At 46.5% G+C, this 270,246-nt stretch overlaps 1 protein-coding gene across 3 annotated transcripts; it reads left to right on the plus strand.

Annotated features, from left to right (window-relative positions):
* Positions 1 to 30,891: 30,891 nt before the first annotated feature.
* Positions 30,892 to 214,272, plus strand: XKR6 (XK related 6). 3 transcript variants are annotated; one of them, XM_087775528.1, is made up of 4 exons: positions 30,892 to 31,631; positions 84,670 to 84,732; positions 192,579 to 192,775; positions 213,308 to 214,272. In XM_087775528.1, the coding sequence occupies exons 1-4, from the start codon at positions 30,892 to 30,894 to the stop codon at positions 214,270 to 214,272; spliced, it is 1,965 nt and encodes a 654-aa protein (XP_087631654.1). The 3 variants fall into 3 exon arrangements, 2 of the variants coding, with proteins under 2 accessions (XP_087631654.1, XP_087631655.1); XM_087775529.1 differs by lacking the exon at positions 84,670 to 84,732; XR_015708375.1 differs by lacking the exons at positions 192,579 to 192,775; positions 213,308 to 214,272 and adding an exon at positions 81,749 to 81,863 and having other exon boundaries at positions 31,520 to 31,631; positions 84,670 to 86,362.
* Positions 214,273 to 270,246: the final 55,974 nt, after the last annotated feature.

Consider the following 270,246-nt stretch of genomic DNA (forward strand, 5'->3'; position numbering starts at 1 on the left):
GAAAACTGAATTGAGCCCCAGATGATTAGCTTAGACTGGTGACCTCACCTTCAGACAGCCAGAGGGTTTTTTTTGCAGGAAAGACATTTCAACTTTATAACAACTTGCATGTCCACTGCCACAGCACTTCGGATTCTAGTAGAGGGTCTACGTCTTGACATACAGCTGGGAATGCATACAGTGGCATTGGCCAGTGCAGTACCAGTCCTCTCAGGTCTCTGGTTTGGAAGGGAAGAAGAAGGGGTCTTAAACTTGTTGCTGTAACACTGTCCACTGCAACCATTCCTACAAGCCAACACCAACTCCCCTGATCAGGGACTGATAGTCCCAATTGTCTGTGCTAAAAGCTTTGGCAGCAAGATTGAAACAAGTCCAGCTCCCAAGGGAGAGACGCCTGCACAGGCCTCATGAGATGCCTTCAAAGAGCCAGTGACAAACGGGCACAGAGTGGACGTCTCATTGTCAAATGGCCACTGGGTTGGAGTGACATAATATCTCGCTAAGCAGCAAACAATGTGTCCTTGGACAACAGCAAAGTCACGCTCCTCCTTAACACTGTCCTCTCTGTCAAGAAATGTCTATAAATATCAGGGTCTCCAGCCTTTTTCTTACCAACTGACTCAAGATCTCTCTGCAAGGCTGCATTGCAGACCTGCTGTGATCCTGGTGGATATCCAGTCATGAGGATCATCTATGTTGTGTTTGCTGTTTTTCTAATGGTCTTGATGGCCACCCCAGGTAAGGTGGCAAATTATGTGGAGCAGAAATGAGAGATAATAATGGACCTTAAAGGAATTAAGGTTAAAAAAAGGCTTTTTGAGGACAGTAGGTGGGGGTGGTGAGTCTTGTACCGGGATTTTGCTTGTGTTTCGCTCATGAGACTTTTGGAGTGGAGTTCAGCTCCAGAATCGCACCATCCCAGATTTAGACATCTGGGGTCTCCATGTGAAGACACAGTCACAGGACACTAGTCAATAGAGTCAGAGCAATTCAGTTCATCTTGAGCTAAATACCCAGGGTGTGACTATACTGATAAATTCAGCAGTGCCAGGACTGAGGTCTCAGCTTGACATTTGAACTAAGTCTTCCACGTCATTTAATTGACAGCACTGTCACTGGCATGGACTCAAACCATTCCTGAGACGAGCGCTGATAGTGGCTAGGGTCCATTCCCAAGTATCAGTGTGGATGTGGACACTTTGCTTTAAGAAGAGAGTTTACTGTGTGGTGGTGGGATTTCTGTGCTGTTGACCATGATGAATTAGTCAATGCAGATGGAGCTCTCTTTATTTCTTTCTACAGGCAAAAGCCAGTCAAAAAAGAGCTGCAGTGGGTATTGTTCCAGGACATGTGCTAAAGGAGAGAAGGAGGAGCATACTGAAGACTGCAGGAGGATGTACTGCTGCCTGACACACAGGAAAAAGAAGTAGAGCAGAGAATTTTGGTGCTGAGAGGAGGAGGGAAACAGTGATGTTTGCATTAGTTTCTTCCTGTTTGATGGAAATGGAGTTTGCTCTTCTCATTAAAAAAGACCAGTTCTCACCCTGAAGTGTGCTGTGTGGTTCATTGTCTTCCAAAAAGTTGTGTGCAGAGGATCAGGAAAGATCTGGTAAGTCTTGCCAGATAAGTTCATGTTTATGGAGATGATATGGTCAAATGCAGATACTGCACTTTCTCATACCAGCCTCATCACAACAGGAGTCATAAGTGAGTTTCTTAGTAGGCTGTTCATGTGAAGTTGTGCCTTTGTGTGATTCAAATCCTGCAGGGATGCGCAGGAGCAGAGATGGTGGAGTGGTATCAGAGAAATCCACTGTATGCCCCATCACTGTCCTCCAAAGGTCCATCCCACACTTGGACTGAGATGATCTATCAGCAATGACCATCACCAAGGCTTTGCATGTTCACTATATCCATCACCAAACATGCCCACACTGATAGCTCTGAGTTGTGCCCTCTAAGCTCAGACTTGTTTGCTGCCCAGGTTGCGATACCAGCCAGCAAACCCCAGCAGGTCCCACAAAACCATGGAGCGTTATTCTCTGAAAGGTTAGCCAGCACTGGCTGAAAGCTATGATCACCAAGGTGTGTAGGACACTGTAAACACCATCTTTGCCTTGTAGGACCAGAGATCCCTACATAGGTTTTCATTACCTCTTGTTCTGATCCAGACAATCGGAACGAGCAGCCCAGACATAATCCTATGAAGGTGATGGTTTCAGTTTCCAAAGCCATTTTGGATTTCTTCAGAAGATGTCTTCGACATGTGAGTAACCTTTCAGACATCTGGGATGTTCTAGCTCCAACCCTCACCCCCCTGCACTCCCAATACATTGGGAACCAATTCTCTAAAGCATTTGTATCCAATGATGTTGGTGTTTCAACCCATTCTTCCCCCACTGTTGTCTGTAGGGAGCTCAGAGCCCACTTGCTCAAAACGAGTCATGTGAAGGCAGCAAATTCCTGCTAAAGCCTTCGGTTTGGACTGTGGTAGGCCCTTGGTCCTGGAGTCAGTATTTCATGAGCAAAGCTCTCATTGACTTAAATGGTGCAAAATCAGGACTGGAATGAGAGGGGGAATACAGTAATGACCACTGCTTTGTGAGCAGTTCTGTGCTTTGCTGCAGAGGCACTTTGTAAGCACAGGCTCCTTGGGACTGAGTAGCTGGAGAATTAAGCAGGAGGAGACACAATCTGTCACATCTCAGATGACAGATTGGACCTAGCTAGGGCTGGTGCAGCCTAAAATTTGTGCTGCGGCTTCTGAATCTGCACATTGCCACCGGCAATTAAGTACTGTCCCCAGATGGACTTAGTTTATTTCCTTCAGCAGTCTTGTGTCATTAGCCCCTGTTTTCTCCAAAACAGGGTAACTCTCTCAATGAGTTTGCACAATGGGGTAAATAGCCCATGGCATCCATGCTGAGTCACGAGCAGACTCTTCCCAAGGAGACAGAATGGGGAACTTGCCCTCCAACTTCTCATTCTTGGCCAAGGCAGCATCTCTTAGCATCACTGGGTCCACTTGAAGGAGAAAAATCTGGTGAATGTGAAAGCGATCCATCACCCACTGGTGAGAGCAGAGCTGCAGCCACTGATAGAAGCAAAGAATCCGACCTTGTGTAGTGCAGAGCTTAGAAAATATAAGGAATAGTCAGGGAAATACATCCTAAACCCCAGAAATTGTCCATTTGGAAAAATTTTGGAGAATCTCACCATGGATTAGAGATGTGTTACCAAGATAACAGCCCTGAGGCACTTGCCTTCCTGACACTCATTTATATCTCACCCTGCTGAAGAAATCCGACAGGAATGTGCAGGGAACGCAATGGCTCGAACCTTCCTCCTGCAAGGCACATACGTGGTTGTTTCTGTACAACCTGGGCATCCTCTTCAGCATCTTTCGGCTTCTCCCTCCCACGTCAAATCAGCAGGGCTTCCTCCTGTCTCGCACATTCCCCGTGAATTATCCAGCCTCACTGCTGTGGGACCGTGCTGGATGAATCAGGCAATCCTCCTCACAGCCTTTTGCATTCCCCTTTTTGTCCTGTGTTTTTATTTAAACCAGAATTTAAAATGCCCACAAATAAAACATTTTGCCTGATCTTGAAGGAATCCTTTCTTCTTTCTTTTTTTGGACACACTGAAAAGGCAAAAACTCAATTTCTGTTTACATCAAAGTCTTTTTTTTTTTTTTTTTTCAATTCTTGGGGCTTGCCAGTGAACCAGAAAATCCACTGTGTGCCCCACTCCAGTTTGGAGAACAGGGGCACGCACCAGTGCTGCAGTGGGAAGCAGAGCACACAAGTTGGGTGAGAAGAAAATATCCAGGGCTCTTCTTTGCTCACCGTTGTCTTGGAAGACAAAGCATAAAGCAACCCACATCAGCTTCATGCATTGCTCCCATTCATCACTGTGATTTTCTCTCCTTTTCTGGCAACGCCTCCAGGAGGGGCACTTAGAAATCCCTGCTGCGGGGTGCCAGGGGTTCTGAGACCTCATCTGGGTTCGAGGGGAGACTGGGAAGGTTTCCTGGAGAGGAATTCACTGTCGCTCAGGCTATTGCCTTCTGCAGATGTTTGAGGCCAATTTTTCCTTTCACTCTCATCAATGTCTTCAGCTGTGGACTCTGGTGTCACCTCCTACAAAGCACAGGCGAGTTATCCTAAGCACAGGGGAAAAAGGGCTCCCCCGTCTCTCTTTGAGGGGAAGGAAATGATGCTTTTACTCAGTTTTAATGTACAGCAAAGGGAAAGGATTTAAAAGCTCAAAATATCTGAGAAAAACACTTCAGCCAAACCCAAATCATTCCCCTTCCCCAGCTGTCCTCCGTCAATCCCAAATTCACCTTGTGGGACACTTCTTTAAAGAAATTATTTTCTTTCTATGGAAAAATACCTATGGAAAAATGTCAGTAATACTGCTATCACATTGCCATTTTGCTCTTGCCCTCATTTCTTCGCCATCTGCATTCCTGGGGCTGGAGCAAGATGCTTTAGGAGGGGCAGGAACATCTACTCAGAGCACTGGGAGTGGGAGCGATGCCCGCTGCTTGCGCATTGCCCAACTTGCTGGTTCCTGCTTCCAACGTACCTTGAGGAAACACAAAATGAACTGCAGATAATGACAATTTCATCTTTTAGTGAGGCTGGAGTTGACAGGGGTCAACAGAGCCTATTGCAGGTCTAACTTGGATGCAGGTATTAATGATGCACCTTCCTCCTTGTCTGAGATGTGCCAGGTCACTTTGCTGTTTGGAAATAGCTAAGGAATATGAGCCAGCAGTGTGCTCAGGCGGCCAAGAGGGTCGATGGAATCTTGGCTTGTATCAGGAATATTGTGGCCAGCAGGACCAGGGAGGTGATAATGCCCCTGTACTGGGCACTGGTGAGGCTGCATCTCAAATCCTGTGTTCAGTGTTGGGCTCCTCGCTACAAGGACATTGAGATGCTGGAATGTGGCCAGAGAAGGGCAACGAAGCTGGTGAAGGGGCTGGAGCACAAGGCTGGGGAGGAGCGGCTGAGGGAGCTGGGGGTGCTCAGCCTGGAGAAGAGGAGGCTGAGGGGAGCCCTCATCGCTCTACAACTACCTGAAAGGAGGCTGGAGCCAGGGGGGTGTCGGTCTCTTCTCCCCAGGAACAAGCAATGGGACGAGAGGAAATGGGCTCAGGTTGTGCCAAGGGAGATTTAGAATAGATATTAGGAAAAATTTCTTCACAGAGAGGGTGGTCAGGCCCTGGCACAGGCTGCCCAAGGCAGTGGTGCAATCACAGTCCCTGGAAGTGTTCAAAAAACATGTGGATGTGGTGCTTAGGGACAGGGTTTAGAGGTGGACCAGGCAGTTAGGTTAACAGGTTGGAATCAATGATCTCAGAGGTCCTTTCCAACCTTAACGATTCTATGATTCTATGATTCTATGATGCTCATAAAAGCAATTTCCAGCCCACCCAGTGCTGCTGCAAAGCACCCTGGCAGGATTCCCCACATGTCCTGACCACCACACAGGCCAAGTGCTGCAGCCAACCACAGTCAGTGCTTTTTTCCTAGTGTTTTCATTATTATCATTGCTGCAGTTATTGCTTTTATCACTGTGGGAGCTCTTTGAAATGATCCCCATCCCTGTGCCCTTGTTAAACTAGATGCTGGGCAGTCAGGGAGCAGAAGACGCAGATGTCACCAAGAGATGAAGACTTACAACCTTCATCACCAAAGCCAGCTCAGCAGAAAGCCAATGATTTCGCTTCCAAAAGTTATACTTACCTCCAAAAGTTTAAGCCCACAGCTGCCTGTCTGCAGGACAGAAATGCTCCCTGGTTGCTCAGCAGAGACATCTCCTGTCTGGCAGGGAGGCTGCAAGGGCCAGGTGAGGACAACAGCAGAGCTGCCCACAGATGAGGGATGGGGACGGCAGAGCAGTGAGGGGTTGCTCACACACCAGTCATAGTCTGGACATGGCCAGGTAGTGCCAGTTGGCCTCAGGGCCAGAAAACAGGCCCTGGCACTGTTTAATTGACTGGAAGAGATGTCTCCTGTGTGTCCAAGGCCACAGGAGCAGAGCCAGGAATACACTGCATGACTTATTTCTCTTGGACTGGTGAACTCAAAGAAACAGAGGTGGGGAAATAGAGCTGAGAATGTTGTTTTGTAGTTGGTTCGGTCTGTAGATTTCTGTAGGTTGCAAGTATAATGTGGAGAGAAGGGTGACCTGATAAAAAAGATGCTTGGAAAAGAAAGGATTTTATGTTTGTGTTCCCATCTTCCACTTCCAAAGACAAAGCCTGGAGAACAGAGATGCACGAGATGGGGACATGGAGAGGACCTTGTTTCCAATCCTGAGGAGCTCCTGCAATGAAAAGTGAGGCAGAGGAAAGCTCTGGGAAGGGAGGTGGGGATTTGTTGAGGGGACACATACAAAAGACCATTTTGTGGGTGGGTGACACATAGCACAATGTGCTCTGCCATGCCATGAAGGCACCATGGTAGAGTTCACCCACCATGTTATTGTGTTCTTCTGCAAGGAAGGAGAACTTGGGAATAGAGACCACAGACAGCTGAGACCACAAGCCAGTGTATTCCTGGCTCCTACAGCCTCTTCCTCCTTGGGTTCCCAATCCAACCACCCCCTCTTAAAGGAGCTGCTCCAAGTACCATGGATGGTGAGAAAATGCTGCAGGAGCAACCCAAGCTACTGGGTCTGCCAGCATAAAGGCAACTTGGCTCATGTACAACCAAGAGGAAACCCAAATCCCTCCTCCAAGAGGAGGCAAACACGATCACTTTTCCAGGCAGAAACCAGCACTAGCAAAATACCAAAAGCACGGCTAGAGACATGGCTTTTAGCAGCTCTCTGCAGCTTTTGAGCTCTGTCTCCCATGGGCAGTGCCAGCTGCAGTGTCAGTAGTCAAGGTGAGACACGTGTCTCCTGGTCTGAGTCCAGCCAGCTGGTGAGGAAGAAGATTTGGGGAAGGCTGCCATCTTTTGGATGACTGCAAAATAACGGCACCTGCTGAGGAAATGCTGCTCACGGACCCGAAAGATGTCAGCTCAAGCCTTTTTCTTGGAGGACGAGTTGCAGCTATGGACAACTGAAGTTATTCCTGCTCTGCTTTTGCCTCCCACAGATGGATCCAGATCTTTATTTAGGGCCAACTAGGATCCAATCTGGAAATGGTCTGGCAGATTTTCTGCCTGGCCCTTCGTGCCCTTCAGCAGTGGCTGCATCTGCAAGGACGGAGGTGCACATCTGGAGAGCAATATTCAAACTACCTTCCCCCTGGCTGGCTCAGGTCCTGCAAACAACACAGAGGATGCAGGTGGAAGAGGTGAAACTAGGCTTGGTACGTTAGTTTTGGGGCTCTCTGTGTCTATCCCTGCTGCTGTTAGGTGATTTCAGGGGTTCCTTTTACCTTTGCACAGAAACCTTTTTTGCAATTCCTATACCTGCTCTCTCAGCCTCTGAGGTCTAAGCTCCAACACCTGCCACCTCAGTCCTACGCTTCTCTGATAACCTGTCCCCTGGGTCCCCTCCACCACTCTGTCTCACAGGCCCAGCTGCTCCATGGCCTTAAATGCTTCACAGCACCTGCCTGCCTGGTGGCCCACTTTCCTGCAGATTAAACATTTGTCTAATGGCCATAAGCTGCTTAAATATGTCTTGGGCAAAGCCCCTTTGTGAGCACTCCGAGAACAAATGGTTCCCTGCTGGGACCACTGCTGTGCCCCCACACAAAAGCATTTCTTATGGATGCGTCAGCTGTTTTCTTTCCCTCTTGTGCATCCAGTCTGCTCATCTCCTTTCCATGGGCATGAAGGAGTGAAGAATTTGCCCCATCATGGACAAAGGGAGGTGGACTGCTTCACATGGCCAAAGAGACACTGCAAGCCTGCATGCCTTTTCCACCCTGCCCCATCTCTTCGGGATATTCCAATGCAAGCCTCTTCCCCCGATCCCATACTGTCTTCATCTAGCAAGCCAATACCACAATGCTTAGGATTTGTCAATGCATGAGTGTACAGCACTTTTTAATCAGCCTGACAAAACCCAAATCAAATCAGAGTCAAAGTATTCATTGCTTCTATGATTTTCCACCCCCACAAGCCTGGCAGCTCTACATCTCCATTGCTTGACCTTCCTTGCCATCTCTGACCAAGCTGAAACCTTTAGCCTCACCCCCAAAAAGCTTCAAATGCAAATAAAGTGAGAGTGCCCCAAAGCCAGATCAGCAGCTTGTTTGACTGTAGATAGCACAGGAGGATGATCAAGCTGACCAGTGCTGGGAATATCTGGCCCAGACAGTAAGAGATGGGATTTTTTTCTAAGGGAATTTTTGATCTTGATGACTTTAACCTGTTTCACAAATTTTGCCTCCAGAGGATGCCTAATATAGACCACTGCCCCTCTGCTGCATCCCTGCTTTGTTATCTATATTGAAAGCAAATACTGCCTCTGAAATCTAAACAATAATACATCTTACCATGCTCTGAATATACAGCAAAGAAATAACAGAAAAGACCCAATACAGAACTGAAAGCACTAGAAACAAGGCAAGGAATTCCAGCAACACTCCGTGCCCTAAAATCAAGGGGATTCATACAGGGCTTATGCTATTAGAGCGGGACAACGGGACGCGCACATCATGCGATGCTAAGCTAGGGCTCCTAAGCCGTGGCTCCTTGAGGATTAGAGAAGGAAAGCGTGTGGGGGAGGTGGCTGGAACAGAGGAATGGGGAATGTCTTAGCGTTGCCAGATTTTAGAGTATCATGGGGGTTTGTGGCTGCGATCCCTTTGGGAGGGCATGGTCTGGTAGGAGGGAAGGACTCATGGGCTGCATGGGAAGGTGAAAAAGAGGCAAGGTGATGCTATTGCCCAGAAATATGTTCTGCTTTTCAGCTAGGGTGTGGGGTGCCTCCCTGGTGTGGGGAGTCCCAAGGAAGGTGCTCTGTAGGCAGTAGCATTGGAGCCCAGTCCTTCAGCTCCCACCACTCATGGCGCTGAAGGCCAGGAGAGAGCAGATGGGCCCATAGGAAGGAATACAGGGGCATAAGGGAGCTGTGGAGGAGGGAAGGAAAGAAGGATGGCCAGTAATAGCAGGGAGGGATGCAGGCAGGATAAGGGTTCCAGGTGCAGAACATCACCAGAGACCAGAAAGGGGAAGGCTCTTAACCATAGTGATGTGACAGCTTCATAAGTATCTCAGGACTTGGCACAGGGAGGGGTTGAGTAGGTGCTGGACCCTGTGGCTTGAAGAGGGGAAAAAATGGAGGGAGGAATGGTGTCAGGGAACGAAGGCAATTCATCCAATGCCTGTATGACCAAGAGGATTTAGATGTGGTCCTGGGGGACTGGTCTGGCTTGGTGTTTCACTGGAAAGGAAGAGTTGGGTGCTCAGCACGTAATTGCCTGGAGAATCAAAAAAGATATGAAGAGCATCCAAAGCAGCTCAGAAAGGCAGATGTGCCCTGGATAAGAAAGGGCCCAGTCTCACCAGCTCCAAGGCTGAGTCTGGTGGAAGACGTGGCCCAGGACAGACATGTTCATTCCTCCCTAAGGACCTCTCTGTGGTGGGAGTCCCAGGCCCTCTTGTACAGACCTGTTCACAGCTTCATCGCAGGCACTACTGGTGTCTCCACCAGCTCTTGTGATGTCCACACACTGCACACCTTGGGGCATCTGCCAGCCCAACATGCAGCCAACCAGCCCTCCCAGAATCCCTGGAAAGTCTCTTCCAGCATTTGCCTTAAGCTTGACTTGGACCACCTGCCACTGGGTTCACCACTCAAGCCCTCACATCCTGCTATACCCTTGGAGAGGGTATTCAGGCTTCCAGTCCCTATCTTGGAGATTAATCTCCCTTTGGAGGCATTTGTTGACTACAGAGGGATCTCAGGATGATGAGGCCCATGAAAGGTGCTTTCATACTCACAGACCCTGCTGTGCAAGCCACCTTGTGGGACAACAGCCTGAGCTATGCCAATATCTCATAGCAAAGGGTGGTGAACAGGGATAAAGGACTAGACCTCAGGACTATCTGCTTTTCTTTCTGCTTCCATGGACAAGACCATCCTCTGCTTGCTCCCTTTGTCCTCTTATTTATTCTTGCTCACAGGCATAGCTGCCTGTTCAGAGGTGACCTGGCTGGGAAGAGGGACAGGACCAAGCAAGGCTGATGTAGTGCAGCAACCCAAAGGGCAGTATGGTGGTGTCAAGGCAGTGTGCTGTGGCTGTCCCATGCCCTGCGCTCTTGTGTAGCTCATTGCTAGGTGGATCTGGATCGCTTGGCACCCCAAGTGTTCTGGGCTTTTGCATTAAGTACAGAGGTAGGGACCAGGCATGTGGACGCTGTGGCTGTGCTAGTCCACAGAGACCCTTCCAAAAAGTCTGAGGTGAGCAATGACCCTGGTCGTAGCCATGTGTATAGGGCAAGAGCACCTCATCAGACTCTCTTCAGATATTTAGAAATCTCTTAAGAGATTTATAATTTAGAAATGCTCTCGTGCATGCATCAAAGCCAAGACAGAGTAGGCAGTTGGGCTGTGTCTATACCAGTCAAAAAAAAACAGGGCCAGGACTGTTCTCCAGTCCTGAGACCCTTTGGCATAGCCTGGCCATGTCCATACTATTAAACTCTCTCAGTCTTCAAAACAGGGTGGTCCCTCCAATGGTCTATTGGGAATGGTCCCTGGTCTATGCTAACTCCTGAGCTTCCCAGTGTTTTTTGGGTCAGCGCTTGTTCACCTGGGCTGAAACTGGCAATTTAGCAGTATGGGTGACTGCCTGCACCCCAAATTGTTCAATTCCCAGCTATAGATGTAGCCCCAGGAAGTTTAGCTTCAAGTATGGTACAGTGGGACAGTAGCTATGTGGCCATTATGACCAGGACAGGAGCAAACCAGAAAGACCGTGTAGCAAAGACCTTCACCAACAGTCTCAGCTCATAAAACATGAGGCAAAATTGTAACTCATGCAAAGAAAAGAAGCCTCCTTTTCACTGTGAAAGTGAAAATGCTGCAACCAAGTAATTACTCCAGCCCTGGCTATCCAGTCAGAAAGCATCAGGCATTTTTGAGCAGCACTGAGTGAGGGACTGACGGGGCTGGCTGGCATTTCATTCCAGCTTCCTTTCACTTGAGCAATCCGCTCTTGAGACTCTTGCTTTAGTCACTTTTACGGCTCCTTGCACTCAAGGGTGCAGTAGAATGTGCTTGAATTGATGCTAAATGTTTTTTGTGGCATTGTTTTTTCTTAAAACTAACATTTTTTCCTTCTCCCTGAATAGCTGTTCCTCCTGTTGTTTGTGATACCAGGTATACTTTCATTGTGAAATGTGATCTCTGGCCAAATTATTCTTTGAATCACTGAGTTTCTTCCTGTCTATACATTTCCCCTGAAAGTTTGTGTGCACTCATCATCTGAAAGGAGGTTGTAGCGAGGTGGGTGTCAATCTTTTCTCCCAAGTAACAAGTGATAGGACAAGAAGAAATGGCCTCAAGTTGCACCAGGGGAGGTTTAGGTTGGATATTAGGAAAAATTTCTTCACCGAAAGGGTTGTCAAGCACTGGCACAGGCTGCCCAGGGAGGTGGTTGAGTCCCCATCCCTGGAGGTATTTAAAAGACGTGTAGATGTGGTGCTTAGGGACAGGGTTTAGTGGTGGACTTGGCAGTGCTGGGTTAATGGTTGGACTTGATGATCTTAAAGGTCTTTTCCAACCTAAATGATTCTATGATTCTGTCTTCCATCTTCTTCTGGGTCTCCTGTGGTGTCAACCCTTGAAATGACCTTCCTTCTCACATTTGTATAATAGCCATGCTCTTTTCCCAGAAATACCTGAGAACTTTGCCCAGAGAAGCCAAAGGATATGTTGGGCATTTCATGGGTGATATTCACCTTTGCTCCAGGGTGTTGGAAAAGCCTGAAGAGCAGCATATGTATATTCTTGTTTGAGGAAAGAAAATGTCAAAAAAATAGAAATGTTTTGTAAAGAGAAGAGTTTGAGGATACTCAAATGAAAAAAGGGAACAACAGACCTAAAACTCTCTTTCCATTTTACCCTGCCATGTACAATATAAGTCCTGGATGTTACTCGTTGAAGGTAAAGTTCAATGGAGGTGCAGCAAATCAGAGATCCCATTGCTGTATATAGCCAATTTATGGACTTCACTGCCAAAGAAGGTCACTGAGTCAACTGCTGTGACTGGATAATTGCATGACCATGAACATTTGTAGCTCTGCATGCAAAGATCCTGTAATAAAGGTAATCAAATCTCATGCTTCAGTGCATAAGTGGATCTTCTGCAGCAGCCAGGAAAGAGGTTTTCCACCCGCACACCCAGAACTGTACAGTTAGTTTGGTGTGCTATGCAGGTAACCTCTGAAGCCTCAGGTTTTGGCCAGCGCTGGAGGCAGGAAGCAGGATTTGATGAGCCAGTGGTCTAACTGGCTATGGCAATTCCTACGCAAGAGCCAGGGAGATCATGAAATGGGAAGTGTGCGATTAATGTGCTACAGTGAGCCATTTTGCTGCCACATTTGGAAATATATGGGGTTAAGGAGATAGCCTCAAAAGCAAACCATAGTCTGAAACATCAAGAAAGGACCAGAGGGCACGTATGCAATGGAGTCTGAAATATCCTTAGAGACCACAGGTGGCACTTTGCCCAGTTCAAGAATGAGGACCGATGAAAATGACCTCAGTCCTCAGTGAACACTAAAACACTGAACCTCCCTCCCATGACAAGCCATTGGTATTCATGTTAATGAAAAGATCGGCCATGGCGCTGCCACTACTGCAAACCAGAAAAGAAACATAACGCCTTGGTGGGTATCATGCTGGGGGTCAAAGACTGGGCTTTACATGCATTTATGTGGTTAAATTGTGGAAATCAGGATCTGTGCAGGCCTACCCCAACTGAAATTTCCACCAAGAGAAAAAAAAGCAATGTGGCAATAAGTCAACTCTTTGACGTTGCAACGTGAGCAAGGCACTGCAGAGCTGGGATGTTTGGAGGTAAGAAGATGGTGGAGACAAGCAACATCTTGGAGAAAATGGCATCATCCAGTCTGAACACTGGTCAGACAAAAATGCCCGCTGTGGCTGGTACAGGGGATGCTGAATTAGTGCTCTTCAAACCTAAATGTCCGAGTGGCTGCACCTTTGATTGCAAGAACCCAAGCTCTGCATCAGGAGGCTGTGAAAGCCTGTAGCTTCTGCAGGACCAGAGCAGAAATGGATGTTTCCCAGCAAACAGAGAGCTGTGAAATTTTCTATTGAAAACCAGCGCTGGGAAACTATTCCCATCTGATACACAGTAATTTTGCACAGTGGTGAAGGTTTTCACACATAGCAATAAGGAGTGATTTTGGAAGGCAAATAGCTGAAAGAGCAGTTGCACCTGAAAATGAAGGTATCACCTCCGGTCATGATTGCAGCTCCTTGACATAGCAAGCCAACACAAGCCAGGCACAGGATTTCCCACTGGGGTACCAGCCGCCAGACTGTTACACTGCCTACACGCTGTCAAATGCACTCAGATTCGTAATTCGCTGAGCACTGGGTTAAAGTACACACGGCTTTAAAAAAAAAAAAAAAACAAGCCTTGCTGCAGTGCTGGCAGTCAGCTGTGATACTCATCGATCATTTCTGCTCATACAGCCCATACAGCCTACTCAGTCCAGCATCCTTCATTGGTGCAAGTTTTTTGTTGACACATCCAGGCTCTTCTGAAGAAAAAGAGATAGGTCCTGGAAAATGGCTGGGAAGCCACAGATGATACAATAGTATTTTCTGAATGTTGAACAACAAATTGAACTTGATCAAAGAGGCATTAGATGGATCCATCTTGTTCCAGTGAGAGTGAAGGGAAGATCTGGAGATCGTTAGGGCTCAAGACTCTCCCACTGGTGCTTCCTTAGTTTCAACTGATCTATCTGTACCCCTTGCTGTGAAGAAGCTGCAAGCACCTGCACCAAGGTCTCTGCTTATTTTAAGCCTTGCCACAGCAGAGCTCTGCACTGTTCACACTCTTTAAGAGGTCAGTCCTCAGCAGACACCAGTAATGGGCTGGGTAGGAGAGGACTCATCCCTGTTTCCCAGTAGTGATGCTCCCGAAGGAGTTTGTGGCAACATTCACCTGTTGAGATTCAAGCTGTGTTTCATGTGCTTTGGATGGGAAAGTCAGAGACAAATACAGCCCCATCCATCAGGAAAAATTCAAAGAGTGGATGCACTGAGGCCAACACACAGCCTGGCTGAAAGAACAACAGGGATGGAAACTACGTGTGTCCCAGGACTGAAAGCACTGAGATGTCTCCTAAAATTGAATGTATATATGGCTTTGACTCTCAGGTGAGGTCCAACTGCCAAGTCACCCTTTACCATAACCTCTACTAACCAATTCAAGATAAACTTGAAAGCTCAGGAGGAACGTGTGAGGTCCTTCCACCCACATTTTCTCCTGCAAAGATAGTGTTAGATTGCGTCTCCTGCAACAAATGGGATGTCTTCTTGTACTGCACTTCTCTGGACCTAGATGGCTGTCCTTTGCAGTGGAAAAGGCAAGGTCCTGATACAGCAAAGCTTTACACCCAAAATTAATCTGAAGCCCAGCTGTGCTCTTTGAAGCAAGTGGCACTGAAAGCTAGTGTTTAAATATTCTGCCACACAGACATGTCTCAGGCACATGCTTAAATAGGGATAAAGATTTAAATGTTTTGTTTAATCAAGACCTGATAAAAGAGCTGTCGACAAAGAGGTGGAAACAGTGGTGTGCATTTATGTACTGAAAGCACATGCGAGCAATGCGATGGTATTGCGTTCCCTGTGAGAAACGTGGGGCTAGGAACGGTGTGTGTGCACTAGTCCCTGGTGTGTCCCAACACTACCATGGCTCCTGAAAATAAGAGTTTGTTGTCTTGCGTCCTGCCGGCCCAGCCCAGCTGCCATCTTGCACCGACTCCTCCTGGCAGCTGTGAGTTGCAGCACACCATGCAGAGAGCAACTTGCTCGCACAACTGGAACCAGTGGCTTCTCTCTTGAATGTTAATTAATTAATAGCTAGCCCAACAGACGCGCTGCATCCTCACAGCACCCTGCAAAGCAGTAAGCAGTGGTTACTTGAAAGCACGATGAATGCCATTCCTCATGAAGAAGGTGTTTTCTCTAATGTGGACATTTCTTGGTGGGATTTTCTGACCTGTCTTATGCAGGATCAGCAGAACTACTCCTGGTGTTCAGGTCTATGAATTAAGTCTCTCTTTATGTCTCAGAGGAATGGGAATTCTTTCTTTTCCTCCAGGTGAAATACTAGAGGAGCTGAGGAGTGACTAGTCAAGGCCACACAGTCTCCGCTGGAGCTAGAAGGACAATTAAGAACTTTTTGGGTCAAGGTAGTTCTCATCCAACAGGCCCAGTTTTGCAGTCCTTACCTGGATGGTTGCCCCGTTGGATTCATTGCAAGTACAATGATCTGTAAGATTTAGATCAAGAGTTATTGTTTGCTGCTGTTTCAGCTTCTTCTTTTTTTTTCATTCTGCCCTAAAAATGCCAGAGCTTGTTATCCTCTCAGAGATTCAACCTGAGCATTTGTGCTGCAGAATCCCCCGTGCCCCTTTTTATCAGCCTAACTAGCAGATAACTGAGTTCCTCACACTTCTCGTTGAGGAGTCCTTGCTATCCTCCAACTTTGCTTGACCTCCCCAGGTTTCCCTCTGTATTGCACTGATCATCACCTGAGCAGAGCAGGAGGTAGGTTTCTCCAGTACTGGCTGGGTTTCCCACTGGAGATGCCACAAGGAGCGCTTTGTGACACTCGCCCAAAGACCAAGCACACCATTCATGGCTGTCAGGCTCTGGCAACCCAAGAAGCAAGACTCAAAGTGTCACCTAATCAAAGAATCGAGAGACAGCTCTATCTCTGAACATGGCTTTGCTGACTCTGCCTAGTCTGGGTTGCTCTTGCCCAACTTCATCCCTCTAAAAGTTAGATTTCTTGTGCAGTGCTCTGCAATCTCTCTGCAGTCAGCAGAAAGAGGATGGGCTTCTCCAGAGCACGGTTCACCCTGTCCCAAAGTGCACGCCTAAAACAGGGAGAGGAATTGCCTTCTAGGTGTGCTGGCATCGTCTCCAAGTCCTGCAGAGAAACTCTGAAGGGCCAGTTTGAACAAGATGTCCAACTTTTAAATGTCTAAAACAAGGTGAGACAAATTCCCATGCCTGGCTTAGTATTTAGGAACCTCATAGGGAAGAACAATTCTTCCATTGCTTTATTAAACAATCTTCAAGCTTATTTATCTCTTCCTTCCAATCTCTTTAAATGCCACTGAAGTTGCTGTCATCGTAAATCAGAGTCATCAGAACTGCCTTTCAAAGCAAAACTTCTAACCGAGAAGAAAAGACATCACTGTGAAGCAAACACCAGTGGATTATATATTGCAGAGACAGTAGCACGGGGGCTACTCCAACCTCATCTCACAGTGGGCCAAACTGATGGACTTGTGGCGTGCATCCTCCCGGGGAGCAGTCTGCCCCGAGAGCATTACAACAGCTGGACTGGTTCAAACCAAGGATGCACCTAGTATTTTCTCCCCATTTTTGGCCATTAACAGGTCCCTATAAGAAAAACAAGAACAGGGCAAGGACATATGATACAAACCTCTACTAATTTCCCACTTCTGGTCATTTTCAGCTCAGGGGATTCCTTGAACCTGTTGCTATTTGCCTGCAATGGGCTTTTCTTCCTAGTTCTCATTCCGGAAGAGATGGTGAACAGTTTGTCCCTATTCATAGTTCTCAAGTCCTCCAGGATTCTGCAGTCTCTGCTGCACAGAGCTCTTGGACAGTCCATGCAGAACATGTCAGGAGTCCCACCGGAGAGGTTTGTCACTCTCCAGCCTCAGTGGCTGGGTGTCCCAGAGGTTCTCACGCTCCAGCAGTTTTGCATGCAGTGACTTGTTTCCAAGCACTGGCATGACCGGTGATCAACTGGTAGTCCCCAGCTGATGAATGAAACTTTTCTGAAAGAAATGTCCATCAACCCCAAGGTGAATCTGCAGGCTGTGTTGACTTTGAGTCCCGAGTGAGTCCAAGCTGGACAGTGAGACTCAGGAACGGTGATTTATAAAAGAGCTTTAAGCAGCGAAAAATAGAAGAACAAAGGGAATAAAGGGTCTTTTATATCTTTCTGGTTTCTTGAGGAAACAAGGCTTGGGAGATCACATCCTCAGAGTGCTCATCTCTGGTTTTCCATGTCCTTATCATTCCTACCCCCTCCAAGAACTCCTTCATCCTTTGGCCAGTTTCTACTGGATCCCAAGCAGAGGAGAGACATCCTATTCATGTCTTCTCCCAGTCAAGGCTACAGATGACAGGCGCAGCTCCAAAGGCCAGGTCCCCGCTGGTTCCTCTGCAGGGCTATTACACAGTATGGCCAGCTCTGTGCATGAGTGTGCCTCCTGCTTTGTCCCTCTGCCAAGACGCTCATTTATTCCTAAACAAGTGTTTTCCAATGGAAGGGTAATCCTGGGGAAAAGTCTCCCATGTTGTAAGAGCCACTGGTTATGTGCTCTTCAATTAAAAAATAAAAAGAATTCCACACTACAATATAACACATAACGATATAAAACTAATTCACTTTTATAAAAAATTTCTGTCTTTTCCTCACATACAACTGTTTCACAATTCTTAAACCTACTCCTTGTTCAAAGATGTTTGTTTTCATTTTGTTTGGATTTTTTTTGCAATCAGTAATTTTGTTTGATTAAAAACAAACAGCATCACTGATATACATATATACATTTTAATTATCATCATATAGTATTACTCTGCTCGTGGGTTCGATGTAACTAACTTTATGACATTCCTAAAGTACGTGTTGGTTAACTACCATACAATGTGTTGGTTAACTACCATAGCTAGCCAGTTGGGGAAGAGGACATTGGAACAGTTGGAGAAAGGACACATTCATACCTGAAAATGCTATTTGAAAATTAGTTTCAATGGCTATTCTGGTGTTTCAGCAAAAACCTCACTCTATAAATTCCAGAGTTGAACACAATGAAATTGAATTTCACTTTCAGCATCAAAGAAACATTACTATAAATCCTACCGTGAGCTCAAAGGTAGCAATACCTCATGTCTCTGTGGCATGCATCTTTGGAGGGCTTTCTAGATGTTAACTCATGTGTGTATCATGAGCAACCCATGAAATAACTTTGTTGGCCCTTGCTAGGACTCCCTAGGCTTGGTCTTTTCTTCTTTACCGTGGAAATGGAGTAGATTTTTTTTATTTCCTAAGATCAACAGAAGATGCTTCTCTCAAGGGCATGAAACAAAGTCCACTTTATTTCCTGCAGCAGAATTTCACTCACCACCGGTACTTCAGAAAGAAGTCTATAAACACAGCAACTAACTCTGCTTGGCAAGGGTATATTTCCTTCTCCAGTGCTTCACTGCTATGTGAGAGTGGCCCGACAAATCCATTGACATGACATAAGGAAAGACTTAGGAGTGGTTTGGGAGCATAATAAATGAATCCCCCACTGAGTCGACTATACGTTCCTTGGATCTATCAAGCAATCAAAATAAGCCCTTTGGATTACTTGAGACAAATGCCTGTCTGCACAACAAATCACCGCAGATTGCTTATGACAGCCAAATGAGACGTCCTTTCAGAACATCATCCAGCAAATCTCACACAGCTCTGGACCACATTATAAAGCAGGAGTTAAGAAATTTAAAAACCGCATCACCTCTTTTGGGTCTTCTTTCATAGGATAAAGACAAGTGACTTCAAATGTGTGTGGGAATGCCTGCTCTTAGAGGGCAGTTTGGCCAAATGTTTGCTACAAGGCATTAGAGCTTTTCCATTGTCTTTGACATTTCAGGTTACTAAAGGATTATATCTACAGACTGTGGTAATCCCTGAATATTTAGAAAATACATGCACGACTCTCCAAACATCAGACATCTGCCCCATGGTGCTGCACATCTGCCATTCCTGTGGATTTTTGAACAATTTCCTTTGATGAGCAGGTTTATTTCAATGGAAATCTACAGATGAGAAAAGCTCCCATTCCCTCCATGGCTGTGTCGAGTCTGCAGTTTTATAGCTTAACATTTTTATCCAAGACAAAATACGCAGTCAGTCTCTTTGGACATCACACAAAGACGCATAAATGCACAAAGATAAATAGGTTGAACACACACATGCACACACATACACACGCTGAAATCTACTTTGCTAAAAAATCTGGCTTTGAAACAAATATATATTTTTTAAATTAACATATTTTAGAGACACTAAATGCATCTTGAGTGCAGAGAACACATTATTTTGTAGGCGTTTTCAGTAGCACAATACCAACCCCTATTTTTAACTATTGACTAATTACCAGTAGATCTTAATTACATGGTGTGTGGAGGCACTAATAAGTTTACAAATCTGCCAACAACACTAAACACATATGTCTTTTCAAGCATTAGCCTCCCTCTCTTTTTTAAAAAACCCTTTCTCTTTTTTCCCCCTCCAATTTGGCAGCCGAAGATACTGGAAAAGGCTGTAATTGTGGCTGATTAGAAGGCGAGCATCTAAACACCCATCCTTGCGGAGAGAAGAATGGCTCAAAGCATGAGGAGGAATCAAAAGAGAAGCCAGCAGAGCCTGGAGAACTTGTATTTTCAGCGGGGTTAGAGAAGGGTTGCCTTGGAGTAGTTTACTTCTGTCTTCTGTGCAAGCTTCATGGAGCCGTGTGCAGGTTTTATTTATTAGTTCTGTTTAAGAAATAGCGGCACGATATGTCCCATATTTTGTGACAGGGCTGAAAATTGGTATGAAGGGGAGCAATGCAGAAGGAGCTGCTGGTTCTGCCCACACTGCCTGTCCATGGCAGCCCCCAGGAGCCTCCCAGACCTGGCGCACACAACGGCTCTATTGCAAGCCCAACAGGGACAGGATCCTCCTCTGGCCCAGTGGGCCTGCTATGGTCATGTCCACAAAATCAGACACTCCAAAAATGCAAAAAATCTCTTGCAAAAAAACCCCAAACTCCAAGATAAGGTAACTACTTGCTATGCTAAGATGGATATAATCTCTGAGAACAAGCACGGTGTTATTTTATGCCGTTACTTTTGAGCTTCTTATGCAAAAAGCTTTTGGCCCTTCCAAAAGTGAGTAACTTTCCAGGAGTTCCCCGTCTGTTCTGGGTTATGGCATAATGCAGCCAAATCCATCCCAGGGTGATTTTCTGACAGTGTTTTCCCATCTTGTTTGAGGATTTTGGCAAAGTTCTTGCACTCTCAGCTCCCCGTAGATGTTTTACATGGCAGCTGGATGCTCATGTCTACCAAAATACCTTTCAGACCCAGGTTCCACAAAGATGCCCACTCGTGCGGACACTTCCAACAGCCCTGAGTGGGTCTGAGTGAAGCTGTGAGCCACGGGGAATGGTCCTCTTCTGCAGAGCGAGTCTGCCAGGGAGGGGAGGGGGGCTGCGGGTCCTGCAGCACTCCTGTTAAATCCACACTGGTATTGCCTTTTTTGGGGAGGTTTGCTCAGTCCCAGTGAGAGGATTCACAGGGATCTAGGAGGCAAAGAGGTCATTGCAGTTAGCTGATCCTCTGGAAGTCACAGACTTTCACGGTCTCCTTCAAAACTTGGTCTACCTCCATCTGAAGCCGGGTAGATATGCATGCACATGATTAAGAAATACACATTTGATAATTGGAGTTATATCCTTTATAACATACCTAATAATCACACCACATTTTATCATGCAGAACTACAAGTTCTTCATGAACTTTCATCCTCTTGAACACCCCCATGTTGGTGGCCACACTGTCACGTACAAACCTCTGCTCACTCATCCTGCTCCCTGAAGACACATACCCATTTACCATCCTGGGTAAAGACTGCAGGGTCTAGCACGGGTCAGGATTTAAGATCTTGAAAGTGGTTTTCTGTGGCAGGTCAGGGATTTCTTTTTAATCACATGTGAGATAAAATCCTCCATTTTGTGTTCCCAAGAGCGAATGCTGCCATGTTCTGCAGAAGGCACCCGTGGTCCTTCCATTTCAAACCACGAAGTTGATCACTGTGGTCCATGTCAGCATATGAAGATACTCTTCCAGGAAAAGAGCACTAGGAGGAGATGCATTTTTGGCATCAGGCAGAGAGGATGTCCCAGAGCCATTGAAAAAGCCTTCAAGCAAGTGTTTCCAAGGGGACAACGCAAGTACTGATGACTACTTACTGTGCAGAACTGCACATCTGGACGCATGCTGGCAAAGCTTTCCGTGTGCTCTTCCCAGCAGCCGAGTGTCCGACAAAAAGGACAATCACCCTGAGCCCACCCTCACCACCAGTCTCTGCACACCCAACAGCGCTTATTACAAGAGGTGATCACTTGTGGGAGGTTTAACGTTGCATTAGAAGCTGTACAGAGGCTCGTAATAATACCAGAGAGCTATCAAAAGCAGGAATTTATAGCAGAGTTGCTGTATGGGATGATTTTTAGTATAAATAATTTCAATAATTTAACAGGAACAAAAATGAATCTTCTGTTTTCAAGTGCAAGTATAACCAAAGAGTGAAGAATGTGCAGATTCTTGGGAAAAACGCTGGGGACATTTGCAGTCTGAGTCCGCACTGCTGTTGATCTCCTGAAGTATTTGCCGTGGAATCACTGGATAAACTTGGGTTTTACGACTACATAAATGAGAGCAGGTGTCACTTTTCCATATCCATATTTCTAAATGCAGAAGGATATTTCTGTCTGGGATGATTCAATGTTTATTTTTACATGGTGGAGGAGAGGAGATTATTGTCATTTGCATTGATGAAGGAGGTAGTTGTCACCTTCCCATTTTTCCATATTGAATCTTTGTTAGCAAATAACACGTCTTGAGTAAAATGAGAGTAGGGGATAATTTAAATGGGTGCCACACTTAGCCTCAGCAATGAAATTACAAAAGTGAATCAACATGAAAGCAGAATCATTTTTCTCAACAATTTAGGTAATTATGGACAAGGCAAGCATTAGTTTTCACTGCAAAGAAACTCAACCAGTTACTCTGGTATCTTAGGGCAAAACTTCAGTTCCTTAATTAACAGATTCAGAAATATTGTGTGCGCTGGCAGATGGAAGAAATGATAAGAGCACTTGCCAAAGCTGGATACGCTGGTGATGTGTGCATATCAGAAAGCACAGTGTGTGCCTGAACCAAGCCTTCAGAATAGCAATACTTAATTTTTAGACCTTGTCTGAAATAGCCACATGATCATTTTTGCCATACAGATGAGAGACCTTAAGTGTCCATTTCAAGCTGGGCAAATCTCATCTGTCCCCTGAGATATTAAATGACCTGTGCAAAGCCAAATTAATTAAAAGCATTTAAAAATAGAGAAAGGGAAATGGTGATGCTTTTAATATGGTGAGATAATAAAAGGAAGTAAGAAATAAAATGTTTCTGTTATCCTACAAAAGCAATCTTTGCTCAGTTATAGAATAAACAGTATTTATGCCCCATCTTCTTACATCACTTAATGCCAAGCGGCAAAGCCAGATGAGCGGTTCTCTTCAAAACAGATAAAAAGTCCATGTTGCTGCCTGAAACTAGAGCCTGCTCCTGCCAAGAGAAGATGAGTCAGGAGAGGACTGGGGCATGGGGAGGGAAGATCCCTGGAGAAGCAAGCTTGTTACTTCTGCTGCTCTTGAGAAGACAGCTCTTAGGGAGAACAAGTCTTGTCCGTGCCTAGAACCAACATCAGGAATAGGTACCTGTGGATGTGCACTGGGGGCCTAACCTTGCTCTTGCCAAAAGTAATGGCAGAATAAATCTGGGCTAGATGCAGTTTCTGAATGTCTACTGCCACCTGAGATGCCCCAAGTTGGCTGGGATATGCTGCTCCAAGACTGACAGGTATGATGCAGGAGGTACGGGAGACCCAAGCCCTTTTGGAGCATCAGCTGGAGGCCAGATGAGATTCCCTGGAGCCTTTCAAATGGCACTAGATGTCTGCATGTGGGCAACTGAACAGAGCTCCTGGTGAGGAGCTCCTTCTTGACTATGATGGGAACTCGGACACTTAACTCATGCATGGATGCAGACACTCAGATGTATCAGTTAGGAGCTGAATCCAGCTCCCACTGACTTAGGGGGGCTCTATCAGATCAAGGCATTTTGTTTAGGACCAAAGTGGTAGAAATGGTGGTTGTAGTGGAGCCAGGACAGGGGGCAAAAGATTTACTGAGTGCAAAAGGACACGTAAGTGAGAAATCCCACACGGTTCATGGTGAGAAGGGCTGCAAAGGTGTAACCAACATAAATAACAGGAATAAAATGGGAATGGAAATTCAGTTCTCAGGATGAAAAAGGAGAGAAAACCAAGGAGACCTGGCATGGACAGAGCTTTAGGAAAATGGCCCACAGAGGATCTCACAAGGTCAGTGGGGAATCAGGGGAAGACGATTTCTCTGCAGTACCTTGACTAGAGGAAGGACTGTGAAGAGACGACGTAGAGACACTAAAGTGTAATTGCCCGCATTAGTAACAGGCAATGCTTGGCGGGATGTTTCAGCTAAAGGGAGATGGAAGAAGCTACAGTCACCAGAGCAGCTACCACCAGCAGCCTTTTCCTTGTTGTTTTCCAAGGGGAAACCCAGGCAGGCTGGGATTAGTGCAACATTCTGTCTTTATTTGGTTTGATAGAAAAGGTCATGCATTTAATTAACAACTCTGTAGTGACAGCATTAATTACAGGAAAATGCTTTATTCAGTTACATGCATGGGTTTGGATGAGGTTTACAGCATTATCAGGTATTAAAATGAGCATCAGGGAGTGTGTCTGGAAAGGGGGGTGATGTTACAGGGAATATACTTTGCCTTAATTAAGGTGTGAAATCCAGCTCCGCTTCCTTCCATGGTCCATGGCTATACGTTGGCTTTCCCAGTGACCTAGAAGAACAGAAAAGCTGTATGCTATGTACAGTTCCTATTGGGAGAGTGGCCAAACTTTGCATACACCCAGTTCAGAGGAGAAGCACCACCTGATGACTTTATTTTTCATTGAGGTCGAAGAGCAGTGCGGCACGCTCACAACAGCAGCCAGCTCCTTTCTGAGATACGTCCCTGCCCTTCATAGCCAATTAAATCACTACAGCCCCATGGGGGGAAGTAGGAAATGCTGTGTAGGTGCTTTTCCTAAATCCCAGCTTGGAAGAGCACCAAGCAAGTCCAACAAACTGGAGGTCTTAGCTGTTAATGCTTTTCCAAGGGAAGAAACATACAGTTCCCTGCACTGCTCACCACCTTTTTTGGCTGATGAAGTCATGTCGCTTCTTCCTGATGGGTAAACCAGTACCTCGAAGAGCAGGACTGAGGGGATTAGCTTGTGCTTGGTTTAACGGGAAGGCTGCAAGTACTGCCAGGCTTTGCAAAGAAAAGGCAGGCAGGTCGGAAAGCTTCTTGCAGTCACCCTCTTCTGCACAGGGCAGTCCCCAGGTGGCCCTAGGGTCACGCATCCAATGTCACGGGTTCAGCTGATTGCGTCTAAAAGGTGTCCCACAACGGCAGGTTTCTGCAAGCAGAGACACGGGTGCCTTTTGATGTGCAGTAATAAATGAAAACAGTTGCAGCTCTCAGGAGATTAAAGGAAGCCTGAGGAGAGCTGAATAAACCATGCCACCGCAGGTAAGATCTAGATAATAGGAACTACAAAGTTTGCTAATGCACACTTCCCAAGACCATACTAATTCTTAAATGTTTCAGGAGGTGTAAAGTGATCTAAATATAATATTGCTCTTCAATAGAGAAAAGTTTGGGATTCACATAATTCCATATTTAGTGGAGAACTGTTATCCAGCTTTTATCACGTAACACCTGAGGACCTGGACGTGTTTTAGGGACTTTAATCAAGCTTCACAGCCTCTGTAGGTTATATCAGTAACTCCATTTTGCCAAAAATATAGCCAGAAAGAGGAATCTGCTTTTAAGGAATAGCCTCTTGGTTTAGACGCCTTCCTCTGTGATAGCCCCCTCCTACTAAAACCTCAGCGAGTGAAACCAGGGTGGCTCGCAGGAATATTTTCTTCGAAAAGGACGTGCCTCTGGTTGGAGCCTAAACATATTACTTAATTTTAATGTATTTCCTGGAAAGTGTAAGCCATTCAAAACTACTCAGTTGCATGTGAAATTGTAGAGTTGTAAGGAACTGGGATTAGAAGTCAAGGACCTGGTCCAGCTGTGAGAACACACCACCTTCAGTTGTTTCACGATATCTGTAGGGACAAACACGCGATGATTGACAGTCACTGATAACGCTTATCAGTCAATTGCATTGCTAAACTGAAAGCTCAAAACCGAAGACCTCAAATAAAAAAGAAGTGCTAGAACACTTCTCAGGGTCTCTTAGAGGCAGTTCTTACCATGCCTGTGAGCTCGCGTTTTAATACATAACATTTGGCACCTTCTGCACCTTTCCTACAGAGCCTAGTGTCACAAAGTGCTCTCACAGGGAGATAAATAACAGCAAAAGCAGCATCGTGTTAATCCTGCCCTGATATATACACATAGCATTCAAAAAGTCTAATAGAAAGTGCAGAAATTAATCAACAGAAGGACTGACCTAAGTGTGTCTTCGAAGTCAAGCTCACACAATAACTGTTAAGTTTACCAACATATCCAATTTTTAATACTGCGGAGACTTTAATGTCATGGTGAAGGAAGCCGAAGTTTTTTCTGCCTCATGCATGAATAACAAAGCCACCTGCTATATTCCAGCGGTGGATGCTTTATTGTTAGTGGTGATGCATGAGGCAGAAATAATGCAGTTTGATTTTTAGAGACAATACCAAGTTGAGCTTGCAAGGCTGTCAGCCCACACTCGTTTGACTTGGGAACTGAGCAAACAACATGGAAGTAATTGATGGAAACTAATGACACAAGAAGGTGTCATTTTTCTGACCTACTTTGCTTAAAGTAAATCCCCATTAATTGTAATTATCTGTAGCAGAGTACTCCACATACACCAAACACTCAGCTGGATCCATCCCCCAGTTATTTAAATGAGGTTGTTCCAGATTTACACAACTCTGATTCTGGCTTACATACCTCTCTATATATAGTGTTTGTTCCCCTGATCTGAATAAATGCCTGGAAGATGGAAGACCACACAGCTCAATTAATGTATTGATCAGGACGAAAAAAAGCCTTTAGCCAACCAGCACCAGAAGGTTATGGTCCCACGCCTTGGTTTGCTGGGTGCTGCTGGAGTACCAAACACACCTCCCCACCCTGCTGCTTCTGAAGAACAGAAAAAACATGAAAGGCAAGGCACAGACAGATCAGCTCTGAGTGCTGCAAGGGAAAACCCCTTGCTGAACAAGCTATATAAATGCTTGCAGATCTAAGGGTCACCCAGAGTCTACCCGGACCTCTGGACACAAGTGCCTCCAGCGTGATGGAAGCGTGGGTCGCCGCTTAGCACAGAGAAAAGCTTTCTCCTCTCAAACATATGAGTGAAGAGAGATATCAACAGGGGTGTGATTGACACTCACAACTTGAAAAAACCCAAACTTAAAAATATGTACTGTTGGCTAATAAAAGAAACAGGCTTTGACTAATGACTCTTCTAGCTTTCTGTAAGCACCAGTGCTACAGCAAAGCAGGACTGCAGCTCTCGTTGCTGGAAGGGGCAAAGCACCTTTCCCATGTCCTTGGCTGAAGCGACCACGCAGCGGTGGCTGTGGGTACCGGGGAAATGAGGGGTTCGTGGGGTGCTTTGAACGCGGCCGCGTCTCTGCTGTGTGATAAGCGAGGGAGCGGGAGCTGGAGAACATCATGGGATAATCAGGAATTAAGATGTAAGCGATGGAGATATCACTTCTGGCCACCCACGGAGTCATGTATCCGTGACTCATCGCCTGATGCAGGGAGGAACGTAGTGTACCACGCACCAAAATGGACAAGATCTTTCCAAGGAGAGATGGTCTGGGCTGGAAAACCTTTCAAGGGCTTTCATCCCAACTGCTTATTGTTTCACATCGGGATGTAATTTCCTTTATAAAATTATGAAGCTATGTGTTAAAACGAGTTACTTTTTTTTTTTTTTAGTCTCTTACTCCTACTGGAAAGATCTTCCGATTTCTAGACTAAATATATTCATGGCCAGTTCCTACTCATTTACTCTTCTGCTGCTGCCCTTCAGAGTCACAACGCCTTTCCCTTCGCTTGCATTTACTTTCCAGGATGTATTTATAGGCAGAAAGCATATTCCCTCTCCAGTCTCATTTTGCTAAACTAAACAAGCCAAATTCTTTCAGTCCACGGGAGAAAGACAAGCTGTCCTGACCTCTGATCAACGCCGGGCTCTTCCCTGCACATATTCCAGCTTGAATTCACCCTTCTTGGACAGAGGTGGCCACAGCTGCACCGAGAAATTCAGAGGCAGTCGCAACAGTGTATTGTATCATGTCATATATTGCTCAAGCCAACTGCTTTTCTCATTTAGTGTGCCAACGCTAAAATCCTTAACTGCTGTCTTCTCCCACCCGTATGTCTCATCGCACAAGTTTGGGTTGTTTTTGTATCAAAACAGATGACTCTTCTGCCCCCTTATTGGTTCGTGAAATGCAATGTGCACCTACACTTCTATTTAAATAATAAGACGAAATAGTTTTATTACTTCTGTGCTGTTTTGTTGTTGTTTTCTTTTTTTCCTTTCAAATCATATGTAGCAGATTTGCTACATAGAAAAGTTTGAAGAAATGAGGAATGCTTCCATTTATATCACATCATACTGCAAAACAAAAGTTTAAGCTTAATACGGGTGCCTTTCACCCAAGAATACGGGTCCCAGAGTCCTTATTTCTTCTGTTAATTCTTATGAATTAACATACATATTTACTGCTTAGGTTTTAAAGTGGCAAACAGGAGAGGGATTTTATGTTACTTATATATTATTATACATGCCTTACGCACGTGAACTCATTTTGGTCAAGTTGAGGGCTGGCGTTTGTCTCATTTATTTCCATATTCGTATTTCTTGCCACCGCTTAAGTCAGCCGAAACGAAGGGACTATCCGCAAGATTTGAATTCAGCATCACGGGAACCTGCGGGATCATGTCCTCTCCGATGCCATTATACCTCTAACATCAGTTTTCTCCTTTTGAAGAACTTTGTGCCAGAGTTCCACGCGCTACAAATGACTTTGATTTGGCCACATACGGGCGTGCATCAGAGCGCATTCATCTGGACAAGGCACAAAGCTTTGCTTTCTGTTTCCTTTCTTCCTTTTCTCTGCTATAGGAGGATCCAACTGGTTTCAAAACCAGCGGTGCCTGTCAGACTTTGCAAAACTTTTGAACTCCTTCGACATCGCTCGGAAAGGCCAAATACATGCTTCCCAGACAGCTTATTTAATATATTCAAGTCCTCCCACTCTTCTCAAGATTAAATTAATTTTCCCTTCCTGGAAAAAGCATTTTATCTGCACTCTTGCACCTTTCCACCTGCTTGATTTCCGCCCCCCCCCCCCCCCATTGAAATTTAGACTCTGCAAAGCAGCAACTTTAGCAGCCAGTTCTGGAGCCCTGAATCTATGAGCCCAGATATTTTGCCACGATTTAAAAAAAAAAAAAAAAAAAGGAAAAAGAGAAAGGGCAGAATTCAAACTCCCACAGAAAGAGGCAGAAGCAAGAGCTCACGAGAGAGTAAAAGAGCTGGAGAAGGAGGATCTGGAAAGAGGACGCTTATCGAATGGGAAAAAAAAACAACAGAAAAGAGGGGAGATTGTAACCTACAGAGGACAGCACAAGACAGCACAGAAAAGATGGATACGGTGAACGAACAAATGTGAACAGGTAGAAAGGGAACTGGTAGGGGAAGGAGCTTGAATTTGGCTTCCCCAGCCTGCCAGTGTGTCCTCTGGTAAAACATCTGCCTGAGGTGCAGCTCAGCCCCAGGCAGATCCCAAAACCGGAGCTGGGAGCTGCTTCCTCAGCTTGCCAGAGGTTTGTCTCCTCCAGCAAGGAGCTGGGCCCACGGAGAGGAGCCGGCTGGTTTGTCTGACCCCGTAAAAACAGGGCGGGCGAAGCAGTGTCCCCCAAAGTGGGTAAGGAAGGGACAAGTGCAGAGGGCAGAGGATGGGGGATCCTCGTGTTTAGAAGGAGAGGGACAGGAGGACACTGCGGCGGGGGATTTGGGAGGTCACTGAGGCCATGTGAGGTCAGGATGCTGAGGTGTGCTTGGAGACTGCTGCTGTGCGATGGGGGACCTCTGGGATGGGGGTGGGACAGGAGCCCCCAGCATGGCTGTAGGAAGGGAAAAGGCAAAGAGAAACCCAGAGGAGGGCCTGGACCTGGCCGGTACCAGGGACCTGCTGGAGGTGGGAAGGGGGGAGGCTGAGGGTGGGCTGAGGACAACCTGGGTGGCAGAGCGGTGGTCCTGGGATTTGAGGGTGAGCGGGTGATGGGGACAGGGAGGTTGCACTGCAGGAGGGGGATTTGAGGGCTAAGACACTGGGCTGGGGAGCTGATTTGGGGGTGGGATGGGGTCAGCACAAGGGGCTCCAGCTGAGGATGGTCTGGGGGATGCTGGTGCCGGTGCACGGTGGTTGGGGGAAGAAGCACAATGGAAGAAGATGTGGCTGCCTGCCCCATCCCTGGAAGTGTTGAAGGCCAGGCTGGACGGGGCTTTGAGCAACCTGTGGAAGGTGTCCCTGCCCATGGGGACTGATTCATTCTGTGATTCATTCTATGATCCTGTGATCCTGTGGGTGCTAATGCAGAGGGGACAGGGAGAAGAGCAGTGGGTGCCGGTGCAATGGGAACTGGTGCAATGGGGATGGGGCAGAGGGCTGCAGTGGGTGCTGGTGCAATGGGAACTGGTGCGATGGGAGCGGGGCAGTGGGCAGCATTTGCTGCCAGTGCAATGGGAATGGGGCAGCAGTGGGTGCTGGTGCAATGGGAACTGGTGCGATGGGAGCGGGGCAGTGGGCAGCATTTGCTGCCAGTGCAATGGGAATGGGGCAGCAGTGGGTGCTGTTGCAATGGGAACTGGTGCAATGGGAGCAGGGCAGCGGGCAGCAGTGGGTGCTGCCGCAATGGGAGCAGGGCAGAGGGCAACACTGGGTGCCAGTGCAATGGGAACTGGTGCGATGGGAGCAGGGCAGTGGGCAGCAGTGGGTGCCTGTGCAGTGGCAACGGGGCAGCAGTGGGTGCTGGTGCAACGGGAACTGGTGCGATGGGAGCGGGACAGAGGGCAGCAGTGGGTACCAGTGTGATGGGAGCAGGGCAGCGGGCAGCAGCGGGTGCTGCTCCACGGGGAGCCGGGCAGAGGGCAGCAGTGGATGTCAGTGCAATGGGAATGGGGCAGCAGTGGGTGCCGGTGCAAGGGGAGCGGGGCAGCGGCGCTGCCGGTGCAATGGGAGGGGGGCAGAGGGCAGCGGCGGGTGCCGGTGCAAGGGGAGCGGGGCAGCGGCGCTGCCGGTGCAATGGGAGGGGGGCAGAGGGCAGCGGCGGGTGCCGGTGCAATGGGAGGGGGGCAGCGGCGGTGCCGGTGCAAGGGGAGCGGGGCAGAGGGCAGCGGCGGTGCCGGTGCGCAGGGGCGCCGGCAGAGAGCGGCAGGCAGCGCGGGGGCCGGGCCCGCTGCCTTGCGGCCGCCCGCCCCTCCCCGCCCGCCGCCGGCCGGTCCCGGCCGCGGCGGCGCTGCCCCGCGCGGTCGCTAGGCGGCCCGGGCCCGTCCTGCGCGGGCGCGGAAGCGCCGCCCCCGGAAGCGGCGGGCGGGCAGGCGGGCGGGCGGCGGGTGGGGGGGTGCCGGGAGCGGGGACGGGGGGGGGCAGAGCGAGCGAGCGCGCCCGGCGAAGGGGCCGGAGACGCGGCGGCGGCGGCGGCGGCAGCAAGATGGCGGCCAAGTCGGATGGCGGCGGCGGCGGCGTGGGCTTCGCCCAGCTGCACAACCTGGACGAGGCGGCGGCGGCGGCGGCGGCGGCGGGCGTCTGCGGCCCCGGCGGCGGCGGCGGCGTCGGGGCAGCGGCGGCCGAGGGCGCGGAGGAGCCGGGCGGCAGCAGCTCCTTGCACATCTGCCACTGCTGCAACACGTCGTCGTGCTACTGGGGCTGCCGGAGCGCCTGCCTGCGGAGCCTCTTCGGGCGGGCGGCCGCCGCCGCCGCCGCCGAGCCGCTGGCCCCGCGCCCCGCCGCCGAGGGGCCGCCGCGGGCGCCGGAGGCCGGCGAGGCGGCCGAACGGCCGTGGCTGGACTGCCTGTGGATCGTGCTGGCGCTGCTGGTGCTGCTGGGGGACGTGGGCACGGACCTGTGGCTGGCGCTGCACCACTACGGCCGGCGGGACTACGTCTGGTGCGGCCTGACGCTGGCCTTCGTGCTGCTGCCCTCGGTGCTGGTGCAGATCCTCAGCTTTCGCTGGTTCGTGCAGGACTTCACGGGCGGCGGGCTGGGCGCCGTGCAGGGCCTCAGCAGCCGCGGGCCGCCCATGATGGGGGCCGTCGGCCGCCGGGGGGGACCCGCCGGCGGGGTAGGAGGAGCCGGCGGCACCGTCACCCCCGGGGCGCAGCGCCTCTGCAGGATCTCCGTCTGGGTCTGGCAGACCGTCATCCACCTGCTGCAGATGGGGCAGGTCTGGAGGTAAGGGGGCCGACGGGTTCCCCCCGACCGGGCGGGGAGCGAGGGTGGCCGTCAGCTCGGTGCCCGACATGGCGGTGGGTCGCTGTCCCCTGGCCGAGGTGGGGCGGGCGGGCGTCACTGCCTCGTGGTTTGAGGTGGGTCAGCGTCCTCTGGTCGAGGTGGGGTGGATGGATGGCGGTCGTTGTCAGCTCCTGGTCCGAGGTGGACGTGGGTCGGTGTCGCCTCATGGTTTGAGGCGGATGAGGGTCAGTGTCACCTCATGGTCTGGAGTGGACGTGGGTCAGTGTCACCTCATGGTCTGAGGTGGATCGGTGTCCCCTGGCTGAGGTGGGGCAGATGGGCATCGCTGTCACCTCATGGTTTGAAGTGGATGGGGGTCAGTGTCACCTCATGGTCTGAAGTGGATCGGTGTCTCCTGGCCAAGGTGGGGCAGATGGGGGTGGCCGTCACCTCATGGTCTGAGGTGGATCGGTGTCCCCTGGCTGAGGTGGGGCAGATGGCATCGCTGTCACCTAGTGGTTTGAGGTGGATGCGGGTTGCTGTCCCCTCGCTGAGGTGGGGCCAATGGGGGTCACCATCACCTCATGGTCTGAGGTGGACGTGGGTCAGTGTCACCTCATGGTTTGAGGTGGGTCATTGTCCTCCAGCTGAGGTGGGGCGGATGGGCATTGCTGTCACCTTGTGGTCTGAGGTGGACATGGGTCAGTGTCACCTCATGGTTTGAGGTGGAGGTGGGTCACTGTCTCCTGGCTGAGGTGGGGTGGATGGAGGTCACCGTCACCTCATGGTTTGAGGTGAGTCACCGTCCCCTGGCTGAGGTGGGGCCAATGGGGGTCAGTGTCACCTCATGGTCTGGGGTGGATGTGGGTCAGTGTCACCTCATGGTTTGAGGCAGAGATGGGTTGCTGTCCCCTGGATGTGGTGGGGCAAAGGGGGGCCACTGTCAGCTCGTGGTCTGAGATGGACATGGGTCAGCATCACCTCGTGGTCTGAGGTGGTCGTGGTCAGTGCAGTGTCCCCCACGTGGAGAAGGAGGCGGGATTCGGGGGTTACTCCCACTTTGGGTGAGGAGAGACCCAAAGGGAAGAGAAATTCCCACAAAATGAGCCTGGGGGGCTGAGGTGGGGGTCATGGGGGTTGTTGTCACCTCACGGTCCGAGGTGGACATGGGTCAGTGCACCCCAGGTAGAGGAGGTGTGACGGCCCCCCTTGTGCTGAGGGGACATCCAAGGGGAAGAGAAGTTCCCCAAAAATGTGTCTGTGGGGCTGAAGTGGGAGGAGCGGGGCTTGTTGGTCCAAGCAGGACGTGGGTCAGTCCCCCCATGTGGAGATTTGGGGTGACCCCTGCTTCACTGAAGAGAGCCTCGAAGGGAGGAGAGGTGCCCCCCAAATGAGTGTGTGGGGCTGGGGAGAGGGGAATGGTGGCTGCTGTCACCTCACGGCATGGAGGGGACACAGGTCGGTGCCCCCCACAAGCATGGGGGGTGGAAAGGGTCCTAGCACCCTGGGGCTGTAAGTGGTGCCTCAAGGGATGAGGTGGGCTCTTGCCACCCCACAGACATGGGGCAGGACGGTGGGGTGGAGCTGCTCTTCCTGAGAGGAGCTACTGGGGGGGACACCCCATGGGTGACAGCGTGGAGGCAGGCCCGGGGGCTGGGGGTGACCCTGGCACCGGCAGCGCTGCAGAGGGAGGTCCTGTGGCCCTGGGGAGGGCTTGCCCCACCGCTCCCCTTCCAGAGCCGGCAAGGGAAAGGCCCCACAGAAAGCGGGGGGCTGCTCCAGAGAGGGTCTGCGGGGGGGGGGGGGGGGGGGGCGGACGGTGGGCCCCCAGCTGCCGAGTGCTGGGATGTGCCCTTTCCAGAGGGTTGGTGTCCTCTTGGCGTGGATCGAACCCCCCGTAGATGACGAGGGGGCGAGGGTCGCATCCATCCCCGAGAGCCTCTCCCCACCCGGCGGAGGGGGAGCCCCCCGGCTCGCTGACCCCCCCTGCGCCGAAGGAGCAGGTTGTGGGAGTGGAAAAATGCAGCGTGATGCCTCGGCTGTGGCTTTGGCAAAAGAAGAAGCCTTCTCCTCGAGGGAGTGGGGACGGCGTTGGGGTTGCCAGTGTGAGACTGAAGGTCAGGGACGGGGACTGTTCCCCTCCAGCAGGAGAGGTCCTGGGGTAGAGGAGATGTTGGCCAGAGGAAGGGTCTGGATGTGACCTCAGGCTCAGTGGGAATAAAAAAAAATCCTCCAGAGTGAGCTGGAAACTGCGTTATCCTCCCCCAAAAGAGATGTGGGAGGAGGCAGGGAGGGATTCTCCGGGATGAAAGCCTGTAGATGCAAACACTTCCACAGAGATGTCAGTCTTACCGAAAGGGGTGTTGTAAGGACAACTGTAAAGACCTGGCGTGGCCCGGCGTCCTCTGAGATGGGACAGGGGTTAATAAGATGGAAGGGGTGTGAGGTATGGGTGATGGAGGGTGGAGGGAAGTCTCCGGGATGTGTCACGGGGTGATGGATGCACCCCTCCACCCCGCGGATGGGTTAGACTGTAGGGAAGAGGCTGCAGATGGGGTCAGTTGCGTTTTGTGGCTTTTAAAATGATCCTTAGGGAGAAGACGCTGAATTTTTTTAAGGGGGGAGAAGATGGCATGTCATGGTGAAGCAGTGGGAAGCCCTGGAGGGGCTCGCTGGAAGGGTTAATATCCCTGCATTGCTATTTCCCGGATGAATTAATGGGGCAAAAATAACCTCTCTGGTGGATTTTAGGAATTTTTTGCTGAGGTATGGATGAGAACAAAAGATGAAGGAGAAGGCAGAAAGTGATGATTGATGGGGAGGTCCTTTTTTTTCCCCCTACATCTGGGTAGGCGAAGGGGTTAACTCTGCTGCCTAATGAAATCGGTGAAGAAGTGGCTGGAGTTAAGATGGAGACAGCATGGTTGAGCCTGGGGGAGGGCTGCGTGGGTGGAGGCAGGGGAGGGCCTTGACACCTCTTCTGAGGACACCGCTCTCTTGACATAGAATGAATATACACATCAAAGATTTTTATTTTTTTTTTAATTTTTTTTTAAAGAAGCCGAGGGGGTGGAGGGGAGGGGATCTGTGTGGGAAGGGTGCGTGAAATGTATACCGAGGAAATAAGCCCATGAAATCGTGCAGCGCAACAGCAAATACATATTTCTTCTGCATCTTCAATGTCATTTGTGTAGCGTTCAAAGCACATTTGTTCTTAACTTCTGCTTGGGGGTTTACTTTATTATTTTTCTTTTTTTTTTCTGCGGTTGAGATGCGGGAGGGGGACGTCTGTGGGTGATGCGTGCGAGGATGATGAATTGGTACGCGACCCTTTCTCCTGCTTTCCCTGGTACTCCCGAGTGCTGATCCCATCAGCAAAAGCAGTTCTCGATGCAGATGCTCCTCTGGCAAGTTGGATTTTTCTGTTCTTGGAGCCAGGCAAAAGAAATAATGGTGTATTAGCCGGGGTTTGCAAAAACACCCCATGCCCTGGCACGCTTGAGTGAACAAGGTGGGGAGGGGGACACTGAAGCGATGCGGAGACAGAGGGGTGATTTTTTTTTTTTTTTGGTAATACGAAGAAGCAAAGCTGAAGTTGCCCAGACTTTTCCCTGCTGTGTTAATGCAGAGGAAAAACGTTTGCTTCAGAGGTTGTGCAGGGCTGAGACTGCCGAAAGGGACTGAAAAGGAGCTCTGCAGACCAGATCACGTTAGGTGAAATACGGGAGCTTTCTCTCCTGTTGATCGCTAATCCCGCTAGCACACGGCTCCTGGCTTTTAAGGCACGCTGAACAGCGTGGTCAGCGTGGAGCTGCCTCCCGGTATCTGACCAAAGCAAGGATAACTTCACGGGATCAGTGGGGCAGCCTCCACGAGGGTGTATTTATACATTCCCACTATAGCTATTGCAAACGCCATTAAAATTAATCTTGAATGCGGTGATGGGACTAATACTGAAAAGCGCTGTTTTAGCGGCGTTCGCCTGCAGCTAAATCGCATCGTGCTGGTAAGAAGTTTATACGTGGGGACGGAGAAGGAAGACCTGGGACGATGTAAGTTCAGCGCGTGATGCACCGAGCCTGGTTTCCTGCGTAATCACGGATACGCGCTGCGACTGCATGTAGCGTAATCGGGATTGTATGATATGTGGAGGCTGTTGTGGCTGTTGCTCAGCAGCTGGAAGCGGAGTCATAGAAAATAGAGGGGGCAGGTTGAAGTTGTACAGAAATCCTCGTCCTGAATACGTTAGGTAATCCGGGTTTTGAGGGATAACGCAATTCCTGTAGGGACTTCTGTTCCTAAATATTGGGAAGACTTGCCAATAAGATGATGAATAAATAACATTTTATGGCAGAAATATAAACATACGTCAGGCTCTTATTTTAGAAAGATTGTCTCTTCGTTTTGTCAGGATTGTGGGAGCAGCAGCTTGTTGGTTTTGAGCAATCTTGGTGGGGGCTCTGTCTTCTGTTCATGTCCTCTGTTGTCCTATTCAGGGAGTGAATCGTGACCGGGCGGGAGTGCTGGGGGGGGGCAGTGCCGGTGCTGGGGGGGGGCTTAATGATATTCCTGTTTTTTTTTGTGGTTGTTTTTTGCTCAGCTGAGAACCGAAGGCTGTGTTAATACTGCTTGCCTAGAGTGGCTGCTGGAAAGGAAGTATACATATACATTGTAAAAACATGTGTGTGTATACATATATATGTATATATAGATTTTTAATTGTTGCTTGAAGCGGTATGATCTCAAATGGCATTCCCCGCTGATAAAGCTCACGTCTTGGGGTTTCACCTTCATAAATCTACAATTTTCACCTTTCACCTCGAATCCCTTAGATTATCCTGAGGACTGGAACAATTCAGCCAGACTGTCCCAAAAGCAAAGGATGCCAGTTGGGGCACGTTACGCTCGCTATCGAGCTGCTGCACTGCAAGCTGCAGAAGGGCTGTTCATTGAGGAGGGATGTTGCAGTGCTGTGGTTTTGCTGGAAATAGGCTGACGGCGGGTCAGTCGTCAGAGCTTGCCAGGGCTGTTGCTTTCGCTGAAGCCATTCAGCTGGGTAAATTCAGGAGAAATAGTTTTGACTTGGAGTTTTCCTATCTTGGATAGTTGCACAAGTTGTGTTAATGACAATTAAGAGTATAACTTCTGCCTCTGATGTACCTTTCTTTAACCTCTGTTGTAAGTGGGTTAGTGGGTCATGGTTGCTGTCCTGGAGTACAAGGTTTAGAGTATAAAGTACGATCCTTTGCGTTGCGGCGTGCTATTAAAGAAAACATTATTGGATTCCATTGGATTAACAGTATGTGGAGTTTGAGCTAAAATGAATGCTGATCAGCTGGAAATCACTCTGTGTCTGTTAAACTGTCAGTAAGGGTAAGTTTCGTGACTTGAATGTAATATGTTTGTGGGTTTTGTTTTTAAAACAGATTGAATACATATTTAGAAGAAAAACATTCTGTGAAAAAAGCCACAAACAAACCAGAACAACCCTTGTCACTGTTTTGACATTAAAAACACCTTGTGTATGCGTGTGATTAAAAGAAAATTTCCTAAAATTTAGGCAAAGACTTGGCATCTTTTTTATTAGTGGAAAGACCAAATCTATGAGTTGTTCATCTTTCGGCATGCCCGGAGGTGGAAGGATGAATCAATGGGTTTAAATGGGATACGTGGTATTTAATGACTATGTGATGAGTGGGTTTAGGCTCTGCTAAAATACTTCGTTCTGGGATGAACTGTGAGTTAGATACATGCTACTTCGGATAGTTTAGAAATACAGGCAGCTACAACTCTTAAGATCTCTGCCCAAGTCACTTGAAGTGGGAGACATCTGCTTGTCAAATGACGGATGAATGAGAAGCTGCTGGCCTAATGCTGCCTCGTTGTCTTGGTTTGGGATGTGCAGCTCTGTAGAGCCTTTCTGTAAATTTACTGCCTTCCCTGGCACACTGGAATATTTTTTTCAGCTTTTTCTGGTTAGCTTGTCTGGCAGCTAAGTTTTTCCCTTTAGCCAAGTTTTAACAGCTTGCTTTTATAGTATGGAGTTTTGTCAGCTTTTGACAAGTTGGCAGAGGGAAGACATTCTGGGATAGATGATAAATATGTTCTCCCTACAAAATCAGGTCTGGGGTATAGCTTTTTTTTTTTCCAGCAAAGTGGTTCTCCCTTCCAAAAACCTTACCCGCTCTGCCCCCATTTCTAAGAGTTTTCTACGGGATCTCTGTAAGTGCTGAGCTGCGGGTGTAGAGGTCCAAAGACATTGAATCTGGAGAGCAAGGCAGGTAGGTTGTGTGTGTGTGAAAATAATCATCATCATCGTAGTAATGAAAAAAAGGTTTTATCACTTGAGTAGGGTCTCCATTGGTTGCGGGGTGGTGGCGAGGCTCCGTGTCTTGTTGAGTGCTACCCACTAGAGGGGGTCAAACCACAGATGTTGAAGCAGATCTGCTGCGCCAGCCTTGGGAGGGCAGAGTTTTCTCCAAACCTTTTCTTGGGAGAAATAGTGTGCTGCCCTGACCTGGTGGGAACTCGCCTTCCCATGCAATTCAGTGTTTCTCCAGGGACAGCGTGGCTTGGGTAGGTGGGTGAGCGGGATTTGGAGGAGAAACTGGAGTTTGGTTTCCTCTGGGATCTGGGGATGCTGCCCTGTGGTAAGGTGGTCCTGCGGCGACACCAGCTCATCACCTCTCCACCGTGGTATGTGGGGAGGAAGAAGGGGAAGCAGGAATGCTTTGTTGACCTGACTTTGTTCCTACTGGAACCAGCATAAAGTTTCCATGGCTTTCAAGGCAAGGACACTGGTGCTAGGTATTTTCAAGAGACTATCTCCAGGAGTCCAAAAACTGTAAGGGAAGACAGCTGCTTTGAAGTTGGGTTGCAGGCTGCTTTCCTAAATGCTGCTACCTGCATGGTCTTTGACCAGAACGTCCCTTTTCAGTTGCTCAGGCTTCACACTGAACTCTAGGGAAAAGGCAGTCATGCCTTTTTTTCCAGGTGCTCTATGGCTTTATCTCTGATGCCAGTGGCAACCTGAAAGCACTCTTCCTGGTGGAGGGGAGGCAGGGTGCCAAGGGAAGGAGGAAAGGCGGCTCACCTTTTTTTTTTTTTTCTGTTAAAATTATAAGCTCTCTATTTTCCACTTTTCTAGACACTTCCATTTTGCTTTTAGCTGCATTGAGCTAGCTTTATTCCTTGCAGTGGTTCTCCTCTCAGTACAAATGTAGGTTATTCAGGGAGCATTTCCTTTAATGAAAAGGATGGAGGTAGAACTGATGGTGATAAAGCATCTCTTTGGAGGAGAGCTGCTTTTGCTGTCTTGAGACTGCAAGGAACAGAAATTGGACGTCAAACGTGTTATTTTCCTTAGGGAATGAAGGTGAGCCTCTGGAGAAGTCTGGATCCCTCACCGAACTTCTCCCGGTTCTTTCATTTTGCTTTCTTTCCCTTGAATCCTGACTTGATTTTTAGCACCTCACTGTCATGAAAATCAGTGGTAGTATAAGCTGCCAGTGTTTTAATACCTGAAAGCTTTTAGGCAGGAGGAACTATGAATCAGAGTAATGCTTTGCTATAGCTAGAGATAAAATTAAATTGTAATTAAAGGTATAAGCAAAGAACATGTGCCAAATATTGTTACTTTATTGACCCACCTTCTTCTGGTGTGCTGGGATTCAGACTGATACGCTAGTCTGCTATGACTGCTTTAGGGCACTGAGATGCTTTTTCAAACTGGATCCCAAGAAAATGGAAAAAGAGCTGTCCTGGGGAGAAGGATCTGTAGAAAATCCTCAAACCTAGCGGCAGTCTGGCAGTGGGAGGAATAACCTGCGTTTCTAACTGTGTAGAGCAGAACAGCACAATCTGTGCTGGGCAGATCAACATGAACATGCCCCGTGTCCTTGGGGACTGGTGGTGCCCGCAGTGTCAAGGATGCACCGAAAATTTCCTGGGTTGTGGGACTGAGCACTGGGCTGTGTCCCAGGGTGGCTGGTAGCAGCCCACTGCAGCTCCCCATGGCTGGATTTTTATTTTTGTATTTTTTGCGGCTCCCCCTACTCGGCGAATTTGTATTGCTCACCACCTTGTATTCCAGTTTCAGCCTGTGTTTAGTTATATGTAACTACTGTAGCACAGGACCCACGTTTACATTCCTCAGGAGGAGTCTCAGGAGTTGCTCTTTGTCCGCCCTTGGGCAAATCTGACCCATGGACTGAGTACTGCATTTAAAGCATGCACACGCTTGGATGGCTAAGCTACGTGTCTGTGTCTGCTTTGGTTATTTCAGTATAAATGGGTGTGTTATTCCTTCCATCAGTGTCTCAGAGCCTTAGCTGAACCAGCAGCCCTGTTAGAGCAAAATCGGATCTTGGCCAAGAGACAAAAAATAGAGCGAAAGGCAATCTTAAATGTGTCCCCAAAACTATAACGGGACCTGAAGACTGTGCTTCTCCTCACGTCTTCTTTCTTCTGAAATCTGTGAGAGCTCCGGTTCACCTATGAAATATTCACAGTCTGTCCTTAAGTGACTTCAGCAACACAGAAGATCTTTTGCAGGATTGGCAGCTTCGCTGAAACCTCCTGTATTCAAGCCCAGAGCCTTTATCGCGAGGACCTCCTCTTCCTCTGGTCCGCTCTGCCTACGCGGTTGCACGTTATGATTTGCTTTACCGGCTGCAGAAGCTGTTGAGGATTTTGCATCCTAAATAAATATCTATGTATTGTATCCCCTTTTGGACAGGATGGGTTGAGGGAATAGGCATGTTCTCGCTTGTCCCAGAACCCCGTGGGAAATAGGACTAAGACAGGAGTGCTGCCTTAGTGCCCTGCCATAGATGGTCTGTGAACGGGGACTAAGAAAAACAAGCCTGTAGTGAACAGGCTTAAATTAACACTGCAGAGGTCTGCACTCATGCTGGAAAAACTCAGTAGGCTGTTGTGCTATATCACCCTTTCTACCTTTGCAGGTCATCTTGATGTGGGAAAAATGTGCCATAAAACCCCCACCAATTTGGCAGAACTGTTATTAAAAACTCTTCAGGAGCCACAATGCAAAAGGCTCTGGCACCTGGAGCTGCCTTTATCACCTTTCTAATTAAACCTGTGGAAAAAGCAAATCAAACGCAAGCGACAGAGAAGTGTGGCCGGCTGCCGGAGCCTCCTCCAGCTCGCGGGTCTCGCTCGATGGGGTTTTCTCTAGGGCAGCGGTGGGGCAGGGGTGCCAGGCCCTGCTTCTGCTTCCACGATGGGCACTGGAATTTACAGCCGTCTACAAAAATAAAGGAGTGGTGGGCTCCCTCATCCTTTCAGCGGGGTGGCTCAGGCTTGTCTGCTAAAGCAGGGAGATGACAGGTATCCCTGTGAGTTTGCGGAGAATTCCAGTGTCTGGGAAAATCACCATTTTCCCAGTTTCTGGTGTAAAAGAAGAACAGTTTAACTCTTCGTGCTTGGTTCCCCCACGCAGGCAGTCCTGGATGATAGGACTGTCAGTAATGCGTTGCCTGATGTACCAAACACAGAAGACAGCCGTAAAGCACCAGGAGTGGTTTTGAGTTTGGGATTGGAATTCATCCCAGTTATGTCTAAGCGAGGGAAAAAAGAGCAACGGAGGCCGATGTTGTTGAAGTAAAAATTGTAAAGAGTGGTATAAGCAGAAGGCATTTAAATAATGTAAACAGTCTGGCATGGGAGGAAGGATGGGAGGCATTCCAGAAACAAAGGGAAAATAGTTTTAAAACATGGCTAAAAATACACCAACTCTTGAATTCCAGAGATTATCTCAATTAGCGCTTTTTCAATGTATCTTTACAACAGAATTGTAGGAGTTCACAAAAGATAATAGAGGCTATGAGATACGGAGAAGTGATATTAATTTGTTTAATTAAAAGGATGAAGGGCTCCCTAAAATAAGATTCACTTATCTTCTGTCGCAGGGAGGAACGAGGTTATATTCAGAAAACCGTGGCTTGTAGCGCTGTAGTGTGGAGAAAGCGTGGCGAGAGCCAGGGCTGGGAGTAAGAGCCCCTTTCTTCAGCCACAGCGGTTGCTTGCTCAGTGACTTTCAATAGCAAATCCCTTCCCATGGGATTAATGTGCTATTGGAGCAAAATGGTATGATTTTACATTTCCAAGAGGATTTTGTTTGATGTTCGGGGAGCAGAAATTGGACATTTTCCTCCCATAAAAAAAATAATATTTCAGACATCAGAGCTTTCAGGTGCAGGCAAACATACTTTTAACTGGGCGTCTGTATGTGTGGTGCTGTGCATGTCTGTGCCTGATGTCCTCTTTGGCTTTGGAGGCGTGCTGGCATGTGTCAGAATTTATGTCCAGCCTCAGCTCTCCGGATACATCCCTTGGTGTGGGGGAGAAGCGTGCATTTATATCCAGCCATATTTTAAGAAGTTTGGGGGAGGCAGCAGGGGCCAGGGAGGAGAGAAGACCCTCACGCAGTTCTAAATTAAATTAGCCCCCCTGGATGTATATTAAAATGTTAAGTAGCACTAAGCTCTGTATCCCAGCTCAGCAATAGTTCGAGGCACTTTATTGCTTTAATGGAGGGATAAAATAGAACCTGCAATTATAGTAATTTTTTCTAATTGAATATTTTGCTTTATTCTTTCCCTTTCAAAGCATGACTGTAATACTAGCCTTCATAAAGCTTTGGAAATATTTATACTTTCCCTTTCTGGCAATGGGTGTAAATATGCTTTTTCTTGGGCAGGCCGTTTCAGTCCCTCGTGGCTCTGGAACGGCTCTGGAAAGCGGTGGGCAATAAGCGTTTCTCTGCTCGTATTAACCATCTTGCCATTATCACTGGGATATACTATTTTCCTATTTGGTAGAGAGGGGAATGTGGTGTTAGGGATTAAATGCTTCCCATCACTGTACGTGGGCTTGACGTGATTTTGTCAGGTGTCTTTTTAATTAATTTATTGTTCACGCAGGGCTAGTGCTCGGCAGCTGCATCCAGTCTTTTATCCCCAGGCCGTGTTCTGCACGGGCGGACGAGATCCTTGATTTCCGCCACCTAGGCTGAGTTTGGGGAGGAGGATAAGAAAAAGCACTTTCTGGATCTTGCTTGAGCAAGATGTAAGCGGCAGGGAAAAGCAAAAGCTGAAGGGCAAGGTCCTCGCCCAACACCGTTTGAGACTGGTGGGGCAGCGATGCTGACGATAGGGATGGGGAATTAAACTGGAACCGCTGATGGTATAATTGGGTGTCGATTGAGGTTTTCGAAGTAGCCATTTTCGGTGACACAAAATGCCAGCTTTTCAAACATAAGTTCCTACCTCCAGCTCAAGCCTCAAGCAGGCAAAAAAATGCAGGTAAATTAACATAATAATTGCGTTGTGCATTCTCTGTGCTGAATCTCTGGTTTAAAGAGGGAGATTTGCTGATACTTCCTCCATGTGTACTCCCGTGATGGGATGCTATCAGTTTTACGCTGTGCAATAGCTGTCTTCTCGTCTAAAGGGGACTTTTGATCCAATAAACTGCTTATCTGGTGTAGTTGTCCTTTCATCTAGCGTGGGTGGTGTGTGAGGGCTGATTGAAGGCGCAGTATTGTGGTTCGTTTATGAATATTAATTAGGAATGGAAATAATTTGGAACAGCGTGCACCGCCGACTCTCGAAGCACTGACTGCAGAAATGCATCTGTTCCTCCCTCGCGGGAGACTTACGGCTACGAGTCCTCTCCCAGGGAAGATGCGAACTCACGTTGGGGCGTGAAGTCACCATATACAGGCTGTCACGCTGACACAGTGACTTGATGATATAGCGAAGAGGTCGCTGTAAAGCTTTGTCTCCCAGTGTTTGTTACGACTGGGCTGGGGAAGAAATGGTTTCTTTGGGGAAAGCTGCAGCGGCGCCTTGCCAAGTCATGTGCATCAGACCCGGAGCGGGAGCTGGAGGTTGAGGCTTTTGCATCTGCACATGGCTGTGTCGAAAGGCAGTGCGACAGACTTTTGTACCCTTCTTTTTGTGAAGGACGTGCTTTTCTCCTGAATGCTTGATCTTACCTTAGTCCTTGTCCATCCTGTTCTGTTGTCACGCGTTGACGTAAACACATCGTACCACTGATGCCAGAAAAAGCTCCAGGCCAAAATCTGGTACAGCCTGCTTTTGGATGATACAAGAGCCTCTCTGTGAGTTCATCCCATTGCTTTCCTCTGCTCCCTGGAATAACAGACCACAAAATCCTACCATGTGCACTCATGAAGCGTGGAGCCCTCTTCGTCTCGCCTGCTGGGAACCAGTCCTCAGTGGCCGCGTCTCCGCTTGCGAGCTAAGTAGTGGCAGGATTTGTCCTCTGGTCCTGAGACGGGCTGGCATAGTGTGGCTGTTTCTATCCTGTTAAGCTTTCTTGGCTTTCAGGAGCGGGTTGCTGCCTCCAGGCTGCCAGCTGGGAGTGGTTTCTGGGCTGTGCCGACTCCTGAGCGGTGCTGAGGAGCTGCTGGGGTGAGGGCTGGTAGGTGCCGGACAAAATTATGCCAGGGACGGTCCTGTAGCAGTTGGGCTGCAGAGGCTGCAGCATCCTAATGTTACAAGAAGGAGCCCAGAAGGATGCAACACTTTTGGAAGGAAAATATTCCCCTTACTTAGGGTTAATTTCGATTTTCTGATGAGAATATGTGAGGGTTTTTCCCAGCTGATGAAGGTGTATCCAACCTATCAGAGTCTCTAGCAAAATGGAGAAACACGGGCACGGGTTGCCCAGAGAGGTGGTAGATTCCTCATCCCTGGAAACATTCAAGGTCAGGTTGGATGGGGCTCTGAGCAACCTGATCTGGTTGAAGATGTCCGTCCTCATTTCAGGGGGGTTGGACTAGGTGACCTTTAAAGGTCCCTTCCATCCCAAACTGTTCTATGATTCAGTGATTCTATGAAAATCCTTTTCTAGCTTTCGGATGTGACCATATGGTTTACCTGTTTGGGTCTAATTTTATTTTATGGCCCATGCGTGTGCTCCAGTAGTGGAGCCCAGATCCCTTCACTGGATTAGATTGTAAATATCACCTTTGGGAGATTTATATTCAGTGGGTCACTTCAGCATTAATGCTTAAGGGTGAAACCCAGGTGAGCAATGGAGAAAGGAGAAATGCCTAGGCATGTCCATCTAGCTGAGACCCAAACGCTGGTGTCCTTGTGAACCCAACCAGGTCAGATGCTGACAGGGGAGGACATGGTTCATGGCTCTTGCAGCTTTCTTCAGCATGCTTTGCTCTGCAGGGAGGACCTGGTGGGGTGTGCTGGTTTTGGCTGGGATAGAGTTAATTTTCTTCATAGTAGCTGGTATGGGGCTATGTTTTGGATTTGTGCTGGAAACAGCCTTGATACTACAGAGAGGTTTTCGTTATTGCTGAGCAGTGCTTACACGGAGTCAAGGCCTTTTCTGCTCCTCACGCCGCCCCACCAGCGAGTGGGCTGGGGGTGCACAAGAAGCTGGGAGGGGACACGGCTGGGACAGCTGACCCCAACTGACCAAAGGGATATCCCACACCATATGGCGTTATGCTCAGCATATAGAGCTGGGGGAAGGAGGAGGAAGGGGGGGGACGTTTGGAGTGATGGCGTTTGTCTTCCCAAGTAACCGTTACGTGGGATGGAGCCCTGCTTTCCTGGGGATGGCTAAGCACCCGCCTGCCGATGGGAAGGAGGGAATGAATTCCTTGTTTTGCTTTGCTTGTGTGCGCAGCTTTTGCTTTACCTATTAAACTGTCTTTATCTCAACCCACGAGTTTTCTCACTTTTACTCTTTCAGTTCTCTCCCCCATCCCACCAGGGAAAAGTGAGTGGTGGCTGCGTGGGGCTGAGTTGCCGGCTGGGGTTAAGCTGGGACCATCCTGGGAGCGCGGGACAGGCAGCAAGCCAGAAACGTGCACTGCTGGGGTCACCCTTCTTCACCCAGACCCAGCTGAACTTAATTTGTGCGTTAGTTTTGTTTTTTTTTTTTTAAAAGCAAGCTGAGTCATTAGCTGATTTACTTTAAAACACCTCAGAGCCCTTAAAAACAGTGGTTTAAAAATGGGTTGATTATTCTGCTCGCTTCAAAGCGGGGTATTAAGAAAAGTCTTATCCTGCAGGCACGTTCCTCTGGCAGCCCGCAGGCATGCCGGGGGTGCCGCCATGTGTCGCGCACCCCCAGCGTCACAAATCACTCGCGTCTGCGTGCCGCTCGCTTTAAGCGGGGCGTGGTGGCTGTCAGAGGGCGATCATCTTGATCTGCCCGTTCGGTTTGGCGTTTCCTTCGTCCCCGGCGTGGCTGGGTTAGGTCTTTGAACCGGCACGCTCCTTGCTTTTCAATTGTGCGCTTTAAATCTGGGATAATAAAACATCAAAGTAAACGATATTGTTGTGAATACAGAAAAATCAGGACACTCAGTAGGACTTCAGGGAGTAATAAATTTGTTCTATATTTAATCTCATATTTATCGCAGTGTCAGTGTGAGACCACTTCATTTTACTACTTTAACTGTATCTAAGAATAACTGAATACTTGAAATATTAAGAAAGTGGCTAATACCTGGTGGTAGCTGATGGGATCCAGCTTTAATAGTTATTGATTGGTTTCAAAAAGCTCCCAGTAATATTACATCTTAGCTACTGTATGTTGGGAGTTAAAAACCTATCAGTTATTTAAAATTAGAAGTAATTGTGATTTTCAACTTAATCATCCTTCAGCAGATGAATAGAGCCAGGACTTCAGGTGTCACTTACAATTTTGCAAAAAAATTGTGGTTGATCAGCTACAGTTTTATTGTGTGAAAACCTTGGCATCCCTAATGTCAAATGTTCTCGAGCATTTCCTCAGCTGCTCTAAAATTGGTGTGGCTTCCCTGATCAGGATGCAAACACCCGCTTGAAATCTGCTTGTCAGACAGTGAGCACAAGGGACAAATGAACCCGGTAGGGATGGTCTCATTGCTCGGTCCTTTCTGATAATGTCCCCTATCTCAGGATGTGCAGGAGAGTCTGCAGAGGTGGGCTGAAAAAACCCACGTATTCTCGTAAGAAAATACCAATTAACCCTAAGTGAGGGGAATATTTTCCTTCTAAAAATTCAGGAGAGCAAAAAGTAAGATTAAACACTGCTTTCTAGTACTAAAACTCTGCCTGGGTAACGTAGCATTTACCTGAATAATCCCGCCGTCGGTATGCTTCAAAACACCACCTTAATTGATGCTTTATTACCATTTGTGCAGAACATGGTTTTAGTCTTTGTTTTACCACTCTGGAGTTTAATAATTCCATTTATAAAAATGTTTTGTTTTGTTTTGTTTTGTTTTTTTCCTGGTATGGCTTGTTGCACAATTAGAGCTTCGTTAAAGGCTCTCATTATTTTTCCTTGTTGTGATCAAGCTCTGCCTGGAATGAGCCACTGAATTTTCTGTTTGAAGGCGCAGATCTCACCGTAATTCCCTGCTGCTCCTTTAACCAGGAACTGGCTCCTTGCGGTTCCTGGGAAGTGACCAGTTCTTTAGCAGCGAGGCCAAATTATTTCTAACCCTTATATTTTTCTTGTTGGTATTTCACTGTGTTCCAGAGCAAAAAAACCTACTACACTTATCGGGAGCTACGTAACTGCAGCAGGGAGTTTGAATTCAGGGTTTAAGTTTAATTTCTGATGGCTTTGCTGACTTCTTTGCCTGGGACTGGATTATTTTCCCCTTTCTTTCAGTGGATTAGGGGATTTGTAAACCAGGACTGCTAACAAAGGTGTCTAAAAAAACTGGGAAGGTCACATCTCTTTCATTTGCTTTGAATGAGTCACTTCTACGGTCCTGAAAGCGCGTTTTGGGGGAAATGGAGAGGAAAGGCGAAATCATACTTGTATTTTGGAGGGGAGCTGCTGAAGTATTTCATGTAGGAATTGATGAACGAGGATGTACTCATTGAAAATTCATTAATTAGTGCCATTTCCCACGTTGAAAATTGGGCTCACTTGAACAGAAAGCTGTTTAAGCCTCCTGACTGCTCAAGGAGCGGGACTGTAATCGGGGCAGTGTTTCTGGTTGGGATCCGGTGCTGGGATCTTGTGCGCTGCTGTGAAGTTACAGCTCATAAAGGACCACAGCCCTCTAACAGCATGCTTACTCTTCCCTAATAAAGAATTAAAATGCACGTGTTTAGACTGGATATTTTGCCTAGCATTGACCCTTATGGTCAACGGAAGGGTTCTTGCCTTGGTAACGCTTTCCACTGGGTATAGTATTAATTGGCTGTGTGAATTAACTGAAGACTAAACTTCATTAGGCTGCCATTATCATTGCATTTGTATTCTTCCTGTCCTAAATCCTCAGTGAAAACATCTGTTAGTCACTTAAAATAGAAGTCTGCATTCTTAGGAGCAATTCCACCATCATAAAACTGTGGATTTTTACCGATTAGGCTTAAAGAGCAGTCACCTTTAAATAAATTTATTTTTCTTCCAGTCCCTTTTCCAAGAGGAAACCTTTCAGTAAGACACTTAATCTGTGTTAACTGTAACTGCAGGTCTGCGTTCGTGTTTGCACAGCAGGTGCGGTTCTCCGACATCCGTCAAGAGCTCCGAGATGAGCCATGTCCTCTTCCCTTGACATTGCCAGTCTTCTGTTTTCTGCTCTTCACCCATTTTCCTTCTGTGGGAGCGTATTCAACTTATGGCTTGGAAGGTATTGTTGTTTTCTTCAGCAGTATCAGTGCAGGCCAAACTGTTTTATTTGGACTGTCACCTGTTCCCAAACCTGGGGTTTCTGTGTAATCAGTGCATTGGATTGCTCTGGTCGTTATTTTTTTTTTAAACCGAGTGTCTCCAGGTTTGGGCTTGTTCTGTTTATGGAACTGAGTGGCAGAAACCAGCGAACAGCAACATTTTTTTTTTTTTTTTTAAGTTTCAATATTTCCTTTGTTCCATGCGGACCTTGTTGGGTCACCTAAGAAATTTGCTGGGAGAGCTCCTAGCTGTCCCAGGCTGACTCTGCCTGCTCTTCCAGCATCATCTGCTGGGGTTACATCCACCCATTGACCCTCATGAAGTTTCAAGTTTTTGGAGCTCAGGTACCTTCGCCTTATTTGCCTCAAATGCAGAGGCAGTGCCTGGCGGTTGCCCATACCCCTGTAGCCCATCTGAGCCCAGCCAGCTCCTCCAGCCAGGCGTAATGGGTGAGAACTAGAGGGAATCGAAGGAAGAAAAATATGCCGTTGTCATTTCTTAGCCAAAGAGTCTTCAAATTCTCAGAGAGAGGCTTAAACACCATCAGACTGTGATGTAGCCTTGCTAGCCCAACTTTTCCACCCTAGCTAGTCCCAGCTTGGGTCTTCAGCAGGCAGCCTTCCTGCTCGGGACCCTTAACATTAACCCAAAATTGGGGGAGTGTAACTCTACAGGTGCTAAGTTTAGAAAAGTGTGAGAGGCTGAGAAGCTCATAGTGATTTAAGGTAAAGAGGCATTCATTGCAGCAGAAGTCATTTAGGGTCATCTTCCTACCAATAATGAAGAACTAGCTGAGAAGACAGCAACAAAAGAGAAGGTTCATAATAGAAATGCAACTTAAAAGCCTGACAAATTAAGGCTGGTTTTACTGAAAGTGCTGTTAAGCACTGTATTAGATTTCAGAAAAGCATGTTCATAGGAGCAGGGAATGACCATGAAAATTTACCATCCCAAACATAAAATTTGCTCATGCATCCTTTGCTCGATGATTCTGATGATAACGCTGAAATTACTTTATTTGCCCATTAAAGGACATATATTACTCTTCCTAATCATATGAGTGGAATTATAAAAAGAAATTTCTGCTTTAAATTAGGCTGTTTACCCAGCTCTGTGGAGTAGCTATTGTTTTCCTCTATACACCGTTTCCCATTCTGCGTGTCTCCGCAGCTACACAGACCACAGTAATGGGGCTGGTGTGCAGATGTGAAGAGTTAGATACATCTAAAACCTCTGGATTCAGTCAGCAAACACAGCTTTTGTCAGTTTATAATCTCATGCTTTTTGGTTTTGGTTTTTTTTTTTTTTTTACCCTGCAGGAGTTCTGTTATCTCATAAGATTGTAGCCTCGGGTCAAACCAGCAGGATTAGCTAAATGAGGCTGTTTGCTACCCTGTCCCTCCCGCAATGGGTTTTCTTGCTCTGCGTTGGCTTTGATGGGGGCCGTTCCTGGGGTGTCCAGCAGTCGTTCGATCATGCCTTTGGTGAATTAAAGAAATAACTCTGTCCCCTGAACGGGTCAGGGTTCTGCATGACAGGTATAACCAGCTATTGTGCAGAGCTCCCTGTGATCTGTAATGACTGCCCGAATTAAAGGAAGAAACCACAAAGAAGCATCAATGTCTGGTGTTTTTAATGGAGTTCTGATTTCAGCATAAAATACCTTCTTCTTTTTTTTTTTTTTTTTGAACCCTACCAGTTATTGAAAAGAGTTCACAATGCTTGAAAGAGCTTTTCTGGAGGCATAGGAAAGTGCAGCTGAAGCATTTGTATCTTCAGGGATCTCAGGCCAAAACATCGTGCAGCTCATTATCGTGTTTCTGATGGCAAACAGAAAAGAGCACAGGTGGCCCAGGAAAAGGCGCTGGACCCAGGCAGGTGCATTGTGATTTTTCTCAGGGTTATCGTGCCGTCATCTGGCATTTGTGGCTTAGAAAGTTCCTGAGCAGGAGGTAGCGTGTGTTTAATAGCCCGTGATGAATACTTTCGTCCTTTGAGGGTTTTTGAAGTTTGGCAAAATTTACTTCAGTGCCGTTCAGAAAATTTTGCTTCACTTGGCATCTCCTTACAGTTTTGATTAGGGAGATTCCCACGGAAGGGTGTGAATTCAAAGCGTTTGAAACTGTTTTCCTGCAAAAATCGAGAATGGGACAATTATGGCTGTTTTTTTTTTTTTAATGCAAATTCATGTGTGCCATAGGGATCTCATTCAATCACTTGAGCTTTAGACATATTAGGTTATCCTGGAAGAGCTGAAACCAGCGGGGTGAGTTTCTGCCCCTTGCAGAGGCAGAGAATACCCGTGCAAGAATTATCTTTCCATAGATTAATTGTGGAGGAGGCTCTTCTTTTTGAGTGGAGCAAGATACTGAACGTTGCAAAGTCAGTTTTCCGGCTTCTCTGTGGTGTAGAATCATAGAACCATTAAAGTTGGAAAGGACCTCTGAGATCACTGAGCCCAACCTGTTAACCTAACTGCCTGGTCCACCTCTAAACCCTGTCCCTAAGCACCACATCCACACGTTTTTTGAACACTTCCAGGGACTGTGATCGCACCACTTCCCCGGGCAGCCTGTGCCAGGGCCTGACCACTATCGCCGTGATGAAATTTTTCATAATATCCAACCTAACCCTGCCCTGGCACAACTTGAGGCCGTTCCCTCTCGTCCCATCGCTTGTTCCTGGGGAGAAGAGACCGACCCCCCCCGGCTCCAGCCTCCTTTCAGGCAGTTGCAGAGAGCGATGAGGGCTCCCCTCAGCCTCCTCTTCTCCAGGCTGAGCACCCCCAGCTCCCCCAGCCGCTCCTCCCCAGCCTTGTGCTCCAGCCCCTGCCCCAGCCTCGCTGCCCTGCTCTGGCCACGCTCCAGCCCCTCCATGGCCGCCTTGGGGTGAGGGGCCCAGCGCTGAGCACAGCATTCGAGGGGCGGCCTCCCCAGTGCCCAGCACAGGGGGACGATCCCTGCCCTGCTCCTGCTGGCCACACCATTCCTGACACAAGCCAGGATGCCATGGGACCTCTTGGCCACCTGGGCACACTGCTGGCTCATGTTCAGCGGCTGTCGACCAGCACCCCCAGGCCCTTTCCCGCCGGGCAGCTCCCAGCCGCTCCTCCCCACGCCTGCAGCGGTGCCTGGGGTTGTTGTGCCCCCAGTGCAGGACCCGGCCCTGAGCCTTGCTGACCCTCACCCAGTGCCTGGGCCCATCGACCCAGCCTGGCCAGGGCCCTCTGCAGAGCCTCCCTGCCCTCCAGCAGATCAAGGCTCCCGCCCAGCTTGGTGTCCCCTGCAAACTGACTGAGGGTGCCCTCGGTCCCCTCCTCCGGATCATCGATAAAGATATTGAACAGGACCGGCCCCAGCACTGAGCCCTGGGGAACACCACTTGTGACCGGTCACCAAAGATGTGGAGGACCAAGATGTGGTGTAGATGTGGAAGACCAAGTTTTTTTCTGGTGACCTGTCAACAGAGTAATATCAGCTGAGAATTTGTCTTACACTGAAAAGACTTGAAGATCCTTGTGGTTTCCAGGGCTTGTATGTGCAGTATCTTCTGACTAGAGTTAGTACCGGGACTACAGCCAGATGAGAAGCTGGGTTGAATAGCACAGTGAAGAAGATTTGGAAAACTTGTGTTTGTTCTTGATACTTTTATTAGGTAATTATGTTTTGTGTGTATTGGACTTTAAGAATACATATAGAGAAAGTACTCTTTCGCTGTTGGAGTTTTTAGCGTGAATGTGTTATTTACTTTGCAATCAAAGTGTGTTTTAGTGTGACGGATTTCATAGAGTTTGCGTTAAAAAATGCCCGTGCTCTCTGCAACTGCTGCAAAGAGAGCTGAGCACCTTTCAGGAGGTGGGAAACCCAGCTCTGAACACAGGGCATGGGAGTTGTAATACCCCCTCAGGACCAGATACCATCTCTCACCTGGGACGCCTGTGCTAATGAACAGGGTACCTGGGGTGATGTTACACAGAGATGCCGTGGCGTGCAACCAGGAATAGCTGCAGCAGTAAAGATGCGTTCTCATCCGAGTCATTAAGCTGTGGTTTCTCTCGTTTTTCTCTTTTTTTGCCTTTTGGAGTACTCGCCGCCAGGTCTAGCAAGAATTGGGTCCCCACGGATTTCACTGGTTATGATCCCAGCTACAAGATGTACAGCTTGGTTTGAAGAAAAATCCTGAAGGAGGGCAAGCAATGAGAAGGGAGCGTGGGCGTTGCAAGAAGATACGTTGGCTAAATACTTTCTGGGAGGCTACCAAGTGGTGTAGTAACTAATCTCAAAGGTGATAGCTGTTTTAAAAAGAAAAGCTCATTTCTGATTTCAGCTTCTGGATAACATGGTTTGGCTCATGCCTTGGAGCTGTCAGTGCAGGAGCGGGTCAGGAAGAAGGTGAAGGGCTGGTGGATGAATTGAGGGATATCGTTGCTTCAACAAGTGGCAGTGTGAAATCTGAATTCATAAGAGCAGGAAACAAAGCGAAAAAGCAATTGGATTCAGTATCTCGAGGGCTTTCCGTGATCCTGCGTTATAGGTAGGAAAATTCCAAGTAGCTCCAACCTGTTTGTATTGTGCAGTTAAGAGTACTTTCCCTTTAAAATATCTTATTTTCTCAAAACAGAAACGAATCTGTAGGACTCTTTGCTGAGATTTACTCAGTGCATAAACTTTCGATGTCTCTTCCCACCCCTTCTTCTTTGTTTTTATCATATTTCACATTTCTGAACGACCTCCTCTTGCATTTCCCGCGGGGCACTGACAGCGTTACTGATGCTTTCGAGGTTTGCTTGCTGTGAGCACAAGCGAGCAGGCACCTGTGCTTCATATCTCGGCTGAAACATGAAACCCTGAGCTGCATGATGCCTTCCCAGCCCTCCGGAGAGAACAGTCATCCCCTGGTACCCCAGCCCATCGCTGCTAATTCACCTACTCTGTCTGAGCACTAAGCAGATTGGGATCCCACAGAGACCCTTCATCTCCAGGCCACAGACCTCATGTTCTCCGGGATGTGAGCAGAGTGTAATATTGATTATGATGCTTACTGTAGTTATTTATTACATTCATTAGCAGGGATGAGATGAGAGACTATCTTACTGTATTAAGTTGTCCCAGAGACACCTAGATAGTAAATAATAAATAAACAATCAACGATGGAGTAGAACTGGTGGAAGGCTGGGGCGGTCAATGTAAGGATCTACCAGCCAGCCTTTTTAAATTAATAATGTGCAGATTCAGTGTGGTTATTACTTTCTGTGGCTGGTAATGCTGTATTAAGGGACCTAAGTGACTGGAGACGTATCTCGACTGAGCTAATTGAGGTCCATCTTGAGATGGCTGACTGCCTTTCTATTGCACAGCACCGCGACTTTGGATACATGTCTCCACAGGATTCCACCCAGAGATAAAAACCTCAAAACTTCTGTTTTGCTGTCAACATACACTTCTTCTTAACGAAGCAAAGATATAGCTAAAATGATTAATGTCCCTGAAGTGGTGATTTGTTGGAAAAGGAAGGTAAAAACTAAAGCAGAGCAAGGATATTTCCTTGTGCTGCTCATTTAATTTCCTCCTAGTTTACCACCAAATAGACCTTTCGTTATCACAGGAGAGAGATGAATGTCTGTGCGCAGGCGTGGGATCATAGCATTTTCTAACTTTACAGGTTATCATGGACATTTACTCAACATTCAGCTTTTGCTGGAGGCTTTTGAACCCAGAACCAGCCCAGAGCCCAGTACTTCAGCTGTGGTGCCCTATTTCATAAGAAAAATAGAACTTGCCATTTGGCCAGAGGGGCCTCAGAAGGAGGTCAGAGGCAGAAGTGGCAGGAGGACCAGTTGAAGGCAGCTGAGTTGAAAGCATGGAAGAGTGGCCAAACTTTTTTGGCTGCTTTTAGTTGTATTAACTATAAAAAAAAAAAAAAAAGCCCAAACAAACCTACATTTACGCGTTACCTTAAGCAGCCATGACTCATAAGTGAAGCCATTCAGCTCTGTGTTCACAGTGTAAACCACTGGAGATATATTGAAAGCAATAAACCCAGTAGTTGCACTTGTATTTTTGTTTTAAATCCTGATTGTGTAAGGCTGTTAATTTACACAGGGCTTTACAAACACAGCTAAGACTTGCTTTCCCTACCCAGGTAACTCATTCTTAGAGGCTCGGGCTTTCTGAATTAGTACTTTGTCCAGGTGTTAGGGCATCCCCTCGCTTCCTTGTGTACCCTCTGCCTGGCATCTGTGAGTGGTCCTTGAGCCAGAGCCTGTTTTTTGTGTACGGACATTGCTTCACCCAGGGCGGCTCTGATTCCCAGTTGGGCACTGGGCTCCGTTTTGATGCTGGCAATAATTTTGGGGTGGTGAGTACTGCACCCAGGAGGTGAGCTGCCAGCTCGTGTAACGGTGGTTGTAGGAGCAAGCCCAATGTTACTACCAACCTCCGTATCTGTATATAGATAATACTCCTGTTGTGACAAACACTAGTTAGGACATCATGCATCTGATAATGACAGTTCTTGGCATTTCTTCTTGTTGTAGATTTGTCCTACTCCTTGACTCGGGAAGGATCCTCTTTACGTCGGAGGCACAGGGAGTTTGGCACATCGTAGCGCAGGTTGCACCTCCAGCGCGCTGTAGTGCTGTGACGCAGAGCGCGCTTGTTCTCATGAGGTTTTTCTCTTGCTCGTGGCGTCAAGCACTTCAGGCAGGCTGAAAAGCATGAGTGTTTCCTGCAGGAGCGTATTGTATTCTCCTGGTGCCAAATGGGTCAAAATCCCTGATGTGGTTGTGGCAAACTGCAGAGCTGGCAGAAGAACGAATAAATCAGAGACCGTATGAACGTTATGGGGAGATGATCGTTAACCAGCATTCATGTGTAAAAAGTGGCGTCTAGACATTCAAACACTGCTAATAGCCTTTGATTAACCATTTTTGTTTTGTTCTTGCTCAGTGTGTTAATCACTGTGATTAAAATGCTTAGCCACCATGGAGCTAGACGTTGTATAAATTAGTAAGTAAGCAAATCCAAACAGATGGGGCAGGGAAAATTAGTGCCTCTGGCAGGGCCAGCATTAGACAAGGCAGGGCCAAGGAAGATTTAAGGGGAGACCCTAAATAATCTAAGAAAAGCAAATTTGCCTGTCCAGTGATCCTGCCAGACCTCCCCACCCTCCTGCTCCTATAAAGCTTTGCCCCCTCAAGTCTTTTTTTTCTACTCCTAGAGCCTATTGCTGTCCTCACCTGGTCCACCAGGTCCCGGGATGAGCTGGGTCTCTGCCCAGGATGCTACAGACAGGCCTGGAAACCGCTCTTCCCTTTGCACGAGACGAGTTATTAACATGCCAGCTTCTTTGTGGTGTGGATGCTCTCCTCAACGCTGCAAAGCCTTGCAGATGGAGGACCTGGGGAGAAGGGTCAGCCACTCAGGCTGTTCTGGCTCAAGACCGGTCCAGCTTTCTAGTTATTTGTTGTGTGGTTTTTTGTTTTGTTTTTTTTTATATGAATAGCAAAGGAGTACTATTGACGTTCAACCCCTCCACCACCAAGTGTGCATGGATACCATCCTTCACCGGGAGGGCTGACTAATTTAAGCTGTTGGGCTTTGGGCTAAGTCCTCGTCTGATGCAGTTTTTCAAGGAAGAAGCAGAGCTGGAAAGGGTGGGAGAGGCACCTTGCACTACTTGTAAGATCAGGAGCCTTGATAGGTGTCGAGATGCATCAAAATCAGAACCCAGTCATGTAATCTCTGAAGAGAAATCACAGTTAAAATAGGTAAGTGCGGTGGTTTCTCTGTGGTAGGCTTAGACAAAGACAGAATTACCTGAAGCAGGGAGCGTCCGTGGAAGTGATAGTGAGACCATGCTAACAGCCGTTTCTGTTCTTCCTTCTCCTTAATCTGTTTTTCTGTGTAACTCATTTTCTGGTAGAGCTGTGAAAAAAATTAAACGGGTAGTTTTGGTGACAGCAGGTTTTTGCCTATTATGTGCTAGGATCTGTAGCTAGGATTTCCAATTTCCCTTCTAATCAAAAGGCTTCCTAAACCTTTCAGAAGTGCTCTCCTGGGATGACTGCACTCGCAGAAACACAAGTGCTTTGTTTCTGCTGGTGTCCATCTCTTCAAAGGTAGCTGAAACACGGTGCAACCACCAACCCAGTCCTGCTCTTGTCGGTGCTGCTGGGTGTGAGCATCACGGGGCTGGGTGAATCCAGTGCACAGCTCTTCCTTTTCCAGTTGCTTCAGTCCAGCCCCATGTACGTGATGGTCCCAGGTGTGAAAAGTTGGGAATTCTTGCAGTTTCCCCACTTAATGGGGGAATGAAATCACTGAAATGCTGAATTTAATCTGAACTGGTGCAGAATCAGTGCATTATGCCTGTGTGGTCCTTTTCAGGTTAAGTTGAATTTTGTTCTTGGTTTTTTGCTGTGCTAGAGGGATTTTTACTGATAATGTAGCACCATCGCTGTTGGCATTGGGCTGATGGGCAGCAGAAGCTTTTGGGCTGTGAGACAAGTGAGGCTGGATGGGGACGTGTGTTTGGGGGAGGAGGTTTCTGCTCAGAGCTCAGCAGTGAGGTGTCAGCACCTCTGTGGGGTTCAGGATGAGCCAGGGCAGCTCAGACCCTTAAGAGACAGAAGGTGAAATCCTGGCCCCGTTGGAGTCAGTGGGAGTGCTGGTGTTAACTGGAATTTGTCCCATAGGGTTGGGTCACAAGAAGTCACAGGAGGCCACCTCTGTTGGTCTCTGCTTGGCTTAACTTGGAGGGTTTCTCCATCCACCTAAGTGCTCAAAGTAGCTTCTGGTTTGGTGAAAGCACGCTGCAGGGATGTGCGGCTGGTGGGTGCGTGGGCCCGGCAGTCAGCAGCGGGTGGATTCAAAAATCCTCATAACAGACAGCAACAAGAGCTCCAGCTGAACAGATTTCCAGGCAGAAATCACGTGTTTGATGAACCCTGAGGGTACGTTCCTGGATCCTGGTACTCTTCTCTGACCCCAGGCAATACTATATCTCATTTAAAAGTCAGTCCTTCTCTGCTTGCTTGTTTGTTTGTTTGTTTTATTTCCCCTTGCTATAGTGTTTTCACTCCTGTCCTTATATGAACCTTCCATCTTTTTCTTAATCTTTCTGATTTCTTTCTTAGCTTGACTAAACACAGCAATTTTCAAGGCTCATAAAAAACTTTGTTGCCTGCATCTCCTTCCTTACGCTGGCCTTCCTTCCGTGCTTTCATCGCCTGTTTTTTTTCCTAGGGCCATATGCCTATACGCAGGAATGCACAGATAGAGCAAAATAAAAATATTTCTTTTATACCTGAAGTACATAAGAAGACCTAAGACTCAGCAGCGTATATATACCTTAAAAAGGTCGGCTTATTCAACACTCCTCTAAGGCGATGGAGACATGTGAGTATACAGCTGAGTGTGTTAAGCTGCGCAGTGACCACAATTCCAAGTACATCGCAAGTATTTTATTTGCAGTGTGTTAAGGTTTTCAGAAACTGCTGTATTGTTATTGCCAGGAAAATGCTGACATATATTTTATGTAACACATCAGATGTGATACAGACTCACTTTGCAGAACTGAGTAGCATTGCTACGGCCAATTGTTCAACACAGCATTTTGCTACGTTTTCTGACATGCTTAATAAAGATATCTTCATGATTCTAGATTCAGTCTGAATGCCATTAACTGCTGGCTTTCTGAGAAAGCAGAAACGCAGCTTGTAATGCCAGACTCTGCAGGTTTTGCTCAGCAGCCATTAGGTACGACTTCAGAGCATCTAAACCCTGAAAATAAAAAGCACCTGCACTGGTTGGTGTAACCTGGGCCGTTGCTTTCTGTCGATCGGTGTTCTGCAAATTGACTTCGCCCATTAATTAGGGTAAGGCAGAGCTGGGGGGTATTTTTTCAGGGATGGGGATAGAGATGGTTGAATATTCTGGCACACAGGAGACCTGGCAGAGAATATAAGGAAAGCGTCTGGTGTCAGCCTTTGTTAGGGTCCCCGTGATAGCCATGTGTTGCCTTGGCAGAGTCTGGAGCCCACAGACTTGTGTATCTTGCAGCCAGAATGTGGAATCGTTATGTCAGTAGAACGGGAGCTGGGTCTCCTCATAATTGGTTTAGCTTGGATTTAGTATTTTTTCACTTACAATCTTCTGCAGTGGATAGCTGCAGTACTGTTTTGGAATTACACCTGGTTTTGCATGTGGTTTTGATGTGCTGGGAGAAAATAGTCTGCTCGTTGCTTTTCAAAGGGTGGTGTTGATTGACGTAGGGTTCCTCGGGCATCTCTGTGCACTTAAGAGAGTACTCTTAAGAGAGTGCTGCATCACTGAACATCCCTGTGGAGAGGGGATCAGGCTCATATCACATCCCTTCCCCAAGAGGGTATACCTGTTCCTCAGGCACAACCAGTTTTCTCCAACTTCTGTGTTTTTGTGCTTAGTGTGTAAAGCGGACGAATTTTGACCAGAAAGAAACAAAAATGTGCGTGTTTAACTTTTGCCACTTTTAAGAAAGCTGGCAGTGCAGGAGAAGGATGGAGGCCAGGAGGAGTGTGAAGGAGGGGATGGGATATTCAATGCTCCTTTCACAGATCCCAAGGATGCCCCAGTTTGGTGCAGAAACTGAAGCAGGGAATGGAAGAGAGTTGACTTGCTGTTTTGTATAGATCCGAACAGCTTCTGAGTTGCTTAAAATAAGTACCTTGAAGGTATCATGTTCCTGAGGAGGTAAATGGTAAAGTATGCACAAGTTGGAGTTCTGGGGAAGGATGCATTGCAGAGCTGAGACAAAGATGTGGGGCAGTGGGGGAGCTGGACTGTGAAAGTCCAGACAGTGTCTATACTGGGGAACGGGGCAGACGGGGCAGGAGAAGAGGGTGTTGTGGTCAAGTGAAATAAAAAGATGTATCAAGTTAGCTGCAGTGTGAAATGAACCCAGCACGCTGGTGAGAGCTGGTGGGAGCTTTGTCACTGCTGCAATGGTGTCACGCTGCTGTCATGAAAGCTTTAGTACAGCCAGATTTTCTTCCAGTACAAGGAGAGAAGTATGGCTAGTCCTTGCCAATTTTATTTATTTTTCCTCAAATGTCTGCAGATGAGGGTGACTAATATTTAGAAGAAATAGTGGTTGCATTTATGCTACTTCTTAAAAAACTTAGGAGAAAACCTGATTAGCATTTTCCATAGTGATCTTTAGCTTCTTTTCTTACTACATTCTTTAGCTTCTTTTCTTATTACATTTTTTTCAAGGAAAATGCATCTGAATCATGAAAAAGCACAGCATAAAGCACCTGATCATTAGTCTTTTTTGAAATCAGTTGATGCTTATTGTGATGATCAACATGTGCGCAGGAGACACAGAAGCAGTCCCTGTAGTTACTTCTGAAATTGACCAATTTCAACCAGATTTTTCAGTGTAAATTTCGAAGATACCAAATTGTTGCGGAGTCCATGGAAGTGGAGGGGAGAGAAAAACCTGTTACGGCCCCCATGGAGTAAAAGCTGCCACGTGTTGCGTCGGAGAGTCCACGAGTGAGTTCACCAGGAGATACCAACCCATGATGCGCTGAGCTTCATCACCTCCTCTGCTCGTAGATCTGGCCGCCTCAGAGGAGCATTGCTCTTTTACAAGTAAGCCTTTGGCAGAAGTGATGCCGTAATCTGAGTCCAGGGCTCTGGTTTTCCTCCTGCGGCTACTGCCGATCCCAGCTCAGACGTGCGGCATCCGAGGCATCGCAGAGCACGGCGCTACGGCAGGGTGTGTGATAGATCTCGATGTGTTTTGTAGATATATGCGAGCTCTGTGTGTTGGCCTGGTGACTGAGATTTTGTTCGATTGTGTTGGTTTAACTCAGTGGGAGGTTATTTGAGATGGAAATGAAAGGCTCAATGAACAGTGCATGCTTGAAAAGGTGTTAAGAGGAAATACCAGACATATAAGCTTTAGGGTCTTTGTATTAAAATTTTTTGCTGACTTTTCAGCCAGCCTGGTTTTGAGCAGCGCAGGAGTAAGCCTGCAAGCACAGAGGAATGCATAACTCCTGTAGGAGTAAGAGAGTCCCTGTTCAAGAGAAAAGGAGTTCGTGCAGAGAGGACCTGGGAGTCAAAAGAGCTAAGGATATAAGGAGAGTAGATATAAGGAAGAAATTTTTTACAATGAGGGTGGTGAAACACTGGAACGGGTTGCCCAGAGAGGTGATAGATGCCCCATCTCTGGAAACATTCAAGGTCAGGTTGGATGGGGCTCTGAGCAACCTGATCTGGTTGAAAATGTCCCTGCTCATGGCAGGGGGGTTGGACTAGATGACCTTTAAAGGTCCCTTTCAACCCAAACCATTCTGTGATTCTGTGAAAAGTTATATCTGCCTCAGTTGCTAGCAGAGGATGATAAGGGTTTATGCCAAAACTGTTTGTTAGTGGGACGGGATTTTATAACAAGCAGCCTTGTCCTCACCACTGGGAGAAATATTTCTATAAAAGTAGTTTTATCACCGAGAAGGATTTCTGGATGCCAGAATTCAGTCTGACTGGCAGGATGGGTCGCGGCTCAGGCTGTCGTGTCCCTGACCTGTGCTTGAGAGGGGAGAAGGGCAGGATTTCCCTGCAGGGTGGTAGGGACGGCCAGGTGTGAGTGAGAGTGTTCAGAGGGGCACATAGTGCTCAGTGTCACTATGCTGGGGAAAAGCTCTTCTGCAGACAGAAATAATCAGGAAGCCTGATGCTCTTAGGTCAAAAAGCAAGAGGTTTTGTCCTTTTAGAAACTCTTTTTGTGACTTTCACTCTATATTCTTAATTACTGGGAAATTGGAACTATTTTGAATTTATTTTCCTAGAAAGGAGTATTTATATGGAAAAAAATCTGATTGCACAAATGGATCAGTCTAAAGTACTACAGAAAAGGAGGGCAAGATTGGCTGTTCTAAAATCAAAACTTTCCTAACCGTTCCAAGTGATCATGTCAATTATATCAGAAGCCTAGTAGCAGTGAGGTAATGAGAGGGAGATTTGATTGCTGAAACAAATGTAATTTCCACAGCATTAAGATCTGGCCAAAGCTTCATTCTGTGTCAATGGATTGCATTCTTATTAGACAGCTGTGGTTCTCCCTCTTTTGCTACAGACACACACAGACTTATTACTATTTAGGCCAAGTAGTCAGGGGTACAATAATATCTCACCTACTACTCACTGATGTGTAATTTCTGTCCAAGTTACAACAAAATGTCTGCTTCTGAAACCCGTAATAGTTATGACTACCGATTTTTGCGTACTTGGGATCAATATACTGGAAATAGGGTAAGCCTGGAGAGCTCCGCTTTGCTTTAAAAGATTTGAGAACTTGATCTACACTTAGGAGGAAAGCACCACGTCCAAGTAGACTGCTTTCCCTTTGGACTGAACTTTAGTGCAAGAGGAGTTTCTTTCCCAATATTCTTAATTTTTCCTTCTTTCTGAAAAACCTAATAGCAAATTTAAGGCTTCTAGGTCCAGGATTGAAAGGCTGTTTGTCTTTGCATTCAGGTTACATCGGTGGTGACTCTTGCCGTTGGTCTAGCACGAGTGCAGTTCTGCGAGCAGCATCAGGGGAAGGTAGCAGCAGTATGGCAGAGGCTGGAAGTGGAAGGCTCTGTTGAAGAAGATGTCAAGACTAAGTGTTGCCTTCTTTCTCCAGATTTTATGCAGTTGGATTATCAGTCACTTCTCAAAAACAGTCCTGTCTTAATTATCCCTTTGATTTATTCATCTTTCCCAGAGTTTTTTCACATGATTAATGAAAGATGGTGGCGTGTGCCTGTCTTCTGTTCTAAGCAAGATGCTGTAATGCTCTTAAACCTAGCATCTCTCTGTGTCCCTCATAGTTGCCTGCACATCATTCTCCACTTCTTGAGCATTCCCTGTTTAACATTTCTGCCTGGGTACATGTGAATTCGTACAGTTAATATTATAGCTGAAGTATGCTGTGAGATCAGATGATTTATAAAAAGGAGGATAAAAATCTTATTTCATGAAAATAAATCTTGTGAAACCACGTCTAACCTTTAAAGTGAGCAAGAGAACTTCTGGAGAGGGGTGTTTTGTGGAATTACACTGTTAAGAGACAGAGGGTAGTCTCTCTTGGCTCCAGGGTGTTAAAACTCAGCCTTGATCTTGATAACATCTAAGCGATGACTTGGTGGTTCAAGAGCTGGCAAATAATTTCAAGCCCACGGTGTGTGCTGTGACTGCATTGCGCTGGGTTTCATATAGGTTTGGTTTGCCAGGGACTGAACTGGTTCCCTTGGATGGAGCCTGAGGGTGGGCATCAATCCAGCATCTAGGGACGACCCCTGAAGTGGTAACACATGACTTATAAACCAAGAAAAGCAGCTAGACCATCTCCAAAGGAGAAAACAGACTCTGGTATAGCTCTTTCCGTGCTGTTAACACTGCAGACGGTCTCCAGAGTGGTTTTGGCAGAGTGAGGTTTGGCACCGGTGCAGCATCACCTGGTAGCACCCTTCCTCGATTAAATGTTGGCACGGCCCATCTGCGCTAGCTGCTGGCTTAGATCCTGCCCCCAAAGTTCCTAATCTAGGACAAGTGGCAGTGAATGAGGCTGTAGTACAGCGGCGCTGCTTTGTCAGCAGCAGCAGATTCGGGTGAAGTTCAGCCACAGAAGCTTTTCCAAGACAGGCCAGGTGGAAAATGCAAGACCTTGTGTCACTTGAGAACGGATGTTCTTGCTCTGCTCACCAAGGAGCATCGCTTGAGAAAGGATGTTCTTCTTCTGCTCACCGAGGAGTATGTCAAGCAGTTGCGCGGAGAAGTCTTTATGTGATTTGATGGATCTAAATGCGTTGAAAAGACTCTGTGCCTTTGCTTTTAGCACGGGAGGAAGTCAGTAACAAATTCCTCCAGCTCCTCTTGCAGGCTGCAGGCAGTTTCTAGTAATTCTCCTCCACAGAGGAAAGTGGAAGGCATGGCTTGATGCACTGGTCCCTTTCCCATCTCCTGAAGAGTTTTGGTCCCTTATGAAGGCAGGACATCAGCCAAGGTGGGCCACTGGTCTGATATACTTCAATTTAAGTGTGTTGCTGGCAATGAATGTGCGATGTCACTTGTGGAAGAGAGGAATGAAAGGGGATTGACGTGGGACCCAAACTAGGATTAGGATTAGAGCCATTCGGGACTTCGAGTTCTCCAAGAGGAAGAAATGCAGGTTCTCTCAATCATTTTCTTCCCTCTTTGGTTCTGTTAAAGTCTTGAAGGTGGATATTGATGATTTATGAGGAACTTAATGTTGGAATAAAAATAAAAAAATCTTTGATACCGAATAACTTCAGAATTTGGGGATAGCTTTTATTCTTAACATTTGTTTATCTGACATGGGTTAATGCACCAAGAACACGCATCAATTACATTGAAAAGCCTTCCCGTATCACCTCGTCCCCCATGTCATTTAGGTGAAGTGTTGAGGGCAGCAGTAATAGGAGCAGGTTATAAGCCCAAGCATTGAAAAACATTGATTGGGATGGGGTCAGGGAAGAGTGTTGTAGGAACGTAAGTAAATGGTTTTATGAAGAAAAGGAATGACTAGTAGAGCTTTCTAGTCTCTTGTCTTGGTACGTTTTTTGGTATTCCGCTGAAGTTCCCAGCTCAATTCGACTCACTGGCAGGTTGTCCAGTTTCTGCTTTTACTCTTGTGATTAGTCTTGGGGTATTCAGAGCTGCATTTCTGCCCAGGAGAGAAAACCAGAGCAAGGCAGCTCTGTGCTAGTGAGACTATGAATGCTCTCGTTGAAAGCTTCATTTAACGTTTATAAAACATCAGGGATCACAGGAATGTTGTAACTTCAGGTTAGTGATTTTTATTTTTTTTTTAAATACAGTTAATGCACTTTGAGGCTGCTGAAACAGTGAAGCAAACATTTGTAGGTTTGTAGGAAATCTGTGTCATGCTTCTCAAGTTTATAGCTGTGGGTAGGAGGAGAAGTGTCATTTTATCTCCAGGAACTAAAACATCCTGATTGTATCACATAGAATCAACCTCCAAAATTCATTCCTGCACAAAGAAACCCAGTCAAATAAAATTGCCCAGTTTTGAAGAAGGATTTTGAAGCTTTGTGACCACTGGCATTTGTGTCAAGCCAGGGTTATTTACAGGCTGCTGTGAAGGGGCTTAACTAATGACTAGCAGTGTTAGCCAGTTTTTCATTTCTTGAAGAGAAAAACTATCAAATCCTTGAGTTTTGATGGGGTTGAAGAGGTTTCCCACTTTTGGCATGACGTTACAACCTCTGCTAGAGGCACAACAGGGCAGCGTGGTTCATTTTGCTTTCAATATGCAAAAAAGCAGTATGCAGGAGGTAAAAGCAGAGTCTGGCTACCAGGGTGGAGGTTGGAGACATTGTCCAGGCACATAAGGTTTGTTTTAGGAAAGCCAGAGCTCGCCTGGAGTTGACACTTGCAAGGGGATGACAAGGGCAGCAAGATGATCATCTGCTCTTGCATTGTGGCCTGTTGCTGAATGGGGCGCATGATTTAGCACCAGTGGACACAGATAAGGCTGAGGTCCTCGGTGCCGCCTTTGCTTCTGTCTTCACCAGCAAGGTCTTCCAGGCCTCTGTCACTAGCAAAGGGGTTTGAGATGCAGAGTAACATCAGCAGCAGGTAAGGGTTGATTCAGGGATTACTTGCAAGTCTGTGAGATCTGATGGGCTCCATCTGCAGATGCTGAGAGAGGTGGCTGACGCTAAAGCAAGGCCACTTTCTATTGTCTCTGAAAATTCATGGAGATTGGGAGAGGCCCTCAATGGTGGGAGAAAAGCAAATATTGCACCTGTCTTCTTAAGACCGCAAGGACGACCCAAGGAGCTACAGGCCAGTCTTCCCCACTTTGGTCCCTGGGGAGATCATGGAGTGAGTCCTCTTGGAACAAATTTCTGGGCATGTGCAGGAAAAGAAAGAAGTTGGGAACAGTCAGCATGGATTTACCAAGGGTAAATCATGTCTGAGCAACCTGATTGTCTTGTAGGTTAAAATGATTGGATTTGTGGGTGAGAGGAGAACAGTGGATGCTGTTTACCTCGACTGTAGCTTTCAACACTGCCTCCCACAGTATCCCCATATCCAAGCTGGGGTGTTCCAGTGAGGACGAGTCGACAACTAAATGGTAAAAAATTGATTGGATGGTCTGGCTCGGAGGGTCATGCTCTACCTGGAGGACAGTGTACAAGTGGAGCACCATAGGGTTTATCTTTGGATCTGTCCTGTTACCATCTCTGTCAACCTGATGGAGTATACTCATCAAGTTTGGAGATGGCACAAATTATGTACAGCGGAGGGCAGGGCTGCTGTTCAGAAGGTCCTGGACAGGCTGGGGGGAATGGACCAACAGGAATCTCATGAAATTTGGAAGGGACAAATGCAAAGTCCTGCAGCTGGGATGGAGAACCCTTTGCAACAGTACAGGCTGGGGATGAGCTTGGCTGGGGAGCATCTTGCTGTGAAGGACGAGGGGGTCATGCCCTTGGATGCTGGCAGCGGGGGAAGCCACCAGCATCCCCCGTTCTTTAAACAGGATCACAGCCCCATAGACAGAGGGAAGTGACTTGACCCCCTTTGCTCATCATATGCAAAATCCTGCATCCAGTTTTGTGCCCCCCAATACAAAAAAATCTTCAAAAAAACTGGAGTGAGTTCATCAGCAGGCCACCAGCATGGTTTTCTTTTGAGACAAAATGCATTTACCTGTAATGCATCTATATTTTCTGTAAGATCTAAGATGCTATCTGTTTCATGTTGTCATGAGCGGTGCGTGTGCAGGTTGCAAAGCCAGACTAAGAACAAGACTTAAGCAAGTAGGCAACGTACCATTCCCAGAATTATCTGAGGGTTTTTTTGCTGTTGAGTTAAGACTGAGAACAAGAAGCATGTGTTCTCCCTGAGCATAGCTGGATCTGTTGGCAAAACTGTTACAAAAAATCTAACAAAACTAAGAAGTGGGTTGAACTTCCCAGGTTTTACATTTGTAGGAGAGGCAGTCAGGATTTTTTCCCCACCAGCAGCAGATTGCATCGAATCCGAACTAGGTGGCTACCATCTGCTTTCACACCGGCTTTGAAAACACGGGCCAACCCTCCACGGCGTGGGTGAGAAAGATGGTGGGGAGCGTTTACAAGTCTGTGTTTACAGGATTTGGGATTAATGTGCTGTTTTCTTATTTTGAGTCAGAATAAAATTGAATTAGGCTTTGACTGAAATGCTTAGTGCCACTTGCTTTCAGCACCGCAGTGTAGTTTAAAAGATGAGCTTCTAAAATCTTTCTCTACCAAAATATTTTGACCGCACCCAATCCAGTTTGATAGTATCATCCTGGAACATGTATTTTGACATTTTTCTGCTCTCAGTCCACTATAACAGACTCGGATGATACATTCTGGAGTCTCAGTGGTGAAGTAGAATCCCTCAAAATTTTTGGAGAAAAAGGAGAATAAGGTTTTACAGACCGTAGGATTGGGTCTAGTGTATGGATAAATGATTTCTGGAGTAGGATGTCCTGACCCAGACAGAAGGGAAACATCCCAGAGTCAGTAAATCACAGGGTGACCTGAACTTGCCACGCTGCTGTCGAGGCATGTGGTGTTTGAGCCGCACAGGTACGTCTTCTATTTTTAGTCTTATGTGTTAAAAAAAAAATAACAAAATGGAAAAGCTGATGTTAGCACTGCAGTTAAGGTCAGCCAGGTGCGGGAGCGAGCACCAGTGGGAAAACAGCAGGGCAAGGTCCTTGTGCTGGGCTTCTCCTCCTGCCCCAGTCTCCTGCGTCCCCGTCAGTCCATCGTTGTAAGGTCACCTCTTGTTCGGGGCTTTTGAGGATGACACATTGCTACAAGGGACGAATTGTTGGGTGGTGACCCCAGTCAGTGCAAACGACTGGAGGTATCACTCAATCTGCAGAGTCCCGTGTGAAGCCAAAGGAATAACGTGCCTGAAACCAAGCGGTGCGACCACAATGAGCAAGGATACGCCGGTAAGGAGCGGGGTTCCTCGCACGCTATGTGAGGCCTGGTTATTTCACTTGACTTGGCCGATGTAGCTGATTTCACACGGAGGGGCTTGGCTTAAGCTTTTCGCAGCTGTCTGGGTGAATCGGAGAGCGTTACGGCGGCAGGTGGGCCAGGAGAGAGATTTTTATATCAGTGAAGGTACCGATACAGTAAAAGCAGTTTTCGGATGGTTCATTTATTGGGCATTTCCGTGCCTGTTTTTTCAGTGCCTCGCATGACGCTGCAGTTCCCAGGTGCTTTTCAAAGGAGAAGTGAACAACTCCGCTGCACGCGGAAAGCAGCATTTGCACAAGGCACAAGACAACAAAACATCTGGCCTCCGTGTTTCCTTTAGTTCTTAACTTGAAATCTTCAGCTGGATCGTCGCTTACAGTACAGCTCATTTACGCCGCTGTTAGAGGAGGTGTGGGTATAATTTATTCCCGCATTTGCACCGCTGCAGCGGTTTAAAGTGGTAAGTGAGAATCAGACCCTCAGTTTTCTGGTGGTTTCTTTTTGTTCTAATGAAGGATGCACAGCTGGATGCAGTAGCCTCTAACCAAACCCTGGAGCATCTCTTCATTACTCTAATTCACAGTAGTGCCTGGGAGACCTGTTGCGAATAAGTGAACGGAGGATAAGGAAAGCAAGGCTCGTTACATCTCAGAGCTGCTTTGTTCTTTTATTTTGATAATTATAGTTGTGTTTTTAATTCTTTAGGCTATTTTATTACGTGTTATGTCATCCTGGCTTTGTGCGCTGTTGCCAATGGGACAGCTCAGGCGGAGAGGAGGGATTCCTGCTCAGACTGCTTGCTAGGAAGCGCGCTCGGATTTACTCGTGTGACCTTTCCACACAGGAGTGGGTTGATAAATCTTTGCTGACAAGCGAAGAGGCATTACCATTTGTAATTTGCAAATGCGAAACAGCGGCAATTAGGGAAGAGTGACTTTGTAGCACCGGCTCTAGGAATTTAAGGGAAGATGGATTTGGGGTGAGGTGTTGATGAAGAACGTTTTGTTTTTGCCAGGTTCCTGAAAAGCTCTTTTTAATAAATTGCTCGTCTTAGGAGGCCTGTAAGAAATACCACAGATTGCCTTTTATCAGCCTATAATGTGCTTTCATCACTCCGGAGAAGTATGTGATAGTGATACTGAGTTGGTCCCTGGAGAAAGCCAAGGAGACATTGCTAACGGCTCCAGAGTTATGGCTGCAGCGAGTCTGCGTTAAAATGGAGCTTATGTTTCCTCGTTAGCACAAATATCTCTCTATCCTTATCACCAAAGTGCTGCCGCTCGTTTCTCACATGCGGAGTTACTGTACTGTACTGTAATGGTACAAGTAATTTAGCTCAGTAATACTGGAGTCAAAACCAACTCCTTTTTGAAACATTATGATTTATTGCTTCTTGAGGCTCTTAACATTGAAATGGCTTTCCAGTCTTGAAACTCTAAGACATCTAAATATTACTCTGCATTTACTAAGAGGCAAAATCTACTTGGTGTTGACGGCATTGGGATAACAAAGATGGGATCTTGAATGGCCGTTTTGCAAACATTTTCTGACAGTAGCATTGAAAAGTAACCAGGTGTTAAAATGTCGTAACCCTGCCGTATTTCTTAAGCACATTTCTCAGTTTTCTCGGGAATTTGGATTTTCAGACTCTCAACTGTGTACTTGTCAAATGCTGAGCAACATGTGCCAGTGCTTGGGAAAAAGGAGAAAGAGTAGACAATGATTTTTTTGGTTTAATCTTCCATTTGAAAAAAAAAAAATAATGGTAACACTAGAGTTCTTAAATTGTTCACCTGAGCCTAGCTAGGTACAGTGGTTTATCAGATTATAAATGTGCTTTCATTACCTGGAGGTATATAATATGTTGGTCTGTGAAATATACACTTGGGCAATGAGAAAGGGAAGGTCACAGAACTATCGCTGGATCCTTGCCAGTGAGAGTATTACAGTTAAATAAATCCTCGGTGCCCCGTCGATGGCACACGTACAGATACCCTCTCCGCTTCAGAGCAGAACGGCTGCAGCCTGTGCTTTTGCATACCCGCGCTTTGCAGCCCGGTTGCAGATAGGCATCGTTACCTTGCGCTGGTCGAACATTTTCTATCTGAGCGTGCCGTCTTCAAAGACTTTCAACGATTGCATCCAGTTCCTGTGACACCTGCCGGTGTTTTTACAGGTGAGGATCTGCCAGGATCTCCAGAGAGTTAGAACTAAGCTGGGAGCAAGGGTGTGCATTTCATAGCTCCTGGAGCCTCTCCGGGTCGAGCTTGCAGCTGGATAAGGCGACTGCTGCTGGTTAAGAGGCAGTGTTGTGCCCTGTAATTAGCAGACACGTCCTCTTCTTACTTCTCCCCAGATGACAGCGGGTCAAAGCAAGTTTTTGACAGCTCCCACTGTCCTCCCACGAAGCAGCTGGAGACTCTCTGTCTTGCTCTGTTTGCTGTACAGCAAGAGGGTGTGCTGCAACCGTCCCTCTGCCAGCAAACCCTGTGCTTTGCCATCCTGCGACATGCCGACTCTCGGGTTTACCCATGTCCACACACATATTTTTTTTATATTTTAGTTTCTGTGGCTAAGTGAAGCTGAACTGGAGTTTGCCTCTGAGGCGAGTTGGTTCCCCTTCTCCTTCCAGCGTACTACTTAACCGGCTTTAAAATCTGCTGACAGTTGTTTTAAGAGCTGATTTTCGGGTCGGGCCTTTTGTAACTCTGCAGCAGGAAGAAGATATTGTTAGAAACCAAAGGAACGGAAGGCTTGCTGTTGCTTGAGGCAGGAGGAAAGGGTGCTTCACTGCTGGAGAATAATACTTTAAAGTGCTTCTCCTGCCCCTCCTGCTAAGGCACTCAAGAGTTTGCTTCGGCAGCGCTCCAGCTGTCAGGCTGAGACGTATTATCAGCAGCACCGCAGCAAAACGGGGAGGTTTGAAACAAGGGCTGGGGTCCAGAAGCGACTTGCTTAAATGGTCACTGAGAAAGCAAAGATGCTGAGGGAGAAAATGAATTGCAGAGCTTTTGCCAGGGACTTGGGGAAAATTGAAGGAGGACTGTAGAGGAGAGTATTCGCGTGTGCAACATGCTGCAGTGATTTTTCTTTTTTCTCAAGGTGTTAAAGCAGGTGGTGTGTGAGCACTGATTACTTAGGTGAGTGCATTTCAAACACTCCCCTAATTTAGCACATACTAAAATAGCACTAAGTCTGTTAAACGTATGATGTGGCTTAGAGTCTTTATGTTTGAGCACATTGGAAAAGCAGTAGGTTCTCTTTTCCGCCTGTATGCTGAAGAGCGCGAACAACGGAGGGCAGTTATGTGCTCAGAGTTGCTCCAAGCAGCGAACAAAAATACATTACAGTCCAGAAGAAGCAGCAATTAAGGGTGTGCATTTATGGAAAAAGAGGGCAAGTGCTCTTGCTTTGTGGTCTGAAGCCCTGTCCACGTGAGGTCGTGTCAGGCAAAAGCTGCTGGCGGATATAAGCACCTCAGGTACAGCTTTTTAGAAGAGGACGCAGTGAAAATTAAGCAAGAAGAATGCTTAACCTGTCTCTCCACCTGGCAAGCAGCAGAGGAACGAAGCAGGACCAGGGCCCTCGCTGTCTGAGGACTGAGGCAGGCTTTGCTTTTGATGTTGGCAAGCACAGAAATGTGAGACACCAGCTATCTGGCTTGCAGCTTCGGCGCTTGCGGGTCAAACCCAGCGTGCTTGAGCACGGAGCTCGCTCCTTATCCTACACCGTGCAGGCTCTGTGTGTGTGTTGTGATGGGGTCTTTCACTGCACCCCCTACAAAACTTGGCTGAATATTCTAAGACCCTGGACCATTTCCATCCCTTGGCATCATAACATTTCAGCAAGCACTGATTTTCTTGTTTTTTCCCGTGCAATTGGAGAGTTGAAATCTGCGGTGAATATATTAACATACATTGAATTAGAGAACAGACATTTAGCATTTTTCCTGAAGGATCCTAAAATGCTTGACACTTTCATGTATCACTACACAAATGCAGCCGCTTTCGCTTCATGCTTAGATTTAATTCAAGATGGAGGGAGAGAATTTGCCCAGGGAGATCAGGTAAACCAGTGTATGCCCCTAAATTGATTGCTACGGACAGGTCTTAGCTCAGGGTATGCCCTACCACCCTGTAGGGAGAGCTGTCAGTAAAAGATCCAGATCAGTGGGTGTACAAAGGAGCATGTTCAGCCATTACTACTACATCCTTCTGCAGAAAAGGGATGGATGCTCTGTTATATTGTGAGGTTTCTTTGCAGGAAGACCGATCATGAGTACGAGCAGAGAATTTTGTTGCATAAACCCAGGAGGTGGCTACAATGGCATCTCAATCTTCCCCAAAAGAAGGTATCTCAAAATTGCGGCTGACCTCATACTGCTGGCGGCGGAGGATGGCCTCAGGCTGAGAGGTGGTGACATCTCACGTGGTTTGCTATGTCCGTGGTCCAGCTACATCATCAGGATTCGGAGGTGCAAGACCAGGTCCGTGGCTCTTTTTGAACCAGCTGGATGCCCCACCCTGCCATTGCAGTGAATTTGCATCCTCCTTTTCTCCTGAAATGAAAAACCCTCCAAATATTCAGGGTGAAGACTGATAAAATATTCATCTATTCTTAGACTCCTTAAGGCAGCGTAATTGGATGTAGGCGCTTCTTCCTCCACTCTAACAGTGCTGTCTCGCTCCTGAGCCAAGATTCATTTCCACGGGCAAGAGGATGCTCTGCGCTCTCTCCTCGCAGATAACGGATGTGTGAAGAGTCCCTGTAGCTCGCCTCGCTTGGAAAGAGGCAACCTGTCGCCGTTTCAACCTTGCTTCAACTCTTCCCAGGGATGGCTTTGCTCATGATGCTTCTTTCGCTCCAGCCCTGAGCAGGGATTGGTAATCAAGGCCATAATTAGCCTCTCCCTGGGTGCTTTTAAATGCCCAGTGAGACAGATTTTGCCCTAGAGAGACCTAACTTGTAATTTGCACTCAGTGGAAGGCCTTCAAATGCAAAAGCTACTTACAGTGTCTATATTAGAAGTTAAATAGCGTGCATACCAGGCTGGAAAGGGTGAAACACCATTTTTAGAGGCCGGGAGCAGCTGAAATTGCTCTCTGCGACTACAGCCAGGAGGGTGGCAGCATCTGGAAAGCCCGCAGTGTGCGGCACACACAACCGCATTGGGCATTGGCACCCGGCCCCCAACAAACGTAACATTTAAAAATAAGCTTATCATCGAAAAAGCATTAACTTGTTGCCAGCGCCAGCTCCTCTTACATGTTTGGTGGCAGAACGAACTCCTGGCTGCAATTAAAGGTGGGTGAGCCTTAAAGATAACCTGGGACAGAAGGGCAAAAGGACACGTTTGTGGTACCCCAGTAGGCTTGAGATAACCATTAACTTTGCCGATGAATGATACCCGTTCTCCTGCAGCCCACGCGCTACAGATGGCCTAGGTACAGAAGTGTCAAGGAAGAAGGAGGGCGTGAAGGAGCTGGAGGAGGATGCCGGCACCTTTGCCTCTGGAGGAGCCATCAGGCAAACAATTCACTAATTTTTAGTGTGTGTCAAACTTCACTTATTTTGCAGGCTGCTGTATTTAATGAAAGCTGCCATTGAGCGATTCCAGTTTTATTCACAGCTCCCAAATTTTGTAAATATTGTCACTACAAAATGCAGAGTTACGGGAAAGGTTTCTTATTAAAGTCATCATGTGGGAGTTCATTAACATTTAAGGAATTGGGTTCATCTCATTTCATTTGGGCTAATCTTGTGTTAGAGTGGGCCAGATCCTGATGGAGTGGTGCTGATTCATCAGCTGAGGCTGTGGCACTTGAGAGCAGAGATACTGCTTGAATGTCATGTACCTGGGACACGGTGACTTTCAGGAGGGGTCTAGCATTCATGGCCCTTGCTGAGCATTTTTTGGGACAGTTTGGATGCTTTCATGTCACAGGTTCATTTAAGGCATTGAATAGCTTTGTAGTTATTAACGTCCAGTTGCAACACTTCAAGGAAGTGTTGCTTTGAGGCTGAAATTTGTGTATTGGAGACAGATGGGTGAAATGCTGAAGATAATCAGAGGTCAACTGGTTAAGCCTTATTTTTTGAATAGCCTCGTTGGGGTTAGAGAGTGCTTTCTTAAAGCGTGTTTACTGTATTATCTGTGGAGATAAGTGTAAGAGAGCCTTTGAAGGAATTAGTGAAATTCAGTTGAGACTACTTTACATTCAGGCGATAAAGAGCTGCTGAAGAACCCGACGCTGCCTGAACGCATAAGGGATCCTCTTCTGCTCTCCCCGTGATGTTGACCCTAACAACGTGTTTAAAACCTGCTTTTCCACCTGCCAGACTGATCTGCGACTTCACCACGGCCTGACAAAGTCGAGTTCTCATGAAATTTGCTCCTGTTTTCGGAATGGGGGAGTTAAGTAATCCACCAGCACCGTGCCTGCGGAGAAGGATGGGACTTCAGTTTGGTCCTGCGTGGGCGCAAAAAAACTATCAAACGTATCTTGATTTTAAGCATGTTGACAGCTGGGGCTACTCGAGCACGTGGTAGTGTTTTGCTGGCACCTTCAGTCCTCTGTGAGGCAAGGGAAATGAATTCTACTGTCTTAATTTAAAGGGAAACTGCTTTTTTTTTTCAAGAAAAGGCTTAAGCAGTAACACAGGAGGAAATTTGGGGTGCTTGGAGGATGCTGTCCCAACCGTCAGAGCAGCTGCTGCATGGGGTGGTCGTGCTGCGTCTTAGCATCTCTTCACCTCAGGCACCAACGGATCACTTTTGCTCCAGAAGAATGATACAAAAATGCTGACACTCGTAATTTTTTGAAGGAAAAATCTGTACGTTGCAGTCTTGTGTGAACAAACGTGATGCCTGGGCCAGATGGACAGTTAGCTGGGCAGGGATGAGTTTGCTCACGGTAAGAATCCCCATCAAAATGGGAAATGATGGGAGCTTGGAGAAATCGAGCTTGAAAAATAGCTATTTATTGGTAGTGCTCACACAGCTAATGCTGGGGTCGCGATCTTCTTAATGTGCGGTTGACGTGGAGTGCAATGTCCCAGCAGGGCAGCACTTTGTCTGTCTGTCTAGGAAAGCTATGGCATCTGTCACAAAACTACAGAGGTGCTGATTTGCTCCTTACCTCTGCCGGGTAGGAGCAAGTGGCAAATTAACAGGGGCTTGGTGGAGTAGCGTGTGCTCTGTCTGGCTGCATAGAGGAAAATCTTCCTTTAGGAAATGGTTTCGGAGTCAGATATTTAGATATCGGCCCAGGCTTAGGAGGGGTATCTTTAGCAGCTGCTGATGCTCATGAGATGCAGCGGCCTCTGAGGCTGTCTCTCTTCTGTAAGGTGATGTGGGAGGGGGCCTTTGCTGTCATGCCCATCCTTTTTCATTCTTAACCCATTGAACACCCATAAAACTTAGCGTTGTAAGGTGCTGGGAGAGTGGTTTTAACTTAGGGGAAAAGGTAAGCTGTCCTGATCCTGTTTGGGATGACCCTGTGGATGTATCCTAGGGGATGAATCATCTCCTGAAGAAAGCATGGTGATTATGTTGCTGCAAATGGGTAGGAAGGATTTAACTTTGCTTTCCTTTGAAACTTTGAAAAGTGATACTGTCAGAGGTGCTCAGAAGTGGTAGATGCAGTGAGAGATGTCCGAAGCAGACAGATCTGCAGACCAGCTGTCTGAAGGCTCAGGTTGAAGCTGCACAGTCGTCCCCGTCTCTGGCTCGAGAGCAAATCTGACTGTCCTGGTGCGTTTTTTTCCCCCACTGTAAAAACAGCCATCTCCATACATGACAGAAGCAGTGTAGGCATTGGTTCATTAACATTTGCATTTGCTTTAACTTCTAAGAGCATCACTGCTGCTAAGCACTAATAGAAAACTTTAGGAAGCAGAAGTAGAGGCTTGCTGCTTGTCCAGAGAAAGACTGAACAGTCTGCATTCATCATCTTTACGCTTTATGCACAGCTCAGGGTTTCTGGGCCGTTCCTGGCCCTTGTTTATCCCTGCTGCCAGATTTAAATTCTCCTGTCCTGAGCAGCCGGCTGCTGGAGCAGCAGGTAATCCAGTTTGTGCACCGAGTTACGAGATCAGAGATGTCGGCAAGATTCAAGTAGCTTTTAGCAGATTCTGCAGCGTCGGTGTGTTGCTCTGTTGCAGGACGTGTTGCTGTTCGCCGCGGCATCCTTTACTGCTTGGCTCACTTCAGGGGCGCAAACCGGAGTGGGAGTGATGAGTTGGTGACGTTCACAGGCACGTTTGCAGGGGAGCCCTGTTTTTTTAATAGGGCGTCCAGAAATAGGTGCAGGGAATTCACGCCGTGTTTCCCTGGAAGTTCTCGAGACAGATTTTCTAATTCTGTATCCTCATTATATGAGTGACAAAAAAAACCCACAAAACCGTAAGTGCTGTTCTATTATTACTGTTTGTTATCCTGAAATTCCTTGCTGGGATGCTGGCTTGACCTAGGCAGCAAGGTAGTGCCCATGAACTGGAGAAAAATGGTAAGAATGGAGGGGTTCAGTGACCAGCAGTGTCTGAAAGGCCCTTTTGCTCCTCTCAGGTTACTTTTGGTTACCCAAACAACCTGATTTGAGACTTGAATTGGATTTGGAAGGTGCTGATATGCTGGAGGTCCTTTACATTCCCATGCCTCGATTTCCCCACATCTTTCCCCAAATGTCTTTCTAACACACTTGACCACCACTCAGCACAGGGTAGTCCTGCTGCTGGATCGCCCTCCAGAAGATGCTGTACTACTAACACTGAGCAGCTTATTTTGTCCTTTGCAAATTTAATTAAGACTTTCAAAGGGCTCTCCATTGACTGCAGGAGTTGAGGGGAAGTTCTGTAGATGAATCTGTTTGCCTGTTTTCCCTGACATGCTTTGTTTCTGACCCAGGTTTATCAGCACTCCTTCCCGGACTTTCATGAAAAGCAGCAGTGTCTCAGTGTGTAATATTCTGGTTAAGTCCAGCTGTGTTAACTTCCTACCTGCTTTCTCACGCAATATTTTTGCTACCCAGAAGAAAACGGGAGAATGCTCTCCCTCTAATGTGAGTATTCATACCGTGAGAAGAAAGAAGAGTGCAAATCACACTTAAAATCTTACTTTTGAAGTACCAATCTGGGTTGATGGAATTGGTCTGTTACTGCTCCCCAAGGGATACTATAAACTTGTAATGGAAGCCTTGGACATAAATAAATGCCTTAAGCAGTTTAGCTGGAAGTCTGGATCTTCACCTTTCCCCCTTCCCCTCTTTAGTCTCCGTTCCTCCCTCCCGCCTGGCACTGTAATGATTTGAAAGGTTTTGTATCTATTTTCATGTGGCTGCCTTGGAGATCTTTTCAGCCAACTTCCCTCTGGACTATCTACAAACATTAAAAGATGTTTGAAATTACTCAACCTCAACGGTGCTTGAAATTGAGCCATGTTCTGTTGTGTCAACAGAGTGCTTCAAATGATCATTGTAGAGGCCAGAATAAAGGTTTCCAGCTCTGGTGCTGCCCACAAAACTGCTGTATTAAGTGATGTTCCCCCGCCTGGTAGCTTAGATGTGCTGCTCTGGTAGGTTATTTGTCCATCTTCCTCCCTCTATTTTATTTGGGTTCTGTAATCAATTAATGGGTTGAAACGGTCCCTTCAAGACCTGCTGCAAGGCTTGTTCCTGCTTGTTTTCCTTTGCATGCTTGGATCTACTCAATGGTGATTTGGGGAAGAATCAGGGGCTTCATGGGTTGTTGGAAATCTGTGGTATCACTTGCAGTCTGAAGAATTTCACGATGCCCTAGTTGGCAGTGCTGTGTTTTTTCCTAGAGCAGACTGTTTCAGAGGCAGCCGAAGCTGCCACCTCTTCTCCACCCTTATGTTGCCCATGACATACATGGAAGAGGAACGACGGACCGTAATTTGACTTATTTCAGACTCAGACAGTATCTTGCCTGAGTAATTCTGCTGACTGGTTGCTGTCTGGGTTATGAGGACAGTCAAATTTACAATCTCTATTTTGGAAACGATGCATTTCAGTGGGTGCCATACAGTCTCTGGGTCTTTCCTGGCTCAGGGTTTCTTCTTTCCTGCAGCAGCTTTGATATTTTGCAGTAAATATCTGGGAACAGGACACTATCACCTGGTGTCTAAAGGCATCCTTTAAGTGAAAGATGAGGAATGAGTTTCTTTTTTAGTTCGGAAAGCGTGCTGTGTGTTCAGTGAGTGGGGAGCTCTGCTGACGCTGGATCAGATCTCAAAAAAATCCTATCTCTGCTGGTCCCACCGCACAGTGAAAGCAGCAGATTGCCCTCTGTGTTTGAGGTCAAAATAACCAAAATATTTGAAGGGCCAGCAGTTTCACAGTAAAGTCATATGATAGCATTGGAGCTGAGGATTTCTGAGGGGGGAGGTTGGTAAAGGCCTGTTTTGTTGTCTTCTAGTTTGGATGTCTCATGAGCAGTGCTGTGAGTGCCAGACCTAATGAAGCCTGGCGTCCCGGGGGCTTGTGTCTCACGGTCGGCTGCTCTGGACCCCAGGAGGGTATTGCAGGCCTGTGGAAGGTTTTTCTGTCATTTATAGGGCTTCTGTGCAGATTCTTCAGTGCCCAGGAAAGGAGAGGTTCCCACTATAGTCTTTCCCCAAGGATGAGAGAGGAGGAGGGTCCACGACCTCCATTCAGCATCAGCGTGATCTTCGATGGACTCAAACTGATTTTAAGCCTGTATCTCCCATGGGAACTCAGCCTCTCTTCCCTCTATCTCTATAAACCCTCTATAAACACAAACTATCTTTAAGACGTGGTGCTCGAGGACATGGTTTAGTGGTGGACTTGGCAGTGATAGGTTAACAGTTGGACTTGATGATCTTAAGGGTCTTTTCCAACCTTAATGATTCTGTGATTCTATGATTTTCAAAAGGAGATACCCACGTAGCAAGGTGCATAGAAGTCATCTATGCACATCATGCCCTTCCTTGAACAAGGGGAAAGAAAACAGTGCAGGTGACTGCTGTGGAGGGTGGGATTGCTGATTCAGCAGCCGTACAGGAAGGCAGAGCTACTGACTGTGAATGTTATTATTTGGGAGAGCATTTGTTCTTCCTTTTAGAGCTGCAGCTGCCGATATGTGGTGATCACCTGAGAAAAAAGCCCTCAGTTCGTACTTAAGAAACGTATATGTGCACTCCTGACTCTAGTTGCAAAAAACCAGCTGGAGAGTATGAGTTTGAAATGCTGAAAATCAAGAAGTAAAAAGTATCACCCCCCACGTATGCTTATATGTTTTTAAATCCTGTGATTAAGGCATTTTTGTAATGTTGTCAGTTCCGACTATAAGAAAGCCGCATTTCTGGAAGAGGTGGGAGCGAAAGCCCCTTGCTGAAGGATTCAAGCTGACTGCTCATCCCGGTGGCAGGTGAAGAGGCCACCATCCAGCTGGAGCAGAGCTGTAATGATTTTCTATTTCTGAAGCGCCTTTGAAATTGTGGAGGTTTGAGAAGAAACATGTTCCTGAGGGTCAATGTTTCTGATAAACTCAGAAAGAACTTTACAGTGACAACAATTTGCGTGTTTGGTGTATTAAGAAGGCGAGTAAATTTGGACCACTTCATGGATAGACTTGAAGGCAAGGGCGGGGAGAGGGGAACAGTGGAAGCAAAATGAATAATAAGCACATAAGAGAAGGGTGGTCTGACACTTGAAGATGAGTAGGAAGGGTCTCAGCTGTAAGGAGGACACGAAGTTGTATTGTCCATGAGTGTCTGTAACACTTGACATCGGGCCTGAGCCCTGAATTGGATGTTAGAGAGCAGAGGAAGGAGGCAGTCTGAAGGTCCGTGCTTCTCCTAAAGGTTTGTTGAAGGGGGAGATGGTCTGGAAATTGGAGAGGGCACAGGAAGCTGAATGAAATGGATACCTGAGCAGGAAGGAAAAAAGTGGGTTTCAGGTGAGACATGTGGGAAAGGATGCTGCAGACGGGATGGCTTTGTTTTGTGACCACGTTGCAAGTCTTAAGTCTTAAATATTTGAGTTCCCAGAAGATGTTTGAGGATAAAATAATCGGGGAAGAGAACAGCATGCAAAAGGGTGGTAGCTCAAGGGTGTTGTAATAGCTGGTATTGCCTAATTCTGAGCGTGCGCCCATGCTCCTGGAGGAGATGATACCTGCTGAAAGGGGGGAGGTTGGCAAAAGCTTGGGGGAGAGAAAAAAAAGTTAATTAAAATGTTTGTTGAAGGACAGCAAGACTCACTCTTCTAATAATGGCAGAGATTTGGGAGAAACTTCCAAATGCAAATTTGAAAAGTCACCAGAAGTATTTAGGAGAGCAAGTCCCGGTCTAGTGGAGGCTTGGGCATTTCGGATCCTCTCGTATGCACGCTGAGAGCTGTGCTCCAGAGGCCAGACGTAGATCCCTAGAGGTACGCGTGGATCCCTGCGTATTTTGAAAATTACGCGCATTTTTACGGTGGCTTTGATGTGATTGTCGCTCTTTAAACACAGGATGTAAGGAGCTTGAAGATATCTTCTGCTATGTGACAGCATCACTTCAGGCAGGTGGGGATGGACGGCCGCTCAGTGGTACCGGCAGTCGTAACCTCGTGGCTTCAAAAGAGCTTTGAAAGCTCACAGCAGCTGAGCTGCCGAGTTTCCTCTTGCACTGCGAGCTTTCAGCGTGCAATCTCCGTTTTGAACGTGGCATTCATCTGAAGTATTCATTAAGATGGGGAATTATTTGCATATTATTAGCATTATTACATGGAAATAAAGCTGCTGCTGGTTCTTCCCTCCCTCCATGTATCTTTCATCACCCGCCTTTATAACTGTTCTGAATCCTGTTTGTTGTGTGACAAACTGGGCTGATAAATCTCGTTACTCACTTGAATGGCTGGGAGACTCATTGCACATTACTGAATTTTGTGAATTATGTAATAAATGCGTAATTAAAATCAAACCCAGAGCTTCTTGTGGAACCTTATAAAATTCCGTTCATGATGAATTATAGAGAAATGTACATGGGTATTAAAATTGAAGCCTAATTATTTGGATTTATTTTTAATCAATATTTAATATGCTACCTATAAGTTCCTGCATACCCACAGCAAATCTGCTACTGCGGCTTTGCTGGAAAGCACAGAAAGTGTGTGTGTGTGCGTAGAGAAAGATGTTTGTTTTCTTTGTGCTTCATATTTTAATATTTGATTACAGAAAGGAAAACTCCCCTGAGCACGATGTGCTCAAAAATTTCTTCAGCCAAGGGAGGTGACTGCTAGGAGTCTGTTTTGCCCAAGCCTTTCCCCACTTGATCACCTTTGAATATTGCGGTTTATTGGAGGAGGATTGGAGTCGTAGGAGATCATTCACTCTAATGGAGCACCGCTTGGTTGTTCGCTCATCAAATTGTCATTAAAATAATTCTGAAGATCTTTTTCGCGATGTACTTCTGCAGTCCGGATTCTTACTTAAAGGCAGCTGCCCAAGCTGCTGTCAGGTTTAAACTTGAGATGTGCTAAAAACTTATTTTCTACGTGCTAAAATGGGCTTTAGAGATATTTTCCAATGCCTTGGAAAGAGAAGGGATGTTTTTAAAGCAAACAGTCTGCAAGCCCGGTTTAATTTTGAAAGGTTTGTCTCTTAAGTACGAAATTGAATAGAAGGGATTTTATTCCCCTAAATCCCCGATTCTAGAGAAAGCAGCTTGAGATCTCAGTAAGAGAATTAACACACGGGTTAAACTTACAATAAGAAGCGGTACTTGGAAAATGCCTATTCAGATGCCGTTAAGGAAATAATAGCATTAGTTCTTGTCGTGTCAGTGTGGATTCCTCAAAGTGCCGGCTGCCTGCTGACACGCGTACGTTATATGTTGCTGGTCTGGGCGTGAAATTGAGGAGAATGAATATAAAGATGGCTTTTCTGGGAGGCAATTCCTTTGAATGTTTAAGCCGGTACTTCTGCACACACATACGACAGGTAATTCAGTATGACGAATAAGCCACTAATAATCCCCCCCGATGCTGTTGTTTGTGACCGAGATGATCTTAATTGCAGCTGTGTAACTGGTAAAACGCCTTTATCCTAAATCAGGAATACGTTTTCTGTTCCTGTAAGCAGATTTCTATTCATTTCTATCATCTGTTAGAAACATAATCCTTTTTTTTTACCTGTTATTTCCATTATGTGTTTTGATGAGCCGTTTGTTGTTCCACTGTATATTTATTTTAAAGTATATACATTATAGCCGTCATTTAAGATAAAGCATTTATTGTCTCTTGATTTTTTTTATTTTTTTTTTACAATTCATGGTAATCCAGAATGATGAAACAAAGCATTATTTTCAGTTCCTTGTGTCTGCCATTTCATAATCATCCATGTGTATCTTTATTTTTAGCTTAAGTGAAAGACATGAAGCATTAAGGCTGAATTGGGGTTATTTTGACATCATCTGATTTCGTCGTAGAAGGTGCTATAGGAGATCATCGCAGTGAAAAACTTCCAACAAAATGGTAATGAGAAAAAGAAAGGCTTCTCTTGTGCTGTCATTCCTCTGTTTCTTTGCCTTCAGACACAACTACCGCTTCTTTACACAGCTTCTCTTTACTTTTCTGCAGGGTTTGCTTTTGCATCATAGTCCTGGGTATCCTGTAACTCCCCCAAAAGCCGGTGCTTTGGGAGCAGAGGGGAGGTTAGGCAGCATTTTACCAAGCAAAAACCCGCAGGACTAAGAATGATGTAAAGTTTTGCATAGGCAGATAATTGGCAAACGTAGCAAATTGGTCTATAAATTAACAACAGTGGAGGGAACAACGTAGGCATGTTCTTAAGTCGATATTTCACTTCATAGTTGAGTGCATGTCTGAGAGTACTCCTTGAAGCTGGAACTTAAGGAAGAGGAAAAAAAAAAAAATTGCTTTACAGATGGGTTTATCACAGAGAGTATTTGCTGTGTTTCGGCACAAGATATATTTAGGGTGTACGCGTGAAGCTTTTGAGAGAACTTTCTTCACATTTTGAAGTGATAGACACGTGCAGCTAACGCTGTCTGGTTTGAGTTGCAGCTAAGTAAGCGCTCGTTTCAGATAGAGTGTATGTTTTAGCATAATGTTGCTCGATACTTGCTAGAGTAATCTTTTCAAACTGAATGATCTTACCATTCTGGAGGACAGCAATATATCATAGTAGGTAGCTTGCAATTCAGGATTAAAAAAAAAAAAAAAGTCCTGTAAAAAGGAATTAATTTAGAAGAGCCACACTGAATGCATCTAAGTATACGCACATGAGAATTTTATTGTGCATACCAGAAAACTGTATGTATCAGGTTACTGTACCATATATTTTTCTTATTCTTGAACTGCTCCTTGCATGAAATGCCTCATTCTGCTCTTCTCTGTAGCTGTTCCTTTCGTACTCCGTAACGGGAGTTGCTCTCTTCTCACAAAAAGTGCTTATCCATATTATATGTCTTTTTAAATGTGTCCATTTAACTTAATATTTAACAGATCAAAGTCACGTGTATGATATAATGTATCCACTTATGTCTAATCGTTATTTGATGTGATCTAGCCTTTTTGTACTTAATTTTTTTGTGCCTTTTATCTCCCAGGATATTTTTTAGATGACAGTGTAAGAGTTGATTGACACTTGAAAGTAGACTGTTTCTTTTGGAGTACTTCTGGGTTTATTAGTTAGCAGTATCCTTTTACCAGCACAACTAACGGTGCACTTACAGCATGGAAGGATGTCTTATCCCAAACTAGATACCCCCATTCCTGTTCCAGTATAAAGTGTAGTTACGCTGATCTATTTGCACCTGCCTGTTCAATATTTTTTTAAAGGCTTTGGGGTGGTTACTTTACCCTGCTGGGATTTTTTTTTTCCAGCTGGCTTCATTTATCTAGAAGCTAGGTGTCCAGTCTGAGCTACTCATCTTGGCTCCCTCCCAGCTGACAGCACTGACACTGCGATGTGTCCTCTCCTAGCAATCCTGTCCCTCCGTTGCCTCCAGCTTTGACTGGATACCCACCTCTGACAGCTGACGTTCGGTGGGATGAACGCTGCCTCCCCGTCAGCAGAAGCTGATCTCCGAACACGCTCTGGTGCCTTTGAAATTCCTTTCTCTGGGGGCGTAAACTACGATAACCCACTGAGAGCTGCAAAACTGCCCCTGCTACAGCAGGACGGTGTTGGCCCCGCAGCGGGGAAGTTGGTATGCCGATTCCCGTGCAACACCTTGTCCTGAACCTGAGCTGTGTGGCCAGTAGTCCTAGCAGGGGGATGTGTGTCAATATTTACTTTAATCAAAGCCATCTGTTGGCATCCTGCCTTGGCCAAGGGAGGCCTTTGCCTGTCACAGTGCGGGTTTTAATTTTTTTCTTCTGTACAATGCAATCTCCACAAAAGCCATGGTTGCAGGCAGCCTTAAACCGCTTGGGCTTTCCAGGGTCAGGGAGCCATATGGAAAGCTTTACGTGCCGACGACGGGAGCACACCATGGTTTGGGGTGGGAGCCCTGGGAGGCTGCAGTCGTACCGTGTGGCATTGCTGCCGTCAGATTCAATGGCCACAAGTAGTGCGTGCTTGAAAGCAGCTGATGGTTCAAGATGCCATTTCCAGTCATCCAGAAACCCCAGGAGAGCACTCTATTGCAATGGCTTTACAGAGGGGGAGAAGGAAAAAAAATAAAATCCTTTTTTAGGGTAAAATCCTCTCATCACTGAAATTACTGGAAAGACTTTCATCAGTGGCTTTACTCTCTGTGGCTTATGGGTCTTCTTGATTAAATGCTGTATACTGTAGAGGGAGGAGGTCTGTGCCACTGGGATGCCACACGTGATGGGGTATGGATTTCCCAAGCAAACCCCAAAGACAAGTCAGTTCTGGGTGCAAATGAGCTCAGTTGCCAGAACCGTCCCTTACAGTTGTGCTTCTTGCAGACAGGTCTGAAACTCATCTCTTCTTGGTTGTATTCCACTCAAAAATACTGCATCTAAATATAAAGCCAAACCCCTACAAGTATTGTTGGGATGCCAAGAATTCCCCTAGTTTTATTTTGTCAAGAAAATACTATATTCCTCCAGTTCTGCTGAATTTTATCCTCCAAAAAATGGGAACATGAGAGTACACCAAGTGGAAAAAAATCCTGTTGTACTTAGAAGCAGATTTTTGTCAAGTGGTTCAGGTCCTGTAGGTGTACAGCATTATTTTAATTTTTATTTCACCATTTCAGCTTTAATTTATTGATAATGATTAGTTAATGTTTGAGCATTGCTATTTATTTAATTCTTTTCTTTTCTTTTTTTTTTTTTTTTTTAGGTCTGAAAGGTTTTTATGGGTGGTGAGATGTTCCAGTGCTTGGATCAATGTGTTTCATTTAATGTTGGGAAGGAGTGGATTTTTTTGTTGTTTGGTTGGGTTTTTTTAAGTTGCTGTAATTATAAGTCAGCATAACAGATCCAGGTGAGGTGTATCTACGTATATAAACACGTACAACACCGTATGTGCGCAGAGCAAATGAAACCATCCCAGGGCAGAAAAAGACCGCGAGGAGCTGCCACAGAGAACAGTAGAGGGAAAATGATGAAAATGGTGATACACGTGTGGACCAAACGCAGCTTCTTTTAGCAAGGAAGCCAACTTCCATGAAAGAAACTGGGATGTTGGGGATTTGCTTCGCCAGCAATGCTGCGTCAGCTGGAGCTCACCTGAGCCTGAGGTTTAGCAAGGTTTCTGCTATGGTGGGAATGACACGGAAGAGGAAAATCTCTCTCCTGGGCTTAGCAGGCGAGGCTGAAGCAGCATCTGCTGGAACGGCGCGATCTCACAACGCTAAAGGTTGCAAAGCCTCAGGTGAGGTCCCAAACACCACGCAGCACAGTGGGGAGCTTTGCTGCTGGCTTCGGAATCGCTGGGATTTCACCCCTCGGCCAGAGAATTGAAGCGTGCTTTTAATTTCCTCCTGTGCTCAGGTCTGTCCTTGTTCAGCAGAGCGCTAAATCCTCTGCCTGAGCACTCGCAGTCCTCTGCCAGGACAATGTGAGAGTTGTCATGAGCTGCGTTTCAGGCATTGCGTGAGCCGGGAGCGGGGGGGGGTGGTGGATTTCAAAAACAGATTATATATATATATGTAAAAATAAAAGCATCCTGGGATTTCTAGACTGAGATCAGATGTGATGCGGTTTGGATGATGACATCCTGACAGTAACCACATGGACAAACCTGTGTAACGATGCTTTTCCTTCGCTGCAGCCCTGCTGTCCCCAGCCATAGGATTGCTTTATAAAAGCCCGTTCAAAATAACTCTGCTTTCCGGGATATTTAACTTGCTCTGTTTTCATTTGGCGACTGCTGAACCTTATAAAAAAGAGAGGTTTTTAACTTACATCCTGGTGTGTATCTAGAGTTCAGATATCTGCGCAGAAGATTAAGCAAGTTAGAGAGAGAAATTAGCTTTGATCCCTTTCTGCCAGCATAGGATTATTCCGCATCGTACTGGTTTTGAAGTTCATGTCTAATCCAGTTTTACACGTCTCAGGGGACTGGGCTTCTTACGACTTCTGCGAAACAGTTGTGTGGTGTAACCTCTGATTTAGAGGTACTTACTTGATCCCGAGATTCAATTTGCATTTCCATTACTGCATCCCATTTCATCCTGTGCCGTATACATAATGTCACTGCTTCGTGGTATATGGCTTTCAAAGGCATGTGGATCATTATCGTGCTCATGCTATTTTATATGCTCGCTACACACTTAGTCAAACTATATGTATTTAACCCCAGCCTTGCAAACAACTGTGCGTGACTTGTGTGTACGTCTTCAAACTGTTGAACATGTTTACGTACGGAAGGGCTCGTAGTGCCTGGTGTGGATCATAGTGCACGGAAACAACTGGCATGAAACAAAATTAAAAGAGCCGTATGTGCAGAAATATTGCTAATCACGGCAAAGAGGAGGGTCGTGTAACTGTTTTCCAGCAAAGTGGAAGGTTTAAATGGTCAGTCCTGAGGTTTTTTTTTTAATGCACTGCGATTTATGCATGATGAGTTTGTAAAACCGTAAGTTTTCTTTCTAATAAATGTGTATTTTCAGGCTTAAAAAGTACTTGTCTGTGATCCTTTGAAGTGCCTTTTTGCAGGCATTCGGTGTTGGCAGTACGCTCAGGACGTTTTCTCCTGACGTACACCGGGCATCGCAGCAGCAGACCAGCAGCGCATTTAAGCACCTGATCTATTTTAGGTACGCCAGCAACGCCTTTGAAAATGACAGCCTGTTTTGCTGGACTGCTAAAAGCTTGTTCAGAGCCGTGTAAGGGTGGCACCCGGATCAGTCCCAGGGACATTTCAGGAGCTGCCTTCTGGAGCAGAAAGTACTGGAGAGGTCAGAAATGCGGTTTATACACCAAAAATGTGTTTTATAGGTCAAGAGTTAAAATTTCAAGTTGTGGTACCTGTATTTTAGTGGCAAGCCCGAGAGATCCCAGAATTGAACCCTCATCTCTGTTCCTGCCCTGTGCCTTCAGCCTTTATTCACAACTTGCAGCATTATTTCAATTTTCTTAAATTATTTCAATTTTCTTAAAAGAGTGCAGACAGCACCACAAGGCAAAAGTCCTGCAGCATTTCTAGAGGGGAAAGCGAACAAGCGGAAGGACGATAAAGGAGGAGTACAGCAGATAACCTAAATGTTATTCTGTGTACACTGAGATGGATTTTTTTCAGATCATCTACAGGGTTAACTGTATTACAGTAAATTAGTGTGTGGAGACACTTGGAAATATATGTGTATTTCAGACAGTTTTTAGCTGTGTGAAGGATGCATTCTTGCAGCCTGGATGGCAGAAAATACCTTGCTTGGATAACCCGTACTATTTTCATTTTTTTCACTGGCAACAGCTCAGCACAGTTGTGGGGTAGAACCCAAAGCCATCCCGATGACATTTAATGAACCGTCCTCCTCCCCCAAGGCTGCTCTTGGCAGAGAAATGCCATTAGTCCTGATGGGAACCAGGATATTCAGGGATTTCACATCACCCGTGCAGAAAAGGTTGGTTTGGAAGCGTCCTCTTCTGTCATAACATGGCTTTGACCAGACTATTGCATGCTCCTGCCACCAGGAGCGCCTTCTATAAAAAACTAAGATGTTTTTAAGTAAATCAGTGCCGGAAGATTGCAAGGCTGTCAGAGTGACTTATCTCTTCTCCCTTGGAAATGGCATTTCTGGAAGATCGTGGCGGATGCTGCTTTAGCAGGACGCCACGCGCTCGTCCCCGGTGAGCAGTCTGGTCTGAATCCTGCGGAAGGTCTTCAAGAGATCTATCGGCTGCCCTACTTAATTTAAAATGTTTGGGTTATTTTTTTTTGTTTTGTTCTCATCACTGTAGTAAAATTATTTTTACGACCCTTTGGGTATTACCTGCTTTTATAATCTTTCTATAATTAAATTTACAAATCCGCTTTTGAGCTAGTGATGTATAAAACCTTGCAAACGGGATCCTTTGTGCGTTAACCTATATTTATGTTACTTTTATTCCTTCTGGCAGTAATTATCCTGGCTCTAGGCCTAGGATTAATCCATAAGATGCTGAACGTGCTTGAATTTTTTTCCCCCTTCTCTGTGGCAAACTCTCTCATCTTACGCAGAGCAGAGCAGGGCATTTTTAAAACCGCTTCCTATGAAGCAGTTTAACTATTGCCCCTCTTATGTGATTCACAGGAAGAGCCATAGCAAAGGTTAATTGATCCTGTGCCATGGATACAGAAAGGAGAAATGATTCAGCCTCCGTCACGAGGAAGGATTTACGGGAGGCGCTTGGCTGTTTCTGAGCCTGATGACGCAGCTTTCACTGCATGGCCAAGAGACCGTCACCCATCGCTGCTTTCTGGGAGTTTGGGGTTTCAAGCTGTAAAAAGGCTGGGTATGTTGTAAAAGCAGCACAGGGGCTCCTGTGCTGGTCTGATGGGGCTGATGGACCGTGGTTTTGGAGCTGTTGGGCATGAGGCCATGCTGCCCTGTCCTCCAGCACATAGAATCATAGAATGCTTCGGGATGGAAGGGACTTTTAAAGGCCATCTAGTCCATCCCCTGTGCAATGGGCAGGGACATCTTCAACCACATCAGGTTGCTCAGAGCCCTGTCCAGCCTGGCCTTGAATGTTTCCAAGGATGGGGCATCTCCCACCTCTCTGGGCAACCTGTTCCAGTGTTTCACTACCCTCATTGTAAAAAATTTCTTCCTTCTATCTAGTCTGAATCTCCCCTCTTTTAGTTTAAAACCATTCCCCCTTGTCCTATCGCTACTGGCCCTGCTCAAAAGTCTGTCCCCATCTTTCTTATCAGCCCCCTTTTGAGCACTGAAAGGCTGCAATAAGGTCTCCCCGCAGCCTTCTCTTCTCCAGGCTGAACAACCCCCCTCTCTCAGCCTGTCCTCATAGCAGAGGTGCTCCAGCCCTCTGATCATTTTTGTGGCACTTCTCTGGACCCTCCCTGTGCTGAGGACCCCAGATCTGGATGCAGTGCTCCAGGTAAAGTCTAGAGTCTACATACTATAGGTGCTAACCTATGGGGCACCGCAGTCCTCAGTAGGTTAGAGCTGCATACAGGACATGCCAGGGGAGTGTTGTGTCTCTCCATCCAAAAATAAAGACCTCAATGACCTCAGTAGAAGCAGGATTTCACCCAACTTGATCCAAAAGTAGGGCAAAACCCTGTGGACTTGGTGCAAGACCCCTTTAGCATGAGCAAAGCAATGGCAGGTGAACATGTGGTTGCTTCTCATAGTCGTTAACTTCTGCAAGTCCTTTCGGGTTTGCTGAACCTAGAATAAACTGGGTTTTGTTATAATGAAGCACGCTGAACCCTGACTCCTGTGTTATCATGTGAAAAGAGAAGTAGCATTTCTGGCATCTTCTAGAGAACATCAGAAACATTGGTGTGTTTTTTTCCTAGATGACGTTGAGTAGCAACTAGTCTTACAAGGATGGGAGTTCTACATTCGACCTAAACCATGCTGGGGGATGTATTACTGTGTGAAGCCAAGGACACCTTAGAGGACACAGAGAACACAGCACTTGGGGTTTGAGGGTTTTTTTCCCCCCATTAAGCTGAATATAAGCTGTGATGACTCAGCCAGTTAGTACTGACCCCAGTGGTTCCTGGATCTGGTTCAAGAGTTAGCCTGCTCCAGGGATCGTTCCCAAATGGCATTTTAGAAGCAACTACTTTCTTTTGGAGAGAAACAGTAGGATGTGGCTGTGCCTGTTAGCACCGTGACCGGAGAATGGATCCTGGTCATGTCTGTCCTGCAATACCTACTTTGGCAGACTGGATTGTGGACCCAGCTGCCTTCATGGCTACTGGTCCTCTCCAGACCAGTAAGATCATTGCGATCTGAAGCATGGTTTTGCAGCCTACTTGATTAAAATTTTATCTGGTCATGTCTGAGAGAGAGAGAAGTCTTGGTTTTGTTTGTTTGTTGTGGGTTTGTTTGGGTAACTCTTCATAAGTAGGGAGGAGCATTGTAAGTATTTCTCAGATGTTAGTGTTAAAATCCACTGTCTGCAGCATGCTACAGGATCCTTCAAGAAATCATGGAGGGTACGTGCCCACCGTGAAATACCTGGCTGGAACATCTATTCATTGTCTTACCATAGAAGATTTAGAGGCCATCAAAGAGAGGTACCAACAGCCTTCTGGAAACAGGAGTGGGTGTTGTGTGAAAAATGAGCACAGCCCTTGTCATGGGCAATCCCCAAATTGCAGATGGCTGGGGAAGGACAGTTCTGGCACAGGTTGCTCAGAGAGGTGGGAGATGCCCCATCCCTGGAAACATTCAAGATGAGGTTGGACAGGGCTCTGAGCAACCTGCTCTGGTTGAAGATGTCCCTGCTCACTGCAGGGGGGTTGGACTGGATGGCCTTTGAAGGTCCCTTCCCACACAAACCATTCTATGATTCTATGACGTGTCCTCTGCTCCTGCTCCTCTGATGCTGGCCACGTTACTGATCGGACCTGCTGTAGCCCTTTTCTGACAGCACATCCTTCTTCCCCTCCATGAGTTGACTAGGAAGGAGGAGGCCTTGTGGAAGACTTGGTGCTCTTTCTGGGCATCAGCATCTGGAGGTGCTCCTCGTGGCTGAGCTCTCTTTGGAGACTGGGCCCTTGGACAACACGCAGCCATGTCCAAATAGTGGTCAAGGTGGCCTCAACAAGTTTGTAGCTTGAAGCTTCAGCCTTCCTGGAGCCCCAGATCGATGCAGCACCGTACTCTTTGCTGCTGTGTCAGGAGAGGTGCCACGTGCTGTAGCAAACGTTGCCTGTTGGGAATTTTTCCTCAGCAAACCTTTCTGGAGTCATTGATTTGCAGCGTGTTTGAGCCAAATTTAAGCATGGAGCCACATAGATCTGAATTTAGCCGTGCTGGCTGTTTTCCCTAGGAGGAGGGATCACGGGGATGGATTTGATTGCCTCGGAAAATTAGTGTTGATTTCAGTGAAGAATATTTTATTACAGTGTTTGCATTGGCATTCTCTTCATAGGATAATGGCTAAGAGTTTCCAGTGTTCCCTGTGCTTGTGTGTATTTAATGATTTAATCTATTCCTTCTGAATACTGGCTTGGAAAAAAAAAAAAAAAAAGGGCTGGCTGCCTACTCTCAGTATCCCATCGTAAAATAAAATCCCTAATTCCAAAGGTGGAGTTGCAATTGAAAAGGAAGAAAACCAGTCTTGGAAAGTATTAAAACTGAATAATATGCTCTAAAATAGACACTGGCCATGGCGTTTACTTCCATTACAGAAGAGAGTGAGGCTGTCGTGCTTTTAAAAATCAGGATGCTGTTATTTCCATCCCGTAGTGTGGATTTAAAAATCTGGATTTAGGCTCACTAGTTTGAAGCTGGTTGCTGCTGAGGGGATGCTCAGTCTTCCCTCTAGCACATTTAGTGCATTGAAGAGCCCACAGTCACCTGCCCGGGGAAAAAAAGTTGGAATTTTGCCCATGTAAAGTCCTTTTTAAGCTGAGGCTTCTGCTGTGATTTTTAGGGTACAAGCACTAACAGCCTTTGGCCTTTGCTTGTCCAAGTACAGTTTTACAGGGCAGAAACAGTGCAGTGCTGTCTGATATCCGCCCTACCGTATTCCCAAAATGAGCCCTAGTAATAAGTGATGCTCTCCGGAGAGGTGCCGAAGCCTCGTTAGGCACCGATGGGTAACGAAGGATGTGTCCGCAGCACCAGCCCCTCCAGGAGCGGGTCTTACCTCCCTGTAATTTACAGAAGCGAGCGTGGAGATCCCTTTTGCTCTTCTCTTTTACAAATATAAAATAACAAGTTGGGTGAGCTACTGGCCTTTAAACCATGTTTTCCCCTGCGTGGGCTCTTCACCCCTCCCCTTAAACTCCCTTTAATCCCCTTAGGCACCGGCTCAGCACAATTAAGGTTTCCCTGCCCTGAGGACCCAACCATATGCTGCACCCGTGGGGCACGTGCGAGCCGGGGAGGTTGTTTAATAGCATCAGGCAGTTCAATCCAGTTCAATTTGGGCTCTGACTTCCAAAGATCAAGGCAAGTAAGAGTTACCGCTGCAAGTCGTGCTCGGGAGTCTCCCATATCCCCGCCGGCTGTTTTTAGCAAAGGATGGCTCGCAGCAAAGGTAGAGACATCCAGGATGGGGCAGGAGTGCAGCAAGCTCACCAGCTGTGCATTTTAACCTGCCTGTGTTTATGACTCGGAGCCTGAAGATTTCCCTCGTCTCCCTTCTCCGGCATCACTCCAGGCCACGGGAAATTTTGGATCAACGGGAAATATCTTCAGACAGCTCCAGCAAGTGAGACCGTAATGAAAAAGGCTGCGTGGTGCTAAGGCTGGCGTTGGCCACTCATAAATTCAGCGCTGTACCTGTTACACCAGGCTGCCACGTCTGGCACCAAGGGGAACAAATGTAATCAAATAAAGGTATTTCAGACACGCAAGTTTGGCCAATTAAAATAATAATGATATGCTGGAGCTAACGAGACGGAGGCTGTGCTTTTTGGGGGCCAGGGCATGCATCCAGCTCTGCTTGCAGAGCTTCTGGTCAAGGATGTTGCTCCTTTTGCTAAGGACTGGGAAGAGAAATAAAGGAACCGATAGGAGGGGAGGGCTAAGCATCGCTTAAAGGTTATTGCATGTTTGGTGTGAGACCTGAGCCTTGATTCATGGCATCACTCAGCTGGCGGGGAATCCCGTCGGGGGTTCACAGCAGCGTATTTCTGGATCAAGAGTACCAGCCAGGCCTTGTTACCTCTGAGCATCTCCCTGAGCATCTCCCCTTTATGAGAGGAGCCGGCTGGTCGAGAAGCACGAGCAAAGGAGTCTGGATGACCGATCGCTATTGTCTACTGACTTCAGAGTCTCTCCGTGGGCAGCAGAAGGGCTCCTTTATGGCATTATGGTTACCAAAGCTGCCTGGAGGAGGTTATTTAAACAGCAGTGGTTTGAACCATGCTCTTGACATTATTTTGCTCCATCTGCAGCCTAAATACCAGCCTCTTCTCTGAACTGAATGACTCTCATGGTTAGTCGCATGCTTTTAACGTGCAATCGTTCCCTTCATAAGCTCCTGTGCCATTTAGAGCTGCCTAGCCTGATTCCTATAGCAAGACTCCAGCGTATACCAGACCCTATATAAGAAACACAGCATTTCTGGAAGCACGTGTAGACATAGGGATTCAGGCTGGATCTGCTGCATGAAATGAGGACACACAGAGCAGGACAGGGATGCTTTGAGATCGTGGTGTTGAGATCAAGGCTGTTTCCCTCTTGATTCTGCTAAAATACATATATTTTCCTTATGTACAGTCCTGAGCCACGTGCATGGCTCAGGAGAATGAAAATCTAAGATGCAATAAAAGTGATAGCTTCCAGTACTGAACAAAATTTGGCTTCGTAAGAAGCAACTTATCCATCCACGTGCTGGTTTCTTTGATTCTTGTGGGCAAGGGCTGGTGCATCCAAATGTGGTGGCTCAAGGTGTTACTGTCCCAGTGCTGTACCCTGTCCCTGTGCCAGAGGCAATGTCTCATCTCCTTGGCTTTAACGGGTGGAGAGCTGGGTCTGCGAACATGCTGCATGAGGAATTGCAGCAGCAGAGGCTGAAGCACGCCAATCCCTGGGAGGTGCAAGAGCTCCAGAGGTTCAGTTCTGTGCATGGCTTTTGGAGCCCTCCTGAGCACCTCCTGAGACTGTGTCTCATCCAAGAACCTTGCTGCAATTTGGTAGAAATCTGCCAAAAATGCATTGTGCTACCTGTCCCTTGGCGGTGGTAGCGCTTGGGTCCTTGGAATCTGAGCTGGGAGCATCTTCCTGGAGGGGACAGAACTGACCTCACTTGGTCAGCTTGATATTTCTTGGCTTTCCTGCAGAGCTGTTGGGGGTCATCTCTGCTTGAGGTGCCATTCTCCACTTGGCCAAGCTCAAGAGATGGTGGTCACTGTAAAAAATGTCCTAGTCTGGTCATATTAGCCAAGCATTACATTTTGTCAGCATTACGTGTCCATGGGAGGATGGTGGACCTGGCATGAAGCTGTGGGGTTTTTTCATAAATTCAAGCCATCAGGGTGAGTTTGTGCTGGGTCAGTGAGGGAGCTGTGGAAATTTTGATCCAGTTCAAAGTAACCTGAAACTGGATTTGCGTGTTAGAATAGAACAGTTCCAGTTGGAAGGGACCTACAACGATTGTCTTGTCCAACTGCAAGATCCTGTGGCTTTAACACTGCTGTCAGCTGGGGCACAGTGCAGATACTTGCAGGATTGTGAAATGGCCCTGTAGGGTTGACATTTCCCTTTTCCACACCCCGGAGTAGAGCTTGTAGAAGAGATGGGCTGTTTTCCCTCAGTTCCTCTGCAAGCCTCAGCCCTACCAGTCAAATCAGTTTAAAAACACCTTCATTTTTGACTGAAGAGATTATTTGTGCGAAGAAGCACTTGAGTTAACAGCACCAGGAGCTCAAGGTAAGTTTACAGCAAAAACTTGCACTTCAAAAACGCGGTGCGTCTTTTTCAGCTAGACAAGTCTACTCTCACCTAATCCTTAACGGCACGGAGTAATTGGTTCAAGAGACAAGTAGGTTTTGCAGCAGGAGGAGCGACGAGGAGTTTGCAGAGAAGGGTTTGAGCTGATTGTTCAGGGGGAGGACTGCAGGGCCTGTGGACGTTGAGCAGTGATGGTGAGAGTAGTTGCTTTCCTGTTGGGTGCGCACATGGTACGCCACGATGGTGTTCGCTATGTGTGGGGCTGGAGTTTCTGCCTGTAAAACGCTGGTTGTGGCATTGTGTTGTGAAAGGGAGAGGTGGGACAGACCAGCTCATGTTAAAAGTCGGGCTTAGATGTCTGCCCATTCTCTGCTGCATGAAGCGTATTCTCCTGTGGATGTCTTCTGCTCTTTCTTCATTATAAATGCGTTGCTTTGCAAACTGCAAATGTGATTATTAAATGAGTCTTCTTTTTTAAGTGAGTTTCGAAACCTTTTGATGTGTGAACAGCCCCGTTGTGTGATTCCGTGGCCACAAAAAAAATGCTTTTTATTTTCAAAAGGAGAAACTCAAACCTGGGGAGAAATTCCCAGGAGGGAAATTTAACAGCTTTCAAAGCATTCTGCAGCACTTTTTCTTTGTGCGTGGGCAGGAAGATTTCTCTCCCCTCAAAACAGGCAGGCTCCTCTCTGCCAAATCCCTCTGGGCTTTGAGGTAGATAGCCTCCAGACCTGTGGTCCCTTCTGATGGTGCCATGAAGTTATCTGGACCACAGGAAGCCACCAACGCTGTGATCCAGCTTGACAAAGAAGCTTCATGATACTTCCTTAGCCGTGGTGATAGCTGGGGTCTTCCCAGTGTTCAGGGATCCCAGACATACCATGCTCAGAGTCTATCTGGCTGTGTCAAGAGCAGCAAAGGGTGTAGAGCAGCTTGGGGAGCTGCTTAGCCCCAATGGAAGCGCCTCTTGCAAGGCATGCCACAGCTTGAGGACTTCTAGAGCCTGGTCTAAACAGCCGTTCCCCACCACTTGCCTTTCCGTGTGCTGCCTTTTCAAATAAATAAATAAATAAATAAATAAATAAATAAATAAATAAATAAACGAACGAACACATATTCCTGGGGTGAAACTCTCAAAGGCTTCTGGCATCTAAGAGAACTAACAGCGAGTACCGCCCAGGGTGGTGGAGGGGGAAATTTCCTGGTGTCATCTTGTGCAGCTGCTTTGATTTGCCATCCCATGGCTCCAGTCAAGCAGATTAAGACATGAGAGCCTGTGGGACTTGGAACTGGTGAAAAAACCAACGTGGTCTCTCGCTGCCAAGAGAAGAGGCCTGACAGCTGTCCAGATGGTACGCCAAACCCAACCGTGCTGCCCGTGGTAAACCTCAACCACTTCTTGTCTGCCGAAGAGCAGGACAAGCCGCGGCAGCCGGGCTCCTCTCCACCTGGCAGCGGTGAGTCGGGATGCTCAGCTTCTCAGAGGAGAGCAGTAGCAGCTCCAAAGGCCTGCTCACAGCTTGGAAACATCTCCGATTCTTTCGTTAGATGTTGGATTACATTGGGATGTAGCAGTCTCCTGCTGAGCTTGCAAGAGATAACAGACTGTGTCCCCGTAAAAGCTTGCAGTTGAATGAGAAGCGATGGGCAGATGAGGCGACTTCAGATATTTCCAGCAGCCCGATGCATGGACATTTTCGTCTTCTGGAGTGAGAGAACGGCATGGAGATTTTCATCAGTATTGCCCAAGAAAGCACATGCTTCATCGCAACGCAGTTCGGAGCATCGACACAAGCAGGCACAGGGAGAGCCCAGGTTCCCTCTTCCAGGAACGTGCAACAGCCAGAGCTGATGCCAGAGCTGTCAGTGAGCTGCCAGGTGGATTTAGGTCCCTGTGGTCCCTTCAGTCCCAGGATTTTCTGATTCTGAGACCTCTGGGGAGAATATCACTAGCTAATGCAATTTGAGACCCATCACTCAGTGAAACCCCATGGGAATTCATCACCAACTCCTCTCACCTTTGCTGAGCCCATTGCTTTTGCTGCAAGAAGAACTGCTGTGCTCAGGTGTTTATTCCCATCTTTTTCTTACACCAAAATGTTTGTTTTCAGTGAAGAAATGGCATTGCGCATGATGAAGCCCTGGCTGCCCTCGCAACCACCTCGCCATGCGTTTGTCCTGCTGCAAACCCAGGTAGTACCACGGTCCCGAATGAGGCATCTCCATGGCAGAGAGCAGACAGGCAGGCGAGGAGCGGATCAGTTGGGGAAACCTCCCATAGATCGAGCTGTGTGCGAATTTAGGGGTCGAGTAAGGATAGAAAAGAGGCTTCTACGCCTACACGTAGGAGTCTGCTCTAGGGAAGGAAACCTCTGCAGCCTCTGCTGGCTGCATGAAGATACCTCCATTAGCTGCAGTGGGAGCCTGGAGAAGGGACTCGGACATGGATACCGGTGGTTCACTGGGCTGCGACCCTTCCTGGCAATTATGTCTGCTTGCTTTGGTGAAGCCCCAAGAGCTTCGCAGCGAGGGCGAGATGTGAAGGAAGCAAGCCCCGAGTGGGAGTCTGTTTTTCTACCAACTCTGAATTCAAAAGAAGCTGTGAGCATAGAGACAGCTGAGCGGCAGCACAGCCTCCGCTTTCCTTCTGCACCAAGAATTATTTCCACTGAAAGGGCTGTTTTGCATTTTTTTTTCTAATATTAATTTTCCATTTAACAGTGTCACTCATGAAGCTCGGGTACAGTGTGTGATTATTCACGTCTAAGTGCAAAAACCCAGGCTGGGCATTACGCTTTCCTGTGCTAGAAGTTCCTGCCAGGTTAGTTTGTGGGCAGAAATATCTTTTTCCACGTTGCTGGGAGAATCAGCATTGCATAGAGGATAAAATACTTCACTGAGTCCTGGGACATATGGATCTAGCATTCAGCTACCCAGTAACCTCCTGCTAAGTTTTTGGGGACAAAATCTGGTGCCTATTAGATGGTTGTGCTCTGTCTGGCACAGCAGGGCAGTCTGGGTGTTATTTTTATAGCAGTGTTAAATAGCTCTGTCTACAGGTTTTTGGAGGTAGGAAGGAGAGGGCTGGCAGTTGGCCATCTTAAGTGTGACTTGGTGGATTATCCGTGTTCAGGGTCATGTAATACAGGAGATGTTGTGTGGCTCTGCAGCCTCATGTGTGGCTTCATCCACCCCTGGCACTGCCTTTCTCTGATGTCCTGGTGTTGGGCAGATCTCCACGGGCACTGCCTTTCTCTGATGTCCTGGTGTTGGGCAGATCTCCACGGATGTTTTCAGTGATGGATGTCTTCGCTGGAAACATTCACATTTGGTTTAGATGAATCCTACCCAAGAGCTGTGATAGCAACCACTGGTTGTGCTTACAAGAGGGGTCTTAATGGTGTAATGCTTTACCATATGAGCCTTTTCATGAGGCTCATTGGTTACAGTATCTCCTAGAAGAAGGTCCTGCCTGGAGACATGGGAGAAGACTGCTCTGAGCTTACAGAATTGGGTATCTGGGCATGAAGGGTGACACATTTGGGCAGCCAGCTCTCTTTGAAAGTAGGCTCCTAAATAGCTTTGAGGACCCAAGCTCAAGTTCACATCAAGGGTTTGATGGCCCAAGCATGGAGAGTGTCTTGTGTGATATATTTTGACGGGTGGCTTGCACATGGCAATTCCCTGGCATCAGCAAAGCTGCTTCCCCAGGCCTGTCCCTACCTGTCCTCTTTTGCTTCCTTACTTATGCAGTACTCGTTGCTGTGGTATCAAGCTTTCTTCCTCACTTAAAATAAACTGTTTCCCATTGCAAGGATATGTTGGCCTTTTCTTTAATAAAAAGATGTATTTCAAATGGATCTAATCCCCAAAACTTGTGCTCCATCTCAGCATTGCTTCCCTGTTTTAAGTTATCACGAGTATTTATGAAACACTCGCTTCTGTTGACCCTGGCTGTGTTTTGTGCTGCCCATTCCCTGCAGCCGTTCTCCATTTCAATGCTCGCAGGCTATGGAGTTGCAAAGCACAAGAGATGGATATTGCCCAGCCAGTGCCCTGCAGCCTAGAGACCCTGTAATCCTGCTTTACTTAAAACCTGCAGTCCTTAATTCAATCGAGTGCAATACTAGAAGAAAATTGCATTAGGTTATGCCTCTACAAGTGAACACACCTATACATGTTAGTGGAGACTTGCAGAGAGCTACTCATCCCATCTTGAGGCAGGCATCCCAGGCTACTTCCAACCACCGACCTTCCTGCTCTCCTGTCCTACTTCACAGCTTGTCTCAAACTGGAAATAACAATGCCTCCAGGCTCTCACGGCCCGTCATCGTCCCCCAACCTACGCAGCATTTGAGAGTAGATGTCCAAAAGCACTTGAAGTGCTGACTTTGTACAGGCTGCTGTTCTGTTTCTGCTGTGAGCTGTCCTGTCACACAGGCTTGGGAAACAAAGTAAGGACTACCAGGTGGTGGAGCGGCTTAAAAGCCTCTTTTGTTTTCTTTTTGCCCTTGAAAAGCAAAATGATGTCATGGAGGAAAGGTGAAGGCACGAGAAGGCTCCTTGCGACATTGACACCCGAGTTTGGGAAGTTAATTGCATAACCTGCCTTTGCCACGCTCCCAAATCCTGTGTCTTGGTAGCACTGTATCAAAAAGGAGGATGTGGAGACTCCAGAGCATCATTCAGACATTTTCTAGCTCTACTTAATGGTGTCCCTGTTTCTGCATCATGGTGGTCTCTATCATATGGCATCCAGCACAGAGTTCACAACACATGTGCAGATGAATTATAATGACTTGAAAAATAAGATCTGCGCAAGGAGTCTTGGGGCAAGTCTTGGGGGCAGGTCGGCAAGGAAGCGATTAGCTTACAGGCTTAATCAAAGAGAAAATTCTAATAAGATGTTGTGTTTTCTGCTAATAGCAATGGGGATGCAGCCACAAATGAAGAAATGCATCACGCATTTTAAACCTCCTATACAAGAATTTCTGCGGGGAGGATAATAATGGCACAAGCTCAACGAAGTACAAGGAGGTACTCTGAGGCAAACGAACTCCCGCGGATAACAGAGAACAAGGAAAGAAAACGAAGGGGGAAAAAAACAGCTGGGTTGGAGCAGAACTGAATCCTGGAAATACTCCAGGCTTTGGAAATTGGTAGGCTCCCGGTTCTTGATGGATCCCTCATGGAGCTTAACAAAGACTGGAATATAAAGATATGTTAATACCTTTTCTTTGGGAGTTGTTTGTCTTTGTTGTGGACTATGGGACTTTACCGTCAAACCTAAAAATAGGGATAATTGGTGTAATCCTAAACCAAGGGAACATGCCAGCTGACTGCACAGATTAAAAGCCTGTCTCCTCAACACCTGGAGGTCGTGGGGTGACAAGCAAAGAGGATATTTTTTGAATGCTGCCCCCCTGATCATCAGGTATGATGAAATAACAGTGGGTGATGTGAGCGATGGATGGATGGACCAATTTGGAAACCCATTGGCCTTCATGAGAGGCACTCTGGGGACGGATTTCTGTCCGTGGAGGGGAGACCTTATTGCTCTCTACAACTACCTGAAAGGAGGTTGTAGCGAGGTGGGGGTCGGTCTCTTCTCCCTAGTAACGAGTGACAGGACGAGAGGAAACGGCCTCAAGCTGCGCCAGGGCAGGGTTAGGTTAGACATTAGGAAAAACTTCTTCACCGAGAGGGTGGTCAAGCATTGGAACAGGCTGCGCAGGGAAGTGGTTGAGTCTCCATCCCTGGAGGTATTTAAAGAACGGATAGATACAGTGCTCGAGGACATGGTATAGATGGACCTGGCAGTGTTAGGTTAACGGTTGGACTTGATGATCTTAAGGGTCTTTTCCAGCCTTGACGATTCTATGATTCTATGATTCTAAGATTTCAGGAAGCTGATACCTTCTCTGGAGGTCAGCCCATAACTGTGGGTTGCTGTGGAAGATAGATAGCCATTCACAAGGGAAGGAGGTGACTTTTCTGTCTGAATTTAAGGTGTCTTAAACTAGCTACTGCTGCCTTCTTGCTATAGATGCAACCAATGCAGACCCCTGCACTCAGGCTGGAATTCCCTCTTACTTTTAAAAAGGAAGGCTGGCAGCACGCTCTTTGCAAGAGGTATCCAACTCTGAGGTGCACCTCCACGTTAGTCTGAAAGAGGACATCTCCACCAATGTCCTTGCAGCAGGGGTGGCCTTTGTTGCCTGCTGAGAGCCATTGGCATGGGCTTGAATCCTGTGTTCAGGCTTTTACCCATGATGACAGGATTATTTTTTCTCTTTAATCAGTGCCAGTGGGATCAGAACAAGGACTTTGTGCTGTAGAAACAACTGTTTGCAAAGAGCCTTCATCAAGGAAGAGCAGCTCTGCAGGGTCCTGCTGGTCACCAGTGCCTGGCTTCAACCAGGATCTTTAGGTACCATCCAGGATATGTTGAGATCTATCATGCAATCCAGCAGACAACATATAATTTCCTTACCATGGCTATACTAGCACTGCCATCCCAAAGAAATCCTAGGCACATCCAAACTGCCTGCTTTGATGCCCAGTGGGACCAGGGACCATTCCCAAGAGGCAGTTTGGATGTGACTATCCTATTCTGGATGCCAGGAGAGTTTAATAGTAGAGGCATACAGCGGAGGCTGTAGAAGGTCCCTGAGTCTAGTTTTCTCCTGGTGCTGCAACTGTCTTTACTCGTTGGCAGCAAAAAGAGTCAAAAATAAAACCATTTAGTGAAGAATTGAGATTGTGAGAGGCTAGATGGGTGATGGCTGTCTGATTCATCCCGTGTCTATGTCCTGGCAGGGGCAGCCAGTTTGGGAACACAAAAATGGGAAGCAGGAGGACTCAGGGCTGCAAAGGGGATAGTGGTCCATGCCCAGACCATCCTATGGCTGGGATGCAGATCAGCAGTGGCCCTAACCAGCCATGAGGCTGGAGATTTTAAAGCTCTTCTGGGCAGAGTCCTCATGCATAGCATAACTGAGTCTTCATTAGGGCTGGTAGATGCTACTGAAAAATTAATAATGCACTTACAGGTCTTAGTTAAGGAGTCTGCTCTGGGCAGTGAGTGAATGTCCCTACTGACGGGGCCTGAAAACCTGGAGAGCTAAGTGTTGGTTGCTATTTATTCCCTTTTATTTAGCATCTATATTTAATGCTTCGCCTCTTTCAATGGCTTTGCAAATATGAACGAATTAATTGGAAAGTTACTGCAGTGCACATAACAAGCAGAGCCCTGCTAATTAGTCGGGGTGGGGTGTTCACGTATCTCTGTTCAACAAGCTATTCTGAGTATCCATGTTTACTTTCTTCTTTCCACTCCAAGTGCTGCTTTCAGCTACGTTTCACTGATGGGGGAAATCCAAGATTCAGCAAAACTGCTTTCTGAAGGGTTTTTCTTAGAAAGGAAAAGCAGACCCTCTGCGCTCTAGAAAGAGGAGTTACACTGATGCATTTAATTTCCTGATTTAAAATGAGTTCAACTTGTCCTTTTTTCTTCCTTTCTCTTTCTCTTTTTTGAAGACTGATCAGATAGCATTAAAAATATACCTGGCTGGGAATGTATCTCTAATTAATTGCATTGCAGCAAATGAGACCATTTCAATAAATCTTCCATGCACATTTTAGACCTTAATCAAGTGGTAACCTATTTGACAGTGCATTGCAGTGAGCTAGGTAATTTCACCCCTGTTGGAATAAGGCTTATTCCATACAACTGATTAATGAATTAGGAGCTGTAGGTCATTCTGTTATTACAGTCACTGTGAGGTGTGTTTCTCTTTTGCATCCATGCCCAAGAGATAGTTTTCCGAGTGTCTTCCTCTGCTGGATAACTTCTTGCCTCTCGACCGTATCCATCCAAAATCTCCCTGTAATATTAGTGGGAATATGGTGGAGCAGGGAATGAATGCAGGGGGAAATTAGGTTGCTTTCAGTGGGTTATCCTGAATTTGTGGCCAATAGCACCCTCCAGTCATACAAAAGTTGATGAGAACTGAGCTTGCTTTCTCCATCATCGTGGCTTCAACTTGCACCCTGCTTCTGCACTGGTCACCTGTGGATAATTCGGTGAGTTCTCCTGTGAAACAAATGGAGCCAGTCAGAATAGTCCATATCTGTCTTACCTCTCTGAATGGACACCTCCAACTTTTCCTAGTGACCTTGATGGGAAACCCTACAGCATCTCTCCAAGGAATCTTCAGACACGTAGGGTTGAGAACAGCCCTGAGCTCTTTCTTGCTTTGTAACTCAGTAGATCATCCATGGTTTGAGGATGGCATTGTATAAATTAGCATTGCCCATGTAGCCTTAAATATTATTTCATTGCTGTAAGAGTTTCAGAGTCCTCTAATCTCTCTTTGTACTGCTGAGTTTCCTGCAACCCTTTAGTTTCATATGATATGTTGCCTTCAACTCCATGTAGCAGCACAAATAGGACTGAGATGCATAGTTGCAAAAATGAGCCAAAACAATTGAAAGTAGCCCAAATAAGAAAAAAAAGAAATGCAGAAGGGGTAAAAATTACCCAAATCCTAGTAATTGTTAGGGTTGGGGATTGAGTAGTTGCCGGAGGTTGTTGGTTGGTTGGTTGGTTGCATTAGCAGCAAAAATACATATGTCTATACTGTTGGAAAAGACTTACAGCGTCTTGGACTCCTACTCATTTGTGAACCTGCTTACAAGCCCAAGAGGCTTGTCCAGCAATATAGACATATGTATGTTTGTGGCTTTGCAGACAGAGCCAGCCAACAGGCTGCCTAACTTGGGGTGTGTTGTTCATGCCCTAAATCCCAGCTGTGACCTCTAAACCCAGGAGAAACATGTCTCTGGACCCCTCCTCATCCTTGCTGCTTCATCTTCTCTCCGGCCATCCTGGCAGCAGGAATTCCTCTCTGACTCTGCCCTTTTTGCTGTGCAGAAACCACCAACCCCTTCTTGGGTGTTTCCCCTCTGAAGCCCTGCACCGACCCCTTGGATGCTCCTTTCCTGGCTCTCCTGGTCCTTCCACCCCCTCTGAGACACTGCCTCAGCCCCCTGCCTCAGGGGTGCTGATGCTTTGTAGCCTCCGGGGAACACCATGGTGTTGGGCTCATCCCCGTCACCGAGATGTTTTGACACGGCCGTTACAGAGGCCGGGGAGATGCTCTGCTGGAGGGAAACGTGGCCAGCACACATCAGCTGCTACACAGCCGCCGCTTTATCCGGCATCAGGCTCGGATAATCCCCTGTGCCTTTAAACATGATGCACATCAAAGCCAAACAGTGCAGAGGAATTCCCCCTTCCCGCTCCCGCCTCCCAGCCTTCACTCCCTCCTTTTTCGTTTAAATTTTAGGAACCGGAGAGTGGATTGCAGCTGACACAGATTTGTAGCCGTCTCCATGGCTACAGAGACAGGCGAGTTGTATGTGGAGCGTGTTCATTGTTAAGTTTCTAATTTCAGCGAGGTCGCTGGATGGTTTTTCTCCTTTTTTTTCCGCAGCTCGGAGATACCCTGGAGAGGGATGAGAGCTGTCAGCGCCCCTGCCTCCCCCTGCTTCGCCAGGCATGCTCCCTTGCTGCATCCCTACTATCCTCGGAGCAAAAGCACTGGAAGCCAGCCTCCAGTTTTTGAAGCCTCGCTGTTTTTTCCCCATCTGCCTGCTCCTCTAGGTATTCGGCTCACGTCCACCTCGGCAATTCCCACCGTTCCCTGAATTTCCTCAGTGCTTTCTGAGATCTCACCTCCCCTCCTTGCTGCCTCCTTCTCTTGCTTGCAGCCTTGCAAGCACAGACATCCCTGAGCGCAGATCCACCTCTGTGCACAGCCAGTGGGATGCTGTGCAAAGGTTAAGGTGCAACAGGCATTGCTGGCCACTTGCACGTGCACACCGTAAAGGACACCCCTTATGTGGTTGTGCTGGCAAATTCTGTCCGACAAGAAGGGGTACAGCATTACCCGTGTCTTGCATGGGGAAGAAGTGGGATGTGGCCACCTGTTTTATGGAGTTTGAGGTGGCACTGGTGTTTCAAAAGCTTTTGACCTTCCATTCTCACCTCGAAAAAAAAAACCACACCTGCATGCAGACTTGGGAAATTTTAAAAAAACTTTGTTTAAGATGAGGTGGAATTTGGTGTTCCAAATTAGGTTTAACACTGCCTCCTCCCCTCAAGTCATCCTGTGATGTGTTGCGGGGAGAGAGCTAGTGTCCCTTGTGCAGATGCTCTGGAGCTCAAGTGACCTTGTTCGTGTTTCCCCACGACTGTGGGGTCTCCCTCCCTCTTCCCAGAAGATGTGGATATTCAATGCACAAACGTGGCTGCATCTGCACAACACAGTGCTGGGCTCTACATCTCTTTGATGATGAGTAGTAACCCTGATGTGCTGTAATCATCATCTTTGTGGTCTTTTCTGTGTTGTAGCCTGCCAGAGTGACGTATCTGTAGGGTGAAGCTGAAAGGTTGTGTTGCTTCTCTCAGGGAACATGGAGGTGGCTGGGCTGGTGGTGGAAGGCTGTGCTGGATGCGGGGAGGCAACCTGCTACGATTTGTCTATGCTGTCTACTGGGAATGGTCGCTGCCTGGGAATTGTTTGAGTCAATGAGAGTTTCCATCAGGCAAAACCATGTCACAAACCCTGCTAACCATTAGCAATATGGATCATCAGTTTCCCAGAGATGAAGCATGTGCCCTGTTTTAGTTGGCTGTAGGGGCACCTATGCAGTCAAGAAGAACTTGTGATAGCTGGTGGCATAGAGGGGTGTCAGGATGCTGGCCCCAGTTTGCCCAGTCTGGCTAAACTCCATGAGCAAGGTCAGGTCCTATCAGGGAGTGGATGTGCTCGGGCTGTCCTCCTTAGTGGCTTGGGTTAAGCTGGTCTTGTAGCAGAGAGTCGAGGCATTGAGTTTTAGCTCCAGAACAGGGCAAAGAATGGGCAACTGCTATGGTCAAGGTCATGAGTGATCCCATGAACATTGCCTTGTCCAACACTTCATGTTTGTCCAGCACAAACCCCCCCTACCTCAAAGCAAAAAAACCCACCTGTGTTTGACCCATGTGAGAACAAGCGTGCTGCAACCTGCAAAGCAGCTTCTCTTTGCCCTCTTCTCATCTGGCCTCTTCTTGTCTTTTGATCCCAATACGAGACTTCCATTGGATACTCTATGGATTTGACTTTCTCCTTGTTTTATGAATGGTATGCATCCGTGTTTGAATATACTCTGAAAGCCTGAAGAAACACAGCCAATATTTCTTGCCTTTAAAACTACAAAAGCAATCATTGCGATGTTCTTGCAACAAATACCACCTCTGCTGGGATCACTGATGTCCTTTTTGTTTGGGCTGAAAATGGAAAGTGGGAGAGGATGGTACATTTGAACTCCAGTGCCCTGTGCTACCTTTAAATGTCCTACATCAGTGGGTTAGTTAGTAGCCTGGCTGAAAACCCCATGGGTGTGCTAATTGAATTAAACTCCTTCCAATAAAGCACTGGACTCTTAAGGTCAATGTGCAATGAAACACATAGCCATAATTGAGGTATTCGTTCACTCGTGCATGCTGGAAGAAAGTCTTGTCTGATTGATGTACCTACGGATGCGCTTCTTGAGTAAGGATTTGCCTGACATTTCAAGCCCAGCTGGTTTGTTTAGGAAAGTCTTCATGCTTCCTACACACCAAAATAAGTTTCCTTTATCTGACTCATTCCCTCTCCTTGTAGCTTCATTGAAAAGGTATCTTATCAGATGTGTTTGATAATGAAATGTAAGTTTTTTCTCACTAGTGATGTCAAGGGATGAGCCAGTCCCACCAGCGGATCCCTACATCAGTTCCTCACCTTAGCACTGTGTGGAGGGATGGGTTTTGTGGTAGACCAGCCTACACTGACCTGCTCCGATTTACCCAAGGAAGAAATTTATCCTTCCGTTTTCAGTATGTGGCCATTTTCATTTGCTTCTTTGCCTTTTGAAACAAACAGTGAGTAGTTTCCAGGGCTTTTCTTAGGGAAGATGAAGGAGCAGTTGACTAGAGGAGAGATTAAATCCCACCAGGGGAGTGAGCAAGAAAGCCCCTTGCCGGTGACTGCTGCTCTGGTTGGGGCTCTGCAGGAGATGAAAGACTTTGGGTGGATTAACCTGAGCAGTAACACTTGCATATTCCAGCATATCGTGATTCCTTCTGCTTTTGGAGAAAAAAACATTGTGTTTCTGAACAGAGTGGATGTGATTACAGGAGAGGGAACGATGTGGAGTTCAACCTTATGGGTCCTCCCCAGCAGGCATGAACCACTCACAAGAAGGGCAGGAAGGCGGTGGGCATCTGCAGGAAAACCGGGTTGTTGTGGTGGTCTAGGAAAAGGGCTCTTTCTGCTCCTGAGGACGGAGGAGGGATTGCTCAACCATTGCAAGAAAAGCAAAAAAGACACTGGGGACTTGTCCTGGGTTCCCAGCAGGAGCTCTGGAAATGGCAGATCACAGCGGATAAGTGGAGATCACCATGCTCTCATCTCCAGAGCAGCTCAGAGCTGAGGATGGATAAAACCTGACTTTCCACAGGCAGAAAGCCAGAGATCTTGTCCATCTTCTGCCAGAGTTGTCCTTTTTCCACTACTTGTAGGCTACAAAAAGGTCATATTAAAAGGACAAATCCAGTCCGGAGTCTTAGAGAAGGGCTGTTATTACTTTGAAGCAAAAACAATAAAATAAAATAATGCCAGACTTTGCAGCAGTCCCTCTGTACAGAGAGCTCTAGAGGCTTTGCTGTCTCCCTAGGAAAGAAATTACACTCTGGGGTTAACTCTTCTGCTTTAGTAATTTTTCAGAGTTGATTCTGGCTTTTGTGTGGAATATCTCTTCAGATTTTTTGTTTGCTTGCTGACATTTTAATAAAAATATTTTATTTCATGTCTATAGTACTTAAAAAATAATTGGGAGGGAAGGCAAGGGGATAGCTTTTCATCAAGTATCTAATTTTCCTAAAGATCCTTGCTTGGAAAATATATTTTTTCTAAGAAAGTCTGTGTGCTCCAGGAGCTAAGGATGAACACTCCTGCTTCACCATGAGAGACAAGTGGAAATGCAAAGGATTTGCACAAGTTCAGACTCCCCCAAAACAAAGAGCAGGAGGCTCCAGCCCTACTCCACTGTGGAGGCAGCAGCACATGCCCCATCCCAGGAGAGCTGCTGAAACCAGGTGCTTCCCAGAGAGGCTGCTGCCGCTCTTTTTGCTCTTTGGCATCTTGCAGATATTGGCACCGCCACCACGCTGTGCTGCAAAAAGCATTTGTATTACAAGCTAAATAGGATGTGCTGGCTAGAGAGGGGGGATCCTCACACAAAGACCTGATCTACTGTGAATTCACATTATTGAAATTATTTCTGTTAGCCCCACAAACCTTAGGTTGGCCTCCAGACCTGGCCTTGGGGCTGCCATGATGTGGATGTAGAGAGGGGAGCAGAGGGCCATCAGGTAAGCCTAGCTGGCCTTGAGGAGCGATACGTGGAGCAGGTGGAGTTGGGCATACAGACTTCATGGACCCACACCTGGGGACTCACTGCAGTAATTTCTGCCAAGATGCAGGGACTTGTCTTAGAAACAGCAGGAGAAGGAAAGAAAACCCAAATGTGAACTGATCACAAGGTGGAAAATGTAGCATGGAAGTGGAAGGAGAAGGGATCAGAAGTGTCTGTAGTAGAGACCAGCTTGATCACATCATATCTTGGAGACCTTGCTGGAACATGGCACATATTTCTGATCTCCCCAGTACATCAAGGGTGAGTCCAGGCTGGACTGGGGCAACGTTCAGAGCCAGGGTCCAGAGGACAGGACAGGGTGAGATAGGATGCCCAGATCATCCCAAATTCATCAGCTGGAGGGATAAGGTAAGGGGTTTGGGGTGCCAGCTGGAAGAAGCCTGTATTTCCCTAGGGGTCTGAAGCCACCAGCAAGGAGACAGCCGTACTCTGAGCCTGGGGGCTGGGGTCTCCCTTTGCTGGGGCTTTGCAAGGAGACCTGGGATCGGTTGAACCCAAGGGCTGAACTTGGTGCTCCCTTTGCTCCAAATCCGGTGCACAGGCACCGGTCGTGGCCCTGCCCTCCCAGCAATGGTTCTTCCATCACAGCCTGCGATGGCTAAAACCGCACCAGGACAGCTACCACCTCCAAGCAGTTGAGAGAAAGGAGGGACTAATTAACCTCCCTTATTAGCAGCACGCTAATAAAAATGTTAGCATCCCCGAAAGATTTGCAGAATTAATCACAGCTGGAGTGACAATGACTGAAGAGTAAACCTGAACAACAAAAGGAAAGCATATCCCACACATCGTCTTGACTCCCCAGCACATGCACACCCACAGTCATGTTTTTGCCTGCCCTCCCTCCCAGAACTGGTGTTGCAATGGTACCCAGAGGCCCCAGCTGAAACTACCCAGGTGCTGAAGGTCTTGCACATCCTTACAAGATGGTTACTGCTCTGAAGGAATATTGCAGCTCCATAGAAGGATTATTCTACTATAGCAAGATGTACAGGACTGGCAAACATGACACAGAGCCTATGGGACTGCAGCAGTTCTCTGAAACAGCAGCTGAAGGCCAGGAGAAATACCTTGGGGCATCACAGTTGGTGCTAGATGCCTCCCTGCGGGCGAGGGACTCAAGCATAGAGGAGCTTGGAGAGAGCAATCCAGCTGTCCTGGAGGAGATATCTGTTTTAGGGAGAACTGAACTTCTTTCCCAGCCTTGCTGACTGTATGGGCTAGATCTCCCATGGCTGTGGTGGAAATTGAGACACCTACAGATAGGCACCTGCATTTAGATACCCTAACCTGGAGCTGAGTCCCGGGCTGGTGGTCCTGACTGCTTGGTGGCATGTATGAATAGTTCCTGTGAACTGTTTTAGGATCGGCACCAAAATCAATTTGAAAATTAAGCAAAGCCTTTGGAAATGGAGGATTGCGGTCTCTGTTTCCAAGAGTTCAGACCCAAAAGCCACAGCGTAGCACCCAGACACCTGAGCAGAGGGAATGGCTCTGTTGGCAGCAAGTGGTGGGTCTGCCTCGGGAGGAGAACCTGAAAAGGAGATCATTATATTGGGTGATATGAAATGACCACCCTCTTTCCCCTGGCTTATAACCCTCCCTCTGTCACAGCCTAGCCACTGCCAGCTAGATTGGAGGAAACCACAAGAAATTTTACAGTAGGTTGTAAGATAGCTTGGCTGGGGCTGTTTCTTCCCATCATTTAGATGTCCATCACTTTATATTGCTCACAAGGCAGTGCCCTCTGATTTCGAAATGCCTGGTGGAGTGCATTCAATTCCCTGCTCAGCACCAGACCTCCCAGATGTCTTTGGGGAGACTTCTCACCTCCTTTTGCTATTTCCAGTGCTGTAGGGTTGATAGCATTTCCCTGCCAGAAAAAAAGATCGCATGCAAAAAGCACCCGTCGCCTTTTTGCACGGGCTGTTTGTCTGCCCCTGAGCTCCTTAAAGCGGATGCTATTGCAAGTCTGGATTACTAACGTTTTGCCAGCACGCACTGGAGCTTTTCTAGCACTGCTGCTCGTAATTAGGCTAATGCGATTGTGCAATTACGCTCTTGTAGTGTGGCTGTTCACCTAACACAGGGGGTGGGCACGTGCTCCCAGCTCTTAAAAACATCCTCTGAAAGCGCAGTCTGCGAGGTGGTGGTACTGGAGGCTGAAATTTGATTTGGGAGAAGGATGCTGTTCGGCTTCTGTACAAGGAAATCCAACCCTTTCCAACCTGAAGATCAGATCAAACACTTGCCAGTCTGCTAAATGCACTAAGTGCTAATTTTGTGGTTTTTTTTCAACTGCTTCGTGCACTCAGAATAGTATCCCTCCTCTGGCTATCCTTGGGAACTCTTCAAGGAGGTTAAAAATCCAAACATGAAAGCTGTAATAATAAACGTCCCCTCAGGACTGATTTGAAGCCTTTCAGATGTGTTGCGGAGCCAGGGCAGAAGACCACAGAACTAAAGCTGTAATGCTCACACAGCTGAAGCTCTTGTTGCAGAGCCACAGAGGATGTGAACAAGAAGCTGCATGATGCAGCATGCAGAATAATGCTTTGTTTCCTAGGAGCTGTTCTGCTCCTGGCCTCGTATAAAAAGGTGTGCATCTGCATACACGCATGCACCGCGTTATTCAATGGGAAGGAAGGCAATGAAATCAAAGCACATAAGCTTGACCCAGGCCAGCTAGCACATTTCCCGGCCACACTCCAGGGGTTAGGAAGCCATGGGCCATTCCCAAGAGGTGGTTTGGGTTGACCCTCCTGCTCTTAGGCAAGAGAGTTTAGCTGCAGCAAGCTCTCAGGACCAGGGAATGGTGCATCTCCTAGTTTATGTACCACGGTACACATAGCCACCGAGATGACGACCATCTGTTGGAGTGCGAGAGTTGTGTGGGTGTTGCAGTTCTTGTGATTGATTGATGATCAAGAGGGGACTTGTACATGGATGCCGGCATCCCTCTGCATTTGAATATTTTCCTTCAGAGTTGGCTGGCTGTGATTTTTGCCATAATGTTTTTGCCCGTCTGCTCCCTCTGGGGCTGGCCACCAAACCTTTGAACCTTCTTGTCAGAGTGGTAGCATCCACCCTGGTGACAACCACATCTGTCACTTTCCTTCCCCACCTTGTCACTGTTTCTTATCCTAGTGGGTCACCTGGACCCTTCAGGGGAGCACATGGGGCAGCTAGACCATAACATCCTGAGCCTTTCCACCCACCTCAGCTACCAGCACCTTCCCTGCTCCACAGCTCTTACCTCTTGACTTACCCTGCATCCTTTGAACTCCCACCAGCATCGCTCTGAGCTTTTCTTGGCTGCCCTCCAGCACTCAGCTGAGCGAACTGGATGAGACCGCACTGGTTGTTTCTTTAACAGCTTGCATGCTGAAGTCTCTTCCTCATCCTGGGTGTCATTTTCATCCTTTTCCTATGCCGTCTTCAGGCTCTTTCTGCTCTCCCCATGACAAGATGGTTGGGAACACCACACCAAGGAGGTTCTCCACCAGCTCCCATCCCTCTCTTGGGGTGACTCCCCACTGACATGGGCTCCCTACTCTTTCATGCTTGTCTCCATCAGCTAACTTTACACAACATTTTCCCCTTAACACCTTGTAATCCCTCTTGAACTCTCTTCTTTTCATCAACACCAACAAAGCACGGATTTGTATTTCTGTTCCACCTTCATCAGCTCCTCTGGTGTGGCCACCAGCCAGCCAGCCTCCACTGTGGCCCTCAGAGAGCTTGGCTCTCTGCAAGCAAACCATCTGTGACTGTACAGAAGTTCTAAGCCAGCTCAACCGACATGAATTGTCTCCTCCAATTACAGTGACTAGGACCATCCTCTGTTAGTCCATCACAACCTCTCCACGCCGTGTCTTTAATGACCTGGGTATCGCAGCTGTGTTCTTGGCCACTAACCAGGATCAGGACCTCCACCTGCAAAGTGCCCAAATGCACCGTACGAGGCAGTACCTACCATGGTCTTCCAAAAGGGGAGGAGAAGGAAGGAAAGGACAAGCGTGAAGCAGTACAGAGGAAGAGCCAATGATGTTTAGAAAATGCTCATGGGAATTTTTTCCTAAATCCTATGTGTCTACATATGTTTGTGCATTTAATTACGTGTCTAATATGTGGGTATTTATATATATATCTGTGGTCAGCTAGTTCTGAAGGTTTTAAGTCAAAAGTAGCCACTTTTTAACTATCCCCAGCCAAGCCCAAGAAGGGTGGTTTCAGAAGAACATGCAATCTTTATTTAAATACATCAGGAAACAAGGCATTTACCACATTCCTGGGCAAATCATGCCAGTGGCTAATTCTTCTCTCTGTGGAAAATATGCATCCTTTTCACCTATGAATTGGTGAAGTTTTTGATTTTTGGGCAGCGGTTGTTGTTCCCCCTGGGTGCACTGAGCTTGGAGCCCTCTGCTCACCCTTCTCTGCTGGGCAGGCTTGCATGGCTTCAGACCTCCAGGAAGCCGAATCCTCACTAAACCTCTAAATCTCTTGATGTTAAGGGCATTAATTATCATCATTTTGAAAGGACCACAGCAAAGTGGGCCCTTCTGCGGATAGATTAACTTTTTTCCAGTTGCATTTCTCTGGCATCGAATCACTTTTTCCTGCAAGCACGTCTTCGTGGTGTAAGTTGAAGTCAGGTGAAACCTGTTTTAATGCAGCTAGGCTCGTAAGAGCCTTCAGCCAGCATGGCTAGAGCCAGTACCACAGTACCACATCTTGCAACACCAATCTTCTTGAAATGACTGAGGCTTGCAGGCTTGACCATAGCAGAGTTTTGCTTCAGAGGCTGGCAGGGTTTCTGTTTTGGCCAGGCACATTTATCATAGAATCATAGAATGGTTTGGAAGGGACCTTAAAGCTCATCTGGTTCCAACCCCCCTGCCATGGGCCGGGACACCTTCCACTAGACCAGGCTGCTCAAAGCCCCATCCAACCTGGCCTTGAACACTGCCAGGGATGGGGCATCACACAACTTCTCTGGGCAGCCTGTTCCAGTGCCTCACCACCCTCAGAGTGAAGAATTTCTTCCTTATATCTAGTCTGAATCTACCCTCTTTCAGTTTAAAGCCATTCCCCTTTGTCCTATCACTACATGCCCTTGTAAAAAGTCCCTCTCCAGCCTTCTTGTAGGCCCCCTTCAGGTACTGGAAGGCTTCTATAAGGTCTCCCCAGGGCCTTCTCTTCTCCAGGCTGAACAACCCCAACTCTCTCAGCCTGTCCTCATAGGAGAGGTGCTCCAGCCCTCTGATCATCAATAGGATCATGAATAGGAGCTGTCAAAAGACCATTTCTGAAGTCGATACATCAAGCTGATGTGGGCAATTTCCCCCCCCCAATTAATTTTTTTCTCTCCAGAACTTTGGCTGACCGGAGAGGTTCCTACTGTCAAAACTATTAAAGGAAAAATCTATTCTTCTTACGAGCTCACTGCTCCCAATTCACAAAATTATCCAGTGCTGTAGATAATGTGTAGATAATGGTAAACAGCTTGATGGTGAAGGCTAAGACTCAGGCATATTTTTAACCGGTTTTGGCAACAGGAGAAGGAGGAATGTTGCTTGGCTCAAATGCAAAGCCACGTTTCCTATCTCTCCCTTCCCCTACTTCTTTTTAGTCTTTTGTGCCTATGAGATCATTGGGTTTTGCAATGGAGAGGCAGAGACTGGGTCTCCTCCTGCACCAGCATCCTGCCGTGGGAGCAGCCTAACAGAGCCAGGCTTTCAAATACACTCCAGCTCTGCCATGGATTCAGTCCTGGAGTATTCCCCCTGTTTTGCCATATTTGTGTCTGTCATTAGTTTGAGAATTGGATAGCTTGGAGCAGGGACTGCCCCTACCCATGTGTGTGGATGGCACGGCTGCTTGTGCCTTCAGCATCTTGTAGGATGCAAGAGCGCATGAGTCTGGTTCCTCTGATTTTTTCTGGGAAACAGTGGGCAGGGAAGTGGACGCATGGAGGATATACTCAGGTGGTGAGGGTATATCTATACTAGCAAATTAAACACTGCCAGGACCTGGACACTGGAGGTCAGTTATCTGTAATGTTAAATTTTAGGTACCTCTGCTGTTGGGCATGCCGGGACGTAGCCATCCAGCCCAGGGCGGTGTGTCCTTGCAGGCATGGTCTGTGTATGTAGTCTGAAAGCTCACCAGGGCCATGTCTCTGTATTTGCAGAACAAATCTAACAAACCAGCCAGGGGAAGGGCACAAGGCTGAATCCCGGTCTGGGATCATCCGTGCCACTAAATCATTACTATGGTCCCAAGCACAGTTTTGGCCCAGACCAACTATCCTTCTCCCAGACAATATCTGGGCATGCTTGAGGGTTTAGCATGGATGCTTTCCAACCTGCACGATGCCAGCTTGCTTTGGAGGACAGGCCAGTTTAGCCATATGTATGTGAGCTGTGCCATGCTGCTTGCCCTCAGAGAACTGGCCATGACCCATTTTATTTCCTAGCAGGGATGTGGGCTGTGTGTCCCGGAGACACTGGATTTGTGTGCCGCATTGTCAGACTGTGGAAGCAAAGCTGCCCTTTGCCAGGTGTCTGCAAGTTTTAAGGACTGTTAATGAGAAAACTAAACCCCACCGGCTGCCACCCCTCCCCAGGAAACCCGTGACGTACTCCAACATGCAGTGTTTTCTGTGCATGCACCCAAGCAGAAATAGCCCTGGATTTAGAGCATTTACAGTCAAAACACAGGGGAAACTGAGGCATGGGACTCGTTTGACCCACCAGGATCCCACAGGATCCACATACTCTGGAAACCACCACCAAAGAGGTGCTGTTTGGATGTGGGTGACCAGTTTGCGTTAGGCTAACTGAGATAAAACCAATGTTGGAGCCAAGTTCTTGCATAAATATTAAAGTGTCAGGGCTCAGAAGGGCCCATCTGATCTTGATGGCTCCTCTCATGTAGGAACTCATGAGAGCCCTCAGGATGGATGGGGTTTTGCCTGCCAGTGTTGAACTTACCAGGTGCAAATCCCCCCTGATCTGGGAGCTGGTTAGCAGTATGAGTGTAACTGTGTTTGAGCTCAGACGCCTGCCTTCAGCACCCTGCTCTGCACCACGTTGTCCTCCTGTGGTGCGTAGGTTAAGCTGTGGAACTCATTGCTGAAGAGGGCTGTGGATGCTAGGGGTTTACATATCTTGAAAAGTCATTAGAATTAGAAAATTAGAAAAAAAAAAAACACCTCTATAGGTAAGACGTGATATGGAGATTGCTGGAGATTGGGAGTGTTGTGGGAAACTATCATCTTACCCAATTCTTATGCTCTGCTTGGGAATCTGTTATTGGCTGTTGTCGGAGACAGAAGATGGATGAGTCTGACCCAGCACAGCAGTTTCTGAGATCTTATGCAATTTGATCCAACTTGAACAATTCAAGCGAGTTCAGATTTGTGACCCCACTTTGGACATCTCTTGAATGTTTAAATTCTGTGATAGCACGGCAACTTATAATGCACAGTGTACAAAAGGCTATACACAGCCTTGGGAGGAGAAGTGTTTGGGCTCCGAGGGGCTGATAATATCCAGAGACAGCATCACGACTGCTGTGTGACTTCAGAGCCGTGGTGGAAACTCCACCTCGCCACCAAGGTGACAAGCTCCAGCTCTGAGGACACGTCCATATAAATGCAGCCTTTGCTGCAGGGAGCCTGGCTCATACCTATTGTGTTGCAGACCCCATCAATCCTAAAATCACCCCTGTCTCCAAACTTTTCACCTTTCTGTGTTAACCAAAACTCCTCTTTTAAGTGGGGCGACTGATTCCCAGCGCTGCTCACAGAATGCATTTGGTGTTCATCTGCATAAGGTGGATGAACAGCCCTGCTGAATTAATAAAGAGCAGAGCTTTGCTGCTCTATGTGGCATTGATGCTAATGTAAAATGGCACAAAGTGGAGCAGGAGGAGTGCACCGGCTTTTCGGAGAAGCTTCACCTGGTGGGAGCAGAGGCAGGAACTGACCTTGAAGAAAACTCAGCTCAGATTTGGACATCCATGAGCAACTTGAAATGGCTGCATTGCTGTTCAGCATCGGTAATGGCAATGCATTCAGCACTGGTATTGCAATGGTGTTATGCCGTGTGCACCTGTACGCACAACTGGATGGTGCTGGTTCAGTTGCTGAACAGCCCTCTGAAGAGGCAGCTGCTGCCAAGCAAAATGAGCCCCCTGCCTAACATTTCCACTGATTTCTTCCTGCAGAGAGAGAGGCTGTGTAGAACAGAGCTTCGCTGTAGTAGGAGGCGTTGGGCTTTTTTTTATGCATATATGCAGTGTCGGTTTGAGAAGACAAAGCACAAGACTGTCTCCACTTCGAGTGGAAGATGTTGTCATTTCTACAAGCCTTTGTTCTTATGAGCATCCTCTCCTGTCCTGGACCAGGCTCACAGACCCTGTCTCTTCCCCAAATTATCTGAATCCTCACTGTGGGTAGCTTTGTTGTGCCGGAGGACAGGGATAACTGGCACAGGATTATTTTCTTCTCTCCATCAGTCCAAGAACGTGGTTCCCTCTGCCCGTCAAAGGAGCATAGCCTATTCCCTTTCTCCCCATCACTCCTGAACTGCTCCTAGCCAGACACTCATTGCTTGAAGCAGTGTTTGATTTAACCAGAGGCAACTTAACACCGTAGTCATCAGTCAGTTCTTGACACTATCAAGGCCTGGGAGATAAAGGAGCAAATTAAAAGGGAAGGGAATAAAAAAAGAGAGAGAAGAATAATAAAAAAATCCTATCCCCTAAGATCTGATTTCATGTTAAATGTTTTCATCTTTGGAGTGAGCATTAGCAGCTGATCAGCAGTGTCTGCTCTTTTCACTACCTCGTAAAATGCAGTTTTTCAAAAAGACGGGGAATATTGTCTCCTGCAGGAGATGAATGGCTGGTAGCTGCCTGGATCTGGCTATCACATAGGCTTGCCAGCCTACCATGGGCTGCAGGAGAGGGCTGGCCTCCTCACTCCTCTCACTGGAACTTAAAAATCTGTGTTCCTGTGCAGGCTCTTCTTCCTTGGGCTCCTCAGCGAGACAAAACTACTGTATAGGGGAGCGTAAGGGAGGAAGGCCAGGTAGGGCTTTCCTGAAGAGGTGTGTCGGGCTACTGGTGGGACTGTTTGTCAGGGAGAAGATCCCTGGCATGTGGCCGGGATTTTATATGGTCTGAAATGGGCAGTCACTGCAGACGGGTCAGCCAGAACTTCAGAGGAGTTTGCCAGGGCTTTCTGTGGGCAGGAGTTAAGATGGAGCTGTGCCATCTGTCTTAACATTTATAAGTATCCCTACCAATGTTTTCATGGTCCCAGTTTGACCCCTGCTTATGCCTAAGCTGGAGTGCAAGCCAAATCTCCCATGGATGTAAAGAAACACAAATTGAGTAACCTTGATGGAGAAGCTTTGATTTACAACAGTTGTGGTTGCCTTGGACATCAACATCATGGCCACTGGTTTATCTGCAATTGTGGAAATACTCAGACTGATATTGCATTTGCAGCGCCTTTGGTGAAAAGCTGGAGTCAAAGATTGCAACCAAGGGACTGTCTTGATACATAGGAGGCAAAGATGTTCATGGCTCGGATGGGCGTACTCTTCGCTGGGTAAAAAAGTGGCTGGATGGCCGGGTCCAAAGAGTTGTGGTGAGTTAAGTTAAATCCAGTTGGCAGCAGGTCACAAGTGGTATTCCCAGGGCTCAGTGTTGGGGCCAGTTCTGTTTGATATCTTTATCAATGATCTGGACGAGAGGATCAAGTGCACCCTCAGTAAGTTTGCAGATGACACTGAGTTGGGCAGGAGTGTTGACCTGCTGGAGGGTAGGAAGGCTCTGCAGAGGGATCCGGACAGACTGGATCGATAGGCTGAGGCCAATTCTATGAGGTTCAACAAGGCTAAGTGCCAAGTCCTGCACTTGAGGTGCTGGAGCATGGCCAGAGAAGGGCAACGAAGCTGGTGAAGGGCCTAGAGCACAAGTCTTATGAGGAGCAGCTGGGGGAGCTGAGGTTGTTCAGCCTGGAGAAGAGGAGGCTGAGGGGAGACTTTATTGCTCTCTACAACCACCTGAAAGGAGGCTGGAGCAGGGAGGGGTCGGTCTCTTCTCCCCAGTAACAAGGGATAGGATGAGAAGAAACGGCCTCAAGTTGCGCCAGAGGAAGTTTAGGTTGGATATTAGGAAAAACTTCTTGACTGAAAGGGCTGTCAGGCACTGGCACAGGCTGCCCAGGGAAGTGGTTGAGCCCCCATCCCTGGAGATAAAAGACATGTAGATGTGGTGCTTAGGGACATGGTTTAGTAGTGGACTTGGCAGTGCTGGGTTAACGGTTGAACTTGATGATCTTAAAGGTTTTTTCCAATGTAAATGATTCTGTTTGATGATTCTATGCCCATACCACTCAGCCACCTCAGGAGAAGGCAAATGGCTCCTGTTTCATGAAATGAAGGCTAGTCTTACATCTCATTTCCACTTGTTGCCACGTGTGCCCACCAGTGGCCAAGCTGGGAGTCAGGGGGACACTTTTAAAAGGTTCATTAACTGATATCTGGCACCTAAAACATCCTTCTCCTGGGACTTTTTGACTATGTTGGATATGTTTCCAACATAGCAAGCACCTTGCTTCCTATTTTATAGAATCCTGGAAACTGCAGTAGGGAGAGTTGAGTGCAGTTAGTCTTAAGGCAAGTCTACCCGCACTGTTCCCTGTTTTTTAAGTCCTATCCCATGAATTCTGTAATCAGAGAAAAGCTTACTTTCCTCCAGTTGACTTCAGGACATCATTGCTGGATTACCCTAAAATTGCTGTTACCTCAAAACCCTTTCTAGGATGGAGTGGGATGGTGAGGTAGCCTCTGGAGACCCAACTTTGGTTCTCTGAAGGGCATCATCTGAGAAGTGGCTGTGTCAGAAGTGCACAGCCCCTTATTTTCAAACCTGAAGCAGCCTCAGCTGTGTGTGCAAACTTCCCAAAATGCAGCTGTATCCTCCTGCACCTGTTTCTCAAGCGATGATGAAAATGGAAATATGAATCAGTTAGCAACACATCTTTAAAACTCTTTTTTTGCATCATTAGGCACTTATGAGTGATGACCTGACAGCTTAGGGGTCGGGATGCTTCATTATCCCTGTTGTGATTAAACAAACCTCTAGAAGGTATTTGGGGGCTTTTTGTTTAACATTTCTGCATTAAATGGATAAGAAATTCCAAGCAATGCCATCTGATAGGCGTTCAGGCTCCTCTGCAGTGAGGGATAGCAGTACCTGTCCAAAGGGGGAAGAACAGCAAAGTAGCTGGTCTCACTGGCAAGTCACTCCTCTGGTGCTTCACCCAAGTGCTGTATTTGGCTGTGGTGCCACTAAGGGAGCAGTGTTTATCCACACATTGGCAACTAGTGCCGCTGAAGACACACCATGTTATCTGAACATGCTCACAGGGCTGTTAGATGTGCCACCAGCCAGGCTGGAGCAGCAGCTAGAAGTAGGTGGGACAACCTGAGTCCCTGACCCCTCGTCCTTCACTGTGGTGAGGGCCTGGGTGCACAGCTCACATGGAGACACCTACTACATGAATGCAGGTTCCTGAATCCAGACCTGACTCCCATCACTGGGGATTCGTTTGGTTGCCCACCAGTAAGTATCTGGTGAGGTTTGAGATGCCACCAGCATCCATCTGGCCACTGGGTGTTGCACCAGGAAGGCATGGCATGGGTGAGCATGGGAGATCCCTTAGGACATCTCAAATGGCAGGAGGTGGCTATGCATGAGAAAGTGAACTGTGCTGCTAGTGTCCACATTTGTTTCTGTCTGAGATAACCTCTTTGAGTAGTCTTTAGGCAAGACTTTTGCTCTAGAGGCAATGGGCATGAATGGGTACTGCATGAACTCAGTTCATCTGACTTATTTTAGGTGTCTACATTAGAGTGGGTGATCATGTGCCAACATCCACAGGCTGTGCTGATTGATCTCTATTGCCACGTGCCTTCCAGCCATCTGTTCCCAGGTGCCTGTGCAGCCCCATATACTTGATCTCATTTGCAGTTTTCCAGTGTTCCTAAAAACAGAGGTTTAATTTCCCATAAAGGTGGTGTGGGAGGTTCAAAGTCACACTCTGCCAATGGTCTCCACTGAAGTGTTTTGAAGTCAGGGCTTTTAATAGGAACTCCATGGAATGGAGGGACATGATTTTCACTGGCACCTGTGGAGAAGGGATCCAGCATCTGAGGCAAATTAACTGCATGATGTCCTTCTACCTGCAACTACATGAGACTCAGCATTCGGGGTTGGCAGGGTGTCAAACAGCCCAGCGCTGAAACCACCAGCAGTTTTACAGTGTTGACACAACAGTCGTCAGATCACCGTCAGATCTTCTGTAGAAAGAGGAGAACAGGACCTTATCTTCTGGGCTCATTAATCTGAGAGCATTCAGGCTTACGGTTTCAGAGGCCTTTCTATCCATTTGCTGGAATTGAATCAAGACTGCCAGACTGGTTTGATACCTGATGGTATCAAACCATATCTTATGGCAACAGTCACAAAATGTCACAAATATATTAATTTAATAATAGTTCATAGGAGGCTTCTTAAGATAAATGCTTGAATGGTACATAACGCATTCCTCAGGGATTCTGAGCATTCCAAAAAGTCAGTGATGTAAAGAAATATTAAAATAAATGTGAACTTCAATTTTTTAAAGGAATAATAGTTTTGCTAACAGCATTGTGAGCCAGCCACGAGATGTCTCTTTGGCAGTACAGCATTCCTGGACGTGGTCCGTGGTAAACATGAGAGAAAAAGCTGGAGCTGGAGCTGAGTGTTTATTCAACATTATCTTTTTTTTTTTAAGATACACCTCGCATTTAAGAAAGCTTAGGATTCCTCTAGCAATGGCAGCTGGCTCAGGGGTGGGCGCTCTTTGCAGGTCCTTGCAGGCACTGTTTTTTCTAACGTGTGCCTCTCAATATTTCCTTGTTAAGAACAGCTTTTGGTTTTATTCCTCCTACCACACATTTTCACAAAGACTCAGTCTGCTACCTAATAAACTCAGCATGTTGGCAGCCAATCGTCTGATACTTCTGAAGCAAGTACCTCTGTTTCTACTAACACAGGCAACTTGATTTGTAAACAGATACTTAAGTGGGTGTTTTTAGCGGTATAGCAGATGGTCAATACAGCTGCCTTCTCTCCCTTCTCTGCATTCGCTCCCCTCCTCTACAATAACAGTTTCTTGCCATTTTTCTCTGTAATGTGGATTTGGGTTTAAAAAAAAAAAAAAAAAAGGCATTACAAGAGGGAGAAAATTGCTCAGTGAATTTCAAGAGCAAAAATTGGATGGCAACCTGAAATGTTACCATAAAAGCACTGTGAAAGCTACCCACACATCCTCACTTTGCCTGACTTTCCCCGCTTGAGTAACTCTGGATCTCAATGGGACTGCTTGTGTGGGTAGAGCACAACACGGGGATTGACTTTCCTCATGCACAGAAACTTGTGACTAAGGCTACAATACACAGCTAAAGTATTAATTTTCCTCTCTGCTTGATGTAGTTAGTCGCTAGTACTTAGGCAGGTGCTTCCCTGAATTCTACATCAAGGCTTGGAAGTAACATGAGGATATGAGGGGATGGTGTAGATCATTCTCCAAGGGTTTGCTTGCTTTGGTCCAGTAGTGGGACTGGGATCTCTGTAGGTATTTTGCTCTTGCTGTTGCATGTCTGCTTCATGTTAGACTCAAGTTTTCTAAAGTTACCTTGCTGTCTCCTGTGGGATCAATGATTTGGCAAAATCAGGCCCAAGTGGGTGGTGGGATTGAGTCCCCTTCCCTCCTGGGCACTGTACCACAGACCAACATCTCTCTCTTCAGAAGGATCTCTGTGAGCACTTTAAAGTTGCCTTTTGATTGCTTTCAAGCTATCATTTCTACTTTCCCTTCCAGCACAGCCCCATTGCGTGGTTAACGCCTTCAGGAATCAGCACTTAACCTTTACAGACACATTAAAGCAGTGGAGTGAGACTAATCCAACACTAGTCTAGGGACTGGAATGACTTAAGCCACTGCTGCAGCTTTTAAAGCAAACCAGCCATCACCTCTCTTACAACACGTTTGGCTAGGGATCAAAGTCCAGGTGGGGTCCTTTTGAAGAGTCTTTTGTCCTTGACAGGTTGTCACTCTCTGCAGTTCATCCATAAGACCTGGAGATGCTATCAGTGAAAACATGATGGGTTCAGCCTATCCAAGCCTGCGTCCTCCATGCATTGCCTTCTGAGAGGGGATTGTGGTTCAGTTCTTATCCCCACAGCTTAAAATATTGTAGGGTTGGCTGTCAGGTCCTCTGACCTGACACTTGAAAAGAAAGTCATTGAGAAGTTTCTGTGCTATTGACATAAGATGGTGCATTTAGCCCCTGGAACACGACATGACCTCCTTCTGGTTGCACCTGAGATGTGAGAAAGGTTCCCCCTGGCAAAGGTAGCACAACCCCTGCTTGAACCGATTATTTCCTCAGGTCTGCGAGCATCACTGCATGTGATCAACCTCTTGAGCTGGTCTATCAAAATGCCTATCAAAAAAACCCTACTCCTTTGCATTGTAAGCTAAAATAGCCTTTTCGACAGAGTAGGTTGAGAGCAGCTGTGCACAGAATTGCACCGGTAGATCTCTGCCTGGAGCAGTAACGCCTTAGCTCCTTGCTGATGGGTCAGAGCATCATGTCCAGCCCCGCCTGAGGCAACTGGGAGGGTTTCCTGCCTCTTCAGCCCTTTTCCAAGCAGACTGCACTAAGGCATAAGTCATTCCTTCAGTGACCCCGCTCATATTGTTTCATGACTCTTCTGAGAAAGCTGACCAGGAATTTCTCAAGGCAAACTTTTATTTTGCTGCTGGAAAACACCAGTTCAGCCAAAAAAAAAATCCATTTTCTGGGAGGGTGCTTGTTTCAGTAAAGTCTCCAGCAGGACGGACCCCTCTGAACTAATAGTCTGGTGGCCTGGGTGTTTATCTAGAGGTTACTTTACAGGTTTTCCCCCTGTGATGGGTGCCCCCATGGGTGCGATATGGTCCAGTAACCTGTGGTGTGGTTCCTCTGCCTACCCCACCCATTAGCAAGAGACTTTTCTCCATGATGTGCTATCTAAACTTCCCAGCCCTGCAAGGACAGGGCTTGGGGGATTAATTTGTAAGGCATGAATGGGCTGGCTGCTACAGGTGTCTCTTCTTCTCCGGCAGTGATTAGGAAAAGCTGCAAGGAACTATCACGTATAATTTCCAACACTTGGAGGCATCTAGGAGAGCTTGGGCACACACACAGATGTGAATGCATGAGGGATTGCATGAGGGATGTTTGCAGCCTGGGCATCCCATGGGCTGCCCCTTTCTTGCCTTTACTTGTCTCATTGACAGGGTCTTGCTTGCTGCTGGCATGTAGGACTGGAGCTTGGGTCTAAATCGAACCGGGAAAACAGCACTGCTTGGGTTAACAGAGCTGGCGGAGGGATTTGTAGAAGGGCAGAAGGAAATGACCTTTCCCAGGGACAGGGCTTTGCCGAAGGGTCTGCTCCTCTTCCCCTCCTGAGGAGAATTTCTGGCCTAGGACACTGCTGCCTTGCTGTTTTCTGGCTGGAGCCTCATTGCGTGGGGATGGCTACGGCTCCCAGCTCCTGCCCGTGCCTCTGGCCTCCATCCATGGCTATCGGAGGGCCCTGTGCAATAGCCAGAGACGCTTGTGCTTCTGTTCCCTGGACCTGAGCCCAGCCGGTTTCCCTCCCCAGCCCTCCTTTCCATGAATGAATTGGAGGGATTTGGCTGGGTGCCCGAACCCTCTGGGCTTTTATCAATGGGATCAACAGTTTGTCAGATCCGCGATGATGAGTCACAGCGAGATCCCGTTACTGTTCGTTAATACCTCGCGTGGTGCAGGTCAGCCTGCCCCAGCCACGGCTGCGATTCAGCCCGGCTCTGCAGAGAGCCAGGGATCTGCGTGGAAGGGGTTTGCTTGGACCCCCTTTAATACGCGTGTGCACACAGCTGTGCATCCCCTTGCACCCACACGTGGACACTGCTGCACACTCTGGAGGGCAAACAGACCCAGGAAGGGCACACGCACAAGGCTGTGTACAAAAACACACCTCCCATATGTCCGTGTGTGGGTGCACACACCGTTGCTATGCACACACTTGCAAAAACCAGCTTGCACACATGCAGACATGTATGCATGGGTGCAAAAATGGGCATGCACACCTGTGCATATACATGCATGCATTAATACACTTAATGCGTGCATACGGCCAAGCATGTGTGCATACGCTCAAGCTTACATGAGCACAAATGTGTAAAGACACACCCCAACATATGTGCATGCTCGGACCCGGTGGCATCCTGCATGTCCCCTCTTCCCAAGGGCAGCCATGCAGGGCTGTGGTCCCTTCTTGGAGGACATGAGAAAGTGGCTCAGGCAGACAAGGTCCAAAAAACAGATGCGGCCGAGGTCTGCATGATGCTACAGCATGCATCGGCTTTTCCATGGTGGTCTTAGAGATGGGCTGGGGTGACAGGCACAGCAAGAAGAGGACTTGGTCACCACCGCCTGGGAGATGAGTGCTGAGCCGCCTGGCAGAGCCCCTGTCCCATCAGTAGCTCACACTGCTGTGATCAACCAGCTCTTTTCCCCATGTCTTGAAACTCAGCAGCTTCACCTACAGCATTGCCAGTCTCAGGTCTCCAGGATGCATGTCAGGCCCTCAGAAACTAACTAAAATGATGATCTTAAAGGTCTTTTCCAACCTAAATGATTCTATGAGTCTAAAACCAGGCGAGTAGAAAAAAAGTCATCAGCATTACATTTTTTTATTATTTTTTTTTCCCTTAGGTTTTAGAGCCTGGAGGAAAATTTTCAAGTCAAATCTCACCTCAGAGACATTTTAAATGCTTGTCTTCACACGAGAGGTGCACAAAATCTGTTTCCAAAGCTTTTGTGTTTGGTTTTGTGCAGCATCTTTCACCACAGCGACTATCACAGCTTTACTTTGATTTCCTAAGGGAACCAGACCTACGTAGGGATGGAGGGTGGCTGTCAGCAGCTGAGGACCCCTCGCAGCTTTTAATACTAATTTGTCAGAGGATAAATGCTACAAGTTTCACACAACCGGGCACGTGGAGAGAGAAGAAGGACCAGTTAGTATCCTCATTAAAGGAAAAAGCAGCCCAGGAGCATACCCCCTCTTAAATTCCAGCCAAACCACCCATTAGAGAGACTATGAATGTCATAGCCTTGGGTAAATCTTTTGTTGAAGTTTGTGCTCTATTGGACACTAGAGAATCCACCATCCCTTGGAAACCAACCTTGCTTTGCTCTTTTACTCACAGAGCAATTTATTTTCTTAGCTGCATCATAGCATAGGGAGAGGTCTGGTAGTGATTTCATGTTAGAGCATGTAAAGAAGCACTTCAGGAGACAAATGGGAAAAGTGGGGTTTTTTTGAACGCTGGGATACTGCAAGAACATTGAAATTTCCCAACAGCTGTAATAACAGTAAAGGTGATGTTGGCTTGGTTGTTTATGGCTTTCATTTTCAATCACCTGTTGCGGATGGCAGAGTGAAACTTAAAGTGTATTTATGCACAGCACTGGAAGTACGGTTATACAAATTGTAACGAAAGGGAAGGGTCACGGGTTTATTACACTGGCTGATACAGCAAGAGAAAGACGTCAAGCTTACAGGCTCTAAGGATGACATCTGGTCATCCTTTCAGAACTTTCCTAAGGTCAGGCAGCTTCAAGGGTGCCAAGCTGGAGCTCTTCTAAACCTGATGCTCAGTGCGTGCCATGCACTGGCGATCTGCAAGTCGGGGCTCGGACCAAAAACCTGAGCATGAGGGACAAGCAACACCTGCAACGTTGGCCTTAACCTTATATATCCTAACAAAAATACTTGCTCTCTGAATTTCAGCCAGCAAGGGTAGGTTTTCAGAGGCTGAGGAAGCTGAGGTAGAGCATTTTGGATCAGGAAGAGTCACACCAGGAAAGCCTTTGATTTAGCATGCTGCAGGCTTTTCAGGAGAGCTACAAGGACCATAGCCCTTGCAGCTGAGCTTCTGAAGGCCTCTCATGCCACCAGATCTGGCCTATTCTTGATCTGAAAATCATTTCCAAATGGCTTGTGAAGACAAAAAAAGTGCGCGAGTTGGAAGTTCATCAGGTTGTTGGCCCAGAAAATATTCCTTCTTCCAACAGTAGCTATAGAGCTCTTCAGTTTTGAGGTGGCCGAGACCTCTGGGGGCTCTTGGACATCCCTGGAAAATGGCAGGTTGAATACCCCTCCACACAGGGCTTTTGGAGCACATTGCTTCCAGGCCTACCCAGAGAAAACACAGCTGCTGAATATTGAACCTAACATGGCTCTTCTGTGGGAAGATCATGATGTGTCAAAACCCAGAGCTGCTACTTCTTTTCATCTGGAGCAGACCTTCTGGAAGGTCCTACCTAGCACGGTCATCTGCACCATGGAGAAGTACGTGCAGCAGGGATTTGAGCCTCAGTCTTCCACATCTGAGGCTCATGTCTCACCCACCAGGCTCATCCTGGGCTGGCCTGAGCACCCTCCTTTTTTATGGGGAGAATGGAGGAGGTTGTATTCCATGAGCAGATATCTACTTTTGTCCGAGGAACATTTACACAGGATTGGAAAACCTTTTCTTCCTCTGTATGCATAATTTCCCATCATCCCTCAAATAGCCTCCATCAATTTGTTCCCCAAAACCCATGTGGAGACCACAGCCAAGGGTGGGATGCTAGAGGACACGAACCTCTGCCTGCTCTCGCACACGGCTCCCTCCAAATTTCCTCCGAGCTCTTGGGTGCGACCCAGCCGAGCACAGCGGCAGCTGCGTGTCGGGGAGAGTAATTGCATTTCCAGCTCCCGCTCCCCGAGCATCTGGTTCCCCTCCCTTGAGTGCAGCGGGATTGCTTGATCTTCCCACAGCCCTTTCCACCCATCAGACAAAACCAGCCCCCCCTCCCGCTCAGCCCCATTCCCTCCCACTCCTGCTTTCCCCCGGTGCCTGCTTAGACCCATTAAGTTTTTAATCTGGCTCATGTTTACAATCTCCATTTACTGTTGCTCCATTCTTATTTGTTCTGTTTAATTCCTGCTGCCCGCATCGCTGGTGATTCAGCGGCAGAGAGGGTAAGAGTCCCACTGGGCATTAGGGTTGTTGGCTTTGGGGGTTTTTTTGAGCGTTTCCTGAAAGGTTCATCATGGTCAGGGCCTCATCTGTTACCTTTGGGGCTGGAGCCATGTCACTGCAGCCGAAACGGGCTGATGGATGGTGAGTGAAACCTCTCCTGGGAAGGTCTCATCGCAGTCGTCCCACTGGCACCTTCTCCTGCCTGTATATCCATGCCAGGAGCTTGGTTAAAGTTTCCAAGAGCAGCACGTTGAGACTGCAATCACCTGCAAACCGCTCTGCTGGGAGGTCTCTTTTTGCCCAAATCTGAGGGGCCGACGCCAGGTTGGGGAGTGGACAGAAGTACCCCATCTCCTGCAAGGGTGCAGGAGGCATCACGGGGGTGCAAGATCCTTGCATGTACAGCTGGATCAGGACCTGGAAGAGCATTTGCAGTCTGGGCAGCCCAAGCAGAAGACCTCAGGACCTCAGAGAAGAGGCTCTGGTTAATTTGCATATACAGATGTTGCCTTTACATGGGGACTTTTACTAGTAATTCCCCTGTCCAAACGTAGATGCCAGTGCCATCTGAGATGCCCTTAGGCTGTGCCCTGTCACTCCATGAGGTCATATATGCTCGGTTCAGGGTTGAACCAAATAAAAATCTTCCCATGTTTTCATTTCCGTGAGAGAAACCTCTTCCATCCAACCGAAATTGCTTTGCTTTTCCCCACCTCCAGTTCAGCAGCCACACTGGAACACCATGTGTCCCACCACCTACACAGACAGGACATCCAACGGACACATTATCATCCCTGGCTGATACAATAGGAAACTGAGGCACAGACAGGTCACAGCAGAGACCAGGATCCAACGGGCCTATTTTGCTGGATTAAAACTGTGCAAGGGGCTGTGCTGGTAACAGCAGGGATGGTGCAATCCCTGTCTCTGCCCCTGTTTCGTTCACTGGTGCAGACAAAGCCTTTCTGTCCCCTCTCTACCTCCGCTGCATCCTCTGTCTTTCAGGCATCTTTCTCTCCAACAGCTCCCAGCCCTGCCCAGGCATTTACCCAGCAGAAATACGACTTTTAATTACTATTTTTTATTACTTCCTTTTCATAATTGCACTGGGGGACTCTCTGCTGTTCTGCTTTAATCTGCATCCTGAGAAATCACTTTCTCAGGCGTGATCTACTGAATGGGAAAGGGAAATGGGGCTTTCAAAATGCAGCGATGGGCTTGTTGGCAGCAGAGAAATGTGGGACCCACTTTAGTATTAGCCCAGCTGATGTCCATGCTACTAATGTCTCTTCCCTGTTGCTTTTTACTCCTACCCATCAGGGTGGCCAGATCCATTCTGCTTCTTGGCAACGATCTCTGTCTTATCCTACCTCCTGAACCGGACTTGGGCTTGCTCTACTGTGTCTACCAGCCTAGTGACCCCCTAACCTGCCCAAAAACAAATAAAATATTTTTTTTACCTGCCGAGCCATGTTTTGTCAAACTCTTTTTCCATGTGAAACCACTGGACAAGGTTTAGCTGGCTTTGCAGTTTAATTTCCTCCCCCCTCGCCCCCCATCTTCCCCCAAAAGCATTGAGGGAGTGGACAAAGTCCTGCAGACCCCCCCCCGGCCTGACTGCTACCCACCTGGCTGCCTTTACGCTGAGGTTTCCAGAAGAGCCGCTGCCTTGGTACACACAGGGGCACTAATTGGATTAAAATATCAGCGTTAAGACTTTAGCACGGCAGCCCTTCCCTCCGCCCCATTGCAGCTTAGCATCCCTGTCATTATCTTTTATTAGACGGCCTCTATCAGGGCGCTGGGATTGTTCGCTGTCTGCCATCCACAAAGGAGGATCTGCGACTCATTTAACTGGAAACCCTTCGGACAATGCAAACATTTAGATGAATGCAAACATTCCTCAACATGAAGATGTGGAAGCCAGCTGGTCTTTTCAATAGGGCCATGGCAAGGGCTGCTTGGGGCTGAATGACTGGAGGCAGGAGCGGGGATGAGGAGCATGCCGAGAACGGAGGAGGTTGTCTCTTTTGTTTTGGTTTTTAAAAGCTGCTCAGCCTTCAGGCATGGTACACTGGGGGAAAGAGGAGATTTGGATGGCTGCAAACGCTGGAGGGAAGGCTGTCGTTGCTTTCAGAGGGAAATGGTATGGGGCAAATTCACGGACACACTGCAGATCTGGGATGTGGGTCCTGTCTCATGCTTAGACCAAACTATCTAAAGGAGGAGACTGTGGTCACCGAAGAGCCTTCTGTCAGCAGTGGAGACACCTCCAGTCATCCCACCCATGAGAGGTGTCCAAGACACACAGGAACAGCCACCTTTGGAGGTACCCATGGCTGTAGATGGCATCTTGGGTGACCAGGTGACTCACGTAAGGGGCTTTGGTACCAGTACAATGATAAACTGAGAGCAAGACTGTCCATGAAGGCCAGGGTGCAAAGTGACCACATGGAGGGAGCACTAAGGCTGGAGACCCATGGCACAGTGGCATTATCCAGAGAGAGAAGTGAGAGCTTTACAGGATAACCCCTCTGAAAGCCATAAGGTCCAGTCCTCAGCCCCGTCCTGTCCTGGGCATCCCACAAAGGGATCCATAATCCAGCATGACCTACATGGAGCCAGGGGAAACCGTCAGCAAGGCACCTCCTGGGCTGGATGTCCCCACCGTACCACTATGGGGCTGGGTGAGTGGCAGATGGGTGGTGAATCACAAAGCTCCTCAACACGATCAGCTTCAAACTTTGCAAGAGAGACTCCTTTCTCGCAGCAGAACCCCTGAGCCATTAGATTTCTTTTAGACTAAAGCAGCGTGTAATATATAATTGATAATGGTTATTCCTGGTACATTCCTTGTAATGAAATTTTAATGCTAGGGACAACTTTGTGTGTGCGCATATGTATGTAATATATAGCTGTATCTTCACGCTGTTAAGTACAGGTGCTCAGTGTTTGTTCTGGCAACCAAGTGAATCTGAGCTTTTTTTCTCAATGCTGTTGAGGTCAACCCCATATTTTGCTGGTGCCGGTGTTCCCACCGAGGCCAAGGGTCCAGATCTTGAAGTGGACTCTGTTCCCAACCCATGTTAAAACATGACTCCACGTGATACAGAAGAGTTACCCACACCAGTCCCTTCCTTCATGCACTAGGAATTTGGCTGCCCATAAGTAATGTCTCCATCGCCTTTGGGCCCCATTAGGAACAACCTCAGCTGGCAGCAGCAGGCTCTCACCCCCCAGCAAGCTGCCTTTTAGTAAGTTGAGCGATTTGGACCCCTGCGGTGTAAAACAGCCTGCCTTTCTCTTGACACTGATAAAGTGGTCTTGCAAACAAATTCCAGCAGCGACAGTACGATGCTTTTTCTTCCCCCCCCCCCCCCCACTTTTGTCTTCCCATTGAATGGTTGGCATTCTCCAAAGAGCACAAACCACTTGATCTCATGGCAATAATTAGCTGCAGGGGAGCTAATTAACTCCCTCTCCTATGGTCCAAGGTTCACACTGGGCTGTGTTTTCCCCTCCACTGATATATTTCCATAGGCCAGGGCATGCAGCAGTATATATAACTCCCTCATTGCTGGTGTCCAACCCTGAGCCCTAACTGGAAAGCAGAGGGATCTTGCCTCCAGATCAGGCTTGCCCAGATTAAAGGGAATGAGGAAGATAAGTCATCATGCCCTCTCCTGTACCCATGTCTTTATGTTGATTACGGACGTCACCTCCCTTTCAACATGCTCTGCTCTTACCCCTTTCCCATGCCTGTGTTCACTGTAGCAGAGTTCAAAACCTCGTCTCAGATTTCTGGAAAAGTGAAGTGAACAGAAAGTGTGGTTTCCCAGACTCACCATGATGAGTTTTTCAAAAGGTGCAAGTTTCAGCTGAAGCTTGGTTAGGGCTGTCCATCCCACTTGGACTCACTGATGTCTTCTGCAGCTTTAAGATCATGAGACCGTCTTTTCCTTGGGAAGAGGAGGATGAAATGTGTGCACTCTCATTGTTTGTCTCCCTTTCTCTTTTCTGCCCAGGTGATGTTGTGATGTTTGTGGGGATGTAAGATGGGGACCAGATGGGACAACCTATCTGTGTTCGCTCTGTGTAGCAGCTGGTCCTGGGTCCTCTTTAGGACCCATATGGTGGGACAGTTTGGGACAGCGCTTCTTGGTCTGGGCCAAGACTGTGCCAGGGACTATGCTGGCAAAGTCCTCCCTACATCTTGCTGGTCCTTGGTGCTAAGGACTGGGATGGGGAGAAGACCTGCGAGAGTGGGATGTTTCCTCAACTGTTTTCTTGTGCTCCAGGATACAGGGCTGCCAAGTTTCCCAATCATTAGCAATACAACTAAACGAATCATACTTATTTTGGGGACTGTGTTCCCTGCTTTCTCTTCCCTGCCCTCACTCCTTGTTCACAACTGCTCATCAGGGATGTGCAGAGCTGGTGATTGCTCCAGCCAACTTGCATGTCCCCTCCCTATCCCTGAGCACTTCTTCATGGTCCCTTTTCCACCTACACTATCCCAAATCCTCCCTGCTCTTTGGTCCCACCATCTGGCCACTTTCCTAGGCATAGCCCTTGCTTGCTGCAAACACTCCTAGCAGTGTCCGTAGAGGTGGCTTCATGTCCTTGGTGGCTGTTTAGCCAAAGTAGCTGGCATTTGAATCTATCCCCTGGAGCAGAGGGCAAGCAACTGAAAGGGTGTTACGTGAGTCACCATCTGAATTCATTCGTTGATGAAAGTTACTACTGCTCCTTCGGGCACCTGCCCTGACATCAGCCAGGGCACCGATGAACTAAAAGCTCTGCCAGCAGCCAGGACATATCCTCAGGTTTTCCCAGGCCCTGCCATGACTGAGTGATTGATTATTGTAAGTTGTAAATGAAACAAAGTCAGAGCACAAGGGCTGGGGTTCAACCTTCTCTACCCGTACACTCCCATCACCATCCCTAGCACCATTTTAGCCCTGGCCAACTCAAACTTGCCCAAACCATCCCTGGCACAGCTCAGGAGTTGACATGGGCCAGAGACCACCCCCAACAGGCAGCTGGGTGAGAAAGATTAATAGTGTGGACATGGCCAGGCCTCAGGGCTGGAAAGCAGGCTCCAGCATGGGTTTATTCTCTTGCGGAGGTGTAACCTCAGCATCAGCTCTGGCCTGAGCACTGTGAGGGTTTGCCACTTTGCCTTTCCTGCATCCCAACTGCTCTCAGCATCCATCTCTTCTGATAGCCTTTCCTAGGAGCTGGGTAAAAGAGATGATCCACAAACTAGCAGGCTTCTTTCCACTCCAAGATTCAACTGCAATTTGGAGCTTCCTCCAAGCACCCAGCCCAAGGGTGTTGGCTTGATGGCGGTCCCGCAAAATCCCATGTAGGATGCTCACACATCATGGGCTGTGCTTTGCAGTGGGGTGGACGACTGCTGCATCACGGAGAGGCTCATGTGAGCCAACCGTTGTCACGGTAACGAGAGAGTTGGTGCGGAGGCGGAGAGGGGATGCCGAGAGTGCGGAGGATTCGGGGAGGCAGGGGGGCTGAGGGGCTCTCCCATCATCCTGCAATGCAGAGATCCCCCCGAGGTAGAGACATCTCGCTGCTGCTTTCCACGCCAGGGCTTGGCAGCTTACCGGCTCAGCTCCTCCCTGCTGGTGAGGATGAAGTTGATGGATCTGTCTGCACCGTTCCTTCTCCGAGTCAACCCATTCCTCCCTGTAGCACCAAAAAAAAAGAAAGACAAAAAAAGAGCAGGCTCTTGGTGAGGAAAGAAAGAGAATCCAGAGGTGTATGGAGGAGTAACGCCAAATTCCCAGTCCCCGTACCCATGATTCCTGTGTTGCAGTGTGGAACTGGAAGGCACCAGTGTAACAGCATCATCTGTCAACAGCTGAGTGCTTCAAGACAAACGTGGTTGCCCCTTCCTCTGCCTTCCCCAGAAAATAGCCTGCTCCCCACCTTGCCCCTCATCAGGGAGCTCTGAGAGGTGGCACACCATGGAGGTGATGCAGGACCACCAGCATGGCAGGGAGGACACGGCCCTGGTGCAGGGGCCTCCATCATTTTTCTGTCCTTCCCTGCAACTCTGTTGGCCATCTGAATGCTTGCCGGCTTCTCCCAGGGAGACTGCAGGGAGGGCACCAAAGACCACGCCTGGCCTTTTGCTGTCGTTCAAGGGAGACGATGGCAGGGAGCAGAGGTTCGCATGCGGATGTTGGAGTGTGCAGAGGGAGCACTGCAGTGCAGCCATGGGTATGGCCGTGGGAACAAGACTCTGGGGAGTCCTCTGGGCTGTGGTCACTCACAAGTTGAGCCCTGGCTGGATCTTGGTGAGTATGAGTTGGGCCAAGGACCATTTTAGCAGTTTTGGTGGGGATGGTCAACTCCCAGAGGCGTGGCGGTGTTTAACTCATGATTCTAGATGAAGAAATCATGAAATCATGAGTTAAAACTCATGATTCTAGATGAAGAAATCATGAAATCATGAGTTAAAACTCATGATTCTAGATGAAGCCATGGTGGCCATGGCTCTTGCTACATGGCTGGGGTGGAGGAGCAGGCACCTAAAGGTAGGTGCCACACTCCTCAGTGATATCCCACCCCCTTGGCCCAGCTTCTCCAGATCTTTCCATACCTACGTTGAGGATGTTCCCATTGCTTTCCATGAATTTTTGGAGGCAGGGCACTGAAACATGCAAGTGGACCTTTGACTACCAAAAGGCAAAGTGAAGGAATTGCATTTATTAGGAGTGTTGATGAGACCACCATGAGGAAATGAAGTTATATGATCTTACTGTATCACTGTGGGGTTGAAAGGCCTCATGACAGGGGCTGGGTGGAGAAGAAGGTGCCTGAGCAGTGGGCGATTTACTGCTGCATTTTCATGGCTGCTCCATGAAGAGCAGCACAAGGTCTTACTTGTGGGCTCACCTCAAAATCTCGGCCAACTCAAAGAATGAATCCCCATTGGGGCTTGGGATGAGTATTTCACCAGCACCAGTATAAGCCTTGCTTTATCCTACTAAATATTAGATGCTAACCGGAGCCCTCAGTTGCGTGCCCGTATTTAGGCAGGATAAATCCAAACCAAGGCAGCGGGGGTCACTAACACAGGATAGAGCAAGTCCTTAATTTTATTAATGCATGAAACCGTTGGCTTTGTCCCCCTAGCTTGGTCTACAGCCCGGCACGACCCCAGCTACAGCCGAAACACAACTCAAGTGAGAGGCGAGGAAGAGGAGTAGGGTCAGGCGCCGGGGGAGATGAGAATGCAGCCAAGAGGGAGATGCAGCGGCCCTGGCTCGGAGAAGCGGCTGAAATGCATCCGTGGCTGAAAACATGCCTCCGCTGGGATTTCCAATCAGTCTCTAAATGCAATGGAAATCACAGGCATATTTATTCGCTTCCAGTTCTTAATCCTGCATTGAACCTGATGGTGGTGATGGATATTAGGGCTGATTGGACATGGCTTATTATTATTATTACTATTATTATTATTTTGCCAGCTGCAGAGTGTATAACTGGCTCTTGCAGCACTCAGCCTCTTCTCTGCTGCTCAAGTGACTCCTGAGGACCTGCTCCAATTTAGTCCTACGGACCGGGAATGACTCTGTAGCAGGATCGTATTTTGTTATTTTGTTAGAGGTTTGGGTTTTTCCTGCCTTTTTTTTTCTTTTTCCCTTTTTTAGAGGCGGGGGAAAGCCCTAAAAATTTCCTGGTTTGAGTGTTTGTGGAGATACATATCTATATATACTCTGTTAGGGCACCTAAATCCTGACTTGAGGGGTGAGGACCTGGCCCAGGCAGTTTGGCAGGAGGTGAGAACTGAACAGTGGATACGGCCCGACAGGGCCGGGTGGGCTCAAGGAAGGGACCCTGGAGCTGGTTTTACCAGTAGAGCTGTAACCTCTGCACATCTCCCACACGGGTGCAGCCCCTTGCAAACAGCCATCCTTGCCCGTCCTCTCTTCCTCTTCCTTTTTCTCTTCCTCCTCCTCTTCCTCCTCAGCTTCATGCACTCAAACTCACCTGCTGAGCGTATAAATAAATATTTATTCATAAATATATTTAAAGAGCATTGCCTTGCTAAATGTTGCGCTGAGCTGGAGACAAAAGGGGTGGGAAGGGGGGAAAAAGGTGCTAATGGGGAAATGAATGTAAAGACCAAATCTGAATCGCCTGAGGGCTGCAAAGCCTTGGTGAAGGAACTTGATTAATGCCTCTGTTTGAGCTGGTCCATGGCTTTTGGAGAAATTATGAGGTCATGATGTTTTTAAATTTTAGGTCTCTGTGACTGGTTTCTGGATAATGTTAAATATATTTTTTCAGAAAATTCTCAAAAAATTTTCTTCCCCCCCCAGAAAACCCCAACCATCTTGCCCTGGACATTTTCTCAGCTTTGATTTCTGATTTGCAGTGATCTCTTTCAGCAGAAACAGGTCTTGGACCTGTCACAAACTTGCGGCTATGTCATCTGACTTCAGTGCTGGTGCTGAGCCCGTGAGGCAGCTGGGGAAACTGAGGCACAGAGGGAGGCATGTCTTAGACCTCCGGGCTTTTGGGCACTCTGACAGAAAAAATGGGGTTCAAAGCCAAGTGTCTGGGAGCAAAGGGTACCAAAACTGCCTGGGTGGATCAGGCTTTTCAATGCGGTATATATTTTATTGCAATGATTAGCATTTAGGTATATTCTAAGTAGATAGGAAACACACAGCCCCGGGCAAAGTTTCCTCCCAAAGCATAAATAGAGGTTAATTTGTGTCCAGGAGGGTCCTTCTGTAAGCGTGTGTTTGCATGGCAGCGTGTTGCATCCATGTGTGTGTGTATATATGCTTATTTAAAGTCCAGATCCTTTTGTGCTCCATATAAACATCATTTTTAGAAGTCAGCTGGGCTTTTAATCTCTTGGGCTTCTGAAGAAACATTATTATTTAGGAAACAATGCAAAAACCCCAAGCTCCTGACCACTTGTTAGCGCTGAGCAGAAGGAAACCTTGTGCCTCGGGGCTTTGGGGACTTGGGCTTTTGAAGGTGAAGTTTGCGGGGAAATCCTTGCACCATGAAGTGCAGCTCCTGCCTGATTACACAGGCAGCGCACTCGCGCCGCTAATAAAAAGAGAGAGGAAGAGGTTTTTGTGATGCTGTGGTCTGGTTGGGGCTGGATGCCCTGGGAGAGGGGAGCGGGGAGGGATGTGGGGATGGGAGGTGGGGGATGTGGTGCTCATGGAGGGGGCGAAGGAGGCTTTGTGCCGTGCACGTGTCTCCATGCCGGCCAAGCGTTTGGGTTGCACATGTTCCTTCTGGATGGCAGACTGGGCTCTTCCCCCTCATGAGATGGGGGACACGGCATGCAAATAGCCGGGCATGGTGCTTGGGTGTCAGCGAGGAGGGATGCAGGTGCATAATTTGGGTGAAGCATCCTGGCATCTCCTTGGCTCCCCATGGCCAGCCAGTCCTGTCGCTCGGTGCTGCAGTGGGGACAGGATTTTTGTGCATGCAAACACTCACCGTTCCAGCAGCGACAGTTCCCGAAATGACCCCGTCGCCGCAGGACCGATCCCTTTATGTGTAGCAGTGGTGCACTAGAGGAGGGAATGGAGGGAGGAGAACGATGGAGCGGGGAGGAGGAGGAGGGGGAGGCTGGGAACTGATTACGTGGGAGGCATTTTGTCCGGCAGCAGCAGCAGCAGCGAGGATGCAGATGAAGGAGGCATCCCGCCTGGGGGAAAAGGTGATGGTGAGGATGGTCTGGTGTGCCCATGGGCGGGCTGTCACGGATGCACCCAGCTCGGCACCCCCTGTCCCCAGGCACCCCTCCACCCCAGTGGGGCTGTGCAGCTGCCAGGGCTTGGATTAAGATGGATAGATTGGTGAGAAGCGTTTGGTGTGACTGGAATAGAAAGCACAGTGGCTTCGTGCTGACTTGAGGGCACAGATCCAGAAAATAGCATTGCTCGGGAGATGATTACTTTACTATTGGAGCTTGTCCTTAAAATAGCAAGCTTGCTCCTCGCTGTCCCTCCTTCCCCTTCGCCTCTGCATATTCCTAGTGATGGCTGTGAGATTCCTGGGGTGTCCCCCCTGCAATTTATTCCTTATTTATTTCCTTGTTACCCATGTCTCGTCATACTTTGTAAAGATGCCCTTGAAGGCCTCCCGGTCGGTGCTTAGCTCGCAGCGGGGCAGAGCTCAGCTCTGACCATCACATTTGTAGCGGAGGAAGGATTGGGAGGAGCTGGTGCTCCCTGGGGAAAATCGCGGTCAGGGCAGCCATGAGGTGATGAACGCAGCGTGGGAGTCCCCACCCCTGGGGGGATGCTAGGATGTCACCCAGGAGCATCGCTGGGGAACACCAAAGCCCTTCCCTGGACATCTCCCCCTGGGGCAGGGTCCTGCAAGGACATGCTGCAAGCCTTGGTAGGTAATGCTGGGCAAAACCCCAGCCCCAAGCTGTCCACGTGGTCTGGCTCCGGCCACTGAGGTTTTTTTTTCACATGGGGAGCAGCAATGAGAAAAACAAAGCCGAAAACAGAGCGGGGAGCAACCCAGGACAGTCGCCGATCCCTTGGAGCCAAAGCTTTCAGCACAAGCAGAGCCTCGTGCTGTCACCATGGGGGGGAAGGACATGAAGTCCATGCCACATCCCACGGGTGCATTTGCGTCTTCTGCTCTGGCACAGAGAAAGCCACCCGTGGCAAAGGAGTCATCAGCATCGGGCTGGAGGGGGAAGCAGCAACCTCTTCCACCGGCTCAGCTAGGAGACCATGAGTCAGAGACCTCAGCAAGGGGTCTGAGCTCATTTCAGAGCTAAACTTAGTTCAGAGAGTCCCAGCAGCCACTTGGGAGCATTGCCATCCATTGGGATGGATGCCCTGTAGCAGCATTTTGTAGGCCAGGCCATCCGGTTATTATTGTTAACGTTAAAAATATGCTCTGCTGAGTTATAGAGGCTTTTGCTCTCACTAGGCTGTCTCCATGTGCATGTCTCATGTCTTCCCATGTCCTGGGGTTACATAAAATATTGAGTCCTTGCAAAGGGAAGGGGAATGAGATTTCTGGAACTGGGGATGTCATGGGAGAGAAAAACTGGGGTCACAAGGAGAGAAGGGAAGAGCAGTGGGTCATGTAGAGGAAAGCAGGGAGAGCCATAGGGTGTCTGTACCAGTAAATGCAGCAGTGCTGGGACCCTGAGACAGGGTCTGCCATTTGACTGTCTACATTGCTCGTTTATCATGGCACCGGTTGGCCAAGACCAATGAGCACTGACAGACATAATGCCCAGGCATGGGGCAGGGTGGTCCTGATACAGCCACCCCCCTTCAGAGGACATGAGAGTTTAGTAATATGGACCTGCACCTAAAGGCTGAGCTTTCCTCTCCCATTTTCCCAGCCTTGGGGCAGCCTCAACCTAACTGGGGCCATGCAATTCCAGGCATGTCATTTCCAACATGGGAGACACCAACCTATGCAGTCATACCAGACATTAACTGGGACCAAGCCACTTAGGTGTGGTTTCCACTGTGACAACATGGGGCTATGGTGGTCTGAAGTACTTCTGGCATCTTCTGCCCTACCTGAAAGGTGGAGATGAGCTTCAGCCTCACCTATGTGAGCAAATTAAAAGGTGCAAGAGAACTCATTCATCCACACTACTAAAATGATGTCATGGTTGCTGACACAGCTTTGACCTGGCCGAAGAGGACCAACCCAAGCAGTTGCTGGATTGAGTTTGGGAGTTAGCCCAGCCTAGGGGCCATCCCCAACAGGCAGCTCAGGTGCAACCACCCTGCTTCGTCAAGTGAGGATTTGGTGGTGTGGAAGTGGTTTTAGGGCCAGAACTGGATAAGGAGCTCTAAAAAATATACATATATACATTTATTTATTTTAAATTATGCAAACAGCTGCATGGACACGCTCATGTTGGCTTCAGCTGGCCTTTTTTCTGCTTAATTAATGATGACGACTCTTGCAGCGTGCTTGGCATTCACTTAAAACAAGTGTCATAAAGGAGCTGGTTATTTCTTCTGTTTCTTCTTCTTTAGTAATACTGCCAAACCAATTTTGAACAAGCTTAAGGCAAACTTAGAGGAGGCCTTTGGACACTAGGGTAAGATCTCTTGCAGACAGTTGTGCCAAGGGTTTATGTTTGGTTTGAAGGGTGGCAATTTGTGGACAACCCTGCACAGAAACATCTCTGGATGGAGAAAAATAGAAAATGGAAAAAAAAATTAAAAACAGCAAAAAATCTCTTTGTTGCTTAGTGAAACATTTTATTTTCTGATCTTCTGGCAGGGACAGACATTGAGAGGGGACAGCGAAGGTATGGGGAGGGAGCAGAAGGGTAGAGCCCATGCCAGGAGCAGAGCAGGTCCCAAGACGTTGGGGATGGGGCTGGTTTGGATGTTGGGGCCACGTTTGTCGCCGGCACACGGACAGGATGAGGGATAGAAGAATGACCTTTTCCAACCATGTGAAGATGTTCAGGGAAAAGAGAGGATGTGGGAACATGGAGGAGAAAGCAACGAGCTAAAGACAATCCAGAACCGACATCTAACTAATCTCCTTAAAAGAGTTTTCTGGGGCCATTCTGGTAATTTGGGGATTTTTTTTTTTTTTTTTTTAAGACTGCCCGTTCTGGGATTAGCTCTCACAAGAGCAAGGACTGGTAATATTTTTCAAGCTATTTGTGACTCAGCAGCTGGGAAGCGCTGATTACTCGCAGCAGCTGATGTCCGAAAAGCATCTAAGTCTTTATTATATTATCCAAAAAGGCCACAGACTTTTTTTTATCACCCCAGCTTCAGAACAGCGAGTACCCAAGCCTTCAAGCAAGGCCAGGAACACAAGGCAGAAAAAGGCGCTGTAGGAAAATTTTAATCTCTTTCCCAAAAACTCTTCAAGTTTTCCTTTCCTAGGTGCCTCCGACAAGTTGCATTTCCTTGGGGTGGTCCCTTTGAATTTAGGCAAGACAAGCAACCCAAAATCAGTGAGTCTGGCTGCTCCTGGCTGCAGTTGGTAGATGAATTTCACCGTGTTTCTAGGGAGCATCGCTTCTGTGTTTTCATAGGAGAGTACCGTCCTTTCTCGCATGTCCCTGGAAGGCTGATTTCCTTGAGGGTAGCATCATCCAAATCAGAGGAGCACTGAGCAAATTGGGTCACTGCTCTGTGGCTCAATTTCCCAGTGCTTGTAGCCTCAGTGGACTGCATCGGCTCAAGACTATCTCCTCTCTGTCCCAGTCTTGGTCAGCAGCCCTAAGCATTACTATAGCATTGCTTTAGCGGTTATTTATCAATGCCACAACAATCCATCAGGGTGCTCTGGCCTTGGCAAGATCTTCTTCAATAACAGTTCAAGTCCAGGTCTGATTTGAATGGCCAGATCCGGCAAGTGGGTGGCCACAGCAAAGTGCGTTGGTGCTGCTGTGTCAGGTCAGGGGCGAGGAGTGAGACCTGGCTCCCCCTTCTCCAGGGCACTTGGCTGTAGCCCATGCAACGAAGCAGGTCAAGCCATGCTTGCTAGTGTTTATCCCTTTTCCCTCAGCCTCTTCTTGCCTTTACAGCTCCTGTTTGTCATTCAGAGACAAACTCCCCTGCAGCTTTCCCCTCTGTTGCAATTATAGACTTGCTTCCTCTGTTTGTCTCCTATCTCAGCCTGCCCAGTAAAGCTGATACCCAGGAAGTTCCCAGGATGGTGCGAGTCCAAGCAGCCGATCCGCATTAGCAAAAGAGCGACAGGAGTGAGCCAGACGCACGGCCGGGTTCCCTCGGCCAAGCGGAGGCAGCAGCACGTCAGCAACACGCACCCCTCGGTGCAAATCTCCATAGGGATGGCAGCGTGCCCCAGACTCCATCACAGGGGCTGAGCGTTCCCACTGCCTGCTGGAAAAGGGGCCCTGCCAAAGCTGTGGTGGGCAGCGATAGCATCCCAGCTGTTGCATCGGACAGGCACAGAAGAGGCACCGGTCTGGGATATGGGCTCTGGAGCGCCTTTGCTCCTTTTTCTGTTGTCCCCAGCAATGAGCAGGATTGGGGATAAAATGAGGGGAGCAAAAGGGGAAAAGGTTTCAGAACACAGCAGGGCACTTTGTACTGGAAATGAGCAGGAGTGGAGTGGCCTGTTTTGTCCCCAGGGTGTGTGCTGTTGGGCACAGCTGGGTGGAGAGCATGGGCAAGGCACCATGTGAGTTATTGAAAATAAGAAATGCTTGGTGAAGATCAGGTCTGAAGCTAAATGAGGTCTTTGCCTGCTTTAAAAAGGGCATAGTTGTCCTCCTCATTACCAGGAATGGTAAACCTGAAAAGCATCTGCTAGGGCTTGGTTTGCATGACAGGAGCTTGCAGAGGCTAAGGTTGGAGCCCTGCTGCGCTATGTTTTTAGAAACAGAAGCACACATTATAATCTCTGTCCTGAAGGATAGAGGTCACACAAGGAAAGCAACACCCTTTAGAAGGTCAGTAGCTAATTTGGGACTAGGACTTGTGTCTGATTTGGGGCTCACAGCCTGAGGCTGTGGACCAGGTGCTTCCTGAAGACTCAGTTCCCTTTAGGATGAATGACTTTAAGGAACAAAGGGAATAGAGTTGCCTGAGACTGTTCTCTAAAATCATGACGGTTCACAGTGAAAGGACCAGGGGCAATCAGGGAAATAATCAGGAACAAGCCTCAAAAAAATATGTGGTAGTGCAGGGTGTTATTGCATGGAGGCACTTGGTGCTCTAGGCTGCTGTGGCGCTTGGGAATGTAAGTCTCTTTGAACAGAGAGCAGATGTCCATGCCTCCATTGGTGGAGACCAATGCAGCCTGTACATTAGAGGGTCCTTGAGATGCTGATTTGGAGTTTCTGTGGGCACAGGAGAAGGTCACCTTATAGAGCTTCACTAGGCACCTGCTACTGGTCACCACTAGAGAGAAGAGACCTCTAAATGGACCTTTGGTTGATGCCTCTCTCTTCTATGAGTCTCTCAGGGGACAGTGGGAACAAGAAGATGCATGAAGATTACAGTAACCCCTAGCTTTCATGTGGGTGCTCCTAAATGCTTCTAACAGAGTTTGCCCTGGAGCCTGTGGTGTGAATCAGGCCCTTGAACACCAACAGGAGCTTGTTATGGGTTCTTTCCAAACCTGCTTTCACACACTTCTCTCCAGAGACACACTGTGTCTTGAACCTTCTCAGGGTGCTGCTTTTTGGGTGAGATCTTACTGTTGGCTGCAAATCCAGCTAGTTCTTCATGCCTTCCTAGGCATGCAAACTCATTGGGGAAGACCTCAAGGGACCACAGGTGTGTCCCCACTGGTGAATCTGTGGGAAGATCCTGATCTACATCAACACCATCACATTGTTTTCTGGGGCCTCTGCTCTGATTTTTGTGCCATTTTGATTCTGCCACGAGGTGATTATGACTAAGAAAAGGCACCGCCAATCCTCTATCAAACCTGCGGTGGCTGCGTGCACCCCTGTGATTCCTTCTCCAGCTCCATCATCCAAGAGCAGCCAATGTGCCCTGCGGCATGACATGCTCATCCCTCGCAGAGTGGCCTTTGTGAAGGCAGGGACAGTGCTTCAGCGACTGTCCCCTGAGATTTATATATCCAATATGCTGTAGGAGTGGGATGAGTGATCTCGAGTAGAAGGCTGGTGAGATGCATGGGAGAATCAATAACTCTCTGAACAAGCCAGAGCAAAGGCTCACTCCCCTCTCTAAACTCACTGGTTTTATAGTCCCTCTTGTCTTTCTTCTGACGTGAGCTCGGGAAGTTGTTTTAGGACAAATCCCAATCTGTTCATACGCGTGTCTCACCCATGAGGATGAGTTATGTTCTCTTTCCTTCCCCTGCTCTGCTTTCAGCCCTGCCCCTGCCTCTCACTTTGCTTTCCTCTGTGCAAAGAGCTTGTCTGAAACTTGTAATTACCAAAGGTGGAGGGGGAATGGGAATATCCAAACTTTGTGTTCGTACCAAAGGGATGTAAGAAGTTGACCTTTAGGATATGCTTGTGGAATTGGATTTCTGAAATAGTTTGCTTCAGAAATAACACTAGCAAAATTTATATATTAGAGAGTGTGTGTATATGCGTGCATAGCTGTGTGGATATGGATACAAATTCAGATACAGATCTAGAGGTAAGAGAGACATAGATGTATGTAAGTATGTATGCATACATGTATATTAATTGATATACAGGCCTCATTTGCTGCTATTATTGCAGCCTTCTGATTCCAAAAAGTCAAAACTTCATCCTGTAGAATAAAAACAAAGTTTTGGAAGTTAATAGTCCTAATGCAATGGAAAATAAAAAAAAGGAAGTCTCCTATTTTGATTACAGAAGATATTTCTGAAGATGAGAACACTCCAGTGAAAGAGCAGATTTTAACAACATGAACTTGCCTGTGGACAGCCACCAAGTTGGAAAATGAAATCTCACCAGCCATAGCGACCTCCGGAGCTTGATGAGGAGTAGTAGTCTCGAGGCTGAGGCACGACGCTGGGACATGGGATTTGGGATTTTCTTCTGGGGTCTGACACTGTTTTGGATGATTCATCGCTTCCCCATCACCGCAGGGCACTACTCCTGATCAGAGCTGGAAGACATCCCTTTGTAGGACCTAGACTGAGATCTTCGGTGCGTCTGTGCTACGGGAGGATGTAAATGAAACTCTTCTGCTAATAACCATAAATCGTCTGGGGAGGACTGACTCCAGCTGTGTGTTATCCCTTTTCTAAGGAGGGGAATGCAACTACTATCGTAATACAAATAATTAAGTTCACACTGGTAAATGAGATGTAAAGAAGCCATCTTCTGAATTACTAAAATTTCCAGAAATGGCAGAAAATCAAACCCTGTCCAGGAGTAAATGTTAATATTTCAGCTCTTATTTTCTTCTTGGACTGGGAGAAGGAAATTGAGATCCTGTACCTATTTGTTCTGCAGAACAATCTTTCTCTTTCTGGAAAATCATTTGACAAGTGGGATTTTCACCTTTTGGATTTTTTTTTTGGATAATCAAAATGTCCTAGGTCAGCCCAGTGTTAATCGGCGTCCACCCTGGCCCTATGGCTTCCTAGGATGTAGTTTGACCATTTCAGGTCTCTATCACTTCCTCAGGGATGAACCCCCCATTTTGGACTGCTTCACCTCACCTACATTAAAAGGGGTGACCCCAAATTTTTCACAGAGGGTGCTTGCTCAGCCAGTGGCTTGCTCACCCTGTGAGCTCCCCACCCCTCATTGCATCAAGAGTGCTTCCACAGACACACTCAAAAAATCAGTCAAGTAACATAATAAAATGCTGAAGTGATTTAATACGTCTATTTCCCATCAAATCAAGGCTTAATAAATCGCCTCTTTTTCCCCCACCCTTTTTCTTTCTTCCTTCTTTTCTTTCTTCCTTTCTCTTAGAACTGCATACATTATTGAATTTGTTTGATATGGAGTGTGTTTCAGAAGCTGTATAAATCTGGAGGAATTCATTAAGCCCCACTGAATTAATTGAAAGTTATAAAGTTTTTAAATCTACAAATGTTTAACAACTTTAAGGAATTATTAATTAATGCATACCATTAAATACTGTTAAAACTCATGTCGCATTTATGAAGCATTTGAGCTTCATTGACTATGCAGATCAGGTAATTAATCTTTTTAAGCTCCATCAATCTTTTGGTTCTTAAAAAAGATAGGGGGTTTATGGCAAGGAGGAGAAACCAAAGTTTGCAGAGTTCTTTGGGTAGGAGAATTCACAGGCAAAATCAGGATTTCTCTATTTCCAGGAATTTTCATCTAAGTCTGCTGAATGCCCTCCTGATTCCTGGTGTCTTCAGCTTTGTATTAGAGCAGTTCCTGGTGGTGTTGCTTAGGGTCATGGTCTTGTCCTGGGTCATTGTCCTTCAACCATTGGGGGCTGGTGGGTTGCACTGAGGTGGGATGGTGACGCAAGCTTGAGAAAAGCAAGTCCATGTATGCTAGGCAGTCACCTGCAGATGTGAAGTTTCTCAAGGAGACCGGGAGGTGTTTGGAATCCTTGGGTGGAAGGAACTGTAGACTGCACAGCTGGGTGACAATGGCTGCTCTATACAGATATTGAGAAGGTTGCTAGAGAAAATGAGGGGAAACTGAGTCACAGAGGGAGTGAGGTGACTCACCCTGGGTTCGTTGCAGAGAAGTGTCCTCTGTCTACTCATACCTGACCTATGAGGGGGAACTGGGGAAGCCAGGTGAGCTCAGCCCAGGGAGGAGAAGGTAAGGGGCAATTGAATTGCTGTCTTCTACTAACGAGTGGGAATTATGGAGAAGATCAAAACATGCTTTACTTAGAGATGCCCAATAAAAGGATGACAGGCAGTGGGCATGGGTTGCAGTGAGGGGAATCCTCAGCTAACTTCATCTAGTGCCTATGTTGGCCCTGCTTTGTGTTGGGAGTGGGGGGGTCACAGAAGACATCTGGAAGTCCCTGAGAGTGTGTGTGTGTGTGTGTGCGCGCGTGCATGCAGGAGAGGTGCTGCTGAAAAGATGACATCACAGGCCCCTCCTCCCTGAAATGATGCCACCGAAATCCAGCCCTCAGGGAGAGCATGTGGGGATCCTGGGAACAGGAGCTGGGCACTCACAGGTATGTCCTTGCAGCTTCACCACAGTGCGGGTTTGGGAGCCAAGCAGACAGTCCCCATGCATGCTTGGGGTATGTCAGATTTGCCCCCAGAGTTGTATGTGTAGGGACAGGTAGAAAATACAAAAAATACAGGCTGTGTGCCTGAAGATGGCTTGATTTTTGATGAGCCCCAAGAAAGTGAGTGGCATTGACTCGAGAAAAAAAGGAAAATCCTCTTTTGAGATCTTCACAGTATCACCCACTGTTTGGGTTGTAAAATTGAGGCTTATGCTGGGCAAAGCCTGTCACCTGCTTCCCAAGGGGGTGTGCGCAATCCCCAGGGTTAATCCCAAAGGCCCTGGCAGGCAAGGAGACATATCTAGCAGCCGGGCTGTGGATGAGATGCATCCTGGACCTTCTCCCTGCAGAGATGATGGCTCCCGGAGGAGAACTTCTCCTTAGCCCCTTCCCATATAGAGATGGGTAGCACTTCCCATGCTGGCACAGCTCTGCAGTTACCACCACCAAGTCTCATTGCTGTTAGGTTCCAGGAGCTCCAAGATCCACCACTAAGCCAGTGGAGAGTCATCCCAGCCCCACCAAATCTGGGGAAAAGCTCTGGTTGGCCAGAGGTTTTCAGGTGTTCTTCTCCAGAAAAGTACGTCCACCCAAAATCTTCCCCATCTTCCCCATCACCTTCTGGCTCTTCCCACCTCAGGAGCAGATGCATCTCTCGAGCAAACACAGTCCAGGGAAGCTGGATGTCCGCTGCCTAGATAGGACTTCTTGAGAGATGAGCACTGCTACTGGCAGCCCATTGCTGCAAAATCAGAGCATCTCCCCAGCCTCACCAGCTCGTGACATGTCTGTCATATCTGGGGAGCGTCAAACACCTGGAAGGAGAAGAGAGCGGCAAGTGAGCGTCCTCTTTACATACACTCAGGCACAGCAATCACTGCGTCCTGCCCTGTTGCACTTCGTAACATCGTGACTACCTCTGGAGACAGATGTTGGCCATCAGATCACATTAAGGTCCAATTAACTGTTACTTTTGTTAGGTTTATTTATAACTAGTCACACCACAACCATTAAAGGGACTTACAGGTTTACTCAAGAAGCAATCAAGACAGAGAATTACCCTTCCTTACGGCTAAACTCAAAGCAATAATTCACTTTGTTGACTTTACCAGAGACTACACAGTCGGACACAGAGGTCAGAAACCTCGCCTTACCTGTGGGATATCTCCAAAGGATCTGCCCAGTATGGTCCCCTTCTTTTAACTACTCTCTGCATGGATTTTTCTAAGGACATCTTTACCATATTTGCATGTTACAGCATCATTCTTGGTGGCTCTACAAATCACTGCAGTCAAACTAAGTTTAGTATTTCACCTCACCTTGTCATGGTTATATTGCAATTAGGAATTGCCCATGCACTTCATCTCTAACTAAAACAATCTGAACAAATAAATGACAAACTGAACAGAATTACCATCTCTCTATCACGGTCTCTAACAAGGCTGCTGAAACTTTCCAGGATAAAAGGGTACTTTCTGTAAGCCAGCATACCCACAATCCAATGTCCGCAGGCCAAGACAGCTTCTCAGGTTTAAATTTCACCTGCTTACACTGCTGCAAGGCTTTTTGTGTTTACACCCAGAGCTGAGGAAGGCTTATAGCTAATGAGGGGACCATCAGCTGTGTTTGGAGGATGGGTGAGGAGGAGAGAGGGCTCAGAGATTAGCCATGCACTGAAATAGATAATTAGTTCCCTGATCTTCTGAAGAGGCTCTTGTCACCTGGGGACCTCCCACGCTGGGGAAGGGAGGTACAACCCCAGAGGTCCCCGTTCCTCCTGGTGGGAGTAGCTGTGGCTGAAGTTGGAGGCTGCTGATGCTTCCCACCTTGGTGTAATCCCACTCAAGGGTTTTTGCAGGTGGAGAGTCTGTATCATATAAAATAAACCAGGGCAATTAAAGACAGTTGAACTTCAGTGGAGGCCTAAGAAGTTGAATTTACATGGGGACATGGCAGAAAGTCTGTCTGAATGTCTTCTAAAAGACAGGTGAGTTAAAACCCCAGATATGCATATTCTGAACAAATGGCCCCTATTGGACTGAAAATGAAATTAAATAAACAAAAATAATACTGGGAGAGAGTGTATGCACGGGGGACTGAATGCAGAATAATTCACTGGCTTTGAAAATTACACTTTCCATTGGTTTGGTTCAGTTTTTCAGGGTGCTCCCATGGAGTCAGTCTTTAAGAAAGCTTGAGGAACTCTGATTAGGTCAGGACTGTGATCTGAGCAACTTCTTTTAGACAAAATAAGCCTAGTGACTTAAATAGCAAGATCAAGCCCTAAGTGTATGAAGGACTTCGCACACTGAGCATCCCATTCACAGAGCGGATCTTGAGGGATCAGAGGTTGAAATGAGGCAAAGGCAAAATATAGAATATATATATATCTGTGTGAGTATTTCCTAATATACAGATCAAGAGACAGACCAAGAAAAAAAAAACTGCTTTTGAGAAAAATTAGAGATGGTCTTAAGCCTCATCTATCCAAGGACTTATTCTGGACTACGTACTTGACATTAGCGGTTTGTAATTAATTCCCTGTGTTGATGCTCTTATTCCAGAATCAGACACGCCTTATTTCAAATTAGTTCAATCCACCCGGGACCCCGCCACAAAACCAGGTTAAGAAATTAGCACAAATCAGCTGAGCTTTGGTAACCAACTGGAGAGGCAGGCAAGCAGAAAATGCAAAGGAATTCAGCTTAATTTTACATATCAGAAAAGAGGATAACGATATAGCAATAGCAATACCTGCCTCTGAGTGAAGAACACACACATGAGCAATAACCAAATCTCAGCTGATGCACAGTAATATTTTAAGTTGCAGTGATGTGATATAGTGTAAGAGCCCCCAGCACCACTGGGAAATAGCTCTTCTACTCTAAAGTCTCTTCCTGCTGTAATCAGAGTGATTTTTTTTCCCCTGAAAATAAATCTGCAGAGAAAATTTCGTAGATCGGTAGCCTGACTAGGAGAAGGGGTTGGGAGAGCTCCGTTCTGGGTGTAGTGCTGATCGTTTACCAATTCTTTTACCACTTGGTGTACAAGTTAACAAATCACTAGTTTAGTGTTTCTGTATTTTTACTGATTTTTTTTTTTTCTGTAGCTGAAGAACTTTTAAATTTGAAACAAGCATGAAATTTCATCCCAGGTGCCATGAACAAACCTACTTATCCTAAGAACCAATATAGGTGAAAAATGAAAAAAAAAAAAAAAGAAGGCAGTTTAGTAGCAGTGTTGGGTGGCTGGTATAAGCTGCCTGAGCAAAGGATCCTGGGGTATCTAAGCTCTGATGAGGACTTGTTTGGGTCAGTGCTAGTTCACCTCCTGTGTATAGGCATCATTGCAGAAAACCAAAGCATCAAGTGCCCAGGGTACATATCCAAAATGTACATTTTCTGGGGAATATTTAGCTTGCAGAACCAGAAGCGACAATGCTGGACCCCTTTTCTCTGACCCTGCATCAGATATCATGTTGGTGAGCAAGGCAACAGCTTAGACCTTGGCAGAGAGACCATGTGGTCTCCATCATCTACCACAGGAGTGTGCCAAACCACCATGGGGAGTGGGTCTTCTCTTTCATGTTGCCTTCTTCAGCTTGATGGGATTGCGATATTGTTTGTTGGAAAAAGTCCCCACTGGCATGAATTAAACAAATTCCTGCCTGAGTGCAGAAAGGGGCCTTTTGAACAGTCCCAAAGGAGATGGAAAGAAGAGTCCTGATTTAGTCATAGAGAAAGAAGAGGTCCTGTCAGTAATTAATCTGGAGTGAAGTGCTTGAGCACAGAACCCCCTGCTCTGCCACGGAGGTTTCTGGCTGCAGAGCAGCATAAAGAAAATCGCTCAGCTATCAGAAAAAGATAGGGGAAAATGAGAGACGTGAAAATTTCTGTGAGAGTGGGATTGTGGGGCATTGATGACAGGAAAACAAGCAGACATGAAGCAACCCACCTCTGTTTTTGAGCCTGGTAGCAAGGGATCTTCCTAAACTAGACCTAAGGGTCTGGAGCACAAGGCTGGGGAGGAGCGGCTGAGGGAGCTGGGGGTGCTCAGCCTGGAGAAGAGGAGGCTGAGGGGAGCCCTCATCGCTCTCTGCAACTGCCTGAAAGGAGGCTGGAGCCGGGGGGCGGGTCGGTCTCTTCTCCCCAGGAACAAGCGATGGGACGAGAGGGAACGGCCTCAAGCTGCGCCAGGGCAGGTTTAGGCTGGGTATTAGGAAAAACTTCTTTACTGAAAGGGCTGTCAGGCCCTGGCACAGGCTGCCCAGGGCAGTGGTTGAGTCCCCATCCCTGGAGGTATTTAAAAGATGTATAGATGTGGTACTTAGGGACATGGTTTATTGGCAGACTTGGCAGTGCTGGGTTAACGGTTGGACTTGATGATCTTAAGGGTCTTTTCCAACCTAAATGATTCTATGATTCTAAATTATTGGGACTTGCTTTTGCTTCCAAGAAACTCCTGCAAGCTTTCCAGACAATGTAAAATGTGTTTTCTGTGTTGTAACAGCATTTTGAGGTGTTTTGCTTTGCCAGCCTGAGGTGCTCTGTGAATCAGATGCTCTCTTCTAGTCCTGTGGTCTTCAGACCTCCTGGCCTAGACCTCCTTCAGACCTCCTGGCCTCCAATGACCATGGTATAAAACCAACAATGAGTCCAGAGTTGTACCCCAGCATTCACGTGGCCAGGGTGTATTAGACCTAAGTCTTAAAAGTGCCTGAAAGTAGTTTGAGATATCAACTGCTCCATCATTTCAGTGAGCCACGTGCAGATGACAGCTGTATGGATGAATTAGGTAGTGCCAGGACATGATTTGGAGCCAATAGCCTCAGCCCAAGTGGTTCCTAGGTGCACTTTTGGAGTTACCACAGGGCAGGGATAGTGCTAGGGTGGTACTTTAAAGGTGGAAGATCAAAGAGGAAAGTGCTTCTTCGTGGTCTGAAACCCCACCCAGGTTTTGCTCTGAATAAATGGCAGGAGCTGTGGTACACAGGGAGCTCTGGGGCAGTGGGAAGGAACCAGGATTAGTGAAATATAAAATATATGAACTCAAGGAGGGGAAATTTTCTGTGAGATCATCTGTCTCCTGCCGCCATGATGTGACCAACCGAGACAGCTCAGGTCCCTAGGGCAACTGGCGCTAACGAGGCCTTGGGTGAACTTCTCAAGTGCAGTGAGGTCAGAACTTTTGCATAGCTGCCCTTTGGCTGTGGGACTCAATCCTCAAGAGATTAGGATGACCAGAGATCTTTGTCACTTTTGGAACAGATGATGGTGAGGCCCATCTCTTCACATTAGCTTCCTCTTGATGTGCTCCCTAAGGGAACGATTATGGTGATGATGCTAATGTGAAGATACTAGCCAGGCTTTCTCAGTCAGGTCTGCAGCAAGAAGAGGAGCCGTGCTTGCTGAGTGAAGGGGCAGTGGTTTGAGGATGGAGCATGCTGAGGTGGTGGGGACGCCACAGTTGTTCCCCCTGGAGCCAAGCTGCAAATGTAGCTTGCTGTGATGGGAACCCAGCTCTCACGGATGCTCTTCCTTGAGGACCTCTAGGCACTCTAGAGCACAAGGTGCTTGTGGACAGGAAGGATGGTCTAACTCTGTGACTCCACTCACAATGCAACACAGTTTTTTTCTTGTATTTTTCATTGTAGCTTGATGCTTGCTCAAATGATTTGGAGATTTGAGCTGTGTATTGGAAAGAAAGGAGGTTAAGTCACAAAGATGGTGAATTAGCCTTGCCAAAGTTGCTTTGGATCAAGCTTTAGACAAAACTATCCATTTTAGCATTTCCTCGTGTGAGCTATTACAAGCAGAGCTGCATAGGTTGGTCTCTCTCCTGGTACTCCCTCTGCACTGAAGTTCTGTACCTCACACCTCTGCAGCCCACAGCCAGAGCTTTTCTGCTGTCCCATGAACTGGTGTGGGACTGGCCAAACTTCAAAGCTGGTGGCTTCAGTGTGGAGGAAAAGCTGTAGTGCAGCTGGTGGCTGGGGAGGCTGATGCTGTGGCCCCTCTACCAGCGTGTGTCCTGAAGTGCAGACACATCTGGCATGTGACTTGGCAAGACGTTGTCTTAGTGGACAAAAAGTGGACAAAACTTGAACATCATCTCCATTTCACCTTCCTAAGCCAGGACAGCTTCCAGAAGCAATGGCAAGTATGTTGAATGTCAAGCACCAATCCCGAGTGGTTGAGTCTGTGGGCACTGCAACATGCCAGAAGTTTAGTCCAAGGCCCAGGTTCAAACACCTGAAGTGTCCCTTTGGTTCAGAGTATGTGCAGGTGTTTTGCTAGATCACAGTCAACAGGGACATGATCAGACCACCTACGAAGTGAGACTAACTTGGGCATCCTGCATTACCTGTCCACCAGGTTCAGGAGAATGCCAAGTGATTTAGGTGGTCTGTGCTTCACACTGGCCAGACCTGGCTTCCCATACGGGCAGGGGCGAGATGCCACCACAGTTGCAGAACAACATGCTCCAGGACATCGTCCAACTGCAGGTCCCAGTGTTTCATGTTGGGAAGGTGGTGTTCACAGCTCAGATCCTGGATGACCAAGGGAGGGTTGCTCGCCCATTGGGGGAGGTGCCTACTGCAGGGCAGTCTGTGGCATCCCACCATCTTTGGTCACTTTGAATAGGGACAGGAGAGGTGCCAGTGCCGGAGAGATGTGTTCAGCAATAGGACTCAGGACTACATCTTGTTCTGACGGCATCTACCCACGCTTGCAGTCTGCTCAGCAATTTCTGTCCAAGTGTCCAGGGAAAACTCAACAGTGGGGAAGACAATATGACACCCACTATACACCCATGGAAAGGGAAAATGTCATTACCTGTCTAATTCGAGGGTCTGCAACTTGTGTCTCCTCTCCTCTTCTTCTCTTGCAGACCAGCAAAGCAGCCAGAGTACAGTTAGCCACATATAATGTGTGAAGCGGGATAGACAGGGCTGATTAAATGAGAGCGCATCGTAGCTGTAAATAAAGGACCTTAAATGAAATCTGTCACAACTGTTAGGCTACAGCCGCAAGTAAAGGAGAAAGAAATATCTACAAGAGCTCAATAATGCGGCCAGTAGGTTCTTTATGACTGCCTCAAAAGATGCAGTGAAAATGTCTTTGGCTTTGTGGGAGCTGTGCCGAAAGCCTGTGATAATGTGCATGGCAATAGTTTTTATAAAAATCTTTTAAAAAAAAAGATTAATGGAATTTATGCTTTTAGGGCTGGATTTTCCAAAGCAGTTCAGTGCTGGGCTATTGCAGCTTCCATTGAAGTCAACAGGGGTTATACCTCCAAAATCAATGAAGGAGCAGAGTGTGGCTGATTCTGAAAGCTTTTGAAAAGCTCATCCCTCGTATATTTTTGGCTAAGCAGGCAAATAAATAAATAACCCCTCCAAAAAAAGAGCCCTATTCCCAAAAGCCCAGCTTCTCCCATCCTTCCTTGTGGGCAGAGAGGAGAGGATGATTTCAATAATCCAGCCCTAAATCTGGAGGAACGCTAATCATACCCATGGATTTACATCTGGGATCAAGGGGGGCAGCCGGCTCCCTGTTTCACGAGGAGCTGATGGGAAGCAGAACATCCAAGGATGCTTCTCCACTGCGTCTCTTCCTCCCACGGCAAAACCAGGGCTTGTGAGCAGTTCAGCTGCTGCTGTCTGTTCCTGTTGCATCCCTCAAAGTGCCTTTGCAGCCCTCCAAGCTCCAGGTGAGCCAAGGGGATGGGTGGGGGACAGGAGGGGATGGAAGAGAGGAGCAACGCAATCCTTTTTGACAGTGTAAATAGACAGAACAGGAGCCTTGGGAAGAGCAGTGCTTGGAGATGCCTTGGCTGGAGCAAAAAGAGGGACTCGGGGCATGACACAAGTAGGTCGTTCTGCCTCCCACTCTTTACATCATTACAGGAGGCAGAGCAGAGAGGGAAGGAGTCATCCACCTTCTCCTGCCTGCAAGGCTTGTGGAGATGCCGGCTTCACCTGCTCTTGTTAGCGTGCACAGACCAAGGGCCACTGCCTGGTCTGCCCTGAGCATCCACATGGCAATAGACTTAATGCTTCTAAAATGAAATGGTTTCATCTCTGAATGCATCGTTTTCAGGGTGGCCAGGAGTGAACACAGCTCTCCAGCCTCAGGCAGGCAAACAGCCTCAGGACACCTCCTTCTCCTACAACTTGACTTCCTCTGTGCTCCACATAGGCTGTTACACCTTCCTTTTTCATATTTTTCGTATTTTTATCTTTCCATTTGCAAATGATTGCGGGCTTGCGGGGGCCAGAGGTTACTAATGCAAACCTGGCTGGTTTGGCTTTCTCTTACCTGACTCTGTGGCCACGTTGCAAGGAATCAACCTCAATGGGAAGGAGAGCCTTGCTTCTTGGCCTGCCTTCGTGCTGAGCTGTTGTCTAATTCCCTGTGGGAAGCAAGTTTGGGGAATTTCTCTGCACTTTGTCTTTGCTATCAGACTTCTGGCTGGCTTTCCAAAGAAGGCTGCCTGCCCATTGCTTTGCAAGTGATACCTTGAGCCCACATTCCCCTTTGGCTTTGGACTACACGGGTTTGACTGCAGTCCATGGACACAATCTTCTCCGCTACAGGCATTTCACAGAATCACAGAGTACTTGTAGTTGCGAGGGATCTTGGGAGATTGTCTAGTCAACTCCCCCATTTTTTCTTTGGGTCTCAAAATCATCACATACCTATGTTTTGGGAAGTTATCATTGGCACCAGTCTTATTCACTTCTTGTACAATTTTGTCCCCAACAATGCAGTGATAAAAATATATATTTTTTTCTTATGTATTGTTATCAGCCATGTTCACCTCTGCAGTTGGCCTCAGTTCTTCTTCCCATGCCTGTATGGGGGCTCTTCTCCCTGGCAAGCTTGTGTTCCTGGCTGCCTTAATCTCCCCATGCTGCCTGTTTAGATTCACTTTGTGGATGCTGGGTTGTTTGCCTGTTAATTAGTCTTTCCCATGCTGCAAGTCTGGCGATGCTGCCTCCTGCTACCGTGTTTCATGTACCACTTGCTAGAATACAGTATGAAGGGACTCCATGTTTGCAAAACTAAACAGCCTATTTGTTAAATGAACTATTTATAGAAATGCCGAAGCCTGGGAGACAGCACCAAAGCCTAAGTACCCACTTAACCTTTGTGTCCTGCTTGACGTGATACCTGCTACAGCCGTGGTAATTCCCCCTCCTGTCCAGTCAGCCTTGCAGTCCAGAGCACAGCCACATTTATTTTGCTAACATCTGAGCACTTTGCATCCTTAATGTATTTATCCTCCTGACATTTAGGGACCTACTGATGGTGGGACCTCAATGTTGCTGGCCATTACTATGTCTTCCCACCCAAGGGATGCCTTGGGACACAAACATCCTCAGTTTGCAAACAGTTAATTCATTTTGTGTCATGCTTAATTCAAACAAATGTGAAGTTTGACAGGACCATATCTTTTGTGGTTGTTTAACCCATTCTTTCCCTGCCACCTCCCTGTTCATGTGCTTTTCTCTCTGCTGACACCTTGCCTCTGACCAGGGGGAATCCCAAGGCAAGCAGGGACGGCAAAAATTTCCCTGTCGCACTCTTGGGCTGTGCTTCTGGCCTTCAGTCACGCATTTGTGCACAACGCTATGGATTGATTTAATCTGGCTCACTAAATAAATGCCGGGGAGATCCCCTGTACTAAAAGGCTCCTTAATTTATCAAGTTAAATCACAACAAGATCCTAGCTGCTGAATTGGCAAAACTCAGCCTGGAAGTCAATGCAAGACCAGATACTTGGAAGCAACAGGGTTAGAGCAGGGAGTTTGAGCTGACCTATGTGACTTTTCATTGCAATGGAGCAGGGGCACAAACATGACCAGTCGTTTCTCCGCTGAAGGAACAAGACATTTTTCAGTCTGTCTACAGAGGCAGCTGGAAATTTGCTCCCCAAGGGTACAACTTGGAAGCCGAGGAGAGTTGGTCTGTGGATTTGGAGTTAATGAATGGAGAGGAAGGTGTTTTGAACCAGGGAGTGACAAAGAAGTGGGTGGCACCTGGAGGAGCACAACTATTCCTGGATATCATATCAGAAGGTGGCTTTGGGGCTTTGCACACCCTGGGGACATCGTTGCTGTCCTCCATGGAGCAAAACTGTGTCTATCCATGTCCTGAAACTCATACCTGTGGACAGGGTACCCAGCAAGGCTGATTTCAGGCTATTGGTTTTGGGATGGAAGAGGTTTGCCTTAGATATGAACAGCCATGTGCCGAGTTAAATTTCCTTTCCTAGTTGGTCTCAATGAAAACAGTACGTATTTGTATTACTGTTGTAGGTACAGAATAGAATTGGCCAATTTCACTAACCAGTATCCTTTCCAAATTTGCTCTTTTGTTAAGTAATATATTAAATCTCAAGAAGACTGTCCAGACAACCCAAATGAGCTTTATTAACTAACTGCCAATAATCCCGTGCTTTTCACAGAAAGAGGGAGCCTGAGGATATCCAGGCAGGAATTTCTCATTCTCATTGAGTTTCTTAGACCGGTATTTCCTGGATCACAGCATGTGACATGCCCTGAAAATATGATCCCGATTGGATGCTTATAGATTTCATTACACCATTGTTTTCCACTGGGAGAGCTACACAAGAGGGTAAGCCATCTCTTCCATGCAGCTACCCATGCTTAGTCCTACCTATGCCATCAGCTGGCCCAAAGACTTAGGCATCTGCTTAGGCATCTCTTTGAAGACATCGTATTTCTGTGAAGTTATGGTCCAACAGCCAGACATGACCTCATTTATGAACCACTGACACCACTCACTGAATATTTTTAGTAGACTTGAAACTGCAGGAACACTTTGTACACCATAGTGGTCAACAGTGATTGCTGGTGACTGTCACCCATGCCGTGTTTCCAGCCAGCTCTCCAAGACACTGCTGTGGCTTGTTGTGATCCTGTTGGCCTTTCTCAGACGTTCCTTGGACATATCACTTATTGGCTCCCTTCTGAGCCTTAACTTGAGTTAGTCGGGATGCCTAATCATATGAAGACCATAATTGCCGTGTACGTCAATCACATCGCATGCACGGTCGGCTGTCACAACTCTGCTCCTGCTTCCTAATGGCGTCTGCTTTCAGCCCCATTAATGACCGTAATTATTTTCCTAAGCATAAATTGTTCCTAATGACCGTAGTCATTTTTAGCATGATAGCACAGCAAATGATGCATCCATGGGACAGGATGAAGCCAAGGAACAGACCTTTCAAACCCTGTTAAATGTCAGGCACACACATTACTTACAGGGCGCTTTAGACTGTGCTATGTTGTTCCCATTGTTGGTTTGGAAGTTCAAACAGATTGTCACTTCTCCTTGGCCTTTTTTGTCTGTGATCAAGGGCGGTCTTGGTAGTATGTTTCATTTGCCCACAGCTCAAAACTAGATATTTTGCTCAGGCAAAGGGAGAGACTCAATAGGTTTCTTTCTATTGCTGGTCACTGAGTGGTTTGCAAAATTATTAGATATTTCAAGGGAATCTGTCGAATCAAATTTGTCTCAAATAATTCAGCACTCCAAGCTGCAGATTATAGGTAGCCTTCTTTTTTGAAACCTGTGCGGTTTTGTTTTTTCATACCCATTACTCCATCTCATTTTCACTATTTTAGTCTCTGCTTTGGGGCTTTGTCAAAAGTATCTGCAGCTCAGACAGAATGTAAGTCTTGGGTGTAATTTTCTTAGAAGACTTCATCACACATGATTAACTCATTTGTAGTCTTAATTAGACTTTGATCATGGATGACTACTGAAATATCTATAAGTTGATATTTGATTATTGGAGTAGTTAATTGTGCCCTGGGCACAGGCACCAAGGATTGACTCTGCAGAGTTAGCACTGTAAGCAGAAGCACCCAAGGTAATGCTGCAGCATCCAGGTTAGGGACAGGGCTGCGTGAGAGCTGATGGCTTCTGCTCTTGGGACTTCATCACCACTCAGGATTTGCAATGTTTTTCCTCAAGCTCCAGCATCCTAAAATCATACTGTTGTTGGAGAGTCTTTCCTTCCATTAAAGAGATATTTCTGTCTGTCACACTTGTTAAGAAAAGCAATTCAAGTGCTGCCCATGAGCTCGAAACTTGAATAAAAAGTCTGTGGTATTATTAGTAATGCCGTCCATTTGGAAAGGGAAAGATACATATTTCTGAAGAGTTGGGGTTAACTGTATTTTCTGTGCAGGACTGGGAATCCCAGGGAAGCAGGAGGCTGTGTGTAAGAGGAGGTTTCTGGGTCTGAGTGACTTCCAGACAGCGCAGAATGCCCTGAGGCTCCTGGTGCTGTCAGAAGTGGCCTCAGCTGCCATTTGTGAAAGCAGGTACCCTTCGAGCACTGCTGTCGATTCTGGACGTTGTGACCGTGGTGACTCTCACCCACAAACTGAGCTCAGCCCAGTTTGAGAGCAGGCAGAGGTGGTCAACATGTGTGTGTGTGCACGTAGATGGCTGCCCCGTGCCTGGGATGGTCCTTACCAAGTTGTTGTGCACCTTAGGAACAGATTTCCAGATGTGTTTTCTGGCCCTGAAGCCAATTGGTGCAATCTGGCCATGCCCTTACTATCATGTCTCCTGTCCTTGTTGTCCTTGCATCCTTCTTGAACCAGAGTGTTTCCATCCAGTCTGCCAGCTGGGAACTCCCCCCCCCCCCCCCATCCAGGCCACCTCCCAAACCAACCTCAGGAATCATTTTGGGTCTTTTTGCTTCTTGGTGTGGGCCAAAACAGCGCTAGGAACAGTTTAACAAGATAGACCACTGAGCTGTAGTGCTCTAGGCAGTATTTCATGGAGATGTTTGCTGGCTGTGAAGCCCTACCTACACAGCTAAGTGATGAACGGGCTGGTTCTCCAGGGGTTTAAGCGCAGCAAGGTGTTTAGGAAGGGCTTAGGAGGGGCAGAACCTTCACGAAGGAGGGCAACAGGCTGCTGACCTTATTCCCTCTCCTTCCCAGCACAGCTTCCCAGGGTTTTGGGTTGAAGGGCTGGTTTTGGGCAAACTTCAGGGACTGCTAGGTCTGGTCATGACAGTGGGCTCAGATTAACCCTCCATTAGCTGACAGTGTGGATACACCCCAAAGGAGTGCAGAGGGTGTCCCAAGTATCCTAAAACGGAGAAGCCCTGCTCATCTTGCTTTACCCACGAATACCTGTGTACATTGGGATGTACCCTGCATCGTTTCTGCCTGGAAGGAGCTCCAGCTGCTCGGCATTACATCGTGATACAGCTAGGCAAGAAGGCTGCAACCAGCTGCACCACCTGTTTTTCAAATAGGGCTCATTTTTTGCGCTGATTCATTGCAGGCAGGGCTAAATCCAAATGTTAGGCAGGAGGTAGGACTGATCCTGTGGATTTCCTCAGCCCAATGAGTGTTAATTTGATCCATGCTGCTGTGGCAGGGGGAAAACATGGGGGCGGTATGGCTGAACATTGAGATTCTGAAAAGGGTGATGGAGAATTTAATGGATCTTGGCAGCTTAATGCTCCATTTTTCTTGTGATTCCCCCTCGTTTCTTATCTCTTGTATTTACATAAATTATGTGGACTCCAGGGAAGCTGCTAGGCATAGAAATTTAATCAACCTGATTCTCAGGAGCCTGGTCAGTGTGCAGCAAACGAGGAAAGTGGAGTGGAAAATAAAAAAAAAGAAAAGAAAAAAGAAATCATCAGAGCACAGGATGTGTCAAAAGGGACTGTTAATAACACCAGCCCCGAGCCCCGTTCAGCAAGGAGCTGGATTTCGGGAGCGGGGAAAGGATGACATCACCTTTTGCTGCACACGGGTTTTCTTGCATGCAAGAGAGAGCTGGCTTTTACACGCAGCAGGTGAACAGCAGCCAGGGAGGCAGTTTAACCGCTCTCAACCCTGCGCCGCAGCACTTTTAATTTGAGGTTGCTGATCGGGAGATCCTGGTGTGGGATCTCCTCTTATAATACCTTTCCCCTGTGGCCAGGCTCCTTTTTCCACTTCTTCGGCAATGCTGTTAGAGGAGGGCTTGAATAAAAGGGCTAGGAAAGAAGTGGTTGCAGAATTGCCCAGCTCCTCCTCGCAGGATGACATAATGCATGGTGTGGTCTCTGAACTCACCGTTTGCAGAGGAGGGGTCTGCTAGGATGCAGCGTGGTTAGAGGTACACCCACATGTTGGTTAAGGGTGCTGGGCAGATTCAAGCAGGCGTGGAAATTCAGGAGGAAAACTGAATGAAGGGGGATCCACCCCTGATTTTACTACCTTATTTTGAGTGCTCCTGCCCTCTCCACATTTGACAGACGGACCCTCCCCTTCCCAATGCAGCTCACCCTCTGCTTTTAGATATATTAAAAAAAAAAAAGTTCCTTTGTTTCAGAGTGATTTTTTCATTTTATTTTGAGCTAACTGCTGACATGGGAGATTGAAACACTTGATTTTTAAAATGTCAGACTAGAATTCTTATACTTTCCTGCTCTTTCTTTGATGCCTTTTTACTTCTAAAGCAAAACTCTTACCCAGACTCATACATCACTTCCCTTGGCTCTAGCCATTTTTCAGGTAAGTATTGTTTCTCCAAGATGTTGGGATGTTCAGACTGAACATCAGGAGAAGCTTTTTCACAGGAGATTGTGTGGCACTGGAAGAGGTACTGAGGAAAGTGGAGGAATCTCCATCCTTGGAGGCTGTCAAGACCTGGTGAGCCCACACCATGGCTGACCTGATTAGGTGTTGGACTCAGTCCTGCTTCGAGCAGATGGTCAGACAGAGACCTCCAGACTTCTCTTCCACCCAATGTTTCTCTGATTCTCTGCAACATCAACCATGCAGGAGATCTGTTGGGCTGGTTTGCCACCTGAATATTGCATGACACAAAGCCAGGTGCTTGACAGAAGTCCTTTGCAGTTACCCTTATCAACCAGACTTGGTGTCTAAGCAAAGACAGGTGGGAGTATTTTGTTGTGGGGATTTCAGGCTGCCATTGTACGCTGCACCCTGTTACTGATCCTGGTCTTCACCTGCCTGCTTTCCCCCCACCGGTGGCAGGATCAGCAAGCCCAAGAAATACTTTGGAAGAGTCCCGTTAGATTTCTTTCTATTCTTTCGCTGCCGACAGTCTGGGAAATTACACTAGCTGTCAGTGTTGAAGACAGCTTTATCGGATGCTGGGCTTATCACAGCTCACCTTATGCATGGTGACAAGCTGCGTTGACTGCATTATTAATCTGACAGGCAAATGCTTCTGCGCAAGGGGGAGCAGGCCAGGATATGAACCATTAGATCCAAGGATCTTCCTTACCAGGGTGTGGAGGGGAAGCATCCCTCCCTGTCTTGCCCGTTAGCTGGACTGACTGCTGTCTAGGCTACCGCTGCCAAACTGCTCTGGAGAATTGGGTCTGATGACCAAAATGCTGCTCCAAAGTCCACAGAAGCATGACGAGACCCTCGTTGGCACCACTGAAGAAGTGTTTTGTCAGTTCATTGTGTTCAGTGGTGTTTAATGAACCAACTGAGGAGGGTTTGAGGAAGCCTTCATCATTAGTCTACTGTTAGTCTAGAGCAGAGGGCTTTTTTTTCCTTTGTTTTCTCCTGAAATATCCCTCTTTGAGGTCTTTATGGCTCTCCATCCCAGTTCTGGGGTAGTGTTTGATTCAGCCCATATAGAGCTGACCCATGACTGACAGCAGAGCAGAAGCAGTAGGAGCTCCACAATGAGACTCTATAGTGGGAGGTGTGATACAGAGTAAGGTATTATTAACAGCTCATGCCTTCTCATCTGGTGTAGTAACACATCTCTTCCACTGTGGACAAGAACAAGGCTTCATTTTTCTGGGTGTTTTAAAAAAAATTCAGGGCATTCATGTTTTTGATATATAGGCAGTGGTGGCTACAACATACACTAACCGGGATTCTTGAATAAATAGCATGAACAGAGCAGAGGGCCATCTATCTCTGGGAAAAACAAGAAGATATAAATAGTGGGAGTCATCTAACCAGAAGAAAACCTCCACAATGTAGACACTTATTTCTGAGCGGTTACCTCGACCCCCTTTATAATTAATGGAAGGAAACATGTATCCAAAGTAGCACAAATGCATTTCTCTCAGTTGATTACAGAAAGGACCTGGGGCAACTAACTCAAAAGTAGACACTTATATTGTAGTCACCTAAGGTTCAGCTCAGCTTGTTGCATTATTCATTACTTACTGCTTTTTCAGCTTCAGCATTTTGCCTCAATACAGGTGGCTAGCATCACTTGAGATACCCAGAGACATCCATGTGGGGATGGTGGTTTGGATATAGGACCTATGGGAGCCCCATGCCCATCTGGACCAGCAACAAGAGGCTAGGTGGCAACCTCAAAGCTCTCTCAAGGGATGCAGCACAGGCTACTCAAGGAGATGCCTCCTTGCAGGTGTGCAACAGGAGGGTGTTTTGGAGCCCAGCAACAGGGCCAGTTTCTGCAAAGTTGGGCCAGTCAGACCTTCCTTCTCGTTGGCAGTGGCTGGTGGTGCGGTTAAAGGTAGCCCAGCTCCAGACCCACAGCAGCGCTCTGCCTTCACACCTTCCCCCTGAGGGGTTTCTTGCAGGTTCCCTTTATTTTTCTTTTTTTTCCCCCTTTGACTACAGCGTGGGGTTGTGCTCCAGGGATAGACCATGGCCTCTGTTCCATCTGCTTGCACAAAGAGCCACATCAAGGCCAGCATTTTACCCATGAGGGTTTCAGCCAGCTCCATAATGACCATCCTGGCAGTTGCTTCTGGAGGCATAAAGACAGAGACAACAAAGTCTGGGTGGCCCAGGAGCAGAACCACGTGTTAGGTGTCTCCATGTTTTCTTCATGAAAGAACACTAGATTTTATGTCCATAATGTCACATATGCAGGGAAGGCGGCTGGTACATCTTGGAAATGCAAGTCTGCCCAGAAACCTTATCCTATGAGACCAAAAATATGGAGTATATGAATCACAGCTCCTAAGAAAAAACATCATGACATTTCTGTAATCCTGTGGGGTTTTAAGCTTTCTCTTCTGAAAAGTTGAATTTTCCTTTGAAAAATGTGGATCAGACCCCAAAACTTTTAGTAGTTTTAGTAGCCGAGAAGTGTATCCCATTCCTGGTTCCTCTTATAGTCCAAATTTCTATCAATCACTATAGGAAAATATTTCCTAGAAGAAAGCCAGCCACATGGAACTGCAGATCAGGAAGTTCTGGCTACATATATACTCAAAAAATAAAATAGAGCCTTTTGGTCACATCCATTTTATTAAACTTTCTTACCCTCCAAAACAGAGTGGCCATATCGGGACAGCTGTCCCTGCCCATGTTAATTCCTGAAGCTTGCCAAAAATGTGTAAAAGAATGGGCAAAAACTATAGCAAGAACAATCCTAAAGAAGTTCAGATGAAAAAGTGTCAGTCTTAAGACCTTGATTTACTAACATAGATGTAATCTGTCTGTCCAGAAGGTCTTGGGCCCAAACACAGGATCTGTTGCACGCCTGCATGGCTCATCAGGATAGGATGGTTGTGACACACTTGTCGGTTGCCAGAGGTGCCCAAGACGTGTCCACCATCACGTTGCTTTGGCTTGGTTCCTTAGTCTGATAAGCAGGTAGTGACAGCCAAGTTAATCTGGTGGCCCCCTTCAATCTGGAGCCAAACTTGGACTCGCGATCACTTATGAGGTGTGATTGCACTGACACAACGTGCCAAAGACAGTAGGGTAGGCAGGGCTCTTCAAAATGTTTGCAGTGATTTATCTCCTGTAATATAAAGAACAGCTTTGTACTATAGTTTTCTTCAAAAGTTTAATTTAAAAGTTCTCTCTTTCTTTCTTTCCTTTTGTCCTCTGAAAATATGTGGAGAAAGGAAATGGATAAAAATAAAATAGAAGTGAAGTTAAAGCATGCAAATGTTGATTAAAAAATATCAACCCACTCTACTGTGAAATGCTAACAATGGTTCCCATGGCTCCTGCCTCCCAAGTCAGAATAGCCCCAGTGGGAGAACTTTTGATTTCTAAAAGCACAGCCACTTCTTGAATGGGCACCATCATTTGCTCACACTCAGAAAGGCAATATCTGCTGTAGGAGATAAAATCGCCTAGTGAGCTCCCATGTTTGGAAAGTGATGTCAGTCAAATTCCAACTTGAAACAAGTTTCACATCTTTGAACAGCGTGGGTAGGTAGTAATGGGAACAGATCACCAACAGGAATCATGATTTTTTTTTTTCCGTTATTTGCATGGATAAGTCAAACCTAGTTAGCTTTCTGGGAGCCAAAATACAAGATAGGGATCCGATGACATTCTCAAGTGAAACTCCCTACCCCAGGTGCTAAGGGCAATCACTCCAGAAGCTCGTTACTGTCCTGTTATGCCACCTCCCGCTCTGTGCATCCGTGAAGAAAAAAACCCCAAACAGTCATTTATTAAGTATTTAATTGTCACTTTCACTTTGCCCACTTGACAGCAATATTTAACACTAACAGAGCACTTCAACCAAGCTGTGGAAATTTCACAGTGTTTATTTTGTCTGGCAACTGAAGAGTAGTAGTAACCTCAGTGTGTTTCTCCAGAGCTTGCTCTTTTACCTCCTCCTTCTTTCTTTCCAACAGGTTAGCAGATTTCTACTTGCAATCAATACGATTGCTAGAAAAACATTAGCCTCTGATAAAGATCCTCTAATCCATTCAGTAGCCAGCGCACAAGGTGGGGAGCAAAGGTCAAGAAAGTGGAAAGAATTGTAGGTTGTTTATAAGATCTTGGACCGGCTGCCCCACTCCCTGCTGAAGATGCCGTAGTAGATGGCTTTGGTGCCCCCAACCACCTTCCTCCCATCTTGTGGTCCCAACATGCAATGAGTGTGTGTTGATATTTGCAACCAGAAGATGGGATGAGGACAAATCACAGTTGAGCCCCCACAGCTTCTCCCTGAGCAACTCTGGAGCTTCAAGTGCTTCAACTGGGGCAGCTTTTGAGGGAGCCTTGGGAAAGCCAGGGCAAAGCCATCCCTGCCTAAGATTTTGGTATTGGGTACCTCTACTGCAATCACAAGCAGCAGGCTCAGCAGAGGCTGCCCTGCAGATGCTAACTCAACTTTTGGGTGGAATTTGCTGAGAAACTTGAAAAAAGCCAGGCTTAGCATTGGAAAAAAAACCAAAACAGTTGTGCTAGGCCAGCCAGCTTTAATATCCATCAAGTGCAGGCTGAGCAACAGCAGGATGGTGTAAGAGCAAGGCAAACACCCAGTGCTGCATCCCAGGGTGCTCCTGAAGGGCCTTCCTGAGCTAGAAGTGGTGCTGTCAATTTAATAACAGAATTTTCCTCGGTGGTTGAATTTGTCTATTGTTTTTATTCTAAATGCTTGGCAGCATGAGCCGGGGTTGCCCAGTTTAACTGTGCTGTATAGAAAAAAAAAGAGCCTACCTTTTGCTAGGTTTGAACTGTCACCTAACCATTTCATATGGTGCTCCTAGCTCTTGCTAGGAAAAGCTTTCATTGCAGGGCACTCATGATTTTACAGCTGTTTATCTTATATCACATCAGTTGTCCCTTTGCTGGACTGAAGGGTCTTGGTCTCTATGACAGCTTTTCATACAGAAATTGCTCCATCCCTCTGATCGCCTTCACCATCCTTCTCTGAACCTTTTCTAGTTCTGCTACATCCTTTTAGAGATGAGTGGGGACCACAAACACACAGCACGCAGAATCCTGGACAGTGAAGCAGTAATATGATTTCTTGTTTGCTTTCTTCCTTTCTCAGTCCTCCCTTTTATCTGATTTTGCTCTTCTGACCCATCCCTGGGCTGTGCCGGTTGCACAAGCCGCGGTGGCTGCAGGGCTGGCAGAAGCACATTGCAGCCGTCTGGCTGGAGAGGACGCGGTGCGGAGAGAAGGTTTCCAGCCCTCCCTTTACAGCCTGCAACGCCTTTCCCCCTCTCCGCTCTGCCTAGCTGCAATTGCTCTGCCTTCTCCTGCTTTCTCTGCCTGGCACAGATGGTTGGAGGTTTTTCTGAAGCTGAAAACACGGTGTAAAAACACCAAGGCCACCGTATTCCTGCGTGAGGCTCAGCTTTACGGAGGGAGTGATTGGCTACCGTAGCCATCAGGCGGTGGCAGCTTCTCATCCCCATCTCTTCCCATTGATCCAGCGTGGTTTTGTTACAAACAGGTTGGTGGATTTCATTAGAAGCAGCAAAACATTTTGATTTATGATTCCTACCCGCCTTACCTCCTCCCCTCCTTCTCTGCTGTCCAGCTTCATGCTTGTCAGAGCAGATATTTTGAATATATACATATTTTTATCACAGCTCCTTTTTAATATATATATATATATTTATCACAGCTCCTTTTTAATATATATATATTTTTATCATAGCTCCTTTTATCATAGCTCCTTCAGTGCTATAGGCAAAGCTTTTAGCAGGGGAGAGGATGCCCAGCTTACAAGTAGCTCTCCAATTACTATTGCTTGCTTTAGTGATTTTCCGGGAGAGGCAAAGGGCTGTATCCTGGCTGTTTCTCTTTCCTCCACAGCGAGATGTTCAACTCTTCTCATCCCCCAGCTGTCCTGGGTGGCACATCCATCCTTTGCCGTGGTGGACAGCTGTTCCTCTTTGCCCTGGCTTGCACACAGGGCTGTGCTCTGCGTCTTCTTTCCCCCCTTACCAGACATCAAGGCATTAATAAATTAGCCCCTGTGGCCAGCTACCCTTGAGTTTATCAAAAGCTGAACTAAATCCCAGGCCAGGGGCAGCGGGAGGTGAACGTCTATGTAACCACTGAGTTTGCCAGATCCGCTTCTGAGCTTAGATTTGATTCATGAATTAATATGAAAGAGATTCCATTATATATATTGGGCTGGGATGCGTGTGTGTATGTAATTAATCAAATGAGTCATTTCCACGCTCATTTGTAGATCAAATATAAAGTCACACCTCCCAGAACAAAGACTGGGAGATGGGATTTGTGGTGAAGGGGATGCAGCTCGGGGATGCAGCTAAGGTATGGAGGGATGGGGTGGCTGAGCACCGGTCCCCATCGCACAGCCACGGCAGGACAGGCTCCTCCATCCATTCCAAGCAGCCAGGAGCAGCGATATAATCTCTGCTGCCGGCATTGCTGCAGTGGCTCCAGGGAGACTCTGTCCAGACCCGCCGTCTGCAGCTCAGGAGGGAAATCAGAGAAAGGCAGGGGAATCATGGAAGGACTGAAAGAGGTGCCAGATGGTGAGCAAAGTTCAGCTCATGTAACACCTCGGAGAGTGTGGGGACAGGGGAAGGACAGCAAGAGCTTGGCCACGGTCTCTTGATGCCTCCATGTGGAGCAGGAACCCAATAAAGTGACTTTTCTCCTTATCTTTGGCTACAACAAGGAGTACCAGGACCTAGCTGCTTCCTTGGATCACCAGCGAGAGATCCTTTGCCTTTCCAAAGACAATGATTCAATCTGTATTGTTACAGCTGTCCTTTCTATTTTATTTTATTTTATTTTGAAATAGCATTTTGCCATGATAATATGTTATACAGTAATGGGTCATCCCACCCAGCACTATGGATGGCATACACTGAGTATGAAGTTTAAAAAGTGAAATACAACCAGGAAGAACGATTTTGCCAAGACAGCAATTCCTGGTTTGACCTGCTCCACCAGCAGGAGATTGTTTGTATAGATGTATAAATGAATAAATAAACCATGTATATGGTCATATATATGATATATACACACACATATTGTTTATTTATTCACATAAATATATAGGCCATAAAACAGGTTTTTATTCATTTATTTATATATGCCATATACTTCTCTCTACATATATACACATGTATATACACCTATAATGAACAAATAAGCCATAGATATGTATGCATGTAGGTTTGTACATATATATGAACCTATGTCTATGTTTAAGGGTCTGTATAAGGGTATGTGTATGTGTACGTGGTTTATTTATTCATTATATATTTTTCTGTGGGATACATGGTCCTGTGTGGTGCTCATAAATCTAAAAAAATAATCAAAACTGTTTAAAAATTCATTCCAGAGTCATTACATAAAGAGACTTGTGGGCAAAACCCTGGGAAAGATGAAAGTGAGGCAATGGTCTACTGTCAGAACGCAGATTTGGGTGAATAAGTAGACGATTTCTAAATAGGAGAACGGTTGGACCAGAAGGATGGGATTCACCTCACCTGACTTGGTACTTTAGCAATGGAGATATTTCCAAATGAGGTATATAATATATAATTAAACTCATAATTCATCTCAGCCTAAAGCAGAGCTCTGAAACACATCAGATGGTTCTCACTGTAAAAAAACACAACTTTTTGTTCCTGTTGAATATAAAGGGCACTGCGAGTTACCAGTGTGGATGGACGTGTGGGTAGTGGGTCCCCGACTGCCACCTGGCAGGAACCCCATCCCCTACATTGGAAGCACTGACAGCCATTCCTGCTCCTCTGCCCATGAGTTTTGTGTACCACCTCATGCTCCCGCTCTCTGTCCGAGAGACAGGTTCCTCTGGAGGATGACTCGGTGCAGCAGGCTGGTTTCGTGAGATGAGTCACCCTCTGCAGTTGCCCCTTGCTCTTCTGCGGCCGCAGAGGAAGCCCGGTTGACATCAGACGTCTAATGTTGGAGACACAAATAACCTGATGCCCTGAGCACACACTGCACATCCGCTCACCACAAACCCCAAGGCGCTGCCAATGTCTCATGTCAAGCTGGTGACCTACAGTTCCCAAACTGCTAGAAAAACATGGAGGAGAAGGAGAAGCCAAGGGCATCACCCCATCCCACCAGGGCTGGCTGCACTGCAGCATTGCCACCATCCACCTACTAAGAGCTTTCCACATAGACCTCCTCATCCTTGCCTGACTCCTCACCCAACCTCTCCTACTGCCTCTTGGACCCAACCCTCACCTTCAGGGATGGTGGTACCATCCTGCAGTGCTGTCGGGCTGTGGGAACCAGGGGTTAAGCCACACCGGCTACAGGTTGTGCTCCCAGCATGTCTGCAAAGAGACTTATTCCCATGAAGTCGGTCACGAAATCTTTCCCTCACTGAATGGTGAGACTAAAACTCTTTGACAACATCCCTCGAAGGCACTGTCAGCCGTGATTGTCTTGGACGTTGCACCCCAGGCACAGGCAGCCTCTCGCTGATTTGGGATGATAGAGGATAGAGCAAGGAAGGTTTTAATTTTTGTTGTACTTCCTTCTCCACGTGCCTGCTCATGCAACTTCGTAGTGGTGTGGCATCGCATGAGTAATCCCCCAGGACTTACTGTATGCTGGGCAGCCTACAAGACACCCTGCCAGCTCCAAGAGGCTTTACAGAGCCCGGACCTCTTAGCATATAGTTGTGCTTTCACCAAGTGGCATGGCAGGGGGTGGAGGGTCCTGAATGTCTGTGTCTGGGCAAAACACTCATTAAGACAAGCAAGGCATTTTGCAGTGAAGCTGCTTACTCTCCCCTGAAGGAAGATGCCGATTTGTCAAAAGCAGCTGTTTTGGGTGGGAAAACACCAGTGTTGGGGAAGCTTTTATTTTGGGTCCAAGATGGTCTTCTGGATCCATATCCCATCTTCTGAAGTAGCTAAGTATGTTCATATGGGGATGGGGTGCATCTCCCATACCCTAGCACGTACTGGGAAGAGGGGGACCAAGAGGTAGAAGGCAGTTTTGCAGGTGTAGACATAGCCTTTCTGTCCCATTTGTCACAATTTTACCTTCTTGCCCCTGTTTTACAAATGCTGCCAAGCTGAGGAAGGCAAACGAGATCTCCTGTCCCATCCAGGATCTCCATATCATTGAGGAGGTTCTTGTTAAGTCCACATAAAAAGTCCACCCCACCTTGTCCATTTGCCGATCACACTGTGCACCCTTGGTGTTAATCCCAAAATCATCTTGCACTTAAAATTCACACCCCCACCTACAAAATGCCTCCAAGGAAACGAGGGGCAACACATGAGCCGATCAGAGGGGCTTTCTGCAACTGGGCTCTGCAGGAGCCATCCACCCCAACCCTCCTCCATCCTTTGGATCAGGCTGTGCACGCTGGTTTTGATGAGGTTTTTTTTAGAGCTTGGGAGGGGAGTATTTTTCCTGTGAAAGCCACTGAACGGCAGGTTTCATCTCCCGAGCCGGCTCTCAAACACAGAGCAAAACCATCCTTGGCTCTCCCTCCGCTCATTAACGTGCAACTGGGAGAGAGGCAGGAACTTCCTAATGACTCGTGGCTCGGAAGCGAGGAGCTGGCGCTTTTGTTATTTGTCATGTTGGAGCTGGTTTCACCTTTGATTGCTCTGATGGTAGGAGGGGACTGCTGACAGCAAGGGCTGAAAGCAGGCATCATCAGGAGAGGAGATGAAGGCCCAGCCTAATGCCTTTTTTTTTTTTTTTTTTGGTTCTGTGCATTTAAAGAGCTGGGCTGGGTAATCCGGAGGTTTGGACAGCATGAAACACCTCGCTTTTGAATGGCTGTAGCAATTTAAATGGGAGAACTCAGTGACAGGTGAATTTTTTTTTTTCTTCTTCATTTTAGCATGTTTTTTATTGAAGTGCTGTTCATGGAAAGGGCTGGAGGTAACCGAAACATTCTGCAATTTCTGCTCACCAGTGGGAGAACAGGTAGAAAACCAGCCCCATAAGTCTGGGAGCGCTGGAGCGGTTCATTTGCCATAGAAGATACAGCTCTGGCTTTCACACCCACGTCACCAGAGGGTTTGAGCATCATTCCCCAAATGCAGGAGGATGAATAGGGTCCTCTACCATACTTCGTAATCAGTTGGTGAAGCCAACTGACAGCCAGCAGAAGACCTGGGTTCAGATCATATCCAACATGATTTGCAGGGCGACAAGCTGAAGTAAGTTTATTTATCACCTCCACGCATTAACACCCCCTCCACAGCACTGGTTATGGGTTTGGCGACCATCATGCACACAGGAGGGTGATGCTTTGGCCATTCTGGCTCCTCCAAAGGGTACATAAATGCAGGTAGCACCTGTCCTCTCAGAGCCCCATTACCTGACCCATATGTGCAGATTGGGCGTGACCTCCTTTGGGGACAAGCTCAGATCTGCCCATGCTCCCCCTGTGTCCACCCCTGCCACATCAATCTGATTTTTGAGCAGGGATCTGAACTCCAGCCCTTACCCACCACAGGCTACCCCATGAGGATCTGCTCTCACCGCTGCCTCCAGCACTACCTCTCTTTTAGTTTCTTCTTTGGTTCCACCAGTGAACCGAAAAAAAGAAAGTTATGTGCATTGCTTCACTGGACCTCTGTTTAGTAGAAAAAACACCATAGTGATTTTAGTGGGGTTTTTTTAATCCACCTAGGTGGGCACAATATCATCTCTCACCACTGTTTCTGATCACGTTATCATATAACCACCTGGAAGATTGAAAGAGGAGTTGATTTTCAACCCAAAGATATGCTTCCATCCCCTATGTGTTTTTTTATGGGAGAAAGGTCTTTTAGAGCCATCCATGGTGTTTCCTTATGATAAACCTCACGCCTTTTAAAAAGGAGCCCTCTGTTGTCTTTCGAGTGAAAAATAGGTAAAACATGGGAGCCAAAGCCCAAAGTTTGTGGCTACATTTAAACCATGGAAGTAATCCGTGTCAGTGACTATTCTCTGAGCTTCAGACTGACCTGTGTGGTCTGCTCACATTCACACGATTAAATCTCTCAGCCACCAAAATGATGTGGCAACACCCCAGATGTTTTACTGTAAATGGTTCCTGGCTTCAGCTAATTCCTCATCCATGCCTGGGAATTGTCTGGGAGAAGGCTAATTCTCCTAGCACAAAGCTGTGCCAGGACCATGCTAGCAATTTAAATGTGGACAGTCAGGCTTCAGCCCTTTTCCACATTCCCACGCGCTGCTGAGTTTTCTGGCATGGATGTAGCCATACTGTTCCCACAAAACATCAAATGAAAGTTATTAAAAGTGGTAACTAAGGTGTGAAAAGTCCCAGTTGTTCAATTACTTATTTTCTACAATACCCCATGAATTCAAGAAGATACCTCAAAGTGTACTTTTTGTTCTTAAATGGCTGGACATGTTCCTCTCCATCACTAAGCAAATGTCATGGTCCATTCCAGATTCACCTGCCTTCCCTGCGTTTCTCATAGCTGATGTGCTACAGAAGTACATATTTCAGTTATAATGCTGTCATGGTTTAACCCCAGATGGCAACTAAGCACCACACAGCTGCTCAGTCACTCCTTCCCCGGTGGGATGGGGGAGAGAATCAGAAGAGTAAAAGTGAGAAAACTCGTGGGTTGCAATAAAGACAGTTTAATAGGTAAAGCAAAAGCCGCGCACACCAGCAAAGCAAAATTAGGAATTCATTCACTCCTTCCCATGGGCAGGCGGGTGCTCAGCCATCCCCAGGAAAGCAGGGCTCCATCCCACATAATGGTTACTTGGGAAGACAAACGTCACTGATCCAAATGCCCCCCCTTCCTTCTTCTTCCCCCAGCTCTATATGCTAAGCATGATGTCATATGGTGTGGGATATCCCTGTGGTCGGTTGGGTCAGCTGTCCTGGCTGTGTCCCCTCCCAGCTCCTTGTGCACCCCCAGCCTTCTCAGTTGGTAGAGCATGAGAAGCTGAAAAGTCCTTGACTTAGTGTAAGCACTACTTAGCAACAACTAAAATATCAGTCTGTTATCAATACTATTCTCAAATCCAAAATACAGCATTATACCAGCTACTAGGAAGAGAATTAACCCTATCCCAGCTGAAACCAGGACAAATACATATATCCATTGTTTTTTTCATTGCAAACCAACCAAACCTTGCAGTACTACCATTTAATGCACTTTGTTGTTTTTGCAGACATTATATGATTTACTAAAGCCTTAATTTCTTACAGCAAAAGTTATAATGGGATACGAAAGTAAAATTGATTTTAAATTACCATGGCAAGCTTGCAGAAACACTCCCATTATTCAATAGAATGGGTGAAGGCACTGCGGTTTTCACAGCTGTGAAGGCAAATGCGTTATTTAAGACCACAGGCTCTTGAGTGGCATTGCCAGGCTTTGGTGACACCGTTATGGTGGAGTCCTATTATTAGGGAACGTGCTCGTAAGAGAGCTTAATTGAGAGCAACCTGGCCTGTGCAGAAAAAAACATGTTACCATAACTTGGTTTGCTTTGTGTTTTATTGAAATGACGCTGGTGGGGATGGTCCTGTGGCAATCACCAAGAAGATCTCTGACTTCGATCAGTGTAACAGCGGGAGCTTCAGGCACGACTTTGCCTCCTGGGGACTTGTCCTTGATATTCCTAGAAGCAAGGATTGCCCCTTCCTTGCAACTGCCTCTGTGCATGGATAGCTGCCCTCAGTCTGGTGCTTCCCAAACGAACACCATTTTTCACTTGAAGGCTGGCATCCTAAATTAACTTTCACTGAGGGTGGCTGAAGCCAAGAGAGAGGGAGGGGGGCAGACTGCAAAGCCCAGGGGCTCTAGCTCAAACACAAAGTCTGCTTGAGCCAGGGTGATGTTTTCCAATGCTGGGATGCACAGGGAGTGTGATGCACAAATAAGCAGTCTGTGTTGTGAAGAAAATTGGAGCCGAGGACCCTCCTAAGGCCATAGTAATGAATTGTTGGGTCCCATCCTGAAGGCTTTACCCTTCTTCAGGGGACTGTCCAGGAACGAGCAGGCTGTCAGTGTCCTGGGACAGGATCCTGGGCAAGACTAAGGCTTTGTAGAGGCAACAGCTGTCTCGGACTGGCTTAAGCTCACGGAGTCAGAGATGCTTTCCTGTGGGAGAAGACTGACAATATTAAATGTTTACAATAAATCAACACAAGGCGTTATTACATCCTGTCCTTCCTGGTTTATGAGAGCACACTGCATGGTTGCAGCTATGGTGTAGCTGCCCTGCTGTCTGGAGCCCCCCTGCTCATCCCATTCCCCACGGGTGCTGGATGCGCCCACCCTGGTTTGAAGGCTCAGAGGGTTCAATAGCACGGACGTGGCCAGATTCTGCCTGTTGGCCTCAGGGCAAGAGAAGGACCCTGAAATGTTTAGTCAATTACTTCATATGAGGCCCTAGAGATTGGAACAAAGCTCAGTGTAAAAAACAATTCCTTTTCTTGGCCCAATAAATGACACAAGCCCTAAAACTGCTCGTTCCTCACCTAATGCTTCTGCTGCGTAAACATCGTGTAAGGAAAGTGCTTGTTTGCACTCGGGAGCACGCGGGGACTCTATCATTTGACACAAATAATTCATGGGAATGTTTGCTCCCGCGATGGCGTGCTGCAAGGAGAAGATGAAATGAGACAGATCATTTGAATTCCCCGTTGCCGTGGCTGCGTACGAAGGCTTACACGCAGATGTTGAGAGCACCCACAGCAGTAAGCTATTTATTGGTATCATAACCATTTCTAATCCAGCATGGATTCTAGAGCAGCGAGGTAAGAAAGCTGTTACACAACAGGACGAAGCTATGACCAAATGGAGGCAGGGTGATCTCAGAAATAAAGGTTTTGTTGTGTATGACCATGGGCAAATTACCCTGTTTTCCTACATCATAGTTATGCTTGTCTGAGGGCTAGACCCCTGATGATTGTGGCTTCAGACTAGAAATGACCATGAAATGTGTAGTATGGGCCAGGGATGCTGGGGCATAGTCATGAGGGGTGCAGATACAGTCCTATGTATTTCTCTGTTTCTGTTTCCCCTCCTATGCAGTGTGGCTCAGCAATTGAAATTCTAAGTTGTCTCGGTAGAACTTGACATTTATTTTTGTTAAAAACTAGCTTTAACTGCTAAAACCACAATTTTATTTTTGGTTGCCATTTTTATTGGTGTTTGTCACTTCTGAAGAGTCCAAATCTCAACCCCACCATGCTTCTTCCTTGCCTCTTTCTCCCCTGCAGATCTGACCATTACAGTATCTGGACAGTTAGAGAGTCTGGGTCACTTTGAGGCCAAAACTGATCAGATTGACAACGAGTAGCTAGACGAGACACAGGACTGGATGTGACAAGGCAAAAACCTAAATTTACTGGTGCTTATCCACTAAAATCAAATCCTTCCATACCTAATCTTAAACTCTTCAGATTTGGGGGTGCCACTGAATAGTTGTTCAGTCAAATCTCCTTTGTGTCACTGCTATGGTTCAAATCCATGCCTGAGAGTCAAAGTGCTTTGGTAGGCTAATGGAAAAGGAATTGATGTCAGAGGCTAAATCTCCAAAAAGTAGTACCAGCCTCTGCTTAAGTAGACAGAGTAAGTTTATTTGGCTTCATGTCCTTTCTCACACACATGTAGACACAGAGTGTTGTAGGGCAGGTGTGCACAGACAGGTGGGATAATCTCATCATGCTTTGAGATGTCCTGACAAGACTCAGAAATGATCGACAAGTCTCACCAGTCTTAGCATGGCATTGTGCCCAACATAGCAAACTTGCTGAGGGTCACACTTTCAGGCAGGTGTCCCCTGAAACCTACCTTTTCAGGCAGATTTCCCCTAAGGAAAAGTGATTTTAGCTTCACCTTCCTTTATTGCCAGGCTATAGAAGTACCTGGAGTGGTTTATCAGCCTCAGCCCTGACCCCTCTAACAGGGCTTGGAGGCGACCTGTCTGGGTGAACCAAAGCCAGTTGACAGGGGATGACAATGACACCAGGGGTGGTGGCATCAGAGAGGGCTTTTCTCCCCCCTCACAGTCATGCACAGATAAGGATGGGGCAGGGGCAAGAATGCATTTGTGCTGGGCTGTGTTTTTTGGCAGGGGTCTTGGCCTCACCTGAACCATCAGTGAAGTTCCTGACTCTCCCAGATTCCTGGCATGCACCTTCCCTGACGGCTGAGACAAGACAGCATCGGTGGGAAATCAAGGGTCAGGTTTTGGCTCTTCCACGAGCTCCCTCTGTGACCGCAGGCGATTTATTGCATCTCTCAGTGCCTCAGTCCCCTGTTGTTAATAACACATCCTTTCCTTTGCTGTGTTTCTGTCCTTGTCAGTTTAGACTGTGAATCCTTTAGGGCAAGAACTGTCTCCTACTATGTGTATGAAACGGACTCAGTACAATCCAACTCCGATCTCCGATCCAAAACTCTGATCCAGCAGAAGCCTTTTTAAAATTGCTATAATATAAATAACAGTGATATCTAGGAGCCAGGACTCCTGGGTTCTGTGCCCAGGTCTCTCAACTCTGCATTGCAGCCAGGGACAAGTTACTTTACCCTTTGCTAGAATAAAGCATCTCTAAAATAGTGATCAGAAGGACTGGCTGAATGGCAGAGGAAAACAGGATCTGTTTATGAGTAACTTTAATGTAAGGTCGATGGGGTGCAAGAGATAAATAACCAGTTGTGAATAACTAATATGAATTAGATTTGGCTTCCTACAGAACTGATCACTAGTCCTAAGGAAAAAAATGAAAGGGCTTGCACTTACCCATAGGGCTGATCCAATACCAGAGTGAAGTCTTTGTGGACAGTGTCTTGGCTCTACTGCATGACTGCTGTCCTGCTCCCTCATGCTTCCCAACCTTCTCCGTTTGCTGCCTTAATAAACAAAGCTGTTCAGAACGATGTATTCTGCCCATGTACCACTCTCTGCTGCCTACAAACCTACCGAGCGAGCTCCCAAACCTCCTTTATATGCTGCTTCTCTTTTCTAAGCAGTGCACAGTGACATCTTTGTCAAAGGGCATAGCTGGTGACAGGAGGACTAGCAGCCCTGGAGGTTGCAAGGACAAAGGGTCCCAGTAGTTGTGGCTTGCAGGGATGTGCAGACTTTGCTGTCAATCTCACAGCGAGGCTTTCTTCCAGCCGGTGCATGCAGTGGACAGCAGGGGCCAGGGAAGGGCAAGATCTCCAGGCGTGAGGCGAATAAACTGGGGGGCTCCCCACGGGCAAAGCATAGATGGAGAAATGAATAACGTGGGGCAGAGGAGAGCCTGCTTTCTTGTCTGTGGCAGGGTGGAGTTGGCCGGCCTGTTGTCGTAGAGATTCCCACTCTAGGCTGAGACCCAGGAGCTCCGTTCAGTTGTCCAAACTGGGCACCCAGCAGCATTCAAGATGCTGTGGGTGTCCCAGTGCACCCCCAGCTGTGGGTCTAGAAGGGCACAGGTCTTCTGCATGCCTTGTATCCTACCTGTCAGCAATCCATGGATATCTTTGATACCTTCTGAAATGGTCCCAGTTGCCTATGAGTCTTGCCCCTGGTCTCCAGCTTCTTCAGGGATGCCTTGGAGAAGCCATCTGGGGGATTATGCATGGGATTATCCTCCATGGCGACTTTCACTGAAAGGCAAGACTACTCCTCCGGGTGGGGAAGGACATGGAAGCTATGGGACAGCGTCTATTCTAGATGAGAGCTATTCATGGCATGTGTCATCTTCCCAAGGCTGTATATTTTCTCCACAAAGAAAAAGAAGGCCAAGTTAAGAGATGGTTGGAACAAAAAATATCCCAGCCAGCTCTGGGAGCTCCTACTCCAGCTGTCAGATGGAAATGCATTCAATTTTAGTGAGAACTTTACTTCCCACAGGAAAATCCTTTCCTACCTGTTAGCATGGTCCCTGGCACTGCCCCAGTCTCCATGTCCCCCAAGTCTTTTCCATAGGGAAGTATGTGCGTCCAGCACAAGTGAGTCCTCAAAATGGCATATCAAATGCCAGAGGCAACTGATAGCAAAGTGATGCCAAGGAGATGGGAGACATCTGGTATCAGCCATCAGATCTCAGCTAGTTGTCTGGACCCTTCTGTAGTCAAGGGAAGGAGACAGGAAATCTGTAGGCGGTGTTGTAGACACTTATCTTGGGATGGGATGAATGGCTTTCTGGAAATCTCTCTCTCTTTCTCTCTGTCGATAAAAGATGGAACCAAGATGATGAGTTTAAATTAGCTTTCCCACTTTTGGACAGCTGAAGTAAGAAAGGGAGTCCCATTCAAGGAGACTTGGGTCTACTTCTGTGGCTCCAGAAAAGATTTTTAGACATGTGAACTTGAGCTTCAACAAAAAGCTGCAAACAACTGGAGCAAACTCCTACTGCATCTAGGGCCACCCCAGAGGCTTAGGGGTATTGAAGGGGTAAACATTTGACACAAAATATTCCTTACAGCCCAGAGAAAAAAGTTGTGTGAGAAAAGCAAGAGAAAAGGGATTAATTCACAAAGCTACCTTAAAAAGTGCAGGATCGGTGTCCCTCTTCTAGCTGTCACCTCAAGAGGCAGGGCATGCAGGAAGGGGGGGTAGAAGGTGGAGGCTTAGTTCCCTCCATTGCCTGGAGATGAGCCAAGCCTGCAGCATCCTCTTTCCAACAGAGTGTCCACATAAGACCATGTTTGTAACCCAGCCCTCTGGCACCCGGCCACCCTGTGCAGCTGAGGAAGCGTTTCCGGCTGCAGGGAATCGAGCCTTGGCATTATCCTCTCCGGGCCACCCTTCGAACCAGCAGACGAGAGTCTTCCTGACACGCTGCCGTGTCTCAGGAGATGTTTAAGTGCTAGATATTCTCCACAGCAGCCCCAACACAGGAATCTGAGAGCTTTGTCTCCTTGGTTGGGTCGGGATGGTTAATGGGTTCGCCTGTCATGTTCTATAGCCAAGGTCAAGCCCTTTCTTCACATCTAGTAAAGAAGGGACTTGAACCCACAAGAAGGGTTTGAACCCACAAGAAGGGTTTGAACCTACAAGAAGGGGTCTGAACCCTACCTGGGCAGGAGAGGGCACAGGGACTGTTCCTAGTTGGGTGTTGGGGTCTGGGCCAATACATGGGATGGTGTGTTGAAGGCATGGGAGGATGGAAGAGGAAATTATGAACCTTTTGGTGGCCTAGACCTGTCACTGGTGTTGGATGGGCCCTCCTGTGTCTGCCTGCCATAGCTTACCTGCTTAGGGGACTTGAATACCTTAAGTTTTAGACTAGGATTTGAGGGACTTATGTCCTGGGCTGAGATGCTTAGAGTCAGCTGCAACTTTTTAACCAGTCAAGGCTTAGCTTTGGAGGCAAAGGGCAACTTGAGTCAGATTCAGAGTTTGTAAATGGACGGGTTATGTCAAATCCCAGCTCACTAAGGTGGCAGGTGGGATGCTGAGCTCTGCAATCTCAGGTTTATGGTCAGGACATCTCTCAGAGCCTGTTTAAACTGGTTGCTGATGGCAGGTCTCTCCAACATCTTCTGTGCAAATGTAGGAGGTGACATATGCTGTGTCCCATGATGTTTGAGGTCCTAACTCCTGTGAAGGGCAAGGCAGGACTTGTAGGGGCAGGAAGGCTAACAGTGTCAGGCTGCATCTGGGGACTGTGCCTGCAAAAGGGCTTTTTTGAACATGTGCACAGGTAGCTGGCACGTCCCTTAGCTGCAGAGCAGTTCCCCTAAGCCGTGGCCAACAGCAGCTGGGCAGCAGGTTGCAGGGAGGACAGGTCACTTGAACGTGAGGCAATGGGAGGAACATGGTCTCAAAAGCAGATCAGCTGTGGTACTTTAGATAAGCTACAGAGACCTGGCTGGGGAGAAGCAGATGGTGGGAGGGGGGTACCTAGGGAGGAGCCGGGGAGGCAGGGAGAAAGGAAATTTTGGGCTAGCAGGGAGGCTCCTTGTAGCCAAAAGAGAACATCCCTTTGGTTCTCAGCTGACCCCAGTGTACACCGGGGTTTTTTTGCTTCAACCCATAACTACAAAACCCCCAGCTGTATTTCCTGCAGCTCCTCAATGACGACGACATCTGCTCTGCTCCTGTTTAAGAGCAGATTCCTGGAGTGCAGGAATCTCTTCCAGGCCCACCCCAACAGGCAGCTGCACCACCTTTCCCAGCCAGTTCCGCAGCATCTGACACACAGCCTGAGCTTACCCAACCGCTCTGGCCACATGTCTTCCTTCTTGGGAGGAAAACTTTCATATTCTCCATTGCCTGGGATCCTTGCCTTGCTGCACAAGGTTAATCCTCCCTCCAGGAGGCAACGCTCTGCAAGATCAGAGAAGGCAGGAGAAAACAGAATAGCCAAGGCCAGAGCTTTGGAGAGAGTGTGCAATGCCAGCAGGGAAAGGTTGCATGTTTGCACTTTGGAGAGGCATTTGGGCAGTAAATGACAGAGGCGCTGAATTATTCCACAGGAGAGGGAGGGGGTGTGAGCGCAGGAGGGGAAAATCCATTCATTCATTACAGAAATCAATAGCCCCCACGTGTCATTTAAGCTGGCCTTCCCCTGGAGAAGTGCAAGATGGAAGAGACCTCTACTGCTTTGCTGATGAGAGCAGAAACTCTGCCCGGGCTCATCCAGAGGAAGGTGCCTAAAGAAATTATTCAGTGGTGACTCCTGAGTCACGTCTAGATCAATGCATTCAGCAATTTATTGGTGCTTCTGGGATATATCTCGTCTAAGCATTTACAATAGTCAATGTTAATGCAAACATCCTCCACGCAGTGCAGGGCAGCTGCATTGGCTGTATCAGGCATGCAAGAGGCGTTCGATTGGGCTGGGGAAGCATTTTGAGCAGCAGGGGTCGAAAGGACGTGTGTGAAAATGAAGGGCTTTATATACTTTTGTATGAGGCACGTACCTTGCACTTCCAAAAGGAGAAAAGGAGCCCATCCAGCAGGGACAGGGAGACAAGGACCTCCTGAATTAAAAACCACCAACCTCCATGATTTCCCCCACTAGCTAGGGGACAGTCACTTAACCTCTCTGCCTCCATTTCTGCACCTAACTGTGCATGAACATAAGTCCCTTGGGCTGGGCTGCAGGATCCTGTACATCGCAACCCAGACGCTGTTCACTGGTAGAAAGCTCCTGTGACCGCATTTGTGTCACTTGGATAAACTGTCTGCCAGCACGAGAAGACTCAGCTGTACCCAGAGGGTGGTGGAGCGAGGACATGGTCAGGTGGCTTCACTTTTATTAAGCTCCAAGCAGAAAGCTCCTTTTAAATTAGTAGCAGAAGAGGAAAAATTACTGTAATACTGGGTAATATTGTACCTGGGCTGTTTCTTCTCCTGACCATGACCACTAGAAAGTAGTCCTCTTTGTCATGTTATTTAGAGTCAGTCTTAATTAGGAGTTACCTATTAAATGAAACAGCTGCAAGTGCAGCCACCCATAGGCCCATACATAGCTTGACTTGCTTCATTGTATTATATCCTTACTGGGAGCTCCCCGAGCCCCCAGCAGCTGGAAGAAATACTGCAAATAGGCAAAGCTGCTGGCAGGCTGGTGGTTAATCACAGGGCTGGGAGGAGACTTGTAAAATAACTGCAAGTAAAGCAGGGAAGGATGCTCATGTGAACTTTGTAAGCATGCTGAGGGGGAAAGGGGTGTTTCTGCAGGGATCAGCACAAATATGCTGAGGTAAGGGCTCCTATACCTTCCAAAAGTGCTGTTTCTCCTCTCCTGATGGCTTTCTACATCCTTGTGGCCTTTGAAAAGCCACTGCGAGGGGATGGTTAGGCTTGTTTGATTCTCTTGTACCCGATGCCTCAAAAGCCCCAGGAGACTATGATGCCCAAATGCAGTGCGGCGTGTGCGTGTTTGCGAGACTGCTGTTGTACTTATAGCCCCCTTAAAGAACAGAGTACGTACACGCTTCAGAACCCGCCAGTACATTTCCTCTGGCCAGGAATAGCTGATGAGTAATACAAAGCGGCAGAGGTAATAAATATTAAAGAGCTGGAAAATGTTAAAGTGCACGGGCAGCGGAGCTGACATGCACTGTGGGTGTGAAGCGCAGAGATCGTCTGCGTGCGCCTCGTGCAGGCGTTGCTTTTCATCCTTTCATGAAGGAAGCAGTGTAGAAATAGATGTTGCAATTATTTTCTGTTAATAGTGTGTTGAAAGGCATCATGCATTTCAGCGAGCTTGTGATCTCATGCCCTATCCCTGGCCTCATCCTCTTTATGGGCCCTTTATGGGTCCAAGCAATGGTTTTGCTGGTGTGATGTCTCTGGACCAGTGGAGACACAGCCAGTGGAAGGAAGGAGATGCAATGCCAAGCATCTGAGGAGCCTGTGTGGTGATGAGGTCATGTTTCTCAGGAGATTGCATGGCTAGAAGATTGCAGATTAGAGTTAAGCACCTCATGGTGGGTGCATTGAAGGTGATACATGGTGGTTCATGAATGGCATCCAGCTTGGTCATCGTGACAGGTCACTGGAGTTGAAGCACTAACTCTTGGGTCCTGCAAATGCTCTGAACTCCTTCCTGCCCCTCTAAGCCCATAGTATGGCTGTTTCCACATGGTGATGGGAGTCAGATGCCATTTCTGTGCTGGAGTTTCCTTCCTTTACCAATGATCCCTGTTCCTCCCACCAGATATAATGATACAAGGGCCATGGGGCAAAGACGCCTCCCAGTTCTTCCTCCACTTGGCTAGAGCCAAAATGGCCATGAAGACCTTTCTACCACCTTTTCTGGTCCCCATCAGTGTCCATATCAAGGTGCAGCTGGATGGGGTTGAGTGCGGTGAGACGACAAGGGTTAAACTCTTTCCTGGCAGGCTGGGAGGACACTGTGTGATTTCTCCAAGAGGAAGGCAGGCCCTTGCTAATGTATGCGCAGCTTCTGCGAAACTAAAAATAGCTGGGATCTGAAGCTATTCTTCCAGGATTTCACAGGCGCTCACCCAATTTTTAGCTCCTTCTTCTCAAACCGATGGCAAAACGAAGGCGACAGGCTCAACCCCCGTGCAAAGCCGCTGTGTCGGGAGCCTTGATCCAGATATGCCTTTGACCCCTGCGGCACAGACGAGGCGGGGACGTGCTGCTGAACATATAGTCCCAGGTCTGTGACGGTCCCTTGCAAGGCTGGGGTGGACCCCAGCATTCCTGATCGCTTCTGAGCAGCACCCGGACGATTTTCTGGCCCTGGGGAGCCCTGGTGCTTTGCTCTGCAGTGGCGTGTGCCAGGAAGGGGATGCAAGCAGCGGGGAGAGCATGCTGCAGCCAGCAGCAAGCCTACAGCTCTGACCCTGGCAGCTCTGCAGCAGGCAGGGGCTTTTTTTCAGCCTCACCAGGTCCTTGAGAATCAGCTCCTCTTTTCCTAAGCAGGGTCCTCTCCCCCTAAACTGCTCCTGGCTGGTGTTCTTCTGGCATGCTGTTAAAAAATCCTGGAACATCCACCTCCTCAGCTCTACAAAGCCACCGTCCATGGGGGTTAGGAGAAACTTTACTGTATGGAAAAGTCTTGTCTAGTGATTTCAGGTCCTGCTTCAGCATCAGTGACCTTGATGGCCAGGGAGAGAGTAAATACTGCAGATTCAGTGTATACTATCCTACAATCCATATCAGTTCCCTGAACTCCCAATGAGAGATGTGACCCCCCTTCCCCACCAGCCAGAGCCTGGGAATAGGAAAGTTTCCCTTTGAGTGAGGGGACCACCTCCCAGTCATGTTCCTCTTTGACTCTGTGGTCCACATCAATTTTTGAGGGTTTTGACAGGCAACCTGCTGTCTCTGTTCATATCTTTGGACCTGCTACTCCAAATTGGTTTGTTAAATCACTCAGGAAGTGGAAAACCCTTAGCAGAGAAAACCACCACAGTACATCTCCATCTCCAGGGGACTCACTGCTAAAGCCATTGCTTTCCCCTCTGCCCCTCTGCATCATCCACCAAGGGATCTTGGAGACTTGCAGAGAGCCATGAGGAGATGAAGATGTGTCCCTGTCTTTGACTGGCCTCCCAGAGCAATGCAAACTTCTCCTCTCCTGAGATATCCTGTGGCTCTGGTGAGTCTGTGTGACGCCAAATCACCTCTCAAGACAATCTGGGTTAAATACTGCAATGTGGTCCCTCCTATAGAAAGGGCAAGGTGGCTATTCCCATGTGTCCCTGTAGCATCATGCCCTTGAATACTCACATTTTGGGAGCCCTTAGGCATTTCTGTGGATTTGCCCTGAAACTTCCCTTGCTTGGAGCCAAGACAAGTCAATCAAAAGGCCTCTGCTTACTTTCAAGGCCTTCAGCTGCATCTGTTCCTGTAAGGCTTACTGGACGGGGACCAGCTTTATTTCCAAAAGGAGAGCCCTGACATTAAACCCTATTAGCTCAAACACACTTGAAGCAAAAATTCAGTCTGAGTTCAACTTCTTTCTTTTCGTGTAAAGCTATTTAACAGCTTTGATTTAAAACAGAAGGCTTTGCCGGAGGCGATAGCACTAGGTGTCGGATCATACTTTAAGTAAATAAGCATGTGTAAAATAGGAAAGGGACTGGGGCTTAAGTATTCATAACTAATTTGGGGGGGAATCTGTGATAAAAGGGCATTTGGCTAAGTGCTAGGATGCGAGACCATCCCACGTGTGATAGATGCTGTGACATCTCTGCAGCACCCATCACTTTGATACCCTCTCCAGCAGCCCCTGCTCCCCTGCCTGCTCCTTCACACAGCATGGAGATGCTTCCCACATTAAAATCAAAAAAGAGCATTCATACCCTAGTGCTGAAGAGGTCTTTGGGTTTTTTTCTGTTTTAGGACTCTACACCTCACAAAATAATTGACAAGTAAAAACATAAACATGATTCCTACGAGACTGGGTCGAAACTGTAGTAGTTCCCACTACAAAGCTATTCTCTGATGCTGTATTGATTTACTGAGCAAAGATCTGGAAATAGGGATTCTGCAACCTGGATATGCAGGGGAACCCCGCAGCCCATGGGGATGCAGGCAAGCAGAGGCTAGCTGGGCAGAGCTGCTTGTAAAATTGGGGTTGTAATGAATATGCCAATGACACGTTCATGACTATTTTTGCAAATAAAGAAGTGTTGGCCAGGCTCTGGCTTAGCATGGATATTTCAGTAACAGCCCAGATTTGGGAAAGTTTGAAAATTAGTGCCAGAAAGTGGGGCTGTTTAGGGCTAGCACTTTCTTATTATTTGTTTCTCTTCTTCTGGTTGTGATCTTTCAATCTGTGAGTCAGAGAAAAATATTCTGCAGCTAGAAGAGGAGAATAGTCACAAAGATGAATCCCAGAAACACCCCCCAGATTGAGCAACACGGGTACAGGCAGCTCACACATTTTTGGCCTCTGGAGCTATAGCCGCAGTGATGCCCTTGCCCCAGTTTTCTGTCCCATGCATCTGCGGGAGGTTACGACCCTGGTATTTGTCAGCAGGATGAAATGCACACCTGCAGCTCTGCCATGTGGTCTTGCAGTCCCAAATACCTGCTTAAACCATCAGTAAAAAGGGAATTGAACAAAGACTATCAACAATGCCCCGGAGGAGGCGATATAGGTATATGTCCCATTCAGCTGGCATTGCAACCAAAGCAATAATTTCAGAGGAGCTGGGAACGTTACTCTGAAATTATCAATCGCAGCTCCCTGTTTTGTGTATCAGAGCCCCCAAATTATCAGCCACAAGTTAAATCAGCCTGCAAACATCAAAGCTGTGGGAATCGGATCCTAAAACTCTTGCAGCATCATGATTTTATTGTCTCTCTCCAACTATTTGATGGAATTGACTCTTGATTTGTGGACTTTCTTTAAATAGTGAAAATGATCTTGGGCTGAAAATAATTTCTGCAATGATTGTGGTTAAGTGCTGGAACAGGTTGCCCAAAGAGTCTCCATCCTTGGAGATTTTCAAAACTCAACTGCACAAGGCCATGATCAACCTTCTCTAATGTCAGTTATCCCCACTTGGAGGGGGGGCTTGGTCCGGAGACCTCCGGAGGTCCCTTCCAACCTAAATTATTCTGTCACTCTATGATATGATCCTCCCCAACGTACGTTTTATAAATCAGATGCCTCTTTCATGGTTGGTGTATAGTAAAACCATCTGTGCCTTAAACCAGCTTTAAACTGGCTTAGAATATGAAATTATTACAGTTTCTCCTGAGCAGCAGAATACTGGCACTATCATTCTTTCTAGTAGATATTTCAGTTGCAAATATTATTTTGCAAAAAGCAAGACTTTCTAATATAAATGGACGTCCAAATATCATCCCTTCTCAAATACATGCATTTGAAAAATAGGGTTTTGAATTCACATAAAAACCAGTATTTTCCCTGAAGTGGAGGCTATCATGTCTATGAGTTAGGGGGATTCAGAAAGTTTGACTTGACTTGACCCTTTGGCTTTAAAGGGAACAGATCTTGGCTAATGCTTTTGAGAATCTCACTCACAGAGAAGTTTTCAAGCAGGGATAAGGAAATAATGAGCCAACAGGAATGTCTGGGTACTAGAAAACATGAAAAGTGATTGATGCAGTAAACTGTGGTACAGTTTAACTCAAAAATGTTAATATTGGCCAAGTAATCCAATTTTCTCACCTTGATGGAATCACCGTTGTGTAACCTTGTTGTGAGTGACTCCTAAGCCTGGTGCTGCATCACAGTGATGTTGTGATAAGTGAGGAGGTGGATAAAGTCTCATATTGGAGTTCCAGGTTTGGCTCCGAGATGATAATAAACTCTGTGTCCAAAGAAAGACCAAAGACAGTGTCCTCTGTGACCTACTAGTCTACACAACTCACGGATGATGTCATACCACGCATTTAAGGTTTTTAAGCGTGTTCAGTGACATTCTCCTCCAATAAGCAAGACAAGGCATGGAATGGAGATTATTAATTGTTTAATAGGAGCTGATAGAAGCAATTATCAGGTAAGGGGTAGTTGTACACTGAAGCATGTTTACTGGGCAGAAGAGGGCAGAAACTGCAAGGCAGGACTGAAACACTTGATGAACACACTTCTTGTTGCATTTTATTCCTTCTTAGGTATAAAACATATGAAGAAGTGCCAAAAGTGGCAAGATTTCAGAAAGCTCTGAGAATCCCAATTCTGAAAATCAGGGCCCTGACGAAGGCCATCAGAATGATGAGAGATTTAGTCATACGTGGTTGGGATGACCTGTGAGGATGCTGGATTAACGGAAGGGTGTATGTACTGCTTGCTTAGTCCTATGAGAAGAATTATGGTGCCCTTTCTTGCTTTTGAGATGGCAAGTGATCTTTCCCAGTTTAGCAATGGTCCCCAGCATAGTTTTGGGGCAAGACAACTAGCAGTGGCGTAAATAAGTCCTGCACACCCTTCAAGGATTAGTCCAGGCCAGGAACCATTCCCTAGAGGTGGTTTGGATGCAGCTTCTTGTTCTGGAGGAGTTTGATGCCATGGAAGCAGCCAGACGAAGCTGTGGTATATCAACACCTGGATGGGGCTCTACAGTTACTACTTTGATACTCGAACTAGGAACAATAATTATCCATCTGTGAATCCTTATTGCTAACTTGCAACATTATAACAAAGAAAAAAAAATCGCTAACAAATGTTGCTATTGAGCACGTTAATTGTGATGGCAACTGTAAGTTTGATTTTGATTTTTTTAATAGACAGCATTTTACTTTCATGCTCCCCTGTTACTTGAGCGCTGCATCTTATATTCCTTTTATATCTGTTAGAAAGAAAGTAATTCATTAAAATTAAAAAAGCGGGCCAAAGCTGCAGCTGGTGTAAATTGCTAGAGCCCTGTGGATGCCAGCTCACTCCAGCTGAGATCTGGCCTTACATAACCTCATTTTAAGGGTACGCTCAGGCAGCCTCCGCTGCAAGCCTTCCAGCCAAGCAGTTACGCATGTCCTCATTTCCTCCCTTCCAAGGAGTGGGCTTTTAAACTGTAAACGCCCTCCAGTGCATAAGGATAGTGGCCCCTTGCAAGAGTTAGCAGGAGTGCCTGCGGAGGAGATGGCAGGAGGGTGAGCCATCAGCTGAATAACTTGCCCCATCCCACCCCTCTTCTTCCAGGAGTGAGCACCAGGGAGAAGGTTGGTGCCATGGGATGATGAGGGAGATTGTGTCCATCCATATGTTGTGTGTTGCTACCACGACACCTAGGATATAACAATACTGCCATGGCAAAGTAGGGTTGTCCAGAGAGAAGTGGAGGAGGTTAATGAGATGCTGGGAAGGGTATTGTACCTGTTGCCCTCCTGATCTTGATAAATCCTACTCATCCAAAGGGGCATGTAAGGTGCTGCAGGTGTAAGTTGCAACCTACTCAGCAGAGTTAATTTTCTGAGCTCCTCCTTTCCCTAGAGGTCTGTTTCTGACTTCTCAAGCATGGTGTCCCATTTTTAAGCCAGGGTTTGCTTCTCTGAAAGCAGTAGTAGGCTTGGCTGTGCTTGGTCAAGAAGTTTCCCAACACGGAGTTGTTGCGGGTGGACTGAGTACCACAAATCCTATTCCTTTCTGGCCTTCCATATACCTATAGTAGCAAACTAGCCAATTTCAAGGCCTGCTCTTGGGCACTGTAACTTCATCATGCTGCTAAATTGTTAGTGTAAGCACTAGATTGGTCAAGGCTTATTAGCACTCTCCCAGGTAATCATAACCTGGGCAGGGTTCAGGACTCCACAGGGGCCAGGGATCGTTCCCAACACTGAGTATGAAGGCAGCTACCTGGTTCTGGAGGATGAGAGAGTTCATTTCTGTGGTCAGTCTGGGCCTATTGGCCTCAGGAAAAGTGATCAGTCCCCTGTTCTTTGTTGACTATTGTAGATATAGTCTGAGATTCCTGACCTTGGTCAGCTTGTGGTTGTGTGGGACAGGCCATCAGGACTCTTCTTTCCTCAAAACATAGCCCAGGACCTGTGCTGACATGCCTTTCCATGCTCCTGCAACCCTCTTACACATCAGCATCCTCTTCGTTTCAAGCCAGCCTCTTGCCTGAGGCATCATCCTACACTTTCTGCTGCTGATATTCAGAACCACCTCTGTAAATCAAACAGTGCCAAGGCACAGGCACGATCCTGTAATAGTTCACTCTGTTAAATTGTCAGCACAGTCTCTGGCAATTTTGGCCAAGGCCAACTAGCGTGGATGTAGTCACGTGGAGTCCAGTCATGCCAGCTGGCCAAGGACAAAGTCTGGTCTTTGGTCTGCTTTGTTTAATGATATATACAGAGCCTCTGACTCCATAATCCTATCTCTGGACATTTCCTACAGTCCTTGCTGAGACTGCTGACTGCCATCCACATGAAGCATCTTTTACCAGAGCACTTAGAGTGGGTTTTTGTTTTTTGTTTTTTTTTTTTTTATAGTAGGAGCATCTCCTCTTCTCCCTCCTGGTGGCATCCTGGGGCTGTCTCCAAAGGTTATTTGACCACATATCTGGAGCTGATGGCTTTGGCTCCTTAAAAACGTGCTTTGCCGCAGGGACAGCAGTGACTTTGCCCCGCGCATTTTGTGTGCTACTGCGACATACGTAGTAAATAAGCGTGAGGGTAATTATACCAACAGGAATTCTGGGAACCCCGCCAGAACGGAGGAGACAGCCAATCCTCTGTGCATTTAAAGAAAATCGCCTCGAATCCCCCTCCCAACCCCAAATTAGTTCTATCTCTTGAAGCCATGATGGGACTTAGAACTAAAAATACATACATACACACAAATACACACACTCGTAGGTAAAAATAGCCAGCATTCAAAAAATAAAAGGCCCAAGTTAAGCTCCTGTATCCAAAATTAAGCTCTTAAATAAATAAATTAGCCTGATTTTCAAAAGCACAGAGCGGTGAATGGCTTTCACTGACATAAGAGGAAGCATCGTGTTGCTAAAGATTGAAGATCAGGCCTGAATATGGATTTGAAAGTCTAATTATAGAATCCTGTTTGCTACCAGCTTGACCGAGAACAACAAATTTCAGGTGAAATGACATTGATTTTTTTTTTTCCACAGAGTTTGTCTACACTTAAGCAATGTTAGTAAAGGTAGGAAAAAGCCTTCAAACAAGTAAATAAAATACCACAAAGAAGAAATATATATACTGGAATAAAACTGCTTATACTGGTGCTGTACATTCATGTTTGGAAAAAGCATTACCAATGTTACAGCTAGGTGAAATTTTATATTGATTAATTAGACACGTATTTATTAGTTGTTGAAAGCCTACCAGGTCGAAATACTGCTTTTCCCTGTTACTCTTGCACTTTCTCTGCTAAAAACTCACAATTGACTGTCATCAAGGAGGAACGGGTTTTTGCTCCCCCCTTTCCTCTCTTTGTCAGATTTGGGTCTGAAGGATGCTAAAGAGAGAGCACCATATTTTTGCATGGACTGAAAAGAGAGTGCAAAGGGACTCTCATTTTTTAGTTCATTTGCTTTTGGCTGCAAATGGTCCTTGGAGTTGTTTTGCTCACGCACTGTTCATTTGGGAGGCTGTGACCTTTTGCTGGCCAAAACTATGCCAAGAGATTCCCAGGGTCACAGTCCCGTGTGGCAGTGGGATAGGGACAGATTTGTCCTGCTGGGTCTTCCAGTACAGATCAGATTGGGCAGGTCTGGGCTTTACAGTGTTGTGGTGTTTAGAGACTGGGGACAGCACTAGAAGATCGGGGTTCTGCTGCCAGAAGACATTGGGAGAGCCCTTTTGGTGCTCTGTGACTCAGTTTCCCCATCTATGGAAGGGGCACAATACAGCTGACCTTTGCAAAAGGCTTTGGGCTCAACAGCCAGAAGAATTTGGTGTTACTGTCATTGCCATTGTCCTGGCCGTTGATGGAGACAGGACCAGTGCATTACATTTATCTAATGCATTTTTATGTCCTTTCATGCGTGCTGCCTCCATGAATAGGTGGCATGTCCTCTCACCGTGGCCAGTGAGAAACATTCATGCTTAAACTGTGTGGATGGTGGTGGATCCCTAGAGATCAAGGAGAAATCATTGCAGGACATGGTGTCCCTTCTGTTAGTTTCTTCTTAATCTTTTTGAGTGACTCAATTCCATTGTTATAGTTTGGTTCTGCCACCCTGGAGTGCTCAGAAAAGTAAAGACAGTCTTAAAAATAACCAAAAACTGGAGACAGCTGGTGGGGACAGCAATGTGGAAGAATAGAGGTCTAGCAAATGCAAGCTGTGAGAAGGGACTGAAAGAAATTGGGGTTTTTTCAGTCTGGAGAAAAGAAGACTGAGGGTTTACATGGTAACTAGGTGCAAACAGGTAAAAGACTGCTGCAGGGTGAAAATGAATAAATTCCTCTCCTTGTCTGTGGCTGGGATGATGAGGAATTAGTGGCTTAAACTTCAGAAAAGGAGCTTAGTTTTCATGTACTAGCAGGAACGGGAGCTCCTGGGAAGGGGAGGCCATGCAAGACTGCAGGACAGATTCAGCAAATATCTCTCTGGAAACAGTTTGGCAGAGGTGATGCTGTCTTTGCCCATGGACAGCACCTTATAGGCACCATTAACTTGGGTTTCGGTGGCCGTGTGTCGCTGATATTATAAAAACCAGTTGCATGCTCCTTTTCTCTGCTTTCTCCTTGAGCTATTACAACTCACACTCCCCAACTTTGCCTTTCCTGCTAAACAACATCTATTTAATTTCTTGCATGCGTGAAGGGAAGGCAGGATTCCTGTGTCATCCTGCAGCTTCTGGGGCTGGGGTCTTTCAGGGAAATGCCACGTACAGGCGGTGGACTTGGGCATGTTGGGGAGAGGGAGGAGGACTGGCATCCATGGTGGTCCACAGGCATTTCCACTCCACTCGGGCTCTGCTGAGGATGTCACACCAGTGTCACCAGTGTCGGATGTGACTGGCGTACCATTTTCTCGAGTGTCGAGCCCCATCTGGTGGCTTTCCGGCGTCATTTTTTGTGTCCTTGTGTCTTTCGGGATTTTTCGTCTTTTATGCTTGTGAACTGCGAACGGGAAGGAAGGACACGGTGCTTGAGAAAGGGCAGGGCTTGCAGAACTACCTTTGCTTCTCTCCCAGCTGCCTGGCCCTGGGCGTAATTTGGAGATACAGAGGCTGTCGAGGCTTAGGTCCTTTCCTCCTGCTCTTCCTTGCTGTGCAATCTCACCCCGAGTGGCAAGGAATGATCTAATCGTTTTGGCGAAACCCCAGTTTGTGCTGTGAGCCCCTCCCAGAGCCTTCAAAAGGCACTTCATCCCACCGTCATGCTGGCACCTGAGGTGGGACAGATGAACGGTCCCAGGAGGGGAGATTTCTATCCATTGACTAGCTCAGATGACCAACTTCAGGGTCGGCATTAGGTGAAATGATTCCCATTACAGATTTCAGAGCGCAAGGTTACAGCCACCGCTCAGGATGAGAAGGAAAAAGACACAATATTAGATCATTAATATCAGAAAGCATTAGAAAGGACCCTGTTAGGAGACGCTTCCTTTCTTAAATGGCATAAGTCCTGTGACATCTGGGCACCTTGTGCTACCCTGACTGGATCACCTCCATTTACAAAGGTTGGCCAAAGGTTCCCTGAAGGGAAGTTGTGTCCCCAGGGTGAGGTTTGCAGGTCTCCTTGCACACCTGATACAGAAACAGAGGTGGCAGAGTATTACCTGTCCATGCATCAGGCACCTCGTTCTAGTCCAACATTGCCCAAAGTCTCAATAGCTGACCAGTAGCAAGCTGTGGCCTTTTGCATTTGTGGGTCCCACATGTGCTGAAGGTGAAGGTGGTGTCTCATTGCCCCACCTGCGAGGAAATAGGGTCAAATCTCTGGGGTCTGTGAGGGAAGCTCCTTACTACAGCACTAAAGGGGCTTAGATGATCTGTCAAGCCACCACCGAGTGTCATGACCAGTAGATTCTGCTCATCATGAAAACAAAGTGAGGGAGTTTTTTTCTTGTGCAAATGTTTCATGAGCATTTCCTACCCCCACGCTTCACATTTGGGTGGTGGAAGTCAAAGTTTTCCCACTCTTGCAATACAAAAGTAGTCCTCAGATCTTGCAGGAGATAGTTTTAGAGCTGTGTAGACACCTATGTCTACCCCAGATTCTTCCCGACACACACAACCTCCCTCTCCCCAAACAACTGGCCCACAGCCCCATCCTCCTCAGGTTTTGATGCATACCAAAGTCTCACACTCAGCTTTTCCTTCTGTTTCCTGCAGGTATATCCGAACTATGTACCTAGGGATCCAGAGCCAGAGGCGGAAGGAACACCAGCGGCGTTTCTACTGGGCTATGATGTATGAATATGCAGACGTAAATATGTTGCGCCTCCTGGAAACTTTCCTCGAGAGCGCCCCTCAACTGGTGCTACAGCTCTGCATAATGATCCAAAAGAACCGTGCAGAAACATTACCATGTAAGTGGCCCCCTCGTCCCCCCCTCCCCATCCTCCCGGCCTCCCCCCTCCGATCCCATGCTCAGCTGCCGATGGATGTATTGCTAACCGTCCGCCCTACGCAACCTGGTGTGTAAGGGGCTGCCACTTGGGACAAATCTCATTCCAGCTCCGCGCTGCGTTCGCTGGGTAAAATTTCTGCTCATTCCGCTGCGAAAACAAACAGTATCAGTCAAAAGATGAGATTCAGCTCTTCCACACCCAGTCCAGTCCAAAGAAATGATGGTGTTGTTAGGAGGAGGCAGTCTCTGCTGCTATGGCAAGTGTCACCATTCATTTGCCACCTAGCGCTGGGCAAACACAATCATTCCCTGCCTCAGTTTCCCTCCTTACATGAGTAGGATGATAAAACTGGCCATATTTGAATTTGTGTTGCAAGGACAAATGGTTCAATGCCTGTGCAGTGCTCTGATGGTGTGAAGTGTAGTTATAAGGGGTTTTTTTTAATAGCTAAATGCCATGGGAGCTTTTCTGAAGAGTACCCAGGAATTAAGGTTTAGTCATTGGCACCATGGTTCTCAGCAAGTTGAAGAAAAGAGATGGGGGAAGGCGGTGTAGGGGATTGTGTAGGGACGGAGATGTTGTAGTGCAGGTATCATTGCAAAGGTAGATAGATGAGCAGAGGCTTGGAAGCAACCACAGAGAAGAGTTTGCCAGTTCTGACATCCTTTGCTGCAGTGATGTCCTGGAGCATGGGGCATCCACCCTAGTCAAGAGGCATATGCCCCTGTCCCGGCCCTGGGGTGAGCAGCTCGACCAGCCCATGCCCATGGGAATGCTGGCTGCCTAAGAGTCACCAGCTCAAGGGAGAATTATCCTTTCCAAGGACCAACAGTGGTACCAGCTGATGAGCTGCTGGGTTATTCAGCCCCTGCTCAATCCACACACCAGGGATGACACTCAGATTGTGCTTCCAAAAGACAGCCTGTTTGTGGCATGTCATTTCTGGCAGACCTGAGGAGTTTCTTGGAGCTGGGATTGGAACTTGGCAGTTCTTCAGGGTTAAATTTTGCTGGTTGGACCAAGGTCAACACTATCTAGAGCATCAGTAAGTCGGGCTGCTCTCCCTTTCCTCCATACTTTAAGGATGTCCATCACAGTTGTTTGTAGAGGCCTCCCTTCTCCTATTTATGCAGTCTTTTTCTGAAACCTCTCATCACAAGCTCTCCAGGCCTCCAAAGTGCTGACATGATGAACGTGCCTTTCTACAACTCCTGCTAGAACTGCTCACATTTGCCAGCGCCCTTTTCCTGCTGCTTCCAACATTATTAACCCTACTAAAAAAGTATAAATCAAAACCTAAGAGGCTTGCCAGGGCATTATGCAGATTGTTGGACTTGCTACAGAAAGCACTGGGTGAAGTTTGCTGGCCTCTGTTGTGCTGGAAGTCAGACAACACAGCCAAATAATCCCTCTAGGCTTTCAAATCTGTGGCTCTTTCAGTTTGCCACTTCCAGGCATGGCTGCCTAATTCACCGAACAAGCTGCATCATTTTCCAACTCCCCCTTCTTCAGCTATGCAGTTCCTCCGTTCCTCCACCACACCGAGCAAGCTGTGCTCTCTTCCAAGGCAGCGCACGTCCCCGCCTGCCTCCCCGAGCCCTGGAGGGCTCTTTGCTTGCCACACTCCAGCAGCCGAGCTCTCTGGGTCCCCAGTGCACCCTTTCCCTGCCTCCTCCCCTGCCTGTGCCGGAGATGCGGTCGGGCATCTCAGGGCTGCACGCTGAGCAGCGGGTGCTGCTGATGGATACGAGCAGCAGAGCTCGCTCAGCGCTCCTGACTCAGGTGCAAGGTTTTCTAAAGCTGCTCCATGCCTGTTCAGTGCTTCTGTCTTCCTCCTCCTCCCGGCCACTACGTAATTATGTAAAAGGAAATTAAATGCTGAGAGGAGCCGTTATGAAAGGGAGCATCAAAGATTTCCCTTAAAGCAGGCAGAAACCAAAGGAAGATAGATATTGTTAGGAAGGCAGCGTGTTTAAAAATCAAATCAAGTCTCTCCTGGCTCATCATGTCTGTGTGAGCGTGGCTCATCACACGGTACGGGAAGAGGCCAGTTCTGCCTCTGAACAGGGACAGTATCAGCTGCGTCACTGAGCGATGCACGCTGGCGAAACGGCCCACAGCAGGGCTTATAAACCTAAGTACAGCCCGTGCTAATATGTCCAGACTCCAGCTATTTCCATATGGTTCACACAGTCTCTTAGGGATTCATTTAGTGCTACAACAAGGTAAATTTACCATTTTATATGGCATACGTCCCTCCTCCAAGCCTCAGCCCTCCCTGCTCTTAAGACTGCAATGCCAAGCCCCGTGGAGGAAGCCAAACCAGGCTCCAGTCTTCTCCAAATGGGTCAGATAATGTCTCCTCCTCCTATTTAAGGAGCTGTACAAAGAGAGTTACTGGAATGGCTATCAGGAAATTTTGGTTTCTTCTCCTCATTCCCATGTTAGGGTAGCTGTTGAGGTAAGAAGAGTGAATACACTGGAGGTCTTTACTGAAACCCGGAGCATCTTTAGGGGCATGGTGACAGAAAGGGCTGATCTTGCCTATTGTGGTTGCTGTGAGTAGAGGAGCACTGCGAGGACTAGTAGAAAGGATGCAATCAGGCTAACACTTAATTTCCTGGTTTCCATATCTATTCAGTGGGTGGAAATAAGAAAAGCCTCACCATGCCTTGCAAGAACCATTTTACCCTGAGAGGTACCTGCTCGAAAGGGTTGACTGGAACCTCTGTTCATTGCTCCTTCAATGCTCAAAGAACGGACCGGTTTCACCAATGGGCCCCTGCTCACCCATGAGTTAGCATCTCCTGCATGGTCTGACACCACCAGCAGCAGAAGAACTGGAGCTGGAATTTGAGGTCAAGTCCCAGCTTCAGTAAAGCTTGAGACAACCGCCCCAGAGATTTCATGAAGGTCAGGATTCGTTCCTTCATCATATCCCTAGCACAAGACAGACCAGATCCTGGCTTAGCTGTCGTTGCCCGATGACTCGAGAAGAGCAGAAAATAGCACAGAGAGAAGAGTAAGAAAGAACTCAGTGTACTCCATCAGGTCAGCAGATCTGACCTGGAAGGTGCACACTGAGAGCCTGAGCTGGGGTACTTTGTGCTGGGACAAACAGGACAAATGGGTCAACATCAGCTCCTGAATGTACGTGGAAGAAGCTAGTGTTGGTATGCAGGCCCTTTGTGAGCGATTCATCTGCTACAGCCACACCTATGTGGGTCCAAAACAGAGTCAATGGAAGGTGAGGGAGGAAGGATGCCTCCAAAACATGGATCTGCCCATGTCCAAAGCACCTGAAGGAGGTGAGATGAGATGCTCGCCCTCCAGCAGCGCCTTTCTCCAGGGAATCTAGACAGAACCTAGGTGATGCATTTAGCCCTACCCTTAGGGTTAGGCAAAAGGAGGTGGTGGGACTCTGAAGAGGACGCAGCCCTGTCCCTCACTCACCTTAATTATCTCCGAGATTTAGGAGAGGATGGGATGAAATGGTGGTCATCTCCCTCGGATTCCTGGACAGCACTGGCCAGGGGACTTCCCTGATTTAAATAACATGGCATATTTGTGGGGGGGGAAATGTAATATTAACCACAACAAAAAAAGCCCACCAACCCAGATCTTCATTTCATAAGCAATCCTAGCAGATAATCCACCTCACTTCTCGCAGAATAAGCCATCCTTAACCCACTTCACCCCGCAGATGTGCCTGTTCCTCTGCACTGAATGGAAAGGAGCACATATAACCAGCTTAAAGGAAACACCCAACTTCTAGGCAGTTAGTGAGGTGAGAGGGATTCCAGTTTTTCAGCATAAATCTCCTCTTAAAGAGGTTTCCTTTTACTTAATTTTTTCATGTGGCTACTTCAAGACTTAATGAGATTTAGCCGAATCTCTAACGTCCTTCCACTCGTGTCATGAGTGCTCTACACAATGGTTTTGCTGGGAATTTGCCTGTGTGAGGCTGCAGTTTTCAGCACAGGTTTCCCTCCACAAAAAAGGACTGTCCATCCACCAATGCTGTGCCCATCTCCTCTATAACCTTGGTGTTGATCTGAAAGAGATTTGCAGCGTAAGCCTTCGTTATGCGAAGTCCTGTTGAAATCTCTGAGATTTTGTGAGGTGTCTGCACTCTCTGCAGCCCACAATAAGTAGTCTGAAGCTGCTCATATATCTAAGAAAAAGCAACATTAGTTTCAGCCTGTCTGGGGAGTCACTTTTTTATTCAGAGTGATACAAGTTAGGCGCTGAAAGGGATTTTAGGCATCTCAGGTAGAAATGTGTGCTGGCTGAAGGGTTATCCTGGTGGAGTTCACAAATGATGTAGCCAAATTTTGTTGTCCCTCCCAAAGCAAAGTCCTATCTGTTTCATCATGTCCTTACTCTTTCTGTGCCATATCTGGAGGCCATTTATGATCAGGGCTTGTCCTTTTTTGCAAGGGCACTCTAAAATGCTTTCCCCTGTCACTTAGTTTAGAAAACTTAACTGGTCTTTGCAGGGTATTGGAGGATGAGCAGCAGGGGTGGGTTAGCCGTTGTCCTCACTGCCCAGAGAAGGCATTCCCCGTTGAGCTGAGTGGGTTTGGGATGAGCCAACCTCAAGTTAAACACTCCTGCACCTGAGTGGGAGGTTTCCTGCGTGGGTGATAATGAGTTAAGTCTCATGTGGAGATAAATCTCTCAGTTAATTTTCCCCTGATGACAGGCTGATAGTTAACCAATAATATGCTGTGAATAATGGATATGCTGTGAACTACATACTGTCTGAAATGTCCTGTTAGATATATTCATAAGGTAGGAAATATCCCAAGGCACCATGGCTTGTTGAAGAATGGTTTGAGATCTAAGACCAAGGCCATATCTAAAGGACTACAAATGAATGGATTACTTCTTAATCCTCTTCCCACTCAGGCCCCAAAGATCAAAGTAAGCTTCTTAGCTGGAGCAACCAGGTTAGAAAGAGAGCCTTCAGCCTTCAGTTGTCCAAGGGTGTGATTTTCAAATGTGATCAACAGTGACCTGAACCTAACTGAAGAGACTAAAACTCCCATGGCTCCACTGAAATTGGAGAAGAGACTCATTAGATCTGAAAGTTCATCCTACAAGTAGCACTGCTAACCTTGAAGGAGCACTAGAAGTTAGTGCAGGATCCTTCATGCTGGCCTGGGCCAAGCAGGTACATCCACTGCAGAGCCCAGCAGAAATGCAGTTCTAGGGTGCAAGTGGACAGGCACCAGCAATGGGCATCCATCATTGCACTGTTGCCCTGTTAGCATGGGCCTGACATGGTTTTGGCTTGGACAAGCTAACTCTGAGCCAAACAATCCCCAAGGACTGCTTGGGAGTAAATGCAGTCCAGGGGCCATTCTCAGCAGGCGGTTAGATGTGGCCACTTTTGGACGGCAAGAGATGGAGTATGGATGGGGCCAGGGTGTGCCTGCTGGCCTCAGGGCTGGAGAACAATCCCTGTAAATACTTGATTCCTAGTAGAGATGCAGCCACAGAAGACTATGGATGGGAGATGCCATGCTGGATGGAAAACCATGTGTAGGGGAAAGTGCTTGTTGTGGGGTGTTGCTGCCTGTTTTCCAGCAATGTCTTTCAATTTGGGTATAACTAAATACACACGTTCCAACAGTGCTCAAACATCAATCCAAAACCCCAAGTTCAAATCTCTGTGACCTCAGTACACAAAATTGTCCCCATTTGTGCAGAGTCCTATAACCAGAGTTACCCATCATAAATAAGCTGTGATTCACCCTTTCTACACCGACATCAGATTCCACAGGGCTCAGTACAAAAAAGACCAACATGTCACCTATGCACTCTCTTTGGGATGGGTGAGACACTGGTGCAGGCCTAAGCAAAGTCCCTTTCCTCCAGAAGCAGAAATCCTCCTCCCTTTTCTGACCAGTGTATTTTTCCTTAGATCCAGCAAGATACTGCAATGTATGCCTAAAAAATTCTTTGCATCATAGAGTCCTCAGTAACAGTAACAGGTGATGGGGTGGGTGAAAGGACTACCAGAGTCACACTCTGGGCTTTGCCTTGGGCTGTGAGACAGAGCATAAGGAAAAAAGATGCTTTGGAAAAAGGAAAAACTTTGCCAATGGGGTTGAAGACATATTCTCTCTTCTCTCTTTCATGCCATTCCTTGGGGAGTAAAAGAAATAGGAAACATCCATCACTCAGCCCTGGTTCCCTATGACAGAAGAGGCATGAGCAGAAAAGCAGTTGCTCATTGCCATGTGGGCAAGGGACCCCACCAGTTGTGTGCTTGCTGAAGGGGCTTGGCAGGGAGGAACCAGGGTAATCTGCGTTGAAAATTTGTCCTGATTCAACCACAGTTTCCCTTTAAATGTTCATCAGCAGACCAAGGAGGCACCTCACAAAATGGCCAGAGAGCTCCAAACACATAAGCAGCTCGCCTGGGAGGCCACTCATATGACTCAAGTGCTTTGCCAGACTGGGGCATATGGCTCTGTTCCTGCCTTCCCCTCCTTCTCACCAAAGCCGGATGACAGATAGCAATTTGGTGCCCTGCTTGAAATGAGTCGCTGGTCCCGGGCCAATTCTCAGCAGCATCAAAAAGCCATCTCCACAGTTGGCAGTGGGTACTTGCTCTGGCATGCTGAGAGCAGGCCAAGCCCGAGGCACACTGGCAGTGAGCAGCATGGGGAAAGCTTGCCCTATCATCAGCCGTATTGTCCCAGCACGGTGGGAAAGGACTGTGTCCAGGCGCCTTTGAAGCCAGTGACAGCTTTTTTTTTTCCAATGGGCTTTGGAGCAAGCCCAAAGAGAGATGTCATCCCTTAGCCCATCCCCACCTGCAGCTTCTCCATCCACCACCTTGCCATAGCTCTCGCTCTGTTATTTTGGAGCGCTGATAAAAACCCTTCTGTTCCATATCATGTGCCACCATCACGCATATGACATGCCACAGCCAATAAAGATGAGTCACCATTCACGGGACAGCACTGGCAGGTGGCCAGTGCTGCCAATTTTAGGCTTAGACTATGGTAATCACTGGGAGGGGGTTACATCATCAGAGCACTACACAAGCATTAGCTCATCCTGTTCGTAGGAGCTGCAGGCCAGCTGGGAAACTGAGGCACGGAGAGAGAGGTTTGAGTAGCCTAAGGTCTTGGGGAGGATCTCTATACTGCAGGCTCCTGGGGAGCAAGTTCATGCCAAACAGATTCCAGGCGGGAAACTAAGGCTTTTTCAGGTAATTTTATGCTGCAGACTTTCTCTTGGAGACACACCTCTAACGGCAGATTCATGATTAGAGTATAGGAAAAGGTGGCTGCACACTGCTGTGCAATTGGCTAGCAAAATGCATGGAAATTCAACTCTTTTCCTCTTCAGGTTGCTCTAGTGTGCAGCTCTGGGGTTTATGTCAGGCATCCAGGACAGCATGCTAACTCTGGGTAAACAGAGAGCACATAGACATTGAGGTGCAAAAAAACTGTGGAAGATGCAGGGATGGTGGTAGGCAGGGACTTCTCTGTGTTTCTACCCCTGATGTAGATGGAGCAGTTCAGGTTGATGCAACTGGCTCAAAATTGCTGAGTATTGAAGGAAAGAGCTCTCTTGTTTCAGAAACTATCAGTTGTTTTAGATGATCAGCTCGGGGTGACAGTCCTGAGTCCGGGAGTGCAGCAGATTTACTGAGTCAGTGGAAATCTGCTGAAATGACTTTTGTCCTAAGTGGCATTTGACCAATCTCATGCTCTCAGTGCCCTCAGTATGTTCACGTTTTCGCACGGATGCTCACTGATGGGGGACGTCCACCAGGCACGGCTGTTTCCCTATTGCAGGAGCCCATATCTGAAATATCCTAAGGTGCAAACAGACGTTTGCAGTAGGGGAACGGATGCATGGTTTGATCTCAGCCTGTCCTTGGGGAAGGTGATGTTCATTAACCTGTTGAAGAGGCAGTCTCAACTCCATCTTGTACACACATGAACTTCTGAGAAGGCAAAAAGACCCAGGAGGAGAGACAAGCCAACCTGAGCATGACTTAACCGGTGGATGCTGGCGTGTCATTGAGTTCTGTCCTGCTTAGACCTTTGCAGAGTGTACAAAGCATGGGAAGCAGAGGAAGAAACGGGTTCCTGCTGTTATCCTTGGAAATCGGTGTCCCTGGTGCCTTCAGCTACCCCACTGCGAGACAGCACCAGCTGCACCACATCCGTTTTTGTCACTTTGTCACTCCCCCTCACAGCAATGCTCTGCCAGACTCGCTCTAATGATGCCAGCCCTGTGTACTCTCCAGAAGTGTTGAGATGCTTCTTCTTTTCAGGAGACCAGTCCCCTCACCTGCAATTATGCTGAGACAATTCCACCAATGGCCCCCTACACAATAACAAAGATTTACAAATGATAAGGTTAGCAAAGTGTGCACTGCTGACACATCTCCTCTAAACACACTGAACGAAGACCTCTTACCTTGGCCCATGAGTGTGACCCAAGTTGGGTTTCCTTCCTCTTCCCCATCAGGTCAAAAGCATTTCCAGGACTGGGATGAAGTTATTTCTCTAATGACCTGCAAGCTTTCCGTGTCCAGGCCAAACCATTAACCAGAGGTGGTTTGCAGGATCCATGTTTGGTACTGTCACAGACTGTTTGAAACATTGCCTTGATGTTGCCTCGTCTCCAAGGAACTGGCCGTGGGAGCTGTATTTATAGCAGGAAGTTTCTTCACTAAGCCCTGGCAGAAGATGTTGCTTCCCCAATCTGGTGACGAGTCTGTTAGGTTTCATATATGCTAATAAACTGAAACACATCAGAACATGAGCACAGCCATCAGATCTCGGTCATCCACGTGGTTCAGTTATCAGCACAGTCCTTGGCACATTTTTAGCCCACGGCAGCTTGCACCAACCCAAACAATTCCCAGGCTTGGCTCAGGTGTTAGCATGGGCCAAGGATGATTCCCAGCAAGCAGTCTGGATTGGGCCATCCTGCTTTGCAGGCTGAGACACAATAATGACATGGATGTAGCAGTCAACAGAATTAGGCTTTCCTCAGTTACTGATCTCTAGGCACAGTGTCCCAGGTTCAAAAACTGCCCCAGACCTGTGCTAGGGAAAAGAGATTCTCAGGGTTGCTTTCAGAAGCAGACAGCAGAACTCCTAGGGCTTTCCTTTCCAGTGCTGATGTGCTCCCCTATTTTTCAGAGTATTTTAGTCCCACCTGCGAGATTACAACATCCTTTCAACTTGTGCTAGGCAGATTTAAATTCTTCTCCATGGCTGCGGTTCTCATCTGAATTAAAAAAAGAATGCCAGGATAAAGATGCTGTAACAAATATCAAATGTACGGTGTTAAAATGCAAGTATATTGTATGTGTTTGCAGAGTTGTGTTGTTTCATGCCAACTGTCCCTACTCAGAACATAGAAATGGGTGGGGAAGGATTTTATTCTATAACAAGCCATGTGTTGTTTTCCTTAGTAAAGTTTTTTTCCCCCATTTCAGTGCATTCTAGTAAGATCATAAGGTGTGTTTCTCTTCTAAAGGTTCCTAGCGGTAGAGTTCAACTATCATTAGGTCTGAAAAATTTCAATATAGGAGGCTCATTCTGATCTTTGCAGAGTATAAACTGGGAGCGACTCTGCTGGAGTCTGTGAAGAGATTCAATATACTCAAGACTCTGAGCAAAGAACTGGCTGCTAAAAGTTGGGTCTAAAATGTCCTTCACAAAGAACCAGCTGTTGAATGTGCAATATGATTTTTTCCTCCAAGAGTAACTCCTCTTGGATTTTATTCTTCCCAGTTACAGTAATCACATGTTCGTTTTTTTTTTTTCTCCTGTTGCTCTGGGAAAAACTATTTCAAATAGCAGAGGGAAAAAATCTAGATCTCAGCAATCAACGACCACACAACACTGCACATCTAACCAAGAGGCTACAAGAGCAGCACAGTCATACTTGAGTGTCTTTAGTCTCTAGAGATCCATGGTAGATCCATGCTAGTGGTGGTGCTTAGTTCTCCATATTAACTATAAAGGTAGCTTAGGTTGACTTTTTTCCCATCTCAGGTGCCCAGTAAGATTTGGATGCCTCTGGGCTATGCTGGTGGCCATGTAGATACAAGGTTCTGCTCAGGCTACTCTGATTTCTGGACTGAGGTCAGAAGCAAATGAGCACAAGAAGAACCAGAAAGCACACCAAGAAAAAGCAATTGAAGTCTATAGAGATGACTTGTACACTTCTCTGCTGGCCATGTTCCTTTCAAGTTGAACCAGGTTTCTGTGATAGACTCTACTGCCCTGTAGCATTGCCTACAAAAAGGGATTTTGCTCTGCATGCATATATTGAAATCCTGTCCTCACTGGAGGTGTTGTCAGGACATGCTGATGTAGCATTTCAAACGAAATCTCTTGGGGTCTCTCAAAGAGCTTCAAATCCTCTTGTCTGTGGCTGTTCACTTTTGGGGATTCAGGTGGGGTTCTTTTCCAGTGTGATTCTGAGACAGTGGTTAAAGGTGTTCAGATTAACAGGAATTTAACTGAAGTCTTTATAATCATAGAATCATAGAATCATTAAGGTTGGAAAAGACCCTTAAGATCATCAAGTCCAACTGTTAACCTATCACTGCCAAGTCCACCACTAAACCATGTCCTCGTGACAGTGATGACAGTGATGACTGTGCAGAGGGTATCTTGCTTTAAATAGAGTGGCAATTCATACAGTTTTTGATGGAAACAGACACATTTAAGAGTTCTCATGCTCTTATTTCCAAACAACCTCAACTGTGCCCAGGAAATCCTGGCTGCTGCTCTCCCAGCACATTTCCACTGCAGAATTAGTCCAGGTGATTGGTACCTGGATCAATTTAGACCAGGCTCAGACCAGATCATCTCTTGTTCCTGTATGTGTGGCATTAGAAGACAGAGATGCACATAGTTGTTGGTTCTGATTGTCTCTATGAACCTCAGTGCAGCCCTGCCCACATGAGATTCACCATGCCCTTTGGAGGATGGACTGGGGAAGGATGCACCAGGGCATGGTGGGAAGATCCTGGAGAGATATTGGCACTTGTGTAAGATAGCCTGAGTCCTCATTGCTGGGGGTGTGGGTTACTGGGCTACGTGAACCCCAATTTAAGTGATAGCAGCAGCTATTCTAGTTGGAAACACCATCAAATGTAGCCCCATACCGACATCAAAAACACCATCAATAAGGTTAATGAGATTTCTGGTTTACTAGCCAAAAATCACAAAGGAAAGAACTGTTCTATATTAACACCCTCAAAATAACATCCACTGAAGTGGGACTATCTGTTTTTGGTGAAAGGAGGACAGTGAATTCTTTTCTTCACATTTTCTTAATATTTAGGGGAAGTTTCAAAATGGAAGAGCCATTTCAAAATAAATAGCTTCATGTCATAAATAATGTCATAATAATTAATGTCACATCAAAAAGGACTCCAAAGGCAAGATTAGTCTTGTTGTGTGTGTCCCCTCTCCTCTACTCCATGATTGCCTCCAGCTTCTTTAGGACTGAAACTGTTCACCAAACTCACCCTAGATTCCTGAGTGATCTTAGACACCTGCCACGCATTGCTCCCCCTGAAAAGTGTGATTTTGAAGTTAATTTCCTTTAACTCCACCATTAAACTCCCATCAGAGACTCTGGTGGCTGGCTAGACCTTCAGAAGAGGGCTTTTCTCCGTAAGGCAGGGTTTGCCCATCTAGCTATAGCAATACAGTCATGCTGGCATTTTCCTCAGACATAACTTTGAGAGCATAGCTGAGACCGGATTCCTAGAAGGATTAACCTATACTGCCACAATAACATTTTGCTGGCATAAAGCTGTGTACACATCTGTATTACACCTTACCTAAGCTCTAGCTGCCATGCCTGGGCTCCCCAGAGCTGTCTGGACACAGCAGGCACCTGGGCTAATTTACTCTGCCAAAAACCCCAGCCTGGAAAATCTGATAATATGAGAGGCTCCGTCTCCAGGAGTTGAACCACAGGTCTTTCACACTATTTTTAAAGTGATGAAGGGGATTATATGACCATGTTTGTGATACGCAGAGGACTGTGCACAGATTATGTCTATACCTGTAATGCAAACAGTGCCCAAGCACTGGCACTCGAGTGATTCTGTTAACATGGTCGCTCATACAGTTTTGGCTGGCTAACCCTTTCCCAAAGCTTTCCCAGGCACGAGAAAATGAGTTCACATAGTTCAGGAACCATTCCCAAAAGGCAGATTGGATACAACTACTGAGAGAGTTTAATAGTATGGACATGGCAGACTCTGCCAGCTGGGCTCAGGGTCAACAAATAGTCCTGGCTCTGTTTCTTGTTTGCTAGTTTAGATGTCACCACAGTGACCCAGGTTCTCTCAGGGCCTGGGTTCCCATGTGCCCTTCTCCTCTCTACTGGTTTTTTATGAGCCATTATCTGGTGGCAATCCACTATACAAGATCAAAGATCTCGGTTAGCTAAGTGAGATGAGGCTTGTTTGAAGATCTGTGCATATATAAGGACTGAGATTTCAGCTAATTGCTGCCAGAAATGTTTCAGCTGTGGAGTGCATGTCAGCAGCTTTTTTGCCTACATAAATAGGTAAAACCTGAGATACCTGTGGTCAGCATTCTAGGAAAAGGGGAAGGCTATTATGGAAAGCGAATAGTGGACTTACTTACACACCTATGAGGACTGTGTACATACACGCCTGTTGAGATCAGCCTTCTCGTTGATGTAGCAGGGGGATATTATCTTTCTGCTACCACTTTCTTGAGGATAGTGATAACTCTGGCTGTTCAGAGAAATGCAACTTGAATATGTCCTCTGACTGATCATGGCACCCTTCTCTCATCAGGAGGGTGTTGGGGGATTGTTTTGCCTGCTTGGCCTTCAGTGGTATAAAATCATTGTGTTGCATCACTTGAATTTGCCCACGTTATGTTGGCTCTGTCAACTTCTGCTCTGCAGAAGCCAATGCTAGCTATTCTGCTCATCTTGGAGCCAGGAACAGTTTTCCCCAACCCTCCTTTCTGCTCTCCTCACCTTGCTGGGACTCAGACCTCTCCTCTGAGCTCTTGTGGGGAGTTGGTGGATGCCAAACTACTGCTACCTAGTGTACTTTTCATCTTACCCACTTCTTGTTTGGTCATTCCAGTTTGATCATCCACACTCCAGGTGTAGTCAATGGAGAGACAGAGAGGCATTTCCAGAGGGCAACTCATCCCATGTCTCAGACAGCTCTCCTTGGGTGAGATAAACACTGAGGCACATGATGCAAAGAAGATCTTCATTAAAAGTGTTTTAATGAAGGGGGGAAGCTTTGCTAATCCTTATGTGGTCGGTGATAGCCAACATTTTCAACAGGAGATTTGACACTTCGCTAAGGGTATTCAAGGACAACCCAAAGCAGAAGGCAGATTATCCCATTTCTGCTTGGCCTGGGGTGCTTGTGCAGAAGGATCAGTTGCGGGCTTGCATGCAGGAGAAGATACAAGACTAGATGGCCCCAGGGCCTGAGCCAGTTTGGCAGCTCCTGAATTCACAGAGGAGATGTATAGGAGGAGACATGACAGAAGCAGCTGAGATAATGAGAGCACAGATCAGACGAATATGGCCGGTCACCTCTTCCAGCAGTAGAGAAAAAGGGGCATTTGGGAGAACTGAAAGGCAGCAGGATGAAAGGGGAGAAAAGCAAGTCCTTTTGAAACACAATCCATAGTGAACCTGTGGACCTCAGTTCCTCAAGGCAGTGCTAAGGCGAAGGTTGAGGGGAAACTAAAAAGAGATCCAGCGTTTCTGGGGTCAGTGAGGACATCTTAATTTAGCAAAAAGGTTTTAGGAAGCATTCACATTTCAGGATGTGAGCCAGCCTTTTACTGGCAAGGGGTGGGAGGGCAATTCTTCATGTGAGCAACCTGTTCTGAAGTTGCCTTGCTATGGACTTTCTCACTCTCACAATAAAAGGTTTGGGAATGTGGATGTTCCTCTGGTCTAATGTGGAAGAGCCCTCCTTGTGCTAGCTTGGACACGGACTATCCTGTATAGAAACTCAATGCAAGCCTTGTGTTATGAAGTCCCAGTGGGATTCATTGGTAGAAGACCCTCTTCTTGTTGTCCAGACCTACCTGGAGGTTGGTCCTTGAACGGAGCAAGTTACTTTTGTTTCCTGCCTTTCCCAAACAGTCACCAGCAGTTTTCTGTTTCTTATGGACTGGCGATGCTGTGTCCTGTGGGAGTCAGGTCCTGGGGAGAACGGGGCTGTGATACTCCTTAGAGGAAGGTCTCAGAAGAGTGAAGGACAGGACACCAGTGTAACATCTCTTCCCAGTGTCAGGCTCTGGTTTTTCATCCTTGGTCACTCCAGCTCTGAGCAGAGTACAGAGGTGTCGCACAGATGTGAGGAGGCCATTCCTCGGTCAGACTTATGAGTGATGTTCACCACAGGTGGAATAGTGTTCATCTGCCATAATGGACTGGTGGCGACACTGGAGAAACTGGTTAAGGAAGTGTCCTGAAATCCTGTGAGGAAAATGCATGGCAAAACAGTCTATGCAGGCCTTTATTATTTATATACTGGTAATGATCCATATTTTTCCATGTTCAAAGCGAAAAACAAAGAGGGAAAATGAAGGAAAGAAGACAAAAGTCATTCCCTCCTCTGAAAGGAAAGAAGAAAGAAAGATCAAGCATGAAACTCCAGCAGGAACAAATGAAAATCAGACCCAGGGTCTTATTCTGACCCCTTTTACTCCAGTGCAAATAAATAAAAAAAGATTAAAAAGCAAGGGGGAGCGGCTTTCAGGCAATGTTGTTAAAAAAGCAGAATCTGGCTCACCCTCTTTTGTATATAACTGCATTTTCACTCTGTGTGCATCAAAATGAAAGGCTGTTCCTAGATTCATACTGAGCTTCAGGGAGGAACGTGCCACCCAAAGGGGAAAACACGATAACAGGGTTCACGGCACAGAGGCCTGAGCAGCCAGCGAGTGATGGGGAGGAACCGAGCCGTGGCACTTGGCATTAAGCAAGTGCTGCCTTCGCACAGGGGTTGATGGAAGGTTTCATGTCGCACTGAATATTGGCTCTCCAGCTCACCCAGGAGAAATGTTGGTATCTTCCCATTTTCTTTCAGTAGAGTCTTCAGGAGAATTAATGTCAAAAAAGAAATAGAGCACCATTTAGGCATCATTTTGAGGTTTAAAGGGACAGGCACCACAGTAAATACTTAGGGAATATGCTACAGTAAGTGCCTTCAAATTACTTAGAGCCAATAACATGCAGCGGGATTCGTGATTAGAACTGTACATACCTAGTGAAAAACCTCTCTCCTCACCTGAACAACTCTACAAGTAAGAAAAAAATGGATATATTCTTCACTTTAAATATTCTTTTTTTTTTGTATGTGTATGATTCGTCTACAGCTTTTATTAGACTAGTTGTAAAGCCATGTGTAATTGCATAGCATGAATAGGCCAGGTAGACGGGGATGGCTTTTCATGCGCTGTTTTTATTCCTGCACATAGATGGGCTTTAAAAACAGCAATGGCAATTTAAGGGGAGTCATTGTTTTGAGTCTCTCTTGTGGATGTGTTTTTTTTCAAAGAACCTTATTATATTTCTGAGATGGCCTTTTCTTTTTCTGGGCCATCAGTAAGAACTAGAGGATGAAAACCGAAACAGGCTGATATTCAGCCTGCCCCTGTGAGCTTCAGTAAGGCTCCAGGACCTTCCCTTGAACTCAGAGGGGTTCATGTTCCTCTCCTCCGGTATCAGATCGCTACCTGCATTGTACTCTAGGCCACTTATGTTTTCATGATCCCAAGCAATGGCTCTTGTTTCACCTTCTCAGAGACTCTATTCCTTGGTCCAATACTCTTCTCAGAAAGTTTAGCCTTTTATACAGACATCTTATTCCCCACTGCTTTCTCATTTCTCTTCACTATTTACTGTTGCTTAATCTCCATGCCAGATGTGTTTACCATTGAGGACTGTTCGTTAGGTCCCCCTGAGAAAGGCAGAATTAGAAGTCAGCATCAAAGCAGTTCAAGATGATGGGCGAGTTCCACTCCAGATTCAGACACCTAAAAAAAGGTGTCTTCGATGGAGGTGTCTCCATGTGATGGGGGTGTCCAAGCTTCCCTTGTGTTCAGTGGAGATGTAGGCAATACAGCCACAGGGTCTAAACAACAACCTTTGTACAACTCTGGCTCCACTGGCTGTAATGACTCAGGAAACAATTTAGTTGACTTTTGCCTAGTGTCATTTGAGATGCCCTGAGTACGCTGCCTCACTCCAGCTCCCAGCTCAAAAACGTTTTTGTCTTCTGGATGCAAGTTTGTCACATCTGCCAGCTCCACATGGAGGTCTGGAATATCCTAGAGCACCTCAAATGTTGCTGAATTCCCATCTGTGATGGTTGCGCTGAGACTTAATTCTCCATTGTGTAAAGTAAGAGACATCACTCATCCATGGACACCCCGAGGTGAGTCTCTATGGTAGGAGCTGAATCCTGTCTGAAATGCAAGGTGCACTGTGATGTGAAAGAGATCTATTCCCTGCTTTAGCATGGATTTTATATGAGACTTTGGATAAATCCTTCAAATCTTAGTGCTGCTTCTGCCAAATGGGGACATTATAAAGCTCTACCTCACCATACTGAATGTAGGTTAAGAGATGTCTCACCGTAAGGACTTCAGGGCACATTTCTAAAGGGATCTGGGGGACTAATTCTTGTGATGTGTCATTCAAGACACATGGGCTTGACTCCTCAGTGGTGCTGACTACGGCCTGTGAGTCACTCATTGTTTCTAGCAGGTGACAGGAGGAGTTCAAGGGCTGTTGTACAGCCCGGTGCAGAGAGTTTGAAGATAACCCCAGTCTATGCCAGTCTGACTTGTTATGGGCAGGTGAGATACAGGTCCCACAGATGCAGCCACAAGGCTTCCAGCCCCATGGTAGCTGATGTCCTCCTGGCTTGAGAATGCCCACAGGGATGTGGCAGTTGATGGTGGGTATTTTCCACTCCCAAGACTAAGCACAGAGTGGGAGGAGTGGGAGTGGGTTTTTTGAAGTGACTTCAGTTTTAAACTAACCCTAACCCTTTGATAAACAAACCTTGGAAGGGAGTTGAAACCCACTCATGCTAGATGAAGGTGCGTCAGTCACCATGTGCAAAAGTCAAAATCAAAATAAAAAAATACTTCCCATGTGATCCAACTTTCCAGGACTTTTTGCTCTAGTTCTAATCGGAGAGATCTCTCTAGTTGCTTAGAAATAAGGCCTGGAGATGTGGAAAAGTTTATCCCACAGTCTGTGAGAATTGTACATTGTATGAAGATGTCACAGGCTAGAAATAAAAAGGAAAGATGGGAATGAGAAACTCATGGTCAAGATGGCAAAAGCCAAGGCATGCTTTTTCATTTAGGTCTGTATGAAATAGCCAGGGAATAATTTCTGTAGCAACACAGTAAGAAGTACCAGAGAGGTCTCTATATCGCTCCATGGGTCCTGTTGATGTCCACCTACTGATCGCACACCCATTACGCCCAGGTCCAGATCCTGCTCATCATTATGATGCCAAAATTCGCATTTGCACAGAGTCGTGAATTTTTAAACAATGGCAGGAATATGTCAAAATGTCATTCTCCCCCTTCAGATCTTAGTGCAAATGAGGAGGCAACGAACTGTTTTGTAGGGTAGGACTCATCCTGTCTGACTGCTGCTGTTTGCAAGTCCCCACACTCCCTTGTCAAGGGATGGAGACGGACACTTTGGGAGCATGAGTCAACCCCCCTTGTCCCACACATGGATCTTAGGACAGGGTGAATCACTTTCTGGGGGTGTCTGCCTCTCTGTTGACTCGAGGAAACATTCAGATGACTATCAGCAGGCATGGTACTGTGCAATATGAGTGACTCAACACATATACTCTCAGCCAGCTCTGTGCAATTTACAGCAAAGACTGTGATTAGTGTAGGTTTCTGCACTGAAAACATTACAGTGGGAAAAGCCTTTATGTGTACATTGGGTTTTTGTTTCTGGTGTATTTTCTTCCTCTCTCTATTCTAGAATAAACGAACCCAAGAGAAACATTTTTAAGCCAGTGTGACACATCTGTCTCTTGTGGGTTGGCGCTGCTTGAGTTTCAGTATACAGGTACATTTAATGCCATACAAGTTTCTAGTATAACAGCACTACAATAAGACAATACATGACTTTTTTTTTTTTCTGCTAATCATGGAAAGTTTTAAAACTGAATAGCTAGAAGATACGGCAACAAGCAGAACTTGTACACATAGCAGCACTTACCTTAAGAATTGTGTGGCATTGCTCAGCCTTCCACAACTGTTAATTATGTCTACCAAAAATGTAACACATCTGGTAGGTTAAAAATAAATCTAATCTACATCTGTTTGGGGCTGAGGCTATTCATGTTCAGAAGGTTCCGCCATTAGAGTCCCCAAGTCCTACATGCAAGTGTTTCTTATTGAGGACTTAGAACTTGAGGAAAATTCTGGTTTTCTTAAATATGGTGGCCTAAATCTTCTGTCGTTGATAAGGCCACTGATCTTACTGGTTTGTGGTTTGTTGTTTTTTAAAATTCAGTCTGAAATGCTAATGCATGTGTGAGCCCAAAGGCAAAGTATTCAAAGCGAGACTTGAGAGCTGGTGGAAAGGTGTAGTTTTGGTGGACCTGCAGGCTGGAAGAATTTCAATAAAGGGCAGAAATGGAGGTCTGCCGTCCTTCCTGGTCACCTTCTCCAGTGCCTCTGCTCCAGGTGTAGCTAGGCTGGAGGGGGGGAAATCTAACCCAACCGCACTGTGGGGTGGGCTCCTCAAAAATAAGATCAAGTCTCTAGAGTGAGGTCTGAAGAGCCAGTGGATCTTCCTTCCATCCCCTTGGGAGCTAGGTCCTTGTGGGCAGAGCGAAAAGTGAGAAGAAAATAGGAGAAGAAATTGAGGGTTGTCAAATATTTTGGCTTTTTAACCCTGAGAAGCTGCAGCAAGCTGCTGCTTGGGTTTTCTTAAAGTAGTAAAAGCAAAATAAAGATGGGCCTATTTTCCAGTATGTTATACATCAGAGATGGAGGGGCATTTGTTATTGTTTGTTTTGCTTGAAACCATTAGCATTTTTCCTTTAGATTTTATAGGTGATGCTCCCAGAGAAATCTTTGGCAAAGGCCCAGTCAAAGTCTAGCTACCAAATTATTTATCTTCCCATCATGGATGTTAGTCCATTGTCTGTTCCCTCACCTGTGGAGCAGTTGTTCAGTGAGCAGCAGTGGGAGCAAAGGAATGAGATGCCAGTGGCCTTTTCCCAGGAATTTGTCAATTAATTTTTATTATGATGCCTTGCTCAATGAGTTGCTCAATTTACCTTTGTGATAATCAATGGTATTGTATTTTTAAAAGCTCCTGAGGTGTGATGGGGCACTATTTTATCCATTGGAGCAAATACATAGTTTAAGTGTTGGTTATGATGGGGAATAAGATCAGGCCCCTTTGGAATAGCATGGGGTGCCTGCCCCATGTCAGGGTGCAGAGGGATGAGTTGGGAACCGAGGGTGACCCCAGGGCAAGCAATGCCATCACTGATGGGAGCAGTGCCGCAGGGACTGAGTGCATTGGGCAGAGCTGTACGCTGGTAATGGCTCCCTCAACAGTCCCAGGCAAGGGAAGGGGGTGGACCAGACCCAAGGTCTCTTCAGGGGGTCCCACCAGGAGCAGAATTAGACAGGGCTGGAGACAGGGCTGGAGACATGACTGTGACTTGGATCTGTGGTCCATCCAGGAGACACGGCTGGAGATAAGCTACCTCCAATATAGGTCTTCATCCTGGAAACAGGGCAGGGAAGTCGCTGGAGGGATCAGATTCTTTTTTTTTGGGACCATTTGGAGGGTATTGATGAGTCTTGATGTTCCCTGTATTTATATATTACCACAGGGTGACAAAAAAACTGACCAACTGCCTATTTTTCCCAAAGGCGAACGCAAACAGGGATTCCTGATTAAGGCGGAATCAAGTAGAAGTCAATGTGAATGTTGATTGTATGAAAGAATTTTAGAATAAAAAAGATCCATGCAGTTACAAGGAATATAGATGTCCTGCTCTTGCAATAGTGCACTGCAAAATGGACTCCTTCCTACAGACAGTAACCTTCATACTTGGGCTGCAGCGTTTAGATGGGATCTGGATATCAAATTCTCAAATGAGGATGAGGACAGAGGCTGTTCCTTGTAAGAAGAGCAGAGCTGGAGTGGGGTGGCAGAGCCAACAGGAATGTAAGCATAGTGTGCTGTGTCAGAGAACTCCTGAATGCAGCATAATTTCCAATTCCCACACTGATATTTCTGTATTTCTCTCCTCTAGACTGTAAGGACAACCTGACGTGAGTTGAACCTTTGGGCTACTGAGCCTGCCCCAGATGCAATAATTTAGTGAGCAGATGATGTTTTCAACCAAACCTCCTGTCTAACTCAGTGGATCTGTGTGTCTTCCGGCAGGTGTGTCCTCTGTGGCCTCCCTGATGTCCCTGGCTTGGGTGCTAGCCTCCTATCACAAGCTTCTTCGGGACTCTAGGGACGACAAGAAGAGTATGAGCTACAGAGGGGCCCTCATCCATCTCTTCTGGCGCCTCTTCACCATCTCATCCCGAGTTCTTTCTTTTGCTCTCTTTGCTTCCATCTTCCAGCTCTACTTTGGGATCTTTGTAGTGGTCCATTGGTGTGCCATGGCTTTCTGGATCATCCATGGTGGGACAGATTTCTGCATGTCTAAGTGGGAAGAGATCCTCTTCAACATGGTGGTAGGGATTGTGTACATTTTCTGCTGGTTTAATGTCAAGGAAGGGCGGACTCGATACAGAATGTTTGCGTATTACACGGTAGTCCTGACGGAGAATGCTGCCTTGACGCTCCTTTGGTATTTTTACAGAGATCCTGACACTACTGACTCATATGCCGTGCCAGCACTGTGTTGTGTCTTTCTTAGCTTTGCTGCTGGGATAGCTTTGATGCTGTTATATTATGGTGTGCTGCATCCCATGGGGCCAAGAGCTAAGATCTTTGCCAGCTCCTGTTGCGCCGAGCTGCTCTGGGGCATTCCTTTGCCCCCCGATGTTGAGCCCATGGCACCCCAAACCCCTGGGTACCGGGGGGCCCAGGCTACGCCCACCAGAGCGGTCACGGAGCAACAGGAGGAACTCACAGCTGACACTTGCTTGCCCGTTTTCCAGGTGAGAGCAATGGTACCATCTACTCCATCTGGGCGACCCTACCCCCCCGAGGGGCCTCTCATTAAGATTGACATCCCGAGAAAAAGATATCCTGCATGGGATGCTCATTTTGTAGACAGGAGGTTAAGAAGAACTATCAACATCCTCCAGTATGTCACCCCCACAGCTGTAGGTATTAGGTATAGAGATGGACCTCTCTTATATGAGTTGCTACAATATGAATCTTCACTTTAAAAGCTCCTTAAAGCAAAAGTAAAAGAGGGGACCTTATTTTTGTTTACGGTAAACACAGATCATGAAACAAACACAAACCTTCAGATAAGCTTTCTTTCTGGTTGCTGTATGTATAAAAAAAAAGATATTCTCTATGTTTTGTAAGTAAAAACAAAAAGAAAAACTTTTCTTTTGTTTTTTACACACAAGAAACAGTATTTCAACTTCCACACCTAGGATTCACAGGTGGAGAAGGAGGCATCTCCACATCAGTTTTATACCGTACACCAAGTGTAGAACATTATTTATGGGATTGGTGCTGATTGAAAAATAAAAAAACAAACAAACAAACCTACAACTGCCTTATGCCCTTAGGTGCTGAGTTTCATTAAGTACTGTCACCTTTCTCATGCAAAACTCTTTGATGATTATATGCCAGGAAAAAAACAACCAACTGAAATACTAACCTTAAAATTAAAAAAAAAAAAGGAAAAAAATGAACAACAACAACAAAAAGAGAGAAATATATGAAAAAAAAATCTTGTTGCTCTTATTGGATTTAGCAGAAAAAACCCAAATGTCTAAAGATAAGAAAGCAAAGCCAAGACAACCCCAATGGAGTTTGATTTTTCCAACAGTTGAAAGACAAAATCAGGTCTGTAACTCAATTTGGCAATGCATTTATAACACCATTTGGCCAAACCTGCGAGCCTTGACCGAGTCGTGTTATAAACGCAATCCCACCATGTAACCGTTTTCCTCGTGTAAATGGGCCACGCGTAATGGTCGGTTTGCACCAGATTAATATGGTATCTGATCTTGTTTCAAACAATTGCACACGCTAAAGTGCCACTGACTTCAGTGGAGTAAATAACAACTGTCTGAGCCCAGAATAAGGCCTGCCACCTTGATTTCTGGAAAATAAGAAATCTGCAAACATTGAAATTATATACCAAAAACATTCTACTAAAGTACATTTACACATATCTAATAACTATTTCAGTAATAATAAAACTCAGCATAGTAGCAAAAAGCGAGTCAATTTAAAGGCACAATACTTGATCAGTGACTGGCAAAATAATTTGACCTACTGTATCATTTTAAGGCTGTGAAAGGCATACATGTATTATTTGTAATCTCGTGTAAGACCTGTCATGTCTCATTCAGTGCGAGCCTTAAAGTGATTGTAAAGCATCCTTCGTTCCATTTTGGGGTTTTTGGGTTTTGATTTTTGTTTTGTTTTGTTTTGTTTTTAAGGAAAACAAAACATGAAAATCGGGATAAAAAAAAAACAAACAACAACAAAACAACCAACAAACTTCTTCAAACGGTAATAACCTGTAAACTGACTCACGTCTTGAGATGATTTGGTGCTTTGTATTTTTGTTGATGTTGTTGTTGTGATTTAGCTGAGAATTCTTCAACTCGGTACGTGTGGGGAACTGCCGATAAAAACTGTCTCGTGTCACCCTCTACTGTAAGTACATGGCGAGAAACAACAACAGAGGAAACTCAAGAGCGTAGCAAGAGCATCGTGGTTTAGCTTAGCCTTCTCACCGCAAGGAGATGCTGCCACCTCCGATGATGGCAAAGCCTAGACGGTCACCTGCTGAGGGTTGTGTGGTTTTCTTGACATTTCCAAATAACCCATTCGGTGTCTGAACATTCACATCTCTCGAATTCTGTTTCTGTGCTGGAATCTCTTGTTTCGATCTCTTGTTTCGAGTTAAATCACGGGTTTGCGTCTATCCAACACCCTTTTCCGTTTCGAGAGTATTGCTCCTTTAAAGGAATATTCCCATTTCAGGGCATCTTTTCAATCCCACCATCCCTCTACTTGGGAGGGGAAAAGCAACAACAACAAAATGAGATATTTTTAAGTGAATGCTGTAGTATTTTCTGTGTGTACTTGCAATTTTTTATTCCAGAAATACTGTAACTGTCTAGGGTGCAAAACTCCCATGCTGACCTATTCTGAAGAGAAGATCAGCATGGGGGGGATATTTTTTAAGTATTATTATGATTTTTTTTTAATTTGAAGAATCAGTTGGTTTTTTTAATTATAATAGTATTTAAAGAAACTAGTACCAATTTTATATAACAGTTTAAAGAAGCTGAATGCTTTCTTCGCCTGAATATACCTGAAGAGAAACATTTTTTTCAATCAGTGATCCTTTGCAGTGTTCTGAGAAAATGCTGGGGTTTCTTCAGTTGTTTCATTTTGTTTTGTAAAGAAAACTTTTAACTGGTGTCTGTCCCTTTCATGGAGGGCAGGACTCATTCACGCCAAACTATAGACACACGGCAAAGTTTATAAGAAGCCAAATTGTCACTGGTACTGTAATTCCCAGTCAAACTCCATTTCAGGCAAATGTTTCTGGGCTCTGATTACAACCAATATGATGGTCACATTTTCATGCAAAGGGAGGGATTTTTGTCTTGTCATCCCCTATCTAAATTCCCAGTCCCTTGTTTACTGTGCACATAAATACATATATAAATACACACACACATATCTTTTTGAAAAGCTTTCATTTCCCTTATCCATTGTCTGTGTCCATAACCAGTCCCTTCTCAAGTGTCCTACTAACATTTCACCCTGTTTCTTCCCTAATCAGTATGCTGTCTAATAAAAAGAGGTAATTTGTGAAGTGAACTTGCTGTCCCCAGCTACTGAGTCATAAAAACACAGAGGTTCCCATCCTCCAGCAACAGGACTGCATTTCTCCTCCCAGGACTTTCTTTTGACTTACTTACCTTTAATACTAGTGTAGACTTACTCTGATCCAGCTCCCTGAGGCTCATGCCCCATGTAAAGACTCTCCTCGGTCCTTCTGTGAAGAGCTCTCCTCTACACATCTGCATTTCCTTGGCATAAGCATGAGAAAGGAATGGATAAAAAACAACCCTGATGTTCCTCGGGGACCTTTCCTCCAGGAGATAACATCCGCATTTTCAAAAGCACCATGAGAAGGTCCCCCTCCCTGAACCTGTCAACGTTGAGGTCTAGTTTGGAGATGTGATCCCACTCCCTGGCCCCACTGAACAGCTGGACCCTGCCGCTTCGCACCAGGACAGTGAAATGAGTCAACGAGCTGAGGTACATTCATCAGGAGTCGAGGAGGAGACCCTTCAGTGTTGCCTCTCATGACCATCTGCAGCCTGCCTTCCCTCAGGAACGGGACCCTTGCTCCAGACCACCACACCAACAGCCGTCCTCTCCGTCCCACTACGGGAGTGGAGGGGCAAAACACTCTAGAAGTGACCTTACCTCTCAATGCAGTGCTAATTTCTCACAGCCAAACCAGCTTGACTAAGGGCTTGACACACCCCCGTTCCAAAGTCCTCCTTCTTCGTGGCTCATGGTATGGATAACAATGAAGGCAGGTGCCTCCACTGCGTGTTAAGACTGTTTCATTACGCTTAGTTGCATAAACTTTCTGCCTCCGCTATTCGTCTTTTCTTTGAATGATATCCACTGGCATCTTGATTTAGCAAAAGATTTCCAGTGAGAGCCTGTGTCAACCCTGAAGAACTATTTCTCTTTGAAGGATTTCATTACAGCCTTAACGTAAAGCACGCGCTCTACCACTACACCCAATGAGTTCATGGTGGACAGTTTGGTGTGGTGACCATTTCTTCTTGGGATTATCTGTGATCTTGTTGCCAAACAACACCTTTTGCCAAGCCAAAAGTTTAGGGAGGAAAATTACCCGCAACTCTTTATTGGTACTCTTTATTGGTCCCAATGCTAAGAGTCTAGTCCTCGCCCCTGGTTGTTTGGGTTTTTGTTTCTGCCCAGGACCTCTTTGATTTTTGGTGTGGACTTTGGCAGGATAGTCAGTGACTTGTTTTGGTTTCACTTGGTTTTTGACTCCTCAGCTTCTCCCTCATCACTTAGTTACACCATGTCCCACCTTCTTGCCAGAAGATACTGCATGAGGGGTTTTCCAAACTGTCATGGAGAAGGTTGAGTCCATATTTATTTACATCACAAGATCAGTGGACAACTTCCCTGGCATGTTTGTGCTGCTGGACTCACCCTGGGATCATCTAAACCAGCCAACTATTCTGTGCCAGGGCAAAGCTGTGGTACGAGGGCTCCACCAACCCCACTGTTATATTGTTCAAACCTTCCCTGGCATGGTTTTGACCCACTCCAACAAGCCCTGGGCTCAGGCACAGCTTGCATAGGCGTTGATGCTGGCCAGAGACCATCCCCAATCAGCAGTTTGGATGCAGCTGCTCTGTATCGGGGCTGAAAGAGTTTAGTAGCGTGGATGTGGCCAGAACTTGTCAGTTGGCTTCATGGCCAGAATGGATCCTGGCAGTGCTTAATTCACTAATAAAGATGTAACTATATGCCACAGACCAGGATGCAGGACTTGGTGGAGTACATCAGCCCGATCTGGCATTTTTCTATTTTCTGCCCAATTCAATGGACAAGGTATTTTTCAGTTCACTTTGTTCTTTTTGCTGAGGTTATTTTGAAAACAGCATCATTTTTATTGTGCTGATGTCAACCCATCCATCCCTCTATCCATGTCAGATAGCTGGCATGCTTAGTGTGATAGCATTATACATCTGTAGGCAGCTAATTTGGAGACAGGAATGATTCAGACCAGACCAAATCAACAACGGAAATACAGGAATTACAAGGTCCCTGCCTATGCCCTTGTCATGCTTTGCCACCCACACAAGGCATTTTTCATCCACAGCGTATCCAACCTGAGCTGCAGAAGAGGAGCCAGTGTTGTATAATTACCAATGGAAAGTGCAAGCAAGCCACCGATTTCAAGTGTAAATATATGTATTTTCAGTGTTTTGGATTGGAGCTAATTGTCTGCTTCATTCTGTCCTTCTCTGCACCTGCCAAAAGTCAGTAGTCATTTGCATGTATTTTTATTTAAAGCTGACTAGAAGAAACAGGACAAAATTAATTGCAAGCTTTAGTCAGTGGTCTGCTAAAACCTGGCTGATGCTGCTCACGAGGAGAGCATTGCCACTGAACTTTCAGAGAGCAATCATCCTGTGCTCTTCAGATATATTTTTGTACACACAAGATTCACTTCACAATTTATCCCTGCTCCTCATCCCTCCACAGAAATGCATGACACACCTGTCACCCACGTACCTGCAGCATGACTAAACCTCCTGAAGAAAATGTGGTCTGAGGTTTGTCCAGCATGATTTCATTGTAGCTCAGAGGTGCTTTGAAAAGGAAAACTTACTACTGTGCATTTGCAAAACCTTTTAGTGCCTGCTTGCTGGGCAGCTTGGGCAAGAGACAATTTGGAAGCTGCCAGAGTCAGCGGAAAATTGTGGAGACAGGCTTTTCTAGGATGTTTTCTTCTTTTACTGGGTTAGCTTTTCTCTGGATTCTTTTCAGATCGAATGTGGTCATGCTAAAAAACCCGGAAAACAAAAACCCAAATAACCACAATGAAATAAGGTCTATGCCAATCCCCCTAGAAGCTGAGGTAGTTGATGTGAGATGGTAGGGATGATGTGAACTCCGTTGTGTACCCTTTGCCTGCTGAAGCTTGCATGTTGTTATTTTGGCAGTTGTCTAAAGCCCTGGGGCTTTGGGGATGGTAGTTTCCCAGGGTTATGATTGCTGTTTTTATTTTTCCTTGGAGCTCAGGTGTATTCTGGTGCAGAGAATCTCAGCCTGGTTTGAACGAGAAGATTTGAGGCTATCCCAAATAGACGTGGGCAAACCTTTCACTGTGTGCAGAACGCATTTCCAGACCTTTGGGTACCGCTAGAGATTGTTGCAATCCACTTATTTCTCCATGAGCACATTCAGAATCGCTTTATTGTTCTGTTGTGTTTGAACTTGGGAATAACGGTGTGGTGACTCTTTTCTGTTGAGGTGTGATGTGAAGAAAGGTAGGAGCCTTCCTGCTGTGCTAGATATTGCCTGTGTTCAACCCTTGATCCTTACTTGAAGCTCAGACAGTAGGTTAATGAGAAAAATGAGAAAATGAGATGACAGATAGCTGCATATGTTCCATTGGCTCTTCACTGATGAGGAGGGAGGCAACTGGTGACAAAATAAATCTGCATAAACCATCTGGACCTTAACGTCTATTCAGATGTACATACAACCCAATTGGAAAGTGATGTTGTTGACAAAATAATGTGGACTATCGTTTCCTGTTCTATATTAAAAAACTAAAAACAAAGCAAAGCAAAACCCACAACAAAACAAATCATTGCGAGCAGACAAAAATGATTTGAGAGCATCAACTTTACTTCCCACCCCCTCCTTTGGGACACATGCAGCAAGGCAACTGTGTGAAAACCAGGCACTTTGTAATACGCGGAGTTATTTGGATTTGTGCAATGCTGTGTTTGTCAGATGGTCTTTTACAGCGAGCGTAGAAAGTGGCCACGGTCTAAAACTCATTGCAGATTTCTGGGTGACAGTACTCCTGGGTTTCGACCCCAGCTCTGCCACAAAGTTGCTGTGTAACCTTGGGCAAGTGATTTAACCTTTCTGTGCCTACAGTTTACCCATCTGTACATGGGTATAATAATATTTACCTACCTCACAGGGGTGTTGTGAGGCTTAAGTAAATGAGTGTGAGAGGTGCTGGAAGTGCACCGTAAAAATTACATTCTTGCTGGGCTTCTGCTGTTATCGGGAATGAGCAGTAAAGGGGTTTGTTACAACACGCAGAAGGAAAACCTGCTGGTGCGTGCATGTGTCGAGAAAGCGATCTTAAGTCTTTTCTCTCCCCAAAAGCAAGGAATGGAGAAAATTGTTGTGCGCCAACTGAATAGCCTTGCTTTCCTGGTCAAATGTAATAGCACTGTTTGCAATATTATTTTCTGACACAACAGGTGACCTTTCCCTTTTCCTTTCTGTTTCTGGAAACTTGAAACTAAAGATCACAAAAGTATTTCTGAACCGAGCAGATTACTGATGAATACTTGAATTTCTTTAAAAGTTGCTCTCATCAGCCACGGTTAATGTGCACTAATCTTTCAGTCATCAGCTTCCATCTGAATACAGTGAAAAATTTGCTCACGCTGTTTTGGAATAGCCTGGACCTTATTTGGGAGGCTGGTATACAGTTTGCTGAGGACTCTTGTAGGCATGGGAAAACTAGAGTCTCAACTGATAAACACGTGAAAAATGTTTTCTCTTTTTGTTTTTGCCTTTTAAGTTTCTTGACTGCCTAAGACAGCACAATAATTGCAGTTTACTTGGTTGTACAGTAGCTTTTTTTTGAACTGTTTCCTTACGCGAAGGGCGAAGGTGGGTTATGAAAGGATAAACTAGACTCAACGCTGCTCATGCGCGACTCTTCTTGAAGTACCCACTTTCCTGGAGAAAAATCTGTGCCACATCCAGAGAGACTAGACCAGGCCTGCCTTCACCGTCCTCCCGCAGGCAAAACTTCCCTTGCCGTCAGCGGGAGTTTTGACTGTTGATTATGTGTCCATCGAGGTGGATTCATCCCTGGTTGAACCCCAAGACACTCGGGTGAAATCCAGGATAACTTTCTTTAGAACGAGGGAAGGGATCCAGTTCATTGCTCCAAATGTCGCCACTGGTCGGATAATTTGGAAGGGAAAAAAAGCATGTGATAGAAAGCCTGGGGTTTTTTTTCTGGTTTTGAGCCAAGTGTTTTTATTGTCTAAGTGTCCTGACCATTATATAATGTCTCTTTTGGAAATGCATTGCAAGGCAAGACTCCCTGCTCACTTTTAGAAAAGCTTTTTGAAGTCTACCTATGCACTCCTTACTCAGGCAAAACTCCTGGGTTTTGTTGTTGGGTCTTGTTTTGTCTCCTGAGTAAGGACTGTGAAATCTGGCCTGTTCTGGATAACCAGGTGGTGTTTCAGGCGGCCGTTGTCTTCTCTAACCCAAGACTTGCCTTGCATGAAGTAAGAACGAAGATAGGAAACCCTCCACCTCCAGCCCTGTCTTGGTCTGCCACGTACCTTCCCTGTCCCTTTTCTGTATCCACTATGGGGAGGTAGTTCAAAATCTTCTGGCTACATGGGCCAGGCTCTTCCACACGAGTAACCAGGCAGCTGCATATCTTCCCGCTGGGGCAGAGCAAATTCTGAAGCCCTACTCTTGCAGATGGGCCACTGCTCATCTGCATCAGCTTCGGGTCTGCTCCTTCCCCGTTCTTCTCCCCAGCCGTTTATTTGCCCCATTTTAAGCACTCAGCTCAGTGCTTCTGGGTTCTTTTTACTGCTTCTATTCCAAAAAGATTGAAGCTGGGAAAAAAACAGCAATGTAACTCCTTCGGTGCTATGCTAACTGCTTTGTTTGACCCAACGAAATGCTGGCCAACATATAGATTTTCCCTCTTTGTCCTAAGAAGCACCACACATCTGTGTCTTGAACAGGGATGGACTGAGAGGGGTGAGAGAGGGCAAGTGCAGTTTTGAAAGCAATTAAAGTCTCGTGTATCTAGTAGAGCAAAAAAAGATGTAAATGCAGACTGCTTTCAAAGCTAGTTGTCGCCCACCTCATGGAAGTAAATAGGATATAACATATAAGGTATTGAGGGCATTATATATATATTTAAAAAAAAAAAGACAGAAAGTTGACCTTATTAATAAATCGCCCTTTAATTTTCCTGAAAATGTAGTGTTCAACAGGAAATACACCTGGCTGTGCTTGCACCAAGTTGTTTTGCTTTGACCCACTTCAGCAGCAATGGCTACTTTAACTGCAAAGGTAAAACAGTGGGAGAAGAGAGAGAACTCTTCCGACTATATTATGCCCGATGTGAAGTGGGTAGCTATGAATTTTCAGGATTGAAGGGACTAATCAACATGTATGTCTGTGTCTATATACACAGTCCTGTGGAAATATAGAAAAGCATACATGCCATGTTACTGCAACAGTATATATGTTTTAATATATATGAACATATTGGGAATTCCGAAGGGCTTTTTGAGATGAAGAAGATAGTTTCTGGTGTGAGGTGCTAGCAATTTGGGATTTGCAAGCAGGGTTGAAATAAATATTCCTTGTATGTTTTTTTTTAAAGTAAAAACAAGGACGAAAGACTATCAGAAGCTTAAGGTCCTTCTGAGAAAATGCTGTACCACCTGATCTTCCACTTCTTAGGAGATCTGAAAGCCAAAATCAGACCAAAAAAGAGGGGCAAATGCAGTGTCAGTATAAATCAGTAAAACTCCATTGATGTCCAGGTGCCTCCTTACACTCCCTATGCTAAAAATAGTCATTTCTGCTGGTGCCAGGGCAGCCCAAACTGGGCCCTATTGGGTTTTTTTCTTAACTTGTGATAACAGATTTCCTGTTTGAGCTCGTAGATTTTGTCAAAACCCAGGCAAAACTTGGACAAAATCAGGAGTTTCTTTCCAAGCAGAGCCATCTGAGTGTAGCATACCCCTGACCTACACGGGGGCTTTGTAGTCTCTGGCTTTAGCTGAGTAAGAGATGGTTTCCCCTTCCACCAGTATCACCATTGCAATGAGAACAGCCCTGTTAATACAGGCAGCAAACTGGGCCCTCCTTTGCAGGGATTAAACCCCCTAAATCTGATTTCAAGCCCTTAGAATTCAAATGCCAAATGCCACTCAAAGGGAATAATTATTGTTTTCTCTCCAGATGTCATTCCCGTTCATCAGTCACAAGGACAAGCAGCTCATATTTTCCTTTCTAGCAGTATTTACCAATAAAACACGCTGCCAGTGCCAGAGCCTCCTTGCCTCAGACCCAGCTGAACACCACCTGCATGCCGCCCCCGTCTTTCCTCCCCGTTTCTCCACCTTAAAAGCAAACACTGTTCTTTCCCAAGTAGCAAAAATCCAGGACAAATGCCAGATGATTACACCTGCAATCTGTTCACTTCAGGATTTTATTTCAGTTTCTGAGGGCATATGAGTACACACAGGGACACACACCCGCAGAAATTTCAGTAGCCTGAAGTTGAAGCCACTTGAATTCAATGGACTTTCTCTGAGCTGACACTGCTTCAAGAGAAACTATACACCAAGTGTACCCCAGACAACCCCCTCAAATTACTACAGTTTCACACCATTCCCATATAACCTGTTTTTTTCAATAATTACTGAAGCCTGGGTATCAGTCAACAAATTTACGATGGATAAGTAGTAGGGGAAGTGGACTGGTTCGCACTTATCCGTAGACCTCTTAGTACTACTCGAGCAATTAAACAAGCCTTAAATTGGATGTGATTGCAGCCATTTGGAGGAGAGCTGTGATGCATGTTTTGTAAAAAGTGTCTAAACAGGTATCACAGCCAAATCCCTTGGCCCCCATCTTCTCTATGTAGGGAGAGTGAGAGGGAAGAGATTTTACATTGAACATCAAAGTTTGCCATTAGCTACAAAATGTGCCGCCTCCCAAAATGGATCTAAAACTTTTTTTTTCCCACAGAAAACATTTTCTTATCAGAAAAAAAATTGGTTTTGGCTAGTGTTTCCAATCTGCAAACTGTTTTACCATTCCAGCTTTTTGTTCCAATGAGGAATGGGAAGTAGTTTCAAAACTGTTTAAATTACTCAGGGAAGGATTATTTCACATCTAGGTCTGGTGACTTCCACTCATGTCATCGGGCCAAGTTCAGACCATTCCACTAAAGCTGATGTGATTACCCAGTATGAAACCAGTATGACATAACAGCTGGGGTGAGGCCTTTGCGTGGTCTCCTGTGTGTTCCCTGTCACAGACACATGGTGATGTGCTCGGGAACCTGACATAGCATGCCCCATCATGGAGCTGTTCCCCTAAAAACAGAATTTTCACAGAAAAGCTATATATTTTGGAGGCTTTGAATGACTTTTTGATTGCAAGGAAATTACGTTCCTTTGGTGTGCATATTTTTGGATGCACTGTCATACACAGAAGGTAAAATCATGGTGCCTGAAGATACACGTTCTCTCTCCATCTCTGCCATGGGCTGTTGGGAAAGCCAAGGGCTGTTGGGAAAGCCAAGGGGATTTTAGGGTTGTCTCTGCCGGCAGATGTAATATGTTACCTAGTACCATTGGCCTGTGCTCCAGGGCATGTGATATGGGAATGGTCAGGCTGCTGCCTGGCTTCCATCACCCATCCCACCTCCAGCCCTGAATCTCTGCCATACTTGCCCCAGGTGTTGCAATGCAGTTTTAAAGACCCTTGTCTACCCTATGAAAGTGCTGGGAGGACAGACTAGTTACGTACTTCTTCCAAAGCTCTTGAGCACCTTCCGATTGAAAGGAATTCTGAAAGTTCACGGTATCTTCTCAAATTAGGTTTCATCCTAGGAGCATTTTTGATTAGTGAATTTTGATAGTACTGGAAAATTGGCACAGCCATAGAGAATAGCACAATTTAAATACTCATATTTCAGAAGTGCCACTTTTCCCATAAACATTGAAATTTGACTAATCACTGCTGGAACTCATTGTTACTATTCAAACCCCAGAAAATACTCTTGCACACTTGATTCCTCAGATAAACCTTATTCAAGGAGAACAAATTCCCCAATCACTACAAAATGGTAAAAAGAAGCTATTAAAGCAGGACACCTGGGTTTTACTAATGTTTTTGAATGCAATGAACTGTATCCACTGAATACTGTCCATTTTCCTTGCAGTAGGCACACTGGGACTGCAGCCAGGCTTAGGATCCCCTTGTGCTAAGCACTTTACCAAAACACAGAGAGACATGGACCTGCCCTAAAATAGCCTTCAGTTTCGCTGTGGTTGTTTGTGTGACCTTGGGCAAGTCATGTAACTGCTCTGTGCCTCAGTTTCCCCATCTGTAAAATGGGAGGTGTAAAGCTGACCTCCCAAGGATGATGTGAGGATTATTTAGTCCACGTTGGTGAAGTGCTTCAAGAACTTAACATCAAAAGCACTGCAGGACTGCAGTGGTGTTGAGCAGAGCAGGACAAAGTAATGCATCATGTCACCTTTCCCCTGTCTCCATGCAGCCCAGCAGAGACAGAGAGGCAGGCTGATCTGAATTTGGGTTTCTCGAGGAGGACTACCACAACCCATACAAGATGCCACACTAAGCTTTTGGGGAGTGCTTTTGTCCATCCCCAGAAATGCTCCACTCTCCCTTTGGAAAGCATTTGGGGAAGTCAACTGAGCAGCTAAGGATTTAGCACAGTCCCGCTGGGTCATGGAATTGGAGAAAGCAGAGATGGAAAGAGCACGTGGGTCATCAGGTGCATTCCCAAGAGCTCATGCCACAGGCATCCCTGTGTCTTATTCTCCCACCCTAAATCCTGTCTGGTTGGAAATCTTCCAAAGAAGGGGTTTCCTGACCCCTGACCCTCTCGATCAGGCACATCAGACAGAAATAATGGTCTAAGCTTTCCTAGTAAGAAGTAAATTTTTTGTTAACTAAGCTTGAAACTTAGTCATGCCCATGCCTTGAATCTTGCCTTATTAACTGAACTCAGCCCATTCTGGACCCAGGTCATTCATCTGAAGTTGTCCTTCCAGTGCCATTCTGATCTGGTGTGGCTTGCAGGTGAACATGCCTGTCCATCCAAGTTAGGATCAAGGATCTGCCAGTTAGACTGGGAGAGGCTGGCTCCTTCCTAGGTCACTTCTGCATCTGAGCCATCCTTACTGGGAGTCTAGGGAGACTGGGATCCAAATCAGACCCCCAGAAGTAGATATGAATTAACAAGGAAAACTACTTCAAGTCCTGCCACAGGCAACTCCTTTTCTCTCCCACAGTGGCATTTCAACACCATTTCCAGCTTCTGCCAGCAAGCTGCACACATGGTGCTTGAGAGACAGAAGGACTGCCAACAACCCCTGCTCTGAGCTGGCCAGGAGAAGTGGCCGAGGGCAGACCTGACCCTCCTCTCACGTCCAGCGAGCACATTTCTGCCGAGCTTGGTGGCATTGCCCTTGATTTGGTGCAATGCTGCCAAGAGAAGGAGCAGGCTGCTTGTCAGCATCTGTCTGAAAAGCTACGGTGGTTTAGATGGGATGGGCTGACAGGTGTCAACACGATGCAAAACTGGTGCTATTAACTTGGCATAGAGTGCCTGCGAGTCTCTTTCTTTTTCAATCACCAAGCAATTACCTTACGCATGGGAAACCCGTTGTTTATAGACAGCGTCTGTAGCGACTTCTCATTTCACAGGAGGGCTCTAAGTATCTATTCTGTCTTATTCCCCGGCTCTTCCTCTAATTTCTATGTCTTGGAGGGCAAGGTGTGCATGTGTGTGTGTGCTTGAGCATGAATTTATGAGCAAAAGAAACAGAGCAAGGGCCAACCCAAATATTTAGTGCAATGGAGGTTTTGACTGAGTAAGGAGTGAATGAGAAGCATGGGCTAAGACCTCGGAAAACCAGATGTGCAGATTTTGATCTCCATCTCAGTCCAGCAGGACTTCTGTAAATCCATCAAGATCGTTGTCTGTGTCCAGAACAATTTCTTCTCTGGGCTCCCGGGGAGTGACAGACTGAGGTATTCAGGGCAGGGCTTCACAGAGGGATGAGATCAGACTTGCTGAGTGCCTTTGACTTCCCCTGGTTTAGTGGAAGCTGAAGGCATCCAGCACATCCCAGGAGGCAGTCCACGTGAGGTTGTGCCCTGTTTATGTTAGATTATGCTTTGAGCATTCAAAGTTCAATTCTGCTTTCCTTACATCGGTGCAACATGTTGAACGTGACAAGATGTGGTCATTTTAATTTAGGAAGGCTGTTAAAAAGTGTCCAAAGTGCTAGACAAGAGCTCGCAAAATCAACATGCCCCTTAAAAGACCAAATTCTGGTCTCAATTTCACCAAGGCACCAGCCATCCTGCATGAACCCCACTATTTTTTCTGCGAATGCCCTGTTTTTTCTGCCGTCAGGGAGGTCAGAATTTAGCCTGGCCCCACCTACCCTAATTAACTCCAAAAAGCCCTTTATGTTTATTGACGACAGCTATGTTAGGGCAGCAACATTTCAATTCTCAAAACCTTGTGGTGCCTTTTCTTGTGGTGCTTACCCTTCACAGGACTTCAGTCAAGGCAACCACTTGCATCAAACAGCAACGCCAGTACTTTTCCTCTGTATTACGTGCCAGTGCAGTAACAGACTTTAATGTATACATATATAAATATAGATAGATAGATATATTGCTATAGTTATAATTATATATATATATAATTGAGGTTCTGATGCCGCTGTATGGGGAATGGACCATTCCTCTGCAGGATTATACACTGATCGAGTGAAACCAACAGCTCAACATCCTGTAAAGCATTGCAACCTTGGCAAGGAGCTTCTCTTTCCCGCGTTTGTTTTCCGGCTCCTTTCTCTCCTCCTGACTTTCTACTCCCCGCTTCCAGAAACGTAGTCCATGAAAGCTGCTGTTTCGCACCGTAGCAATTTCTCCAAATAGCTCTCCCCATCGCCAGCATATGCCACAAGGCAACATCTTCCTCCCACTGCAGCATGGGAGGTAAGCTGCGAAAGGAGGATGGTGGGGCCGGCGGGGCGGCATGCCGGGGCAGCATCCTTGCCTTTTCTTTCCACCCAGGTGATGAAGCCCACAGGGTGGCAAGTGGTGTTATTCCTCACTAGAGAAATCATCTGCTGGTGAGCCTCTCCATCTCAGCTTCCCCAGCGAGACAGCAACTGGGTGTATTTTTTTTTTTTTTTTGCTCTACCGATGCTCGGTTTCCCACGCTGCTCCGAGCGAGTCGAGCATCACAGCCCTCGCTGGCGGGGAGGAGGGAAGCTGGCGAAGGCTGTTTGCTCCGCTCACGCAAGTAGCTCTGCCTGACTTCGGGGGGGGACTTCTTTTTGTCAAGGGACTGCTGGGTTGGGTTGATCGTCACCTTATCGTTACCTTTGAAGTATTGCTGAAACTATAGAGAGATGATAGAACAGATGTTGGGTGAAGGTATTTTCTACTAAAGGGAACAACACCGATAATACTGTAAAAGGTGCTAGAATCAAACCTCATTTTATATACTTTGGTTCTTAGAGAAAAAAAAATACACAGAATTCTTCCTGTGCAGCCTTACTGTAGATTGTTATAACCAACTCTTTATCCAAAAACAAAAAAAAAGTGAAAAGGTTAAAAAAGGACAAAAATGAAGTGATCCTGTATAAAGTGTAACAAATATGACTTTCCTATATAAATGTAAATGATCAGACATATATTAAAATGCACTTGAGGCAGGCAGCAAGCATGAAAAGCTTTTGAAGTACCCGTTTTAATGCACAACACCTGTCTTTTTTTGTTAGGCTGGTGCGAGAGGGAATGTGCCAAGTCGCTTTTATTTCCTTTTAATTCTGTTTGTGATTTTGGGGAAAAGGAAAGAGAGATGGAAAGAGGATGGGAGCTTTAGCTAGCACAGAAACCTGGAATATTCATCTCACTTTTTTTTGTTTTGTTTTGTTGTTAGTTTATGACATTGGTGACAGTGTTTGGACTCACACTTCATTTCTCAAAAGCTTTTGAAAGCTTTGTTGCCTGCCCCAGGTGCTGAGCATAACTCTTACCTCAAGAATGCTTACAAAAAAAGTCAATTGTTTTTTCCCATCTCTGGAAAATTAAAGCAAACAAATGACAACAACAACAAAAAAAAAAAAAAAAAAAAAGCAAACAACCAGCAGTGAATGAAGGAATGAATATTAAAAAAGAAAGAAGTCAAAGCAGAGGTTTGGTGATCAAACCGAGCCATTCTGGTGCTTTTCCCCTTTTTGTGTTGCTAATGATCAAAATTACATGAGATGGGCTTAGACAAGTTTGTGGTCTTAGGATGTAGCAAAAAATGTATTTTAAAAGAATACAAATTTGCATGGAAAAAACTCTGATGGAACATTTAAAGAATGGCTGTTTCAATGTCAGACGTTTAATGTTAGCATGTGTGTGTGCTGTATATACCTTTTCATGTGTGACATGTACAGTTGACTGAGGAAAAAAAAACATATGGAACCGAACAAAAAATAATAATCAAATGCTATTTTATCAGATGATGCACTTTTTCACCTTGATGAGAAGCCACTGTTCACAACTATGCAATCTTCCAGTTTCTCTCTCTATCTCCTCTCTCCAACCTCAAATTTCCCAACTATTTTCCATAATCTAAACCGTTTTTTCTTTTGTACAAAGAAACACAAAAAGTTCCAAACTCTGGTTCAAGGTGAGAGTGCTACTGTGACTTTTCTCAAATGATAAGAGCTAACAAACAGACAAACAAAAGGGGTTTGGTTTGGTTTTGTTTTTAAGAAAAAGGAGGTTCGGACATGACCCTCTTTCTGTTCTCTAAGTGAATCGATGTTTTCTACATGTGCCAGGCTTCTGTTGACTGTTTTTGAGTTTGGTTTTGTTTCTTGATTCATTCTCTCTTGGATTTTAGGATTTTTTTTTAATTTATTTCCTTATGTACTTCTTTTCTTTTTTAATTCTGGTTTTGTATTGTAGGTATTGGGGATGTGAAGATGAAGGTGAAATTTGGCTTAACTTCAAGTGTTTTAGTACATATGTGTGCTATATGTATATAGTTTTCTACATAGAAAATTTTACGCGCTTTTTAACGCACTTTACGACTTGTATGTACAAAGTTGTCTATATAGAAAATGTAGTGAGTGTTACCCAACCTTCAAAGACGAGAGTTTTGATTAAGAGGAGTTCAGATGTTTGAGTATCTCACGCGTGCGTGTGTGTGTGTGTATTATATACTATATTATATATTATAGAAATATATAATAGTGTATGTCCATGTTAGGGTGTGTATAATATATACACACATCCAAACACATGATCATGCCCATCTATGCCATAAAAGTAGATGCTTTTGTATTTCTTTAAGGTTTTCAAGCTATAATAAATAGCCTGGCTCTACTGGGTAAACTTCTTCCCTGTCCTTAGAGGAAAGGTAGAAAATTGTCCTCCCGTGTTATTCACAGTGCATATTCCTGGGGGGATTTAGCCTTTATAACCTTTCTTTCCCCACCCCAGTTTAGCAGCGGGTGCCGAGGAGAGAGTGTTGGTGAGGAAACAGGGTCATCCAGTGATGAGCTCAGGAAACCACAAGACCACAAGGTGTGGCTGCCATGTCCCGCCCCCCCTCACCGCCGACTCACCATGCAACTTAGAGCGCATCACTCCCACTTCTCTGTGCCTGTCAAACTGGGGTTGCTAATGCTTACCAAGCCTTTAAGCACTTTGCACTCATGGTTCCTCTCTGCAAATTCCGCAGGGTCCCCCTCGATACCAGTGGGAGGTGATTCGGGCCAGTTTACGGTGAGATCTTCACCAACCTATCCCTTGTCCTCCATCTCTCTTCTGTTCAGGAAGCCCACTGATGCTTCATTGGTCCATGCTTTGACCTTCGTCCCCTCACCATTACATTTTAAATGAGACCATTGTGCTTCTCTTTCCTTCCACTCAAGGCTTCCTCATCCTTGAGAGCCATGGCCCACCATGCTAACACTCTTCAAATCCCTTTATCAGACTCACCTCAGCCATGGTACCTCCACTAAACAACTTGGCAAAGGGCAAAACCCTGGGTTGCTACCATTAGCCTGCTCTCGCCCTACATAGTACACACAGACCCGATGGTCTTGATCCTTATGGGTCCCTTCCAACTTGAGATATTCTGTGATTGTATGACCTCAAGTTTCTTGGCATAGGGCAAATGAAACCCCATTTCTGACTCATTGGACACCTGATTCAGTGAAGCTCTTCCAAGTGACCAAGGGACAGCTAGGCTGGATATCATACACAGCTGTGGATACAGAAAGGGCCCCTACTGGAGCCAGTAAAAGTGGGAAGGATGAGGGGAATGGACTTGTGGCACCTCTTCCACGTGTCAGTGGGAACACAAGTATCCACATCAGTCTGTGGCAGCATGGGTGCTTCTTTCAGCCAGTCTTTTGGGCTGACTCCTTAACAAGAACTTCATGTCAGCCTTCCTACTGAAGTTAAAGCCACATTTATTTGAAAACGACTGTAGTGGAAAAGCTGGGGGCAGTCTTCCCATCTTGCACAACCTCATGGCTGCAGCTGTTGGCAGTCAGTTGGTTGATCTATAGATGCAGGTGGGCTCAGAAATGTCCTGTGAGTGCTTCACGTAACTCAGCTCTCTAGAAAGCAGCATTCACACCTAAATAATTTATTGCAGGACATCTCACCCTCACATCTTAAATGTTACACATTGTCTGTTTGATGGTATAACATGTAATGCAGCTGTTTTGCCTCAAGTGTCCTCTTATCTGCTCTTCCTGCACAAATGTGGGCTCTTCCATCTACCTGCAGTGACCGGTTTTAGGCTCCAGTTGTGACTGGTGTTTGCAAGGAGCTATAGTTCTCCCTTGGACTTGCCACTAGGATGCTGGCATCTGTGGGTTGTGTTAATGGTTAATCCCACACACAAATCAAAGACCGTATTTTTCCCCCTGGCTCACTTTAAGGCAGAACACCTAATTTCCTTCCCTGAAAATGTAGTGCTGAGAGGTGCCCACCTAAGGATTCCAAGTGGAGTCATCCTCTGCCCCAGTTAGCAGTTTGAACTAAAGCCTTCAGGAAAAAAATGAAGATACTTTTCTAATTGCTAGATTCAGAGAATAGAGGAACCTAGAGGGCAAGTTTGACTCCATCCATAATCTTGCAGATAAACTCTTTTAAGTTCATACACTCCAATTTCTTAAAGGGAGTAACTTGCAAAGGCTTCGTCCTTCCATGACTCACCAAGAAAATCTATGTAAAGGAAAGAAATACATGGAGGATGCTTGGCAATATATTCCTCCTCTCCAGGTTACCCACACCCTTCGAAGCAAAGCAATACACCCATCAGAGTTAAAATAAAAGCAGACCTGTGTTTCAGTACAAAATGCCTTTTTGTGACATGAAAAAAATAATCTTTAATAGTGTGTTTGGCAAACAGCAGGAGACATTCACTTTGTGGAGAAGTATAAAGCCACTTGCGGCTTTCGGACTCGGAGAAAGAGCATATTTCTTGACACACACAGAGACCCTTGGTTGGGGATGTTTGTCCAAAGTACTTTGCCTGCTGGCTCTATGAGCTGTAATCCAATCCTCGAATTTAGCCAGAAAAGCCGAGTATCCAGTGAGCTATCAAGGACTCTTCCATACTGAAGAGAGACAGCAAGATATGTCCAGGTAGGGATTCATCCCAGTTGATTTCCAGTTTAAATCTGTTGTGTGCCCTTTAGCTGGTTACATTTAGGTGAGTTGAATCCCACCAAAAGTGAAGAGGATTTACCACGCTTCCAAACCACCTTCCACCATTGCTTACCATGAGACTTGTCCTCTTTCTGCTCTGCCAACGAACATTCAAAGTTATCTCCTTTAGCATAGCTCCATGCTTGCTCAGCAGCCCCTGCCAAAGTTGCACATCCACGTCAGGCATTCCCCTCCCAGGACTAAGGGTATCAGGCTGCAATTCAGAGTGGGACCCACTCAAGAGAGGGGGGAATTTGATTTTCTTAAGTGATACACACTTTCTGTGACAGTCTTCTGGTCATTCCAGGGGTCACAAAAAACCCTTGAAAATTAATGCACAAGCAATAACCTTCTGTGTGTTTTCCTAAAGGATAAGGTCATTCTTTGGCTAGGTGAAAAGCAAGAAGTAAAATCTGAGCCTCAACAGTGACTTGTTTAGTAGATTCACACAGCGAGCTGGTAATAATCGCATTGGCTTCTTCTCCTGCTCATTAGCAATCTGTTCTGGTCAATTCTCCTCATTTTCTTCAACTCAGCCATGACATTGCAAATGACATGAGAATAAAGCTCAGATTGCCACTGTTTACAGAAGAGCTGGGGAATTATATTCGTCCAGGGCACAACTTCCTACCTTTGCAAGAAGGTTAGGAGATGTTTGAGCAGCAGCAAAGGGGCTGCCTCATGCAGAGCTTCAAACTTTTTGTCTGTGTTTCATGTCAAGCACCTGAGAGCTCCTTACATCCCTGATATGTGGCTCCTGCATCCTGGGATATGAGGGTGTCATGCCCTTTCTTTGCTGCACATGCCACCTCACAGATGAGGATGGTCCGATGGTCCAATGACCCAAAGAAGAGCTTTTACCAACCACCCCTATGCTCAACCTTATTGGAAAGATTTTCCTGTATCCAACCTGGTTCCCCCTTGCTAAAGTTGGACCCACTACTTCTCATCTTCATGTCTTTTCTCCTGTGGAAGCGCCAGGTACACATTGTCCTGGATTGATAGACTAAATTTAAAAGCCAGGAAGCCCAAGGCTGTTCCAAATCCCTCCCAAGCTATTGTGATGAGAATTAACTGAAGAGCCCCAGTCATCCAGGTGCCTTAACAAGTCTCCTTGTGGGAGTGCAGACCAAGCAGCCAGATCCCACCAGGTACCAACACCGGTCACACCAACGCCCGGTCACTTCACTGGTGCCGCCTTTCTTGCCACGTATCTGCTGTTGCCTGAAAAGAGCAACGGAATCCATCAAGGGGCTGCCCTTCTACCGAAGCCTTGTTTTGTTGGCCATTGTCAACAAGTCCAAGCCGATATTCACGAGCATACGTTGGTGAATGTAGCCTCAAGCATCCCCAGGGTGTGCTGCTTCACTTTGGCTATCAAAAAGGGAGGGGAAATGGCTTATCTTTCTCTTGCGTATGGTCAAGCCCAGTAGATTACCCTACTGTAGAGTCCTCCCTCTTTCTCTGCCCTCATGCACTACTGGTACCCCTAGAACACAGGCTATTTCTCAGAGCTGTTTTACCAACATTAAAAGTCATGAAAAATCAATGGAAAATTTTCCTTTGGAGATGACTACTTTGTAGGAAATGCTTCTGATTTACTTCCCACTTCTTCTCCCCCCTTTCTAAATGGCATTATTTCTAAACGGGCTCTTATATCAATATCAATGTTAGTAGGATCCATTGATTAAGCTGTGAATCAAAGCTCACTGCTGTGTTGGATATACATATGTTAATGACAGTTGCGTTAAGCCAAATTTAGCAGCTGGATTCTTCAACATCCCTTTGTTTTGTATCTACCTCACTATGATTTCTTTGATTTCTTGTGATTTAGTGTTGTATACAATGTCAGAGGTGATATGTAGATAAAAATATATATATATATATACAAATATATATTTTTTGCTTTGCAATAAAGCTCAAAGCTATAACATGAATATTCATAAAATGTCATAATCTTTATTGTAATGTTCCCTTCTTAGTTGTAAAATCCTGTCTGGATCCTATTTTCCTGTACACTAGAATCGATGTTGTGTTCATGAGTGAATGGTTATTATTTCTGTTACTTTTCCATTTAAGTGATATTTTTGAGATGTGAGATAGACACCAGAATTGTCAAACATGAATTGGTTTACTTTTTTTTCCCCACAAATACAGCCTGTTTGTAACTGGAATCAAACAGCGAAATTGAAAGAAAATGATTTGCAGTCCTGATCTTTCAATTTTGGTTTGTCTGATCTTAACATTGAATTTGGCAGGAGGTGGAGAAGGAGGAAAAAAAGAGGGGCTATTAGGACTGATGAAGGAAAAATATGTTCATTTGTTTCCATTTGGGTCAAGAGGGGATTCATTCTTTGAAATAATTGACATGTGGCACTTCCCTGAGCACGGGGACCACACTCATCGAAATTAACTCCAGCCGTTGAAAAGTTGTGTGTGCAACGGCAGTCACTGACCCAGAGTCACTAATCCAGGACCTTTCTATGGGAATGGAGAGAGACAAAAAGTTCCCTAGGACAATTCACCTCATGCTAAGACACTTGTCTAAGGCATGTGGGATGCACCTCCGTCAGGATGGCTGTCTCTCCCCATCTCTGTGGAAGGAGCTGAGAAAATGAGCTCACATTAGATACCTCAACTTTATGGGCTAAAATCAAGGTCAAGGACTCCCATTGTCAGTGCACAAATATCATCCTGGCAAGGGAAAACTGTCTCAATTTTTGGTCATGTGCATTATTCTGAACCACATGGTACCTTGTGCTCTGTCAATGGAAGGGATGAGGAAGGTGGGCACTCCTGGTACAGTGAGCAGGACTTTGCCTACTTCTTCTATGCTGACGTGGTGGAAAATGTCCTTGGACCCAGTGACTAGCCAGCAATACCGTAATGACCAACATCTGGCACAGAAATGCTGGCTGAGTCCTGCAGTGTGGAGAGGAGAGTCAGGAAGGATTGTTGAGGTGGACGGGACCTCTCATCTGTTTATTCCCGGTAAAGCCTTCCCAAGAGCATCACAGCTTGATCCTGCTGCCTAAAATGTGAGGGGACAAAGCCCACATCTGCCCAGTGCAATCCTTCTTCAACCCCCATGCCGCTCCCATAGGCTGGAATTAGAAAAAAAGCATTGAGCCCCAAATGCTGGGACTCTTTGCTCGATTAGAAAATATTTCCATGGATCTGAAGCACTGACTTTAATGGGAGCAGAATGAGGGGAATCCTCTCCATTTCCTTTCAACCAAACTGCGGGGAAAGTAACATTTTCCCCCACCACTTTGTCAAAGCAAACAAAAAAGTAGTGACCACAGGGAATTGAACACAAATGGAGTATGACATATGTTTTTAAAGCAAGGAAAAAAAAATACTACTGAACTTAAATCCAGCTACTCCATCAGGAAAAAAAAAAATAGATGCAGAAAATGAAACCCAAATATGAATAAATCTCAGTGGAGAAAATGCTATTGGGTTTCACCTAAAGCACAAGACAGGACTGCAAAACACAAGTTTAGAGTTGGTTTCACGAGACTCCTTCTGACTAGTCTTCTGTCTAAAATTGGCACAATTGTTCAGTACAAACAGCATTTTTTTTCCTCATTCTGACCTGGTGTCTGTACAAATCTGGCTTGGTTTTTGGTTTGTTTTTATTATTTTTGTTGCCTGTTCCCAGCTATTTCTATTTTTATGGTGTAGTATTTTGTCTATATGGAATGAAATACAGATGTGTTCATGAAATTGTATAGCAGATGGAATTACAGGTTGGCGTTGATTTGAAAAAAAAGAAAATCTAACAATGAGAAAAATATCTATATGAAAAGTATGCTTCCAAAGCGTGTGTTTGAATTTGAGCATTTTGTCATTCTACTGAGCTTTTTGAAAGGTTTATTTTGAAATAATGAGACTTTATGAACGTTGAGGGTTTTGAGATACCAAAAAGCACAATTATTGTTAAGCTGTTATAATTTTATTGAGGTTCCATTATGTTATTTCATTCTTTGCCTATCTGAACATTATAATCCCAAAATTTTGACATGAAATATATAATCCTTTATATCTGTTCATTAATCATCCTGCATTAGGCAAAAAGGAGAGATGCAGCTGTTTCATTTCTGCTCAGAAATCATGCAGAATTCCTGGCTTTGTTTTTTCTTTATTTGCTTTAAAAATAGGGTTGAATTTTGTACTTAGTGGTTATTCTTTTCACTACCTACTGTAAAGTCAAAAAGGTCTCCTTTTAACTGAGTGACAAAGAGTCTATCCAGTAAATGGAAGAGACAGCTTGGTTTTTCATCACATCTGCAGTGAAATGTGGTTTGTGAAGGACTAGGTCGTGCAAATCGCCTGTGGATCTGATTTGGTCACGCTGATAAGTGTTGACGAGGGGCTAGGTTTATCCTTGTTGCATTCCACAGCTGCAGGCATAGGTGCTGGATGAAGCAAATGTCTGAAGTAGCATTAACGGTGTCCTCAGGTGTTCAGAGGGCTGGTGGGTTGTTTGATGAAATGGGAAAGTCTTAAGCATTTCTTTTTCTTCATCTCTTTGTCTGAAGGGAGCCTAGATTTTCTTCCCTTACTCTCACAAGTATTTCCACTGATGCTAATGGGATGCCTTTGGTTTTGGTCATGGAAGCATCTTCTTGTCACAACTTCTTGTTGCTTTGCTACTGTGGTCATATTATGACTATTTGGTAATGCTGACTTTGAGGTTTTATGCCCTGCTGTAGCATCGGCTCTGTTTTACTAAGAAGCTCTGTGTGTTTCTTCCATCATGTGCAATACCTCTGTGGAGGAAAGAGTGGTTCTTCTAGCTTCATGCTCACTGCTGTGCTATCTGCTCTTTTTGAAGGTGGTAAGACTGTTCATTTCTATAAAGGTCCTATTTATTTTGGCAGCTGTATCATAAGCAAAATTTTCCTCTTACTCCAACTCTGTAAATGTGGGAGAGCTTTACCAGCTTCAGTGGAGCTGACTCAACATTTATCCTGGCATAGAGTAGCAGCATGCATTGGTGAGAAGGGTGTGCTATTTGAGCAGGAGTTGCCTTTCTGTTGACTGTTGCATGACAGATGGGTTATAACAAGTGGATATAATAGCATTAGGAATGTGTTCTGCTGCCTCACTTACTAAAGAGAAGATTTAAGTAAAGGGTTGAGCAGGTTCTGGCAATGGAGCCCTTACAGAAACCAAGACTGATTTGATTTGGATCAAGGGTCTCCTGAGATCCTTTAGGCAGCAGAGCACTGACAGAGGCTTTCACCTGTGGGATTCTGTTTTATTTTCTCTTGGTCATCTCCTGAGGTTTGGAGGTACAGAGCTCCACACAAAGTCAGAGTTGGCTTACTCACTGCTCAGGTCAAGTCAAGATGGTTGGCAGCTAGTGAGGGAGATGTCCATGCTGCTAAGAAGCAGACTTGTGTCCAAGGTATGAAGGTGAAACCATGGTTTGAGGGCTTCTGGGTGCCTTAATGGCTGTATGGTTGGGCATCAGGATATGCCCAGGCTCATATGCTCAAGGGGAGACCAGTGCCCCATCAGAAGATCCCACAAAAGATACCTGAGCTTCAAATATATATCAAAAAAGGGCTGCAACTTTAGCACATTGAAATCCTTCTCTGAAATACAGACTCACTTAGCAAAGGGGGCTAAGGACAATTAGCTAATTGCCTGAGGTGGCAACTGTGAAGCTTTATTTGTTATGGCCATTCCACTGTCAGGAAAAGGTTGTTCAATCAAACGATGGATCATCTTAAACCTCAAGAGAATTAGCCTGGAGTGACCAAAGCAGTCATGCCATCCGGTCCACAGTCCTGCCTGACTGTAACCTTGACTAGATATACAAGGAAGAGATGTAAGGCTGGTAGATGCTGAAAGAATAATCTTCCCCCTACTCAGTGGGCCTGTCCCATCTCTGAGGCTGGCTTGAGTCGCAAGCATGCACCTTGAATTACTTTTCTGAAGTGATAATGGCAATAGCTGTGAGGACACTCATCTCTTCTTGGTGCCAGTCCCTCTTTGGATCATTAGCTCAACACCGATGACATCACTTGGCAGTGAATTTCTTACAGATCTGCCTGGGCACCAGATGAGCGTTATATTGCCCAGCCAATTTCAGTCTTCAAGTTGAACAACCAAACTACCTTGCTGGTGGACCTGCCTGGGGTCTCACCTCATAATCTGGCATGCTCTTTATGTACCACTGAGATGCAGGGTGAGGGGTTGAATAACATTTGGATGTGCTCTGAGGATGCAAAAGATTTAGACTTGGCAAGAGCCACAGATTATTATCCCATTCCTGTTGCGTTCCTTGTCTATGTCCACACTAATAAATTAAACAGTGCAGGACTTGGTACAGGCACTGGCATTCAGTGGTCAATATTGTTCAATAGTAAGTGAGGTCCTTGGCATGGTTTTGGTTGGCATTGACAGCTAGCATTGACCCAAACAATCCCCTACTTGAGGATTTAGCAGGGGGTCTGGAGACAACAGGCATTTTGGTTGTGGGCACCCTGTCTTGGAGGCTGAGAGACACTGTCAGATGGAGAAGGAATGGGCCCTGGCAGTGTTTTCTTTATTATAGATATAGTCAACATGAGCCTTGCCAGCTGCTAGTTAAATGGCATAACAAGCTATGGTGTGATAGTCAAGAACAGGTAATATTAGACTAGACCTGCAACCAAGTCCCTGCTTAATAAGAGAGACAAGGTTTGAGGGAGAGATCATATCTTTTACTAGAAATATATATTTTATTATTAAAATACCTCCCCCTTTAAACCATGCCTCTTGTATTACCTTAGACTATGCCACCTAGCAAAACGTGACTAGGAAGTGTTTAGAAGTGTTTTACAATGGATTTTGTCTCAGCATTGTCATTCTAGCCTTAACAAACTGTTGTGGCCCTTTTAATCCTTATGGCCTGCACCCTGTACTTATCCCAGGGTACACACCAAAGCAAGAGACTTCAACTTTGCAAGGTGCCAAAGGTTTCTTATTAAGTCCAAAAATACCATCCCTGCTTTCCATGGTAGCTAAGGGGATCAGTATGTTCCAGGAAGAGCCCAGAATTCTTTTGCTCCATGCCTTCCCTTTGTTATGCTGCCAACAGAGCCTTGAGGACAGCATATGGCCTTGTTACACTTGCTTTTAAAAAAAAAAAAAAAATAAAGACTCCACAGTGCTGCATGAGTTTTAATGGTGTAAAATGTGCTGTGTTTATGTGCATTTCCCTCCGACAAGCAAGATATTTCTGCAGAATTCAGCAGCTTCAGAGCTGGCTGCATTTTCCTGCAATAATTCCTTATTTTTGAGGCTAGCGGAATGATCACTTCTCCCCAGTCCAAGACTGATTTAAAATGTAATTCTTTGCCTTCTTCCCAAAATATTTCTTCAGCTCCAAAGCTCACTAGGAACTCAGCCTTGGGCTTTCTCAAAACTCATAGCCAAGAGCACTGAAAGAATTTGCATCAACGGAGCCCTGAGGAGGTATTTGGCATGGCAACTTGAGACGGGGTTAAGAGTTCACAGATCTGGTAAAGCAGATGGCTGCACAACTCTCCGGATCACTTGTATTTGCTCGCTCCATCAGGTCCTCTATTCAGTGCATCACATGCTTCTGCATTATTACTTTTTTCTATAAATATGAAACTTTTTTATTAGAGAAAACAAATGCATTTGCCTTTCCTTATATCATGACACAAGCAGCCTTGATCCATATCCGCCAAATATAGGTAATTCAAACAGCAGAGATCACCTGTAACATTTTACTGGAGCAGTACAGTTCCTTTCTCAGGAAAAGAAGTGCTTGGTTTACACAGAGCAAAAAGACAGCTGAAATGAATCTGGTATTAAAAATTATACCAAGCGGCATCACTTTTAAAAATGGAGAATTTCAAGACAATGCAGGAAAGAGAGGCTGGTATCAGTGAGGAATACAGATGAACGCTGATAACATCAGTGCAGTTATCTCTGCATTGCTGATGTACAACATCAGTGCTCTGACATAACCCTTCGAGTCACGACCTTCCCTGCATTGAACTATTTGGCTGAAATTGCCAATGGAGATGTTCCTTGGAGCCCACTGTTGTTTCAGCCTTCCTGATGGGATATTGGGACATTGGACAAAAATTCTTTAGCTCTGCTGTTCCAGCCATTAGCACTGCCATTGCCAGCCTACTTGCTTTGAGATACATTTGATGTACCAGGTAATTGAAGAAACTGTTCTCTGCTCACTTCTCATTTGGTCTAGTCTGAAAAACTGTTTAAGCAATGATTAAAGTCTAGTTATTTTCATGTCCCATGGCTATATCTATAGTTTATTTAGCTACTTGAGGAGTTCCAGAAGGTGTGTCCTTTAAACTTGCAAGCTTTAGCAGCCCCATGTAAATTCAGATGTTCTTCCCTAGGTGTGTCCAGGCTGAGTTATCATGGTAGGATCTTAGGTTGATTGCTTTTGTAGGCACTGAGAAGAACACTATAAGAACACCCTGCCATTTCAGTTCTTTGAAAATTTGTCTTAACAGTAGTAACATAAGCTTTTATTACATGGCTTATTTACTGTTCTTTATTAACGTATCTTTCTTCTACATCACCATGACAATTAGTCACCCCTCTATACCTTACATGGGTACGTGTGAGGCAAGATATTGGTACTGTCCTTCTCCCAGGGCAATTTTATTTCTTCCCCTTGCTCTTTAGCAAGAACTGAAAAGGTCTTCCTCAGACCTCCAGTAGGAATCTCTGAAGTTTTAAGATTTTGACTGAGTCTCCACTAGAAATAGGATCTCTTCCATGTAAGTGATTCTTGGTCCTTGAGCTTTCTGTTTGCTCCATAACATCCTGGCTGCTTTGGGAGGCAAAAAGATGCCAAAATGGATAACTTTGCAATCTAAGCTGAGATTCATCTTACCTGACTTTAGACATCTACAGCATGGATGCCCCACATGAGTAGATTAATGAATGGAGGCCTCTTTCACAGCTTGTAGAAAGGAATATGAGCTTCTGGGATGCAATTCCTGTCATCGTAAAGCAGCTGCCTGCACTTTGTCAGATGAATCATGTCCTAGAAATGTCTGTGTCTGTCTTGACTTTAGAAGAAGTCCAAGATACTAACTCAAATACAAGCATCAATCTCTGTTTGTTCAGATAATGAGGCTCCCAGTGTCTCAAGATCAAAATCAATTTTTAAGGTGTGCTCTGCAGACTGCTTACCTGTCAAGGTGATCTTCTGTTTCTTACACTCTTTATGGGTGTGGAAGGAAAAGAACTTCTCGCGTTCAACATTATGAGTCAAGTCAATGATACTACAATTTCAATTTCTGCAAGACATCTCCTTGGAACCTTAATGGCCAGTTTACACCTTATTCGTACAGTAGTGCTTCCAAACAACCTAGTTTCCATCTTCTTCCCCAACTCAGGGTTTCAGTAGAGAAGTGTCACCTGCTGAAACTCTAGACTCACTTGCTGTCTTGGTCTTCTATCTAGGCTTGGTCATAGTGAATTTTGCTTAGCTTGTGAATTCAAAGAAGCTTGCAGCACAGGGTAGCACAGCCTTAAACAACTAAGATCAGCTTGCCAAGCCCCTCCAAAGGGGCACTGTAAGGTCCTTCAGCACCTCTTCCAGACTTTTACTGCAACATATAAAAACAATTCAAAAGCTCAAACTGCAATGTCTGCTACCTTACAATTGGAGAGAAAGTCTTTCAGTGTACCCATCTCTTTTGCACAAAACTGACATCTTTTTTCTGGCAGAATGAATGGCATCATTTGTTCTCATCTTCCAAAGAGGTTTTAGTGGACTAGTGTCAAGGATCCAGTGCTGAGACATTCCCTGTGTTCCATAAAGCACAGATCTTGCAGATTTCTTTTGTGAACATCTTGCTGGAATCCAGATGCTCTGAGCTGCTCCAGCAATCAGTGTCCTTGCATGACCCAAAGAACAAGATGCTAAGACTACAGTCAAAGGCTGCACACAGATGACCCAACTGGGAAAGCAAACTACAGATGCAAACTACAGATGCATTTCAATGAGAGGAACTGTTCTGACAACTGCTGTGGAAAAGAAGCTGTGATGCCTTGGCATGAAATAAAGGAAGAAAAAATTAAGATAGCTCTTACTCCAAGATGGATTGATAAGTTCAAGATGGAATAAGCCAGCACTGAAACGTGTAAATACTTTAGAAAATCCAAAGCTCCACAAATTTTTAAGAGCTTGGACGGAATGAAAATTGCTGGTAAGATTCACTTTATCTGACTTGGATAACTAAAAGTTAACTCTCCAAACTGAAGCTAGTGCTGCTGAACTTTCTCTTTGATTCTTGGAGAATAATACTCACCTCTCCTAGCAGAGATATCTAAAGCATGAGAGATTAATCCGTCTCTGGAAACACCGATTTCTTTCCACTGACTACAAAAGGAGCCGAGGGTGATTTTCTAACACAATGTGGAGATCACAGGCCATTTTCACTAGTCATGCAGCAAATTCTTCTGTATAGGAATGAGGCAACATTCCTGCTGTCCTTCCATCCAAAATTCATCAAAGAAGTTCAGACATTAACATCCAAGGTGCAAAATAACTGTAGAAGTAGAGGCCTTCATTGTTTCCTAGAATAATGAAGCCTACCCCCCTCAACTAGCCTCACTGTCTCGCATCCCAAAGCTTTACATAGTCTAATTTTAAGCAACTTGGCTTATTAGATTTTGACCACTTCTCTTCTAGCTTGGGAGCTTGTGCTTGAGTATTTTCTGGGTAGGCAGTAAAGAAGTCTTCGTGGATATCCTGACTTTTCAGCCTTTTTGGGTTAGGCTTGTGGTTCACTGTCTTGTTGCTTAGAGTTTGGGAGTAGCGATGCTTTTCCTTTTATAAGAACTTTTTTTGTTGTTCCTGAATTTATCTTTGTCTTTTAAATTGATTTTTCCTTTAGAATAATGATCATAGCTAAATGAATGCCTCTTGCAGTGAGGCAGCACACCTAGCACATGCCTCCATACTTTGACTGCTTTTCCACCGGCTCAAGCTTTGAAAGGAATGCCTCATTTAATGAAAGCCCAGGGTAGAGGAACATTGTGATGAGAATGTGTCTAATTCTTGAACGTTTCCTCTTTAAAGGGATAAGCATTCTTCCTGACCAGGGATTTTGTCAAGTGTTTTACTTTTCTATAAGCTGGATTGATACAAGCTCCCACGGTGCTAGGTAGACTGCACCAGCAAAGGTAGGCTCATCTCAAACAGAAGGTAGCTTTTAAAAATAAGGTAACCAAGATGCAGTGGCAGGTTTGCCATGTGGAGGAGCTCCTCAGGCCAAGATCGAGGTGTGCTGTGAGAGAGGTGTGGGTTCCTACATGGAGGGGCTTTGCAATGAGGAGCTAAGGATCAATGGTGGAGCTGACTGCAGGGGTCAAGCCTGACGGGAGGATGTAGTGTCCGACAGAACTAACGTGTGGCTGCTGATACAACCAAGAGCATCCCACTCTTGTCCTGGACTCGTGCTGTTGCTTGCAGTCTCACAAATGTTCAGAATAAAATCTAAAGAGAGGCAGGGATGGAAGACCTTGGAAAAAACATTTGTCTTTATCTCCATTGAGCTCATAATGTTCATCGAACCTCCTCTAGCATCTGGCTGGGATTTCATTTAGCTGAGGATTGCAGATGCCATTTTCAAAATATGAGTTTTTTCTTTTAGTATAAAATATTCCTTCTAAGTAATTCTGCAGCCTTTCCCACCTGAGTACCGTATATTTACTTACCCAGCCATTTGGCGTGGGGAGAGAAGTTGAAAGAGGGATTAATCCCACTTAACTTTCACTCTCTAGAAGTTAAAGTGCCTGGTCTAACCTCTTTGCATCTGCTTTCTCTGTCATCAGTGGAAGGAGATGGGCATCTTTGGAAAGGAATTAATCTCACACCAGTTTTTTGGGTCTAACTTTCAATAACTTGAACTCATCCTATTTACTTGAGTAAAGGCAACTTGAGGAAGTAGAAATTGCAAAATCAAGCACTAAAATTCCTGAAACACTCTTCAAGGGACAGGGATGTTTCTGCTGTAAGCCTGTATTTTAGGTGGTTATGAAGTCAGCTGGATACCTCTTCTTGGAGCTGTGATTTAACCTGCAACCTCAGATCTTCCTGACTATTTTCTGATTACCGTGTTTTCTTGCTTAGATAAAAGTCTAGTTAGTTATAAAGTAAAATCAATCTGTTTGACTACATTAGCAAGTTACCATCATGCTTCTACTATTTTAAAGCTTGTTTAACTCAGAAAAGTCAAAGCTGGTTGCAGTAAGCCATTAAGTCATATGTGTGTGTCTAGGGCATGTGATAGGCCAGATAGAGAGATCTACAAAGACAGGGAAGATGTGTATTAGCAGTGTACCACGAGTGACAGATAAGCAGCACAGTGATGGTTCCTCTCTGAGCGGTGGGATGTTTTGCTGTACTTTCAGAGCAGACATGAGTATGAAGTTGTGGGACCTCAGCTGCTCTCATCCAGCCCACAGAGACAGGGCAGTCAGTTGCACTAAGGCAATTCTGGATTAACTTCGTTGAATGAAGGAGTTGAATTCGGTTTCACCCCAGCGATTTCCTGAATTGCCTCGTCCGTGGTATGTTCTACGTGCCTGCTTGCTTAGCTGTGAAGTTGGTTTTTTAGGGTAGGAGCTGAGCATCTTGCTTGAGTTAGTTCCATGCAGTGGGTTATTGGCAGGGCTGCAGTCATTTGCATCTCATCTTGATAATTTCAAAAAAGAAAGAGCCCCTTCCAAAAATCATCTGTGGCTTGGAGTCACAGGGAAGGTATGGATGATGATCCTTCTTTAGGGAACTCGTCCACACAAAAAGTAGATCATTTATAATGTTAAATGCGCAAACTCAAATCCCAGCTGTGTGAAGCTGAACACCAGTTTGCCTGGCCAGAGACTGGTGGATGAGTGAGAAGCAGCAGTTTGACAACACAAAATCATCTGTGAACTCCAGGAGCTCAGTGGGGTGGCAGAATGCCGTGACTCGAACACACAGTTGCATCCCTCATTGAACGGTTTTTACATTTCTTGAAATGTCAGTGTTTCGACAAAGTGTTCATGCTTTTTATTAAGGCAAAAGTATGTGCTTGTGAAATTGTGAAATTGATGTGTTATTTTGTATCTGTTTAAAAAAAATGTATTTAAAGCTAAAGAGCCGTTATTGTGCGGGGTTTTCTCTCAAACTGGTGCATACACTTTACATCAGGGACCTACTATACATAACAAAAATCAGTGATACAGTTACTGTAAAACCAGATACACACCTTTTACTGTAATAATAACTTTAAAAACCTTGCACTGTAATGGTTACTATTAAAAAACAAAAAAACAACAACAACAAAAAAAAACTCTTGTCAGAACTGATTTTGTATCTTTGATTATATCTGAAATTTTAGCATTTTTGTATACTTACCATGTCAACGATAGCATCCTCCATGGTTAATTTCCAGGTTCTGTTTCCTTTCCGTCTAATCAAACACATGCATTGCTACATGTTGATGGGCAGGGTATGGCCATGGGAACCGAGCAGGTCACTCCCTGCTCTTGTTCAGAGAGGTGTGCCCGAACAAGCCGAGTAGAAGGAAAAGCAAAGACCCCAAACCATTTGGATGGTTTCAGATCCCGTTCAGAGTTCCAGCTGCCCCGATCGCACGACGTTTCTTTATTCTGGCGTTGTTCTGGCCACGTTGGCTGTCCAGCTCCATCACACAGCAATGCATTGCGAGTAGGTAGGAAATCCAAACCAACAAGATAACTTTGCAATCACTAAGTTTATTGATTTTTGTTTCTTCCCCTTTTAAAACATTTTTTTAAATAAGATGTATTTGGAATCAGACAGCATGGTGTTGCAATTCTTTCTGTTTTTAAATACTGATACATTCTGTGTGTAAAGTCTTGTTTCTTAGCTAAGAGAATCTTAAATGTGGAGCTGAGTTTGAACCATTTTTTTCCTTGTTGTACTGTGATTTGGGAATTATTTTGATATAATCCTTTAATTTGGTAGAAGATTTCCCACACCTTCTCCCTCCTTCCTATCATCATTTCATATTTTTTACAAAACTGAAAAAAAACAAACAAACAAAGGAACAAATAATCTTTTTTTCTCTCTTTAGGCTGTGTAATGTTGTGTTGTCCAGATTCTGTATAAAAATATGTATATGATGTATCTGATATTTGGCAGTGAACGGCTGCAACTTTAACCAATATAATTAACAAAGAAATGCATAATGTTGGTGTTTTAAAAAGTAAAAAAAAAAAAAAACCTAGTTAAGATGTTTGTGTAAACTTGCATGGTTTAAAATGTACTTAGTGCATTGAGAAATGTTGTTAGGGTCCTAAGTGAAAGGCTGGTTTACTTTTTGATTCTAATGGTGATTGGTTTGTTGATCAGAATATCCCCTATACTGTATGTCTTAGTTTATTTAGCATATTTATTTTTTTTTTCTCAAGATCTAGCATAGTGTATCTATCTATATGTAATACTGTTCCTTAAAACCAGGTTGTGGAAACTGCGTTTCGTCCAGCAAAATGATGTTTTGCATCACATTTGTGATTCAGTTGCATTCCATTTAATTTGCTGTGAAGTCCAGGTTTGACTTTCCTTTGGGATCTTACTTGCCGGCGGGGAGATGCTAGAGGCCAGGCCGAGAGTGCCACTGGGACAAGGAGGACCTGAGTGGCTTGCTCCAGTCGGACACCAGGGCATCAGCATCAGGCCTGGCAGTCTCTGACAACGGAGGGGTATGAGGGCAGGATTTGGTCCCCCTTTAACGAACAAAGGCTGGGTTTTTCCTCTCGGCAGCATGTGTTTTATCAGGATCACAGCAGGCATCCCCTGGGGTTTCTCCCAGCTTTCTAATGGATGAATCTGGCTTTTAGTGGCAGCCATCCAACACTGCTGAAATAATGGGGTACCAGCAGTGAAGTGTTGATGACCAGCCCTTGCCACCATGAGAAACACAAAGAACCTTCAGCATTCGCAATAAGTTCCATGCTCCCTTCCAGAAGCACAAACCCGCCACGTTCAAGAGGAGCTGGCTCTGTGCCCTGCAGAGTCTGGCCGGTGGATGTGATGAGAGCTAGGACCAAACATCCAAGCAGGGACCACACAGGCAATGGTCATGGTTCATTCTCACATCTTCTGCCCCCACCAAACCTCTTAGCAGTTCGCTCCAAGCTTTGCTTATGCTGAACCACCGGAACGGGGACATTTCTAAGCCTCCAGCAGGAACTGCACTGACATCATCAGAAGTCACTGGCTTTAGTGACCATTCATGACTCTGAGGATTGACCTCCCTGCGCTGGTCAATGAGGACATGTTCTTGTCTCTTAATGCCTGAAAAATCTCCAGTGGCCTTTCCCAAAAGTAAGACAGAGCTAGACTTAGATACATAGAGCTATCCCATTTCTTAGTGTTCTTCATCCCAGAGGGTCTCAAAGGGCTTTTCCAGCATACCACGACCTTTCTCGTGCAGCCTGTAAAGTGGCAGAGCACTGTTACTAACCTGCAGCCACCTCTGGGGTGAACCTGCCTGATGTCTGCCTGCTCATGGCAACTCTATGCAACAGTCTAGTGCAAGAGGTGTGGATCGCACCTTCGGGAGAACTTAGCAAAAGTATAACATGCACAAATCCCAGCTAAGTCCACACCAAGACCAGAGAGGACAGGTTGACTCATTTAATTTTCCTTTTCTGGGCAGCTCCCCTCTTTTTTTCTGTCCTCACACAATGTTGGGCATTGAGCTGTCCAAGTAACCTAAACTTTTCCAGTTTGCTTTCATCAGCTTTTCCTTTCCTAAAAGCTTTTAAAATATTCTTTTCGCACAGAAGAATAGGGAACAAATCTGCCCCTCCTCAGCTCCAGAAACAATTCCATCCCTCTCTCTTTCCTTGCTTCCCTTCTTTATACAAAGCTATTCACCAATTAACTTTCAATCTTCTCTGATCTCCACCACTTCTTTTAAACCATGGTTACACTCCGATTTTGCTGCTTGATGTTCTAACTGGTTTTAATCCAGACAGAAATAAACAGCCTGACATTAGGCACTGGCAGAAATCCTTGCTTGGCATGCAGATATATGCACTGTCCCGTGGCCAAATCATACAGCTTGATGGATACCGGCTTGTGGCCTTGATGCTCACTACAAGTCCTGTGATTTGTTGCAGGATTGGCTGCATCTCTGAAAAGCTGCTCGTGGCGGTTGTCTCCCCAGCTTGGTAAGCTTTACTCTTGCTTTATTCCAGATCCAGAGTTTCTCCAGTAAAACAGTGGAAATGCCCAAACACTGGCTTTCTGGTGAGAGGGGGAGATCACCTGATTGATGTTTCATGGCATGATGCTCAGTGGATCTTTCTCTTTACAAGGGATGCAGTCAGTCCTGCGTCCTAAGCCTTTATACAGAAAAGCTCCTGCTGAAATCAAGTTTTGCTTTCAAAGGCCGTGAGATGAATTATTTCAGACCCCTCGAGGGGTGGAGCATCCTCAGATGGAGGACATCAGTATTCAATCCCTTGCAAGAGCCTTTCCTAATAGTCACCATTTTGCTTCTACAAAGCTGGCCTTCTGTATCCTCAATGTTTCTGGGAAAAGGAGCTGTGCCCTGTTAGAAAAGAGCTTATTCCTTGAGAGATGCAATCTGGAAGTATGCTCATGTAGTGTCACCTTGTCCTTGGTCTATCTGCCTCTTCGTGGCCTCACATACATCAAGGGCAAGCTGGCTTTTAGAGCAGCATCCTGCAGAGAGTCAGCCTCTGATGGTCAGTCCTCATCCCCTGTCTCAAGGCCAGCATGAAAATGTTTTCATTTGAGCAATTAACCATACATCTGACGTAAATTATCAGAGTCCCACAGAAATAACTGGAGCTATTCTAACATGCACCAGCCAAGGGCATGTGTTGTGGTTTAACCCCAGCCGGCAACTCAGCCCCACCCAGCCGCTCGCTCACTCTCCCCCGGTGGGATGAGGGAGAGAATCGGAAGAGTAAAAGTGAGAAAACTCGTGGGTTGCAATAAAGACAGTTTAATAGGTAAAGCAAAAGACACGCGTGCAAGCAAAGCAAAACAAGGAATTCATTCACTCCTTCCCATGGGCAGGCAGGTGTTCAGCCATCTCGAGGAAAGCAGGGCTCCATCCCACATAACGGTTACTTGGGAAGACAAACGCCATCGCTCTGAACGTCCCCCCCCTTCCTTCTCCTTCCCCCAGCTCCATATGCTGAGCATGATGTCATATGGTGTGGAACAGCCCTGTGGTCAGTTGGGTCAGCTGTCCCGGCTGTGTCCCCTCCCAGCTCCTTGTGCACCCCCAGCCCACTCGCTGGTGGGGTGGTGTGAGGAGCAGAAAAGGCCTTGACTCTGTGTAAGCACTGCTCAGCAATAGCTAAAACATCCCTGTAGTATCAACAGTGTTTCCAGCACAAATCCAAAACATAGCCCCACACTAGCTTCTGTGAAGAAAATTAGCTCTACCCCAGCCAAAACCAGCACAGCATGGCACGGTTCTCTACCAGCTGCCAGAAAGATGTTCATCTTCTAGTTGACTACCACGCTTTGATCTGCTCAATGGAAGCATGTTCTAGGGTTAGACAAAAATCCTCTTAAAAAATATTACACTGGTTTACAAGCTGGGCACGCTGCTTCGCTCACCCTCTAACCTCACCCATTAGAAGAATCTCTCTGTATAGACAGGATTTCCCCTTCCTGCCCCTAAGAAGAACAAATCCACTGACCAGCTTTAATTTCCATCCTTGAAAACAAGTAAAATAATAATAATAAAAAAAACCTCAAGCCCTAAACCCTGAAGATATTCAGCAAAGTCAAGGTGAGGCTGAGATTTTGCAGGCCAGAGCTGTGGATTTATGCAGGACTTTACATGACTGTTTTATTTCCAACGCAATAAAGAATAACCAACTTATTGTAGCAAACCGTGCGCCAGGTGCTATCTCCCAAAACCTTCTGCATGGGACAGTCTGCCCTGTATCTTCTCTGCCTAGCAACACTTTGCAGAATGTTGGAAGGGAAAATACCCCCTTTGTCTCTGTCCCAGCAGGGGCAAATTGCAAATGGGGAAAACTATGTGGCTTTACATGTGGTTTTTCTTTCTTTTTCTTTCTCTGTTCCTTTTTTCTTCCTTTTTTTCTTTTCCTTCTTTCCTTCCTTTCTCTCTTCCTCTCTTCCTTCCTTCTGTCCTTCCTCTCTTCCTTCCTTTTCTTTCTTTCTTTCTTTCCCTCTTTCTTACTGTCTGTCTTTCTCTCTTTTTTTTTCTCTCCTTCTTTCTCCTTTTTCTTTCTTTCCTTCTTACTTTCTTTTATTTGTCTTTCTCTTTCTTTATTTATTTCTTTTTAGCTTTCTCTCTCCTCCCCCCACCCACCCGTCTCTCTCTCTCTCTCATTCTTTTTCTTGGTCTTTCTCTCCTTCTTTCCTTCCCTCTTTCTTTCTTCTTAGATGAGGAGATAGAAGGTTCACTGGTTGCCGCTGGATCTGCAAAAGCAAATCCCTTTGGTCTTTCCATTATACTTTTGAAGTTCAGTTGAGGGAGTTCTTGTGGAGAGCCCACAGATGTCCCTTCAGAGCTACCTTTTTTGTTGTGCTTTTGTTCATGTCCTCCTCCCAACTTGGTTTCTTACCTCTTCTGGATTATCTCTTTCATCGCTGTTATGCCCGGTGTCCTTTCTGACCTTTAACAAGCTGAACCCTGGACTTCAACCAGGAAGATGAATGTTGATACGTTGTCCCAGGAGCTCATTGGTCTGTCTCTCCCACCTTCCAGCAGACAGCCACGTTGTCTTCTTCTTCAGAGAGGAAATGTTACTCAGAGCAACAGACTGGCATCAAGGATCCCTGGATCTTCATCTTAGCTTTTCCTCTCACTTGCTCTCTACTTTGTCTATACGTGCCTCAGTTTACCCACCCAGGTTTAATAATATCTACCTCACAGGGGTGTTGTGAGGCTCTGTTACTGAGATCCTTGGCTGGAAGGTGGGGTAGAAATGCCTCCCATTCATAGATTACCTCATCAGCGTTCCCTGTACAGATTCTTTCTTGGGACATCAGTGTTGGCAGAAGTCAACATTGTTAAAAGAGTTTTATTCCTTGCTTTCATCTGATGCCAGGGTTTGGGGCATTTCCATAGGCTCACCGCAGGCAAGGCTGGATATGACATGTGGAGGAGATCAGATACGGGGAGCTCTGCTCTTATTCCTGAGATGTAGCTGAAATTACTGACACAACCGTGGACAAAGGGTTTTTTGCCCTACTGTCCCAAGCCTCCACAACCACCTAATCAATCTCTGTGCCACCATGAACACTCAGTCTTTGGATTGCAAAATCTCACTGAAGAACCATGCAAGTGCACATTTTGGCTGCATATGAGATGCCAGTGCTTTCTGCGACACAGTCCAGGCTGTCCTACAGCACCACAGGAACGTCCAGCGAAAAGTTTGCTGGTTGCTATTTGAAAGGATGTGCAGAGAAAAGTCATTTTTAAATAATTTCTCTGCCTTGCTAGGAGTTTAGCACCTTGATGCAGAGACTGCCTCTCCTTGACCATACACACATTCGGTCAATGGCTCTGGGCTCTAGCAGACAGGATTTAAGACATGAATCCCAGCAACTGGCACTGGAGGAGAGGAAAACCTGTCACATTCCTAGTCTACCCCGTAGTCAGCGAAGGATGCTATTTTATCCCAAGCTTTGTCTTAACCAGAAGGAACGGTTAACAGAATGAAAACCATTCTGTCCAAGTGCAAGAAATTCTGCTACTTCCTTCAAGAAATCCAGTAGTCTAAGGACCTCCATTGAGGTGGGCTTTTGAAAGCTGACAGAAGATTGGATTAGGACACAAAATGATTTAAAAAAAAAAAAAACCAAAGAAAAAAGTGCAATTTACCCTCTCAGAGGTGGAGAAGGAGCCCACAAAAGACCCTTCTTGTGCAACATGGGAATTTGGTTAAGGGAAAACAGTAGGGTGAATTATTTCCTTTCACCGACACTGATACATGGAAATTCTTGGAGCAGCTTCAAGTGCATCTTCCACACTGGAAAGCAGCACTCAGAAAACCTCTGCTTCATTTGCCTTTGAAAACTGAGTCACAAACTCAAGAATATAGAAGGGGAGAGCTCTAGCTAAGGTGAATCAAGTTTTTTGCACAGGGAAGTTGGATAGGAAAGAACTGTTCCATCCCTTAAAAATTTTTGTGAATTTGTTTTTCCAACCCACATGGAAACCTCAAGGCTAACAGCAAACATGAAACAAAAATATGCAAAACAATGCATATGCCAACAAAACCAGTCTTGGTATCTTGGAGGGAGGTTGTTTTGATCTTTCCCTGTTTGCATCCTTTTTTTAATAAATTACCCTGCATTTTGAATTGAAAAGCTATTCTGAAATGAAAAAAACTGAATGAAAATGTCAAAGAAGACATCCAAGAGCCTCAAATCATTTCATTCATTTCCCCATGGCTGTGGTATTTTTCAACAGGAAATGGACTGAAGTTGGCATTTTCCAAGAAGTTTTAACTGGCTTTTTGGGGGGGAGGGAAAACAATTTTTCCAAACAATACCCTTCACATCCCTTGACCCTCTAGCCCACACGTCCCAAACCTTACAGGGCTTTCTTTGCAATGGGATTGGCTTTGGTATGGGAGCCCTGTGCCTGCAGCAACGTTCAGAGCATTGCAAACAGCTTGTGCCAGGAGATCCTCCCTCGCAGGATCAGAAGAACCAGGTACCCAAGAGGAGTTAGTCCCCATCAGCCTGCAGAGCACCAAGGAGAACTGGCAGAGGGAGCACCACCTCAAGTCCTGCCAGCCCTTCAACCGAGCCAGGATGGGGCTGTACATCCTTTCTGAGGTGATAAAGTCTTCTACTGCCTTAAAAACAACCAAACAAAAGAAAATCCACTCTTTGGTTCATGTAGTTTAACTTGCCAGCCACAATACAACCTGCAGTACCAGGCCTCAAGAAGTTTTATCTAGCAGGAAGATTCTCTTTAATACTATTTTTAATGTAACCATTTCTTTTCCCCTTTTGGGTGAAACCTGAAAAGTTCCTGGAATACTGAAATTTGGAAAAAAATTGCCATTATCTGACAGGGAAGCCCATATTCTCACGTCCTGTCCCAAACAGCACCCTGTCCATTGCCCCAGAATGATAAGCACATGGTAGAGGTTAGAGGGACCATAACAGCCCATGGCTATGGTGAGAAAGAATAAGCACACTCTTGAGACTAAAGCACATGAACAAGCCTGCTCCATGATCCTGATAAAAAACGCTGCCTAGGAGTGAATTCCCCACAGCCTCTTCTCAAAGGTCCCAAACCCACATTCACATTCCCCCCTCCTCCCTTCCCGCTCTGCAATTTCTCGTCTAGACATCACCCCCCTCTCCCAGGCCAGGCTTACACCAGTATATTCTGCTTAGCGCAGCTCTCGCCTTCACTGCAAACGAGAAAGGAGTCCCTGCAGAAGGTCCCCGTGTGCCAAGGGGTGATTTTCCCAGGAGCATGAATACCCCTGGGAGCTGCAGGGGAGCCTGAAATAACCTCTGTCAGCAAACAGGCTGATCTGCAGGTCTATGTTAGGTGCGTGCTGGCAGACCTTTGCAGGAGAAGCTGACCAGCTGGCTTATCCTGGCCAAAGCTGTTTTGTTAGACCCGGCTGAAACGCCTAGAGCTTTGCATCAGATCTGGGCTTGTGCACTTGCCTCTTCCCTGTCCCATTTGTACACTTTGATTTCTGAGCTGTTTTTTGCACTGTCAGGAATTTTTTAAACCGTGTTAATTGTAGTCAGCTGCATAATGTTTGTTAGGCCTCTCCACCAAGCTCTTTAAATGAACGTCAGTGGCTGTCTTCCCTTGGACAATAATGAATGTATATATCGAAAGTGCAGACTATACAGAAAAGTGGCTAAGTCAAGGATCAGAGGGTTTTGTAAAGCCTGTTTATTTTTTTAAATAAGTTTGAGCATTTATATTTTACCACCATTTACGTGGTTTTGGGGAACCCAGATTGTGTCAAGATCTCATGCCAAAACAAGCCAAAAGTTGTTTGATTTCAACCTTTTCTTCCATGAACCATATTTTAAACGATACTTTGTCATTTTAAATGTTTTATTGAAACATGTACTGATGAAAAAACAAACAAAATGTCATCTTGACAAAAGATTTATACATGAATCAGAAAGTATTTATTTCAATTTTGTACCTTTCCATTTTAATACATTATAATGTATTGACTCAACTGAGATAATATAAACAGTTCATTTTAATAACATGTTTGCAGTGTGCTGTGTCTTTTTATTCTTGCCTTTCTACTCCACACTGGACACAAAGCCTATGAAACCAAAAGCAGATCTGCAACATTTCAGATCCCGGCAATCCTGAGTTACTTTTAAACCAGAGCAAGAGTGTGTCTTTAACAGGATGCTCCAGGAAAACCAAATGAGCACTGGGTCAAACCACAGGATGAGGTAGCCTAAGAGAGTAGAAGACCTGGTGGGTAAGGACGGTCTAGGGTTAGAGTAAACTACCATGCAGTTGAAAATCTAATTATCTGCTGCTGGCTCTAGGTGACGTGACCTCCCTGTAGAGTCCCCAGATAGGGGATGGCACAACCACACTGTGTCTCCCGTGTGCACTGCTGCAAGAGAAGCAGTTTGCATCCTCTGGTAGTGGTGTGGTCCCTGCATTGAGACTCCCAGGTGAGCCTACTCACACAGGGACCGAGTGCCAGATCCCTGTCCTGTCCCTCCTCATCCCCACTCACTCAATATGTAAGGATGACTGTCTCCTCCATTAAACCCCAAAATTCAACTCCTATTCCTGATTTTCTTCATTCACCTCCTTTGTCACCTCCTGCTCCTCCACACCTCTGCCCAGGGTGGTGCATAAACCCACCACACACACAGAGGGACATGTCTCTATCGCTGCCGATGAGCTGTGCTTTGGCTTCTCTGCTCCAGTTTTGCAGCTTCAGTTTGTGCCTCCTGTTGAGTCCCTCTCCCAATCCCTGCCAAACCCAAACACATGTTTAGCCCAGTTAATGATAACTGACCCCTTGATCCATGACTTCATAAAGAAAGCCCAAATATGAAGCGGGCTACACAAGCTGTCATCCTTCAGACGCAGGTCTATCACGCAATGGTAACTCTTGCCTAGAGGCACCGAGGATATGCCAGTTGTGAGGAGAGAAACTTGCTCGTGAGGCCTCTGTATTGGTGCTGGAGGTTGGTACTGCATGCAGAGCAAATCTGCTTGTGACCGTGAGGTAAATGCTGACTTCATCCTTGGCTCTAAAGGCACCGTCTGGCCAGGTCCATGCTACCAAACTCCTTCAGCCTCCAGAGTAGGGTGGTCACATCCAAACCACCTATTGGGAATGGTCTATTCTAACTCCTGAGCCAAGCCCAAGGATTATTTGGGACATTTCCAGCTGATCTGGTCCAAAACTGTACTCAGGAGTGTGCTCCTAAGCCTATTCAGGAGTTGTTTAATTTACTGCTATAGATACAAGCAGTGAGGATCATCATGCCAAGCTGTTGGACTGCGTAGCACACTAACAACAAGGGAAGGTGGACATTCATTGCAGAGGCCCGGTGAGGTGCTGATCTCTGGTGACAGCTTCTGGGTATTATCAGGAAAAGCAATAATATTCTCCATGGCTGAAATGCATGGCTGTTCCCCTCAAGAAACTGCTGTTCTCTTCACTCTGGAGAGGGTTTTTGTAGCAGTGGGAATATGAACCTGCAATTTCTCCACCCCCATATTTCAAAGCAGAATGAATGCTCAGTACAGACAGACTCTAGGAAGGTTCCTCATCAAACTTGCCCAGGCCACTAAAAACAAAAGTGCTTTGTGGTACCAGTTCTGTTGTCAAACACCTGACCGCTGGGAGGTGACGGGGAAAGTGGACTTCTTGTACGGTGATGCCCCAAAATCTTGGTTATTTGCTCCAGAAGGTACCAGCTTCATCTTAAGAAACTCCCCATAACAGTAACTCATTCTGCTGCATCTGTCATAGTTTGCAGCAGACAGGACTCCAGAGCTAGCCCTACACAGCTGTGAAGGGCCAGCATTTCATTGCACATCAAAGAATACATAGTAGGAAAAGAGGTGTCTCATACACAACAGTAGCTCAAACCAAACATCCTTGTGCTTCCAAGATGCTCTGGCCAGGATCTGAATTTCAGAACACTGCCAAACTTTTATTGGAAGGTAGGTCTGGGAGATATTGAATGGAAAAGGAAGGAGAAGGGAGTAGGAGGCTGTGCAACCTCAGTGTTACACCTAAGGGACATCAGAGGAGAGAGCACATGGGTTATTGAGAGGCATCTGGAAGAAAACCAGGTGAGCGTGGGCACTCACTGCAGATAGCTTCCTTTATTCTGACTCAACTTACCCTCTTTGAGCTAAGTATTTCATACAGCTCTGCGAACCAGCCAAGGACAGGCACTTTCTACGTTGGATCCCCTCCTCCCTAAAGAATGGGGCAACTGCCATCTGGAAAGATGGCATGAGTTAAGGGGAGCCCTGGAATCACAGAATCATAGAATAGTTTGAGTTGGAAGGGACCTTTAAAGGCCATCTAGTCCAACCCCCCTGCAGTGAGCAGGAACATCTTCAACTAGATCAAGTTGCTCAGTTGGAGTCCACCCTCTTCATGACTCTAAGACAGAAAAACGAGTCTTACAGATTGCTCTCCCAAAAGGGTGTTGCCAGGTGTGCTGGAGTCCTTTAGAGTCAGAGGCAATAGGTCACGGCCAGAAAAGCTATGTTCCAGGAGAAGCTGACTTCTTCTAAGGAGAGGCATACAGGGAGATCATTTCTTCTGGGGTGGATGTAACTCAGTGCAGCGTACGCCGGCTGTTGTGGGGCATCTTCCTCTGCTTCCCACCAGGAGGGAGATAGATAGAATTTTCAGCACAGGAGGACTCGTGTTGGGGATGGCTTCCATGATAAACTTTCACACCGCTGCACTAAGTTTGTGTGAAGACCTTTGCCTTTCCAACCGCTGTACCCTGTACCTCATTCACTGTGGCCTCACCGGTTCTTTCAGGGGCCGAAAGACACTTCTAGCAAAAGGGAGATAGACTGTCCCTTTCTTACCCGAGGACTAGAGGGATGATGGCCTGTGTGCTGCAGCATGGGGCTGTGGTGTGTGTTGGGAGCTACCAAACCACTCTCTTAGGCTTAGGTAATCAGCCCTGAGATGCAAAGAGGATGTCTTCTTACCCCTCCATGCTCTCAGCTCCCCAGATGTGTCAGGAGCAATGAGATCCCTGCATTTCTCCACATACAATGACAAGTCTGGCTCACGAGCATTGGGCAAACGCTTTAGCAATGTGGTCTTTCAGGCTGGGATGCGGAGGAGAAGGGAGAGGAGTAGGATAGAGGGATGAGGCTGCAGAGATCCCAGGACAGTGGGAGAAGCTGTGAAGGGACCTATGGGAAGAAAAAAACAGCCAGGACACCTTTGAGGGTGGGAAGGCAGGGAGAAATAAATGCCAAGGGAAGAATTCCAAGGGGTTTTAAGCCACATCAGGGCCAGAGCAGAGCAGCAATCCTGGAAAGGCCTAACAAGGTGGAGAAAAAACAAGTGAAGAAATTGCTTTACGCAGCAATTACATCTTTCCTCCTAATACGCATGCCAGGACATCCTTCTGACAAAACAGGGTCCCTGTTCCCTTTCATCAATCTGCCAAGTTCCCTTTTAACACTTCCCTTAATAATTTTCCCTGGCTTGCTACTAACAAACAACTTCTGGAGAGGACAACTTCAGCTGAGTCTACAACCTGACTGCTTTTTGTGCTGTTCCTTATCTGCCTGCAGAGCGGACTCCTGACACATTATAGCACAAGGTAGGTAGCAGTTGCCTCCACCTAGACCAGGTTTTCAGTGTGAATTTTCTGGAGACTCACCCAGTCTTTGGTTCTATAGGAAGGTTTGGAAGGAGCTTCTTTCACAGGAGCTAAGGCACATATGCCCATAGACCCATGGAGAGGGTCAATATGGCCATACCCAAATTGCATGTTGGGATGGACCCATGACCTGTGCTAACTCCTCGGTAGCACCTGGGGATGGTTTGGCTCAGTGCTAGTTGGCCTGGGTTGAAACCATGTCTAGAAACCAAGACTAGTTGGTCTGGGCTGAAACCATGCAAATAAGAGTAGAATGACAGGGACCAGATGCCTAGCATCTTCATCATCACAGAGTGCCAGGCCATGAAATCATTGTTTCATTGAAGATCACTGTGTTTATACAATGCCTGGCACAAGACTGGCTTAGAGATCTTCCCGTGATAAGATAAACAGTCTAGAGAACAAACCAGTAAGGAAAAAGTGAACAAATGGACTTCAGGCTGAAAAGGAGCATGAGGTGAGACACCTGGAGAAACTTTCTCCTGGTAGGATAAGTCAGCACTGGGTAGGTTATCTGGATGGGAGCTCAGCATTCAAAAGTGGAGACGAAGAAAGGGTTAGACACGCTTCAGTAGGACTGGCTTAGGTAGCACTGATGCTGTCCTGACCTCTGGCAGTGCCTGCTGTCTAAGTACCACTGGGAAGGTAGACACTATTCCAGGGCTTATTAGAGGTATACCTCAGTAGATTAAACTCTGATTTTTCCAGCTCCTTGCTTACAACTTAAAAAAACATCTGATCACGTGTGCATGTGCATTTTACCTGTTTGTAAATCTCTCTTTCTCTGTAGAACAAGCTGGGACCCTAGTGCTGAGTTGAAGCGGAGATTTTCTTTTCAAGCAGAGCACTTTCCCAAGTGCTTCAGAGAATGCTAAGTAAACAATGGTATTTACAAGCACTATTAGTGCTGCCATTTGCGCTAGATGTGGATTTGAATGCGTCTGTGGGATAAGCGTGCCATGATACATTCCCTGGCTCATTGACTCTACAACGAGTGAACAAATGAAAGCTCCAGCACAGCTCTTGTTTTACAAGGAGCATGTGGAAATTACAAAGTTTGCAGTGTTCAAAATGGAAATGTCCTGAACAATGTGGTGTACTGAGTGTTTCCTGGCTGCTTGAGAAGCCGCAAGAATGTGAGATCACTCAATCATTTGTTTTACTGTTCCTCTTGTAGATCAGAGATGCTGTGGTAGCCCAGCTTGCCACTCCATCAAGGTACGTAGCAGGGGCAGAGCATCCGTGGGTGGACTGAGCAGAGTCATGGACCTGAGCAGCCAAATACGCTGTGAAAACCAACTGGTTTGTTGTCTTTGGGCTCCACAAAAAGCACCATTAACCTGCATTCAGTAACATTTGAAAAGAAGAATGATCATGTTAAATAAAATTGAAGGTCTACCTAGCCCAGCCTGAGACAGTGGCCAAAAGCTCACGTGTGGGAGAAAGTGTAAGATGCATGGCAAGTCTGGAGTGATCTTTCTGTTTTGCACAGCTCTTTGTCTGCTATAATCATGTCTTTAAGGAATTCCTGAACTGGAAGTAGAAGCTGGACCATTATGTTTAATGGCACCTGGTGGACCTGCCCTTCAGCAATGTGTCAGACCCCTTTTCAGCCCCTGTATCCTTCCGCAGCATCCTGCGGCAATGAGTACCACAATGGAGCATAGAATCATTTCATAGAATCATTTAGGTTGGAAAAGACTTTTAAGATCATCGAGTCCAACCATAAAAGCCGTTGCGATACGGGAGGGAATGGTGGCAAACAGGAGGCTCCTATGTTGGTGCTGCGAATGGAAAACCTGGTAGGTTGACAGAGGTCTTGATTCAGGCAACTCCAGTGGTTCCCCAACATGGGAACGATGAGGCTGGATCTAAACCTCCCCATGCAGGGAAGCACTTGGTTTATTCAGACTCACTTTGCCAAGTGTCCCTGGGTAGCTGAGCCTGGAGGTGCATTCCTACACTTTTAGGAGACGGGCTCCCTCTGCAGAGAAGACACTGCCACTTCCTTGCTTTAGTTGATGGGCATAACTCACACTTCTCCTCTTCCCTCTGATCTGCCCAACCAGGCTGCAAACCTCGGGGACAATCCTTGTGACACTGACAAATGGTGGTACGCCTGTCCCTCTTGCTGCTCCAGAAGCAGCTCACGAGCCCTGTGGCTGCCATGGTGCTCAGCTTGCTCATGATCTAGCCAACTAGTAGCAGATGAAGGCCTGTTGCAAGATCAGCACATCTCAGTACTTCACCACCCCTATCATATACTGGTCCAAAACAAGACAGCTACATCCACATTGCTCTTGGGAATAATTCCGGGCCTTTGCTGACTCCTCAGCTGTGCTCGGGAAGATCAATGCTGGTTGTTCCAGGCCAAAGCCAGGCCAAGGACCATGCTGACAATTGACCAGTGGGGACAAGAGCTTCCCAGAACCTGAGCCCAGGTTAGTGTAGTAGGATTGGTGCAGTTAGTAACTCTAAATGATGTAGCAGGAAATATCCTACACACATCCTCTGCCTCGCCCAGTCTAGAGGGTCACCTTTGTGTAGACAATCCTGTGGTCCAGGATTATGGAATATTTATGTTACGGATATGTCATTCAGCCATACCTGTTGAACTGGATTTAAAACTAGAGTTGTCCCTGGTAACATGGGCACTGCTGTAACCTAAGCTTCATGGATGTCTGTTTAGCTGGACTCATGGTTCCGTCTTTAACACATGCCTCCTATTGAAGATGCACCTGGATTTCACGGACCGGGACAGGCTCTGAGCACTTCAGAGGCTGTTACTGACACCTCCCACCCTGTTTTCCCTGCATTTTCCTTTCCTCAATGCTTGTCTTACCATGGCTTCATGGAGGGGGATCCCATTCTTCCAATCTGTGGAAAAGGGAAGGATAAGAAGATGGACTGGCAGTGAATCATACCAGTGTCCACCACCCCAAGGTAGCTCCTCACATTCCCCAGTCAATGTCAGTGGTGAGATCACAGGTCAAAGTTGCAAGTGTAGATGAAAGAAAGGAAAACCAATGTGTAATTAAAGAGCTAATAAGCCTGTGTTGGCTATTTTTAGTGCTCTTTTATTTTCCAGTGGTTGCTCAAACAGCCCCGAAATGACAGTACTGGGTCAGCCTTGAAAGTGCAGATACGCTTTGAAAAGTGAGCAATGTCCTTGTGGGTTTCCCTCTTTATTTCTGTTCAAAAGCCCTAAATCTAATTTGCTGTGTTTACAAAGCTGAACCCTGCTGAGACTGGGAGCAATGTTGGTTCTGAAATCTTCAGAAGTAACCTCGATCCTGCCACAAGAACTTCCCAGACAACCAGGGCTAGTGAATAAAACAGGCTATAAACTGGATGCATTAAAACAGTTTAAAAACTGTTGCAGATCTATTTGGGTTTTTTTTGCTGCTGACCCGTTTGCTGCTGCTGGATTTTGGCTGCTCCTCAGCACCGAATTTCTCATGAAAAATATATCAAACACACTCTATCAGGCCTGGCATTTTCTCCTCCTCACGGAAAGTGATGAATTTTCCTTGCAACCATTTGCAAATCCAGAAGTATTTGATATCTGGGACAGGAATGCTTTATTTCAGCAGTTTCATCATGAATATTTTTTGTGGGTCCTGTTGAACTGAGCCATTGGGGTTGCTTATGTGCTGCTCGCCTACTCCTTTTCTTGCTTCCTGACAAGAGAAGCGATTCTCATATCTGCAAAAGCATCATTTGCTTCTTATCTCACGTGTGTGGTAAATAACACTGCAACCTGGCTGGCAACAAATGTCCTGTGTAAATGAAATTTGCTGCCTAGCTGCTTCTCAGAAAATGAATACAACGATGGTGGAAGGCAATTAATTTTGAAAGCCGAATAAGCATCTGCAGGAAATCCTTTTTTTTTCCTTTCCCATCTCATTTTGAACAAAGCAAGTGAGTGTTTCATAAGATTAAAAGGGACACTTTAATTTGCAGAAGAGTAAACTGCACTTTATGGAAGAGTAAATAGCACAGGACTGGTTTTGTGGTTAAGACACTGCATCGGACCTAAGGAAAGATGCGTTCTGAGAGGGCTACCTAAATTAATTCCTAAAGTGATAGATATGGAGAACTGGATGAACTGGAGGAGCCATTGGGAAGCCACCTAGCTCTTCTCCCCATGCTGCGATCAGGTCAAACAGTCCATCTGTGACAAGTTTGACCATCAAAAAAGACAATCCCACCATCCCTTAGCCAGTCCCAGGTGTTCTGGTACCCTGCGTGTTCTCCAGCATGCTAAATTATGTTGATTTCTGCTTATCCAGGCGGCAGTGGACAAGGAAATCAATTGCTCGCCCTCATCCCTAGCAGCCTGCACCGCAGTTCCTGTATGCGTTTCATTTCTGGACAAAACAAGGCCAGTTCCTCCAAGCTCTTCCTCAGACTGTCTTTTCTAATCGTCTGGCTGTGTCCCTTCCTCTCCTCTGGTTCATCCCTAATTTGCTTAAGTACAGTGGCAGACATGGGCATGGTATTACAGCTATGGCTTTCCCACCTCTGAGACAAGGAGCAATTATCCCCTTTGAACACAGATAATGTGGTCCAGAAAGAAACTGGTCCTTTTGAACCAGCATTTTACTATAGGTTCTCATTTAATTAGTTACATTTTAGCTCTACTCCTTCCTCTTTTATTTCCCCCAAGTGTTGGTGCCTTCTGGTCATTCCCAGTTTCCCTATACGTGATATTTCCCAGGTTCAAGTCTTATCCTACTGCTTGCTATCTCATTTTTTTCAGGCTATTCCTCCACTTCAAGTGATCGGTTGAGTTTTGATTCTGCCTTCCACACTGCTTGCAGCCCTTCTGTGCATGGTACATCAGCAGATGGTCTGTCCCACACCAGGTTGTTCACAGAGTACCAACTGGACACATTGTGCACCCATGCTATGGGGAAGCTGTCTGGAATGTAAGTCTGCATGTGCGATGGTGCTAAAAGTCATTTTAAAAACTATTTTTTTCCCTAGGAATGCTCAACCTGGGGTTCTTTTGAGTTGCAGATAGTCTGTGGAAAGGCCAAGAGCAAATCCCATATGGGAGCTTTGTTGCATGATCAGCAGCAAGCTGGGGCTGCTGTGGAGGCTGCTGGGTTGTCCAAGTCCTTGGGTGTGGGAAGATGTCAGCCGCCAAGAACTGACACCTCCATGTCACCCTGGGACCTCGTCACATGTCTGGGGCTTCAGACCAGACTCATCGCACCACAGGGCCAGGGAACCATGAGGAGCTCCACTCCTCACCCATCTGTGAATGACTCCCAAAGATCCCCCTGCCCTCAGCGTTGAGGTGTGCACCGTGCATCTGTGGCTCTTGGCTACATGAAAGATCTTGCAACCTTAGTCACCAAAGCCAGCTTTCTGGTCAGAGACAAGAATTAGGTTGGTTTGTGGAGAATTCTTCCCAGTGAGTCATGTAGGTGGTTTTTCATCACTCTGTTGTCCTCCAGTGGCCAAATATTGAACCAATTATGTAAGAACTTCTGCAGTGCTTTCCCAGGGACTGGAGTCAAGGTAACTCATCCATGATTCCCCGAGTCCACCGCTGCCCTCTTTCTCCCACAATAATGATTAGTGATTCAAAGACTGTTTCATGACTTTTCTCAAAATTTCCAGGCTGAGCTTTACCCAAGCTACAAAACTCTAAGTAGACACATCAGCCCTCTCTTCCTGCCCTCGAACCTGCACTGTTAAATTGTACTGAATATTCACTCAGGATTTGGGAGAAGACTAAAACAAGAAACATGCAAAACCTCTGGTCTACTGACACCGTTTCTTATGGGTTTGTTACGATTTCATCTACATTACGAGCTGGCCCAGACTAGTCTGTTCTCTTCTTACGTCTCCTGCAATGCATTTATAAAGTCTCTGTTTGCTGACAGTTGCATCCTTTCCTGCTGATTTTATCTGTAGCTGATCATTTCCGAGGGTGCATCTGTGCAAAGACTCTTGACCAGTTTGTAGATCTTGCAGTCCTGCTCCATGTGTTGGTTTCCAGCCCCCCCGCAATCTCATCTTTTCTCAGGTCAGCCTGGTCCTTAATAGTTTCTGACCCTGCCTCCCCCTATCTATTTTAAATAGAATCATGGAATCATAGAATCGTTAAGGTTGGAAAAGACGCTTAAGATCATCGAGTCCAACCATTAACCCAGCACTGCCAAGTCCACCACTAAACCATGTCCTCGAGCACCACGTCTCCCCCGCTTTTAAATCCCTCCAGGGATGGGGACTCCACCACTTCCCTGGGCAGCCTGTGCCAGGGCCTGACAGCCCTTTCAGTGAAGAAGTTTTTCCTAATATCCAGCCTAAACCTCCCCTGGCGCAGCTTGAGGCTGTTTCCTCTTCTGTCGCCTGTTACTTGGGAGAAGACACTGACGCCCACCTTGCTACAACCTCCTTTCAGGCAGTTGTAGAGAGCGACAAAGTCTCCCCTCAGCCTCCTCTTCTCCAGGCTGAGCACCCCCAGCTCCCCCAGCCGCTCCTCCCCAGCCTTGTGCTCCAGCCCCTGCCCCAGCCTCGCTGCCCTGCTCTGGCCACGCTCCAGCCCCTCCATGGCCGCCTTGGGGTGAGGGGCCCAGCGCTGAGCACAGCATTCGAGGGGCGGCCTCCCCAGTGCCCAGCACAGGGGGACGATCCCTGCCCTGCTCCTGCTGGCCACACCATTCCTGACACAAGCCAGGATGCCACTGGCCCTCTTGGCCACCTGGGCACACTGCTGGCTCATGTTCAGCGGCTGTTGACCAACACCTCCAGGTCCTTTTCCACAAATCAACCTGCCCAAGGCTGTCCGCAAATCAACCAGCCCTGAGCTGCTGTCCATGTCCTTGGGATCCTCATCTTCCCCCACCCGTGGATTACCCCCTAGCTTGCCCTTGAAGCCTGCTGACTCTGACTCTTATCAGTCATAACAAAAAAACAAAAACCAAAAAACACCAAAAACTCCACCCTGTGCCCATCAATGTGAGTCCAATTCCTCAGTAGGATCCAACTCTTTAGTACTCCTTTATATTTTAAAGTATATGCACAAGAAATGCAAGCTTAGCACTTAGCAAAGTTAGCACTTTGACTTTCACATCATGCCTGTGCCTCAGTTTCCCCCTCTACAAACCATTGCCGGCTTTTCATCTGCTCCCTACCTCCTTTCTCTGTTTGGATAACAAACTGCTTACAACAGGACTTCAGTCTCACATCCCATAAAGCCCAGGCTGATGAAATAACAACAGCAACAGCAAAAATAATAACACACTGTGCTCATGGAATAGAAGGAAAACTATCTGGATTTCTGCCTGCTGCCTCCTTTGCCCACGCTCCCTCCAGCGTTCCCTGCCAGGCACTGCACACCGCTGCTGAGCTCCTAGCTGGCAGCATTTCTGGGAACATCAGCCCCTTGCCTTGAGCCGGTTTCTGCTCCTTGCCTGCCCCAGTAGCTGTTCTTTGAACCCTTCGTCTCCTGGCTGCGGGCACTCGTTCTGACATCTTTTGCTCCATGGGTCAGACGTTGTTAATCTCTTGCTCCCTGCCTGGCGCTTGATGGGCGGCTTCTCTGCTCCACTAATACAGCTTTATACCAGAGCTCACCTCTAATCCGTGTGTTCTCTCGAATCATTGTCCTAAATCAAACCTGTCTTTTCAATTTAAGGTCTCCAGGCAGTCCTTGTCCCTAGCTCTTCCATCACACCTCTCCCAGGACTCGCTCAATAAGCATTTCCAGTCTGGCCTCAGGCCATTATCACACAACAGAGGCTGATTTGCCTCACAAATGACCTGTTGCACAGCCAGGACTCACATCCTATTTCTTTACTTGCTTTTCTCCTCCTTTTTTCCCACTTTTCCTGGCCGCCTCTTCTCTCCCTCCTCACATCTCCCTTGTTGATGGGGCATTTGAATGGGGCATTGAGAGAGAAAAATGGGTGTTTTGACTGATGTTGTTTCTTCTCCATTTGAACTCGGGGAGCGATGCTTTCAGATCTAGACATCTCTTGTAGGCACCTCATCTTAGGTGACCTGAACCCCACCCACGAGTGCCTGTCTCCCCATCAACTCCAAGGGGGTTGAAACATGTTCACGGATCCCATCCCAGTGTCCTCAGGTAGCAAGAGGCTGGTGTAGAGCTCTCTGTGGCATTAGCCCATCGCTGGTACTCGTGGCTGCCCTTTTGTGGGGCACAGGATCTGCTCGTTAGCTGGGAAATGCACTCCCTCTCTCCTCCCTTCCACAGGTCTCTCCTGGGTGGAATGGTACCAGCAAGGTGAGTATCAGGCTCAGATGTGCTTGCAATCCTCCTCCATTTATCTGCCGTTTCAATTTCTCTGTGTTGTTGGCTCTGTTCATCCCAGCTGGATCTCTCCCTAAGATCCAGACACTTCAACCTGTGAGCAGCATCAAAGGAATTCCCCAAAGCCAGTGGGGTCTCTGGAGCTGACGCTGACAGCACAGCACAGGCTGCAGCCACCGTGCGATCAATAATGATGTGCCAGGAGGAAAATACCCTGCTCAAATCTCTGAGCCCTAAATGATCTTTGCAGTGCTGGCTGTCAGGAAACACCTCTTTTCAAGTAAGACCCTTGGGAGGAATCACTGGAGAACTCTGAACGTAATGCCCACCAGGTATCTTTATCGCTTTACTTTTCAGAGAAGAGCTACACTTCAACCACTGGAAATAGTATTTCAGGATATTTTCTTAGAGGGCTATAATCACCCGTATCAGCTGTTCTTTCTCTTGGAAGAAAATATATATACAAACATACATATATAGGCATACATATGTTTTTCTGTCCTGTGACACCAGCTTCTACTCAGGTATGTAATTGTGAAATACAATAATTGCCCCTGGATGGACCCTTCCCCTTTTGGGCGCATTGCCTAATTTCACTCCCCTGTGCACATTCATGTACTTAGATGTTTTTAGGATTAGCACCTTAAACTACTAATTTGCAAGAACTGTGTCTACATCTGTGCAGAATAATTTGGAGCTTGACCTCAAGCCTACTGTTAAGCAAATACTGTCAGCAATAATTAAAGCAGGTATGATCTCATTTGTGTGTTGAGCTGTGATTCTTTGCAAGCTGGGGAGTAACGCAGCTTTGGAAGAAGTGCTCTGATGCAGTCGAATATTAAGTTTCAAAACCAAACAAAAACCCAATCTCAACCTCAAGGCATCCTTTAACAGAAATTACTTCCAATCTTCCACTTTCAGTGATGCCTTTATAGCACAGCGAAGCTGACTCAAACGTGCATAATGCTGCTACCTATTGGAGTGATCAAATATGACACTCGATTCTCAGCTAGAAGACTTACACATCTCCAGAATCAAAAATGGAAGCAGAATTTGGCTGGTGTGAAATGGCTCACACAAGTAAGTGACCATTCGAACACTTAATGCGTGGATGACACTACAATTTAGTTGATGTAATAGAGACCTCGGAGGGGCAATTCATAGAAATGGCTATTTGCCAGGAGGAGTACGTTGTTCAGGAAACACAGGCAGAAGGATGATGGAGGGGAGGATACATCACCCGATATTTCAGATCCAGACGACAGCAAAGAGTGGCCACTGCTGAGAATCCCTGGGTGGTGATGAAAGGGGAGGAGGATCCTGATGGGTGACCTGCGAGCACTAGAAAGCAGGCGGGGTGTCAGACTGAGAACTACCAGAATCACAGAGCTGCTGCTGACAGGAGAGTTCATCTGGCCTGTCCTCCCTCAGGACGAGAGCAGGGCTGATGGGATTCACCTAGAGCTATCCAGGGAATCAGCTGGGGATCTAAACTCCCTCTATGTTAGAAGAAAGTTGGGCAGGAATTCAGGTTACAGCCCTGCTTTATACGCAGTTAAGGGAGGAGAGGTGGACGCTGTCCTGGACTGTCCAAGCAACTCTCTGCTGTACATGAATTTTGTTAGGACAGGAAAAAAGAAAACCCAATCTTCTAGGGTTGATTCTGATCCCCAGGGATTTCCTCCTGGAAGAAAACATTAAGCGAAAGCCTGAAAGCTGCCACATACCTGGTTATTCCCAGATGGTTCCTCTTCCTAAGGCGGGAGAGTAGAAAAATTGACATATTTCAGGTAGACCTCAGTAAGCTCAGAGAATTACCAGGCAGTCTCTTAGAAGTCTGGTTTATTAATTAAAAGACAGTCATTCCTTAACCCAACACTAGTAAGCACATCAGTGCATAACACCCAGCTGCAAGCCAGGACACAAGAGGTAGACGTAAGGCCACGTTATGCAGAGCACATACAGACACATAGTGTGAGCGTAAGAGACAGAATGAACGAAGTCAAGGCACTGAGTGAGAGAAAACCTGTGGTTGCAAAGCTTTATATAGCGCAGCAGGTGTAAGAGAAAGACCAAAAGCAAGGCTGATCCACTACGCAGCAGAGGGAGCGGGTGGGGGGTGATTCATCCATTCAGTCTTTACTAAAAGGATTAGATGCAATCAAGTGGCTAACACAATTAATGAGAGAGGCAAAGGGAAAAGATCTCTCTCTCAGGTAGTGAAGGACTGGAAAGTATTTATTTGTTTTCACGTCAGTCAAGCCTGATGAACGTCACCTGAAAGTACACAGAGAACTGGCAAAAAAAAGTCTGGTGAGAAGACGCACTGTGAGAATTTCTGATGGCTGGATGTGGCCTTAGAAGACTATGAAAGGACCAGCTGGACAGGAACTGAATATAAACTACTGAAAAAAATCAACAAGCTATTTGTAAATTTACAGGTTTGCCAAGAACAATCTCCATTGTATCAACCTAACTTTGCCGACTGACAGAACGTGTCTTACAGAGGAAAAGACACAGTCATCATTTCTGTTTTCTTTGTCCATAAAATCTTTAGAAACTGTCTTGCACAGTGTAAGCAAATAGCGAGATGTAATCTAAATCCAAACGCACAGAAGCAAAGCAGTT

The sequence above is a fragment of the Nipponia nippon genome, unplaced genomic scaffold (genome assembly GCF_047370975.1).
Source record: "Nipponia nippon isolate SJK-2023a ecotype South Korea unplaced genomic scaffold, ASM4737097v1 scaffold_4, whole genome shotgun sequence".
Taxonomy (NCBI): Eukaryota; Metazoa; Chordata; class Aves; order Pelecaniformes; family Threskiornithidae; genus Nipponia; species Nipponia nippon.

Excerpts from the sequence above, each read along its gene's own strand:
- XKR6 (XM_087775528.1), top strand. The coding sequence starts at position 30,892 with ATGGCGGCCAAGTCGGATGGCGGCGGCGGCGGCGTGGGCTTCGCCCAG. Across the intron at positions 84,733-192,578 it reads ATCAATGTGTTTCATTTAAT|GTATATCCGAACTATGTACC; the intron begins GTTGGGAAGGAG and ends TGTTTCCTGCAG. Across the intron at positions 192,776-213,307 it reads CCGTGCAGAAACATTACCAT|GTGTGTCCTCTGTGGCCTCC; the intron begins GTAAGTGGCCCC and ends GTCTTCCGGCAG.